This window comes from Peromyscus maniculatus, chromosome 2 (genome assembly GCF_049852395.1).
Source record: "Peromyscus maniculatus bairdii isolate BWxNUB_F1_BW_parent chromosome 2, HU_Pman_BW_mat_3.1, whole genome shotgun sequence".
NCBI lineage: Eukaryota > Metazoa > Chordata > Mammalia > Rodentia > Cricetidae > Peromyscus > Peromyscus maniculatus.
This window is the reverse complement of record NC_134853.1, coordinates 165,686,472-165,972,121: the sequence shown is the minus strand read 5'-3', so window position 1 is coordinate 165,972,121 and position 285,650 is coordinate 165,686,472. Positions and strand designations below refer to the sequence as shown.

The 285,650-nt window shown below is 51.4% G+C and overlaps 2 protein-coding genes and 1 long non-coding RNA gene across 5 annotated transcripts in view; 2 read left to right on the top strand and 1 right to left on the bottom strand.

The window, feature by feature from the left end:
• The window catches only part of Pex14 (peroxisomal biogenesis factor 14), a 150,208-nt gene extending 69,838 nt beyond the window's left edge, over positions 1–80,370 (top strand). The window contains exons 4-9 of the mRNA XM_076563519.1: positions 51,172–51,300; positions 70,036–70,121; positions 73,278–73,380; positions 74,552–74,649; positions 77,391–77,482; positions 79,159–80,370. Of these exons, the coding sequence (XP_076419634.1) occupies positions 51,172–51,300; positions 70,036–70,121; positions 73,278–73,380; positions 74,552–74,649; positions 77,391–77,482; positions 79,159–79,585 (935 nt within the window). The 3' untranslated portion in view covers positions 79,586–80,370. The remainder of the gene's footprint in view (positions 1–51,171; positions 51,301–70,035; positions 70,122–73,277; positions 73,381–74,551; positions 74,650–77,390; positions 77,483–79,158) is intronic.
• A 7,620-nt stretch (positions 80,371–87,990) lies between these two features.
• Casz1 (castor zinc finger 1) lies at positions 87,991–234,149 on the bottom strand. Of its 3 annotated transcripts, XM_006975227.4 has the most exons (22): positions 233,915–234,149; positions 200,746–200,899; positions 150,157–150,206; positions 139,140–139,178; positions 112,038–112,526; positions 107,530–108,364; positions 106,440–106,508; positions 104,854–104,944; positions 103,946–104,110; positions 102,789–102,961; positions 101,681–102,543; positions 99,550–99,685; positions 99,239–99,302; positions 97,897–98,051; positions 97,658–97,780; positions 96,461–96,799; positions 94,843–95,041; positions 93,932–94,103; positions 92,482–92,633; positions 92,223–92,364; positions 91,394–91,693; positions 88,537–89,767 (listed from the first exon to the last, which is right to left on the bottom strand). In XM_006975227.4, exons 4-22 carry the CDS (start codon positions 139,153–139,155, stop codon positions 88,668–88,670), a joined length of 5,583 nt encoding a protein of 1,860 aa, XP_006975289.2. In that variant the 5' UTR covers positions 139,156–139,178; positions 150,157–150,206; positions 200,746–200,899; positions 233,915–234,149; the 3' UTR covers positions 88,537–88,667. The 3 variants fall into 3 exon arrangements, with proteins under 3 accessions (XP_015849631.2, XP_006975289.2, XP_006975288.2); XM_006975226.4 differs by lacking the exons at positions 150,157–150,206; positions 200,746–200,899; positions 233,915–234,149 and adding an exon at positions 139,564–139,736; XM_015994145.3 differs by lacking the exons at positions 91,394–91,693; positions 150,157–150,206; positions 200,746–200,899; positions 233,915–234,149 and adding an exon at positions 139,564–139,736 and having other exon boundaries at positions 87,991–89,767.
• LOC143272067 (uncharacterized) lies at positions 126,925–127,726 on the top strand. The gene is made up of 2 exons (XR_013049474.1): positions 126,925–127,064; positions 127,619–127,726. It is a non-coding gene; the product is annotated as an uncharacterized LOC143272067 (long non-coding RNA).
• Positions 234,150–285,650: the final 51,501 nt, after the last annotated feature.

Sequence of the window (285,650 nt, the reverse complement as noted above, 5' to 3'; positions counted from 1 at the left end):
TCGAATGAGTTTAGATTCTGAGGGACATTTTGGTCTTTGATTACCTGAGTAATACTTTCTTTTTTGTTGTTGTTTTTGGTTTTTTGAGACAGGGTTTCTCTGTGTAGCTTTGGAGTCCTTCCTCAAACTCACTCTGTAGACCAGGCTGGCCTCGAACTCACAGAGATCCTCCTGCCTCTGCCTCCCGAGTGCTGGGATTAAAGGCGTGCGCCACCACTGCCCGAAGTAATACTTTCTTGCTAGAAAAATCTCTTCATCCCTTGCTTTTTGAATGAACAGGCTCATAATTTTAATTAATTGACTAATCAGTTTATTTATTTCTTTGAGATTGGGTTTATGTTACCCAGGCTGGCTTTGAACTCCCGAGTAGCTGGAACTGCAAATGTTTGTCACTACACCTACCTCATAAGTTTATGTCAGTCCAAGTAAATGTTCAGATAAGTGGAAAGCTTCAGAGAATGGAAGGATGCGTTCTCTTTTGTTGTGATTGGGTATTTCCTGGGACAGTGGCCGCTGGGATGCTCAGCCTTCATTTGCTGTCTAGTGTTTGTAGAGTGTTATTCTGCACTTGCTGCATTAGTGGATGCTGGGTAGGAGGGGCTGAAAGTCAGCAGTCAGGGCAGGGAAGCTGGTGTGCAATGCTCATTCAGCTGAGCTCCAGGGCAGCCATCTCATCCTGTTCCCACTAGCACATTTATGATGGGAAGCTCTTGCAAGGGCACGAGCAGTTAACTGTGGAGACTTCAAGCAAGAAAAGAACTGGGGTTGATGGCCTAGGCAGCCAGGGCGAAGCCCCCAGCAAGGCCCACTACTGTACATATGGATGGCCGCAGTTCTGGGGCCAGTTGGAACACTGTGGAACTGTTAGGGAAGTTCTCTGTAGGTTCTGTGCTTTAAGGATGCCTGGCAGTTGCCCAAGCAGCTCCAAAAGGCTACTGAGTGCATTGCAAGTCAGCTGTGGAGGATCTGGGCTGGGATGGTGGCAGGGACAGAAATGGCAGCTTGTTTTGTTTTGAGACAGAGCCTGGCTGTGCATCAAAGCTGGCCTTGAACTCCTGGTGTTCTTGCCTTAGCCTTCTAAATAGTGAGATTAGAGACAAGCACTACAACCTCTATTTAGAATTTATTTGTAAATGGAATCATACAGTATATACACTTTCCCCCTCAGTATAATCATTTGGAGATTTACCCATGTGCTGTGTATCAGTAGTTGTTTGGCTATATTTGTTTACCTGTTCACTTACTGGACATTTGGGTTGTTTCTGAGCTCAATTAAATTAAAACTAAAATTAAATTAAAACTAAAACTGATATAAACATCCATGAGTAAGACTTTGGAGGCCTGTATGATTCCATTTTGGGCAAGTACCTAGGGGTAGAATGGCTAGATCGTGTAGTCAGAATATATTTAACTATGATTGTGTGTATGAGAAAAAGATGTATGTGTATGTATATTCGTGTGTATGAATACAGGTGTGAGCATCAACCTTGGGTCTTGGTCCTTGCCTTCTACCTTGTTTGAGAGAAGTCTCTTTGCTGTTGTTCACCACTGTGTATGCCAGGCTAGCTGGTACTCAGATGTCCAGGGATTCTCCTGTTTCTCCCTTCAATCCTACTACAGGAGCACTGTGATTACAGAGGAGCGCCACCATCCTCTGAAGTTGTGGAGACTTAAACTCAGGATCTCATGCCTAAGTTTGACGTTTCCCCTCAATTTTAAAAATTACATTTGAGGTGTGTATGTGCACTCACATGACTCAGTGTGCGCATTACGGTCAGAAGATAACTCTCTGGAGTCAGTTTTCTCTCACCATGTAGGTCTGGGGATTGAACTCAGGTCAAGCCAGGCTTAGCAAGTATATCTACCTATTGAGCCATTTCTTGGGCCCAGAGTTTCTCTTTTTAAGAAACTTCCCAACTATTGCTTGAAAGTGGTTATACTGATTACATTCTTGCTAGTCGTGTATGAGTGTATCGGCATTTTGAACATAGAAATCAGGAAGATGCAGGCGCAGTTACCCACTAGTAGAACCACATGGAGGCAGCCTTAGGACTAAACAACAGGCCACACCTGGAAAACTCAAGCTTGGGATGCCATAGTTGCAGTGGTTCTCAACCTGTGGGTCTCAACCTCTGTGGGGTTGCATATTAGATATTCTGCATATCAGCTATTTATATTATGATTCATAACAGTAGCATAATTACAGTTATGAAGTAGCAACAAAATAATTTCATGGCTGGGGGTCCCCACAGCATGAGGAACTGTGTTAAAGGGTCGCAGCGTTAGGAAGGTTGAGAACCACTGCCATAGTGCATAGCCTGCCTGCCTGGGTCTCACTGGCTGTATAGCATTGCATTAAATACTTAACTACTGTGTTTGTTCCTGTATCTGTAAAAAGAGGTTAATGATAGTATCTATGCAAAAGATTCTTGATTGAATTGAGTGAAAATAATACAAAAAAATGCCTGCTATGGAAATGAAGACTTAGTTGATGGCAACAGTGATCAATAGTGTATATCCTTTAGAAAATGTATTCTTTTTTTCATGAGTGGTTTTTTTCTTTTAAGATAGCATACACAGTAATGGGTTTCGCTGTAGCATTTTCATGTATATGTGCCATTATCTTTGTTCTCACTCAGCCCCTCCCCACTGCCCTCACAAGATGTGCTCTTAATGGGCTTCGAAGGAGCCCGCCCTCACCTGCAGCCTTGCTCTCTGTGGTTTCAGTTATTTGCAGTCCATCTCAGTCTGAAAATATTAAAAGGGAAATTTCCAGAAATAAACAATGAATAAGTTTTGAAATATGTAGCATCTGGGCAGTGTGATGAAATCTCAAGTTGTTCTGCTCTGTCCTCGCTGGGACATGAGTCATCTCTATCCATTGGATCCACTCTATATCCTACCATCTGTCAACCACCTAGTGGCCGAGTTATCAGTCTACTGCCACAGTGTCACAGTGCTTGTGCACAGGTGATTTCCACAGCATAATCTCTAGTGCAGCATTACCAGGCCCACACCCTGAACTCACTTATGTTCCTGTTGGCATTGCAGGAAGGCTGAGCACAGTCCAGTGAGATACCTGGGGGTGGGGAGATGAGAGGAGACCACAGTTACATAAATGGTATTGCAGTATATTGCCATAATTGTACTTCTTGATTGTTAGTTGTTAATCTCGTACTGTGTGTGTGCATGGAAACAAGCAGTATACACAGGCCTCTATGGACAGGCCTCTACTGAGGTATTGGAACGGATTCCTATATTGAGTTCATTGTACTGTCGGTTGAAATGATGAACTTGATGGTTCTGGAGCACTTCACACAATAGGAACTTCTACTTTTATGCGTGTACGTAGAACTCATATATTTATTGAAAGGTTTGGGGAATGTGGCTCAGTTGGTAGAGTTTCTGTCTAGCATGCACAAAGGTGTAGGTTTGGTCCTCAGATCCTACAGCAGGGCCTGGTGGCTCACACCTGTACCTGTACCTGTCCACCTGTCCACCTGTCCCAGCAATGGGAGTGTGGAGGCTGAAGGATCAGAAGATCCAGGTCATCCTTAGTTACATCATGAATTTGAGGCCAGCCAGGACTACATGAGACCTTGTCTTTTTTTTTTTAGATTTATTTATTTATTTGTTTGTTTATTTGTTTATTTATTTGTTTGTTTGTTTATTTATTTATTCATTTATTTTGTACAGTGTTCTGCCTGTATGTCTGCCTGCACACCAGAAGAGGGCACCAGATCTCATTACAAATGGTTGTGAGCCACCATGTGGTTGCTGGGAATTGAACTCAGGACCTCTGGAAGAGCAGTCAATGCTCTTAACCTCTAAGCCATCTCTCCAGCCCACACACCCATATACAAATGCACACACTCTTAAGGGGAAGCAGTGGCAGCAAGGGCAGATCACTCATTGTTTGCCTCATTTCCACTTTCCAAAGCACCTGTGAGTGCATCTGACTGAGGGAACCCCATTCTCACTCTCACACTTATTTATGTCCGGCTGCCTGAGGAGTCTGGACAACATGGTTTTGAGCATCCCAGTCTCTGTGATAAAGACACAGCAGGAAAAGTCAGGACTCAGTATCAGAAAATTCCATATGAGAAAAAAGATTTACAAATAGAAAATGCCTTCCTCAAACAGCATAATCATGTTTACCCATAGGCCCCTTTCTTGTGGAAACCTTAGCTTGGGATTTTTGAAGCCATTTAGATACACAGCCCCCAAGGTGAAGGGGAAATTTTGTTTTCAGCACAGAGCCAGTGGCGTGCATGTGTGAGGGAAGGGGGCCTTTTTAAGAGGAACTGGGCCTCCAATAATAGATGAAAGCTATAGGATGACCCCCAGTCCGTTGGAGTGGTACAAATTGATGTCACTGATTTTGGAGATGACTTTAAGAAAGCTTGTCATACTTATCTGGCCTCTCCTAGAAGGAAGTGTTAAGGCAGTGGATCTGCTAAGAGGAAACAAGGAGACAAGCACCATGGTATGGGGGTTTGCTGGGAATATTAAGAGGAGTAGAAGGCAAGGATTTTGAAACCTAAGGTATACCATAAGGCAATGCCTGGTGAAAAGCACATTGATTGGACTGCAATTAGATTTAAAAATAGCTTTGGAACTGGGCGGTGGTGGCGCATGCCTTTAATCCCAGCACTCGGGAGGTAGAGGCAGGTGGATCTCTGTGAGTGCGAGGCCAGTCTGGGCTACAGAGTGAGTTCCAGGAAAGGCACAAAGCTGCACAGAGAAACCATCTCGAGAAACCAACCAACCAACCAAACAAACAAAAACCAAAAACAAACCAACCTTTGGATAGTATTTATTAAGTTACCAATCATTTTTAAATCAATGTTTTGAACCAATGCCTTATAAAAGTAAGTATGTTTGCTGGTTTGAGTGTATGTGTTTTTTAGTGTCCATGTCTGTGAAGCATAAAAGACAGTGTGCCTTGATTTTAGATTTATTTTTACTGCTAGCTTGCTAGGTTTTTCATTCACCAGATTTATTGTTATACCTATTATTTGTTTATTACTACTACTATTACTACTATCTGTAGCACTGGGGATTGAACCTGGACTTTACACACACTAAGCAAGGGTTCTACCATTGAGTTATTACTAACTGTTTTGTTACTAAGTTGCCTGGGCTGGGTCCAAACGCACTAGGTAGCCAAGCAGGCCTTGAACTTGTGATCCTCCTGCTTCAGGGCAGGCTGTGTAGCACAGCCTTATTTCTTTTTCCTTTTTGAGGTGGGCAAAAGCAATTCAGTAGAAGTCCTGAATGAGTCGGGTGATGGGCACACAAGCTTATATTTAGATTGGCAGAGAGCTGGACACCGCTAGTAATCCACTCTCAACTCCAGACTTCCGAGTGAGCGTCAGAGTGCTTGGCTTACACCACCCTCCTAAGGAGCCGTCTTCTCAGGGCTGCCTCTGTCGTCAGGCATGGGGCTCTGTTGTTAATTATTCCTTCTAGTTTTAAAGCCCCTTTAAAGGGATCTTTCTGTAATTAGATGGTTGACTAGATTATCTTTAGTGAGATGGTGGTCTTTAAATTTGGTGCAGTTTTGAGTTTGTTAAATGATTGCAAAGACTTTCATTCATAAAGTTGAAGTTTATCATATCATGGTATTTCAGGAAAAACCCAACCGTCTTGACCCTCTGTGATAAATTAAATATCACACCCGAATAAATGTCATCTCTTCAGTGAAACCACAAGTGCATGGGAATGGGACCCTCCTACTGTTTTGGCTTCAAGTCGTATCATTACTCTTGACCAACAAGAAAAATATTTTACCACTCACTGTCAGTGCATGAAACTGAAGAACAAAGACAAAGCCTTCCCAGCTTGTGAGTCACAAATGGAATTGTGAATTATATTATTCTAATTGCAAAACTTGGGATCTTGGCCCAAAGAACACAGGTTGAGTTTGAAGAAGAGGCAGTTAGGAGTCAGTTTAACTTACGAATGGATATGATTTGCACAGAATGTAATTGAAAGAGAACAAATATGGAGCTCCATGATTTTTGATATTTACTTAGTTTTTTTTTTTTTTTAATCAAAGGCTCTGCTTTAAACAGTCCTGCAAAGAGGAGACTAAACGCTAAAATAGAAATGACAAAAATAGTGGTACTCCTTGGGAGATCTTTTTGCCTGGTTTGAAATGATTCCTTCTGTCCACTTGTCCATCTGTCCACCCACCTAACAAGTACTGATTGAGTGGATATGCCTCACAAGGCCCTGAGCTTGCCCTGGTGAATAGAACAGACAGATCTGGGGTAGAAACAGGCTCCTCCAGAAACAGGAAGAAATAAGCAAAGTGGTGAAAGTGGAGCGAGGAATCAAAATGGGAAGGAATGGGGTGCTCTGGGAAGGCCACTAAGGTCACAATGTGCTTGCTTGGCAGAGAGGTCAGTAGGCTCAGACTCCAGTGCAGGAAGGGAGCTTGCTTTGATCCTAGAAAGTGCAGTGACTGGAAGCAGCCTTCCCCTAAAGATGGAGCTCAGGGAAAGCTGAATGGCATGTCATCCTTCACCAAGCCCCGCTGAAGCCACCAGGCATTCCCAGTTTCCTGTCTTGCTGGGTGCTACTTTGAGAACATGAGATATAATGGCTCATACCCTGAAGAGACTGGCAGTGGGACCATAGAAGCCACTAGAGTTTATAGACCAGCCTGAGCTGGGATGATGTAGGTGATGTCATAGCCCCTAGCATATGTGAAACCTAACTCTGTTAGAGCTTACAAGTGTCTCCTGTATCTCTCATTTAATCCTTAGGATAACCCATTTTCTCAGATTGTTTCTATAGCAGGGTGTGGTGGAGCATGTCTTTAATCTCAGCACTTGGGAGGCAAAGGCATGTGGATTTCTGAGTTTGAGGCTAGCCTGGGCTACATAGAGAAACCCTGTCTGGGGGAGGGGGCTGTCTTCATGGCTACAGGGACTTAAAAGGTGTCCCTAATGCGAGGAACAGGTTTCTGTCATCACTGAGATGTCCAGTTTCTTTCACTGTTGCTTTTGTTGTTTTTAATTTTTCTTCTGAGACAGGCCCATAGTGGCCTCTAACTTTTTATGTAGCCAAGGTTGGCCTTGAACTCTTGCCTCCATCTCACAAGTACTGGGACTACAAGCATATAGCACATGCCACACACTCAGCCCTAAGGTGTCCACGTGCGTTGTCTACTCACATGGACTGGGCTCTCTCAGAGATTCACATTATTAGGTACGGAGTCTAGAAAAGCTGTAGAAGTGTGCTTCCCTCATACCTAGTGTTGCTGCTTAGAGTCCTGACTGGAAGGTGAACTTGATGGCTCTGTTGAGTTGTAGTGGTTTTCTCTTTCCTCTGCTGCCTTCGGTGAGGGCTCTCACCCAGAGCCTAGTCTCGGTTTGAGGAGAGGCAGTCTTGGCCTTGAAGAGAGTGGCTGGTAAGCAAATGCAGTTGATGCTGTTGTTCTGTGTGGTTGCTTTTGTCAGGACAGTGAAGGGTAAACGGGCCATCTCTGCTCCTGGGGAGAGGTCGGACGCTTACATTACCGTCTTCTAGAGCATCTTGCAGCAAATACATGGGTTATATTAAAAGTTGCAATCATATCATTTTTTATAGTAAATTGCTGACCTTATGCAGTAGAATCAGCTTTATTGAATTTCGCCAAAAATGCGTTTATAATTCTGCCATACACACCTGATACTCATGTCCTTGCTGTCCATGTGGAAATGTCCCTTTTTATGATGTTAAACAAATTAGATCCACTTTCTCCTGTGCTGCTTGCCGTGCCTCACCTTTAAGATCCCTCCTCAGGAGTCGAACCTCTAGGAGAGGGAGCTCATCTCCATTAGCTTGAAGCCATTATGCCGAGCTGAGGCAGGTGCATTAGGAAGCTTTGCCCCCCAGTGCACGGTGGGCCAGGGATTAGTCAGATGGAGGTGGTTCCAGGGCAGTGGACGTGCAGCACGGATACTGCTGAACACTAACAAGGCTTTCCCATAATTGCCCTATTTGTTTTGGGGAAATGGTGGGTATTTGTTTAAAAGGATTTCACGGAGCCAAGAGTACACAGTGCAGCCAGTTCTCAGCTACTCACTTGTGAATGATTCATTGCAAAACTATCATCGCCAGCCAGTTTTCTTTAATTCTCTGTAGCTCCACTTGCCTGCAGACCACTGCGGTAGCAGGAATGCAAACTAATTTTATCTAACACAACACCCAGAAAGTTCCATGGCAGATGAGCATGACTCCTCCCCGTTTACACGGATGTGCTCTTTAGACGCCGTCTCTGGGCTCCTCCTCTTGTTCCTTTGTCCGCTGTCTCTGGAGCTGCGTACTTTGTGTCGTATGAGTCTGTGGGAAATGCAGCTATTCATTTATTCACTGGCCATTTATCAAATGTCCTTTTCCTGCGGCCTCACCGTATGTTTGAAGCACCAAGAATATAAAAGTCAGAATGAATATTTGCACTTGATTGGGGTTCATGATATGTAGCTAGGCACAAAAACAGGGAATACTGGGAGCAAGACTGCCTGGGGTGCAGGGCAGGGGAGTGCCTGGCCAGCTTTGTATTGACTGAGAGTTTTTAAAGTTGCCTTCCTTGAGAGGTCACCCTCGATTACAGCCTTCAAGATTTGGGACAGTGAGGGGCTGGAGAGATGGCTCAGCAGTTAAGAGCACTGACTGCTCTTCCAGAGGACCCGGGTTCATTTCCTAACACCACATGGCAGCTTACAACTGTAACTCCAGTTCCAAGGGACCCTGACACAGACATACACGCAGGCAAAACACCAATGCACATAAAATAAGAATTAAAATAATACTTTTTTTTTTTCATAGCTGAGGACCCAGCCTAGGGCCTTGCGCTTGCTAGGCAAGCACTCTACCACTGAGCTAAATCCCCAACCCCTAAAATAATAATTTTTAAATAATTAACAGATTAAAGAAAAAAGATTGGGACAGTAACTAGTCCTGGTAGAGGATGCAGGGAGACAGTGTCTGAGGCAAGAGATTTTGAAAGCAGCAGTTGTGTCGGAGAGCACGTTTCTTAGGACAAGTGTTTGGGTTTTGTTATGTGGACAGTGAGCAAGTGTCCTGTGTAGAGGTGTGTCACATTGGGCTCTCAGGCTGTCTCTAAGGCTGGGGCAGCTAGTCCTGGAGACTGGGAGAGAGGAAGATGGGCCAGAGTGAGGAGGAGGGAAGTCCTGGGGCCCTGCAAGAGGGGCTGTGGAGAGACCCTGTGCTGAGCTGCTTGCCTCAGATGTGCATTGCTAAACGGTTTCACTGAAATCTTGAAGAAAGATACTTGGGAAGCAAGTGTTACTTTATCTAGAAGTGGCTTCTCTGGGCTAAGCCCTGTCACTCAGTTTCCTGGTGAAGCTGCCCCTTCTGCCATGGGAGGGTCCTACTGCATCAGACCACAGTTCCCGGAAGCTGTTCCTGCTGGGCCACTGACAGCCGCCCCGCCCCCCCCCCCCCCCAGCTCCAGTCTTTCATCCCCTCTTCCCCTCTCCCCGACTGTGTCTCGTCTGTGTATCCCCTGGTTTCTGAGGCAGTCAGTTGACTTGCTGATCTGGCTGCAGCACTTTCAGATCCCCTTGCACAGTGCTGTGATGTGCACCTAACCTTGATTGTGCCTTGGTGTTCTGGAGCAGATGGACTGCTTTGCTTTTAAGTCGATGGAGCCTAGAAGGTAAAAATGTGTGGCTCAGGGGTGCAGTGCCTAAAAGTCAGAGACTCCAAAGGATAAAAAATACAGTCAGTCCATTAACTGACTTCCTGGGAGATCTTAGAGCTTTATGCAGCCAGTGAACTGGGTGATTCTTACTCTGAGCCAGCTTGCAGAGGCTGGGACAGGAGCATCTTTCATCTTTGCTTTTTCTCTTTTGCTGTTCCAGTGCAGTCAGTATTTAGCTCTGGGTCTGTGCTAAGATTTTTGTCTTCTATGTTTTTGGATGCTGGTGAGCTCCATCCAGGCACAAACCTGGGCCAGAAGGTGGGACTCTGGTGGTACATTGGATTTGCAGTGAAAAGCATGCAGTTTGTACACTTTTAAAACTTAAGCACAATTGAAAGCAAATCTCTTTTTTGTAGTCATTTTGCTTAGTCTCCTTGTCCAGCCGGTCACAGAAAACAGCCTTCTGGATGAGGCTGCTGTAGAGCTCATGCTGCCTGACCCTGGAGCTGGCCCTCCCTCTTAAGACCACTTGCAGGACTTCACCTCTCCTCAGATGCCGGGTCATGCGATTGTCCACTTTTTATGATTTTGACCTCTTGGTCCTCCTGCCTCAGCCTAAGTACTGGAATTACAGATGTGAGCCACCATCCCTGGCCTTGCTTCTTTTCTGAAGTTAACGTTCAGTTTTTAAATGTATGGTTTGGCCAGGTGGCTGCCGCCGCCCGGCCAGCAGCACACGCCTTTAATCCCAGCACTTGGGAGGCAGAGGCAGGCGGATCTTTGTGAGTTTGAGGCCAGATCGAGATCCAGGAAGGGTGCAAAGCTACACAGAGGAAAGAAACCTTGTCTTGAACAATCAAAAACAACAACAGCAACAACAACAAAAAAAAAAGGTTAAATGAATGGCTTGGACATCTGGTGTTGCTATCCATCACCTCTGGCAACTGTTGGGGACACTGACTAAAGAGCCTCTCTCCTTCCCTGCACACAGGAAAGTAGAGGAAGGAGAGGGAGAATTATGGAGAAACACTTGTTGAACCATGATTTTCACTGTAAGATAAGACAGGGAGAAATTAATCTTTTCAGAACCCCTTTCTCCCCCCCCCCCCAGCACCTCTCATTATAGTAATTAAACAGCAGCATTTAACCTATCGGAGTGCTCTGTGTATGAGAGACGAGGGGTTGCAAGTTTGAAATTGGAGTTCTAACCCTTGGGGAAGAGATGGTTAAATCGGTTCTTGAGGTTCGAGGGCAGAGCTGGCAAGGTGTGATGAGTGTGTGCATGCGGGCCTGAGTCTGAGAGTGTATGCATGTGAGGGTGAGGGGCTGGGTGCCTGTGTTTACCAGGAACACCCATGGGGCTATTTACCAGCACCTGTGTGCTGTCAAGAAGCTGCTGTGCCCGTTCATTAGGTTTTCAGAAGAGCCCAGGCCTCACCTGTGGCTGGTCATTGCATCATATAGGTAGAACTTGCTTCACTCTGGCCCCCTGGGACACACTGGAATAGATCTGAGAGACAGGATAACATATAGGGAGAGACACAGTAACGAGGAGCTGAGTAAAGTGGAATAGTCTGGAAGGTGGTACTTGGCCCCGCCTGTGCAGGACAAAGCATTGCATGTTACTGATCTAGTGCCAGCACTTGGCAGTGAGCTGGACCAAAGGGGTGACTTGGGAAGCTGTTGTGCAGGCCTCCACCAGCATCTCCTGCCACCTCTCTCTGAGAGTTGCCCGTTCCATGACACAGTGTTTGTTCTTATATGAAATGGCAGGGATTAGCAGTGTCCCATCTGCCCTTCAGTGACATCACCTTTTTCTTCCGGGCTCCTGGCTGTGGTTTGAGGTGTTGCTTATATACTGACCCTCTGGAAGCTGCTCTACTTCTCCCTAGACATCCCCAGAGCCTGGTAGCTGCCATCTGAATTCCAGAAGATGGGCTGGCATGTGTACCCCTCATTAGGCCCTGGGGTGGGGCGCCTGTACATACAAGCTCATTTCAAGCTCACAGTCTCTGACAGTCTCTATGCAAGCATGAAGGGTTTTTATTAGACTAATAGGGAGCCCTGGGGACACTGGTGGCAGTGTGATAATCGTCCCCCTGGAGGACTAGAGGTAGTCGGGATGTGATGACCTCATCCCAAGGGGACTGCTGATGAAACTCTGGCTTAGCCTTGCTGCCAGCGCTGAGGCACCTGCTGAGGGGGTGGGGAGAAGGTTGCTGGGATGTTTCTCCTACAGTTTCCTTGTGACCTGGCCTGCTTGTCTTTGGGGCATTTCTGCTAAAGTTCTTTAGTTTAGCGTAAGAACTTTAAAGACCCGTGAGCCTGATGGAAAATCTGCCACAATAACCCAGTACAGCAGCACACTTCATAGACACCAGAGAACCCTGGGACAGCACAGGGCAGGATAATGGCACTTACCATTTTAGAGACTGAGAGACTAGGGTATTGGGAAGAATTTGATCCTTAGCCAGTGGAAGGGCACAAATAAAAAGGCTAGTTGGAACCTTTGGTTTCTCTGTGTAGTTTTGGAGCCTGTCCTGGATCTCTCTGTGTAGACCAGGCTGGCCTCGAACTCACAGAGATCAGTATGGCTCTGGGATTAAAGGCGTGCGCCACCACCGCCCAGCCACCTTTTTCCTTCCTTTGGGGCTGTTGGATCTTGCTTTTCTGGGCTGTTGGGTCTTGCGTTTCCTTTGGCAGATCTTCATGGATTTTGCCTCTTCTGCTATCTTTCTTTTTGCTGGGCACTATTTCTCAGACTTAATTCATGTCTATAAGTACAGATCTCTACCACCAATTTTAATAATGCTGGGTGTTGGACAGGAAATATGTGCCATAATTTATTTTAACCAGCCTTTTGATGAACATCCAGATTATTTTCATTTTTCACTATTACAGCAGTTCTTCTTTAAATGCTCTGGAGAAACAGGTATTACTTTTGTGATTGCCCTTTTAGGGTAAAAACTACAAAAATCGGAGTTGCTAATCCTGGGTTAAAGAAAATGGATTTGTTTTCATTTTAATATGTACTACTTTCCTGACCTTTGGAAAGGCTATGCTGGTGTGTACCTTCCACCTCAGCCGTGCTCTCCAGCTCAGGCTTTAAACTTCCCAATTATCCTTGTTTTGTTTGAAATCAGAGAAAATCCTTCCCACACTCTGAGGACATGGACTTATTTGCCTCCTTTTTCTTTTATGGCTCCAGTTTTCTTTCATGGAATTAATTTTGTTGTTAGCTGAGCAGCAGGTTCTGTAACTTTATTTTTCCTGGTGACCAATCAGATTGTTCCGGCACCGCTTAGTGATGTGTCCCTTGTTCATATATTGGCGTTCCGAACGTTGTCCTTCGTTGATGTCCCTGTCTGTCATGCTCTGCCGCAGCGCTCTTGTTCCTGTAGATGGTGACTCCCCTGCGTTGTTAGCACAAGTTGTACTTCCTTGTTGTTGCCGATCAGAATAGCCCTGGTGTTGACCCGCTCTCCTGGTGAAGAGTTGCAGCCCTCCTTATTTTTATTTTAGGTGTAAGGGTGTTTTGCCTGCATATATGTCTGTGCACTATATGTGTTCAGTGTCTGCAGAGGCCAGAAGAGGGTGTCCTTTGGAACTGGAGTCACAGATGGCTGTGAGCCACCATGTAGGTGCTAAGAATAACACCCAGGTCCTCTGCAACCACTGAGCCATCTCTCCAGCCCCACATCTTCTCTTCTTGATGCTTTTCCTCCCCTCAACCTCCGCCAGTCTGTTTGGAATTCTGATTATAATTACATTCAATATGGAAATTACCTCGGGCAGGGGTGACATCTTTGCAGATTGCAGCCTTTGTGTCCAGGGATGTGACGTCTCTTTCAAGTGAACTGTCTCCTGTTGATGGTTTGACAGAATTCTTGCCTAGCTCCTACATACTTTCTTTAATCCTAAGTATTTTCAAATTTATTATTATTGCTTTGTGACCTCTGTTTCCGCTATATTTTCTGCGCTTTGCTAATACTTCAGAAAGCTGTTGATCTCTGCTGTTAGAGCTACCCTTTTGTGTTCTCTGTAATAGTCTTAATGACCATATTGGTTCTCTTTGTGGTTCTCAGGAGCAGGTAAACATTATTTTTTCCCTTTCCTGTGTTATTTGACCTTATTATTATTACATTTTTTTTTTTTGCTAGACTGTCCAGAACTGTGTTGGGCATGAGTGTTCAAGGCTGTAAATGGGCATAACCCTGCTGCCTCCTGCCTAGAAACGAAGGGCCCAGGACCATGAAAGAATCAAGTTACAGAACCATCTCTAGACTTTTCAAAGTCCTCCCTCACCAAAAGACTTAACAAAAAACAAACAATCAAAACTATTCTGCAGTGTATCTACCCTTTGGCCAGACTTGTTTAATGTGCTCCTAGCTGCCTTCCTTCCATTCAATGAGAAAGTCAGTGTTTTCTCTAGTTTTTCAAGCAGAAAAGCTGGAGAAGAGTGGGAATCCTAACGTCAGTTGGCAAATACAGGTGACTTAGTCTCCTGTGTCAAACAAAACCATTGTATGGAGGGGACCATGGATGGGCTCAGCAGCTGCGCTAAATCTGACAGAAAAGGGGAGCTTTTGTAGAGGAAACCGTGGTATCCAGAGTGATTACTTATGATGCAGACCTAGAGGCCCAAGCTTCCTCAGAGGACACCTAACAACGGCAGTTTCTGTGTTGTCGGGCATCTGTTGCCTTCCCCAATGCCGGACGACAACGGCCATGGAAGGACAGTGAACATTTCCTTCACTTCCCTCTGGTAGCTACAGGGTAGGCTCTGGTCTCCCGCCTCACCTCTTCTGGTCAGGGCAGACTGTGAGACGCTGGCCCAGCTTTCAGCTTTCTTTCCCTGGTCAACACTCTGAGTCAAGGCCTGTTAGCTTGTATTCTTTCTAACCTGACACTACTACCCCTCTGTGGGCTCCCTTCCCCCCAGCTCGCGCTCTCGCGCTCTCTCTCTCTCTCTCTCTCTCTCTCTCTCTCTCTCTCTCTCTCTCTCTCTCTCTCTCTCTCTCTCTTTAAAGATTTATTTATTTATTATGTATACAGTGTTCTGCCTGCACATATCCCTGCAGGCCAGAAGAGGGCACCAGATCTCATTACAGATGGTTGTGAGCCACCATGTGGTTGCTGGGAATTGAACTCAGGACCTTTGGAAGAACAAGCAGTGCTCTTAACCTCTGAGCCATCTCTCCAGCACCCCCCCCCCCAGCTCTCTTTTAAAAGATTTATTTACTCTGGGCGGTAGTGATGAGTTCCTTTAATCCTAACACTTGGGAGGCAGAGACAGGCAGATTTCTGTGAGTTCAAGGCCAGCCTGGTCTACAGAGTCAGTTCTAGGACATACAGAGAAACCCTGTCTCGAAAAACAAAACAAAGAAGATGTGTTTTTATTTTATGTGTAGGAGTGTTTTGTCTGCATGTATGTATGTACACCCAGTGCATGCAGTGCTTATGGAGGAGAAGGTGTCAGATCCCCTGGAACTGTAGTTACAGACCATGGGTGCTGGAAACCAAACTCAGGTTCTCTGCAAGAGCAGCAAGTGCTCTTAACCAGGGAGCTATCTTTCCAGCCCTCTTTTCTCTTTCTTTGATAGGGTGTCACATAGCCCAGGTTAACTTTAACCTTGTCCTTTGTAAAGGATGACTTTGGATTTCTGAGTGTCCTACCTCCACCTGCTAAGTGCTGGCATTATCCAACCTGACTTCTTCCTTAATCTTTTAATTTTGAACAGTTTCAAATTCACAGAAAAATGGAACCCTGCAAGAGCACGCAGATAGCTTTTATCTTGTTTCTCGCTGATTGACATTTCCCATATATACTTATCTGTCTTTGCTCTCTCTGTACATGCATCTATACTCATGTTGCATGTTTCAGTGGCCATTTGAAAGGAACTTGTAGATATCATGACAACTCTAATCAAAAAAGGATGTTCTCCCACATAATCACTTCACATATCACAGAGAGAAAATTAACATGAATCTCATAAGGTACCTGATATATATGATATGTATTTCATGTTTAAATTCCCCCAATTGTCCCCAAGTTTCCTTTGTCGCCTGTCCTTCAGGAGACAGCGGGATCACACCCAGTGCTTCCCTGCTGACTCTGGAGACCTGCCCTCTTGCCTTTCCTAGCTTTAGTTGTCGTTGACTGTATCTGAAAAGTCAGGTCAGTTTTACTGACTGTTCTGGGCTTGTCTCATTGTTCTCGAATCATGAGATTGAGATCACATGTTTTTGTCAAGAATACTTAATAAGTAATGTTATATACTTGTTACTGTACCACATCACAAGGAAGGAATGTCAGAGTTCTCTGCTGCTGGTGAAGCTAATGTGACCATTTGGTTATGGAGGTGATTACCGGATCATCTGTTGTAAAGGACTGTTTTCCCTCACATAATTGACAGTAGTCCAAGAAGGGCTTCTTTGAGCTCATGTTATCTTGTTACCCAGAAGCCTTCATTCTGACCTTTAGCATCTAGTAGAGAGCTTTGCTTTAATTGACTTTTTCTCTGAAATTAGAAGAAATATTGACTTCCTAAATATGTTGTTTCTCATGCATTTATTTTTACTTTTTATAGTTTACATGAGATATGACCCCATGTAGCCCAGTCTGTTCTAAGGTTTTTAAAGAAACATTTTGTTTATATTTATTTTAAGTGTGTGTGTGTGTCTTTGTATATGTATATGCATGTGCAAGTGCTGGTGTTGAACAAAGGAGTCCAATCTTAGAGCTAGGGTTACAGGCAGCTGTGAGCCACTGGATGTGGGTACTGGGAGCAGAACTCAGGTCCTTTGGTAGAGCAGTACTTGCTTAGCAGTACTTACTGACCCATCTCTCCAGCCATATCAATCTTGCTAAGTAGCTGAGGGTGACCTTGAACTCTTAATCCTTCTGGATTACCATGTACCATAGTTATTTGCAAACATTTTCCCCCCTAAGTTTCCTCATCCTTTTCTGCTGGGAAACTCACTCTCATTTGTATTATTTGCTAGGCAGGGTGGTGCATATTCACATATCTGTAGCTCTCACACATGGAGGCAAATTCAGGAGGACTACTGCAAGTTTGAGTTCAGCCTAGTCTATAAAGCAAGTGCTGGGCTAGCCAGGACTACTCCGTGAGACTGCTGAAAACAAAACGTTTGACTGTCATTTATATCCTTTAGTCTGGAGCATTTGATTTATTGTTTCAGGTTTGGTCCAATGGGTTCATACTCAGGCTGACTCCTATGCTTCCTGGGATACATGTCTCATATGAACGAACTCAAGTGTAGAATCAGACATCTTCCCAAGATTTCTTTAGTGAGAATGAGACTGGGAAGTCAGGGCCTGGACACTAGTCACAGACACCACTTTTGGGCATCTTTACACACACACACACACACACACACACACACACACACACACACACTTCTTGTTTGGCTTTATTTGTGTGATATATGTATGTTTATATATACATATAAAATCCAAATTTAGCATGACTGGATTTTACTTTCATTTCTTATTACATTCATATTACTTTTACAATGAGAAACTTGGTACAACAGTTTGGTATACTAATTTTTATGCTTTATTATAAGATAATTTTAGCCAAGTACTGGTGGCATATACCTTTAATCCCAGCACTCAGGAGGCAGAGGCAGGCAGATCTCTGTGAGTTTGAGGCCAGCTTGGTCTACATATCAAATTCCAGGACAACCAGAGCTACACACAGAGAAACCCTATCTCAAAATAATAATAATAATAATAATAATAATAATAATAATAATTTTAAAGTTATAAACAGGTATTTTCAAGTGTTGGGAATTATGTTTGTGTACACTGGCAAGTGCCTACTGAGCAGTATCCTGCTTAGCTCCAAAAATAAGCGTTCTTCTTCCTAGTGTTGTTTAGACCTGTGCCGTATGACCTAGCCTGGACTCTAATTTGCTGTGTGGATGAGGATGACTTTGAATTTGTGAATGCTTTGCATCCAGCTCCCAAGTCCTAAGATTACAAGTGTGTACCACCACATCTGGCTTTACAAAGCTCAATATTGTTATCAATATTTATCTTAGCATTTAAGATCTTTTTCTTTGCAGTTCTGTTTGTAGTCTAGGCTTGTCTCAAACTCATGATCCTCCTGCCTCATCCTCCTGAGTGTTGTTCTGACAGGTGTGCACTCCTGTGCCAGGCTCGGTTTTGATTTCTGATTTTCTGTAGAGGATCATCACTTGTGTCCTTAATAACAACAGTTCTTGGGAATCTCTAATTCATCCGAAGAGTGCAGAAGCCCACAATACCAGAATCACTGCCCTTAGAGATGCTGCTCATTTCTGACTTCTTGTAGTATGTGTGAATGAGGACCACCACTTGCCAGTGATGTCAGTGCCTCCAAGAACTTCATTCATTCATTCTTTACATTTATTTATTCATTTATTTGTGTAGAGGTGTGCATGTGCCACAGTGGATGTATGGGAGTCAAAGGACAATTGGGAGTCATTTCTCTCCTTCTCCCACGTGGGTCCTGGGGATCAAGCCATCAGGTTGGTGGCAGGCATCTTTACTCATTGACCCATCTCACGGGCCTCAACTCTAATGCCATTTACATTTTCCTAGCTTTTGTTACTGTAGTGATCTTCACAGGTCTATGTAGTACTATATAGATTTTAAACCCTGAAAGACATTATCATTGATTTTAAGCCCTAAAGACATTATTATTATATACAGTCAATATTCATTTATATTTGCTCTTTCCTTTGAGCTTCCTATATTTCCATGCTTCCATGTAGGATCATGTTCCTTCTGTCTGGAGAGTTCCCTTAGTAGTTTATTGGGGAGGGGGCCTGCAAGTGATGAATTCTTTAGTGTTCCTTTCTTTTTGTTGCTGTGGATCAAACCTAGGGCCTCAAACATGCTCAGCAAGTGCTATACTGATGAGCACTCTTCCGGTCTCTTTGATTATTTTAAAGTTTCATTTTTATTTATATGTATGAGTGTATTCCTTGTTTGTATGTGCATTGTGTGTGTACAGCATCCCTCAAGGCCAGAAGAGGGCATCAGATCCCCTGGAGCTGGAGTTTCAGGCAGTTGTGAGTTGCCTGATATGGTGCTGAGAACTGAACCCACCACAAGAACAGTAAGCACTCTTAGCCTCTAGGCCACCTCTCTAGCCCCCCTCTTCTCTTTACAAAAACTTTTAGTTTGAAGTGTTTTTCAGTACTTACTATTTTGACTGAATTCCAGTGGTCCCAAGAATTCCTATATATCTATCATAGACTCTAAAAATATTAATATTACCACATCTTCTGTTTCTATACATGTTTCGGCCTGAGTTTCCTAGAGGAACAGAACCAATAGAATTACTGTATATTATAATGAACTTTATTACATTGGCTTATACGGCCGTGGCTGTCTGCATGCTGGAGAGGCAGAAAAATGGGCAGCAGCTCAGTCCACAGAGCTGGATGTCTGAGCATTCTAGCCTGTGCTGAAGGCATGGAAAGTTTCTACCATTCAGCCCAATTTGGAAAGCTAACGAAGTCAGGATCTGATGTCTGTAGACGAAGGCCGTGTCAGGGTAGATGCACTTGCCCAGGAAGCAGCAAAGGCAGACAGGTACAAACTGCTTTGTCCTTGGAACCTTTGTATCAGGGCTACTTGTTGGAATGCTGTGCCCACTGGGAAGGTGGATCTTTCCCTCATCAGTTCAGCCTCTCTAGATGTACCTCATAGGCACACTAGAAGTGTGTCCCTTTGGTGATTCTAAACACCGTTGACAGTGAAGACTAACTGCAGTAGCAAAAAAGAACACAAAGTCTAAACGACATAGACTCCATGAGCACCAGTTGCAGAGGAGCGTCTTACCTTCCACCTGTCTTCAACTTAGGACACTGTTGCCTGGGCTTTCTCTGTCTTCTGTGACTTTTCCCTGTTGGCAGGATTTAGAGCAGTTCTGTGCACTGTGTTGCAGTTTGGATGTGTGTGGTGCCACCTCATGACTGGATGTGGTCTTCATTTTTGATAGAAGTGTTGCTGTGTTTCATAACAGGAGGTATACAACATTGACATTGATTCCCCACCCCCACCCCCCCATTGCTGGTGATTTCACATTGGCCTATTGGTTGAGGTGGCATTTGCCGGGCTTTCCATTGTAGAATTATACTTTCCTTTGCAATTACTAAGTATCTTTTAAGGGGAAGCTTCAAGGCTATGTGTTCTATTTTCCATTGATTTTCACCTGTCATTTTTACCATCCAGCAAATGATTTTTGTTTGAGACAAATGGTCCCTATGTAGCTCAGATGGGGCTTGCTAACTTGCTAAGTAGCTGAGGTTGGCCTTGAATTCTCAGTTTTCTTGCCTCCGCCTCCCAGGTGCTGCAGGGACAGTAGCGAGCCTCCATTCTGGGGTTCCTGCCTCACCTTGAGGGTAGTGGCGTGTTTATTTTCTCGTGTTTGTTGTTATTTGTCAGTTTTGTATTTCTCTGAGAGTCAATGAATCGTTATCTTTTCTGACTGCTTTTGAGTTTTTTTCTATTTATTTAATTAATTAATAAATGTGTATGTGTGTGTATGTGTGTGTGTGTGTGTGTGTGTGTTTGTGTGTGTGTGTGTTTCCATACATGAGTGCAGGTGCCCAAGGAGTCCAGAAGAGGGCATCAGATCCTCTGTAGCTGCAGTCACAGGCAGTTGTGAGTTCCCCTGTGCGGGTGCTGGGCACGTGGGTCCCCTGCACTGCAAGAGCAGTGCATGCTCTTAACTGGTGAGCCTTCTCTCCAGCCCCCATTGCTCTGGATTTCTTTGAGGTAAGGTTTCATGGAGTCTTAGAATATATGGCTTGATGGACTTTGACAAGATTAGTCATCATATTTGTTAGTATTGGTCTGACTTGCTTTTATCCTCTTTCCTTCCTTGGACTGCAGTGTGTTTATAGCAGACCTTTTCCAAGTTCCCATTTTTTTCCATGCTGTGCTCCACAGTACCCATCCTCTGTTCTTTTACTGACCCATCTTCAGTTTACTGTGTTCTGCTGTGTCCAAGCTGCTGTGAAAGTCATCTGTTACTGAGTTCTTGCCAGTTACTGGATTTTAGTTCCAGGGTTTGTGTTTAGTTCCTTTAAAAATGTGGTTTCCTAGTAGACTTCTTTGTTTTGCCATTTCCTTCTTGATTGGTCTCTCCTTGGAGTCCGGGCTCTTCCTGCCTCAGACTTAGGGGTGCTGTGGTGACAGGCGGGCACTGCTACAGTGACTTCTATGGAGCAGTTCTCTCAGAGTCTTCTGAAAATGTTTTCTCGGGGTTAGAGAGATGGCTCAGTGGTGAAGAGCAGGTCCTGCTCTTCCAGAGGACCCCAGTTTGACTCCCAGCACCCACATAATAAGCAGCTCACAGCCACCTCTAACTCCAGCTCCAGGGGCACCCCCCCCATTTGTGGCCTCTGTAGGCAAAATGCACTCACATGTACATGCCTCCACCCACTACATACATACATACTACATACATACATACTACATACATACATACCAAAAATAATAAAAATTTAAAAAACAAGATTCCTGACTCTGCAGAGCCATAAGGGGTTGTTTGGGGAAAATTTGTAAAAATAAAATAAAAATGTTTTATTTCATGCATTTATTTATTATGTGTGTGCATGCATGTGTGAACATATTGGTGGGAACTCTTTCAGTTTTTCCCTTCCACCATGTGGGGCCTGGGATTAACTCTAGTTGTTTGTTTTTTGTTTTTTTTTTTACTCTTTGCTCTCTGGGGGCCCACCACCCAGCTCCCAAATAAATACACCGAGACTTATTCTTTCTTATGAATTCCTGGCCTTAGCTTGGCTTGTTTTTAGTTAGCTTTTCTTAAATTATCCTGTCTACCTTTTGCCTCTGGGTGCTTACCTTTCTCTAATCTATATACCTGTCTTTCCTTTTTATTCCATGGCTGGTTGTGTGGCGGAATGGCTGACCCCCGGTGTCCTCCTCCCCATCACTGTTTTTTCTTCCTTCTCTCCAAATTTCTCTTCCTATTAATTCTCTCCACTTGCCAGCCCTTCCTGTCCTCTCTCCTGCCTAGCTATTGCCTGTTCAGCTCTTTATTAGACCATCAGGTGCATTAGACAGGTGCAGTAACACAGCTTCACAGAGTTAAACAAATGCAACATAAAAGAACACAACACAGCTTTGCATCATTAAAAAAATGTTGCACAGCATAAACAATTGTAACACATCTTATGCTAATACTCCACACCACAACTCAGGTCGTCAGGCTTGGCAGCAAGCACCTTAACCCACTGAGCCACCCCACCAGCCCTCTTGATGTATTTGATAGCTTTAATAACAGGCTCATCAGCTGGGCGGTGGTGGGGCACACCTGTAATCTCAGCATTTGGGAGGCAGAAACGGGCAGATCTCTGCTGTGGGATGTTCTGTATGTCCTGTGGGAGCCCGTTCTTGGGTTCCTCATGGCTTTACCCAGCAGGTCCGCATAGAGGATGATTAGGACCACGGGCCTGAGTGCAGGTGTCTGAGATGGTCTGCACTTGGCTGTGCTGGGGGGATGGTCTGTATGTCTAGTTGCTCTGATTGGTCAATAAATAAAACACTGATTGGCCCGTGGCTAGGCAGGAAGTATAGGCAGGACTAACAGAGAGGAGAAAAGAAAGAACAGGAAGGCAGAAGGAGTCACTGCCAGCCGCCACCCTGACAAGCAGCATGAAAAGATGCCGGTAAGCCACGAGCCTTGTGGCAGGGTATAGATTTATGGAAATGGATTAATTTAAGCTATAAGAACAGTTAGCAAGAAGCCTGCCACGGCCATACAGTTTGTAACCAATATAAGTCTCTGTGTTTACTTGGTTGGGTCTGAGTGGCTGTGGGACTGGCAGGTGACAAAGATTTGTCCTGACTGTGGGCAAGTCAGGAAAACTCTAGCTACAGATCTCTGTGAGTTCAAGTCCAGCCTGGGCCACATAGTGAGTTCCAGGACAGTCAGAGCAATATAGTGAAGCTCTGTCTTTGGGAAAAACAAAACAAATAATAAAATAAAACAACTGGCTTATCTATAAGTTTGTTTTCTTACCCTTTCTCCCCTTTGTGGTCTATTTCTTTGTATATTTTGTAATTTTTAATTTGATTACAGATATAGGTATGAATAATTGAGCAGCTAGCTGAGAAGAGCTTCCTCTGAAGTTTGTGCTTAGGTCAAGTAGGGTCCTGTAACCCTGGTCCAGTCAAAGTCCGAGCTGAATCGGACTGTAAGGATAGGAAATGAGTCCTTTCTTCAGTCCGTCCATGTTCTTTGGTGTAGTTTTGCATGGGGCCAACTGAGAACTTCCGGTGTCAAGTAAGGCATCATCGGCTGGTGAGCTGAATGCTGCCTGTCATCTTGTCAGTACCCTGAGAGAACAGAACTCGCCTCTCTGTCCCGCGCCCCCATCAGTTTCCATTTCACTTCATGGCTCTTGCTTTGTGTCATTTAAGGATTCTGCTGGTAGCTGGGTGTGTTGACACACACACCCGTAATCTCAGTACTCAGGAGCCTGAGGCAGGAAGTTTAGCAAGCTTAAGTGGACAGCATAGCGAGAACTTGCTTCAGAAATCAAAAGACAAGAAGGTAACACAGCACCCTGATCCTGTTGCATCTCTGGAAGCCATGTTCTCTGTCTGGCCACCTTGTTTTTTCTCCTGAGGATCGGGGCTTCTTCAAGTTCTGTCTACACCACAAACTCCATTTATTTATTTGTCTATATGTCTGCCTGTATATTTGCTTATGTAGGTTAAATATCTTTTGTCAAAAATGCTTAGTAGTAGGTGTGTTTCAGATTTCTGATTTTTAAAATTTATTTTATTTTTTATTATTGTGTGTGTTTATGCGTGTCTGAAGTCTGTGGGTGTGTGGATATCACAGCACATGTGTGGAGTTCAGAGGATAACTTCCAAGAATCTCTTCTCTTCTTCCATGGTGGGTCCTGGGGATTGAACTCAGGTTGTCAGACTTGTACAGCAAGTGCTCTTACCCACAGAACTTGCCAGTCAAGTTTTGAGCCAGGTGGTGGGGGTGACACTTGGGAGGCAGAGGCAGTCAGATCTCTGTGAGTTCAAGGCCAGCCTGGTCCACAGAATGAGTTCCAGGACTACCAGAGCTACAGTGTCGAAAAACAAAACAAAACAAAGTTTAGAAATACTTGTATGTTATTATAGTAAAATACCTTTTTTTTTTTTTTTTTTTTTTTTAAGGCAGGGTTTCCCATATGCCAGGATGAAGTCCTCCTGGCTCCCCTGTCTTGACCTCCCAAGTGCTGAGCTCACAGGTGGGCATCACTATGCTTGCTCATAGTGCATTGTCTTACAGGTGTGACCCAATGCTCACTGGGGAATTTGTCTTGTGTATATCTTGTACATGTCACTTAAAGTAATTGTTCTGCACAGTATGTTTAGTGTGCCTGTGTTCTGAGACTGCACCTTACAGGGAGCTAGCTATAGCATTCTCTAATGTACTGTCGTATTCAGAGTTTGGGTTTTCAGGTTAGAGGCGCTTATCTGCTCGCTCTCTGTGTCTGTTTCTCTCATTCATCTCAAGACAGAGTTCTGCCTCTGAGCACCGAGAGTGTCTGCTCACCTCTGCACTTCCCTTCTCTTGGGGTCTTGGACAGTCAAGCCTTACTTGCCTTGGTGGCTTCCTAGTGCCTTGAAATAGTTTTGTTTTTCAGTTGTTCTTAGGGTATGTTGGGTCTAATAGGATGTCCCACCTGAGATGTGGAAACCCTTCAATGAGGTGGCTTTTTTTTTTTTTTTTTTTTTTTTTTGAGAGAGAGGGTCTCATGTAGTCCAGGATGGCCTTGACCGAGCCAGGCCTGAAGTGTCTGACCCTCTTGCTTCCACCTTCTACGTGCTGGGGTTAGAGGCATGGCCTCAAGGTCATTTTGTTTTGAATTTCTCTTTTGAAATAAATACCTTTTGTGGGGGATTGTTTTGTTTTGTTGTTCCTTTTCTGTTTGAGATAGGGTCTCTCTTACTCTATAGTTCAGGCTAGCTTGGAACTTACTGCTGTAGCCCAGGCTAGACTTGAACATAACATCTCTCCGCTTCTGCTTCCCAAGTGTTGGGATTGTATGAGTTAGCCACCATGCCTGGCATTTTGTTTTGTTGAGAAGGAGTCTTCCTATAGCCTAGATGGCTGTGAATTGCTAATCTTCCTGCCTCTGCTGCACCAGTGCTGGGATTACAGGCATGCCCCACCAGAACTGATGCAAGCCATTTGATTTCTCCATTTTTGCCTTTTGGCTTTTCGTGTATTCCCTCCCCCCTTTTTTAAAGATTGGGTCTCACTGTGTAGATCCAGTTGGCCTAAAATTCTCTATTTAGCCCAGGCTGGCCTGAAACTTGTAATCTACCTGCATCAGTCTTATGAGTGTGAGGATTGTAGGTAGGTGTGCACCACCACACACCCAGCTTTTTCTCTTTCCATGGGACGATAATTATTGTTTTGATTTGTAAATTTGAATGCTGAGGAACTTGCCTCTGTGTCTGGGATGTGTGTTAGAGTCTTTTGTTAGCTGCCATGTGGGTGCTGAGAATTGAACCCAAGTCCTCTGGAAGAGCAGTCGGTGCTCTTAACCCCTGAGCCATCTCTCCAGCCCCCGTGTTAGAGTCTTTTGGTTTCAGATTTATAGCAACTGTTTTTACAGTGCTTTTGTCAGACAGAAATTTTTATTTGACATTAAAAAATGTCTTTTGACATTTAAAAACTTTCAGTATTAGTGTGTGTGTGTGTGTGTGTGTGTGTGTGTGTGTGTGTGTGTGTGTGTAAGTGCACATACCTCAGAACACTTGTAAAGGTCAGTGAGCACCTTTCTGGAGTCCGTTCTTTATTTCCACTTTGCATGAGTTCCAGGGAGTGAACCTGGGTGGCAGGCTTGCATGGCAAACACTTGAGCCAGTCTGCCAGCCTCCTTATTTGTCAGTTCCTTTGTGATTTGTGTTTTGTTCCATAGACTTCAGAAACTCAAAGTTTATTTTGGTCAATAGAGTGTAAAGGTTCAACTTTGTTTGTTTGTTTGTTTATTTATTTATTTATTTATTTATTTATTTATTTATAGTTAATAAAGTGTAGTATCAGTTATGGCAGAGGTAGAGAAACTTTTCTTGGAAAGAGCCAGACAGTGTGTGTTGGGACTTGGGGGCCTGTGTCCATGAAGGGACCAGGGGTGCCACTCAGACTGTAAGAAACTGAAGAGAAGGGAAGCCGCATTTTTGGACACTGGCTTTTCACGTCTCACAAAATGATCTTGTTTTCCTCACCTCTGTTTAAAACTGTAAAAGCTGTTCTTAGCTGTAAGACCATCCCCAAATAGACAAATGGCCAGGCATGGCGGTGCATGCCTTTAATCGCAGCAGAAGCAGGCAGCTCTAATGTGGTCTGCATCGAGCTCCAAGTTAGCCAGGGCTGCGAGTGAGACTCTGCCCAAAACAGAACAAAATCCAAAAACCAAATGAACAGGCCGAGTTTGGCTGCCGGGTGCTTTCTTCCACTGACCTGTGCTAAGACTTCATCATGTGCTAGCTGTCTGGAGTGTCCTGAGCTACTCTGTCCCCTCAGTGTGCCTGTTCAGTGTCACATTCCCTTTCTTAGATGTGAATTGTGTTAGGATTAAGCCACCCTGTCATCTTTTCAGTTATGCAGAATTCATTTAGTGCTTCATGTTTATTACTTTACATATAATTTATAAAATTAGCTTGCCCAGCTAAAAGGAAAATATGGAATGTTGATATTTCAAGCATTGGAGTCACATTAACCTTGCAATTAACTTAGGACAGATGACGTTTATAATACTAACACTTCTTATGGGAGAAAAAGCCAGTTATTTCTACTGCGCTGTTTTAGTTTCCCTCCTTCTCTTTATGAACACCCCGCACTTTTGTCTATTCTTGCTCCTTTAACTTTTGTGGGCGGAGCTTGTGCCTCAGCGCTGCTAGCGTGCTGCTGGCAGGTTAGCCCATGCCCGTCTCTGGGCGCTCTGGAGACGGTACTCTGCCCTTTGCATCCATTGTTCATGTTGTTCCTCTTCTCTGGTTCTAACAGCTCCCAAACCAGCTCCACATGAATAAGACACTTGTCCTGCTCTTGTCTTTAGAAAGTATGCGGCTACATCTTTTCATAAATCGTCATGCCAACTTCAGAGAGTGACACTAGCCCATCTGCTCACACTCAGTCACATCAAGGAAGTATTCATGTTGTTCATTTTATTAAGAGTTTTCATTAAGAATAGATATCAAATTATATCAAATGCCCTTCACTTGCGGAAATAATCATATCATTGTTGTCTTTTAATCTCTTAATATAATAAAATATTATAATAGGCAGTAGTGAATCATCGTTGTATTATTAGCATAGATTCTAGTCAATCATGGTTTTTAATGTACTAGATCTATGTGCTGTTGTTTTGCGCATTTAGCAGAAATATCTCAAAGTCTGGCTTCTTTTTGTGTTTGTGCTCTCAGCTACCATAGTTTTGAGACTGGAGTAGGGCCTGGAGCTCTAGTTTATCTGAACGAGAGGCATTAAATACTGAACATTGCTAATAGTGTGAATTTCAAATTCTAAGCATTAAAAAATAGAGCAGTATTCGTAGTTTAGTAAGCTCATGAATACTACATATAATGACCATTTTCCCCATGAACCGTGTAGTATGTGAAAATTGTACTTTTTCCTGGCGGTACAGTGGGCTCTGATTGGGAGTTGGGATTGCTTAGCAGTGTCCTCATCACTAATCCATCCTCATCCTTGCTGCCTGTTTTGTAGCACTCTCCTTGACTCCATGAAGATTGTCAGAGAGCTCACTGATTTCTTGGTGCCAGTCGGGAACCCTGTGTACCTGCTGCAGACTGTTTGCTTTCTAGTCTGGTGGCATTACAATGCCTCTGTCCCTTTAATCTGCAGGTGCCCTTAGTTCCCCTGAGCTCCATTTCCCATCTCCGACTTCCATGTGATCCATTTTAGGTCTCATCTTTGGGTTGGTGGAATGGACTCTTCAGTAGCTTCCTGAGGAGGTGTATGGGAGGCAAACCTAGAAAGGAGTTGACTTCCGTTTCCATCTTTGCTTGGCTGGGTTTAAAAGTCTAGATTGGGAAACTTTTTTTTATTAAGAAATTTGAAGGGACAAACCATTATCTCAGCACACAGTTCTGCTGTCTGCTGTTGGGATGTCCAGGGCCACTTTGACTCAGGTCCCTTCCTATGTGAACTGTTTATTTTCTCCCAAAACCCTTATTTCTTATCTCTAGGCTGTGTCCTGTGATTTCATAATAATGTACATTAGGGTTTTTGTTGGTCATTCTTTGTGTTTACAGTGCTGGGCACCCCATGGCCCTTCATTCAGAGAGTTATCACCCTTCAGTTTTGTGGTATGAATAACCTTAAATGATTTCTTTGGTAATATTCTCTCCTTTATGTTCTGTGTTCTGTTTCCTAGAACCCTCTCTGTTAGATGGATGAGAGATGTCTTGGGTTAATCCTCAAGTTTTTAAAACTTTTCTTTATTTTCCATCTCTTCAATTCTACTTTATATATTTCTCCCAACAGTTTATCTTTTTTGTTTGTTTTGTTTTGTTTTTAGGGACTTGGTCTCTCTGTGTAGCCCTGGCTGTCCTGGATCTCGCTTTGTAGACCAGGCTGACTTTGAACACACAGAAATCTGCCTGGCTCTCCCTCCCAAGTGCTGGGATAAAAGGTGTATGCCCTCACTGCCTGGCCTTCTTTTCTTTTATTCTCTGAGCACATGTCTTAGTCACTGTTCTGTTGCTGTGAAGAAGCACCATGACCAAGGCAACTCGTATGAAAGGAAACATTTAACTGGGTCCTTGTTTACAGCGTCAGAGGCTCAGTCCATTGTTATCATGTGGGGAGCATGGCGGCGTGCATGCAGCTGCTAGGGAGCTGCATCCTGAGGGAGAGACTCTGGGCTGGGCATGGGCTTTTGAAACCTCAGAGTCCACCTCCAGTGACACACTTCCTCCAGCAAGGCCACATTCCTAATCCTTCTAATCCTTTCAAATAGTGCCGCTCCCTAGGGACTAAGCATTCAAATATGTGAGTCTGTGGGGCCATTCTTATTCAAACCACCACACCATGTTGTTATTTGAAATCTTCTATTTCTCTGATGCTCTTTGTTTCTTCTGGTACTTTTTATTGTGTTTGGGGGATAGTTGTTGGTGTTTGAGGTGAGGTGTTTTATTTTTCATTTTTAAGGTTTCTCTCAAATGTCTGATCATCTTTGATTGTCTATTACTTAAGATGGAAGCCTTGTGCCAAATGTGATGGCACATTTCTATAATCTCATTACTTGGGACACAGTGGCAGGAGGATCAGAAGTTCAAGATCATCCTTGGCTAGTTGAATTTGAGGCCTGCTTGAGCTATGTAAGACCTTGTCTCAATTAAAAAAAAAAAAAAAAACAAGCAAGGAAAAGGCTGACAGACTGAACTTACTAAACTGTTTGTTAGAGTTCATGAGGACAAAATGATAGCAGTTTTGTATTGTTCTTTTTTTTTTTTTTTTAATGGTTGCTGCCTTTTAAGCCACAGCTGTCTGAATCAGCAACTGCAGCTCCACCACTACCAGCAGCAGTCAGGCCGCCAGGGCCGGAGCTGCGGGGAAGTCTGTCCATTGTCATGTGTCCAGTCCGCCCCCTTACCTCCCTCTTTGAACTCAAGATTCAAAGGTTAAGGTGGAATTCTGCTCCTCAGAGAGGCTGAATAGCAAGCAGCTCACCTCCTCTCCTAGCTCCGTCCTCCAAAAAGCCCTCGTCTTCTCTTGCGCCTCCTTATAAACTCTTTCTCTCCTGGTCTGGAGAGAGATGCCAGCCTGCCGCCCAAGGAAGAACATGCCAGCAGACCAGTAAGCCATGGAACACATGGGAAAACATAGATTAATAGAAATGGGTTAAGTTAAGATATAAAAGCTAGCTAGCAAGAGGCCAGCCATAGGCCATACAGCTTGTAAATAATATTAAGCCTCTGAATGATTATTTTATAAGTGGCTGAGGGACCTCGGGGCCGGGCCAGAGGAACTCAGGACTGTAGGGCTGGGCAGGACCTGAGAAAACTCATGACTACAGTTTTGTTTCCTGGTTCCCCTCCTGTGCAGTGCTTAGTTTGATAAGTTCTCAGTGACACAGTGATGGAGACCAAGTTAGCAGCACTTAAGTAAGTGTTTCAGCACTCTGACACCAGTCCTGAATAGCCCCTCAGTGGAAACTATATGAGCCTTGAGCCTTACCTTTCGGTAAGTTTGCAGAGCTTCTAGAAAAACACAGATGACTATCCCTGTGCCATGAAGGTATACAAAGGTTTCTTAATTAGCTCAGTAAACCCAATATCATAAAAGAAAAAGTGCCATATCAAATACAAACACTTATTCATGGAAAAGTAGCACCAAGAAAGCAAAGGGAGAAGCCATACACTAGACTGAGATGCTTATCTGACAAAGGGCTTGCTTCCGGAGTCATTGGAGAACTACTACAATCAGCAAAGTCAGACTTAGATGGGTACCGTGTTAAAGAACATTTCTACATGGTTAGTGAGCATATAAAAAGATGCCCAGCTTCATTTCCCATGGGCTAATATAATTAAACCACAGCAACTCATCATTATACACTGGTCAGATGCCCTAAATGGAAAAGACTGAGAATCCTAAGTGTTGACTAGAGTGTGGAGCAGCTGTAACCCTTACGTGTTGCTGAGGCTAAGGCTGTTTGAAAAACTGGCCCTTTCTGCCAGTTTAGTGCTTGTCCTGTGACTTAGCAGTTCCATCACTAGATGTAAACCCAAGAGAAATGAGTCCATCTGTCTGTAGAAGAAATGCACAGGGTATGAACAGCAGCTTTGTTTGGATAGGCCCAAACCCAGAGGGAAATGTCCATTAGCAGAGGAACTTCTAACTTAGAGAACAGACACATCAGGGGAATCACAGAGCCAGGAAAGGGAATAAATTACTGATTGATGAAACTACATGCTTGAAGGTTGAAGAATCCCACCAAAAGGGCTATGGAGGTAGCTCAGCTGCTACAGTGCTTGCCTAGAGTGTTGGAAGTCTTGGGTTCAGTCTCCAGCCCCATGTAAAAACAGGCCTGGTACACAAGTTCTCAGAGGAGGAGGAGGAGGAGGAGGACGACGATGATGACGACGACGACTGTGGTGATAATAACAATGTTGATGACTTCCACCAAAGGTGGTGCTGTTTTTGTGATGTACAAGGACAGACACAGCTAATGCTGATGCCTGAATGGTAAGGTGGTGCAGCAGGCACCAGGATCACCAAGCATCATGGAACTTGCTTGGTGGTGGAAAGAGACCCAACCCATCAGTGCTCCTTGTCACCCACATTCTCCATTGTACCCACACATGCACACATACATGCAATGAATGAATGTTAAAACACCTTAAGGAGAAACTGATGATCAGATTCACAGTGGGTACCCTGATGGAGCTTGCAGACTGCAAAGGGCAGCATGTGGCCTGCTGGGAAATGCTCCATGTCTTAGTTAAGGTTTCTGATGCTGCGGTAAAACACCCAGACCAAAGGAGGGAAAGGGGTTTAGTTCAGGTTAGACCCCATCACTGAGGGAAGTCAGGGCAGGAGCTCAAGCACAGGCCATGACGGAATGCTGCGTGCTGGCTTGCTCCTCATGGCTTCCTCCGCCTGCTTCCTTACACGTTTAGGACCACCCTCCCTGGGTTGGAACAGCCAAAATGGGCTGGACCCTCCCACATCAAGCATTAATTAGGAAAGTACTCTATAGACTTGCCTACAGGCCGGTCTGATGGAGGCATTTTCTTAATTGAGGTTCCTCTTCCCAGATCATTCTAGCGTGTCAAGTTCAAAACAAAACAAAACAAAGCAAATCACAAAACAACCAGGACCAATTAAAAATATTTTTTGTTTTAGATTTATTTTATGTTTGTGGGTGTTTTGTCTGCATGTGGGTGTGTACAATGTACATGCCTGGTACCCATGGAGGTACTGGAGTTAGGAAAGGCTATGAACCACCATGTGGGTACTACTACAAACTAAACTTGGATCCTTTGAAAGACTAGCAAATTTCTGGGCCATTTCTCCAGCCCCTGGTAACACTATTTAAAGGTGTGCAAAAGACCTTTACACATGCGTTTATATTTGTACAAATTCCCTAAGCTGTTACGTAAGATTGGTGTGTTCTGCACATTCAAAAAAAATCAAGCTAATATTACTAGATTAGAATAAAGTAGAATTTAGGACTTTTGTTTTGTTTCTGAATTGTGGTCTCACTATGTAGTCTGGTTGACTAGGAACGTGCTATTTCCAGGCTGGTCTTCAAACTCAAGAAATTTACCACCTCTGCCTTCTGGGTGCTGGGATCAACAATTTAGAACTATGCTGGGCAGTGGTGGTGCACGCCTTTTTAATCCCAGCACTCAGGAGGCAGAGGCAGGTGGATCTCTGAGTTTGAGGCCAACCTGGTCTACAGAGCGGATGGCGGGATAGCCAGGACTACTACACAGAGAAACCCTGTGTCAACACCCCCTCCAAAAAAAAAAAAAAAAAAATTTAGAACTAACTACAGTCAAGCTTAACAAATGGGCAAAAGTCAGAGAAAAAAAGTAAACAGCCTGGCAGATGTACACACGGACGGACGGGGACACACACACACACACACAGAGTGAAACAAAAAAAAAACAGGACAGTTTTGTGCATAAAAAAAAGAGACACACTTAAAGTGTGGGAAAATTGAAACAAAGAAGAGGCGATGGTGAGCAGCCGTGAAAACCAGCAGATGGAGAAATGGTCTCATTGATGCAGGTAGGCTAGGAGTTCAAGGTAACACGCAATTCAAAGAGTGAAAAGTTGGGGCTGGAGAGATGGCTGACAGTTATGAGCATGTACTGCTATTCCAGAGGACCCGAGTTTAGTTCCCAGCATCCATCTCAGGTGCCTCACAACCACCTGTAACTCAAGTTCCAGGGGATCTAGCTTCTGGCCTCTGCAGGCATCTGCACACACATGCCCTTACCCACATACAGACACAGACGCTTGTACATGTAATTAAAACATTTTAAGAATGAAAAGTCAGCTATTCTGTTAGAAACTTTAGTCCACCCACAAGGTAATGATCCTCACCAGACTGCATGCATTACGATATTACATCAAGTGTATAAACAGGAGCTGTTTGAAGGGAGCACATAGAGCCAGCCACACGATTGGCGATATTAACAGACTGCAGGATTTAATAACCAACAGGCAAAAGAGTTCCTGGGAAATAATTAGATAACAAAGAACAAACTTGTTTTTGTATTAATAAATAGAATTTGGTACACAGAGAACAGACTATTCAGTTGTTCAGCACTGTTGGTTCACTTGTAAAAAATTAAGTCATTTGTCCACCAAGAAAAATATCCCAAGCCCAAAAGGCAGAAATCACATTATCCCCCTTCTTCTCCAGGAGGCAGTAAAACAGAAACTTACAGCCAGAAACCCTGTGAGAAAACTCTGGACCCTCGTAAAATGTAAAACACAGCTCCTTTCGTTTACCTTGTTAGGATTTTTCTAATGTTTTTCTTCTGGCTTCTTGAGATGGGTCCTTAATTTATTTTCATCCTTGTTTTTTTATTAAGAGGATTAGAGAAGAATTGTGAGTAGCACTGCCTGAGATAGTCCCTCAGAATAGATTCCTGAAATGAGGAAGTATTGACTCACAGGCTCAAAACTCCACACACACAGCCATAGTTTCCCAAATAGGGCTTACCAGTTCCCTCTCCCGGAGTGAGAGTTCATCTCAATTTACTGCTGTCAGCGGCCACCCAAAAGCAAGCCTTCTCAGATTGCTTTTGTTCACATGTATTCGATACCACAGTTAAACTTGTTTTGAGTCAGGGGTCTCAAGTTGCCCAGGCTGGCCTCACACTGACTGTGTAGCTGAAGCTGCCCTTGAACTCCTGACCCTGTTGATTCTGCCACCACACTTGCCCATTACTCTACACCCAGGAGAAATGCTTGTATCTTAGAAATGTTTCCTCACACCCCACCCGTTTTCTACTGAGATGATGCTTTACCTACTGTTTTTTTAATGTTTTGTTTACTATTATTTTATGTACATTGGTGTTTTGCCTGTATATATGTCTGTGTGAGGGTATCGGATTCCCTGAAACTGGAGTTACAAACAATTGTGAGCTTCTACATTGGTGCTGGGAATTGAACCCAGGCCCTCTGGAAGAGTAGCCAGTGCTCTTAACAACTGAGCCATCTCTCCAGCCCTTACTGATTTTGAAAACAATATTTGTGCGTGTGTGCCCTAGTTTGCTTTTTTTTTTTTTTTTTTTTTTTTTTTGGTTTTTTCGAGACAGGGTTTCTCTGTGTAGCTTTGCGCCTTTTCCTGGAACTCACTTGGTAGCCCAGGCTGGCCTCGAACTCACAGAGATCCGCCTGGCTCTGCCTCCCGAGTGCTGGGATTAAAGGCGTGCGCCACCACCGCCCGGCCCTAGTTTGCTTTTTGTTGCAGTGATAAAACACTGATAAGGGCTGGAGAGATGGCTCAGCCATTGAGGACACTAGTTGCCCTTCCAGTGGACCAGGGTTCAGTTCCCAACACCCAGGAGTGGTTCACAACTCTCTCTTAACTCTTGTTCCGAGGAATCTGACAGTTTCCACAGGAATACACATGGTGTACCTACATACATGCAGGCAAAACACTCACACATAAAATTACTTGAGGAGGAAAGCGTTTATTACAGAATCTCACAGGTTATAGTATTATCACCAAGGGAAGTCGGGCCAGGAACTGAAGCGGAGACCATAGAGGAAGACCAGTTACTGGCGTACTTTCCCTGGGCTTCCTCAGCTACCCTTCTTATACAGCCCATATAGGATGGCACCTCCCACAGTGGCTGGGCCCTCCTGTATCAGTTAGCAATTGAAATGCTTCACAGACGTGCCCACAAGTCAATTCAGTCAAGACAATTATTCACTTAACCTCTTCCCCAAGTGGTCAAGTTCATGACAAAATTAACCAGGACAGTATGGTTGTGCATGTGCAGGTCAGAGGATAACTTGTGCATGTCAATTCTTCTACCTTGTGAGTCCCAGGGATCAAACTCAGGTCATCAGGCTTGATGGCAAACATCTTTACACACTGAATAATCTCTTTGACCTTGCTTGTTGATTTTTAAATGCCCTTTCTATATTAAGGATATTCTTTGTCATATTTGTAAACATTTCCCCCTTATTCCTTGCCTTTTGCATTAATAAATAAAATAGATTTTCACATAATCACATCAATCAATTTTATGATATTCCTTTTTTATGTTAAGAACTTCTTCCCTGCCTGGCAATGGTGACACACGCCTTTGATCCCAGTCCTCGGGAGGCAGAGGCAGGCAGATCTTTGAGTTCAAGGCCAGTCTGGTCTACAGAGCGAGTTCCAGTACAGCTAGGGCTGTCAACAGTGAACTTGAGAATGGAGAGTCGAAGGAGAGGACCTTGAAGGAGGTGCCCCAGCTGTGCGTGTATAAGCTCATGTGAGTGTTAGACTGCCTGGTGAACTGCCTGTGTCCACAGAAGCACCACAGGTCCCAGCCAAGAGCTCATGCTAGCCAGCCACTGTAGGTGCGGCAGGATCCAGAGTCCAAGCCTTGTCAAGGTAAAAGAGCTGGGCTCTCAGACCCCATAAGGAACACGTAGGGCAAATACTGTCTCCAGGACTGAGGCTGAGCCTGCTTGCTCAGAAGAGAAGCCAGGGCCTCACCAGCTTTCCTCCACTCAAGATTAGAATCTGCTGGAAGGGAACAGAGTCCTGTGACCCTGACAGAAGCAAATAGCTTTTGGTGTACCTAAGATGGACAAGAACGTTAATAAAAAAAAAATGTTAAAGAACGCACATAAAAATGAGTAACCAGGTGGAGATGGTATTTGCAGTGAACACAGACAAATCATGTAAAGGAAGCAAAGGAGCTCTTACGATTGAAAAAAACAGTTTGAGTCTGGAATTTCTCTGGTGTGGGGGCTAGTGAGATGCTCATTGGAAGGTGCTCACTGCCAAGCTTGATCCCCAGGCCCCACATGGCAGGAGAAAACCAGCTCTTGTAAGTTGTTTCTGACCTCTGCATGTGCGCCCAACACATATACACACATACAGAATAAGTTCATGTCAAAAAAGAAAATTTATTGTGTGGGTTTGGCAGGAGATTGAATGTAACAGAAGAAAGGATCCATGATCTTGAAAAGAGACCAGTAGAGAGGGTAAAAACCAAAGTACATGGAGGAAAAAAAAAAACATTGGGAATATAGGACTGGACTGCCTAAATTCACACGGACTGTCAGGGTGATTTCTGTCCCCAAGAGGAGAGAAGAGTGAGGCAGAAAAATTTCTTTCAAAAGTTATTGGCTAAGAAAAATCCCCAATTGTGATTAAAAACAAAACCACATGAACAGCAGCCCAGGAAGTATGGCTCAACATAAGCTGGACACACGTGCATGTTTATCACATTTATTTATTTTGTATGCCTGGGTGTCGAAATCAAAGGACAACTTAGGAAAATCAGCTCTCTTCACCGTGTGGCTGCTGAGATGGAACTCATGTCACAGAGCTTGGTGGCAGTACCTTTGCCCACTGAACCCCTTCCCCAGCCCGCTTTCACTGATTTCAGGACACTATTCAATTTCTAGTAGGCTGCATGGTTTCTGATTGAGTCAGCCATAGTTGTGGTCATTGCTCCATTCTTTGTCTTTATTATTCGTGTGTGTGTTTTAGGGGTGCTGAGGCCCAGAGCCTTGCATAAACAAGGCACGTACTCTAATACTGAGCCATACCTCCAGTCTTGACAAGCAGAATGACCATCCAGGAAGACAATCAAACTGCTGAACTGAGTTGTTCTAGAAGGGAAGAACGTAGTGCTTAAAGCAGCCCAGACCTTCGCCTCTGCTGAGCTCACACTCCAGTGGCAAGGAGGAAGGAAGACTGCTGTGTACTATGGCTTTAACTGTAGAGGGGTGGCACATTTGTGTCTTCTGCCCTCGTTTAATTGTGTAAAGATGTGCTGCTGTTTTACCCTGCCTGCCTAACGTAATAATACAAATTGGTCTAATAAAAAGCTCAACAGCCAATAGCTAGGAAGTGCAGGGAGAGGCGGAGCTGGTCGGCAGAGAGGATAAGTAGGAGGAATCTAGGATCTGGAGAAGAGAAAAAGGAAAACCAGAGGGGAGAAGGAGGGAGAAAGAGAGAGAAACGCTTGGGGACAGCAGCCAGGTAGATGCCAGCCAGGCAAGCACAGAGAAGGATGGAGAGAGAGAGAGAGAGAGAGAGAGAGAGAGAGAGAGAGAGAGAGAGAGAGAGAGAGAGAGAGAGAAAGTCAGTCCTGAGGCAAAACATAGATGAAGAGAAACAGATTAAATGAAGTTGTAAGAGCTAGTGGGACAAGCCTAAGCCAAGGCTGAGCACTCATAGTTGATAGTAAGTCTCCATGTCATGATTTGAGAGCTGATGGTGGTCCAAGGGAAAAAAAACAGCCTGTTACAGGAGACCTAGTAAACAGGTAAAAGCAGATGTGGTATGAAGTGAGTAAGGCAACAGACTTCTCAGGAAGTTGCAATTTTAAATGGAATGATCAGGAAAGGCCCCTCTAAAGTGACATTTTGAGAAACACTTGAAAAAATGAGGAAACAAACCTCATGAATTTTTAGAAAGAATTCTATGAAAAGGGAAGGACTTGTGCTTGAAAAAAATCCTGTCTAGCAAATTCCAGGACTAGAGGGAGGCCTGCTGTATGGGGAGGGTGGGCAGTAGTGAGAGGCAAGGTCACTGCACTAACAGTCTATGCGGTGGTTTAGGAGTTTGTGGACTTACTGTGAATACAATGGGAATCACAGTTCTAGGCAGAGGAGCGAAGCCTTAATGGGCTCAATCTAGCAACCATGTTCAGAATAAACAATAGCGGCTGGGAGGTGGTGGCACACGCCTTTAATCCCAGCACTCAGGAGGCAGAGACAGACAGGCTCTGTGAGTTCAAGGCCATCCTGGTCTAAAAAATGAGTTCTAGGACAGCCAGGGCAGTTACACAGAGAAACCCTGCCTTGAAAAAACAAAACAAAACAGAAAAGAACGAATAGTAGCAGTGGTGGCGCGAGCCTTTAATTCCAGCACTTGGGAGACAGAGGCAGGAGGATCTCTGTGAGTTTGAGGCCAGCCTGGTCTAGACAATGAGACCTTGTCTTTCAAGATTAATAATAATAATAGTAATAACAATGACAAGAACCCCCACTAGGTAGGCAACAATTGTTACTGCAGAGATCTGATGTTCATTAAAATAAGAGAATGAAGAAAAACAAACAAACAAACAGAAAACTCCCCAAGCTGTTTAATGACTGGAAAAGAGAAGACAGTAACTTTATAGTGAGGAGCCCATTGCAAACTACCGTAAAAGACAAGTCAGTAACAGGAAAAATCACACCCAAAAGAAGACAGAGAAAGTGGAAACCAGGTCAAAAGGAAAAAAATTCATAAGGTAAATATCGAAGCCCTCAAGAATCAACATTTATACTAAACGTAAATGGATCAAATACTGTATGAAAAGCAAAGTTAGTGGGTTGGGGGTAAAAATGCTTGATTGCCACGCATGGTGACCTGCGTTTGATTTCATGTAGTGGAAGAGAGAATGGCTAGTTGTTTTCTGATCTCCACAGTCTTGTATGCTGCCCTCCCAACCCCCACTAAATCAATAAATGTTAAAAACAAGATTGCCAAGATTAGGTTAAAAAATTAACTATCCTGCAGTCAGTGCTGCTTACATCAGACACAATTTTTTAACATTTGTTTTGTTTTTTGAGACAGGGTTTCTCTATGTAGCTCTGGCTGTTCTGGAGCTAGCTCTGTGGACCATGCTTTCCTTGAACTCAGAGATCCATCCACCTGCCTCTGCCTCCAGAGTGCTAGGATTAAAGGTGTGCTCCATCACTGCTTGACACAGATTTTTAATTTTTAAAAACATTTTTGGGTTTGAGACAGTGTCTCATTCTGTTTCCCAGGCTTACCTGGAACTGTGTAGCCCAGACTGACCTTGAAATAACAGCAGTCCTTCTGCCCCAGCCTCCCAGGTGCTGCGGTTACAAGTGTGGGCTAGCACACCTGGCTCAGACACATCGCTTATGTAATGACACACAGGATTCAAAATAGTGTTACGACACCATGCAGACACCACAAGAAACCTAATGCTAATATCAGAAATGGTGGACACAAAAGTGCAATCAAAGGAGGAAACCTCCGAAATAAAAAGGTGGCTGTAACCAGGGACATTCATACTTGAAATATGTCTAGATCTAACAGCATGGGTTTAGTATACATAAGCAGGAGTGACTGGAACTGAAGGGAAGACTGGACAATCTGTCTTTGTGGCGGTGTTAAATGCCGTCCTCAAACTAGTCAAGATTCACCTAGGTGGTGATGGTGGCACACGCCTTTGATCCCAGCACTCAGGAGACAGAGGCAGGTGGATCTGTGAGTTCCAGGACAGCCTGGTCTACAGAGCGAGTTTCAGGACAGCCAGGGCTACACAGAGAAACCCTGTCTCAAAAAACCAAAAAGATAACAACAATGATAACAAACTAATCAAGATTCTAACACTATACTTGACAAACAGCGTGTCAATATAGAACAGCTGTAACTGGTAAAGACATTGAAACATCTACTCAAAGGTGTCCAACCTCATTAGCCATCAGAGGAAAGCAGATTAGAATCAACTTGGGGTTCCTGAGGCTATACCATACATGTGTAAGTTGCATCCAAGGTCTTGTCTTGTGGTTTTCTTTGTAAGAGGAAATGTTCAATCAGAGATAAGTTGCATAGTTCATATGCTTCCACATAACAGATTCTCTTAAGCACAATGGTGGCACTTTGTAGATGTGCTCATACGGAATGTTCTCTGAGAACATATTAATTTTATTTAAAATTTATTATTTCAAGTTATGTGTTTGTGAGTTGCTCAGTGTGTGTATGCAAATGAATGCATGTGTGTGATATGCCCATTGAAGCTAGAGGTATCAGGTCCCTTTGGATCTGGGAACTGAACTCAGGTCCTCCGCAAGAGCAGTGTGTACTCTTAACTGCTGAGCCATCTCTCCAACCCCATATTAATTTGTTTTAATTAAAATAGCAAGATACAAAAGTATGTATAGCATGCTGTCATATATGTAAACATATACATCATATATATGTATATACATGTATATACACACATGCTTTTTATGTAAAAGCTAGTGCCTGTGATTTCTTCTAAATGATGTAATGGGGTGACCAGGTGGCGGGAGCAACCCATATGTATTGTTAGAATTTTGTACCATGAGAGTTAAGACACTTATAAAAAGTTTCTTAGAAGGGCCTTATATAGGAGACTGGTAAATTACCACTAAGTCAGTTCCATGTAGTACATCTTTTACCAGGTAGCATTTGTGGGAAGTGGGAAGATACAGCCTGCCCCGAGGATCTCAGACTGTGAGGGCAGATGGGAATGACGTCACGAGGGGCCAGCAGGTTCAGCCTCTGTCCCTCATGCCTACTCTCAGGCTGGACACTCATCGGATAGAGTGACAGGCCCTTCCTCCACTGTTTATAGTGCAGTTGTGTGATTTTTTTAAAATTCTTTCTCTCTCTTCTCCTCTTCCTTCTTTTCTCCCCCCCCCCCCGCCCCTTTTTTGTGCAGTGCAAGGGATGAACCTGGGGTCTGGTGTGTGCTAGGCAAATGCTATACCAGTGAGCTATGCTTCCCCTTTCCACATGACGATACTCTATGACTGCCCTTTGCTCTTTTTAAAGGTGAGATTTGCTATGAATATACCGTCAGCTCTTCATGTCTTAATGTATCAAAAGTGTTATGAGAAATTTTCAGATGAATATAAACATTTGAATAATACTGCATTATTGAAATGTGGCACAGATGACCTAAGTAATTTCCTCTGTTTACTTTTGTGTTATTTTCTGAGGTGTAGGGTTTCATGTAGGCCAGATTGGCCTCAAATTCACTGTGAATCCATGGAGTACCTTGAACTCTGATTCTTCTCACTACACCTGTGAGGTGCTGGCATGAGAGGCATGAACTCCCTCCCCTGCCTAGCCCATTGCTATTTATTTGCTTGTTTGTTTACAGAAAGCATGAGGGCTGGGGATGTAGTTCATGGTAGTATTACCTGGTAATACTTACCTAGTATGTGTGAGGCCCTGAGTTCAATCCTCAGTTCTAGGGGGAAAAAAATGATAAACCATCTTGGTCCATACTATTTTGTTCTGTTGTTATGTCTTAAAAGTAAAATCATTGAGTCAAAAGTTGTGACCATTTTTAGATTATTGAGGCAGCATACCAAATTGTCTTTCAGAAGGTTCTCAGTTTGTGCTTCCACTACACCCTCAGACAGCAACCAACACTATGTAAAAATAATAATAATAATAATAATAATAATAATAATAATAATAATAATCAGAGTTCATAACTATACCAGTGCATTTGAATAGTAGACTTAAGTCAGGGACTTTGTACTTGAGCAAGATTTGGGCTGTTCTCCCCAGTGATTGTAGAGAGGAGAGGAGCCTGGGCTAGGTTCCAGCCTGTCTTGCAGTGGGCTGCTTCTCAGGGGAGGAGAATGCAATACCACATGCATTTGAACTACACACAAAGCTGGTGACAAAATTATTTATATATTGACCTATTAAGACATGAAGTGTTTTAATGTGTTAGTATAGCTTAATGTTGAGGTCTTTTTAAAATGCTTATGGGTCCCTGGCCATTTTAAATTTGGGGAAGTAAGTTGAATATCAAATTACGTAATTCCAATTACGGATTCAAGATTCAGGATGTAAAAGAAAGTTCTGAAGGAACATTTGTGGCACTCAGCAGGTGACTGAAGAGTGAGCCCCACTGCACTGAAGTACCATGATGAGGCTTTCCTTTAGGGTGGAGGCCAGCAACTCCACAGTGGAGGTGCTTCCCACATCAGGCTGTCTTGAGAACGTGGTGGCCATTCCTCGTCGCAAAGCACATACTTGTTTTGTTTCAGTGGTGGTACAAACATCTCTATTGCTGAAGGAAATATTTGGAGCTGAAAGAAGCAGTTGGGCAGCCAAGATGTGTCAGGATTGGACAGATGTTCGCCTTTTAAAAACCCATTTTCAAAAAAAGCTACCTTAGACTTGCTGCTATGGCTGCAGCAAGAACTTTGAAATGTGGTCTTGTTCCGGTCTCAGGTGCAAGGCACCGCTTTGCACCTTTTCTGTCTTGGTTTTTCTCTTCTAGAAAACAGGGTAACCATTCTAAGTGACTGTGTTCAGCATCAAGGTTTTGGTGTTTCTGCCTCTAGACATTTATTTTTAAAAATAATCCAGCCAGGCATGGTGGCACATGCCTTTTATCTCAGTTTTCAAGAGGCTGAGGAAGGTGGATTTCTGTGAGTTCAAGGCTAGCCTGGTTCGCATAGCAAGCTTCAAACCAGGCAGGGCTATAGTGAGACCCTGGTTTTTTTTGTTTTTTGTTGTTTTTTTTTTTTTTTTGCAGGGGGCGGGGTGGGGGTGGGGGGTGGGGGGTGGTTTGAGGGTGGAAGCCAGGCATGATGGCTCATGCCTTTATTTTTTTATTCATTCAATAACTATATTTATGATCGTCATTAATTACATTAATTGTATTGATTTGTTATATTCATGATATTATATCCTGATACTACTGTCCGTTTGTGGGGCTTTTTCATCACACAAAACAGAAACTCTGTACTTAGGAAATCATTGCTCTATATTCCCTTCTTCTCCATCTTGAGATAACGAGACCCTGTTTTAAAAAAATAAAATAAAATAAAAATTAGTTTGTCCATATGAATAAAATGTGTTGGATATATATATCTCATAATTCACAGGAGTATGCAGTACAAATTCTGCCTTCAGTCTTTGACCCCAGCTGATAGCCCCTCTCTATGCCTCACCCATATTTTCAGTTCTCACCATCCTCTTTCTGCATTATGCATATCCACAGCTAAGTTCATGTATAGCTAAGTCTATAGATAGACACATACAGTTTGGGTTTGGTTTTTTTGGTTTTTTTTTTTTTGTTTTGGTTTTTTGAGACAGGGTTTCTCTGTGTAGTTTTGGAGCCTGTCCTGGCTCTCGCTCTATAGACCAGGCTGGCCTTGATCTCACAGAGATCCGCCTGCCTCTGCCTCCAGAGTGCTGGGATTAAAGGCTTGCACCACAGCCCCCAGACTGACACATACAGTTTTTACAAATAATTTATACTTTTAAATCTTTTTAAGTGATACATAAACATTTACCATTTTTTGTTTTTATTTTAAAGCTTTAAAAAAATATTATTTTGTAGTTTCTTTTGTGTGTGTGTGTGTGTGTGTGTGTATGTATGTGTATGTGTATGTGCGTGCACACGTGCTCATGAGTCCATAAGGGGGCATCAGATCTGGAGCTAGAGTTACAGACAGTTGTAAATGGCCTGATGTGGGTGCTGGGAACCGAACTCAGGTCCTCTACTAGAACACTATGAGCTCTTAACCAGTAAGTGCCCCCCCCCCACTTTTCTTTTTGAGACAGTCTCTCTCTGTATAGCTCAGGGTGGCCTGGAACTCACTATTCTAGGCTGGTCTCAAATTCTAGCCCTCCTGCTTCAGCCTCCTGAGTGCTGGGATTACAGGCATGAGCCACCATGCCCAGCTTCATATTTTTTTAAATTGTGAACATTTTTAGGGTCTCACATCATGTTTTGAGATGTGTGTATATTGTATATATAATATTCAGATCAGAGTAACATACCTGTTTCCTCAAAGAATTATTTCTTTATGGTGAAAACATTCAAAATCCTCTCTTCCAGCTTTAGAAAATACACGGTGTGCCATCCTTACCTGTGGCAACCAACATCGCTCCAACACTTGTTGCCCGCCTGTGACTAAGAGCCTGTGCCTTGTCACTGGGTCCCTTTGCACCGCCTTCCTGTCCCTTTTTGCTGTTCTCCTTGTGGGTGATTTGTTCGACAGCTTTGCTGTTGAAGATGTGCTGTGTCAGGTGTTAGTGGGCACAGGCGGGCACAGGCTCTCCAGGATGTCCCACTCACACATGGGGGTGGAGGAGTGGGGTGGAGACTGGTAAGGCACTACTATCTGTGCCTTGACTGGAACTTGCCGTGTAGACTAGGCTGGCCTTGAACTCACGGAGATCTGCCTGGCTCTTCCTTCCCAGCACTGAGATTAAAGGCGTGCGCCACCACAAACGGCTTCTGTGGGTTTTTTTTCTCTCTTCGTGAATACATGAAAAGGTAGGGTGGGGGAAGAAAGAGAACAGGCTAGACCTGCAAGGACTTCCTTTAAACTGAAAGAGTTTCCTTCCAGTGCTGACTTCCTTTGGTAGTGAAGATGAGTTGCTATTGTTTAAAAAGTCAGACAAAGGGCTGGAGAGATGGCTCAGTGGTTAAGAGCACTGGCTGCTCTTCCAGAGGACGGGGTTCAATCCCCAGAACCTACACGGTGGCTCGCAGCCATCTGTAAGTCTTTCTTGGGGATCCAGTGCCTTTTTCTGGTCTCCATGGACACTGCGTGCACATGGTGCAGACATACTTGCAGACAAAATGCTTACACACATAAAATAAAACGTAAATTTAAAAAGGCAGACGAGGGGCCAGAGATACACCTTGGTGGTTAAGAGCATTGGCTGCTCTTGCAAAGGACCCAGTTTCAGTTCCCAGCACTTACATGATGGCTCTCAACCATCTGTTGCTCCAGTTCAGGATTTCCAGTGCCCTCCTCTTAGGACCTCTGCAGACACTGCACACATGTGGTGCGCATGCATACATGCCGGTTAACCACTCACACATAAAATCAATAAGTCCAGTTTTTAAAAAAGCAAACAATCTCCGCAGGCTCTTCTGAGACGGTGAAGTTTAAGTATCACTGAAGTGTCAGTTCCTTGGGCTTGTAAATAACTGCACGTCCCCTGGGCCTGGGAGGAGGCTGCCACAGCCTGTTGCTAAAGACCCGCATGTTAGAGGCTGTCCTCTGTGATGGGCAGTGGTCTGTAATCCTCCAGAATTGATGGCAGACATAAAAAGTAGCCCCTCTTTGTGTTATTTCCAGTGTAGCCAAAGAAGGACTAGCAGGAAAGCGGGGCACCCTTCAGGCTGTACAGATCTAGAAACAGACATCATGAATGCTGCCTGGAGCCCCTCTCAGTCGTTCCTACAAGAGACTCAATTTGTGTAACAGAGGGGCAGCTCACGTCCGTCTTGTTCAGTAGGTATATTACTCCCCAGAGGCGCTCAATAAATTTTATAGAAAGTTCCCTCCTTATGTGGAAGGCGCTAAACTCAGGGCCTGGTGTGGCCGTTATAATTTAGGGCTCCAAGGGAGTACATCTGCCTTGTGAAATAGCCTGCCGAAAGTGTGCAGAAACTTTTGATCTTGGTTGGTTTCTCTGTGTCGTTGTACTCCTGGGCTCAGGCCCTAAGACCGCAGCCTGTCTGCTTTGAAACTAAAGCCCAACTTGAATTTAGTTTGCGGCTGAAATGCTCCTCCTGTGTGCTGTGTCGATGGAGACCTGGATTCGGCAGAGTGTTCACAGCTCCTCTGTCTCCCCGGGGACCTCCTTCCTTGATGTGAGGAAAGCAGCCTGTCTCCTCTTTAGACTTGTAAGCAAAAGCCTTCCAGTCTCTGAGTCTGTAAGCTGGCAGTGAAATACATCGCGCACCGGCTTCTTACTCGGTGATTTACACTGGGAGAGGTGCCTGCTGATTCCCAGGGTCCTTTGTCTTTGTTTAGTTTTCTTCCACATTTGATACATTTAAAGGATGGATTGTCTTTATGGTTCACGGGGATAAGGAAGGGATCGGTGCAAGTTTTAATGAGAGGTCCGAGTGCTCTGTGCTGAGATGAGAATTTCATTCGTGGTTAGAGATCTTTCTTTCCCTGGGTGCCAGGAGACAGTGTTTTGCTGTTTCTGAAGCGGTCGCTCTGCGGAACAGTTTGCAGCAGGATACTGAGGGAGCATCCAGTTCCAAGGCATCAGCAGCAACTTTTCTCCGAGTTGTGCGGACTCCCCTCGTTTAAGGAGGGAAAAGGCTCTGGTCCGGTTCTTGAAATTATACATTAGTATCAAGATGGTGGGAGCCAGCTTACCTCCAGCTTCATTTCCATAAAAACTTTCATTCAGGCTAGTAATATTTAGAACTGTTTTTCTCAAAAACTGTGTTTTATTGTTTGGGGAATAGTTATCAGCAGAGAAGAAAGTATTTGGCTGATTTGCTTAATATTTTAACCTAGCGAATTAGACAGGTTGGGGAGCGGGGGAGGGGTAAGAGAGTGGGTGGGGCGGCCCCATAAACAAGGTGATATATAATATTTTTTTTGTTCTCCTTTTAAATAAATACCGATCAGCTTTATGTTCAGAGACAATAGGAGCCGTTGGCTTAAATTTGCAGTTTACTGTATTTATGGCTGTAATATCAAGGTGCTGCCGTCGTAATTTCATGCCCCAATGAGAAGAGCAAGGTCGAAGCAAATGCTTCCATCGGCATCTGCTAGCACACTAACTCATAAACAAGGCCCGGCTGGATCAGGTGGCACGGAATAATACAGGCTAATGAAATACAGCACAGCTTTCCATTACTGTTAGTTTTTACAGTGTCGTCATTACGTGTAATTTATGTTTAAAAAATTCAATTTTATACAAGGCACTGGGAAATAGGGGTCTACAGGTCATCCAACGACTTTTAGAGGCTCCAAGAGTCCTTATTGTACTCTACTGTTCCAACAAAATGTTAATAAAATAAAATAAAAATACTTTTTCCCTTTCCCCTCCCCGAACCCATTCTGAGATAGTTGATTTTTCTTTTAATTTGGGGCATATCTTTAGCCAGATGTCTTCCTGCCTCATCTCCCCAATGTGCCAGGCAGATAACTAGTTGTGTTCTGAGAGAGGTGACCCCCGCTCAGTCTCCAGAGTCCCAGATGAGTCAGAAATTGAGGAGCTCTAGATGGAGGAAGATGATCTGAATTCTGGGCCCTTGGCTGCTGCCCTTGGTTATGGGCCTTGGGTCTCGCTCTCTCTCTCTCTCTCTCTCTCTCTCTCTCTCTCTCTCTCTCTCTCTCTCTCTCTCTGTCACACACACACACACACACACACACACACACACACACACACACACACACACACACACACACACACACACCCCAAGTTCCTCTCATTCTCTACCGTGTGATTGTAAAGCTCAGTCCAGCCTGGAAGGTGCTGCTGGGGTTCACTACCTTGCACATTTTCAAACCACCCCTAGCTCTCTGTCTTGGTTGTCTGCCCTCGCACAATGCAGAGAACACTGCTGTCGTCTGTCATGTCCACAGACATTCCCAGCGTCACCTCCAGAGTCAGGTCGAGAGCTGTGCGGAATTGTTTGTTGGGAGAAGTGCTTGTGCAGCCAGCCCCACAGAACAGAGCCCTTCTGGGTACTGGGTCTGGCCTGAGTCTTGGGAAAGGATGGTGAGGCATCGTGTTCACCCCAGCGTGCTTGGCTTTTGTTTGCGTTCGAATAGAAACCTTCAGAAAAAGAAGTGTGCTGATCTGCTAGGAGATAAAAGTAGGCAAGTGTGGCTGTCCTGAGTCTGTTCAGATAGCAGTGCCGCCTGCCTTTGTGATCACCGGGTGCACGCACCCTCTTTCTTTTAAATGCAGCCCCTGTGGAGAAGAGTTGGAGAAGAAATCCCTGGCCCCTGTCTGCACCGGGGCAGCAGTGGTAACTTCCTGATGTTTGGGGAAGTAGTTTGAAGGGAACAAGAAAGGTGCCGGGGACCGCCCCCCCCCCCTCCCGTTGGAGGGCTTTGCAGGGGAGGTAGCCTGCTGTGTCCTCAGCCACAGCCTCCTGCCACTGCTCCTCCTCTCCTCCTGCTTCTCTTGTCCTTCCTGGAGCAAGAGAGCGAGAGAGCAGGACTTTCTGAAGGTATTCTTTCCCACTAATAGGTGGTAGGATGGAGCTCTAGAGAAACCACCCAGTGGTACAAGGGAAGTCACTGGAAGGAGATTAAAGTGCCAGGTCTTGGTGGTGTCAGGTAGCAGCAGCCCACGCCTAACTAAAAGGAGAATGTAAGCTTCGTCAGAATGAGCTAACTCTTCCAAAGGCAGGCTAGGAGGCGGTGGCTGGCTTGCTGCTCTCTCACTCACAGGATGGCAAAGTCCTTGGTTCTCGGCTTTGTTCAGCCATTGCTCAGTCCCTGCGCGGTTAGATTATTCCTCACAGATAGCAATCAACTGGAAGGAAGTGTGTGTGTCTAATTTGCATGAGATTATTTAAAACAACAACAACAAAAAAGGTCTGCATTAGTCAGGGTGATGGTAAACAACACAAAGAGATGCCTTTATAATATAGCCTGTGCCTTGGCTTTCGGAGCCAAATATAATTCACTTACAATTGGCAGTTTCCTTTATTATTCCTTTTAACCTTTTGGATTCTGCAAGGTCTCAATCAAAGATCTGCACTGTTTATCTTGGGGTGAGCAGGAAAGCTGGGGCTAGGGCATCTGGATGTTTATGCATGGGTCCTGTGGCAACAGCTCACCGCAGAGGTAGGATCATCTCTGTACCAGGAGCTAGTGGCTGGAGAGACAGCTAGTTTTGATTCAGGGAGAAGTGAGTGACCCTCTGCTTGGTGTTCCTGCATCCCCCGTGGACAACCTAGCTCTGTAAATAGAGTCCTAAAACTGGCCGGTGCTGCCTGAGCTGTGGACACCCAGAGAGGCATATGGATGCCCCTGTTTGTCACTCTGGTGTTGTTAAAATATTGGCAGGTTATCATTGGCAGGTCTGACCCAGGGGTGTCTATAGCCCCATGTTTTATAGCCCCATGAACTAGTTACCAGCTCTTACCTACACGTGGGGTCCAGGGTGGCAGGGGAGAAAGGAATTTCATCCTTCTCTAAACCTTAACAGACTCAAGGCTGAAGTTCTGACTCTGCCATCTGATGTGTGTAACTGGAGGGCACCTGCACCACTGTTCTCCAGGACAAGTTTGATCCGGGCATTCCTCACCTCTGCCTCAGGCTTTTCACTGCTGAGTGGGCACAATGGCTGAGATAACTCTCCAACTCTAAAGTTATGCTCTGCTCCTTCTTTCTTTTTCTAAAGTTTTCTTTCCTTTTTGTTTTAAGAAAAATGACTCATTTATTAAAACAAAATCAAAACCCTGACTCTCCTAGAGAACTAGGTATATAAGAATCCCAGCCAGTGTAGATTTAGAGCATCAGATAAGGTTTCTGGGAAACAAGAGCCTGGAAGGAAGTGCTGATGGCATTTAAACCATTGCCTCACTGGTGGGCTCCGCAGAGGTAATGCAGGGTGTGCTTTATTAGGAAAACAGGCTTCGTAAAAGCTCAGGGCCAGAGGGCGGAACAACAGGCGGAAAGTCCTGCTCCTTTAACCAGCTCCGGCTCCAAGGCTGAGGCACAGCCTGTAACTTGCTGTATATTTCCCCAGCGCTAAACATTATCGTACTTGTTTATATTTGAAAGAGCCAAAAGGGAAAATGAGAATGCAACTGAATGCTCCTTTTGGGAAAATTATCCTCGTTTGTAGCCAGCAGCTGACAAGGCACATGATCCACCAGGTTTATAGAATTCCATGGTGTACCAGTGACCAGCAGCCTGTGCTGACGTCGCGGTTGCTGCTTGCTTCACACAGAGAGAGGCCTGTGAACTGGTTAAAGCAGCATCCTCCTTCCAGCGCTAGCTAGCGAGGAGTGCCCCTTCCTGTTTAGGAAGAGTAGTTGTCAGTGAGTGACAGGTGAAAGAGCCCAAGGGCCACAGGCTCTAAGGAACTGTGTCCTCCAAGTTTGCCTGGCTTGTCCGTCTTATCCCTGTTCTGTTCTGGGGAGGAGAAATGATAGGAAAAACAACTCATTTGTGGCAAGCTATGGATGAAAGAAGTGGGGCACCTTGTCCAGCCCCAGTCTGAGATGCTCTGTCTCTCGATCACCTGCCCGCCCCCCAATCTGGGTGAATGCTGTCCACAGTCCCCTAGACTGACGGCAGTAGTGCTCGCTCACTTCTCTCTAGCTCGTATGTGTGTGAAGAGGGAAGCGCTGCCGCAGAACGAAAGGAAAAAGGTCAAGAGCCATTTTGAATAGTTGAGGCACTCCCTTGACCATTTGTGGTAGGGCATGCAAAGTCTGAGGGATAGCTGGAGTCCACTCAGGCCAACATGATGCAGAGCAGAGCTGAGCTCTAAAGCATTAATGTGCACCATGTATTAGCCCCCAGGCACAGAGTGCGAGGCACCACTCTTTGAAGATGCTGATCCTCAGAACTGCCTTGTGCTTCATCCACCCCTAGGGGCAAGTATACCATGCTGTGGGCCTCTAATGGAGAGCTGCCGACCAGATGTGGAAAAGCTCTCGCCCTGGTTTAAAAGCTCTGTGTTTCCTCTCCGCTGGCTATTGGGATGCCCGGAACAGCCCGGACCAGCTTGAGTCGTCACACTAGCAGTGACTGCTTACCTGCCTTCCCAGCCACTATGGTGGATCTCTTTTGTGCACACGGTTATTCCCTGAGTGGGCCCTGGGGGAAGCTCGTCACACACTGGGCTCTACACTCACTCCTACTATTCTGTGCATATTCAGTGCCCTCATCCTTCACCACTAGTCACCCAGTCAGCCTCAGGCTCACAGACTCTCTGCTCTCAGCCTGCTAAGATTAGGGTCTTGGTGGGCTTTCACTCGCCTTCCATTCTTTCTTGGGAAAATCCTTTCCGCATGCTACAGCCACTGCAGATGGCGCCCTGCGATTTCCTGATGCCCATGTGCATTGTAGTTGAGAGCGTCAGAGGATTGAAAAAAGGGGGAAGAGAAACTAGCCAAGGGCGGTCCAGGCAGCCCGTGATAGGGTAGAGCAATAATCATCTGAGAGTGTGGGCCTGGTCTTGTTTTGATCTGTTTTCTTGTTTTATTTTCTTCTTTACATTCTATATCCCATTCATACTAATCACAGTCAGTCCTGATTTTTCTTTTTATTTCTGCATTTGTCATAAAATAAAGCAAATTATTCCCGTCTTCGGAAACGATCTAGACTAATTAGTCGTCTCACCCAATAATTAGTTTTTTGTTTCCCTGTCTGTTTTCATGCATTATTGTTAGTTTTTTCCCCTCTTTTTTTAACACCATTACAGATTAAAATGAGCCACATTTGCAGTTGATGGTATCTGTTTTCGGGGGAAGAATGGAGAATTGCAGTACAGAGCGACTTCAAAAGCAGCAATAAACTCAAGGATAAATTAAGGAAATTGAATGAGCCACATTTGGAAGCAGTGTTGAGGCTAATATTCTGTCGCTTAAGGTTAAATTGCAACTGAGAGAGGTTCCCAAGAATCCAAAATCGAGGAGGCAGCGAACTTGAATGCAAGGCACTCTGCGGCCGTCGGGGCCTTTTTGTAAAGGAAGATTTTGCTGCAGTGTGGTTCCTGGCAGAGTCCTCACCTGTGTCCTTTGCTCTCCTCCCCAGGGCTGACAGATGACGAGATCGACCTGGCTTTCCAGCAGTCAGGCACTGCTACAGACGAGCCTCCATCCTTGGGCCCGGCCACGCCAGTACTTCCCGTGCAGCCCCCTCACCTCATCCCTCAGCCATACAGTAAGTCACCGGCTCCCCTCCTGCTGACCTGGGACCTGGGACTCAGGACACTGGCCAAGAGCAGGGCTCCACCACAGCAAACTGGGAGAACTTGGCTTTTCTAGGAATAAAAAAGCAGGACATCCAAATTTGTCTAGAGCCAGTTGTACGCATGTGACAAAGGTCACGGGATGCTAAGCCAGCCAGTTGTGTGATTTCAGGCACTTGGACCACGCAAACGGTCACTTCTCCCGCCTTCTTACCCCAGTGGTTTTGAATGTCAGATCCCTAACCCAGGCATGGGAGTGGCGAATGGATTCTCCTCTACCCATGGAAGTACTGTGTCTCCTAATTTCATTTCTTCTTAACAATATTCATAGGTTTAGGTCAACCTTCGCTCCCTTGTCCTGACTGCTGTGTAGATTCATGTAATGACAGAGTCTCAGGGAGTTTCAGATTAAGTACAAAGGTCCTTTAATAATGACATGGGATCCGGGCAGAGGGGAGTTTGTTGTTTTAAATGGAGGCTGCTGTGGTAACAGATACCGTCTTATACATCCATCCAAACAAGCACATCACCTCTGCTGTAAGGGATGCGGGAGAAGTCGAGAGGAGTTACAGTTCTCTCCAGAGCTGTAAGACACAGCCTAGGTTTGTTTCTTTTGGATAACTCAGCACAGGTTCTATTGTCTTTCAAGTCTTCTCTAAAATTGTCTTCATTTTAATTGTCTCCAAGTTTTGCTTTATTTTTAAAAAGTGATTTAAGACAGAGTTCAAGACCAGATTTTAAAGGATGTATTTAAAAATGGCAGGTTCAGCTGGGTGATGGTGGTGCACACCTTTAATCCCTGCACTCAGGAGGCAGAAGCAGGCGGATCTCTGTGATTTTGAGGCCAGTTCTAGAACAGCCAGGACTGTTACACAGAGAAACCGTGTCTCAAAAAGAAAAACCAAACAAAACAGAAGTGGCAGGTTCATTCTGATCCAGAGCAGGGGACGGAAGCCCTTTTATTTCTTCCTCCTCCGCATTCTCGCCTGGCTTGCCTGCAGCTGGGTAGGTAGGGACTCGCTCCCCAACAGACACAGCCAGCAAGGTGTTCTCTTCTCTCCTGTGTTCGGGTAGGGGCCAGGCAGAGGGTTGGCTGCTGCGTGCATCGCAGGTTGTATTTACAGAGTCCTTTGCTTTCTGGGTAAAGCCGAGTGGTGAAGCCACAATACATACACCCATGTGTCTTGTCCCTCTGAGCGGAGCCTGAGCCACCGGCTGGCACGAAGACCTTTGAGACCCCAGGAGCAGGCTTCTGCCTTTGTGAGCAGGAGCCTCATTTCTCTTTGCCAGCCCAAATCCTCTCAATCTGTTGTGTAGGCTTCGGGCTGTAAGCATGCTTTTTAACTAGAGGCTAAGTAAGTGTCCACACTTTCCTGGGTTGTGTCTCTGAGCCCAGCCGTTTAATGGGATTTGTTAAGGATAGGCAGTGGCAGCTGGGGTGCAGAATTGTCTAAGCACATCTGTTGTGTTCCAGCTGTTTCCTCCCACGGCTTAATACCAAACAGGTCTCTCCGCTACTTGAAAACTTCCTGCTCGGAACAAATTGTTCTGCCCGGTCACAGAGTTGGCACCAAACATCATCCGCTTGCCTGCTTGCCTTCTGGAAGCGCAAAGAGTTAACTGGTAGTTTTTCTGGCCGGCAGCAGCAGTTGACTCTGCAGTCTCCTTCAAGATTACAGGCTTAGACTCTGTTCATCTCCTGGCCCTCACATAACACGCATCTTCTTAGAGACAGGCTTCCTCCTGCTTTGACACTAGCATCGGAACAATGGGAAGATCATTTTTAGTGCTGGCGTTTCCGGTTGTCATCCTCCAGCTTCATTCTTCGAGTTCTGCTACACTACTCCTTTCAGCTCTGGGGTGACTGCTCTTCACTTCTGTACTTTTGCCAAGAGGTGTCAAAACTGCTCAAAAAAAAAAAAAAAGGAAAAAAAAAGCTTGATTTTGATTAATATAGAGAAACAAGACTTTGCCTGACTGATAATAAAACTGATAAATGACATTTGAATTACTTGTAGCGGTAATTTATTACATAAAATATCTTTTATTTGACATGCGATTAGTTGCTGGAAGCATCACTCAATCTGACTAGTTTAAACATGCTCTAAAATGAACCCCAGTAAAAACCAGGGCTGTCGGCTGCTGGCGTTATGAAATATACTAATCCTGGAGTGAGGGAAAAAATCTGACTTTAAATATTTAAATGATTAATTGGGTTTATATATTTTTTTTACCTCTCTAACCCCCTTAATTACAAGCAAACTCAGGGGAGTTTCTGAACTAGGTGTGCAATCTGCATGCTTATCACTGAGGCATTGTCTGTGTCTGGGAGGGATTTATGGCCTCTGTTCATGTGTGTTCCTGCTGAGTCTATGCCTCGATCCATAGCAGCCCTTCCTCCCATTTCTCAGCTGTTTAAGGACATTTCATCTCTGAGCGCAAGTCTAGAAAATGGGATTCCCTCGGCCCAGCCCCAAATGCTCTGTGTCAGCGAACACCTGAAGAGGCCGAGCATGCAGACCCTTATCTCCCGACCTGGCCTGGTGGCCATGGAGTTGCTGGGACCTCCTTTGCTGTCTTTGCCTTCTGGCCAGTGTGTGTGACCTTGAATGTTAGTGAAAGCCAGTGTGAGAACACGGGGAGGACGCCAGTGCACTTGTTCGGTTCAGTGTGTAAGCACCTACTAGATGCTCAACCCTGCATTATGTGAGTGTCAAAGCATGATCTTTCAGAATTTTACAGGCTCTTAAGAAAAAGTTAATAATAATATCAGACGTTGTGATTTAATGCCAAAATTAATTATACCGACAAAAAATTCTGTAAGATTATAGAAAAGAGAAAAATTAATGTGGGCTAAGGAAGTCAGGAGGCTTTGTGCAAGTGGCAGGAAGTGTCACCGGGGGAAGCTTGGTGTCACCTAGTGCGAGCACACACCAGTGTTCCCAGGGCTTCAGAGAAAGCCAGGCAGGATCCAAGAAGAAGCCCTATCCTCTGTTTCTCCTTTTGGTTTTGGTATTTGCCCTTGCATCAAGCCTCTGTGTGCATCCACAAGCCCTGTGGATAGGTTCTGGGTTCTGCTCCGTGCTCAGCTCTGGTTTGTGCTGAGCTGTCTTGTCTCCACCCAGAGGGATAAGTACCAAGGAGTGCTGAGGTATAAGCAGGGCCAGTGTAAATTTTTCTGGAACAATACTGGGTTCCAGCATTTGTCCTCGTCTTGGATGGACAATGGAACCCCTTTAGAGGCTGGCCTGAGCTTTAGTCGCCTGGAGTTGGCAGAGAGTCCTGAGAGCATTCTCCCCCACTTTGTGTCTGTTTCAGCCCTGTTTAGTAACGTATACTTACCCCGATTATCTTAACGCATTGAGCAAGCACTCACTATTGAGTAACTCCCAGGTATCAGGGACTGTGCTAGACCTCTGGGACAAAAAGGTCATTAACGAGATCTGTTAGTTTTCCATGGCTAAAACTTGAGACAGTCAACTTAGAAAAAGGTTATTTTAGGCATATGGTTCCTGTCTGTGATTGGTTGACCTGCTGGTTCGGGCTCTCTGGTTGTGGGTGTTGGGTGACAGTGTCATGTCCAGAGGCGAAAGGAAGGAGAGGAAGGGTCTGGGGTCCTATGTCACCCCACAGTGGCTGAAGGTCTCGCTAGAGTGACGTTCGCGATACCTCCCGAGAGCACCGGGGAACAAGCGCCAAACCACAGCACAAGCCTGATGCTCCCTGCAGTTGCCCCTGTCGGGGGAAAGACAGTTAAGCCAGCATGTCAGTGCCTGGGAGGCAGGGCCAGGGAGGAGGCTGGTGCCGACGAGGGGAAGGGGCGCTCCTGAGAGCAAAAGCTTCACTGACCCCGTGGGTGACGGGTTCAGTGTTCTGACAGGATGGACAAGAGCGCCAAGACAGGGAACTACATGAAGACCTCAAGGATCTCCGGGCGATCTGAGAAGCTGGAGCATGCTGGGGGAGGCAGCAAAAAAAAAGACAGCTAAGCAATCACACTGACAGAGGATGACCAGCAGCATGTGATAGCCAGTCGCTTCTGAAGCTGCCTTGTCTACTGGAAGGAATGTCGTTGGACTGATGTTAGTCGTTTGTTTCAGAGGCGGACATGGGGAGTATGCCTGCCTGAGCTGCCCTCGCCCTCCTTGTCTCTGTCCAGCAACACGTTGCGTTTCCCCGCAGTTGGAGTCCTCTGTCCACTCCTTCAGGGCATCTTTCCAGGGCTTCATTCTGACCTGATGGAGTTTGCCCTGTGGCTCTCGCAGTCCCCTGTTCCCCACCATGCTGCACTTAAATATTCATTTTAGTGTCTTTCCTATTAGTCTGTGAGTCCTGAGGCTTTTTAAAAACTTTAATGGCCTGAGGCTCTGACTTTGCAGATGTCTAGAAATGCTTGTGGCCTGGGTGAACTGTGGTGGAAATGTGCTGGAGAACTGAGAAGAAATGCCTGATGACAGTGCCCATCAGCCGGACCATTCTCATGCTCAGTCTATGTAGGCTGCTCTGGGCAAGCTGTGGAAACAGTAAGGGACGGGCTTACTTTCAGGAGGTCCCTGGCATTTGGGGAAGGACAGAGATGACTAGCCACTTCTGTGCTCCACGGCGATGATCTTGACAGTTTCCGTTCAGTGAGCAGGAACAACAGTTTGCAACTCCAGAATGGTGGTCTTCAGAGCCTTGAAAGGATGAGGCTTGAACTGGCTTTGCATGTCACTAAGTCAAGGCTACATTTCAGAAAATAGATTTTCTCTGCTACCTAAATGTAGGGCATCTAGCTCACCGTGGAGGCTCTGCAGTCTTCAGGGACCTAGGTCTGCATCCTTGACAACTTGCTGGCATCCATCTTGTCCTGCCCACCTGCTTCAGCCCTAAGTGCCCCATCTGCCACCACCAACCTACAAGAAGGAAAAGGATCAGCTACCTCCCAAGGACACCTAGGATTTGCCATCTCCTCTCCATCCCCTCCTTGCTGACAGGAGCATGGTTGCATCATCTTCCCATCTACGAGAGGCTGACAAATGAGGGCAGACATTGGGGGCTATGCCTGTCCAGGTCGCTCCTGCTGTCCTTATCATCTGTGCCCAGCAAGGTGTTAGAGCTGACATGAATGCTTACACTCAGGGTGCTTTTACCTGGGCCTAGGCAGGCTCTGGTGGCTAGTGCTATGGTATTTAGAAAGGTTCAGCTGGCGTATTAGGAGGGTAGGACTTGCTACTTTATTATCATTCTTTATAACGTCTAAATGTTAAGATTCTTTTGTATGAGTCAAGCATTATCAGGCGTGGATTTTCAGGCTGTGTTAGAATCTTGAGAGGTCATATTTTCCCCTTGATTTCAGCCTCTAATGGGGTGGGGAAAACTTTTAGCACCTGCATTGTTGGGTTTTGTTCTCAGCCACTACTAACTTCTTTGAAAAACATTGAACAGGGTGTGTGTGTATGTGTGTGTGTGGGGGTGGGTGGGTGTGTGCGTGCGTGCGCGCGCGTAATCTTTATTGAGGGTAGTTTACATGAAATAAAATGCACCCATCGTAATTGCACCATTTGAGTTTTGAGTGTGCACTTCATATAACCATCACTACATTGCAGAACATTTCCAGTACCCCGAAAGGTTCCCTTGTGCCCCATTTCCAGTCAGTTCAGCCCCATCCTGCCTCCAGGGCAACCACTGCTCTGCTTTTTCTTGCTGCCTGTTAGATCTTTCTTTCCTGAGTTTTGTATAAATGGAATCATATGGCATGCACACTTTAGTCTGGTCTCTCTGCCCAGCATAGTACTGAGATACATCCAGGTTGCTGTGTGTGTCAGAAGTTGCTTCATTTTATTACCAAGCTATATCCCACTGTATGGAAGGATGTATCGCTGTTTGTTTATCCACTCAGCAGCTGATGGACTTTGGGTTGTTTCCAGTTTTTAGCCATTATGAATAAAACTCTTGTGAACATTCATGTACAAGTCTCTGTGTGCTTTTATCTCTCTTGGGTGAATGCCTAGGAGGAGAATTGCTGGTTTGTATATTAAGTGTATGTTTAACCTTATAAGAAACTGGTAAACCATTTTCCAAAGTGGTTGTCCTGTGTCAGCTTCCCACCAGCAGCCTCAGCCTCAGCAGCAGCTGGTGGTCTCTAGTAGGAGCACTGGCAATTTTAGTGTGTGTGTAGGCCTGACTTCTGCTTGCCCGCTCTCCCTTTCCATGGTATCTGCTGAGATTCGGTGCCTTCATGTGCTTATTGGTCATCTGCACATCTCCTTTTAGGACACGCCTGCCTGTTGCTCATCTTGTGTCCTCTGTCAGATAGATGTATCATTAGTCCTTGTTTCTTTTGCCTTCCACTTAAAGGGGGAAAGATCTGATGTTTTGAACTTGGTACCATGTTGGTGGGGAGGGAAAAGACCTTTTGGCCTTTTTGCGTTACCTTTTGAAAAGGAAAAGAGTGTAGTTTTGATGGCATACACCTACCCCTACCCCTTTTCTTCTAGAAGGATGTTTCCTCGTGTTTCTGGGTGGTACTGGAGATAAGCCCTGTTGTGTCAGTCTGCCACTTTGCAGCCAGTTCTGAATTTCTTTTCTTTCATTTTATTTACCATTAATTTTAAAAGTGTGTGTGTATATGTGTTATTGTTGGTTTTTGCTCTTTTGGGAGGCCTGCCACCCAGCTCCCAAATAAATACACATGGAGGCTTATTCTTAATTATGAATGCCTGGCCTTAGCTTGGCTTGTTTCTTGCCAGCTTTCCTTAACTTAAATTATCCTGGCTACTTTTTGCCTCTGGGCTTTTCCTGTCCTCTTATATCTGTAAACCTTACTCTTACTCTGTGGCTTGCTGTGTAGCTGGGTGGCTGGCCCCTGGAGTCCTCCTCCTTCTCTGGCTACTTATTTTTTTTTCTCCCAGTTTTCTCCTTCTGTATATTCTCTCTGCCTGCCAGCCCTGCTTATCCTTCCCCTGCCTCGATATTGGCCATTCAGCTCTTTATTAGACTGTCAGATGTTATAGACAGGCACAGTAACACAGCTTCACAGAGTTAAACAAATGCAACCTAAACAAAAGTAACACACCTTAAAATAATATTCCCCAACATTTCCCCTTTTTTGTCTAAACAAAAAATGAAAGGTTTTAACTTTAACATAATAAGACTGTATACAAAAAGAACAATTACCAATTAAAGATTGCATTCACAGTGTAATGAATTCTAGTTCATTTGTGTCTGGCAAATTAAAAGAAAATACTCCATTATCTATCCTATCTTAATGAATCTCAAGTTTTATACCTAATTTACTCTCTGTCATAACTAAAGAAAACTTCAACTATAACTGTCTAGTCTTCAACTCCATCAAAGACCCCAAAACTCTAGCAATGACAGAGACATCTGACTGCCTGGACAGTCACCCAAAGTTCCTTCTGCAACATTGGTGCATCTGTCTTCAGCCTACAGGTCCATAGTGTCTTGCTTCTCAGTGAAGCAAGAAATTTGAAGGACTTTCTTGCCTTGTATTGGCAAAGTTCATCAGTCACTTTTCTCTGTGTCTTGCAGAATATCTGACAGACTCTTCTGTGAAGCAGGAATTTTGAAGGACTGTCCTACTTTGTTTTGGCAAAGTTCAACAGTTTTTTTTTTCCTGTGTGTCCTGCATGTCCAGTCTGCATAGCACATTGTCAGCAGTCAAAGGCAAGAACAGTTTGTTTGCCCAGTGGTAACATTGCCACAATGAAAGCAAACTCCATAAGGAGTTTCTTCAGTGCCCATCATCTTCTCTAAAGTAAACTGGTGCTGCCAGGAGCAGATGTGTCTCAATGTCATAAAAAACTTTAAATGAACAAAACATTTTAAATGCCATATTCTATAGGTCTCTGAAGTATTTGAAGACCATCTGTCTAAAATATACCTTTTTAACCTGAAAAACATACCTAACACATGTACAAATTTGGTTGCTATAAAGGACTAACTATTAACATATGTTTTTTGATTATCCTATATAATTTATAATAATAGCTTTCAGAAACTAGGACTTTATCTTACATTTTTAAATGAACTGCATAGGTACATACCTTAAACAAGAGTAGAAACATATATATATATGTATATATATATGTATAATATGTTGTAACAAAACATATATAATATGTTGTAACAAAAATTACCTTCAATTTATATCAATATACAAAAATCCTTTAAACAAGAGTAGAAGCATATATACAGTGTAACAAAAATAGCTTTAAATTTGTATCAATATACTATATTTCCCTAAATGATAATAAACATCCATAGCCCACCAAATAACCCAAAACCAACCCACCCCCTAACTCTTGGGAATGTGAGTATAGTTTTCTCCCAACTGCTTCCTGCAGTATCTTTAGGGTCTCAGAGAGAAAATTTGAGATAATGGCCAAGTCCTGGGAAGACCAACAGTAACTTTTGCGGATAGATATCACCTGTCAAGATTCAGGAGGTCTCGCCTGATCAAATCTGATCCATATTAACCCTGAAGGAATCCACAGCCTCTCATCTCCTGTGGGAACAAAACTCCAAAGCATTTTTGATTTCCATTTGACAAATACATTTTTGACTTTTTAAAAGTTAAGGCATTCCTGAAGTATATAGGCTGATTTATTTCAACAGTCCCTTTTTCAATTCCAGGACTCTGGGCAGCTGTCCTTTGCTTTTCAACAATCAAAAAATTTAAAATCAGCACAATAACATGCAGGATCCAGACTCCCTGTATATTTCTCATCTTATGTGGTTTTTTTGTTTTATATTACTTTTACTCTCTCTTTAAAGACTTCATTATTATTTTTAAACTATTCGTTTTTTTTCTATGACTATACCCTTTTTCTTTTCTTAAGCCTAGGCCCATTGTAAAACACACTATAACCTGTTCAGAGCTTTTCCATCTGGACCTTTTATTGTGTATCTTCAGCCTTTTTTGACCCTATGAGCAAACTCTTAAATTGCTAACCTACACCTGGATCCTCCACACCCGGCTCTCAGCTGGCTCCACCTGCTTCTTGGGTCATGAAAACCAAGCGTGAAACTCGAGGCTGGTAGGAGGTTTGTCTGACCAGGACCTGCATTCAGCCTTCCTAGCTACAGGAAGCTTGTACCTGCCACAAGCATTTTTTACTTAGCTTGCTTTTATTTTGTGATGTTGGCTGAACAGCAGTGCCTCTTAAATGAGCCCTGTCCTTTTTCTTTTCCTTTTTTCTTTTTTTTCCTTTTCAGGCTTTCTCAGGCCCTATGAAAATTCAAGAGCCCCAAGTTGGTTAGCCAAAATGTTGTTGTTTGTCTTTGCTCTTTTGGCAGACCCACCACCCAATTTCCAAATAAATATACATGGAGGCTTATTCCTAATTATGAATGCCCAGTCTTAGCTTGCCTTGTTTCTTGCCAGCTTTCCTTAAGTTATCCTGGCTACCTTTTGCCTCTGGGCTTTTCCTGTTCTCTTAGTTCTATAAATCTTACCTTTACTTTGTGGGTTGCTATGTAGCTAGGTGGCTGGCCCCTGGAGTCCTCCTTCTTCTCTGGCTACTTCTTTTTTTCCCTCTCAGATTTCTCCTTCTATATATTCTCTCTGCCTGCCAATCCCACGTATTTTTTCTCCTGCTTTGCTGTTGGCCATTTAGCTCTTTCTTAGACCATCGGGTGTTTTACACAGGCAAAGTAACACAGCTTCACAGAGTTAAACAAATGCAATGTAAACAAAAGTCACACACCTTAAAATAATATTCCCCAACATCTATGTGCATGCTTGTGTGCATGTGCATACTACAGTACATGTGTGGAAGTCAGAGGACAAAGTGTAGAAGTTAGTTGTCCTTCTGTCATGTGGCTTCTGGGCATTGAACTCAGGTCCTCAGCCTTGGCAGCAAGCAGCTTTACTTGCTGAACCATCTCACCAGCCCCTCAAACCATTTTTTTTAGAACTATTGGAATTTTATATATCACAAAACTCATCCATTTCAGGTGTACAATTCAATGGTTTTTAGTAACTCAACTGGGGAACAGCCCTTGTCATTGACCAGCTTTAGAGAATTCTTATGCTCTTATAAGGCCCTTTGGACCCATTCACTATTAATCCTTATTCCTACCATTATCCCCAGGCAATCACTAATCTACTTTCCATTACCATAAATTCAGCTCTTCTGGGCATTTTAGGTCAATGGAGTTACAGAGTAGGATTTCTATGTTGGCTTCTTTTTCTTAGCTTAATGGTTTTGAGGTTCACCACATTGCAGTGTTCCTTTTCACTACTGGTTAGTATTCCATTGTATGAATGGTCCTTATTTTGTGTACCAGTTGATGGATAGGTAGGTGATCTCTTGCTCATATTTTTGTTTTTTTGGGTTTTTTTTTTTTGCATAGCGTGAGTTGGGCTTGAAGCCTTGTACATGCTTGGCAGGTACTCTACTGCTAAGCTGTGTCTTTGGCCCTGTTTTGGCCAACATGTATAATGCTGCTTGCTGAGAGCATTGGTGTGCAAATCTTATGTGGACACATGCTTGGATGGATGGTGTCTAGCATGGAATTGCTGGATACCAAGTTTCTGATTTCTGAATCTTAGTTATTTTCTTTCTAATCAGTTTTCTGAGGTGTAACATGAATGCAGTAAGAGTCCTGGGTTTTCAGTATTATAACTCACTTTATTTGTGTGACCATCATGCCAATCACAATGTAGGAACTTCCAAAAGAGGTGTGTGTAATTTCTATTCTCCTAAAGAGCTCCTTTGTGCCTTTATCCCCATGCCTCATTCCTGTTAACACCAGTCTATGCCTTGTCACCACAGCTGGGCCTTTTCACAGACTTCATTTATGGTCAGTTACATGCGTGTAGTTTCTGTGCTTAGTTTATTACCATAAACGCTTTCAGAGTTGACCCATGCTGGAGTCCAGATTTCATCCCCTCTCCACCCTGTGTGTGTGTGTGTGTGTGTGTGTGTGTGTGTGTGTGTGTGTGTGTGTGAGAGAGAGAGAGAGAGAGAGAGAGAGAGAGAGAGAGAGAGAGAGAGAGAGAGAAGGGGGAGAATTATGTCACGGGGAGCCCCATGGAGTAGAGATCAAAGAGGAAGTCAGCTCTCTCCTACTGTCTGTGTTCTGAAGACTGAACTCGGGACAGACTTGGTGGCCAGTGTCTTTACCTCCTAGGCCATCTTCACTGACTCCCATTAGGAGAGTTTTAGGGGTTTTGTTTGTTTGTTTGGCAGTTCCACATATCCTTGCTGGAATCTGGTATTCTCTGTGTAACAGAACCTCACTGTAGTTTTAATTCTGCATTTCATAGAGAGACTAATGATGCCAATCATATTTTCAGGTTTAAATTGTTTTTACTTATTTTTGTGTGTATGAGTGTTTTGCTTGTGTGTAGATTTGTGCACCACATGTGTGCCTGGTGCTGTGGAGGCCAGAAAAGAGCATCAGATCCCCTGGGACTAGAGTTACAGATAGTTGTGAGTTTCCGTGTAGGTGCTGGAAACAGAACCTGGTTCTTCTGCAAGAACAACCAGTGCTCTGAACTACTGAGCCACCTCTCCAGCCCCCTCTTTTCCGGTTCCTACTGGTCATTCCTCTATCTTTTATGGAGACTCTCACAGTCTTTTGCCCTTTTCAAAGCGGCCTTGTTGAGTTGTTAGATGTGTCTATATCTAGTCCCCCTGTTTGCATCTCTCGTCTCCCAGCCTGTGACTCACCTTTTCATTTTTGTGATGGTGCCTTTTGTTGACATCCAAATTTTTTTTTTGAGTTGTTTTGACTTTTATGGTGTAACGAGTCTTTCTCTGTCCCACCAGCCAGCTCCCAAATAATGACACGGAGACTTATTATTAATTATGAAAGCTAGGCCTTAGCTTAGGCTTGCTCCAGTAATTAGTTCTTATAACTTAAATTAACCCATTTATATTCATCTACATTTTGCTTCATGACTTTCTACCTTTCTTTCATTCTGCATGTCCAACTCCCTCCATGTCTTTGGTGTCTCCCCTGTTTCTTGATTTCCTCCTCCTCTTCCTTTCTCTCCCCAGAAATCCCACCTATACCTTTGCCTAGCTGTTGGCCATTCAGCTTTTTATTACATTATGGCTCATACTTTTATGTCTTTGTCCCAAGCCTTGACTTGTGTGTTTTCTGTTTCTATGTGGAATCTGTGTAGTTTTTGTTCTTTGCTCATGTGTGGCCCCTGTCGCATTAACTTCTGATACGGTGTGAACTCCTGACTTTTTCTAGTGGATTGTCCCTTGTCCCAGCACCATTGTCTCACGGTTATCCTTTCTCCCACAGGGTGACCTTGGCTTCTTTGTTAAAAATCAGTTAGTCATCAACACGATCTATTTCTGAACTCTTCTGGATTCTTTTTAATTAGGCTGGTGTGTGTGTGTATAATGAAGTGTGTGTGTGTGTGTGTGTGTGTGTGTGTGTGTGTGTGTGTGTGTGTGTGTGGAGAGAGAGAGAGAGAGAGAGAGAGAGAGAGAGAGAGAGAGAGAGAGAGAGAGGTCTCATCCTATAGTCTAGACTGGCCTCAAACTCAAGCCAAGCTTCAGCTTTTCAAAGATTAAAACTACAGGCATGAGCCACCACAGCTTGCTTTTCTTTCCTTTGTTTAAGGTATCAGTGCTAGGCACATGCTCCTCCTGAGCTGTCCCTCCAGCCCTGCTTCTGCTTGTCCAGACCCCATCCCCATGTTGCCTGAGTTGGTGTTCAGCTGCTGGGCTCAGCCTCTGAGCATCTGATTTCACTGCACCTGACCTCAGAGCTTGGAGGTCTTCAGCTGTGATGAGGGGATGTGGACACACTGCTTACCATCCTTCCTGCGTACAGATGACATGGCCAGTAACATCACAGCCCCATGAAAAATGGAAAAGATCATGTCTCACTGGAAGTGCATGTGAAGCCAGGCCTGAGATCTGTTGGCTGTGACTGGTGCTTGTCGACTTAGTCTCAAGTTCTTTGCCTTCAGATGTGACATAACACGCCCAGTATATAATAAGCTGCCAGAAATCGACATTGTGTAGAAGAGCTAAAATTGAACTGGCAGAGCTGATATCTTGCTTTAGATGCTGGCCTCTAGATTCAGTTCTCCCTCTGTCCACATTGGCCATCTACAGCCAGGTGCTTCTGTGTGCTTGTGCTGTAGCCAGCCCGGCTCAGCCTGGTCTGCAGAACCTTCAGCTGCTGTCTATGCAGAAGGCCCAGCGACTCCACACCTTGGCAGGTGCTGGTTTGCAGAGTGGCTTTTGTCCAGGGTCCTGCTGAGTGAGCCCGTCTTGTCATTTCATTCTCAGGGTGGCTTCTGAGTGGAGCTGGCAGGCAGCTTTGAGGAGCTTGGCCCACCACTGTGGAGTCACAGTTCCAGCCCCGATGAGCAAGGAGGGAAGTCCACCTGTCTAGCTGATGTCTGCCACTGCCCTGCCCAGTGCTTGGGCCGCCAGCCTCCCAAGGGCAGTCACTGGAGTATATTGTCTCAGCAGAATGATCACATGCCGAGTTCCAGGGCTGTTGCTGATGAGCGGATGAGACCGTACTCTCAATTGGCTGTGTCCTACCTGCTATCCTCTGCATCTTCCGGCCTGCTTTTGTCCCTTCCGTGTGCTAAGAGGATTCCGCTGTTGATTGGATAGAGCGAAAGAACCAGGCAGTGTTGGTTTTGTTGGTGTTCAGAGAATAGCTTCAGCGCCTTGGAGATGCTTCTCTGCCACCATGGCCACTGTCCCAACAGCTGCCCCAGGCATCAGTGCCCAGGCCGCTTCAGAATGCAGTGTGTGATGGTGACAGGGGTGTCAAATTTCACAATGGTTTGTCCCTCCTGTGTCTTAGAGACCCAGTCCCAGAGATGCTCCTGTGTTTAGGATGGTCCCTGCTGTCCTATGTCCTTTACAGAGCCCCCAGGGCTGTGGTGATGGTGGGGCTCTCCCTTCCACCATTTGGGTGATGGAGCCTTCGGGGAAGAGCCATCAATGGTCAGGGTCTGAGAGAAGCAGGATGCTCTTGATCTTGCTCTCTCTAGCCTTCTCACTCTCACTTTTGTCATGTAGCCCAGGCTACCTTCCAACTTGTGATCCCCCTGCCTCAGCCTCCTAAATACTGGGATTATAGGTATGACCATGCTATCTGGTAGTTGTGCAGCTTTTTTTTTAAAAAAAGATTTATTTATATTACTTTTTATTATGTGTTGTGTGTGTGTGTGTGTGTGTGTGTGTGTGTGTGTGTGTGTGTATTAGTGCAGTGCCCTTGGAGGCCAGAGGCATCAGATCCCTTGGAACTGGAGTTACAGACAGTTGTAAGCTGCTGTGTGGATGCTGAGAACAAAACTCATGTCCTCTGGAAGAACAGCAAGTACTCATAACCACTAAGCCATGTCTCCAGCCCCAGTTGTATAGCTTACTCAGGTCGAGAAGCTGGCTCAGTGGGTACAGGCTCTTGCCACTAAACCTGATGACCTGAGTTTGATCCCTGAGACCCATGTAGTGAAGGAGAGAACAGACTCAGGAAAGTTGTCCTCTGACCTCCACACATGTGTGCATTCATGCCCTTATTCACATATAAGTAGGTAAATAAATGCAGTAATTTTTCAAAAAGCTTTTTCCATCTTCCTTCCCACCTGGAGCCATCAAGTTGCTGGCCTTGTATTCTGCCCTCGGACACTGGGGCGTGCAGTGATAGAAGAGTCTCCTGGACGCAGAGTGGGCAGGAGACAGATGCTGAGGGCTGGAGGTGGGAGGCAGTGTGCACTGCTTTGGTGGAGTCTCTTACCCTTGAATCCATGCTATGCAAAAGAGCCTTTTGCATCTGAGTTTTCCTCTCTTCATTTTGCCACAGACAGAATTGTATCACACATCTCTAAAACGAGTAAAATGGCATTTCAGCTTCTAGTCTTTATAGACTCTCTGAACTTTAGGAAAGATCATTCTGGTCCCTTTTCATTAATAATGAAAACCAGGGGGCAATAAAATGTTCTTAACGCGAGCCTGGCAGGAACGCCACAGCAGTGAGGGTGAAGGGTGAGCTGGCAGGGAACTACAGGTGTTTCTCGGGCCTGGGGAGGACAGAGCTCCTGCATGGTGGACAGCTGTGCAGGGTCTGAGCTCCCAGATCGCAAGCTCTGGAGGCTGCTCGGCCTCAGGGTCTCGATGTCAGCAGAAAGAGGTTGCGCTTGTCCCAGCATGGGAGGTGAGCCTGTAGGGAAGCAGCTGACTCGGCAGACTGCAGCTCTGCTCGGCTTGCCAGCCAGTACAGTTGCCTTCTTGTAGGATCCTCAGTGGCCAGTGGCAGTTTGAGAGTTAATGGTGAATGTGCTTTGCTGATTGCAGCACCATGGGGAGGTATTCTCTGGGGATTTGGGTTGCATGGACAGATGTCCCTCTGGAACAAGGGACCCTCTCAAAGAGTGGCAAGATCACTCTTTCAACACATTTTCTCCTAAAAATGGACTTCTCCCTCACTAGAGGTTGGATTTTACATCTGGCATGAAGAGCCAAGCTGACTAGAAGAGAAAGAAGGAGCAATGGAAAGACCCATGCAGGACTCAGAGACTGCATTCCAGGGGCCAACTGTGGGCTGGCAGAGCCTCCTGTGGGACTAGACGGGACTCACAACACACAGGGATGTCCACGACAGGCAGCGCAGCCCTTGCCTTCATGGGGTGGCCTTTTCAGATGTGAACACCTCACTGCACATCACAGCGTAGTCCAGACAGAGAGTGGGGACATCCTTGTTAACCCTAACACAAACCCCAGAGCACACTGACAAATGTCTGTAAACACACACACACACACACACACACACACACACACACACACACATTTGCATGCCACTCAAGACCATAAGCAGAACCAAAAGGAAAGAAATGAAGTATTTATGGTTCTTGTCACAAAGGACTAGTATCCACACTACGTAACAAAGTCTCTCAACAGTGAGGAGGGGAAGAAATGAAGTAGGAAGATGGAAAGCATACACTGTGCCAAAAGGAAACACAGACAAAATAAGATGGGTGCCCATCAGAAACAGAGCGAAGCACCATCCTCTGCTGCTGCCAGACTGGCAGAATCTACATCTGACGGATGCTCTGGAACAGGTGCTGGTGGATGGGTTTGCAGAGCCCTATGGTGGGAGTCACGACCACACATTCCTTCTGACCCGTGTCCCTGTGAAGTCTCAGGTTTTCTGATGGCCTGTGTGGTAGCTGACACAGGTCTACAGTGTGTGTGGTGCAGTTACAGATCAGAGAGGGATCTGTGTGTCAGCAGGGAGGTTCCATGGGGTACCAGCCTACTGTGGGAAAGACGCTGAGAAATGGGAGGGAAGAGGGGACTCAGACATGCGCCTCGTGATTTACATATGTATAAACATTCTCTACAAGAATAGCATAGAGCTATGGCCAGCGTTGGTGACAGGGAATGCCTCTGTACACTGACTTCTGTACACTGACTTCTGCTGCTTGATTCTTTTTTTTTTTTTTTTTTTTCCTTTTTTCTGTTTTTGGTTTTTCGAGACAGGGTTTCTCTGTGTAGTTTTGATGCCTGTCCTGGAACTCGCTTTGGAGACCAGGCTGGCCTCAAACTCACAGAGATCCGCCTGCCTCTGCCTCCCGAGTGCTGTGACTAAAGGTGTGCGCCAGCACCACCCGGCTGCTGCTTGATTCTTAAACTGCGAGTCTTGTCAGAACATGTAAAACAGAAATGGGAGTTGAAGGCTAGGAGAAGCCCATTATGTTAATTGCAGTTTTATGGCCAAGACGAGCTGGGCCATGTTGGGGAATCCCTTGTAGTAAAGGAGACATTCTTTCAATCCCCTATTGCCTCTTGAGAGCACTGTCCAGATAGGAGGGCTGTGGCCCTCACCTTCTTGGAGGTCGTGGGGTACTTGGCTTTCCTGGCTGGGTCACATGCCCAGAGCCCATCACTAAGTCTGCATGAGGCCCCGCTCCTCTCCTTTGGTCCCGAGACAGCAGATGGTGGCGGGTATCTCAGTGAACTTGCAGGCTTGGGCAGAGAGGGGAGGTAGAGGCAGGAGAGCTCTCTGAAGCACCAAAGCTGGTTACAGCCCTCCTCTGAGGGGACCCACAGTGCTCCTGACCCCCCTTGCTCCCACACTCACCTTTGGAGGAAGGCAGCTTTTCTCTCAGCCTGCTGGGCACAGTACCTTGATTCATCCATGACTGCCAAGTGTGCCCACTGTGGTCTCTGTCCTTCCTCTTGACAGAGACCCTGAGAGGAGGCCCACTGACCTCTGTTCCAGGGGCCTGGAGAAGGCAGGCCTGGTTACATACCCAGGCCCCTCCTGAACCCTTCTTGGGATGGTAGAGAACCCACCTCATATGTGCAAGGAGATTTTTACCTGGAACTGTGGGGACTTCGCCCCAGAAGACACATCCCAAGACCCCAGTGGAAGCCTGAGACTGGATAGAGTTTACCTTACAGATTAGGCATCGTGAGAGGAGCAATAATAGAATGTAACTATGGCAGTAGGCTATGATACAAGGCATGCTCCCATCCTGCTGTATCATTGATCTTGATAGCCCAGCATTGGTTTTTTGTTTTTCCTTATTGAGAACTTTCTTTTTTTTTTTTTTCTCTTAAGGGAAATGCTTAGGCTTTTCTTAGGCAGGTTCAAATTATCAGCATCTCTGCCCTTATACTTTGAGGCTATTGTTAAGGAAGCTCACGCAGACTCTGCTGAGATGCTGAGACAGTGAGTCTGAGAGTCAAGATGGTAATCAGTGTGTGGTAGGCAAGTAGCATATACAGTGTGGATACACTGGACAGCTAAGTGGAGTCCTGGGGAGGTCAGAGCAGGATGGCTCAGATTCCATCGTGCTACTTAGAATGGTGTACAGTTTAAAGCCTATGGGTCATTTCTTTCTGGAATTTTCCACTTACTCTTTTCAGATCACAGTTGCAGAAAGGAAGAACACAATAAAGGTTGAGCTGGTTGGTGAACTTGGTTAGGAGCCTGCCCTGAGGTGAGGACTGGATGCTCAGTCCACTTCCTCAACAAAATGGCAAATTCTCCTTCTCAAACTTCCTTGGCCTTTGATCTAGACTGGCTGTTTTCACCTTTGTGGCCTTGCAAAAGTGTCTCCCATTTCTAGCTGGCCCTAGAGCTAGCCCGGTGTTCTCCTAAAATACAGAGTTCTGATTGTGGCACTTCCTCTTCCAAAACCTTCACTGCTGTGGGCTAGTGCTTGGGGGGGGGGGGCTGACCTGTCTTCCTCACCCCACCCACTCTGGCCTCCAGGACACAGGCCTTGGCCCTGCCCCTTAGCACCTCAGAAGGTACCTTGCTTAGTCTTTTGCAGACTTGTGTCTTCAGAGCCTGAGGAGTGAGCAGAACAGAGAGGCCCAGATCACTGGTGGCTCTGGCTTATCCCTCTGTGTGGTGCGCACACTAGCCCTAGAAGGATCCTTTGTTCTCTGACGTCATAGGCCAGGCCAAAGTCCTCACATCACTTCTGCCATCTGACCCCCAAGGCTGGACACAGCTCACAGCTGGATACCTCTACCCAGCATTTCATGGTCAGGTCACTCCCATCTCAAGTGACGCAGATGGTTCTGGGAGCCTGGGAAGAAGAGAAGGCAGAGCTGATCAACCCTTCTGAGGGTCACATGCTACTTTGGACAGCTGTGTGTCTCAACTTGCCTGCCAACTGAGACACTCCCACTCCTAGGGAGGGATCCTGGAGACTTGTCCGAGCTTTCTTCCTTTTTTTTTTTTCCTACCACTAGGCCCCGGCGGTTCCCGATGGCGAGATTACGGTGCCTTGGCCATCATCATGGCGGGAATTGCATTTGGCTTTCACCAGCTCTACAAGGTAAGTTGCCTCTCAGGGGCTGCAGAGTGTTGTGGCATTCAGCCACCTCTCCTGGCCCCCGGCTTACTTAGAGAGGCACTGTACTCAGTGGATGCTCAGCCCTAGAGCACAGTGACTGTGGTGGAAGTAGGCAGCCGAGCAGGAGAAGCATGAAGGCACATAGGCACTGTGGCTTCAGCTTTCTGCCCTGGACCGCCCCACCCCCACCCCACCTGCAGCATGACCCAAAAGGCCAAGTCAGGTATTTAGAGCAGTGCCTAGTACCAGTGAGAAGTATGTAAATTTGAGAGACAGAACAGCCTACTAAGAGCTTGGACTCGCTGGGTGGTGGTGACGCACGCCTTTAATCTGTGAGTTCGAGGCCAGCCTGGTCTACAGAATGAGTTCCAGGACAGGCTCCAAAGCTATATGAGAAACCCTGTCTCGAAAAACCAAATAGAAAAAAGGAAACGAGCTTGGACTCTGGAGCATAGCGGTGTGTGTTGAACCTGACTCTGTCCCCGAGTCTGTAAGACAGACTAGAGCAGACTGTCTGACTTTGCAGTGCTGTGAAAGTATGCCTACCCATGTCGATATTCTCACTTCGGGTACAATCCTCAGTGAAGGAGCCGAGATAGGGAACACTGAGAGAGGCTTCAGTTTGGGCAGTTTTGCCCAGCTGCTCCAGCAAGTGTTCTGAGCACACTGAAGGTGGATGGGAGCACTGTGTTGCTCAGTAGGTCAGGTGTATCCATGAATCTTCTGGGAGTGACGGCTCACAGCATCTGTAGATGTCTCGGGGTTGCAGTGAAGGCAGGAGTCCATGCTTAGGACAGTGCTGGAGTGCTGCTGGCTCCCCCCCCCCCCCCCCCCCGGCTCTCGGGAAGCCCCTTAGATGCCCTTGTTCCACCCTGGTATTTACAACTAGCTCAGGGAGCCCACTTCTTGTTTTCTGTGGATTGTGGTAGCATCTGTATAAACGTGGGATTTTCCCTGGGCTTGTGAGTCAGCCCTCACAAGCAGAGGCGATGCTCATAGCAGAGCTGAAGGTATTGAACAAACATTTTCTCTCATGATGGCAGTGGAAAGGCTGAGCCTTGATCTGGAGAAAATAGTCTACAAGATGCACAGCCAGGATGGCCCCACAGCCAGGCCTGCTTACCCCGGAGAGAAGCCGTGGTCTCTTCTGAGGTCCCCCATTAACCCAGCCTGGTTTGGTGACTTTGTTTTAGGGACCCTACTGAATCCCCGGGCTTGCAGTGTGACTTTCAGCACATAAAGTGTGTTTAAACCGTGCATTCTTGGAGTCTAAGTTTCTGACCTCGTACAGTAGCTAATGACAGAGTTGTGGTGGAATAGAACTTTTCAGTGCAGTGTCTGTTGCCAGAATAAGAAATTCCTGTGCAGAAATTCAGATGCCAAGTGTTGGGGGCAGGCTTGGGACTTCCCCTCTCAGCTGGTGCAGTGCCTTGGATGGGGCAGGCTCTCTCAGGTCACTGGCTGCAGACAGGCACCAACACAGAGTTCGCAAGTACCAAGATCCTGTGAAGAGCACGTGATTGTCCCATCGCCTGCCCCCCACCCTCCAAGAGAACTGGAGGTGTGGCACCTTGGTTCAGATGTGACACAGAGATTGTCATCTGTTTCCGTGGAGCTCTGGCCACCAGTCTGCTTTAAAAAGAAAGGAAACATTGAAATGTTGGTCACAATGGGGACACAAAAATGTCTTCCACATCTGCTGGTAGTATTCTTTAAGTTTTAAAAAAGTGACGGGAGGGGGGTATCTTGCTTTGTACAGGCACAGAGATTTAGCCACAGTGGTGGCAGCACTCCCCACTCCTGGGCTCTGGCCTCAGGAACGGGGGGTAGTTGGTTATGCAGCTGAGAATTTCTTGACTTTTATACTTAGAAAACGTCAGGCTGCAGTTGATGAGTTCCGCTCGGCTGTGGGCAATAACTCACACTGTGGCTGCAAAGCACTTTGCAAAATAGAAACGGCTTCTGTGCATATGCTAAATGACGAGCTTCACTCTGAGTCTCTCCTGAAATGAGTTCTCCCACAAACCCCTGTGAGACCTGCTTTTCTTCACTAGTATAGAACCCATAATGGAGAACGGTCCCTCTTTTTTTCCTGTCTGGAACCCAAATAGACTGAAAACCCAAGGTCTCTCTGGGTAGCGCCTGCCAGGCTCGTGTGCTCAGCTGCAGCACTGCCCTGCAGGTTGGTGGACCTTAGACTGGGGAGTGAGGAGGTCTCCAGGTCCCAGAGTGCTTGGTGGCAAGGCACAGGCGCTCTCTCTGTTCTCCTAACACCTGATCCCTCCAACCCCTGTGCATCCTTGTTCCAAGCCCTACAGATCCCCAGCTGTGCCCCTGGGGAGGGGCTGGTCCTTGGTGCTCTTGTCTGGTGGCCCTGCAGTCAGCAGCCTTGGCTTTCTCGGTCCCTGGGGCTGTTTCTCCTCTGCCCTGTTTTCAGTTCTGGGAGGACCTAGGCTGTTTTGGCTTTCTTCACAAGAAAGCCCCTTCTGATGTTTAGAAGAGTCCAAGGTGCCCTCTTTAGTAGGCTTCCAACGTGCGTGCCTTATCCCCACCACGGAAGATCAGCCATCCCAGAAGTCTGTTGGTTTTCCTCTCGTTTCTCCAGCCGTGTTGTGTTTTTGCAGATCTAATACTGCTTCTGGGTGGGTGGGGCAGTTTGCCTCATTCACAGAGTTCGAGTGTTAGATTCAGAGAGGGGACAGTGAAAGCCGCTTGCTTCCCTCTCCTCCCCAGAAGCCACCATGCGGGGCAGTGACTGGTATATCCTCTGCAGACTCTCCTTAGAACTTTTCAAGTAGAATTGAAAAGCGTCGTAGAAATATATATCTTTAGAAAAGTGAATGGAAGAGGCAAGGTCTCCCTCACAGAGAGACCTTCCCGAGCTTGGGGACAACTCAGAGACCTGGCCTGGTCCGTGCTAGCCACCCCCTAACTCCTCCTCACCTTCTCTTGGTCTTTATCCTTTTTCCTGTAGAAGTTCTTACAAGGCCGTAACTGCATCCTGGTAACTTTTTCAAGCACCCTTTTTCTAGTGTGGAGTGTGTTGGGACTGGAGTGACCCGCAGAAGATCAGGGCAAGTTGGGCGGTGGGCTTTGAGAGACCTGAGTGCCACCTCCTCACCTGGCCCCTTCTTGCAGAAGTACCTGCTGCCCCTCATCCTGGGAGGCCAAGAGGACAGGAAGCAGCTGGAGAGGATGGCGGCGAGTCTCTCCGAACTGAGTGGCAGCGTGGCCCAGACAGGTAAAGATTAATGACTCCATCAAGTCACCCCTCCAAGCCCCTCACGCAGCCCCTTTCGGCCCCTCCCTCTCCCTCCGTCTCCACTCTGTGGTGACTTCATTTATCTGCTCTGAGAATCTGTTCACATTTGCAAATGAAGCCGCCGTCATCTCGGTTTAATTTGAAATTGCTTGTTTACTGTCGGCGCGGCCTCAATTAATTATGTTTTTACGGAAAGGCTCCCAACCTCAGAATATTAATAAGGGGAATAAAATGACAGCCTTTCTAAGGGCTGTAAAGTTCATTTTTAATTTCTGCTTCTATGAGGTTTTCAGGGGGGTTTTCAGTGATTTTCCCCCTTCCCTCGAAGAATCCAATGCAGGGTCAAGAGAGTCTGTAATTACTGTGGCTCTCGGGACCTCTGCCACCTCCTCTGTTATCGACTCCACACGGACGGCTCTCAGTACCTGCTGCCCCAGTGATGGCCCAGATTAGCTGGGACCTGTTGGGGCAGAGGTGCTTCTTCCCTTTATGAACTTGTTTACGAAGTGGAAGCTGCGAATCTAAACCTTGGGCAGGGGAGAGAGCCACCTGTCCCAGGCAGGAATCTCTGTCCCTCACTGGCACCTGTGCAAAGCTGTCTGGAATCCCCTAACTCATCTGTCCCATGGGCCATTGCTCCTAGGAGGCAGGGCCATAGTAGTCACAGGTCTCAACAGGTAGTGGGGCCTTGGCAGATCCTCAGTGGGGCAGGACCGAGTGGGAAACCCACCACAGATGGGGCTTGTACTTTCGAATTCCTGGATTTGGCGGAGACCTGAGCCTCAGCCCTCCTGGGACTGAAGCGGTCCTAGAGCGCCTAAGGACACTGTGAGGCCAGTGAGATGAATGATTGGAGCATGGTGGGAGCTAGAGAGCCAGGCACATCACAGCCAGGCGTAATTAGAGGGGAGAGGTTTTGGACGGATACACTGTTGACCACGGACAAGCACACAATGGAAAGATGAAGTAGAAACCCCAGAGGTTACACATAGTGCGGGTGGATCACCCCAGGCACAGATAAATTATCTGGGTGTGGGGGCAGGGGCTTACAGATAAATTACACGTGGCAGGGAGGCGGGCAGCTTGCAGGTATGTGGGCGAGGAGGGACCTTGGGCACTGACTTACCAGACATAACACTTTCTTCCCTAGTGACTCAGGTACAGACAACGCTGGCCTCTGTCCAAGAGCTACTGAGACAGCAGCAGCAGAAGGTCCAAGAGCTGGCCCATGAGCTGGCCGCGGCCAAGGTACTTATCTGTGGGCCCTTGGGTCCCCAGGCCAAGGTCTGTTCCATTTAGCTCTAAGCCCTGATCCTCCGCCTGTGCACTGTCTTCTGTGGGCCTGCTGTCCACCACTTGCCGTCTTCTGTCATGGGGTGACACCTCCGAGGCCGACGCCATCCATCTCATTAGAGACGCGGGCACCACTGCATGCACTGCATTGGTGCAGTCTGTAGCCATCAGGGCCGATGTTCCTGTTTCTATGCCACCTCCTGACAGCGGGGGTGGAAAGCCACCTTCTGCTGCTGGACTTTTGATGGCAGGCATGCCCCTGCAGGCAGGGTGTAGGTCACAGCCTGGCCGAGGAAGAGTTGAGGCCACAGAGAAGTGCACCATGGGTAGTTGACTCGTTCCCACTCTACCTAACGTTCTGGGCTCACCTTGCAATGGGCAGTCTCTAGACCCAGAAATCATGGGGTCAGATGATCTGAAAGGAATTAGAGTCACCTAGGGTTGACTAAAGTGCTTTCTATGCCTTGCTGCCTAGATCTGAAACAGTCTGCTCAGCAGCAGGCTGAAAGATCAGTCTAGCTGGGATAAAATCCTTGCTCTTCCATTTGCTAACTGTTAGGCCACAGGAAGTTACTTACACAGTCTGAGTCTTTGTCTGTAAATGGAGCTGTGACAGTCCAATCTACTTTGTTGCACTGCTTATGTGCTTAAGAGTGGTGCCTGGTACCAGCCCGAGCCCAGGATTCACCTCCCCAGCCTTGGGTGTGACAGTACCATCTTAGGTAGCAGGGGTCTGAGAGGCAGCATCTGTGGTCCCTGGGGTCCTCTGAAGGGTCGGGCCCACCTGAGCTGCTCCCAGGAGTGTTGACCAGACTCTGCACAGCTGGACTGCAGATCCAGGAAACTGAACATCTTTGCACTTGTGGTGGAGGCCGGAGTCCTTGTTGTGAGGAAGGTCCCCAAAAGCTCTCTCCCAGTGTCCATTCCATTTTACACATAGGCTGTCTCACTTCCTGCTCAGGTGGCTGGTGCTACCACTGCTGGGCTGTGTCCCCTCCAGGCCGCTGTACAACAGGCAGGAAGGCAGCGTGGCCCCCAACTTGACTGTTATCATTCAGATCTGTGGCCTGCCAGTGGCCAGCAGCCATTCCGGAAATTGGAAAACTGTTTTCAGGCCCTAAGCATGAGATGAAGACCACGTGTTGCCCTTTAAGGAGGGGAGGCTGGCTGTTGGGGGGCTGCTGTGGTCTACAGGGGTCACAGTTGTCACAGCTTCTGCCCACAGAACCTTTCCCTGCTCTCCCTGCTGAAGCGGGCTCTGGCCTGGCACCCAGGCCTATGATGTGTGAGGACTCCTCTTACCCCATAAACCAAAGATTCAAGCTATGTTTTCTCAGCTGTAATGTAAGTTTTTATATCTGCCTTCCAAACTCCTACTGGAGCACTGTAAAAAATGAAAAGAGGAGCTTTAAGTAATTAAAAACCTACATAAAACTGAAGCCTGTGAGTTTGCTACAACTGTTTTTAAAGAGACTGGCTAAAAAGCCCCAGATGTCAGCTTTTATTTCTAAATCCTGGCATCTGGCACCATGTGCGTTTGGAAATCCGAGTCCTTTGTGGCCAGTGAGTGGAAATTGCTCCCTTGTTAATGGGCTGCTGTAGCTTTCAAGGTCTCGGGGAAGCCAGAACAGTGGCTCCCGGGCCTTCCCGTCTGGTGGTCTGGGGTAGGGACCCTCTGGGGATGGACGTGAGGACGTTGACCGCTCCCTGCTCCCTCCAGACTGCCCCAGCCTCTCTTCCTGAGACTGGCAGCTGAGGTTTCTTCCCGAAAGGGTATGCCCAGCATGCTGTCTAGGCAAGTCTACAGTGCCCCACCTTATGTCAGGAACCATGGCCCACAAGGGAGATCCAGGGGTGTCCCCTCGGCAGCCTGGGGAGAGAATTGAGAGCCTCCTGCCTCTCAGGCCTGAATACACTGGCATTCAGACCACATGGCCACCCACAGCCCCAACCTGTGGACAGCTGCCCAGCCTTTCCTCTTGACACAGTAAGGTGTGATTCTTCAAGGTTCTGTGGTAGGAAGGTACCCTTTGGGGACAAGGTTGAGTTCTTCAGTCCACTCAGACTTGATTTGTCACAAAGAATGAATAAGATTGAGTGGGATGGGACATCCTCCTTGACCCTTGGAAACCTCTGGAGATCTGAAGTCTCAGCTAGGAACAGGCTGCATTAGGGTGAGGCCGCCATCTTGGCCTGCTTAAAGGCAGAGCTATGGACAGACAGCACAGGCACTCAGGCCTCTCTCCAGCCTCGCTCTGTCCGCGGCTTCCCCTGACTAGTTAGTGCTGACTGGTTAATGCTAATTTCAGGGAGGCATTATGTTGAGATAGCTTGTGTTTATTGGTGGTGGTTATGGAAGTATCCAATAGTCAACCAAAGTGGAAGATCCTCATGGCTACACCTAGGACCATGTCAGTGTCTGTGGGAGAGGTAGGGCTTGTTTGTTATTTACACAGGACACTGTGAGGCCACCTACAAACATACAGTGACTTCTTAGCATCGTTGTATACCTGGACAGGGTTTGGGGATTATTCTTTGGAGGGTGTTGTCACTGCTTGGTGTGACAGTGGCCGAGTAGGACACAGAATGGCTTGCAGCTGCTGCCCCCCCCCCCCGACCCTCCTGAGTCTGCCCAGCCCTGGCCCAGGCTGTGCAGGCACCACTGTGACCCATGTTACCTGTGCTCTGACTTTCAGGCCACAACGTCAACCAACTGCATCCTGGAGTCCCAGAATATCAATGAGCTCAAGTCGGAAATCAACTCCTTGAAAGGGCTTCTTTTGAATCGGTAGGAGAGGGGGCTCGGGGCTCTGTCTTGTCCAGGGTCAACCTGGGGGGAGGGAGTGTGGCTTGTGGGCTTGTTCATCTCAACCTTGTTCAACAGCAGCGTCACAGGTGGGACAGGACCCTCACTGAGCTGGGGCTTCAAGATCTCGAACCTGACCTCAGCCACTCCTGCCTCTCCTCCTTAGGGGCCCACACCAGGGGGACAGTGTCCCTAAGAGTCGCCTTAAAAACGGCGTTGGCAGAGAGCAGGGGCTGCAAGCAGAGAACTCTCAGGCACACGGCACTTACTGACACGGGACCCCTGGAGGTGGCCGCTCCTTCCTGAGCATGGCACCTCTCTGGGCAGCCTTGTCTCAGACAGCATCCCACTGAGGGCTACAGGGTGTGAGAGCTTGCCTCAACAGAATTAACCCTGTCCCTGTGAAGCTTCCTGGTGCCCCTGTAGGAGCAGCACATTGTTCTCAGTGTAGCCCTGACTGGGGAGTGACCAGGCCAAAAAAGCTGGAAGTGTAGTGTCCAGGAAGCTGGAATGAGCAGTCAGTCGGCCTGAGTGTGCCCTGCCTGGCAGGCTGTGTCTGGACATGTGTGTGTCTGCTTGGCCAGGGGCAAGACCATGACACCCAAGGTGGGCCTTATGGGGGTGGCAAGGATGGGTAAGGGGTGCTGTGATAACCCCAGGCTAGCAGAGCATGCTTCCTAAAGCCTCCCACATCACGATTTTCAGATGGACAGACAGACACGGGTCTCTATAACAGATGTGGGCAATCCAGGGAGGGCAGGCAGATTGTTCTTAGAAGTCTTTGGCTTTCCTAGAAGATAGTTGACTCTGTGGCCAGGGGACACATGCGGGCCATGGGTGACACTGAAGCCCAGAAAAGGACCAACAGTTTGGTGGTGCATTTGTGTAGCTGATGGGTGGTGCAGGGTCTGGTACTTGTACCACCACGTGGGCTCTGGGGTCGAAGGCTGAGTCTGTGACTGGTGCTGGGAGGTGGCGCAGTCCTGGACAGGAGCAGGGCCTGTCCTCTTTCTGAACCATGACCATGCTGACCTAACTTCTCAGGTCTGTCCTGGAATGGGCATCCGTCTGGGCTGGCTTTTCCTTGGTCAAAGCTTGGGCTCATAGGTTTCCAGCAAAGGGTTCCAACATCACCTTTTGCTCTTCACTGCCTCTGCTCCCCTGGAACAGTAGCCAGGATTCCCCACTGCTGCCTGGGGCTGAAGTGATGGACGCACTAGCCAGGGCTCTGGGGTTCCCAGCCTGGGCCCCTTTGGCCTCCTGTCTTCTCCCTGTGTAGCCACAGGAGTGGGGCGGGGACAGTGTTGACTGGGGTGGGGCAGGCCCCAGAGTGTGCTGGGTCCCCAGAGTGTGCTGGCCCCAGAGTGTGCTGGGTCCCCAGAGTGTGCTGGCCCCCAGCTGGCAGAGCAGCAGCTGCCAAGGCAGGTTGGTCCTGACCTGGGACGGGGTGAGGCTGCATCAGGGCGGAATGGGGCAGCACAGGGCACTTCCGGTGTCCAGCTTGACTAATGAGACCTCCAGTCCCCGGCCTTGTGGCCCCGGAGAAGCTGCTCCTACCCCTGAGCCGTTAGGGGTCAGGGGTCAGGGAGTGCGTGACACTGGAGGCAGATGCTGTCACCAACCTCTACCTACTTCTCTTTTTCTTCTTCCACTGCCAGGAGGCAGTTCCCTCCCTCCCCATCAGCCCCGAAGATCCCCTCCTGGCAGATCCCAGTGAAGTCTCCATCACCCTCCAGCCCCGCGGCCGTGAACCACCACAGCAGCAGCGACATCTCCCCTGTCAGCAACGAATCCACGTCCTCCTCTCCTGGGAAGGAGAGCCACAGCCCCGAGGGCTCCACAGCCACCTACCACCTGCTGGGCCCCCAGGAAGAGGGTGAGGGGGTGGTAGATGTCAAGGGTCAGGTGAGGATGGAGGTGCAGGGTGAGGAGGAGAAGAGGGAGGACAAGGAGGACGAAGAGGATGAGGAGGACGTCCTTGGGGTACAGAGGGAGGACCGGCGGGGCGGGGACGGGCAGATCAATGAGCAGGTCGAGAAGCTGCGGCGGCCGGAAGGCGCCAGCAATGAGAGTGAGCGGGACTAGGGCTGGCACCTGGCGTGCCCACCTTTCCGGGACATCAGCGGCAGGTGGGCACGCGTGGGTTCTGCCCCCACGAGGGGGCCAGCAACCCGGGTAGGGGTGGGGCTGTTCCCGGATGCAGCAGTGTGGGGTTGCGTTTCTGTTCACCAGCCTCCCAGACCCCTCCCCAGCCCCAGCCCTGGTGACCCTGGCTGTTCACAGCCAGGCGGAGGACTCGGGAGCCCTGTGCTCAAGCCCCTGCCGAGCCCCTCCTGGACAGGTGTCTTGTCCGGGTGTGCCCTTGAGTATCTTGACTACCTGACACCATGCATGGCCAGAGCTCATGTCATCTCGTGCCCCCTGTCACCTCAGTGCAGGGGGACTATGGCCCCCTTGGTCTTGCTCTCTCCCACTGTGCCCTGGCCTGGCCTGTGGCTTCTTCTTTGCCTGTTCCAAAAGCCGGAGCCCTGGACCTGCTCCTCATTTTGTGGGCCTGCCGGGACCCAGCCTCCCCACAGCCAGGTCCTGGCTGACACACGCTGCCCTTGGGCACTGTCCCCAGCCCACCCACCGTGTTGTCCTGTAGCCACACAAGACCATCCTCGCTTGCTGTGTCGTGGTCTGGCTACTCGAGGGTCAGGCGTACTTCTCCCTCTACAGTGGAGCCAGGCAGCAGGGCCTTCCTGACCAACAGCCACGTCTGTCCTTCCCACCGAGAAACACATGTTCATTTATGTGATCATGTATAGATTTCAGAATATAAGATATGACTGTACATAATTGTAATAAATATGAGTTGCCATATTTAACTCCTGACTCTGGCCTCATCTGCTAGCACCTGCTCCTCCTCCGAGGTGGGTCTCAGCTACAGCTCCACCAGGTGACCACCGGAGTAGGGCCCTGAGGGATGAGGGCTCCCGGGGACCTGTCAGAGTCGCTCACCCAGAACTGGAGGGGCTCCTTCCTTGCGCTGGTGTCTGTGGAGGGCAACACTCCCCTGAGAGCCGGAAGGAAGGGACTCGTTACTGTATATAGACCTGCTGCTGCGGGATGAGCTGCCTTCCTTAAATGGATGCACATTCCCCAGGAGCCTGTCTGTGCTCGGCTGGTCCCTCGCCTGCTCGCTCGAGTTCTCCCTGTCTCCTTTTAACCTTCACAGTGTGCTGAGCTGTGACCAGAAAGCTGGGCAGGAGCAGCGCCCTCCAAAGGGGACACTCTCTACCCTTCCCACTGGGGTCTGGCCAAGCCTGGACTCACGGAGAGTGTCCTTCCTGTCTTGTGTCTTGTGTGGGTATGGGCCTGAGAAGTGGATCGTGCCCAGTAGTAGCCACTACTGCAGGTGAAGTCACTCAGCAAGGTACATGTCCTTCCGATGGCCTCGCAGGCCACTGCTCCCCATTGTCTGGGCAAGGAGTGGGGGACATATCAGTATGGCTGAGGGGTGTGGCTTTGGGCTGTTTTGTCCCAGAAGATGCCTACCTCCCACCCCTCTGGCTCTGTCTCAGGTCTCCCCTTTATCGGCTCACATGAACCCTCTGGGTTGGATCTCTAGCCACCTGGTCCCTAGATAGAAGCAGAGCCCTGGAGAGCGCCCGTGCCCGCATTCTTTTCCTCATGTCCTTGAGGAAGCCATGATTCCTCATTCCTGGGGACAACTAGCCTACATGGCTGGGGGACCTTGCTCTCTCTCCCAGGAACCCTAAGGAGTCCCGGTGTCAGGAGGCAGGTGGGTAGACTTGGGCCATCTGGTGGGTGGGACACCTGGATCCTGGGAACATGGTTGCCGGGTGGTCACAACCCCTTTTGGTCCATTTGTTACTGTTTGTAACTTCTGAGGTCCCCCCAGAAAAGACTAGAAGGCAGATGCCCTGGGACAGAAATGAAGCCGCAGTGGGGTCTGGGGCGGCGAGTGCAAAGTGCTGGCCATGGCAGCCTCTCTCACCCTGCAGTGTTGTGCTTGCTTTGAATGTGAGAGCTGGCCCTGAGCATCCTCTGTGCCTCACCACCCCGTTTTCCCCACCTGGGGGCGTTACCAGGTCCGAGGGGCCTGGGCTCAAGCTCAGAAGAGAAGGGAGAGAAACCTGGCTTCAGCTTTTGAGGACAGAGAGTCTGGCGTGACTTCAGGGAGAGAAAAGCCCCTCCCCAAAACTGCGTGAGGGCTGCCTAATAAAGGCGGCTGCTGGACGGGGGAAACAGCCCTTCGAAAAAAAAGCCTTTCATTAGAAAAATAATGCATTTCATCCAAATAAGGTAAAAATATTTGGAATGGGGCAGAAGTGAGCAGCAGGCAGCGCCCGTCAGGCCCTCTCTGGAAGGCAGAACATTATTAAACTCAATTACGACGTCTTTTTATAAAGTGTCGTTTGGGAGAGGAAGAACCCCAGTGCTTGGAGGCCGTGCCCAGCTGTCTTGACCCCCCTGCCTGAGCTCCCCTCAGACTCTGGCCTCCCCCAGTGCCGGGTGACTCACTGGAACTACCTTGGGCAGGATAGAAAGGACAGACGGGTGGAGGGAGCCACCCCGGGAGGAAGGGGGCTGGCGTGGGGAGGGTTTGCCTCGGGCACCCCAGGCACTGCTGTGGGGAAAGGAGCACCCGGGGACTACCAAGTTTGTACCCCAAAATATTGGGCTTCTCTGAAGTGTATGCATATAAATACCTAAGTTAGGAAAGCTTGTGACTTGGGAGGGAACAGACGGATCCTCTACCTGGGCGACTGAGTTGTGGCTTGTGTTTACAGGATTCTCTATCATTCACTCACTGTTTTTAATAATACAACCCTCCTCCTCGTTCTGAGTGCCTTGGGCATTGATAGGAAAATGGTCTGTGATTGTCCTTTGGGGCTCTCATACCCACTACTTTCTCTGGGACCCATCCAGGCTTGAGAAGACACTGGCCCTTGGGGGTCTTGGCCAGGCCTCTGCTCTGAGGACCGTGCTGCCTCTCCCTGCCCAGGGAAGGAGGGGCTTGCTGTAGTCATCCTCAGGAGCACACTGAATTCAGGGCTGCTCTCTCCTGTCTAAGCACTTGTGTGGGACAGCAGAGGAGAAGGCAGAGGGAGGCCCCGCTCCTGTGGACTCCTCCCCGGGCAGGAAGCCCAGGCCTCCCGGACTTCTGGCAGGTGGAGCCTGGCTACTCTTCTCAACCTGCTCCTGGCCTGGCACGGGTCTTTCTCATCCAGACCCACCCTGTCTGGCCAAGTGGCTAAGGGAAGCACCTTAGCTGATACCTCAGGGTCTCTACACAAGTGGCATGCCCATGCCATGGCACACATTGCATATGGCCACGGGGGCCTGCCGTTTCCACACCCCAGCCTGCACAGTCCCATCTCAGGTCAGAACCCCATGGCTCCTCATCCAAACCAGTCTGCGAGTTCAGCCTGCCTTTTGGGCAACTACCTGAAAGATGAACAAGTCTTCCAGTTCACTTTCCCCGAGGGCTTTGAAGGCTGTGTTCTCCCAGAAGAGGGCGGGTTTGTGGAAGCTTTATAAGGAGACGCCTGGAGTCTTTCCTTGCTCCACAGCGAGGCCTGGAAGACTTTAAAGGAACAGGGATGTTGTGTCCAGTAGCTTGTGCCTCCAGTCCCAGCTACCCGGGAGGGAGGCTGCAGCAGTGAGGAGCCCAGGAGTTCCAGGCTCTGGAGAGATCCTCCAAGAATAAAGGAGACCCAAGTAAGTGAACAAACAGTAGGGTCGTGGCTGTAGAGGCAACTGCTCCTCCTTACGGTACAGTCAACAAGCCCACCCTAAGTTGAAAAGTTGAGTGGGAAAGTCCCATAACACACCAGTGTCCAAACCCCCCCGCACGGCAGCATGGCACGCTGGCACGCGGCCACTCCCTTTGCCGTGGCCGGTGGATTGTGAGCTACGGCTGCATCTGGCTAGCCTGCTTTGGTGTGTGTGCGCGCGCACACACGTGAACGAATGTGCACATAGAGGCCATCTGGCCAGGAGTGTCTTCCTTAGGAATACTGTCCACCTCCTTTGAGACACCTCTCATTAGCCTGCAGCTCACTTGGTCAGGCTTGACTGGCCATGAGCCCTAGGGATCCGCCAGTCTCTCCATCCCAACGCAGACACTGTAGGTGTGTGCCACCCTGCTAGCGTTTTTACAAGGGCTCTAGGAATTGAACTTGGGTCTTTGTACTTGCAGGGCTTTACCAACCGAGCCGTCCCCCCAGCCCCACCCCCACCCCCACTGTGGTTTCCATGGACTCGAAATAAAGCTATGGTAACTTGGATGTGTGTGTGCAGTTTGATGTCTGGCTAGCCCATCACCCCAACTCTGGCATCATCTCCAGGGCACTGCCATCGCCAGGGACCTGTATAGACACAGGGCACAGCAGTTGGCCTCCAGAGGCTCAGGCGGAGCTAAGGGTTGGACGTTTTGAGGCAGGCAGGGCCGGGTAACATTCCTTGGTGGGGAATGGGCAGGGTCTCCCTTAGTGACATGATTCCAGAGGCCAAGAAGCAGCTCTCCACATCCTGGAAGTCACTTTCTGTCAGCTTGCCCCCAGGTTGGGATAGCTCTTGCCAGAAAGGGTGGCACAGGTGGCCTTCTCTGTTTCTGCAAGGTCCCCAGTACTCGGGGGGGGGGGGGGGGGGGGGGTCTTGCTTCTTGGAGACCTGACCTGTCCTTAGGCAGCAAAATGTTCGTCCCTGTGTCCTGGCTCTGGGCCAAAGCCACCTGCAGAGCTGGGATCACCTCTCATGACAGAGAATGGACACCTGTGTTGCCCAATGGCCTGGAAACCCTGCCCAGGGAGGACACTGTCTTAGTGCTGGGTATCCCCCAGAGCCGGGGGCAAGGCCCACACTAGCAACTGGCCCCATTGCCTGGGCACCCTGGCCAGCCCTGTCTGGGAAGGAGGCGGTCCACTGAGACCAGCTGCAAGCCTGCACAGCTGTTTCTAACTCATTCCTCGAGGTTACAAAACTCTTGAATTTGCCCCAGTTTGGGTGTTGAGGCGTCACACACTACCACAGCTAATTAAACCCCAGAGCAAAACATGTTTTACAGCATTTGTACCAAATCCAGCAGGCCACAGGGAACCTCATGGGCCCTGGGCCCTGGGCTGGAGTGCTACCCACAGCAGCTAGCTCCCCGCCTGGCTCTAGGGGTAGGGTTAGAACCCCATCTAAGGGGGCTCAGGTACCCGATACAGGGGTGTGTGCCCTTCTTGGCCCTTCAGGGCCAGCAACTCATTCTCTGAAGGGACACCTGGTGCCTTTCCCTGGGCACTGTCTGAAGGTGGCTAGCAGGCTGCTTCCGTCATCCTTTGGTATGGTCTGCCAAGGTCTGTCCAGGCCCAGAAAGTCCAGGGACAGGAGATGAAGGGATGTTTTTTTTTTTTTTTGGGGGGGGGTTGCAGTCAAGATTAGTGAACTGCCTAATTAGTGTGCCCCTCCCCTGGGCCCCATGAGTCTGCCTCAAAATCTGCCTCCACTGTGCTGTGCCCAGAAAGAGCCCCGTGGCCACACCACCCACCAGCCTATTGCCAGCTGAGCTTGGGGCTTGGCTCCCTGCCTCCCCTCAGGCCCCACGGGAGGCAGCGCAGCCCACCAGGGCCTGTGAAGCTCCAATAATGGTTTTAATTTGTTGAACTTGTGTTTTATCCCATAAATTAGTCACTGTTTTATTTAACAGAATCGTGATATCCACAAACAACAGGCGAGTTCCAACTTGAACATTTTAATAAGACCAAAAAAAGTCTCTATTTTCATGTCTGTTACAAACATATTTATGTAAATAGCCTGTGGGCCTTGTTCCAGGAGCCCAGCAGAAAGGGAAGAGCACTCTATGCTTGCCTGGAGAGGCTGTGTGTGAGAAACACACCCAGCCCGGCACCAGTGGGCCAAGCTTGAGTGTGCCGGGCTCGGCGACGGAGAGTGTACTACAAGAACTCGGCTTTTTGAGACTCTTGGGAAAGTGACATGGTGTCCCCCGTGGCAGGAGTCAGTGTGATGGTGCTCAGTGGGGAAGACCAGGGTGGGCTCTACATGTCTCTTCCCTGAGGCCTTGGGCAGCTCTGGCCACTTGGAGACCAGCTCTGAGTGAGGCTGGCATGGTGCCGATGATGACAAGATTGAGAGTCAGGTCACCCGCTGGAAGTGATGGGGTAAACAGAGGCCATGTGACCTGCGCTTGACTTCGCTTCCAAAGGTGTCCTCAGCCATAGTGCCACCAGGGCCAGCAGCTTAGGCCTTGGCTTGAAGGCTGCAGACCCATGACCCTATTCCTCTGAATCTGCCACCATGTGCTCCAAGCAGGAGCTTCGCCAGCATCCGGACTGGATCCGGGTACGTGCTGTTCCCAGACTGGGCAGGTCCCTGCAGGAAGAAGGAAGGAGCTGAAGGATTGCCTTGCCAAGTGGCAGCCCTGGAGCCCCTGAGAATACACAGGAGAGCTGGCCAGAGTGTAAGGCCTGGGGAGGCTTGAGGCGTCAGGCTTCACTGCCAGGTGGCCCTACTAAGGAGTGACTCCTGAGCCTCGGGTGGGGTTCGGATGGGGCTGAGCCCTCCTTTTTCAGTTGAGCAAGGTTTGAGCCCCCCCCTTCCCAGCCCTCCCCACTCATCAATCTATAGCAAATAGTGGGAGAATCTAGCCTTATGCTCGGAGGCAAAACTAGTCTATCCGAAACCCCTGCCCTGCTGGCATCAAAGTGGCCAAGTCCCTCCTCCTGTCCCTGGGCACTTTGGAGACTGGCTGTGTTTGGGCCACCCCACACATTTGGGTCACGGCCAGCTACTCCAGGATAATTTTAAAAATAAAGATAATGTGACGGATTTTTTTTCCAGTTTTTATTGAGTGAAAATGTCAAACCTTGCATCAGTCATGCAAAAAAATCAAATAAATAAAACACATATATTAAATTTCTAATAGCACTAAATTCAAGTGGAAAAATATTCAGTTCTTAATAACCAGGTGCCGAGGAGACCAGATTCAAGTAATCAGGGCACGCGCTGTTCAGTTCGCTTTCACGGTCTGCATTTTTGTCTCAAAACCTCTCTATATATCTCTATATATCTATATATGTATATACATATAGATATATACACACATATGTGCATACATATTACTTTTATATTTATATATATACACATACATAGTTATAAAACATTAAAAAGAGCATTGGTGGATCAGGCATCATTTTCCTCACAGAAAGAAAATAAAACAAAAATTACACATTAAAATTCAAAATGAGCTAGCAATGGCTTATAGTCCTAATGTGCAATATGAAGCTTACAAAAGGCTAGACTTCGCACTCTCCGCGTCTTCTTTTCTTTTTTTTTTTTTTCTTTTTTATTTTTTGTTTGATTTTGCTACATTGAAAAAAATTTTTTTTAATTTTGTTTTTCCTTTACAAAACTCCTTCCACAGAGGCAGGTCCTGTGGTAGGTCAGACTCTGGGCGAACTCGCAGCAGCAGCATGGAGGCTCTGGCGGGGGCTGTTTAGAAATCACCGTGTTTCCTGTTGGATTAGGTACTCTCCACCGTGCCCTCCCTGCACCCTCTCCATCTCCAGTTCAGATGGTCCTGGCTTTCTGGCTGTGGACAGCCAAGAGGGGACGCGCGCACACGCGCACGCACGCGCACACACACACACACACACACACACACACACACACACACACACACACACACACACACTAGGAGACAGATAAAGAAAACCACTGTCCCGTTTGGGCAGGCTCCCCCTTGAAGATGTGTGGGAGGGGGCTTGCGGGCGGCAGCTTCACCCCTCTGCTGGGTTGGCCCGCTGTCTTCCAGCCTGCCACTGGCCAGGATCTGGAGTGCACAGGTTCACACCACAAGCCTGGCCTCAGGCAGCCTGCTCCTTCTGGAGCAGCGGCTGGCCATGTGCCTGCAGGTGAGCCCCGAGCTGAGCCCAGGTGGCCTTATTGCCTCCAGGAAGGGGTACTTTGGAAAAGGAACCAAATCTGGGTGGGCTGTACCAGCACAAAAGCATCCCAAACAAAATAATAAACAAAACTGAAACAAGAAGGAAAAAAAAGCCCTATGAAGCCACACGCATAACCAACAGAAACCCCCTCAAATGTTAAATTAGCTACAAACTTGTATCAAGAGAATAGTCGTTTTTTTCCTTGTCTCTACAAAATTCAAGTTAAAAGTTGGAATCACGCAGCCCCCATCAGTGCTAGTGTGAAGACAAAACCTCAAACTGAGGCCTCTAAAATAAATGCTAAACAATTCCATTGGAGAAATTGCACTCAGGTCCCCAATCCCAGGGCTGGTCTGGAGGCGGGGCTCAGCTCCCTCGCACCCACCTGCTTTATTTATTTATTTATTTATTTATTTATTTATTTATTTATTTATTTATTTTCTTCTTCTCTTTTTGTTCTATGGAGAATAATAACCTTTACAGGAAAAATACTGTACAACTTTCTTGGTTTTTTTTTTTTTCCATTTTGATTATTAAAGCCAAAACCAGTCGCATCCTTCCTGTTTGCAACAGAGTGACCGAGACCCTCGCCTCCAGCGCCCCACCCCCCTTTCCAGCTGTGCCTGCTTTGGACCACAGCCTCGATTCGCTGGAGGGTGGGCCGGGGCCTGAGCCGCACCAGACCCGGACCACTGCTCGCTCTGGGGCGGGGATGCCGACTTGACTCGCTGCTGATTGCATGAGATTCCCTCCATGTCCCTGTAGTGTCTGTCACCCGTGCTGATGCCGACCGTCTTCGGCCCGCCCTCCCCCGAGTCGGGGGGAGGTCTTAGCTGCATTAGGGGGGCCCCGCCAGATGCTACAGGTGCCTGCCGCCCCGCATCCCGGTGACCCCCGCGGGGAGCCCCTGAGCAAACAAGGACCTCGCGTGTGGGCACGGAGAGGAGCGCAGGCCAGCGCAGGGGAGCGCTGCCACCCGGACACAGCACCTGCTATTCCCTGAACACCCGCTCGGGCAGGCCGGGAGGGAGGGCGCGGGCGGCCCGGAGCACCAGAGGGGTCCCCGCCTCTGCCCTGAGACGGACTCGGGGTCCGGAAGCACCGGCGGGGCCAGGGCGCCTCCCTCCCTGGGGCGGCCCAGCGGGGTCTGTACACAGGGGTTCACATACAGAGCAGTTCCAGAGGGGACTGGAGTGGCGCGGCAGCTAGGGTGACGTGGCGGTGGGCGCCGGGCCGGGGCCACCCAGGGCCGCCAGTGGGGTCCGCGCGCCCGCCTCGCCCGCAGCCTCGGGCAGCGACTCCTCCGAGTCGGTGCGCAGGTCCTCGTCGTCGTCATCATCATCTTCCTCCTCGTCGTCGTCGTCCTCTTCATCGTCATCCTCATCGTCGTCCTCGGCCTCCTCCTCGGGCAGCTCCAGCTCCTCCTCATCGTCCTCCTGGGAGGACTCCCCAGCGGTGCCGGTGGCAGCGGCGGCAGGGGCGGGCGCGGCAGGACCGTCGCGAGGCCCGGGGATGGTGGCAGGCGGGCCGGGGTCCCCCGTGTCCCCGAGTAGGCCCAGGCCCGCAGCCGCCGTCTGCAGGAAGAGCAGCGAGCCGGGCTCGGCGGCCAGCGTGAGCGAGCCGTCCAGGTTGACAGGCGCGCCCGGCGAGGCCGCGGGAGGCTCCCCTCGCTCCTGCTTCTCGTGCTTGCGCTTGTGCGAGTCCATCTGCGACATGCCCACCACCGTGTGGCGGCAGCCCGGGTAGGTGCAGTGGAAATGCGAGCACTTGAGCTTGTACTTGCAGTCGGGCACAGCGCAGTCGGCGCTCGAGCTGAACTGGCAGAAGCCGGCAGCGCTGATCACGTCCTGCTTGCCGTGGTGCTTGCGGTGCGCCGTGACCTTGGTGCTGTCCGTGCAGCGGAAGCGGCAGCGCAGGCAGTGGAAGTGCGTGCTGGTGCCCGAGAACGGGCAGTCGGCGAAGTGGCAGCTGAGCGTGGCCTTAAAGCGCTTGAAGTCGTCCAACACCAGGTTGTCCACGCGGTCGTGGTGCTGGGCGTGCTTGTACATGTGCGTGCGCCCGCAGAACTTGTAGCCGCAGTTCTCCCGCGTGCAGTGGTAGTGGGTGACCTTGAGCGAGAACTGGCAGGCCGTGTCCTTGCAGTCCTCGTAGAGGTCGAAGCGCCGGAAGCCCTCCAGCATCATGCCCTCGTCCAGCATCTTGCGAGAGGAGGCTGTCTTCCTCCGCTTGCCAAAGGGAGACATGTCCTCGATGATCCAAAAGCGCTTTTTGGCCCCTGAGGCTGTCGGCATGGAGATGGTGTTCCCTAGGGAGGGGCAGAGAGAGGTCAGGGTGGAAGGGGTGCCCTTTTGGCAGCAGGGCCCACGTGGGCACCATTCCCAGGGTCACACCCACACAGGGCCCCTGATCCTGGCATGGTGGCCAGCAGACACCGCTTAGGAGCAACACCCTGGCTTTCCCCTGGCCGGGAGCCTCTCCCACAGCCCCCTTGGGAACAGCAGGGAGTCCCAGGCTTCCCCTGCCTTCTAGGTCTGCAGGATGACCACACAGGCATCCCGGGATGTGGTGGCTGCTTCCTGGCCAGTTTGGGTGGGAAGTGAGGACACATCCCAGTGCTAATTGAAGCTGAAGGGGAAGCTGGGAATCTAGGTCGGCAGAGTGTAATTACCCAAGTTGGACCCAGGCCAGGACGCCATCACACGCCTGCCTCTAATGAGGGACAGGCCGGCTCCCTTCCTGCCAGCTCACCAGTCTCGGCTGCCTAACTGTCTGTGCAGCAGGGCTTGCCTCCTGGAAGCAGGGATGCTGAGTGCCCCAGGGCCTTGTGGGCCTGTGACTCCTTTGCCCCTAGAAACATCTCTCTATACCAGAAGTTTCTCTAGGGTTTCAGAGTTTTCTGCCTGGCCTGAGACCTGAACTCAGGGGCTCAGTGGGGATCCCCTGAGAGCCACCCTGGTCCTAGCCTGCTTCTCAGGGCTCAGGAAGACTGTGGCCACAGGCTTCTCTCTGCCTTCCTGGAAGGCACCCGACAACATCCGCAACTGCCTCCTACTGGCTCTATCACACTGGGGAAGAGGCCACCAGCCCTGGCATTCCATCCCTCCTTCCCCAAGAACAAAAGACCCCAGGCCTGGCCCTGCCCAGGGTAGATGAGGCATCTTCTTCCCTGAGCCTTCCCAGGATGCCTGGCTCCCTACCACCCTTTTTCAAAATTCTGTCATAGCATATTGGGAAGAAGACCCAATCACCCAGCTTTGGCAAATGAAGAGACACCAAGGGCTGGGATGGTGTGGGGACATCCAGGCAGGGGGTAAGGTCTAGAAATCTGTGGGGACGGAGCCCTGCAGCTTGAAGTCATGGGGCTTTGCCTGGCTCTGCTGGCAACAGGGCTTTCAGTGGCTGAATTGACTCTGCCCGCTCAGGGCCACCACCCCTGGGGATGGTACAACACCTGGGCTCAAGAACTGAAGCAGGAGCGCATGGCTAGAGACCTGGGGTGACCTTGTCCACCCAAGGAACGGGGCAGCACCATTCCCAAGAGGGCACTGGTGTGGGGCTGGGATGGCAAGAGTTATCTAGCACCGAGCACTGAGTGAGCCTGGAGGCGCCACAGATTTCTTCCCCCTGTTCAGCTTCGGCAGAGGGAGGAGACTCAAGCCAGCATCAGAACCCTCTGGACCCGGGGAGCTCCCAAGTGATCTGAGAAGAGCAGTGGACTCCGCCCCTCACAGGCCCAGGAGGACAAGGATCTCACAGGTCACCCATAAGGACCCTGGCATTGGCAATCTGTTCTCTGCAGTATTTGGCTGTTGCGGGGGGAGGGGGGGCTGCCCTTGGCTCTGCTAGCCACAGAAAAGGGTCCAGTCCTGGATCATAGCCTTGAGGATCAGTCGGGGTGGCAGATACTGGCAAGAAGGCATGTATGAGTTACCTGCAGCGTCCTGAACTAGGGGGGTGGCACTTTTTACTGGAGTTGGAGTGGCAGTGATGGGCGGGAAGCTGGGTGGGCTGCTGATGGGGTGGGCCAGGCCCCGGCTGGCTCCGAGAGTGGCACTGAGCAGAGAGTATGACAGACAGGACGGAGAGAAGAGGCATGGGAGGGGGGGGAGGGGGGGCCGGAGCACAGCCGGTGGGAAGGATGGAGTCAGGGGGGGCGGTGCAGCCCCACGAGCAGCCTCGTCACCAGACGCAGCAGGAGGAGGAAGAGGAGGAGGAGGAGGAACCGGGCAGCCTGGAGAGGGTGGAGAAAAGCAGAAAAACGAAACAAAACAAAGAACAAACAAAAAGAAACCAAATGAGAAACCCAATGGCTACAGCAAGTGCACTATGGAAATGTGTGGACAGATGAGTGGAGAGGTACGACAAAGATGGGGGCAGAGGAGAGAGGCCGGTGGGTGCTGTGCGGGCCGAGGTCACGGTAGGCACCGGGTGTCCAGGGACAGGGCCGGGAGGCGGGGGCCTCTCAGGGGCCCTGGGTCCTGGACGGAGGCCAGGAGGAAGGCTGGCACAGGGTCTATGCTGCTTTCTCTGCGGCTAACGGGATAAGCCCTGGTCCCTCTCTAGGGAATCTGAAGTGACCTGGAGGTGGGCGGCAGAGCGTCAGGAGGGGCCTCAGTGACCAGTGCTGTACAGCTGTTCTCCTGAACACCATCTCGTCCTCAGAGGCCATTCGACTATCAACCTTCTGTCCCAAGGAAGACTCAGCAGAGCTGGGCCTGGGAAGCAGGGGCCCAGCCGGCAAGGCCAGGCCTGCCACTCACCTGCGGCAGTACTCTCATTGCCCACGGGAGTGCTGGAGCAGCTGCGATCCATGGTGGACGACTCGGAGGAGGCGGCACCGGGGCTACAGCCGGTATAATCCATGCCCTCATCTGTTTCGGCATCCATCAGGCTCGGGGGACCCTGAAAGGAAGTGGAGGGGCCCTAAGAAAGCAGGCCACGGGTCCTGTGGGCACTTTGGGCAACACGACCTTGCCCCTGGTAGCCAGGACAGTTGCGCCACATGGCCTGGGCTCTCACCTGGGAGGTGGGCACACGGTCGAAGTTCTTCCCCAGCATCCTTCGCATGTGTTTCCGGGCGTGCGAGGTCATCTGGTGCTTGAGCAGAAAGGAGAACTGGCAGGCTTCCCGGATACAGTGGAAGTGACTGTTCACCTGGTTGTACTTGCAGCCTGCGGATGGAGCCACACGGCATGAGCCTCCCCAGAGGGTGTGCTAGGGACAGGGCGGTGTGGTTCGGAGGCAGATGCCATCTGGGGAAAACGTACTTGCTCTAAGGGAATACCTGCAGCCAGCTCATCCCGGGAAGCCCAAGTCTGCCGGGCAAGCTAACCCCTGGCCTCCCCTCTGGCTTGCATGGGGACACAGGGCAGGCTTGGCCTAATCCCTTACCCCGTTCACGGAGAGGCCACAGCTCCAGGGCCAGGGACCTTCGGGAAACTACCTCTCAGCAAGCCACCTGTCCTCACCTTCTCCGGGGCAGACCTTGTTTAGGTCAGCTGCCCTCCACCCTGCCTCCAACCCCCACTTCCGCTCTGCTCTAGGCTGAGAACAAACAGAGAGGCGCAGGACCTCAGGCATCATCAGCGAAGGGCAGGTGAGGGCCTGCCCATTGCCAGGGGACCGGGCTGGCCAGGTGTCGTATGTCATCTCTCAGCTTTGTTTGGCCTCAGCTACTACTAAAAACACCACAAGTTGAGTAAATAAGGGCAGTCCAGAAGCCTTGACGGCTGTAAGCTGAGCCTGGTCCAGCAGAGGCCAAGCGGGACACCTGCCACTGGGGTCACTAGCCCCCTGCAGGCCACGGGGCCTCTCGGAACTAATACTTGAGGAAAGGTTTGTTTTCCTTCCCTCTGGCAGTTAACTTGGAGTGTCTCACCCTTCGCCTACAGACGGGTTAGAGTGCACCTGGCAGCAGCCTCCATGGACTCCCCAAGTCCCTGCTACCATGACCACGGGACCAGAAGAGGCCTGGCCTGTAGACATCGCCTCTGCCCAGAATCTACCTGACTGCTGGCACTAAGAACAATTGCAAGCATATGTTAAATGCTTTAAAAGAGAACAGACGGCTGAAATGGATGAACAAACGGACAAACTGAGCTCATTTTGGACAAAACGAGCTCAAAACGGGAGAGCTTTCGGACCGATCAAGTCTTCCCTGTTCACCCTGTTCAAGGAAAAGGCAACCAGCCACGCCCTGGATGCAGGGGTGTGGCCCAGGGTGCTGGGAGGGGCTGGTCCTTGCAGCCACTCTTGCCCTCTTCCTGGGATTTCTGGGCTCTGATGCTTTACGAGCAGTCTGACGACACCTGACCTACGACATCGGTGACATCTCTCATAGATCATGGGGTTGCGGGGGGTGGCGGCAGAAATGAGTACCTGGAGAGATGGCCCAGGCTACCAGGACTCCAGGGATCAGGGCCACAGTGCTACCTACTGGAAGTCCCTGCCCAGCCCTGGCCTCAGGTACCTGGTCTTCCGCACTCCTCGCGCTTGGTGAAGTATTTGAACCCATTGGCCGCCCGCCGCTCTGCTTTCTCGTGCTTCTTTATATGCCACGGCAGCTTGGTGGTAATGTTGGTGACAAAGTAGCAGCCCGGCCGGAGGCAGTGGTAGTGTCCCCGCATCCGGAACTCACAGTGCTACAGGGAGGCAAGGCGTATGTGTGTCAGCTCAGTCAGTAACATCTGTGGGCTCCTGCTTGTCTCTGGGCCATGGAAGGTTCTTAGCACCTGTGTTCTTCCACGCTCAGAGTTAGAAAACGCAGTTGCATAAATGTCTCCTTTGTCACTCTATTAAAACATCCTATCTGGTAATCTTGTCATTCTTTGCTCATGCCACACCCAGAGCAGACATCACTAATCTATTTTCAAGTTCATTCCTGTATGACCAGACCTAGGCAGACATCACTAATCTATCCTAGCAGTCGTTTCTGCATACCTAGACCTTACCTGTGACTTCTCAGGCAGCCCTACGTAGCAGTCTTAGGACTAGGCCTTTAAAGTAAACCTGAGCTGTCCTTTATGTCTAGGCATGGACTGTTCTATTTCTTTATCCAATGAGCCTATTTTAAAATTCTAGGCCTCTGGGGAAAGGGGGCATAGCTATTTCCAGGATGAACATGAATGATGTCAAACACACAGTGGCTGAGATAGCATTTAGTCACCACTGGGAGTCAGGCCTGAAATGACAACGCTCACCAACTGAGCATCATCAGTCTGGACCCCTGCCCAGGAGCCTCTAGGGGCTCTGGGGACAGGCAGTGAGTGTCCTTTCCAGGGTCTGCTGCAGGCCAACTTAAAAATGGTGTGAAAAGTAGAGTCTCTGCCAGGAGGAGCTTGCCCTGGGCCTTGGGCCCCCCCCCCACCCCGCCTCACTGACCTGGTTAGGACACAGACACTGTAGGGAATAGTAGGCAAACTGGTCTCGCACGTTCACCAGGCTGTTGCTGGGGTTTATGTGGTCCAAGCAGTGGGACTCGGCCTTGCCCGAGGTCTTGCAGACGTACTTGCAGTTCCCGAAGAGACAGTGGAAGTGGAACTTGCTGGCATATTTGCAGTCCGTCGCCAGGCATGGATCGCTAGAAGGAAACCACAGCCCAGAAGGTCATTGGCATCTCAAGCCCTCCCGCCAACGTCCTCACTTGGTTTGTGTTAGGGTTCCCTTCTCAGTCACCAGGGGTGTAATCAAGGGGAATGCAGGGGGCCACCCTCCTGCTCAACCGAATGAGTCAGCTGGAGACTACAGATCCCAGCATGCATCCCTGTCTCCTTTTGGGAACTCTTGCCTGGTACATGGGGATTGCCATATGTAGGGTGCTCGGAGCAGTGCATGCTGGGACATGTAGTTTCCAAGGCCACACCTCAGGATTAGAGATAAGTTGACTGCAATAACTTCTTGGGCATAAAAATAATGGATAGTGCTGCCAGTCCTGGCTGGATGCCAGAAAGAGCTTGGCTGGTAAGACATGGCACTGCCGTGGATGTGGCTGACTGACAGACTGCAGATGGGTGGGCAGCCCTACCAGGAAGTGCCACTACTGTGGGGTGTGAACAAGTGGTAACATGTGCCTGGTGTCAGTGCCTGCTAAGGCTCACAGCTGCCGGGACATCCCAGGGTCAACTGGGGCCTACAGTGCCCCCCTTACCCAAAGATCCTAGGAACCTGGGACGGGATGGGGGCCGGCGGCGGAGGTGGTGATGAGCAGGGAAGAGCTGGACCACTCTCTAGTGTCTGTGAGGGTTGAGTGCCAGGGGGCTGCAGCCGTGGCTGGGAAGCCCCCAGTCTACAGAGGGCTGTGGGGAGGTGTGGTCTCCAGACACTGGACCCACAGTGGGAGCTCTGGCCAAGTCCAGGAAACTAAAGATGCTAACCATATCAGGGAAGGGAGGGAGGGAGCGCAGGGGACCCGAGAGGGACCAAAGAGCACTGACCCTGCCATGCCGTGGGCCCAGCCCCAGGTGCTCAGAGAGGGAGGACAGCTGTTACTCAGGTGGTATAAATAATCCAATTTATTACTTTTTATTGAGAACAGGAAGCCACACACTTAATGATACAAAGTCACCGTTCTCGCCGCAAGAAGCCACCACCATTAAGTGAAGAAGGTCCCTTCCACCCCTGACCACTGTGAAGGTCTCAAGGGACCAGGCCCTGCTCCCTATTCACTCAGCCTGGGTACGCACCTCAGAGCTGGCCAGCAAGGTGGCCCAGAGGGAACACAGCCTTTTCATAGGCCCGGAAAATTTCCTGAGGAACCTCTGTCCCTAGCTCACCCCAGCCAGTCCTTGCAGGATCCTCCTGGACCACTGGAGCCAAGGCCACTGGCACGCTCGTCCCCCGCCCACTGGCTACCTGGTACAAGTGTGCAGCTGGACAGCTAAGTCCCAGAGGCTGGGGACAGCAGTGTAACTCTGCAGGGCGAGGGGCAGGGCCTCCTGCTGCCCTGGCTACACCCACTCCCAAGACATGGGGACAGGTGCCGGCTCACGGAGGGACTCACTTGTCCTGGAACTGGAGGAACCCGGGTTTGACCTGAGGCTTGGCGCTCTCTAGAGACGTCGTCGCCAGGGGCGAAGTGGGCAGGTGAGGCACTGACGAGGGAATCTGAGGCATCTGGGGTATGGTGGAAGCCAGCTGCTTCCAGGCGAGCAGGGTGGGGGTGGAGGGGACGGAGACGGGGCTGGGAGCGGGCCCCTCCAGGGAAGATCCAGGGACCATGGTGCCAGGAGGTGCCGGTGGGGACGAGGGCGCCAAGGGAGGTTTGGTCTCGGCAGCAGAGGCGGGGAAGGAAGCCTCTGTAGTTCCCTTCGCTGCTCCTCCCTCTGTCCGGAAGTGGAAGCTATGAGAGGCAGAAGAGGTGTCTCAGGACATCGGTCAAGAGGACCCACCGCCAGGTCACCTCTTCCCTAAGCATGCTTGTCCCCTCATGTGACCCTGTCACAACTCAGGGGCCTAGGAGCTCTGCCTCATTCCCACCCTGGACTCTGGAGGTCTCCTATGACCTTACCTAAGCAGAGGAACTTGCGAACCAACTGTCGATCCCACTGTCATTCTGAACCTGGGCTAGACCCTAACTCCATCTTTCTACTGCTGACTTGTGTCCTGAGCTAGCAGAACAGGCCTGTCTCATCAGGCCCCTCCCCTTAAGGGAGTGCTCTGAGAGTCACAGGGAGGAGGACTCGCAGGGTTTGGTAGACTCTGGTGCAGCAGCCAGGAGGAAAGCCTGACGTGGGGCCTAGAGACGTACGGAGTCCTGTCACAGGCAGCGCTGGCCGGCATTGCTTTTTATCGCCATGGAAATCACAAAGTCACTGCAGTTCATTAGGTCAAAGGGAATAGAAAGGTCTCACATGCTGCTAGAAAGGCCTTCACCCAGGAGCCGCGCCCTGGATCCAAACCAAGGCTTTCTAGCCGGGCCCTGGCCTTTCTAAATATTCTCGGGGGGGGGCACCCGTGCAGGGTTGCTGGCCCCACTAGGTCTGGCAGGTAGCAGCTGGTGCTCTGGGTCTGTGTGCTGGAGGGAGGGAAGCCTGCCCCCTGCCTTGGGTAGGGCCTATGAAGAAGCCAGGTCTGTGGCCTGGTAATAACTGCCCTGGGATACTGCTTGGAGACTTCCATCCCAACCAGGCCCGGGGCCCAGCACGGATGTACGGGGCTGTTTGAAGGGTCACCCTCCCCCCCCCAGCCCCTCACTCACTTTGCATGCTTGATGGCCCCGTCCAGGGTGCTGAAAAGCGCTCCACACTCCTCCACCACACAGTGGAAATGGGCCTTGTGGAGGAAGTCGCACTGGGCATCGCAGAAGTCCTTGGTACCAAACCTAGTCAAAGGAGCTCAGCAGTTAGGGGGCCTCTGTCAGAGGTGGGGCTCTGGCCACCAGGGTGGGTGAGAGCAAGACCCTCTGCGCCCCCACACCGTTCCCTGTAGAGCCCTCACCTGCGGAGATAAACCTTCCAAGGCTCTGACAGCTTCTCTTGAACAAGCGCCTTCACAGCCTTGCCCACGAAAGGTGAGGACTCCACAGCGGGGCTCCCCTCCACTTCTGTCTTGATGTTCAGCAAGTTGCCGAGGCCGGGGTTGCCCTGAGACATCTGTAAGGACAGAGGTGAGCTTGGAGCTGGGGGAACTTCAGGACAGACAGTGCCTGTCCTCCTGACTGCCGGAGCCCTGTGGGTGCTGGGAGCAGGGAACACAGGTACCCCTTTGGCCTTGCTAGAGAGGAGGCCCACCTGAAAGACTGTGGCTCTGGCCCCCTGGAGGCAGGGCCTCAGGTAGCGGACTAGCCTGCTGCTGGAGCCATCATTGAAGCTGAGGCTCTCCTCAGGGTGCACACTGCAGCCCATTTTCCCCTGGCCTGGCCACTCCCTGGTCATTCCCTTTCCAGAAGGTATTCCAAAGAAATGCAGGCGGAGGGATGGGGGGGCGGACTATGAATTTCTTGAGAACAAAAGGCACCCAAAGGAGGGTAAGGCAGACTCATGGGGTGAGAGCAAACAGGTTCACCGCTGCTGCTAACGTGGGAGAGGAGCTGGTAGGCTTCTGAGGAAGAAGGGCTGTGAGGGAGCAGGGGCAGTGACCAGAGGGGCAGAGGACAGCAGGAGAGCAACCAGGAGAGGGCAGGCAGCCGGCCATCGACGCTGGGGGGCTGCTGTACCGATGGCGCCCAGCCGGAGCCCACCCACCACACGAGGTCCAGCCCAGACCCCGCTCCCTCTTCAACCCAGTCACTTGTGTACAGTAACCAAATTAATCTTGCTGCAGTCAAATTTATCATGTGAAGGGGAAAATATATTTGAGATGATGTATAATTTACAAAGACCCTGCATTATTTAAAATAAATGTTCTGGAGCGACCTCTCCGGAAGGCGTCCGAGACCATTACTCAAGCCGAAAAGTGGGAATTGATGCTTTGCTCCCAATTTAGTGCCCCTCCCCCACCCCTTTTTAAACAAACAAAAATATATAAAATAAATAAATAACATTAATAACTGAGGGCCAGAGAAGTTAGAGGGTTCCGGAAAAGCTTTTGGAGCCCTCCATCCGAAGGGAAAAAAGGTGTCAGGGGCTGAAATATATTTCTTCAGCCAGTTCATTAAATTAATTTGTAAGCAGTGGCTCTGAAATTATATTCGATGAAAAATGGCCTCAAAATTTAAATGGTACAAACTCATCTTATTAGAGGGAAAACATTAAAAAACAAACACATCCCCCCAACCCCCCAGCACAGCTTTAATTTCTCTGGGTGGGGGAATGGGAGGCGTGTGATGGATGGTTCTTACCTTATTCATAAGCGAGGATAAAAGAGATGAATTTGCCGGGACTGCGTGGCCATTTGATTCATTACTAGAACACACAAACCAGGGGGCTTCAACTCAGACATCCACGAGGCCAGATCCAGAGGCCCTTCCCTCCCAGCCAGCCAGCCCAGGCTCTGGGGCTTTGATTTTCTGCCGTTAACTACACACCAGGAGAGTGAACCCTGGACAGGAGGGTGAGCTCAGGTCCCCAGGGCTGGCTGAGAACACAGGCCCAGGCCACCTCTCCGGGGCCCAGGCCAGCTCCCGCAGGGGCTTCTCTGGCCTTGCCTCACCTGGGCTCCTTCACAGTCAGGTCTAGACTACGGTCTTGGGAGGCCTCGTGGGGGCCGGGGGTGCCAACACTGTCACCAGGCTCCTGCTTCACCTGGGCCTGGGGGAACTTGCTGGGGGTGGGCTGCTGCGCACTTCCTGCAGGGGAGGGGAGGGGAGATGGGATCAGAGGGGTTCAGGTTTCACAGAGGCACAAACTCTGATGCCCCCACCCCCACCACCCGAAGGAAGGGCAGCGGGCTGGATAGGCGGGGGACCCCAGGAGGACTAGCTGCTGGTCAGCGATTCTTCCCGCTGACGTGATCACTTGCGACGTGTACCCCTGTGTGGCAATTCTTCAAGTGATAATTATTGCAAAATTATGTCAAAGTTGTCCTGGCTTAGGGCCTCCTGGAGGAGGAGGGTGGGCGGCTGGGGAGGGGGCCTGGGCGGGGACAGGGGCCCTTCATTTCCTCCACCAACTGTCACAGTCGATTTGTGGGGCTGCCGCTTAAGCTTTTATTAAAGACTCCGTTAATGCTGAGGCAAAGTGGCAGATCTGGACTGGGAGCGGCCCCTCCGTAGTCCCTGCCCACTGTTGCCGAGGCGACAACTCTGGCTGCACTGAGCATGCCTGAGGAGGGCATCTGCTGTGTCAGGGCTATCAAGGCTGACGGCCAATCAGGGTGGTTCAATCTATGTGACCTCTCCGTCTGTCAAGCTGTCCGGGGCAAAGACTCCAGGCCTGCCCTGGATGCCTGGCTGGGTACGAGGGAGAGCTTGGTGGGAAGAGGCCACAGGCGGCTGGCGGGGCAGGGGCAAAGAAAGTTGCTGACAGGACAGTGTCCAGTGAGCCTTGCTCCACAATCCCCAAGTGACTGAAATATTAATTTGCCCCAAGGCACTACAGCTTACAGAGAGCCGCTCCACAGACAGGGAGTGACATTTTATTAAAAATAAAGGGAAACAGCTCCCCTCCTCTTTACCTGACCTTTCTGTTTTGGGGGATGAGGGGGAGAAGTTTTTCTAGGGAAAAGAAATACCCCGGCAGTCTGGTAGCAGCCTTCTGTGGCTCTACCTGCAGGCCCCTGGCTGGAGGAATGGAGCTACAGCAAGACTCCTCCCAGACTTGGAGTGGGAGACAGGGAGGGTTCCAGACTGGGCCGTGGGCCTCTGCCTGGGAACGGAGAGGACTTCCAGTCCTCGGGAGTTCACACTACAGCAGCTCCTACAGTCGCCTACCCTAGGCTCCAGAGAAAAAGCGCAGGTCCCCCCCCCCCAACCCGCATCCTCAAGAGGTGGGATCGGGGCCCCACGTGGGTGGGAGGGACCTCAGCCTTGGCTGACTTTTGAGATGGTTTTGGATGGGAGCAGAGCATGAAGGCTGGACAACCAGGCTGCCGAGGCTGTGCCTGAGGGGCAGGTCTGTCCCTGTCCCAAGAGCTCCACAGGGTGGGGCTTATGTCTGTCCTCAGCATCCAGCTCAGCAAGTAGCCAGGGCGCCACTCTGGGCAAGCACAGTGGTTGTTGAATGAGGGGAAGGAGCCATTTCCAGGTGTGAGCTGAACTCTTTCCAGGAATCCAAATAGCACTGATCACCCTCTGAGGGGCAGGGAAAACAAACAAACAAACAAACAAAATAAAAACAACCTCCCAAAGAAAAGGAAGAGGAGGGAGGAATAAGAGAAAGGGGCAGAGGGAGAGAGTCTGAGTCAGCTCTTGGTCCCGGGGTGCTGTCCAGGCCTGGGCTGCAAATGCCCACACCCTGGGCTCACGCTCCACTCTGCGGCAGCTAGAGAAGACCCGAGAGAAGGAAGGGGCGTGGGGTAGCTCTGCTCAGGACTACACCGGTGACAGAGCCAGTGAGACTTGGAGCCATTAGGACACGCAAGCGCTCGGAGACAGGGACTATTGACCCGCTCCCCATACAGAAAAGCAGAGGCACAAAGTCCCTGGGTGTGTGGCCAAAATGAGGGACCCCCCCCCCAGAGAGAAAATCAACAAGATGGAGACAGAGAACAGGCCAAGAGAAAGAGCTGCTGAGTGGACCGGGCAGACACTCTTCCCAGCCTGCCCTGGGCTCTTCAGTCTGGGTACTGGGAGTTGCCAGTTTCCAAGTGTGCTTGTTGACCGGGCAGGGCCCGGCCTGCTCACCTGGGTCAAAGGTGGCAGAGGGTTTGAGGGCGGCCGCAGCCAGTCTAGCCATCATGGGCGAGATGAGGCCTTTGCTCGCAGAGATCCTTTCCATGATGGAGGCAGGGGGCACCGGGAGAGAGGTGGCGGCCGTGGGGGCTGAGTCTCCAGCTCCAGAAGCCACCAGAGAGGGCATGTCAGGGGTTGCTGACGTTGTGGCCACAGAGGACATGGCGCCCAGGAGCCCCGGAGATCCCACAGGCAGTGAGGTGCTCCCACGGCCAGGAAGGAGAGGGAAGTAGGGTGCGGTTGTGGGTAGGCCTGAGTTGGAGAGGGCCAGGGCTAGGGGGATGGACCCGGGCAGGCCCTGGGGCAGCAGGCCCGCCATCTTGCTACTGGGGGGCTTGGTGGCACTGGGTACGGCCTCAGCCGTGGGGGCAGAGGCCGCGGCGGCGGCGGCGGCGGCGGCCAGGGACGCGGAAGATTGCTGGCTGGTGGGAGAGGCGCTCAGGCTGGAGTTCTTGCTGCTCAGGGCAGAGAAGTCCACGAGGTCGTCGTTGCTGGATTCCTCGTGCTCCGTGTCCTTGGCGCCCAGCAGCGAGGCCGGCAGCCCCAGGGCGCCCGAGGAGCGGATGTGCCTGCGCTCATGCTTGCGCTTGTGTGAGGTCATCTGGCTGGTGGAGGTGAAGGTGAAGCCGCAGCCCGCGCGGATGCAGTGGAAGTGGTTGGTGGCCTTGCTGTACACGCAGCCCTCGTACTTGCACTCCTCGTATTTGTAGAACTTCTTGAAGCCATCCTTGGCGTACGCGTCGTCCTTGACGTGGTAGCTCTTGTGCTTCTCGATGTCACACTTGTTCTTGAAGGTGAACGTGCAGCCCGGGCGCCTGCATGGGACATGGGGGGCGCTGTCGCGGGGCTCATGGAACCCAGGGGAGGCCCCGCCCTGATGGGCCCCTGCTCTGGGGAGGGGCGGACCCTCGGGGAGGGGACGACTCGGCTGGACCCCCAGGCAGCGCCATCAAGCAGCCCTGACTCCTGCCTCTGCTCCCGGGAGGAGCAGGGCCCTGGTGGTCCACGGGCCGGCTTCCCCGCGGTGCCTCTTCCGGCCTTCAGCAGGCCACTCGCTCACCTGCAGTGGAAGTGTGTGGTCTTCTGTCCGTAGAACTGGCAGTCGGCTGTGCCACAGTCCTCGGTGGCTCGGAAGCGCTGGAAGCCATCGTTGATGAGCTGGGTGTTCTTCTTATGGAAGTTCTCATGGGTCATCACGTCCGAGGTGCTTGTGTACACCTTGTTACATCCCACCTGCACGGGCCAGAATGTGGTCAGGGGCGCAAGCCTGATCCTCCCAGGCCAACCAACTCAGTGTTGTGGCTGGAGCCAGGGCTCAGGGGAGCCCAGCACCTCCAAACCTCACACTCCTCAGGTTGACCCAGGCTCTGAAGCAAAGACAACCTCCAGTGACCTTCCAGCCTTCCACAGGAGTGACTGGGATCTGTTTGCGGAGTGTCAGGCTGTCTTTGGACCCAATACACTTTCAGGCCCAGATGAGGGTCCCATCTTCTCGAGAAATTAGGTTTGGGGGTCCTAGTTGGTGGCTCTATCTCTCTAAAGCCTTGGGATTGGACAAGAGCTGGACCCTGGAGGTCACCTTTAGCTCTGGGACTTCCTTAGCGGATGGCTCCTGGGCACGGGGCCCTCCCACCCACTGCAGCTGGGCCAGGCAGACAACGTTGCCATATTGAGTAAAAAGCATTGTCTCTGAGCACCCTCGAAGGCTGGCCCGTGCCGTGCCAGTGTCTGCACCGTCTCAGGCCCGGAGGGTGGCCCCCCTCCCCTCACACCAGGTTGTTTCAGAGAGGCCATAACAACTCCTGACAAATACCGGGAGGGAGGCGTGTGGGCTGCTATTTGCAACCCAAAGTTGCTCCTCCTGGGCTTGACACCTTGAAAAAGCCCAGACTCGGTGTGGCATTAAAACAAAGAATTAAACAAAAACCTCTGCGGGAATCATTTGCAATGCTGCTCTTGGTGTTAAAGCCCAAAAAATGTCGGTCTATATAAACAGCTCACTGAATTTCCCCCACACCAAGTATGGCAACAGGGACGGCCCCACCCTGGCCACCAGACACTGCCGACATCTGAGCTTCTGGGACTCTACTCGCCAGCCACCCCTATCCTGGATCGGGAGAAAAGGAGGGTCCTGGCCAGTCGGGCCCCTGACTCCTGGGGCAGAGGGCAGGGAGGCGGGTGGCAGGCGGCGGCTCAGGCTGCCGGCCCAGCAGGCACCTGCATGCAGTGGTAGTGGGTGCTCTTCCCGTTGAGGTGGCAGCCGTGGTAGTAGACACTGCAGTCGTCCAGCGGGCTGAAGCGCATGAAGCCGTGCTGCAGGGAGTTGTCGCGCTTCTTGTGCATGTTGTAATGTCGGATCACGTCCTGCTTACTTGTGAACCTCTGCCAGGAGAGAGCACCAAGTTGGCAGAAGCCCGTGCCCCCAGTCCATGTGCCAAGAGTGCTTGGACCAGGGCTGGCCCTAAGGCCCTCGGGTCACCCTATAAATAACCCTGCTTGGGGTCAAGGCAGCCCAGACTGCCCAGCCAGTTCCCGGCACACTGGCCCTTGGTGGGAATGATTCCAAAGACTCAGGAACCACAGTTCCTTCCCTGACCTCTCCTGAGGCTCCCCATGGCCACACCCAGGAGCATAAAGATGCACTGGGCTAGCCCATCGGGCCAGGGCTCTGGTGGCTGATGACACATCCTCCCTAGTGCTCAGTGCACAGGCTGAGCAGGCCAGACAGAGGAAGCAGCCTGCAGATGGCCCAGCACTACCTCTGCGCCAGCTCTGTACTTGCCAGGAGCACTGATCTCAGTGTTTCATCTTGAAAAGGAAGCAGTGAGACCAACCCTTGCAAGTCCCGGAAAGACGGTTAACTGAGGGTGCAAACCAATGGGTATAGCCCTGTCCTTGCCACACTCCCAGGGAAAGGGATTTGCACCACTAAGACATCAATGGCTGCTGCAGACACCCTACTGGTTGCTTGCTTAGCAGGAGCCCGGGAATGCAGACTGCTGCTCTGTGCTCTCTGCCCGTATACCGACGTGAAATTCAGATAGCTAGTGGAGGACGCTCCTGTCCCCACCTACTTCCAGCAAGAATCTACGCTGACCTGGCGGGTGAGCAGAGCGTGGCCATACCTGGTAGTTGCATTCTGGGTCCAGGCAGTGATAGTGCTCTCGGTACTGGTAGGCGCAATGGATGTGGCCACAGTGTTGACTCCCTGAGAACCTGAAGAGGAGAGAAAGGTCAGACCCATCTTGGGATGCCAGTCCCTGGAAGGACTCTTCAAGAACCCAGGTCTGAACAGCTATTTCTGCCTGGGCCCTGAGGACGTTCTTCTGGGGTTTAGAGGGCCTGGGTGGCAAGACAGAGGGACAAGGGTGAAGTGGCAGAGACTGGGAAAGCCAGGGCCAGGAAGTGGACCCTGTCAGGAATCCCAGGCCTACCAAGCTGCCTGACTGCTAGCACCGGCCTGGAAGGCAGCGCCAGCTGGAGCAGAGGTCGGGACTCAGGTGGGGACAGCATCAAGTTGGAGTAAGAGACAGCGCAGAGGGGAGACCTAGAGCCCATGCTTTGGCAAGTAGTGGCTTGACCATCCCCCTCCCATTCCCCACATCCTGCCAGCTCTGACCAGGGAGGGGCCCCCGGCCGGGCCAACCCTGGGATGTTATGAGAGGTGTTGAAGTCTCTCTCTCTGTTCTGGGCTTCTCCTGACACTTGAAACAGTCCAGAGTTATGAATTTTTAAAGCACGGCATCTGTCTGGCTTTCCGAGGCAGGGGGCTGACTTCCCAGTCAAGTACACGGCCAGGAGCCCTGGACCGCTGGCCACTGAATGGCCGTTCTCTGGGCCTGGATGAGGCAGGGCGTGGTTCTCACAGCCTTGGTGATGGCCAGACGGGGCCAGCCATAAGAGCCCGGGGGAAGGCGCCTCATTCAGGCAGCCTGTTCCCTTCCGTGGGTGATGCACTGCATGGGGGGCTGGGGGAAGAAACCCCACCGCACAGGGAAAGCCACCGGCAAGCCGCATTTCAATGGGAGCTGCCAGAAGGGCCATCTGCTGAGGCTCTCAGAGCAATGACGGTGATAACAATAAAGAGAAGACAGAGGGTGGAGAAGACCACGGAAGACCACGGGAAGACAGATGCCGCCAGGGCGTGTCCCCTGCCACCTGTGCCTTGAGAGGCTCGATTTGGGCAATGTGTGGAGATGGATCTTCATCTGCCAATCCCGCCTCCTTCAGGATGGCTCTCAAGGCTGGGCTTCATCAGAGTCCCCCTCCCCCACTCCTGACCCCCATCCCCCCCAACCCCGGGATCCCAGCAGGCCACGGCAGGAGAATGACTATTTCCCCCAACCCCAACAGCTCTTCTGTGGTCTGCACTCCATCCAAGGCCCCACATGAAGGCGGGACCCAGGTCGGCGGCGGCGGCAGAGGGCCCCCATCCTCACCTGTGGCAGACCTGGTACCAAGCCTTTCCCCACAGCCCTACTTGGGTTATAAGTTGCCCAAGGACTGTGTGGCCTGCCCTGTCACAGAAGGGAGGATCTAAGATGGACACAGGGGCAGCCTCTCTGGGGAGGCTAGGCAGAGAGAAAGGAGACGTGGAGAAGGCAGCCTCTCGGCCTGAGGGACGAGCTAATACATAGGTGGTCCCAGAGTCCTTGGGCATTCCTGGCTTTCCCCCCGACCTCTGTCCACAGGCTCCTCCCCAGGGGCCTACCTGGCAATATATTTCTGGTAAATGTTTACATCTTCGGTGACAGCTGGTTTATCTGTGGGCAATCCGTTCCTGGTAAGACACACAGGGAGGGCACAGCCGATTAGCGGACGGGGGTGGCTTCAGACCCCAGGAGTGTCTGATGGGTAGCTCCCTGCCCTGGGCCCTGGGCCCTCTCTCCTGGGCCCTGTATCATATTCTGGGGCACTCAGGGTGGTGTGGAAAACGTGTGCTGGCAGAAGCCCAGAGGGGCTCGGTTAGTCCACCTCTGACAGGAGTGAGCTACCCTGAGCAGGTGGGGCTGGAGGGCCCGGCCAGGCCTACAGTGAGCCTGGGTGGAAGCCAGGGCCCGAGGCCCCCAACAAGCAATGGGAATGAGTGGGGTAAAGGCTGAGGAGAAACACCGGGCAACGGAGGGGGGCAGAGGAGGAGGACAGTGCCAGACACACGCGCAGGGTAGCCGTATTCATTCCACACCCTCAAACCAAAGGGTACAGACCCGATCTGCCCGGTTCACAGCTTCCAGGACCTGGAGGCCCACACTGCTGAGCAGAGGAAATGGCTTGAGGGACGGGTGTCATTTGGCCTTACAAGACCCACTGTTTTGTCACCCAGGCCAATCTTCTATCCCTGGGTGACGGTTCCCACCTACACCTAACTTCCTGCCTTTTCCATGGACCAGGCTCTGAACCAGCCGCCAAGGCCGCCGCCTGGACCCCAGCCCCCACCCCCACCCCCACCCCAGAGTGAGCTGTTTCTACCAACCACAGCCTGCATTCAGCCCTGTGGCAGGGGGCAGAGGGCAGAGGGAACAGGTCATGGCAGCGGAGGTTAGTAACTAAGGAATGCACAGGTGTGTGAGTGTAAGGGTAGGTAGGAGATGTGTCATATGCAGGTGTAGGATCAGTGCAAGAGCACTGGATGAGGGCACGAGAGCAACTATGTATGTGTGTGTGCGTGTACATGTGTGCACATGCATGGCGATCTGGGTTACACAAGTGTCCACCACAGGCAAGGAGGTCGACCTCCCTATCCAGTCTGGCCCCTATCCAGGGTTCATGCAGGCAGTGGGCTGGGGGGGGGGGGTCCTTACTTGACAGTGGAGACAGTTCCCGTGGTGATGGAGTCTGTTTTGGAAAAGGTTGACTTCAGGTACTCGGGAGTGTTGAAGGACAGGGAGGCAGACGGCTCAGGTCCCGGCCCAGGGGCGCTGGGAGCGCTGGGCACACTGGCGAGGGGTGTAGAAACCAAGCTGGGGGTGGGCGGAACCTTGGTAGGGCCTGGCTTCTGGATGCCCCGAACGTCGTACTTGGACGGGCGCCCCACCTTGCCTGTCTTGAAGGCAATGGCCCCGCCCATGTCAGGGCTGCCCTCCCCTGGTTTAAAGAGGTGCAGGTACTTGACGTTTTCCAGGTCATACTTGGATGGCTTCTTGTACGTGCTTCCGTTCTGAGGCCTAAGGTTCTCGCCTGCCTTCAGTTTGTGGATGAAGAAGTCATACTTGGAAGCGCGGGCCACCAGGTTCTGCATCTGCACACTGCTGTGGGACGGTAACGGCAAGATGGTGGCCTTGGTCTCCAGGTGGGCTGTGTTGCTGGGTAGCCGGAGGCTGGGCAAGGGGCTCACCACCTCCTTGCCTGCCCGGTCCTCAGCCTTGCTGCCATGGGCGGGCCAGGGAAGTTGCTCGCCAGCCTTGAGTTTACGGATGTATTCCTCATATTTGGAGAAACGTGCCCGCTTGCTGAGGGTATCCTCTGACGTGGGCAACATGGAAGAGGCAGACGCCTCAGGGGTGGAGCCTGCATGCGGCTTCTCAAAACTGAGCTTCCTGGCCAGCTCATCCCTAGTGTTCTGGTCATCGTAGCCAAACATGCCGAGGAACTCCGTCATGGTGGAGGCGGCGTAGTCCCTCAGAGAGGAGGCTTCTCCTACAGGGGAATGAGGGGTGTGTCACTTCTGGGAGGGAGCCGGGGAGAAAGAGACAGGGAGCCCCTCTACCTTGAGCCCCCACCCATGGAGGGAGGGGACCAGTGTGGGGTGGGGCGGAGCAGGACATGATCTATGGACATTTGGCTCACTTGTTAGGTTTTACGACTCTTAAATTAATTTGTTTTAAAAAAAAGTAATTAATACTGGGGTAAAATAAAACGAGTTCATCAATGCCAGGAAAATCAATTTCCTAAATGTTCTGGCCGATGGCTTTTCAGTACATTAAACAAAGTTTCATAAATGTCTCCGCTCTCTCGCCTTGGCCTAATATGAAAGAGAAGCCATTTTACTGGAAGTAAGGCAAGATCCCAACCTGCCTCCTGAGGTGGGGGCAGCGGTCACAAGGAACAGAACAGGTAGGGTTGGGGACCACTAACTAGACAGGAGGGACCCCAAAGTAGAGGGAGTCACTGTGAGTGGGCGGCTGAGTTCTGCCTGGCTGGAGGATCATGCCTAGTGCTTCACGGATCCCCTGGGCAGATGAGGGACGTGGCCTAAGATGCCTCATATTCTGATCTCTTGACCAACCTCCTCAAACTTTGCCCCAATAACAGAGCGGAGTAGAGGCAGGGACTATGTCTCTGTGTCTGCTCAGACTTAATCAGTGCCTACCACCACCACCACGCCAGAATTTGTATCAAGGACAAGTCCTTCAAATCTCCTGGTCACCTTGCAGATCCTCTGCTCACACATAAGGGTGGGTCACCTGGGAGAGTGAAGATCAGAGCCTTGCTGGATCCAGGGCAACAGGACTGAGGGAAGTGTGTCCATGGTCCCCACCATTCATATCCAACACTCTGAGAATTCCTCTCTCTCTCCCTCTCTCTCTCCCACATAAGGACACATATACATATGTACAACACACATATTCTCATATACACACTCAAAGACATAATCTCATATACTACACTTACACACATACCCATAATAATGTGCCCACATTTATACACACACTGAATAGTTATATACACACTAAATTCATATCCCTGTTCTACAGATACACACATACACAATCCCCAAGCCCCACACCCAGGGACCCAGGACAAGCCTCAGCAGTGCTGGAGGAAGTGAGCCCCTCACATTGTCTCTTCCACATACAGTCTGTCCCCACAGCAGATGGACAGTCCCCAGCATACACAAGCTCATTCATGTCTCCCCCAAACTCCTGCTCTACACCTACGGTGGGCCACTCCCAGCATCCAGGTCGGGCACACGCAGACAAGTGAGCTAGAACAGCCCGGGACTGCCCTGCTTTACCTTCTCTCCTGTCCTCCCCACCTGAGCACACTCAAAACAACCAGGTTCCAGGCCAGAATTCCTAAGAACACAGCCAAGGGAAGGCGTGACCAGAGGGGCCTCCGGACTCCCTCCAATGCTGCCAGCTCTAGGAGTCAGAGGGCATATCAGAAGGGGAGCTGATATGGAGCAGTGTACCCTAGCAGGAGACAAAGCCCAGTGGAAGAAGGGGCTCTGAACCATCATGGGGGGCAGTGGGACCCCACTAGGGACAGGAGAGGACAGTCAGACATTCCTCGGACACCCAGAGTAACTCAAGGAGCTTAGAGACAATTGCCTTGGCAAGCTGATGGGTCAGCACAAGCCTGAGCTCCAGACACACAGGTTGGGGGCTGGCCTGGGAGTGGGCTCTGATTGCTGGATGAAGTGGTTCAGGGACCAGGGAAAGGGGCTAAAAATAGCTAGAGGCAGCTGAGGCCTCACTATATATGGCAGAGAAACAGAAGGCTCTGAAGGGCAGGCAGCATTGAACAGGGAGGGGGCAGCAGGGGTCCCACAGACAGCCAAAGTCCTCGGGAGCCAAGCCCATGGTGGGCAGATGAGGCTTGGGCTAAGGATGCAGTGCTCAGGGCTGAGAGGGGTCCAGGCTGGAGGCCTGGGGCGGCAGTCACAACAGTCCACACCCTGCTCCTGGGAGGAGGGGAAGAAGGCCGGAGGAGACTACCTGGTGGCCCTGGCCATGGGTGTAGCTGGGTGTGGGACGAGGGTGTGGAGGGACAGCAGTCCTTGTGCGATCCCTCTCCTCTCCTCAGGCCCAGCACAATCACCTTGTGTCTGGCACCAGCAAGGGCTTTTCCTATCAGAGGAAACTGAAGGTCACACTTTTCCTCATTGATCTTGCAATGTTTGTTAATTACTCTGTCACTGATGTGGCGAAGGATAATTAAACAGCTCTGTTTATATCTTATATGCATAATTATGTGGCTGCGCAGGGCTCCCCGCACAGGGAGGAGATGCGCCCCTCGCTGCAGGGGGAAGGGGACAGGGGAGCAGGCAGGGGAGGTGCAGGGCTCCAGGAATAAGCCTGGGAAGGGTCTGGGGACTAGAGCCAAGGCCCCAGGTCCCAGGGCTCCAATCCAAGAGGAGACCCCTCTCCTGTCTGAAATGCCAGGCCAGCCCTCCCCTGGAGCAGAAACAGGGAAGGCGGCTGTGTCCTAACGACAAGGAGACACTGATGAAACCAGGCCTCTGCCGTCTTGTGGGAAACAGGTCGGCCAGAGGAGCATGTCCAGGGCAGCTGCATGTTGAGGGGATCCGTTGCTGGGCTGAGCCAGGCTCCTGGCTCTGAGACACCCTGCTTCAGAGGGCAGGATGGGACACAGGGAAAGAGACAGGGTGGGGTGGGGGCACACAGTCCTTTCTAGACATCTCATTAAGCTACCAAGAGAGCACTTAGAGCTGAGAACTCATGCCGTCCATGCTACCGCTGACACGAGCCGCATGCCATGGCCAGGTAGCACGGCCCCAAGCAGGCTCATCCCTCTGCAGGTTTGTACAGTTACCGGTGTACCCACCATCTGCTCATTCATCTATCCAGTCTGTCTGTGCACATGTCCACCTGCCCCATCCTCTCAAAGCCCCACTGCTAGCAGCTCCCCAAGGCCTGCTCATATTCAGGAAGCTGCCAGTTCCGTCTGTCTCTCCCCCACCCATCTCTCCAGTCCCGTCTGTCTCTCCCCCACCCCGTCTCCCCAGTTCCGTCTCTCCCCCACCCCGTCTCTCCAGTTCCGTCTGTCTCTCCCCCCGTCTCTCCAGTTCCGTCTCTCCCCCCCGTCTCTCCCCCCCCCATCTCTCCAGTTCTGTCTCTCCCCCCCATCTCTCCAGTTCCATCTCCCCCACCCCGTCTCTCCCCCACCCCGTCTCTCCCCCACCCATCTCTCCAGTTCCGTCTGTCTCTCCCCCCCCCCCCCGTCTCTCCAGTTCCGTCTCCCCCACCCTGTCTCTCCAGTTCCGTCTGTCTCTCCCCCACCCTGTCTCTCCAGTTCCGTCCCCCCCCCCCCCGTCTCTCCAGTTCCGTCTGTCTCTCCCCCACCCCGTCTTTCCAGTTCCGTCTGTCTCTCCCCCCCCCCCGTCTCTCCCCCACCCCGTCTCTCCAGTTCCGTCTCTCCCCCCCATCTCTCCCCCCTCCCGTCTCTCCAGTTCCGTCTGTCTCTCCCCCACCCCATCTCTCCTATTCTTGCTAGGTTGGATAAGGTACCCGTGTCTGGAGGAATGAGGCAGAATTCCCTGGATACACCACCTTTGCCTGCTGGGCCTCTCCAGGGAACTGGGCCCTCTTCCAGCCTTCCCCGCCCTCCCCCACGGCCAGACACACACCTGAAGCCTGCTTAGCACTGGGGCCGCTGTCCTCTTTCGAAGCCGTACCATCCGAGTCCTTCTCCTCCAGTAAACTGCTATCCTTGGAGGGCTCTTCTGCATGGTCTTCTTCATCGCTGCAGCCCTGTGGCTGGACCATGTAGACGCCCTCGGGGGGCAGCTCCAGGCCCTCACGGGCAATGCGCCCCAACACCGGTGGGGGTGCAGGCTCTTCGCTGTATTCCCCATTGACCCATTTCTCGATCACAGCCCGTCTCTTGTCTTCTTCACTTCGGGGAGCCCGGGTCACTCCAGACTCAGGGCCACTGCGCTCTTTGTCCCGGGGACGGAGTGGGCTACCTTCAGCTTGGGAGCCAGCCTCTGCTCCCTTCTCCACGACCACCTGTCGGCTCAGCTTGGCACAGATGGCGTTGAGCTTCAGGCCGCCTTTGCGCTTGGCTGCCATGGGAGGCTTGCCCGCAGGTGGGTCGGTGCACCGGGTGCCTTCAGCTGCAGGGATGGAGGGCACGGAGGTGAGAGGCCTGCACACCAAACACAGCCACCCCCAAAGCAGTTCTCCATCCCCCCGACGGACGGACCACAGTTCTGTCAAACTGCCCGAGACCACCGGGCCTGTGCCCATCTCCTGTATGAGCCTGGGCGGGTGCTCCAGGGCTGGACTCACAAGTGCTCTGCCCCACAACTGCACACAGCGTCCGACATGAGCGAGGTGGTTCAAGATAAAGGAAGGAAGGAGGAAGGAATGGCTTTTCCAACACAAGAATTCCCGTGCCCGTTCCCGAAAGACTTTCCTAGGCTTGCCTGGCCCGAAGTAGCCCCTCTGTGAGGGGGCATGTCCTTTGACACAGGAAGTGAAGGCATGGGCAGGTGAAGGGCTGGCATGCGGTAAGGCTGGCAGTGGCAATGTGTGCTGCTGGCCGCTTGGCTCTGCTTCTGAATCTTCCACCTCACCACGGGTCCCTGGGGAAGAGTTGGCCGCAGCCAGCTTCCAACCTGTGCCAACCTCCCGCCTTACCGACCCAGCAGCTCTCGGCTGGCACCTCCCCTCCCTGAGCACCTTGTTCTCTGGCAGCTCTTCTGCCAGATCAGGTCTCTGGCTCTGCCCCCGTCTCTAGTTCCCGCTTCTGCCCACTGAGTGGCAGGGCTCTTCTCCTTGGCCGCTCGGGAGCCTTCCCAGGCCTCCCTCCATCAGTCTCCTCTGCTTTTCGCATCCCCACCCCACATGAAGTCTGGCCATTTCCTATGGTTGCTTCCTTCCCACAGACCTCAGTGAGGGCTACCCGAACCCAGCTCCTCGGAGCCCTGCTACGGCCACTCTTCTGGTCTTAGGACCTCCTTCTTCCCTTTAGTTCTCGTAGCCCTGGAAGTCTGCTTCCAGACCCAGAGGACGTGTTGGGACTTCAGTGAGGGACCAGCCGAAGCCACACGTCCTGTGCTTAATCTCTGACGGCAGCCACTGAGCAGCCGGAAAGGCCAGAGAAGCTGCTAGAGTAGCGGCCATCCCCTCGCACTGCTGAGCCTGTCCTCTGCCCTCATCAGGCCTCCCAGGGTCTCGGGCACAATGGCCAGGAAGACTAGCAAGGGCAGACACACATACACATCGCCATCCCATATATCAACCTGTCAGCTGTCCACCATGCATTTGGTGGGGTCCTACTCTGTGTCAGATCGTGTGGTGTGGCCAGACACAGGCCAGCGGCCACATGGAAGGTCTCTACTCACAATACCTCTGCATCTAGGGATTCCATCTACTTTCCATAGCTCTTTCCAGGGAAACTGGCATGTCCCGTATGGGTCAGGGTGCGGGGCTCTGCTCAGGGCTGTGACAGATGATGATCAAATACCATGAAAAGCTGTACCCTGAGAGCCCACCTGTGGTTATATTCCTGTCTGCCTAGAGACCTCCCACCACACAAAGGTAAGTGCTTGGACTTGTACCCGCCGATTAACCGCCCTTCAAATATACAGTTCTCAGTGAACCAGGATCCTTGCCTTGTCACAAGCTGCTGATACGTATGCTCTTGTCCCAGAAGGGACGGGGTTATGCCAGCCTATTCCACTGCTACAGAAAGGCCTACACAGCCTTGTCCCCATATTCCTAGTTCAGGGGTCATGGTTTCGGGGCCTGTGGCCCCTGCCCAAGCCAATGCCCGTTCTATTCATGTTTGTCCACAGCACCAGGTCTGTGCTGTCCAACCCAAACCCAGAGCACCCACGCGTGGATCCTCTTTGAAACTCAGTGACAGGGCTCATGGTCACACCCCATCACACTCAGCCTGTGTGCAGACCGTCAGGCTCTAGAACACATTACTGTCAGCAGGGTAGCAGCCTCACCTGGGCCCCTCTGTCCCCCGTCTTGGATGGGAAGAAGCAGGCGGAGTGGAGGAGCCTGCACTATTTTTACCAGGAGGTAAGCAGCCAAGTGTGTATGGCAGACGGCAAATGAATCTATAAATATTTATCCCAAGGAAGAGGGAAGCACAGGCTCTCGGGGCTGCACTTGCTGCTGGCAACACCCCCTCCTCGGGTCTCCACCCATCCTGGAGCCTCCCTGAACTTGGGCCCACCCAGCACACCCACCCTCCCTCTATCTCGGCTCCATGCCGAGTCTCTGCCTGGGCCCCCCACCAGCTGCGATGCAGCTGCGCACTCAGGGCCCACCCCCAGCCCCAGGCCCCTTTGCTCTAGCCAACTCCCTCTACACCTGCCCTCCAGCTGCTGCTCTGCCCCAGACCACCTGCCTTCCAGATGTTGCCCTCCCCCTGACTCTACTGATGGTCCCAAGGGTGGAGGTGGAGAAGCAGAGGATCTGGGCCCAGGACACAGGGACAGAGAGGCCCGGGCAAAGGCAAGGCTTGCAGTCATGAGTGCCCGCGCACGTGCGCGTGCGAGATTGCGGCTGCAGGAAGGGGCTTCTGTACGAGGCTGAGAAATGAGCTGCCTGCCTGCCTTCCGGTCCCCATGAACCTTCAACCAGCCCCTCCATCAAGGCCTTGGAACCTACAGATTAACACTGCCCCCTCCACTGGTCTGACCCCAGACTCCTGCCCATGTAAACATTCCTCTGACTTTCTTCCCTAAAATATAAACGCCATGGCCGGGCCTCAATGGAAGGAAGCCATCCGTCCCCGGTCCTGTCACTGGCCCTTTCATCTCCTTCCCGCCACTAGCCTGCCCGCTGTTCTATTTACACTGGACACTTCCTCTGGGAACAATACTGCCCAGGAGGCAGGCTTGGGCCGGAGGGTGGGAAGCGCATGGGGCTCCTGTTCTGCTTGTCCAGAGGTGGGCAGACTTGGGAGCGGCAGCGAAGGTGGGTAGCGGAGAGTGCAGACGAGGAGGACCTGCGAGAGTCCACCCAACTCCTGGCAGCCTGTTGCTGAACCCTGCAGCTCTGCACCAGCAGGGTAATCACGAGGAAGTGCACGGTATAGGTTACGGCCTGGCCGTGGGGCCAGAGTCCTGAGCGCACAGCCTGGCTCTGCCCGTGGTGAGCTCCAAGCCTGGGCCAGATTTCTCGCTGGAGAGGCACGGTAGAAGTGCAAGGTGAAGTCTGTCTGTGCCAAGCACAGGACCTGGCAAGCATGGACTGGGAAAAGATGTCGAGCCCAACAGGGGCAACAGGCAGGTGTGATGTCGCATCTCAATCAAGACACCAAGGCAGGGAGAGCCTGTTTGGCTCAGGGAAGCAGGAGGAAAGGACAGACAGGAGGCTTGGGGTTGCCATCTCTAAGCTCCCTGGGTTCCAATTCTCCTTATGAGGGCTTGAAACTCAACAAGCCCCTCCCCCCTCAGCAGGCATCCGAGATTAAAGGAGAACCCGCCAGGGCTAGGTAAGGAGAGGCACAGTTGTCTACCACTCAAGCGGAGACTCACTGAAGCCCTTAAGGATGGTGAGCAGGCACCACGATGATCTCATTTGTCAGAGAAGGAAGCTGATCCTGGAGCTGTAGACACCCCAGAGCATGAGCACATGCTCCCAAGAGCCACTGAGGCTGGGGCTTGAACCGGCCCAGGCTTCCCTACAGGAGTTTCTTCCGTCTCCTATGACGGCTCCTCTTCAACCTCACTTCCTGTTCCCATAACTTGGAGCCCCCTAAAGTGTTAACTGCGATGGATAAAATGGTGCAGCAGATTGCTACAATAAATAATTTACTGATATTTATAAATATTCAAATCAGCCAGCTTCAGAAATCGAATGAAGGGAGGGCCTCGGGAGAAGGGCCCGATCTGGCATGAATCTCATCATTCCCTCCGAAGGCTGGGAAGGCCAGGGCTCCTGCCAGCTTTGGTGAGGAAGGGGGGCTCAGAGGGCTGCACCTGGGCCCCATGTGCCCCAGCCTCCCTGACCATGAAGTGAAAACCAAAGGTAGCTAGAAGAACGGCTCCCTCCTCATCTGGTCCAGCCAGACCGTCTCTCAGAGGCAGCCTGAGCACAGCAGGAAAGGCTTGATGCCCGCTGCCTTGTGGCCCTGGGTCTTGGAGTTGCTGATCCTGCTGGGGTGGGGGCAGTCCCATGGGGCTGGGCAGGCCTGGCAGCCCCCTGCCTCCACCCCCCATGAGTAATGTATTTCGTGGCCAGGCTGCCTGTCAGCCACCGGGCTCCGGTGCTTTATGGGCTCTGCTTGGTGGCTCTGAACTCCCTGGTAGGAAATAAAGTTCTCCCTGCGCGTCCCTTCTAAACATTTCACTCAGTGGAAACGGTGTTTAAGAAAAATGAGGACATATTTCTTCCTAAGGATGCAGTATCCCCTTTGGGCGGCCTAATGCCCGCTGTATATCAGGAGGTGGGGAGGCAGGGGCCAGCAGCCAGTCCCCTGGGGTGGGGGTGTATGGGGCCTTGCCTGCCTTTGGCCAGAAGCAGCTCAGGGGCCATGGGCACTGCTGGGCCACTCTGGTGACTGTCCTAGCCCACAGTATCTAGAGTCCTGTCGCAGGTGGACACCCTCAGAGCACCTTGTCCACGCCGGGGAATACGCTCTGGCGCAGGCCTTGGTGATCCCCTCATATGCCACCATGTCGGGTGTGGTGTCCCCATTTCCAGATGAGGCAGCAGACGCAAGGAGGCTGCTAACTGCTTTCTGTCACCCGGTCAGCACTAGAGCACGGCTCCCCCCAGGCTCAGATGTCCAAGGCCACAGGCTTAAACCCTGCACAGGCCTCCCACAGCCTTCCGAACAGCTGTCCAGAGTCTCAGAGGTGGTGTACTGTTGGAGTTTCTGCCCTGGCTACCCAGGAAGAGCTCAGACTCCACAGACCACAAGCCCCAATCTGGCAGTGCTGTGCCTTGGCCTCAACACCACTTCAGAGCACCGTCTGCAGGCCGCGCCTGGACTGAAATGGGAGGCTATGTTGTGACAACAAGACAGGCAGGCAGTTCACTTCCTGTATCACCCCGGCTTGTTCAGCACAGATGCGGGGACAAATTTCAAGAGTGATTACAAGAGCCACGACTGTGGCAAAGCACACAGGCGTGACACGAGAGCCTGTGAGCAAGGGAAGGAGCTGGACACCGGCCCCTCACTTCCTCCTCTGCCACTGCTCTGCCTGTCTCCATACGAACAGTTCCCTCCCCTAGCTCTCCTGGCCAACAACTGTCCCCTAGGAGAGGGATGTCCCTTCTTGGGCCTGATCCCAACCTTGGCTGGGAACACAAGGGCTTCTGAGTATTTGTGGGAGGAGGGAAGGGTTGCTGCTACCCTGGGGTTCTTGGCCCTCCAGGCTGGGGAGTGGGCGGGGCTTGGCCACTGGGCCCTAGCTTGCCCCCTTTGTTTATTTATTTATTATGATTTTTTTTTTTTAGTTCAGTTAAAAGGTTTACTATCCAGACGCGTCTAAGTGGCCTCACTTAGCGTAAGTAACTCTATAAATCAGGGGAACTGTTAGCATCCACCGCACAGGCTGGCTATCAATCTCCCCCAGGTCACAGCCAAACAGGAAGGGGAGAAAAGAGAGAGTTGCCACCCAGGGGAGATTTAAAACACAAACTGAGCAAATACACATTGACTTGTGCCTGCCTGCTGCTCGTGTGTGTGTGCAACCACACGCGAGCACGCGCGTGCTCACACACACACACACACACACACACACACACACACACACACACGTTTACACTTACATGTGTGCAAGTCTCTATGGTTGTGTATTCACATTGTGTACACACGTGGGCCCAGAGAGGTTCTGGAAGTGCTGTGTGGTCGTGGTAATAGGACACAGACACAGTTCCAGATGCCAGAGGGCAGACGATGTGAGGGGACACCAGGCCCCCCAGGGGTGACTTCTTAATTCCTGCGGCAGGCAAGGATCAGCTTGGTCCCTTTCCCTTCTGTGGCCCTGAGCTCTGCAAATGCCATGAGCCTGAGCTCAGGGCAGGCACTTGGCAAAGTCAAAGAGAAGGCTATGTGGTTCTCACATGCTCATCTGGGTTCTTACGCACGGAGCCCCAGCACTGGGCTTCAGAGGAAAGAATCGTCTAAATGAATGAGCATGGTACCATGCAAAGAAAGGAAGACTGTGAGACCCAGCAGGGTGACCTTCTGGTAGCAGCAGCAGCAATGCCCCACCCTTTTACTGAGGAGGTACAGCTGGGCACCCATGTAGCCTGCACCTAGGCTGCCATGCATCCTCCGTGAGGCCCCACCTAGAAGACACTACTAGCTGAGCCATACCAGGCACTGGAGCAGGGTGGCAGCTCTGAGTATCCTCTATGGTTGGGCAGCAGACACAGGTCAGGCAGTCTAAGGGGGAGACCCACCGGGCCCATCTCCCCTCCCTGCAGCCCGAGGCCTCCCTGGCTCACCCGCCTGCCTGCCCGCTGCATCTCTCCATGAACTCTATTTCTCTTCCTCTCTGAAAACAACTGAGCTGTAAATACTGTTTAACCTTCTCCCCCCCCTCCCTACCACCACCCCCTCCCCTCTGCACTATAAAAACACAAATATGCCATAACTCAGCCGGCCTGGCCGCCCAGCCTCCAACATGCCCCGCGCCCGGGCCTCTCAGGAAGGTCATTACAAACGACTTTCCGATTCACTGCTCCTGAAATAATTTTGTGTATTAAAACCTGAATCTGCACTTTCTGGGGCCGAAAGCCTCGCTTAATTATGGCGGGTGTCCTTGGGACGGACAGTGATCCTTCACTCGCCAGCCCGCGCTCCAGTCCTCCGCCCGCCAGCCCGCCCCCCTCCCCGGGCCCAATCTGTTTTCAAAGTGTGTCTGTCCTTTATTAAATTGTTTTCTTTTCCACATTATCAGTTGCCATGGAGACCTCATCTCTCGGATTATTTGAATTTCATTATATCTATTGATTTGGGAGCATTTCATCTTTTTTATTGTTTTTCTGTCAATTTTCAAAACGAATAACCATCTAATTTGCGTCAGTGCTGATTATGTTTGTCCCTCAATAGAGGTCGGCAGCTGCGCTGGGGAAACAAATCAATGAAAAACCATCATAAAACTCCCCACTCCAGTCTCCAGGATGTGTGGGTGACATTCCACGCCTGCGAGAGACACACTCATCAGCTCCAACTTCAGCGACGGTGGTGGCGGCGGCGGCCCCGCTCCTCGTCCGCCTCCTTTGGCCTTAATATTTAATTTCGCGATTTGGGGCATTATTAGTGGTGTTTTTATTAGCGCGCGTGCATGTGAGTGTTTGGTGGTGGGCTGGATGTTTCATTAATTTGTGGGTGAGGCAGGGAAACCCCTAAGGAAGGTAGGGCAGACTGTGTCTGGGGTGTGGCGGGAAGTGGAGCGAACAGGGGGAACACCCCGAGGAGGGAACAGGAGCCTGGGGACCAGGAGGGCCCTGAGGAGGGGCCGGGGAAGCGGGGACCAAGAGAAGGGGTGGAAAAGAGGGAATTCAAATTGCTTACTTTGTTGGTTTTTTTTAAATAATTTATGCAATTTTAAGCATTTATGTATAAATTTTTTAATAAGCCACCCTGGAGCAGGATGGCCATTAACATCCCAACGTCCTTCTGTCCAATGGGCTGGCAGAGAGGATCAATTTCTGAGAGTACTTTCCCTTTTTTATGACATGATAAAATGCTTTTAAAGCAACTTACACAAATATGGAAATTTTTTTCTTTTCTTTTTTTTCCCGTCCCCTCTCCCTTCCCCTAACAGCCTTCTTATTCACCAGGGAGGGAGGGGCTTTTCGTGTGAGTGTGTATGTGCAAACACACACACACACACACACACACACACACACACACACACACACACACAGCTCTCCTGCTGGGGAGGGGGCTGAGGAGGCTGGCAGCGAGACAGCCCCAGTTCTAACTGGAACCGGCCGCCTGTCCTTCTAACAAGGGCATAAACTTTCATTACCCATGCACGAAGTCAAAGACAATTTAGGGAAACGCACTGCTCGGAAAAGGAAAACCTCAGCGATTCGTGGTCCATGCCGTGGCCACCATCTGGGGGCTGTCCATTTAGCCTGAGGGCACCCGGGACCTGAACCTCCGGCTCTGCCCTGCCCAGCAGGAGGTGGGGAGCAGGGCAGAGCCGGCCCCCCACCCCTCACGCCCTACGGTCCCCCACCCCTCACACCCTACGTGCCTTCCATGAGAGGCAGTCAGAGCTAGACCAGTGAGCGCAGTATGCAAAGGTCTACCTCCTCAGCTGGACTGGACCCTGCTAGTCTTGCCTTGGACAGCAGCTGCCCCCTTAATTTACCCTTCCCTGAAACCCCTTCATCAACACCAGTCAAGAGCAGGTCCTTGACGGTGAGCTCCAGATCATTCCTACTGCTCTAAAGACAGTAATGCAGCCGCCGCTTGGCAGCATGCAGAGATGGACAGACAGATGGACGCGGCTTGGCAGCATGCAGAGATGGACAGACAGATGGATCAAAGAAAGCGAGCAGGGAAATCTGTCCTGAGGCGTCCTGGGGTCTTCTCAGGAACGCCGTAGGCTTAGGTGTCTCTACCTTGGAAGCAGGTGTGTAGCGGAAGTGCCTCCAGGGAACCCGGCAGCAGCTGCCCTCCTCCTCACTCTAGGCCTCAAAGTTGAGGAAAGCAAGGCTTGTGAGGAAGATGGCGGGTGGTCCCCATCACCAGAATTCAGGGTGACCCTGGCCTCACCGCCTAGTTGCCCATGATGGGAGGAGGGGCCTGGGGGTGAGTCCTGCCCAAGTTTTCCCACTAGTTGGTGGGGACCATCTCTGACCCCAGAAGAGGGCCTTAGAGGCTCCAGCCCCGCCCTCCTGGAACATGCCGCCTCCTGAGATGAGAAGCAGCATTAGGGCTTCGTCAGTTTCCAAAGAAAACAACCCGAGCAGATCCTTCGCTCCTCTTAAGTGCTTGCCACTTACTCATTATCTCCTGTCCTGGGCCCCAGTGTCCACATCTGTGATAGAGTGTGTTTAAGGAATGACTGTCTGGGATGCAGGTGATGAGCACATGGTGCCACTTCTGTTACACTCAAGGCTGACCACAGAGAGTCTCCTTCTCTGCAGTCTCGGAGGAAGCTGAGCACAGAGTTCAACCTCGCATGGCCCTGCCAGCCTCTGCCCAGAGACCCAGTGACTGGCAGGACCTCCTCCACCCCATCTGCCCAAGCTGGACTTCCTCTTTGTGACTCACCTGCCCAGGCCCTCCCGCCCCAAAGTGCCAGGCTCCTTCTGAAGGCACCCCCTGAGGGAGTCTGCCCGCCCAGCTCCGTCAGTAACTGCCCAGTGGGTAGCCCACCAGGGCCTCATGGCTCTCTGGACCCCCTTCTGGGGCAGCGAGTGAGCTGGCCTAGAGAGGCCTGGACACTCCAAGCCCTTAGTGGGAATGGAGGGGAGCGCCCACCTCTCTCCTTTTCTGAGCTCAGATCCCCCCAACTGTCATTAAAATAACAAGTTTCTGTTACAGTCTAAACATTCCCACATCGCATAAAGGGTTATATTACACCCGAGTCACTCCCAGCCCGTGTTTGCACAGAAAAGCTCACGGCAGGTCCCCCCTCCTGACGAAGTGACTTATTAAAGTTTAAACAGTAATTAACAGAACAATAAAAATAAAGGGATGTTTGGGGAGTCATAGCACACAGGGTTTTTGGCGGTGCCAGCAGTTTTCAGTGCCCTGCGCTGGCAAGCAAAATGTGACTGTGAGGCCGGGGGGACGGAGGACGGGCCAGAGCGGGCCGGCGAGACTCGAGGCCCGACGGGTGAGACACTGAGGCCGGACCGGAAGGCATGATGGTCTAGTGTAATAGGGTGGGCACATGGGTACAGAAAGAGAGTAGGGCACAGCAGAGAACTTAGAGGGAGGGGCTTCTGTAAGGTCAGGGGTTGACGGCCCAGCCCTGCCTGGCCCTTGGTACTTCCGGGATCCCAATGCCTGGTCACATCTAGCCAACTCCAGCAGGGACCTAGCTGGGGGAGGCTTGAGGTCCCTGGTACTAGGAGACCCTAAAGTTAATGATCCCTGGAACTGGACCCCTGCCACTCTGGGCTTTTCTCCCAGTCAAGCAGGCACCTTTCTCCCCCGACCCCCTGTGTCAGGGCACCCTGAGAACTCTCCTAAAGGCATCAGTAAGGACTGTGGGGAAAGCCTTCCTCCATCTGCTCTGGGGGAAAGAGACCAGCTACCGTAACTTGGACCAAGCCCCACCTAAAGCAAGAAAGTACCCAGAAAGCTAGGTCAGGCAGACCCCCAATGCAAAGTCTTCAAGCCCAAGATCTGCAGGGACCTTGAGAAAACCAGAGCATCCTGGAGCTACTGGGGCCTCATCCTTTTTCTCGCCTTTTCTCCTGCCACAAGTTCCACACAAGGCTCAGATCTACGGCTGCAGGGGAAGGCAGAGTCACAGTGAGCCCAGACAGGGAAAGGTACTAGGGAGATGGGGCCAGTACCTCGGTGCTTTTCCCTCGAAGCCTTGGGGGCCAGAGGAGAAAGCTGGAATCCGGGGTGGCCAGGTGACAGGCGTCGAAGTACTGCTGAGCTGGTCCTCGGCCTCTAAACCCGAGCTCCCTCCCACTTCTCCCCTCGCCCAGACTTCCTGCACCCTCACTGCCATAGGTCCTGTTGAGCATGTGCTCACCCCAGGCTATCCTCGATCTTCCCATCCCAGTGCCCACGGCCCATCTTGCTGCCTGTCTGCCACTGCCCATCACCGCCCTTCCTCTTCAAGGAGGGCCACTGCAGAATCCAAGTTCTCTCCTCGCCATACAGAATTTACTTTAAAAGTGGATTTTCAGTACAGCATCCTCATTCCCACGCAGGCGCAGAGTGGTGTCCAGGACACCGGGAGACCGTAAGGAGGCCTTGCCTCCCTCCTCTGTGCTTCTCTGTCTGCCATTGCCTCAGAGCGCCAGCCTGACTAGGCCTTCCCCAGTGCCTTCCTCTACTTGGGAGCCTGTCATTGCCCAGACCAACATCCAGCTCAGAAATGAGCCCTAGCCTAAGGCCAGAGGCCCTCCCAGTCTCCCCTGCAGGTCCCTGGGCTGGTCCCTCCACATCAAAAGGACAAGTAGCTATGAGCCATGTGTTCAGGTAAGAAGCTAGGCGGAGGCCAGACTCATTCTAACCTTCTATCTCATGAGATCTGGGTCCTGGGAAGCAGATGGACGCAAAAGGCAAAAGGGCTCTGTCTCTGGCTAGATCTTGTGGGCACAGGCAGAAGGGGACTGTGGGGCTCCAAAGACCTCAGTGCCGTTCCCAAGTCAGGCATGTACAACTGTGCCCTAGGCCCTGCAGGGTCCTAAACCAACAGCTTTTCTTCCCCTCTTTCTGTGTAGAGCTCATTGGGCTTCACTGCCCCCCTCCAGTGACTCATAATGGGGGAGAGTGGAGGCTGGAGCCGAGAGAGCTCCAAGGGGGCAGGTGATGTTTCCCCAGCCTCCAGCTGTCGTGCCCCATTGGCAGTTGAGCTGAGAAGACGCTCACATTCCCTGACTGCCGAGGAGGCAGCCTGAGTCACCCTGCCCCAGAGCTGTGCTGGAGGTGGGAGGCATGCCCCGGGGCGGGGGGGGGGAGGACAAGGCAGAGGTGTCGGGTGGCATCAGAGAGGGCAGGTGGGGCAGACCCTCCTGATGGAACTGTTCCTAGAGCCCTGAACCTGCTGTCGGCCCCGGGGGCACAGGCAAGGATTTGAGGCTGTAGGAGTTTTGGGGGAGTGGGGGGAAGCCTACATCCCGGCCCCATGTGCCCTCCCAACCTAGAGAACAGCTACCAAGATGGAGGCTGTCTTAGACCTGCGCCAGACTTCAGAACTACAAAGGGGCCGAGGCCTAGGAGGACTTGGTGAAAGCCAGGGTCACTCACTGCCCAGGACCAGACAGAGCAGAGGACCCGGTTCCTATTCTGAGCTCTCTCCTGCCCTGAAGACCACCAGACCCTTTTCTGTTTAAAGGGGAACCTTCCACAACCTTGGAAACTGACTGTTCCAAAGTCTTTCCTTGGTCCCCACAGGGGATCCCTGCTGGGAAGGATTCAGGCCACATACTGCTCCACCCCTCCAAGAATCCCAACAGCTTTAAGCAGAGCTTCTGGGGTACAGGGTACAGGGCTGGAAGCCCAGCACCCCAGTTCTACAAGAGCAGCATGAGCAGAGGCTAGCTCTGTTCTGGTTTATCCACTGGAAACTGAGACCGTGGTGGAGGGAGGGGCCTTCCTGCAGCAGGGACTGAGCTCCCACAGTCCTTTGGGCTGCGCTGTGGAAGGGAAGGAGGGCGAGAACTATCCTGGAATTGGAGAAGGGGCCTGGGGTAGACAGGCCCTGGGTAGTGAGCACGGCCCAGAGGGGTCGGGAGGCAGCTTGTGACGCCCGTCCGCCACCATCTCTGAAGCCTACTGCCTCCAATCCTTTACTGAGGCCAATAGTGAGGGGGACATGAGGGGACTAATTTAGGAGTATTTTTAAAACTGTGGCCCTGGGGGAGGGGGTTAGCAGTTGTCAGCCATCTGGAATAAAGAATTACAATCACCTCCCTAATCCTATATTCCCTAAACCCTAAAGCTGGTTAGTGGAGGGATGAGGCAGCAGGTGGGTGGGGGGAGGGTGTCTGTTCCAGAAAGGGGCAAAGCCCAAAGAGGTGTCCGTGGACCTGGCAGCAGCTGCCCTCCCCCTCGGGGGGTGCCGGGGCCTAGGGTGTGGGCAGCGGAGCCCAGCGTGCATGGAGCCCACTCGGCTCCCCCACTGCTCACGCTCGCTCGCTCCCCAGGCCTCGCCGGCTTGCGCAGGGGCCGTCAGGTAAATTAGATCTGAAAGCTGACAATTTCTGACCATATTTCCTTGATTATTTCAAACAAATGCACAGCAGCCGCTGTAAGGAGATTAAAGTGACATAAACGTCCCGAGTGGGAGGGGGAGGGCAGAGGATTCAGGTCACCCCCATCCGTCCCCCGCCTGACAGACGCTATATCGCTATCCAATCCAATAAAAAATCCCCCCCTTTTGCTTTAATTAATTTTACAGCTAGCTTGCTTAATTACTTTCAATCAAAATCCTCCTGCCATCGCAAAATTAGAGATGGTTGAGCTCCATTAGCCTAAATTCTTCATTTCCATATAGAAAAGAGGCTGTCTACAGAGCCAGCCTGGGCCCCTGGCAGGACAGACACCAGTCTGCCCACCCGCTGCCAGCCAGCCCACTCTGGCTTCCGTTCTCTGGCTATCTCTGCCTTCTTCATGTCCCTGCATCTTCTCTACCATGGCACCTTAGACTGAGGGTTCAGGTGGGGCGTCCTTCCCACTACCCCCTGGGTCTTCCCCAGACACCACACAGCGGCATCAGGGCTAGCCTGAACTAAGGAGCCAGGCTGACACAGTGCTCTGCACTGCAGCTCTGTTTCTGCCTCTGGGGTCTTCCCCCTCCCAGCTGCCTCTCAACAGAGCTTCAGGCCCTGGCTACCCAAGCTCACAGAAGCCAGGGCCTCCCTACCCCCGGCCCTCTGCCCACCCAGGAGCTTAGCAGAGCAGGAACATTGCAAGTCTTGGAGTTTAGCAAGTCTGTTTAGAGCCTGGAACCAACATCACCCAGGGTTCCCTCCTGACTCTGTCAGGGCTGCTGTAGAACCGCCGCCGTCTCAGTGGCACAAGGCGACATGGCAGCCCCCACAGACTAGTGTGCCCCCCCCATAGCCTTGGTTCCCAGTCTGCAACAGCTGCTCCTCCACCCCCAGCCTGGTTGGTGGGTGGTGGGTCTGGGCTCTGTCCACATCCTGTGCTGGGCTGGCTCCCTTCTCCTCCTCTCCACCTGCCTTATCCTCATAGCCCAAGCCCAGCTCCGGAGACTCCACTTCAGGTTTTCTATGCTACAGCCCTGAGTGTCACCACAGGGTCCAGCCCAACCTGGGATCCAGCTGATTAAGGATCTGCAACAGGATGTAGGGATTATAATAAAACCTGGCTCTGGACCTTCAGGGGCAGTAGGCCAAGTCTGGGTTCTAGGACTCTTCTCCCCTCCTCTCTCCACAATGACCCCCAGCCCAGCAGTCAAGTGAAGTCCCTTCGAGGGTCCAGACAGTTCCACCTAGACTCTGGCAGTGAGCCACAGAGGTGGCATCCAGGGACCTGGACCAAGCTTGTCAGAAAGGCAGGGTGGAGTGGGGAGGGGCACTAGCCGAGGTCTGCCTTGTCCCCTCTATGCTCTTCCTGGGGAGGGAAGCCGGCCTGATCTCTCCTGGGGAACCAATGTGTTGGTAAGGAGCCTTCAGCCTGGCACCTGGGCCAAGGCAACTCTGTAAAGAAAGTGTCCATTGGTTGTATGAGATCCTTCCAGGCAACAGGTCCTACAGCTGCCCGTGGCTGCGGTTATCTAGCACAGGTGTGAGGCCAGCTACCGGTGGACGAGGAGCTGAACTTGGACCCCAGTAGCCCGTACACACATTTGCTCCCCTCTGCTCCGGCTCTCCACGACCCTTCTCCTACTGATTTGCAGGGCTACTCAGCTGCATCTTGAATTCACCCTGGCACTGCCTCCCCTGGCCCTCAGGACCCTAGAGCATAGTCTGAAGTCTCAGGAAGCTTGGAGGCTAACAAGGACCCATCAAGTACTCCACAACTCCCATGAGAGCGGAGCGGAAGCAGCCATGAGGTCAGGAGGCTCCTGGAGTTTACCTGGCCTTGCTGAGCCCTGCTGTCAGCAAATGAAGGGGCAAGGAGACCTGGCATCTCCTGGTTCCTTTGCTCCTGCACCAATGCCCGTCACACGCACCACCCCTGCCTCTTTTCCTGTGACTCACCACAGGAGTGGGGGCCGCAGTGGCCCCAGTCTGTGGACACTTGCCTACTTCTTGTTCTCTGTCTGCTTCACTGGGGGATGAACCTCATTCCTGTTTCACCCAGACCACCATGCCGGGCCCAGGTGGGCAGAGGTGGAAGGGTAGACAGAAAAGCAAGTTCGGGGTCCCAGAGATCAAAGGAACGACACAGCCCAAATTCTCCTCCACGCCAGGTGGCACCTGCGAGGCAGCCACTCTTCTACCCCAGACCTTCAGTACACTGACCCCTGACCCCTGACCCCTGGGCGGAGGTACCTCCTTCAGCTCTGGGCATCCCTCAGGGGTCCTAGTGAGTATCCCTTCCGAGAAGCTCTCCAGCTCATCCCTCCCCTCTGTGCTCATCTCTGAGTCCTGCTCTTGTTTGTAGCTCTTCTAAAGTAACAACTCATCCATCCACCTCACTAGACCAAGAGATCCATGGGACAGAAGGACCGTCCAGCACAGCGTCTGGCCCAATAAATATTTACGGAAATGAGCAGAGAGAGCTAAGTGCTCCTTAGGTTCACTAGGGCAGAGCCGGGGACCCAGGGTGTGGCCTGACTTCTGAAGCAGATCCTGCTGAGCTCTAGGAACCTTCTCTGCTTGCCAGGGTGGGGACTCCCTGGATGGAACTGAGCTGACACCGTATCTTGCCCTCTTCAGCCCCAGGCTCACCTCCAAACGCCCTTCCCAGGACCCTGCAGAGAACAAAGAAGGCCCCAGTTGTTCCGGTATTTCCCTGTATGAGGAACAACTGTTGCCGGCCAGTCCTTTCTGAAGAAACCCAGCAACTGTTTGCAGTGTGGGGCAATTTTCTCCTCTGCCTTCTGTCCTTGTCCCAAAAAGGAGAAAAAGAGATTTAAAAAAAAAGATGGGGGAAGAGCCCATACCAAGCCCCACGGTCTCCCTTAGCCCGCTCTCAAGTCTGTCTGGAAATGTTAGGAGGCACAGAGGACACAGGGACAGCCACCTGCTGTCCTGACAACTGGGGCAGCCGCAGCCAAGGGACAGGCTGTGAGATCAGGACCCAAAAAAAGGAGGTGAGAAAGGGAAGGATGGAGAGAGGCAAGGGGGTGTGTGTGCGGAGGGACAGCAGGAAAGACCAAAGCCAAAGAAGGTGGAGGGCAGTGTCTGGCCAGGAACAGCGGGTACAGAGGGTTGGGAGGCCCAGGAGGCTCCCGGAGGCCAGGCCAAAGGGAATGGCAGGCCGCCTGCTCTCTCCCGCTCACTTGGTGGGACAGTGGATGTCATGGGGGTGGTGAAGAGGGAGAGAAGACTGGAGAAGAGGGAGCGAGGTCTATTAAAATCCTCTCAGTGCATAACACAAAATGTCAGGGTTTATAGCTTCATTCTTGGCTTTGCCGGGACTGAGAACCCTGAACAGAAATGTCACCGCTTGTCATGTTTAATCACCTGCTGTTTGTTAACACCTCCCCTGCAAGGAGCCTGTCTCAATCTGCCCCTGGGCCCCCAAGGGACCTGGAAACTGAAAACATCCAGGCTCCTGCTCAGGGGCTCTTAGTCCTGCCTCAGCTTCCGGAAGGAGGAGCTACCTTCTGTTGCCATCTGCAGACTCCCAAGGAGCCCCAGAATGACCCTTCTTATCAAGAGGGTCATGACCCCACTGCCTGAGATGGTGAACTTGGTGTGGAAGGGGCAGGCGCTTCTGCCCTCCAGCTTAACCCACCTGCTGCCTCAGCCTGGAGCTAAGTTAGCAGGGAGGGCCTGGGATTCCCTGGTGTCAGTTTGAACATCAGTGGCCACAGGGCACCTACTCTTCCCCCTCCTCTCCGTGGACTCCACTCTGGTCCAGTCACACCATCTGTGGGTCTGGCTCCCTCTTGGAGCACGCTCTCCTGGGTTGTCAGACAAGGAATTCTCAGCCCAACTGCTTCATAACTTTCTCCTCTGGGGTGGAATAGACGTAGGATGCCAGGGTAGATATGCCCCAAGTACCCCCCAAGTTGCCCTAAAGATACTGGCATGCTCCCCACCTCCTAAACCATAATATGGTCCAATCTGGCAAAGAACTCAGGTCCTCTCAAACCCATAAAGCAAAGAGGGGCAACCCCAGTCCAGGGATCAGGCTGAGCCCCACTCCATTGGACAGCTGTCCGCAAAGCAGCCACTTTGCTCTCTGCCGTTCCCAAGGAAACACTGAGGTGCAGCAACTAGAGGTCTCTGAGCGGGCCAGGGGATGCATCCCCTCCACCCGTCTCCGCCTTCACAGAAGCACCCTGGGCAGACACAGACCCGAAGACCTGTCTCCTAGGAGAACAGCGCTTGTCTAGATTGCTTCCACAAGTGCTTTGGGCTGGTCTGCTCTGCTCACATCCATTTCACCAGGGACCAGCCAAAGTGACCCACACTGGCGGCCCTCCCTGAAGACAAGGGAGAGTCCCTTTTCTCAGGAGCTGTGAGGGATGAGGCTCTCAGCAAAATAAGCTTGCCTGTAAAGTCTTAGCAGCCATTTACATCAGCCTCTACACGGTAGGTGGGCCCGGGAGGAGTCCAAGGGGATGAGTGGACTGTAATGGGATCTGAGGCCTTCAGGGACACAGGCTGAATAACACAGCCAATACCCAGGGACATGCAAGCTTTGCAATTCCCCCTCCACACTGCCATGTGGAACAGCACCTCAGGGAAGCCTGCTTCCCCTCTGGCAAGGAAGCGCCACACTGTGTCTGTCTCCTGGCTTTTAGGAACAAGTCTGGCAGTGACTATGGGCCTCCTGTTTCCCCACCTGGGTTTCCTGGGTTTTTTTTTCTCCCTCCAGGGCTAGAGATGGGACCCTGGGCTTTACATGTTCTAAGAGAGTGGCTCTACCACTAGGCTACATCCCCTTGCACCTGTGAAACAGGCCAGACACACCGGACCTCGTCTTTTTCTAAGAGAAGTGTTAGGTGTGACACTCATTCTCTGGTGCTCTCAGAAGGAAGGTGCTGAGCATGTGTGACGTGTGAGGTCATGTGGCTCATGTCATACCACTCTGCCCTAATCCATCTGTGATCCACAGAAAGAGAGGTCTCCGTGGAAAAGGTGTGTAGAGTTACTGCTACAAGCCCGCTTCTAGCCCCCCAGGCCTCTAGGTAATGTCTTGTCCTGCCTGGGTGGCATGTATGTACCCACTTGAGGACACGCTCCCACCTAGCTGAATGCAGCAGACCACACAGCACTCTGGGTCAGGGCAGAGTGGTATCCAGGGAAGTCAGGTGTGAGTTCCCCCTCCTGCATAGGACCTAGTTAGCTCGGGAGGTCCCTAGCCTCTCCAGGCCTGAGGGGGGACTGTATTGAGTAGCCTCCACTCTGGCGTCCAATCAAGGCTGATCAACTGCCCTAGCTGATGTGGACCCCAGGATTCTAGGATGTTGATCTCTCTAGTCCTAGGTAAAGTGGAGTGGCAGATGCCCTTACCTCTGTCACCACACTGTCCTGCAGGGTGGACACTCTGCCCAGACTCTGTGTGGTAGCTGTTCCTGAAGTCCTTTCTTCTTGGGGGAACTGATACCCCGAAGAATGAGACCCCAGCCTCTCCCACTGGAGTTTTTGAAAGCCGGTCCTTATCATTGGCAGGTACCATAAACACATGAGGAGCGTGTCTTCTACCTGAGCAGACCATGGTGTATCCCAAGAGGACATCAGAAGTAGGGCCTGGCCTGTACTGTGGGCACTTCCAGGTCTAGGGCTAGTGGGCCTGAGATCTCGGATTTATCAGATGCACATGCCTCCTGGCCAGGCCGCCTGCTATAAGCCTTTCATTAATTTACTATTAGATGGGAAATTACTCCTCACCCAGGAATATAAGTTTTCATCTTATTTTAAGTTGGATTCTTAAAACAATTACCAGGGCATCTGGCGATGACTTCACCACACTACCGGGCCCTGCAGGGGAGAAAGGCAGCCCTGAGGCTGCACAGGCCCTGCTCTGGCCCCTAAGGGGAGCTGAAAGGACTCAGAGCCCTAACCTCTGCTCCAGATCCTGAGAGAGCAGTGGACACATCTATCCCTGAACTCGGCTGTTTGTGGAGAGGCTTCCTCCAGTACCACCTGCCCCCTGAACCCGCTGGTGACAGTTGCCGAGAGCTTGAGCAGCTGGTGCCGCGGGAGCATTTTCTATTTTTAATTGTTTGATCGGAATATTAACTCATCTAGGCCTGCTCCCAAGGCACAGTTCCCAGCCAAAGGGTTTCCCCTGTTTCCCACACCTTCTTTCTCCCCTCGCTAGTCAGAATCAACGTTGAAATTAATAATCAGAGACACACAGGCCTCTGTGAATTTGCAAGAGATCAGAGTATAGAAGATTTAAAAAAAGAAGAAGGCAGCCTCTTCCATTACCCAGAGACACCTTAGAGCCGGTCCTGGCCTTCTGTGCTCCCTGAGAGTCGACCCTGGGCTCCAGGCAACAGTGGCTGCTCCAGCACACACGGGCACAGCCGCTCTGATGCCACCCTCACGTTTCCTGGCATTTCTCCCTGGCCCACACAGCTCTTTGCCCTGGGTCCAGAGCAGCTGGGCCAAAGGCTGGTTTTTTGTTGCAGCTTTTGGGCATCCACTTAGAGGAAGGGAGCCCTTAGGAGGATCGGCCAGCAACTCTTCTGTGGTCACCACAAGGACCGGCCCATCTACCAGGGGCAAGTCACATTCACCAGCTGAATGGGGTGGCACTTGAGCGTGGGATAGACCACTGCTGACAGAGCCCGCTGAGTACAAACCTGGCCTTCCCACACCTTCCCCGGCCCCTTCTCAGGGAAGGTCTCCCACCTAGACCAAGCGCTCCTGGACCCTTGGCCTTCCTCCCTCCATATGCCCTTGGCCCACACTGCTGTGCTTGTCCCTCTCAAGGTCACGGGGCCGTCCACACCAGGAATATTTACTCACCAGACCGGCCCTGTTAGCAGCACTCACCACAAATATGCTTTCTGATAAAGTTGGCAGAAAAAATTCTAGAGCTCAAAACAATGTCAGACATGAGCCCCCACCCCCGGCCAGCGAGGGTGAGGTGGGGCCTGGAACAGGTCATGCAGCTCTCTGGGGACAGTCCTGCGAGCTTTTGTTACCCTCTCTCTCCGCTGCTTCCTGCTCTACCTCCAACAGACAGCCTGTTGCCAGGGCATTGAGGACTGAGCTCAACTGGGTCTTGGGGAGTAGTCTTCCCACAGCCTCCAGAGGCCAGGGCCAGGCCAGGCAGCCTCTACCTTGGCTGCTCCCTGAACTGTCTCACCTCACTGAGCCCCCTCCCCCCACCCCGTCCTCTCTCTGTGCACAAGGGCTTTAATGTTTTTATTACCTGTTTGACTCGCTGCCTTATTGCTTCTCCCCTTAATGGGGCCGTAACCGTGGAAACGAGGAATAAACGGCCACCAGAAAATGAGATGATTAAACAGGTCACCCTGGCAAAACAAACTCAGCTAAGGAACCTCTGGGGGTGGGGAGGGGAGGCTACCCCTCCCCCATCCAGAGCCAGAAGGCCTGGACCAGGGCTGCCCACATGCCCAGGTCCCTGAAAGGACTGGGGCAGATACAGTAGGGCGCCCCCTGCTGGTCAGCGAAATACCCAGTCAATCCTCGGTTGGCCAGGCCTTGCGGCTTGCTGTGGCTTTGAGCTCTCCGGCAGGAGGGAGAAGGACGCTGATCAGAAGGACATGGAAGCTGAGACCATGGAGAAGACATCTTTCGGGGTCTAGCGACACAAGTTCCAGAAGTCTTTCTGCAGGCCTCCAACTAAGGTGGGGATCCCCTAAGGCGGCTCGGCCTGGCTCCCCCAATCTCCTCGTGTAGGCACATTCCCTCCCAGGGGTCCCCTGAACTCAAGAACGGAGCCCTATAAGGAAAGCTCAACTCTGGAGTGTATCCATGGGAACACCTGGTATCCAGAGTGACAAAAAGTATGTGCCTCCTGCCCACGATTTCCTCCACAGCCAAGGATTGCCCTAGCCTCAGCCCAGGCCACGAGACCGGCTTTAGGAAGCGGTCTCAAGAGCCAAGCACTTAGGCCTCTAGCAGGGCTGTGGGCCCAGAGGACACCCCAGAAGGCAGGCCTAGGAGATGGTTTTAAGAACCATGGTTCTTCTGGTATGGTCCAAGCATTCTACCATAAGGCAGAGCTCCAAAGCTTTGGCAGTCTGGGCTGGCCCCTCATTCTAGCCTTCCTGCCTCTACTGGTCAGACACTGGAGAGATCCTAGCCTAGAAGAGAAATCCCGGAGTGAAGTCTGCTTGGCAGGAGGGGAACAGGAGAGATGGGCCACAGCAACTTGACCTCACGCTCTGCGCCCACTCTCTTACACACCATAGTCATGGCTAGAACCGATCTCTTAATGTCCCCTTGCCCCTCACGTCATCCATGATTCCAACCCATTCCTTCCTGTAAAAACAGGCCCGAGAAGCTCTTGAGAAGCTAGAGCCCAGGTCCTGCGGGACTCAGACAACATTTCCTGCCTCCCTCCTTCTGCCCGACTCAGGAGCTGGGCAGGCACTTGGGGAAGAGGAATCTCCATCAATCAATTGCACCAGCACTTACGGTGGGAAGGCATGAGCCCCAGCCCCAGACCAAGCACTGGGAAGAGATGTCAACACAGCAGCTAATGGTCATGTCTAATGGTCAGCATTAAGAGCTGTATCGGTAGAGGAAAACAAGGGCCCTGGCCTTAGCCTCCAGGGGGCCCAGGCACATGAACATGAATGCTGTCTTAGCACACCAATGCCATGGTTATAACCAGCTCCTCAGAGCAGCAGGCCCCAGCCAGCCTCTTATCTCTTATCTCTTTCTAGGGCCAACTGGGTATGAGGCTGGCAAGGGGCGTGGGGGAGCGAGGTGAGTAGGAAGGGCCTGCCTGCCAGAGCTGGGTGGCCTGGCAGAAAGGCAGCAAACTGTGCTTGCACAATGGAAAGCAACTGCCCTCGGAGTTGAGGGGAGAGGCCTGGGAAAAGGCTGAAAGACTTGGGCGGTGGGAGCATGCCCCTAAGGCCACTCTTTCATGAGCATCCCGGTCGTCATTTCCAGCCCCTCTTCTCGGTATGAGACACTACCAGCTCTCTCTTACACTGTGCATGCCTGCAAATTGGGGGACTAGGCACCTTGATTCTGCAGGTTCCTTAGGACTCACCGCCCAGCTGGGGGCTCTTCCCTCACACGAGAGCCTGAGGTGTAAGGTATAGACAGCCAGACAGGGACACACCAGACCACCAGCCTGCCGCCTTTCATAGGCCGCCCAGTAAGGCAAACCGATTCTCCTCCACACCTCAGGCCCACTGGCTCCCAGCACCTTCTGACTTGCTAGACCCTGGCCCGGCCACCCCAACAGCTGCTGCTTGCCTTGGGGACCCATTTCTAGTAATTACGTTGGAGCAACTTCCTTCCCTCTCTAAACATGAGGACTGGGAGAAAGGAAAGTGGGGAAGATTGGTATGAGGGGAGGAAGAAATCAGTGGCTGTGGTGGTTGATCGAGATTTAAAAACAAGCTCAGGAGGGTTGAACCTTGGGGCCTGGAGTTGGTGGTGAGCTGAGGACCTGATTCTCTAATAAGGGCGGGCTAGGCTAAGGTAGCTGATGGAGGGGTAGGGATGCTGCCACGACCCATCAGGGTCTGGAGAGAGACGTCAAGAGCCCCACCTCATCCCTGCCTGGTGAAGTGGGCAGGGCCTTGAGCCAGGGGCAGCAGCTTTAATGAGGAGATGCTGCTACAGTGACTCAGCCCTGCAAAGGTGCCTCCATTTATTTTACTTTCCATCATAAAAACTCAAACTGCAACTCAGCCAGATTCCCTGGCTGTGGGGGTGGGGAGGATCGGCAGTGCCAGGGAAGCAGGGAGAGATGCCTAACTGATGTTGCGCCCTCCCACCTCCCTGTGCCTCCCTTAAGCGTCTGTGGGTTCCCTTCACAGGTCCCTACCAGGGAAGAGGGTTTGAGGTGGGATCTTTGGGGACCCTTGCAGACCTCTCCTGCTGCCTCTGCCTCCGTAGGAGAAGGACCACGCCAGGCCTGTTACCTGCATTTCACTGCACTGTAACTGCTATCAGGGCTGCTCACAGCCACTTCACCCCCCTGAGCTACTTGGTGTCGCAAATGCTTTCCACTAGGAAGGGACCAATGATACGCTTCTCACGTCACCCATGTGACTCTTCCCTGGATGCCTGCCTCACTGAGCAAAATCGAGTTGGTCGTCAACGACCTTAAAGGTCATCTGATGCTCAAGCCCCTCCCAGTGTCACTGCTGGGTACACAGCCAGCCGGTCTGAATGGTACCAGGAAACACACCACTTCCAAGACAGCCCAGGCTGTCCTTGGCTCTGATGGCTCCTTCCTGCCAAGATGGCACCAGATCACCCGCCCCCTGCAGACTAGCAAAACCGGTGCCCAGCCTGGCCCCAGCTTAGACTGGTTGAGTGGGTGTATCTGGCCAAGTACAGTCTGCAGGAAGGAAAGCTGAGGGTGATCTAGTTTACTCAACCCAAGAAGAAATCCTTCCAGAGGCAGCACAAGGCCATTCCCATTCTCCGGTGCCTGCTGAGTTAAGGGCACCCAGAGCAATGAGAGTTCATAGAAGCTTCCACTTCTGGCAATACCAGGCTTTGAACCTCTGGCTCACAGAAGTTCTGTGTGCTGATGCTCTGGCTGCAGGGGCTGAGTGTGGAAAGTCAAGTTCTTTGCTCCTTGGGGTAAGTCACAACTAGCGGGAGAGTCTTTCGCCGTCTCGTGACTTGGGCTGTTTCCTGGGCCAGCTCCCTTGGCCTCATCTCTCCTGGCCTCCCTATCGCTCAAGTCTGTGTCCCTGTGTGACATGGGAGCAGAAGGTCTGCCTAAGAGAAAAGGTCTCGGCCTGTGGTACCAGGGGACAGGTCTGGCTCAGTGAGCCCTCCCCACGACTGTCGGGATGACAGGTCTGCCACCACAGCGCCACCGTCAGTGGGTGGCCTCACCAGCTCCTCTGTGTTCAGTGGCCATCCCTGTGAACTTGGTCTCTTGCCTGTTTGGCCCTTCACCCAGAACAGCCTACTTGGATCTTCTACAGGACAGCTTTTCCCTTCTCAAGAGGGGCATTACAAACAGATCCCAGATAATCAAGGACAAGTTCTTTGTCACAGCTCTACTGCTCTTACCCAGGAATCAGCCTGGGATGGGGGTGGGGACCAATCCTGGGAGCTTCCCAACTACAGGATGGCTCTACCTGTGTTTGAAAGCTTCCTCCCTGCTCCCCTCCCCCTCTCCATACCCTCCCCCAGGGAAATCACTCTAAAAGGGCCTAATGGAACCATGTCCTCCTCTCTTCCTCTCTCCTCCCTCCCTCTCTCTCTCTCTCTCTCCTTTTTTTTTATTAGCATTTGTGGAATTTATTCCCAAACTCTCCTAATCTTCCGTACACAACCATTTGATTTGCATAACCCAACCCCCTCTCATAAAAACTGGCTGCTAGTTTAATTAAAAAATGTAAATTTGCTGTCATCTCGGGGCCTGGTGAATTAGGACGACATCGGCATTTTTTATTGCTAAAGACGTCCAGATTGATCCAGCCCTTGGCTGAACTATGGTGGGGGAAAAGGGGTCCACATGGACCTTGAGGGTCTTGAGATCCTCCTGTCCCCTCCTGAGAAACCTCAATTCTCCCAAGCCACTGAATTACTCCTGGTCAGAGTGTTTCAGGACCTCGATGTGTCCAAGGCTGGAGGGGATAGTTAACCCGCCATCTAGTACTTGTTGGAGATCTTTGGTGCGGACAACTCTTCCTGCTTTTCCCTCCGTCCACCGTGCTGAGGTCCTTAGCTGGAGCTCCCCGGGCTGCTCCCAGAGGAAGGCACCCCTGTACTGCACTGCACCAGCAATGCGCCTTGGCGTGTCCCTGTGCGTCGCGGAGGTCAAGGGAGATGCTCTCAGCTCCTGAAGATGAGAATGGAGCTGCCCTAGAGATGGGCTCAGGGAAGGGAGATCTGACCGAGTCCTATAGTCTGCTTCCCCTTTTTTGTGAAGTGAGGGGAACGTGCTTTTCTTCTGAAGTTCTGAGATTCAGTGAAACTGCCGAGATCAGAGAAGAGAGGGGAGGTATCACCAGATAACTCCACCAGGAAACAGAACTTTGACACCACGGACCTTCCCTCTCTGTGTGGCCAGAGTCCAGACTCGGGTCCCACAGGGAGTGCCCTGCTCTGCCCGATGACTTCCTGGCCATTTTAGCTTCTAGGAAAAGTTTCCAGAGCCTGTCCCTGGAGTGTGGAGAACAGTAAGTCTCTCCAGAGCCCCGAAGGTGCCACAGGAGGCCCTGCCATCCTGACACTCCCCAGAAGGGATATGGAATCATGCCTCCACGGCAGCCTCGGAGACGGGCATGGCAGGATGGGAGCCAGCTCCAGTTGGCACTCAGGTCAAAAGGAAGAGGGTAGGGCCCGCCTTCCAGCTGAGTAATGCCTGAGTCCCTTGTGCTGGCCCATAAGCAGGCTCCCCTGTGCCAGGTAGGGGGTGGTGCCAAACGCTGGGCCTGTCTCTGAGGTCTGCTTCTTGGCTGGCATGGGTGGGGGCCCCATTTCTGAAGAAAAGGGGGCGGGTCCTGAAAGGGTGGTGATGAGACACCTGATGAGAGGTGGGGGCGGGCTGGTTCTCCTGGGGTGGAGGACAGGGAGAGGCCGGGTGGCACTAAGGGCTTCCACACACCTTCCTCAATTTGCCCAGCAGGGGGCGTCGTGCCCTTCCAGGGCACGGGTGTCCAGAGGACCTCCACATCCCATCAGCCAAGAACACACCTGTTTCTACCGTGTGAGAGCTCTGTGAAGGTCCCCTGCCCCCACACCACACATCCCCGGCTGCCCTCTCTGCCTCACTCGCCTTTGACCTCAGAGAGGCAGCTGTCGCTGTTTGGGTCCTATGGGACTACGCCTCGAACGTGGACAGATCTAATGCCAACTCTAATACCACCTTCCCTCCCCCCAAATGAAACAGCAGGGGTGAATTTCTAGTCCGCTTTTCTCTAAGACACTAAGGGAGCGTGGGGCTTTTGACAGCCGAGGAGGCTGTAAGGGTCCTGGCCCAAAGTTGGTTTCCACAGAGGAGGCTGGTAGAAGGCCAGAGGACTAAGATGAACTTCACTAGACTGAGGCTGGAAGTTCAGAAAAGTACTGGATACCATTAAATCAAAACTAGAAAGACACCCAACTCACGGGTTAAACTCTGCCCCAGGCCAGGGGCACCAGCTAGAGTCAGCCCCCGCCCCAGGCCAGGCTCCCCAGACCCAGATATCTAAATGTAGTCTTCGGTCTGGCCTACCATCACCTCCCAGGGTGGGGGCTAAAAGGGGAGCTGAGGGAAAGAGAGTCCTGGGCCCCTTACTTTGAACTGATAACAGCCACCTCAGCCCACAGATTCTCAGGTGAAAAACACTCATTAGCCATAATAAGCAGCTTGATCATCCGACACAGCCTTGTCCCAAATAAATTAAATTCCTTTACCTTGAGACAGTCGCCCCGAAACCAGACTAACCACCTTTCCCAACAGGACGCTGCTTTCAAAAACTAAACCACCCCCCACTAAAAAAATAAAAACACACACCCCATAAGCCACACACACAGAGATCTTTGCAAAGGGAAAAGTGTGTGTCTAAAAAACACAAGAGAAAAAACACGGAGAACAAAAACCCCCACAAAAAACCCCTAAATCCTCTCTCTCTCTGGGTGCCCCCCAGCTCCCTGTCCCCTCGGCTCTTTCATAATGACAAGCATCAAATTAGTCACAGTCACTAGGCAAGTAACAAATAACAATATCACCATCCAGAAAGCAGGGCTAGCAGGGACCATGGCACAGACCCTTGGCGCCTGTCCGGTACCCTCGGCTCAGCTGCTAGCTCATTGGGCTAAAAATACTAACTTCCGTCAAAGAACCGAAAGAAAAGTGAAAGAGCCTCCCCGTGGGTTCCCACCGCCCGTACCTGTTCCAAGATCCATTCTCCGCTCCTTGGTCCCAAACTCTTCGAGAAACGCCATGAAAAGAAGAAGAGAGAAAAGAATGTGTTTAGTGTCTCGCCGGCCCCCTGTCCCCGCCCGCCCGCTGTCCCTCCCCGCCGGGCCGAGCGCATCCCGGGCTGGGGGGCGCGCGCCGGGCCGGCCCGGGTCGGGAGGGCGGCGGCGGGGAAAGTTTGCTCCGCGCCTCCCGCTCGCTCTCACGCTCCGGCCCGCACGCTCCCGGCAGCTCCGAGTTCCTTCAACTAACGCAGAGACTGCCGGTGGCCGTGGCCGGGCTGGGGATCGGGCCCGCCAGGACGAGGGCCTCCCCCCTCCCCGCCCCGTCCCGAGCGCTCAGGGGTCGCCGCTCCGGCCCGGCCCGGCCCTCCCCCGCCCGCTCCCGGTACTCACCATAGTCGGAGAGTCGAAAGCCGAATTCACTTAAATAATCAACTTTCATAATACTTAATTAATGCCTAATTGCAACTGATTACTCCCCGAATAACAAGTTGTTTTAAAATCCTGATGTCATTGCTCCTGACGGTAACACTCAGGGTAACAGTTTGGCAGGAGGGAGCGGGGCGGGCGGGAGCGGCCGGGCGCTGCCAGGCGCCGAGGTGATTGGCAGGGCGGCCGTGGCACCGCCCCTCGCCGGGCGCGCGCGCGGCTCCGGCAGGTGAAAGATCAGACCCGCGCGCGCGGGGGGGGGCGCGCGCACGCCTCGCCGCGGCGCTAAGGTGAATGGGCGCGCGCGCCCGCGCCTCCGACACGCGCGCCCGCGCTCTCAGCGCACAGGCTCGGGCGGGCTGAGGGCGGGTTGTGACTCTCCAAAGCTCCGGGAGGCGGGCGGGAGGCGGGGCCGGCGCTCGTGGGGTCGCGTGCGAGGGAGGGGGGCGGGAGGCTGGTGCGTCCGGGCGGTGTGTGTGGTTGTGTGGAGGAGTCGTGCGCCCGAGCGGAGCGGGGAGATGGCACTCGCGCACACGCGCTTACTCTCGCCGCGGGAGCGCGCGCACTCGCTCGCTCTCCTCCGGCCGCTCGCCCCGTCGGCCACCCTGTGCGCGCCCGCGTAAACTTTTTCCGCGCGGGAGCGAGCGCAGGTGCGAGGCTTTTGCGGCACACGCGCGCGCTCCTGCCGCTCCCTCCGGAGCTGCCCTTGGGCTGCGGGTGGGGCCGGTGTGGAAGGGGTTTTGTTTCCCTGGCTCACCCCACTTCCCTCATTTTGTTGTGGCTATTGGAGTTCGAAGAAGAAAGGAGTCGCGGGCGGCGCGGCTGGGTGTGTCGGGGAAACTCGCACGTCGGCCTTGCGCTCCCCCGTGCGCACGCCCGCTCGCCGGCCACCGCGCTCGCGCAGGCCGCACAGTCAGAAGTTTCCATCGCTTCGCTTTGCTTTTGCCCTTAAAATGGCCAGAGTCCCACCACATCAGACCACGCATGTTCCAGTCCCCAGGCCTTTCTCATTCCTCCTCCCTCTCTTCTTCCCTCACAGTTTCTAGGCAGTCTCCTCCGTTGATCCACGTCATCCCTTGGGCTTCCTTCCCATCCCTGAACACAGGCGCCCCTCAACCAAGTTGGCCAGCGTCCTGACACCTGTTCCCTGGGGACCACGCCCTGCTCACTCGGATGTCCCTTAGGGCTGGACCGAGCACTTGTCTTTCTTGACTCTCCCTGGGTTTGTAGGTCTCATGCCCCCCTGCCCCATACAACCCTAGATGGTCCATGCTGCAGCTACAGGTACTCACACCTCACATTACCATCTGGCTCGGAGGGGCTCAAGGAAAGCGCCCTGCAGAGCCCAGGACCTCAGCAGGTTTGCCAACCTGATACCTGTGCCTACCGTGCCCAGCTTCCTGTCCCTTGGTGGCCCAGTGCTGTCTACCTCTTCCTATTGTCCTTTTTCCTGTTGCGGGATGGGCCACACTGCCTTCCGACCAGGGGAGGAGAATGGGCTTAGGCTCTCCCTGGTCTGGGCAGCATTCAGCAAAATGGCGCTGGCCTATTTTTGCAATATTTCTATTTTGCAAAGGGAGGGGCCCAAGGAGGCCTTGAGGCAAAGACGTCAAGGGAGTTAACAATCTACTCTTTCTCCTACTTTCTCCTTATTTTTCTGCTTTTCTTCTGACTGCTCTTTAGTTCTAAATGGCCCCACAAAGAACACAGCATCCCTCTCTGCTCTGCCACCCCTTCCTAGTGCCTTCCTGGCAACCTCAGTCCAGGTGGTCACACACCCTCTGCTTTGGGGCCATCCCATCCCTGTGTGCAAAGGCCTAACTTTACTGGGTGTCCACTGGCCCTAAAACCCCGAATAAGGAAACAGGGCTCCTTAACCAAGCCACGTGCTCCGAAACAGCTGGCCCAGGGAAGCCAGGCAGAGAGAACCATGAGAGCCCAGCTTCCCTGGGGGATCTCTGTGTCCAGGACCGCCCTGGGAAACCTCTGCGGCTACTGCTGTCCAAACCCCCACCCCCAAAACCCCAACAAGGAGTCTGTCCCCTTGTAGCTTTGGCTTGTAACAACAGGCAATTAGTCCCACACCCCAGCCTGGTGTGGGCAACCAGGTGAAGAAGGGAGCCTGGCGCCATGTGTGGTGGTGAAGATGTCTGCGCCCACAGGGAGCTCCCTGCACAGGGACCTGCACAGCCTCTGATCCGTTCTGAATGTCCAGGTTTCAGCTGATGCTAATCGGGGCTGACCCTCAGGAAGGGCAGGGAAACACCCCTCCCTTGCAGTAACCTAGGTAAGAACAGTAACTGTGTAGCCTCTGAAGGTCAAAGGCTGACTAGGAATGGCTGACAGGGCAGGACCCAGAGAGCCAGGAGGAGTCAGATCGGGGCCAGCCAGAGGGGGCTGCCACACATGACCCATGGTGGGGAGAGTCCTGGGATGGGCCACCTGGAAAGCATCTTTTCTTCAGAGGCAGTGGGTCACAGTCTGCCACCGCGGGTGGAGTAGGCTGGATGGACTCCGAAGCAAGGAGCCATGTACAGGGGAGGACAGATTAGGGAAGTAAGAAACCGAGGCCAACTTGGCATGGTAGGCTATCAGGACAGAGCCAAAGGCCGGAGCATCGAGGTTGTGGGCCACGAGTCAAGGCTGTGTGTTAAGAGCCTCCAGATCTGGTCTGCTCTGTTTCTAAGCACGTGCCCACATCAGTGGGAGAAGCCTAGCCATGTGGCATCTCTTAGAGCTGTGGCCCATCTACGCCTTCCTTACTCTGATGTGGGAACGCCTCTGAGACCCCGAGACTAGCCATCACGAGAACATCCCACAGTTCCTACCGGTCTCCAGGACCTGGGCTCAGAGCCTCCAGGTCTTTCTAAGACACCCCACCCCAAGCAGAATCGAAACTTCTTTAGTAACTTCATCCAGCCGAGTGGCCCCCGCCAGCCCCCGCTCTCCCCAGCCGGGTTGCCACGCTGGCTCGCATCCTCTCGCACCCCGTGTGCCCACTCATTCTCGCTCCCCAGCCTGGGGCCTTCTCACTCACCAACCTGTTTACACATCAGGTATCTCATGCTTTATCTGTTCTCATTTTGAATCTGTAACTTTCACATAAACTCGAACAAGGCTCCTTTTGTTCCTGCACCCCACCCCAGGATCCCAATAAACTGGTTCCCTCTGAGGCGACTGGGCCAGGGCACAGAAGCCCTAGCCAGAGGACTGTGTGTGCATGTGAACAAGCATGTTCGCACCTGCGAGGGCGTCCGTGTATCTGAGCGTGCTCCGCAGGGATGGAGGGAGAGAGTCAGGAAGAACAGTGTGGATAGGAAGCACGAGGGGACACAGAGGGCGGAGAGGCCTGGGCCTCAGTTGGAGCCAGGCTCCACGGCAGGTAGCCGAGGGTGCGGGCTCCGGACAGGTGGGTGTTGGCCCAGGGGACGAGCGCAGACGAAGAAGAAACAAAGGGCCGGATGGAGCGGTAGAGTGGGTGGCGAAGCAAGACACTGAGGCCACGCTAAGTGTAAGGCAGACACAGGGATCACATTAGGGCCGGGTAGGGCTGGCACAGCCGCACGCTCGGCCCGTAATCCTGTTAGCCAGCAATCTCCATTCCGAAAGAGCTTCATTTCTTTGTGAATATTTGTAAACTAGATATCTAATGGAAAATTATAGGAAAATTATAGTGAAATTCATGACGGAGAAATCCGATTATCCCTAATTCAATTATGCCATCTTAGCCCACACAGCACATTTCCCATTTTTTTCCCATAAATACCGATGCCAGGGGTCCCGGTAATCAAATAAAATTGAAAATCATCTTCCCATTAAATTCAATTAGCCGCAATTTCTAAAGCCTATCAGAGATTTTAATTACTAAATTATAAAATTCTCCAATGCTAAATTGAAACCAAAAAAATTGCACATCCTTATATTTCAGAGAAAAAAAAAAAAGGGCCAGCAAAATCCTTCAAAAATGGTCCCTTCCGTCCAACTCCAGAACGGTTTCCCAACCTGGAGCGACCTCACGGTGGCTGCTGCCTCTTGACTTGGCAGGGATGCAGCCAGGGGGGCAGAGGGGAGCACCTCTGCAGGGCGGGCCCGACATACCCACTAACAGAGGAGCAAGCCACGCCCCTAAGCCTGGCTAGGACGGTAGCCATCTTCACTGTCCCGGCAATCTTGGCTCCTGAGGCGTCCTCAGCTCTGTCTCTCACAGTGAGGCCTCAAACTCTCAGGGCTACCTTCTTGGTTGGTGATCTTGGCCACAGCTAGTGGGGTTCAGGGACAGGCACCGGTGGCCCCCTGATGGCTGAGGCTGGGTCAGAGATGGGAACAGAGTGACAGATAGCAAGGCTCTGTGTCCCAGGGACTTCTTAACAGGTGTTTCCAGAGGCTATGGGTCCTGGCAGGGTACCAGTTTCCTGGGACAAGAGAGAGATCAATGTGGCCAAAATCTGGCCTCTCCCTGAACTTCCAGCACATTCTGCTCTCTTTTCCCTCCCCGGAGAAGTCAGCAGCCTTGAACTGGCCAAAGGAACACCTTGCCTCGCGGAGAGACTCTCTCCTGCCCCCACCCTCTTTAAGGGACGGACTGACCGTGACACCTAGCAGTAGCCCCTCCTCCACACCACTTACCGGCCTCCAAAGGGTGCTTGGCGCTTCGGGAGAGCCCAGAGAGGGGGCATTGGTGGCAGCATAAGGTCTGCCCTGTCTAAAACCCAAGCTAGGCGGCTGGGTAGGCAGCTGGTGGCCCCACCAGACTTAGGGGAGTCAGCGGAGTCCTACCAGCAGCCCAGCACCCAGGAACAGGGAGCAGGTCTGATCTGCCAGGCAGCCTGGAGTGCCAGCAGGGGAGGCACCCGCAAACAAAACAAAAACAAAAAAGTTAATTATCTTTGGCTTTTTCTTAATAAATATCCAAACTGGCCCGGCCGGATCCTCCACTTTGGAGGGAGAAAGAAGGAGGAAAAAAAAAAAAAAACCCAAACTCAATCCAACAGACTCATTCTTTCTGTGTGTCTGATTTTCCCTTTGCCTCTGGTCCTTGATCTGTCACTTATCGGAAGCAGTGATGGTTTCACCTAAATTTCCAATTTTCACAAATACCAAGAGACTGGCTACAAAAGTGTTTTGTTGTTGTCTTTTTTTTTTTTTTTTTTTTTAATTAAGTTTTTGGGATGGGAAAGCGGGGCATGAGAGAAGAGAGGCAGGTGGGAAGAAAATGGGTGAGACGCAGCAGAAAAGAAACCAGAGAAAGATGTGAGGGAGCGTGGGACATGAGGCAGGTACCCAGCTGAGGGGTGCCCTGTAGCCACAGCCCTGCTGGCAGCCTGACCCTGGCGGGGCCCTGCTCGACGACGTTACGTGGGCACTTTGCTTCAGTGACTGGCAGGAGGCTCTGGGGTTTCTCACGTTAAAATCCCAAAGCCACCTAGGTCTCCCAGGCCGCTCTAGCTGTCCCTGCTGCTGCATGGTCTCGGTGCCAAGCCTCCCTCCCAGGAGTGGGGCTGGGAAAGAGGAGCCTGGGAGAAGAGCAAGGGGAGGAGGGAATGTTGGCTGTCTTGGGGTGGGGGTGGGGGTGAGGCTTTTCTGCATGGAGTCATGAGCATACCTGGGAAGAAGAGAGTTTCATGTTGCTGCCTGGGCCTACATGTTCAGATGGTGCATGTACATGCCTGAGCCCAAACTGTCAGAAACTCAAGGCAGGGCATGGGGTGGGGGCAGCTACCAGGACATGGAACGCTGGCTTTGGGATTCATCTGCCTGGATTCAAATGCCAGCTCCGTCAGCCACTGGCTGTGTAAGCCTAACCAAGGCACTGGCCCTCTCTGTGCGTTCATTTCCTCATGTCTAAAGGGAACTATTATCAGTTGGTTGGCTCTGTGGGTGGGGGAGGGGAGGAGTGTGGCTGCCAAGGAGTGTGGGGGCTTCTTCCTGAGAGATGAACAAGTTCTACAGTCAATAGTGGTGATGGTTGTACACCCTTGTGAATACACTTCAAAAAAAAAAAAGTCACTGGATTGTACGTTTAAAAATGGATAGAGTTTATGGTATGTGGATTATATTTCAATAGAGTGGCCACAAACTAGTGTAGGGAGAAGTGACGGCAGTCCTATGCTCTCCTGGTTTGGACAGAGGTTCAAAGACAACATTCATCCTGGCATGGATTAGTGATCTGCAAGTATCCACTGTTAATATGGGGCTTGGTGTCTGTGAATGTATACTGCTGGTGCTTACAAATGCCTCCCTGGGTTGCTGGCCAGCATGTTGTCAAGCCCCTGAGCTGCCCCCCACCCCCATGTCTGGTGGGGGATCCTGGGCAGCTGCTCCCTGCCAGGGGTGGGAAGTGCGTGGCCTCCTCCTGCCGCCGCCTCCTGGGGTCCCTGGAGAGAGGGCTGCCCACCGTGGCGGGCAGACTCCCGAGCTACACTCGCTGTCTTGCAGACACTCATATTCTCCATGTGCAGCAGACCGTGAATTCACCTTCATACTAGTTACAGGGTTATTTAGCTTCTCCTGACACTGACAATCACAAACTTTAATTCGCTGCTTGGTTTCTTCCTGCTGTGCCCTCTGCCCACCCCTAAAATCCTTGGGAGAGGATGGGAAGGACTGAGGTCCAGCCCTCTCTTGCCAAAGCTTGCCCTTTGGAATGATAGAGTGATGGCAGGAGGTGGGGATGGTCCGTAGGAGAAGATGCTGGGCAAAGGGCCGGAGAGAGAAGGTCTGGGAGAGAAGGAAGTACCACCCGGGCTAATGGGAGCCTCTGTCCGGCTCCTCCAGCTGACACTAATGTATTCAACCTGACATCCATCCTGTCGTGAGTGACTCACCCATCAGGCTGCTGAGCTGAAGGCCTGGCTGGAACCCACGGGGGATGGGGACTCAGTCTGGGGCTGGGCTTCTAAGACCAGGCAGCTGGCATGAGCTGGCTCCTCTACCTGCTGCTAGATTAGCAGGTGTCCCTCAAGAAAGCAATTTGATCGAGCCCATCCGACAAACGTCTCCTCCCCACCTCCTCCACCAGTCTCCTATCCGGTCACACCAGCCCAGCCTGGAGGCTTTTCCAGGCTTACTGCCCTGGTGCGTGGGCCACTTCTCTACCCTTGACAAAAACAGGCTGGAAATTGAGTCCTGGAGACATCTCCTGCCACCCACCCAAATCACACAAGCCTGAGACCAATGTGGGAGATTGGTGGGAGACAAGGTGGCTGGCTGGGTACAACCCGGGATTCTCTCATTGACCAAATCCAAGAGCAGCCACTCATCATCAGGCAGAGTCTCAGAAAGCAGAAAGGCAAGCCGAGAGGGCTTGCAAAGACTAGAAGCCAGAGGATGGAAAAGGAGAGCGAAGTCAGCCAGGGGCACAAGAAAGGCAGAGAAACGCACTGGCAGCCCCAAGTGTGTGTCCACTTCCTCCTGAGCCCCATTCTCAAGCTCCACCCCTGCCAGCCAGAGCAGTGGCCATGGTGGCCTGGGCAAGAGAGAGAGATGTCAACGGGGCCGATGGAGAAGGGGCTTGTTGACTGCAAACTGTCCATTATGGCTCAGATTATAAGCATATTGCGCAGGGCTCTCTGCACGATGCCGGGGAAATCCAATACGCTGAAAGGTTAATGCAATCAATTAGGGTGACAAGGAAGTAAAGTAAAGCCTTCCGAGTAGATGAAAAGGAGAGAGGGAGAGGGAGAGCGAGCCATGAGGGGGGGGGGCAGCATGAGTGTGGGAAGGCAAGAAGAGAGAGAAACTTATGGAGCACACAGAGAAGGCCTGGAGGGGAGGAGAGGTGTGGACACCAGAAAGGGACTGCGGCACAGCCAACAAAAGAGACACCCAGATAACTGGGTCCCAGACCCCCAACCGTCCCCCTCCGACTTGAAGCCTCGCACCCAGGCTTATTCCACAGCCGCCGTGTCACACCAGGGCAGCTTTAATCGCTGACCTTGGACAGAGCAAGCACCCACTTAGTGACCCCGGGGGGACTTCTCAGCAGAGTGACATCCTGGCTTGCACCCTTTCCCTCACAGGCTGAAGCATGGACTCAGACCCTTTTCTTGTCTTGCTTCCTCCCAGCAGTTGGCTCAGGTCCTGGTGGGCAGGACCCCTATGTTATAGAAGCTGACGGTCTGAGAGGATGGGCCACATTCCAGGGCCCAGCAACAAGTGTGAGGAGGCTTGGACCATCCAGTGCACCCCCCTCCCCAGGGGACATTCTTTTTCCTAAGGTGCACTGGACTCGGAAGCTGTGCCATCTCCAAGGGCTCAGACTCAGGTTTCCCCGACAGAGTCAGGGAAAGCTCCACGGTACCTTCCCAGGGCTGGATGCTGCATCTTGTGCCTCCTGGGGGAACCCTTGACCTTCCTGTTGGAGTCTGGGCTCGGCTGCTTTTAGCCACTACTCATTCCCTTATCCCAACAGCCCTGCAGAGTATACCTTCTCACCTTGCAAAGTGGGCCGGGTGGGGGTGGGGCATCACCACGACCACAGATCTGAGGTTAAAATGATTGCTAAAGGCTACAGGAGCACTGGATGCAGGAGCTCCCAGGGAGCTGGGGCTGGTGAGGAGAGAAGGGCTGGGACTTCAGGGTAAGAGGGACAGCTGAAGAGAGCAGGAGGCACTGGGCAGACAAGGGGCAGAGGCTCTCCGACAGAGCAGGACTTTAAATAGCCTGAAATCAACCCCCAGCACGGGGTTCCTATGTAATCCCAGCCTCACTATGGTGACCACACAACACTGAAAACGCACTTAACACCAAGGATTTACACACTTAGGCAGGTTACAATGGCAAATCTCATGCAATGTATATTTTACCAGAGAGGGAACAGAAATCAGGAACCAGAAGCTGGGCCAGCAAACCCTTCTCTGTAAAAGGGCCAGGTAATAAATATCTTACGCTTCACAGGCCAAACAGTTTCTGCTGTAGTCACTCAACTCTGCCATTGTAGAGTGAAAGCAGCCACAGACAATATGAAAATGAATGGGCATCACTTCCCAATAAAACTTTATTTACAAAAAACAGGCTGTGGGCCAAATGTCACCTAGGAACTGTAGTTTGCCTGGGATTTGTCCAGAAAATGGAAGCATCCTGCCTTTCAGGATTTGGATGATTCCTGGGGACAGTTTGTCTAATCTGGCAGAGGTCCCCAGAGGAAGCAAGGCTCTCCTTTGCGGTGCAGAGTGGGGCGGGCGGGGGGGGGGGGGGCAGAGAATCAGATCTGGCATGGGAAGTCTATTTATGCCTCACAGCATCCTGGGAAACCCTTTGAAGGTTTTGAGATTCTTAAGGAGGCGAGGAAAGAGAGGAAGGCTGCATGCAGCTCTGGTCATTTCGAGAGTCTCAATGCACTGAGATAGCAGTGAGGCCGAGGCTAGGGAGCAGGAAGGAGCGACCAGAGGGAGCCAGAAGGGGCTCCGGGAGAGAAAGGCCAGAGAGCGCCCCGGAGCTGCGCTGTAACCAGGGTGGTGCTGGCGGCAAAGGGAGGAATCCACGAGCCCCAGCGAGAGCGCAGGGCGCGGGCCGGGCCTGCCCTACACCGGGCCGCCTCTGATCACGTTTTCAGGGCCACTGCCCGCAGGCGCAGACAATGCTGGGGGAGCCTTTGAAGTCCGAAAGGGATGCCGCGGTGGGAGCCAAGGGACTCTCCTCCTTTCCCCCGTGCTCCCTATGGGGAGGAGGCCAGCGGGACAAAACTGGAGCGGGTCGCAGCCTGGCCCCCGAAATGCGAGAGACAAAGGGAAAACAAACAGGTTTGGAGCCAAGCGCACGGTGCTGTGTCTGTCCCCCGCCCCGCCGAGAGAGGATGATGGATGGCTGCAGCCAGCCTGCTCGCCCGCCGGGCAGGCCCCGCTATTTACATAACACTGGCGTTCCACCGGTCACCTCTGACACTGCACTGCCCGGGGCTAAGGCCCGGTGGCCCCGTTGTTCCTCGAGCCACCAGGGGACTGTGACAGCTTGTGAAGACCAGGGCAGTGCTGAGTGCCTGGCTTCTAGGAAGCCCTGGGCTTGGGGTAGGGCAGGACATGGCAGCCTCCTCCCAGCCAGCTCTTAGCAGATACGGAGGTGGCTCAACCTCAAAGAAGAGGCAGAGCTGGGGGGAGCCAGGAGTGGCGGGTGGGGGGGAGGGACGACGACGACGACGACGAGGACATTAAACTCATTAGGAGCTTCAGGCCTGGCTAGAAGCAGAACTTCCCTGGAGAGCCAGAGGCAGCTACCACTGTGGACAAACATTAGGGCCAGAATGGGACACCAGTCCTACGCAGCCCAAGCATGGCCCCAGTGTCCCCACTACCCCGGCTGTCCGGAGTTCATTCCTTGCTCTCAATCTGCAATCCATCCATCCCCAGCCTGTTTCCAGTATAAAAGCCAAACAGCTCTTGCTGGGCCCCCATTGTTCCTGACAGGTTCCAGTGGCCATGTGGCTCCAGAGACCTGTCTCCAACTCCCCATCCCCTCGTGAATGCCTGAAGAACTGAACTCAGGCCAAGGTGATGTATCTCACACCAGCAGTCACACAACACACAGAAGTTGGGGGTCGGGGGAGGCGAGTTCGGGCCTTACCTCACCGGGTCCTAGAGATTCCTCAAACAAGGTTGGGACGTCACTTCATCCTGGCGACAAAGAAGAGTCTGTTAGTCTTTCCAGGAGGAAACCTATGACTTTTTCCCTTCAAACAAGCTGTCACGACCCTATATGTGCCCAAGGGTTCTCTGTCAACTATGGGCTGAAAGGCTGATGCTCCAGGGTTACCAGAAGGGCCAGTGGTTTAGACTCGCTCCGTGGGCTCTGCTTTGGGCCCGTTTTAAGTGTATGCCAACCAAAGACTGAAAATTCAGGAGCATTGGTAGCTGTTACATGGGAAATACAGCTCCTAGGATACTGCTATGCAAAGAAAGTCAGGCTGCTCTACACATTGCCCAGTGGAGGCAGAGAGGGGCGCGCGCGCGCGAGTGTGTGTGTGTGTGTGTGTGTGTGTGTGTGTGTGTGTGTGAAAGAGAGTGTGTGTGCGCATGCATGCACACATGTGTGCCTATGTATAAACGTGCACACACGTGTATGCTGGTTTTGGCCTTCGGGCTCCCCTGAACCTTTAGTGACTAAGTAGGTCTTCCTGGAGACAGTCAATAAACGCAACACCAACCGCTCCTTGACTCTTTTCTCCTGGGCCCTGAAAACTAAAATGACAAATGGCAAACTGTTCCCAAGTGACTGCATGAGTGCTCGGGTTTGGGGGCCAAGGTGAGGCCTCAGGGAGCTACAACCCCGTAGGAACAGACTGTGGGCAGTACCTTCCACCCTGATGGACCAGGACTACCCCACAGGGGTTCAGATGGGGGCGAGTAACAACACTGGAGGGTCTTTAATGCATCGTTAACGTAGCTCAGCTTGCAGGCTCAGGTCCTCCGCAGCCTAGAGCAGGCGTGTGGGGATCCAGGTTCAAATAGGACGGACTCCATTTGCGGAGAGAAGACCCAGGAACCGTGCGCCTACCCACCTGGCCCCACCTGCCCTTTCCTGGGCCCTCCCTACACTCCAGGCTTCGCACCTGCTCTGCTGGACAAACCGTTTGCTATTTGTTACCCTTTTCCTCCCCTATCCCTCACTCGTGGCTTATCAATGATGCAAGAGGAATAACACCAATTTCCTTAGGCTATGTAATCCCCAAATCAGATTGGGGGATTGCAGGAGAAGAGGTGACCTTGTCCAGGGCTCCCAGAATGCCACCCAGTCCCACCACCCGCTCTCTCATTCCCAGGACATATTTAGACAGATAAAGCTAATTGTACTTGACATGTCCTCTTAAGGAAGGCTCTGCTAGGCCAGTGTTACGGCCTATGCTGGGCTGCTGGGACAGAGGGTGCCCAGTGGGGCAGAGTCTACTCCGCTGCATCAAAAGGCTGAGAGCCTGGTGACCATCAGGTGGTCTGGGAGGGTTTCTCTGTGGGCCTAGCACACTTGTCTGTCTAGAAAGTGGGAGCTGAGGGGTGTACAAAGGTGGGGGGCAATGGAGAGAAGTGGGGTGCCAGGCAGAGGTGGAAGAGGCTGGCAGAAGCCTCCGAGTGAAGAAGGGACAGAGTTGGAGAGGTGAGCTAGGTTAAGGGGAGGGAGTACAGGCGAGGCCAGGGGAAGAGGCGTGGAGACCCCAAAGCCACGTGGGCTTGGCTGGCAGAGCGCACATTCCGGCCAATGAGCCGTAGGCCCTGGCAGGGGCACCATCACCGTCCTGTCCATCCCGAGCTCTCCTTCTTGAGATCTGTCAAGACGCCCCAGTCAGCCTCCCTTGAACCCCCAAAGCCCCCCAACTCTACAACTCCAGTATCTCCCTTCCACCACCTTTTTCTCCCCTCCCCTCCTCCCCGGCAACTGTGCATTTATTAATTCATGAGGCACTAATTAGTTCTTTGTTTAATTTTGTGTTAAACAGACTGACCGGAATGATAACGACTTACAGCACAGTGTTGCCGTCCCCAACCACCCCTGTTTTCTGACAACAAGGGAGCGCGGGAGACCGGAGCGCTGAACCCAAATCCCTCAGCAGTTGCACTTCATTAAGTCAAAATGTGACAAGGAGCTTAGAGAGCAACTTGCAGATCTGATCACACAGAACAATCGGGAGGAAACTTTCCAGGAGTTGGATGGGGCTGGAGGCGCGAGGGGGAGGGGCAGGGACGCATCTCCGCGGGCACCAAGATGCGCCCTCCAGTCCCATCCTTGCCTGTCCAGGACAGGCAGCCTGGCAGAGAGCAGCAGGGACATTCATGATCTCTCAGTTGGGTCTGGGACACCAGGAATACTCGAGGCTCCCAGTGAGGACCCAAGCAGTATCCAGTAGGCCATTTCCATTTCTTCATTCCTGTACATTCTGCCTCTGCTCCTCCCGGGGCTGATGCCTTATTCTGGCCTACAGGAATGAGAGGTTGGCACAACCAGATAATGGTAGTGAAGGAAAAGCTGGCATAGTTAAGGAAGGGTTCTGCAGGGGTTCGGGGGCGGTGGGACCCTTACCCTCAAGGAGGCTAAGGTTAAGGGAAACACCTCAAGGCTAAAGGATAAAAGGAGTCGGAGTATCCTCTTTTTTGTGTGTTTGTTTTTCCAGACAGGGTTTCTCTGTGTAGTCCTGGCTATCCCAGAGCTCACTCTGTAGACCAGGTTGGATTCGAACTCACAGAGATCCGCCTGCCTCTGCCTCCCGAGTGCTGGGATTAAAGGGGTGCGCCACTACCTCTGCCAGTTTTCTATCCATCCATCCTCCATTTATCAATCCCATCTATCCATCATTCATTCATCAATCCATTCATCCATTTTTTATCCATCTTCTGTCAGTCTGTCCAGGGTAAACCCTCACCACCCTGAGGATGGAAAGGTTGAGGGCTCTGTGTAGAGGAACACAGCAATCAGAAGAAAGCAGAGCTGGGCTCCGGAGCTTGTAGGCCGTGGTGGCTGCCTGTCCCTAAGCAGCTGCTCTCATGGTGGCAGTGGCCTCTCCCTTCCTGTCCATGGGAAAGAGTAGGCTCTCGGCCCCAGAGATGCCAAAGTGCCAACCCCATCCGCTACAGCACAGGCAAGGACAACGGGACCAAAAGCGAACCCTGTCCAGCCCTGGCATCATCATCAGCCCCGACCCTACTCTCTGCTGGGGTACAGAGCGGGTATAAGGAGAGTGAGCACAAAAGCACACAGAGCGTTGACAAGGGGAGCCCCCCATCTTGCTGAGCGTCTGCTGCCTTCCTCCTGTTGGTGGCTGCTGCACTCGTCCACGGGACGCCTGCGTACACACGGCCCACCGGCCAGGAAATGATGGAGTCGGGCAGCCACAGTCCTCCTTTTCCCTGTCCAGGTCTGAAGTACAGTGGTCTCCACCCCAGCCTTGCGGCCCTGGGCTGGCGTCTGTTAATTTGCTGTCAGGCTGCCTAAGCAAACCAATTAAAACTAATCATTAATTATAAAAGAGAAGGAGAAGAGGCGAGGGTGAAAGATGGGGGCCAGAAGAAGGAAGAGGGAACTGGGCTAGAGGCGAGACTCAGGGATTCCAGGGAGCTCTGATGTGGGGACTCGGGACCCGGGGAGGGGGGTGGTGGCAGGGGCCAAAGATTCTAGAATGGAGGAACCAGGAAGAAGCCAAGGGTGATGGGAGGAACTTTGATGGGCAGGAGAGTGGAAGAAAAAGGGAAGGGGGAGATGTGCTAGGAACAGCATCATACCACGGCCTGAAGGAGCCCCACTCCCGAGGCCCCCTCTGTCTAGAGCTGAAACCTCTCTACGACCTGGCCCCACAGTCTCTCCCACAGGCCGCCTGGCTCCATATGTATGGCCTCCCTCCGGCCAGGCTCCTGTCTGAGGTTCCAGCCTGCTCCCTTCCAGCCTTCTCAGGCCATGGAGATTCAGGACAGCTGTTGGGCCGCCTGGCTACCCACCCCCTGCTACCCCAGCCCACCTCCCCATCCTCATCCCCCCTCCCCCGGCTGGGCCTTTCACAAGGGCTGGGGCCGTGTCAGCCCGGCAGCTTGAGGAGGGGGCAGCACAGACAACGAGGGGCAGTGTCATGGAAACGGGCACTTTCCCGGAGAAATATTCTGTTCGGCCTCCTTCGTGCATTGAGGAGCTGTCAGGAGCCTGAGTGAGAGCCACACTATCCCGGGACCAGGCGTGACAAAACCTATTTTCTGCCTCAAATTTGATTGATTAAAAAACTTTTTAGGAAAACCATGTTGAAAGAGTGGAAAAAAAAAAGAGAGAGAGAGGGAGGGAGGAATAGAAGGGGAAAGAAAGAATATAAAGTGATACAGGGAAGGGGGGCTGAAGGAGAAAGGCGACATCCAGGGGCCAGCCGTCCCCGCACCCCGCGAGGCTGCCAGGGTGTGTATCAGCGTCACGGCACAGCCAGGTGAAACAGTCCAAAGGAAGCCTGGAACTTTTACACAGTGTTTAGCAGGGCAGTGAAGGGGCTGCCGCCCTGTACGGTACTGTGGGCCAGGGGCTGGATCTGGACAGCAGAAGCCAGAGCAGGCTGCCTGTCCCTGCACAGGGAGAGGAGACCAAGGCCTCCAGGCCAGAGGGGCAGGTGGCTCTGCTGGCCAGCATCACGTTAGAATGGGCTCTAGATGGGCTCTGTGGTTTCTCCCACAAATTCTTGACTGGAATGTGGCCAGAATCCTGAGAAATCAAACATGGTCAAGAGGGAGGGCCTAGCCATTAGAGTCAGGGAAGGGACTGCCCAACACTTTCCTTTCAGATGTACGCAGCCAAGCGGAAGCCAGAGCAGGTTGACACCGGGTGACCCCATTGCTTTCCACATTATTATTATTATTATTATTATTATTATTATTATTATTATTATTATTATTATTTGTATATGAGTGTTTTGCCTGCATATACGTCTGTGAACCATATGTGTGCCTGTTGCCCAAGGAGATGATGAACCTACATGTGGGTGCTGGGAATTGAATCTGAGTTCTTTGCAAGAACAGCAAAACGACAAACACCCGCCCCTCCTTTCTTTGAGACAGGGTCTCACTGTGTAGCGCCAGCTGTCCTGGAACTCGCTCTGTAGACCAGGCTGGCCTCGAACTCAAGACATGAGCCACCACCGCTCTGCAGCTGAACAAGTGCTCTTAACCACTGTGCCAAGTCTCCAGCCCCTCACCTTATCGTTTTGAGACCATTTCTTGGTGAACCTGGAGCTCACTGAATTCACTACTTGGCTAGACTGGCAGGCCAGCCATGCCCAGGGATCCTGTTGTGTCCTCCTCCTCAGTGCTGGAATTACAGGCGTGCGCCACTGCAGCCGGCCGTTCACTGGATGCTGAAGATCTGAACTTAGGTCCCCATGCCTGACTCAGGTCCCCATGCCTGGCCATCTTACCAACTGAGCCATCTCCCCCACCCCCTCAAGGAGTGTTTTTTAATAATAGTAATATACCCGAAGAGCAGGATGTGCCCAGCTCGGCCCGTCCATCCTGCAGTTGGTACCGCCTCCGTGCTCAGTGCTGGCTGGCATTGGTTCCTCTCACTTCTCTGTCCTGTGTGGATGCTTTCTCAAGCAGTTCTTTTGCCCAGTCAGGGGCTTTAAAGATGATGGGGGTGGAGGTCCTGCCTTGGTTTCTCAAGGAGAAGAGCCACCCCTCTCTGTCCCTGGGACTCCCTCTGGAGAAAGAAACGTCACTATTTCCCAGTGTCCCTGCCTGACTACCACAACAGTGCCTCAACTCTATCCCTGGACCAGACCTTTGCTCTCTCTAGGAAGAAGGGTCTGAGTTGGTGGCCTGGTACAATCCCGTTTTTTCTAAGGGCCTCAAGGGTCAAGGTGACAGGTGGTCTGGCCAAGGAGTCAGCAAGAAGGTTGTCCCATGTGTGAGGAAGGACTCAGAGGTATCAACTCAGTCTCCTCTCAGGACTGAGTGTGTGTGTGTGACACAGTGCCCCTGCTGAGCTAAACGTTCAGCAGACAGACGCTCAGAGAGATGACACTGTCCCTGGCCTTGCCATAAACCATCCAGTCTCTGCAGTTGTTTCCCAGACAGCGTAGAGATGCCAGGCACGAGGAAGACAGAACAGGCAGCCAGAAGAACAGTGTCAGGAAGTTGGGTTTGAATCCTACCCCGCCTGGTTATTCCCAGCTTCCGTGAAGGCCCAGCATAATAATGTTTAGCACAGTTCTGACACATGAAGAAACTGTCCCTTGACATTAGCTTCTGAGGTCCTTTGTGGGAGAGAGTGCAGTTTCACTCCAAGGTGTAGACTTCTTAACACTTGGATACAACTGTTCCTAGTAGCACCCTTCAGGACGATCAAAAGGCAGACACAGTCTGAGCTCCCCTCAGCTGAGCAAAGGATAAACAATGGTGGTCTATGTGCACTCTGGACTATTATACAGCTGTACAAAGTAACAAAGACTTGACACATGCTACAACATTCATACATCTGAATGAAGTTATACCAGACAGGGAGGTTATAAATTCTATGATTCCAGTTACACAAAAAAGAAAAAAGCAAACGTCTAGACTATAGTGACTAGGGAGAATAGCCAGTGATTGTCAGGAGCTAGGGTAGTGAAGAGTCGGGGGATGACCTATTACTGGTTTCTGTATGGGGTGATTACAAAATTCTGGAACTTGCAGGGAAGGGTTGCAGGCCTTTAATCCCAGCAATCAGGAGGCAGAGACAGGCAGATCTCTGTGAGTTCGGGGCCACTCTGGTCTACAAAGAGAGTTCCAGGACATCTTGGACTACACAGAGGAACCCTGTCTTGAAAAACCAAAATAAATAAATAAATACATCCTGGAACTAGATATCGCTGATGGCTGTACAGCTTGTGAGTGTACCTAATGCCACTGAACATGCACTTAAAACGGTCACATTGGTAAACTTTAGAGAATGTGTATTTACCATAATAAAATACACGATTCAATGTGTATTTACCATAATAAAATACACGATCCAACCGGTGCTCGGAAGAGAAGGTACCAAGCATGAGAACTCAGCCGAGGCGGTAGATGAGCTGGGGTTGGAGGGTGACATGGTAATTTCAAATTGAGTCCCGTTTCCTTCCAGCCCTGGAAAGGAACTGAGTCACCCTCTGAGGTACCCCGTACCACCTAAATTGATAGAATGTTTGTCTAGCGTGCATGTGGCCTCTAGCACCCTGTAAACCGGGTGTGGAGGTGCACGTGTGTAAGCCCAACACTTGGGAGATAGAGACAGGAAGATCAGAAGGTCCAGGTTATCACTGGCTACATGGACATCCTGGGCTAGACTCTGTCAGAAAGGAAGAAAGAAAGGGAAAGAGAGGGAAGAGAGGGAAGAGAGGGAAGAGAGGGAAGAGGGGAGGCACATTAGAACGGCGGCGGAGGAAAGGCTAGGCGGCTTCCCCATGGACCTCCCCTTAGGATACCCTCCCTCAAGTGACTCCATCTCCCACACACACTGCTTCCCTGCATGCACAGGCAGCAGACAGTGCTACAAATCCCCATACCCCCAGCCCCGCCTCTGCAGATCTCTCTGCCCAGCTAGGCAGAAACTTCTGCTCCCACCCAGGATCCCTGTGCAACAAGCTCCCTCCACAGGGCTCCAAGTTGATGACTTCCCCGCCCCCCAGGGTTCTAGGGCTTCCCAAGGTCAGGCAGTCCAACCCGAAGGGAAAGCCTAGGATACCGGCGGTGTAGGGGAAAGCCAAGTACTCTGGGGTCCCCTGAGCTCTCGTCCCCCATCCCTTCTGCCCGTTCCTGAATGCGTGTGCTCACAGAAACCCCTGCCTTGGCCCGGGAACTGTCAGGAGATCAACAAACAAAAGCTCCTTCTTGACAGGGAGTCATTTATATTTTAGCTTCGTTCCATTATCCTAACGAATCCTTCATCAGCAGATGCAATATTAACAGCAGAAAAATCAGCTCATTACATCCGGGGGGATTTCATCAAGCCGGCAATCATGTGTGCGGCTCCCCAAGCCTTCAAGAGGCCAGTGGGGCTGTTATTTATTTATTTTGTTACTTATTTATTTAATTTTTTGGGTTCTTTCCACATAATTGCGCCGCATCTCAGATCTTTAATAAATAATTTGTAGGTCCTGAACTGCACACAGCCTTGCTCTCTGCCACGAGAGCCTGCTTTAGCCAAAATATTTACCAATATTTAAAAGTCATTAGAGTCAGGAAGGAAGTGGGGAGGGGTACTGGGAGCAGCCTGATTTGGGGCTATGGTGCTTATTAATCTTGCCCTCCAGACCCATCTCTTGGCGGGAGGGTGGCCATCCCGCCTAGTGACTCCTGGTAGAGGTCTTGCCTGTCACACTCTGCTTGATTAGTCTGGATGGAGGTTTCCTGGGAGCTTGGAGAGAGGTTGGATGTATCTTGAAAGACACATCCTGGTTTGGGGAGGCTAACTGGGCTGGTGGTGGAAGAGATCCTCTTGGTACAGTGGCGGAGGTCTTCCACATACTCTGTTCAGCCCACCTGCTGATGGGTACTGCCTGCCCCCTTCCCCAGGGGAACTCAACCAGACAACCTACGCTGCCATCCACCAGGCCATGGCTGCTGTTACAGCTCAGCGGAAAGCATCCCTTCCAAAGGTTATTCTGCAGGAAAGAAAAGCTCCAGGGGTCTGGAAGACAGACTGGGCCCATTTTATAGACGTCAACTTCAGATCTCTGCTCCAGGCAGTGCCACCAGGGAAGAAGGCTAGGCGTCAGGAACAGCTTGGCCAAGCCTCCATTCTTTCCACACATCCTGTCTAAATAGACCAGCCTTCCAGAGGCTCCTGGCTCCAGTCCCCAAAGCTGGAGTGACCACCGGTGCTGACAGCACCCCCCGCCGCCACCATAGGCTGGCCATGCTTTCACAGGTTTTTCCCAGCGGGGGCTGGATTTCTGCCCAGCCAGGAATGTGCTCCCAGGATGTCAATTCTAATCTCCCGAGCGCTCTGACAGAATTAAGCTCCAGTTTGTCCGACAACATCCCAAAGTTTCAGAAATCCAGGGCAGGCTTTCTAATCAGGCTGCAGGACAAAGGTCTGGCCTGACCCTGTCACTTCCATTTATGCCTCCTGTCTGTCTGGGCCTCGGCCTTTTCTGCAGCTTCCTCCAGCCTCTGCCCTGGCCAGCATCCCCCTCCCCCAGCTCCCCTGTTTCTCCGCCCAGAACTTCCACAACCCAGCAGCCCAGCTAATCCCATTGCCCCACCATCCAAAGGCCAGGGATGCCTGTAAGGTGACCTGCCTGGCCCTCAGCCTGTTGGCCCAGCCTTGCTCAGGCTCCCTGTTGGTCAGCTTACTAGAAGGGCCCTCGGGCCTCACTAGACTACGCCGTGGCTCTGGGGAGAGGGCCTCAGAGTTGGCCCACTGTGGTCTTCAGCCAGCCCTAGCCCGGGTTCCTGTAACTACCCTTTGCCTTTGTCCCTCCTATTGGAAAGGTCTAGAATGCCTTGGTTCCTCTGTCACATTTGGAGGCCCCTTCAACCAACTCTGCTGGTCACTGAGAGGTGACCTGCCATCTATGACAGCAAAAGCAGCTTTGAAGGGAGAGGAGGCAGGGCCTGTGGCCAGGACTCAATTCTTGGGGTCTCTTGGACCAGGATGTCATGAGAAAGGGTTAGACACTGCCTCCTCCACTCTCTACTCCTTACCCATGTGGCTGATGGCTGGGCATGGAGTGTTCAAACCTGCCTCTGTGCCCACCGGAAACTTTACAAACAGAAGAGGCAAAAGCTTTGGGAGACAGATAGAGAGATGTAGGTGGGGCCCACAAATTAAACTTGCTTTACACCCATCAAAATCTTCATGGGGGCAGAAGGAGCAGTGTAGACACCCAAGATGGCATCCAGGAGTGTAGACACCCAAGATGGCATCCAGGAGTGTAGACACCCAAGATGGCATCCAGGAGTGTAGACACCCAAGATGGCATCCAGCAGTGTAGACACCCAAGATGGCATCCAGGAGTGTGTAGACACCCAAGATGGCATCCAGGAGTGTAGACACACAAGATGGCATCCAGGAGAGTGTAGACACCCAAGATGGCATCCAGGAGTGTGTAGACACCCAAGATGGCATCCAGGAGTGTAGACACACAAGATAGCATCCAGGAGAGTGTAGACACACAAGATGGCATCCAGGAGTGTAGACACACAAGATGGCATCCAGGAGAGTGTAGACACCCAAGAGGGCATCCAGGAGTGTAGACAGCCAAGAGGACATCCAGGAGTGTAGACAGCCAAGAGGGCATCCAGGAGAGTGTAGACACCCAAGATGGCATCCAGGAGTGTGTAGACACCCAAGATGGCATCCAGGAGTGTAGACACACAAGATGTCATCCAGGAGAGTGTAGACAGCCAAGAGGACATCCAGGAGTGTAGACAGCCAAGAGGGCATCCAGGAATGTGTAGACACCCAAGATGGCATCCAGGAGTGTAGACAGCCAAGATGGCATCCAGGAGTGTAGTTTCTGAGCCTCATGCTGGCCATAGAGCTGGCCAGGGGCAAGGGATTCCCAAGCAAGAGAGGGAAAACGAGAGGGTTTGAGGAAGAAGAAATAGAGAAGCCACTGAAGGCAGGAAAAATCTAGAATGGCCAGGATATGGGAGGGAGTCTCAAGAGCTGCCCAGTTGACAAGTATCAAAGAATGTTCTGAGTCTGGCAGTGGTGGCTCACACCTTTAATCCCAGCACTCAGGAGGCAAACAGATCTCTAAGTTCAAGGCCAGCCTGGTCCATCTTTTGAGTTCCAGGACAGTCAAGGCTACATAGGGAGACCCTGTCTCAAAAGAAGAAGAAAAAAAGGAAGAAGAGAATGTTCTAGAATGCCACATGTAGGCAGGTCATGCATAGCCTCCCTGCTTCCCCGTGTGACCCAGGCTGAGACCGGCCCTGAGCACAGAGTCCCGCCTGTCCCTCCATGGGCTTCTGAAGCCCTCCCACTCTGGGTCCCTGGCTTCTGTGTAAGGAGTAGGGCCTTCTTTCCCAGTGTTGCGGCGAGGGGGCAGCTTCCCAGAAGTCTCTTCTGTACCAGTGAACCTCTCCTATCACCCCAAGGCTGCTCTGGCCTTCACCAGCCCAGCCATCAGGTCCTAAGGGCAACAGGCTGGGCTGGTAGGGAAATGGGCAGGAGAGAAAAGTGGCCAATTGGGCCAGGCAGTGGTGGCGCACGCCTTTAATTCCAGCACTCCAGAGGCAAAGGCAGCCAGATCTCTATGAGTTCGAGGCCAGCCTGATCTACAGAGTGAGTTCCAGGGCAACCGGGGCAGTTACACAGAGAAACCCTGTTTTGAAAAGCCCCCCCCCCAAAAAAAAAAAAGAGAAAAGAAAAATGGCCAATGGGAACAGCAGTCGGGGAGGGCGTGGCCCTTTAATAAATCCCTTTTCTGGAGAATGACAATCATCATAGTAGTTTTATCTAGTAACAGAAAAGACCATGAAGGCCTCCCCTGGAGAACAGATCAATGTCTGCCTGTCAGCACTTTCCAGAACTCCACCGCAGATTCCTCTGCTCTTCTCCCCTGCTTAGTGAGAGCCCTGACTCCCCCAAACTTCCAATTTTGCTTTTGTGTCTTCCTCTCTGCCTCATCTTTTCTCTTGGTTGCTAAGCTGGGGTGTTGGTGAGTTATTGGTTTTTTTTCCCCTCTTTTTTTTTTTTTTTTTTTTTTGCTATTTATCAGCGGATTGTGTGGAGCTGAGTGGTGTGAGCCTCACCCTGCTAAATAAAGCTTTGGTATTTCTGATAAAGCCATCAAATTCCTTATCACACTGACACAAAGTGCATTTAAAGAGACAGACACCCTGCCCCTCCCTGGCCTCACCCCCTCCCACTCAGTTCAGATTTCCAGCTACTCTGACACCAAATACGGCTCCTGAGGATGGAGGTGGGGGCAGGAAGGGGGACAGAGGCAAAGCCTTTCTAGATCCTGCTTTTCCCAGTCAGAGCTGCTGGAACCCCCAACCCAGGGCTGGCCCAGGGTGTGGCACACTGCTTCCTGACCCCACTCTGGAGCCAGGGGAATACTGCCATTGGAAATTGCCCTGAACCAGGGGATGTCCTCATAAACAGAACAGTCCTGTGTTAGGACAACAGCAGACAGGAGAGAGGAGAAGTCCCCGGAAGTTGGGGGCCTGTTTGGCAGCCCAGGTACTGGGAACTGGGATTTTGTGCTTGTAGCCAAAGCTGGTACAAAGAGGGGACAAGAGGGGATAGTGAGGCCCCTTACCTTGGGGAGGATGAAGGCTGTGTTCCCATGGGGCCTGACTGCTCAGCACATGCTCAGGAGCCCTGACTTCTGACACAGCCCCACAGGACGACAGCACCATCACGCCATTTGACAGATGAGGAAACCAAGGTTGGCCCAACTCCACACAGCCAGGGGCAAAGCCAGCAGCGGGTCTGGCCTGTCTGGCTGATTCTCTTACCATGAAAGCCATTTCTCCCTTAATCAATTCTGAGACCTGACCCCTAGGTCAGGCTCCGTCCATTTCCTCAGTTATGATTCCATGATTCCTGTGCTCCAGGGTCCTCTCCCACCTCCCTAGTCCTAACTCAAGAGCCCAGGCCTTGCGCCCACACATAGCTTGCTGGTTGAAGAATCAAATTTATTATTTTTAATTATTTTGATTTATCAAAGCAGCAGCTACAACCATATTAAACCAACTCGGCTGCTTGGCATTAACAGAAACAGCTGCTCCAGGGCTCCCCCAGATTCCAGAAAACACCCCGCCTAGCCACTTGCTTCCCTAGAGGCACCCCAGGCCCCTAATCCAAAATCCTCAAGTTTGAGGGACACTAGACCCCTGCTTCTGTTCCTCACCTACCAGAAGAAGGTATAACTGGAAGTCACAGAGGGCCAGAGGGTGGCCAAGGAGCAAGCTAGGGCCCAGTCGTCAGGTGTTTGGGGATGCATTCATTCATCTCCTGGCTCAGAAGACCCTTCTAGAGCCCCGACCTTGTGGTGGGGGCAGTGGTGCCTGGTTCAAGTACAGACCCCTTTAGTTGGCATTTGGAGGGCCTTAGAGTCCGGATACTGGGGGAGCAATACCAAACCACAGGTTTCCATGGGACATCCAGGTCCAACTACCCAAGACACAAGGAGAGGCCGGTCGACAGCACATGTGCCTGTGCATGTGCGTGTGCGTGTGCGTGTGTGTGTGTGTTTGTGTGTGTGAGAGAGAGAGAGAGTGTGTTTCTGTGAGTGTGTGTGTGTATACATGTGAGTGTCTGTGTGAGAATGTGTGTGTGTGTGTGTCTGTGTGAGTGTCTGTGTGTCTGTGTGTGTGTGTGAGTGTGTGTTTGCGAATACACTGAGCTAGGAATCAGGCACACAGGGGAAGACTGAGGAGTGTGAAAATAGCCGTGGGCACTTTCAAATTCTAAGCAAAATTGTATATTAAAAAGCATTAAAAAGCCACAGAAGACACCCCCATCCGTTTCTAATCTCCAGGGGGACGGCAGGTCTCCTTATCTTCTCAATGGGGTGAAGAGGCCACCCATGCAGAAAGACATTTGTAACCCACTCTAGTACATTACAGAGTATCTTCATGCCCAAGTAACAGGCTGGGGTCAGAGCAGGAGCTCCACGGCCACTGTCCGTCTCCACTCTATCACAACCTGGCTACAGAGAGCCCCACTCTGGCGCAAGTTCTGAGCTCTGATGGGCACCTCTAGGCATGTTATCTGTCCTCTCCGAGGTCGAGTTTCCTTATCTGTAAAGTGTACATGATGAGAGTGCCCTGTCTCAGAGGGCTGTGGAAATGGGAGACATGGAGAGCAGCATCCTAAGCAAAGTTTCTACGTATATTATGTACGCAGAAAGAAGTGATGATGGGCACCACTGTCATCAATGTTACCTAAACCTCTCCCTGCCTGGGATCTGGTACCAGGGAGCGGCAGACCGGAGGGAGAGCAAGCGGCATGTCACCTGAAGAGCTCAGGGCTGTCTCAGTGAGGTGTCCCTGCTGCCTACCTGAACAAATGGCTCCTGAAGGCAGGAAGGGACACAAGGATGCTGTGGACAGTCACAGTCGCCTATCAAAAACTGTACATTCACTGCTTCCCCCGGGACTCATGCCCTAATATGGGCCCTGTAGCTTTCTGGGTTATTTCGAGTGCGTGTGATAATGACTCTAAGCTTTGTTTCTGCTGTTCCCAGAAAGCTTCCCATCTGGGGACAGGGTGGGAGAATGGTTGGCAAAGAACGAGACGGTCTCGGGAAGCACAAGGTCACCGCGCATGGAGAGAGTGGGCACAGATGGGTGAGCTACGGGGAAAGAAGAAAGGGGTCGACCAGTGAGCAAAAGCCAGGAGGGACACAGCTAGGCAGGACACAAGTGGACACTTGGCCACGCCCTAACACCCACTGCCTCCGGACAGCTCTGGGCAGGACTAGCTCACAGGGGAGGTATTTTAGAAGAAGAGCGCCGGCCTGTCCCCTCACTCATAACTCTAGTGCGGGGCCCTTCTGCCTGACAGCCAAGCTGGCCCAGGGGCCCCTTGGAGCCTTTATTTATTTACGGACTAATTATCTTTCTGCTCAGCCTTGGCCCACCGAGTCCAGACGACAGAGGGTTAACTAGACAGAGGGGCTGCCTGGCTTTGCCTCCACTCTACCTCCATTCTGGAATCACCTACCTCCCCCACCCCCTGATCTTAGGAAAAAAACCCATCAAAATAACTATTTTATGTCTCCAAATATGCAGATCATTTTCTTTAATGAAAGATGCTTGACGTCTCCGATCCAATTAATATGCAAATGCAGGAGAGGATTTATTTGTGACATTCTGTCTGGGTGAGAGAAAACAAAAAAGGCCTGTTAACCAAAACACTAATTGCTGTGACTGATTGTCACATATCATCATTTTCATAGGATCGCCTCCATTCCCGGCTCGCAGGGAGCTTGAAACCAGGACTCACTCCACACGGGCATCAAGGAGAAACAGGGCAACTGGCAAGCGGCCAGAGCGTCCCCCTCATCCTGAGACCCCGTGCTGGGCTGGAGGAGGTGGAGGCATGTGGCCCTGGTCCCCCTTTGTCTGTCTCGGACCTTCTGCCTCTCTTGACTGGTTATCCCTCTGGCTAGGCTGTGCCTTCCGCCTTAGGTGCTCACTGGGAAAGTGGGAAGGGCAGGCTCCAGCATCTATGGGTCTGGCAAGCAGAAGGGCCACATGGCCTCAGTCCAATCTTGGGTCTCGGTGGAAGGAAGTAGAGGCAGGCCTCTACCATGGGGAAGAGGTGTCCCCGGAGGCCTCTCTGGGTCCTCTCAGTCACCAACCTCTGTCTCTCTTTCTTGTCATTCATGTTGCTTTTTCTATCTCAAGGTCATCATAGACTCTACTGAGTTACAACGCCTGGGGAAACCAAGGTTTAATGCGGTATGGCATCCTCTCTTTCAGAAGACACAGAGACTCTATGGCTACCCCTCAAGTCTTCTAAGCACCTGCTGAGGATGGGCAGACACCCGTGCCCTGGCCTTGCCCATGTCGTCAACAAAGTGGGAGGGTCAGCAGTCTTGGCCCTCAGCTTCCTTGAGTAGTTTCATGATACCATTTTCCAAAGGACCAATGGCTTCTGCTTCCTCCTTGCTCTAGGGACATCAGGGAGGGGAGTAAGGACAGAAGAGACTCCTATTCCCAAAGGCCAAGAGGAACTAAAAGGGAAAAAGCATATCTTGCTCAAGAGGCTTGGTAATGGACAAGAGCATTCTGGGTGCCATGTAGTTCCAAACACAAGGCTAAGAGACAGCAGAAGATTCTCTAGAGAAGCTTTCTTCCCACACAGGGGCCAGGACCAAGGGACACCATAGGGTACCAAACTTGGGGCCTAGTACCTTGGTCTAGGTACCTAGACTGGTCTCTTCCTGTGGAGCTCAAACGTTTTAGGTGATCAGAGGCCTCATCTGGGCATAGTGGTACAACCTATAACACTAGCATTCGTAATGTCAGCACATGTCAAAGCTAGCCTGGGCTACAAAGCACGTTTGAGGTTAGTTTGGACTACATACAAAGCATGTCATGTCTCTGAAAACCAAAAAGAAGGCCTCTTCTGTCTTCCCGTCCCCCCATAGAACCCTTCCAACTTTCCAAATGGGTGGAAAACTTAGTGTTAGAGAACTAGAACGCACAAGGTTGGGCAGTCATGGAGGTCCTTGAGATCTGGCCTGAGCGTTGGGCTCTGCATCTTGCTGGAAGATATAAAAACAAAAATCAAAACTTGAGAAGCCACCAAGCAAGAAACACTCAGTGAGCACCAACAGAGATTGGTCCAAGGCTCTGTGTCTGCTCCTAAAGAAGTATCGAGTGCTGGAGGAAGATGGCGGCTTCCCTCTTGATTCCCATCTCAGAAGTGCTTCAGCAGCTCCTCCAGCCCAGCTGCTTCCCTCAGGCGACTCCACCGGGGCCTTGAGGGAGAGCTGGCGCCAGGGCAGCATGGGGCAGACACTCTCCCCCCCAAAAGATCTGCCCCCGCACCCTGAGAACAGGCTCAGCAGGATGCCGAGCGGGGGAGCTTGGAAGCCTTCCGGGAAGAGCGCAGCCCTGGCATCAGTCCCGCCGGGAAGGAGGTGAGCTGGGTCTGCTACAACGTCTGCTGCTCACCTGACTCGCGCCCACGGAGGCTGAGCACCAATAGGGTGTGCGTGGGTGCAGACGGGTGGCGCACATCATGGCGCCAGGAGCCCAGGGAGGAAGGGCAGGCGGCTGGGAGTGGCATCAGGCTAGCTGGTCAGCTGAATGGCGCCCTAGCTGTAAGCTGGAATGGGAAGGCCCCACCCTTCCTTGTAGATGGCAAGAGAGAAAGGCTCCTCTAGACACCATTGGGCCCATCTTACCAACGCAGATGCCCCCGCTTTCACTGGCCCGTCTACATTAGCCAAGAGAAAGAAGCCTGGCTTTATTCCTGCTTGATTGTGCCCACCTCACGGAGGCTCTCCACATAGCCAGCGGGGCCTTGGGGTGTAGGACACAATACTTCACTCTCACCATGCCATGATTTAGAGCCCCTTTAAAACGAACACATCTGTACATTAAAACCACTCATAAAACAAAGGAGTGAGCGGCTGTGGTTCTGAGCATTAAAGCCAGACGCCCCCGCCCACCCCACTGCCTCACCCACCCTTCCCGGGTACCCAGCCTCGGGCAGTCTAGGCCTCACTGGACACAGCAAAGTTGGGTCTGGATAGACCAGCTTCCTGGCAATGGGCAGGGAGGCCCTGTGCTTTGCAGGTGCTCCTGCCCAGGCCTAGGGGGAAGGCCTGGACAGCGGGCATCAAGGTAGCAGCTCTGGCTAGAGGCTCGTTCCTGCCCACTGCTGGGACTCTTCCTCGACCTTCTCCTTCCCCTTCCCAGGGTAAGAACAAGTCCTTTGAAGCCAGATGCCTAGAAAATCACCATTTGTTGCACTTTTCTTACACACCCCTGGCTGGGGTCACAGCTGTTTTCTGGGGTCATCTCAGGTGACCACTCTAATTTGATACTTCCTGGGCTTCCCAGGTCCCCCACCCCAGAGCCCCCTCCTTCCCTTGTTCCTTAGGGTTCTTCCCAAACCACACCAGCAGGAGATCAACACCAACTACACAGCCAAACTCTAACACCTGCTGTGTCTCCCAGATCCCTTTGGCTTGTGGGTGGGGATAAGTCTACTTTCCCAAATCGAGACCCCACGGGGCACTTTCACCACGGGGCACTTCTAGAGAAAGCGGAGGGGTTCACCACATCTTTGCCGAAAGGTGTGAGGCAAATGCCCTCTCGAGCTTTAAAAATACCCCAGCATCTAATTCATGGGACAGAGCAAAGGCCACGTGGTCAGAGTCGAGTATAAATAACCAGCAAATTGTTTCCCAGAGCCTCGGTCCTTCCCCAGCACCAAGAACCTTTCCGAGGGAATCCAAGTGAACACAACTGTTACCAAGTCACTACTAAAATATTTACCAGCCTGGCGAAATGCCGAAGGTGCTTGGCACCGAGTGTTTGCTTATTTACAAGGCTGTTTTAAAGGGTAGGAGACAAAGTAAAGCAACCTGAGCTATTAAATGGAGGGGCCAGGTGGTGCCCACCAGCTGCCAGCTGTCCCAGGCACTGCAGGAGCTACAACCGCATGGTGAAGATTACCCCCCAAATGGGTCAGGAAAGTGACAGGCTTTGGAGGCCAGGAAGGACCCATCAGGAGCAGCGGGGGCTCCTGGGAAGAGAGCACAAAGTGCAGGACCCTACAGGGTGTCTTCCTGCCACTGCCAAACCAGCAGCACCCCTTATGGCCGGCATGAGTTCTAGAGCTGCCCCTGGGCAACACATTCACCTGAAGAGCCACCTGGACACTGCCTACCACAGGCTGTGTGTGGGGAAGGGCCCTGGCAACAGACAGCCTAGGAAAGGGGAGGCCCAGAGAAAGGGAGGCAGGCGAGGGTGGAGGCTGGCTGGGATCCTGGGAGGGGGGACGGAAGGGGGACATACGGGGACCTGGGGAGAGAAGGCACTCAAGTTTTCTCTTCCTCTTCTTTCTTTGAAGTTTCCTTGTGGTTTGAATTTAATTTTGATTTTCTCAACTTTAGCAGATTGAAGTTGAAATAACCTACAAATTACTTAATGTGTTGTAAATCTGGGGGAATTCAGGAGTAATGGGGACCACATGTTGGCCTGGAGGGAGCCCATGGAGAACTGAAGGGAGGTGGCCCTCAGAGACATGCAGGTGGCTGTCCAGGGCAGGGAAGCTGGATGCCTAGACTCGCCCCCTAGAGAGGGGGTTTGGACCCCTTAGGGGCGGGGGTAGGGCCCGCAGATGGCCAGAGGACCCTGAATGGACATAGAAAGTGTTAAGCTCACGGGCCTGACTAAGTTGCGGCCTAGGGCTGCCTGGTGACTGTGGACACTGGGCAGCCAAGCAGGCGGCGTGCCAGGCGTCCGCCAGGCCCCTCTCCTGCGCCAATGCCAAGGCCACAGCCAGCCCGCTGTGTGCGTGTGGCTGTCAGCTGAGCTCCTGGCCCCCTCCCCCTCCCCCCTCCCTTTTCCGCAGACTTCTCTCAAGTACTCAGCCATATGGTTCCAGTTAAGCTCCATATTTTTCCTTGTCGATTGAAGAGACACACTTCCCTCTCTGCCAGACAGTTTGCAGATTGCTCTGTTGGCTCAATTTCTTATTGGATTTCTCAAAAAACCTGACATTTTAAATTAATTTACAGCCACAACAAAAAGAGTTCAGAATTTTAATGGTGTTGTAAGTAATTTTTAGGTAATCCACTCCAGATTTTGATATTAACCTTTGAAACTGAAGTTCATTCAGCTACTATGTTACAATATACAGTTAGACTCCAGGCCTGGGGGGACTTGGGGGGAGGGACAGAAGCCCGCCTGGGAAGCCCTTTTTGCTAGGAAACTCCTGAGAGGACAGTGCCCAGGGAATCTTGGACAGGTCAGTGATGGCCAGGGACAGTGTTGTGGGTGGGGAGGGGAAGGGGTCTTCAGGTAGCAGGGTAGGTGTTGATGCATAATTGCATGGGCCTGGGGGACTGCGGAATGTTCTAGAAGGACAGGCAACCTCAGGAGGGAGCTGTATTCTTCAAGTCACTCAGAAGCAAGATTAGCGTGAAGCTCCACCTCAGAGTACTGGGAAATAGCAAGAATAACAGTAATCACACTGATGATAGCTGGAGTCAAGCACTTGACATGTGCTAACTCACGCACACCTCAAACCACCCTTAGGATGGGCACATTCTTGCCCTCACAACCACCTGAATTGCTCCTGTTTAGCCCAGCGTACAGCTGTATTCCAGGCTACTCAAGAAACTGAGGCAGAAGGATCATAAGGCTAAAGAGCCACCTTAAGGTCATCCTGGGCAACTGGAATGGGACCTTGTTTCCAAATAAAAAGAACAAATAAATAAATAATGAAAATTGGAACTTAGGGGCTGGGGAGTAAAGTACCTGCTGTATAAACATGGGGACCTGAGTTCGACTCCCCAGTACCCAGATAAAAGCCTGGTGTGGTAGTACGCACCTGCGGCCTGGGCTGGTGAGGTGGAAACAGGCAGATGCCTGGGGCTTGCGGGCCATCCAGTCTAGCCAAAATGACAAGCTCCAAGTTCAGTGAGAGATTTTGTTTTAAAAAATAAGATGGAGGGGCTGGAGAGATGGCTCAGTGGTTAAGAGCACTGGCTGTTCTTCCAGAGGACCTGGGTTCAATTCTCAGCACCCATATGGTGACTCACCACTGTCTGTAATTCTAGTTCCAGGGAATCTAACAGCCTTTCCTGGCCTCTGCATGCACCAGGCACACATGTGGTGCACAGACATACATGCTGGCAAAATACCCAAACACATTAAACAAGGAGGGAGTGACAGGGGCTGATACCCAAAGTCACCTCTGTTCCCCACAAACACATGCACAAGGAAGCATCTGTGCACACACATGACACAGCACACCACACACACACACACACACACACACACACACACACACATCTGAAAACACAGAACAAACCCAGGAGTCTAGCTCAGTGGTAGAGTCCTTGTCTAGCATACAGAAGCCCTGGGTTCAGCAGTACTGAAAGAAAGAAAGAAAAAGTTCATGCCTAGCAAAGGCTGACCATGTCCCAGGCAGAATGAAGCCTTTTCCGATCTTGACTCATTAAATGGCAGAGGAGACAGTTCACACCCCAGTGTGCGGAGGAGAACAGGAGGCTGGGAGAAGTGAAGTCTGGTCTCCAGGTTTTGGAGCCATGGATTGGTAGCAAGCGTCCCGGACACTGTCCTTCCCACCCGCTCTATATCTCCTCTACAAACTGTCGCCCAGTCTCCGCCGCCGTCATCACGTCCCCCCTCTCTGTAGCTGCAGGAAGAGACACAGCCCTCCAGGGCCTGAGGAGGAGGCCACCTTGTCCTTGTTCTGCCTCAGGCCGAGCTGAAGGCCACATGCCAACCCGGCCGGAGGAAACTCCAGGCATGGGGAAGGCAGCCCTCGCCAATGTCTTTACTAGGCTCTGGCACAGCACAGCCCTGCCTGGGTGCTGTGCCAGCTCTCTACACCAGCAGATTGCTAGCATTCCTTTCTTGCAGGAGCTTCCCAGGGCACCCAGGAAAGGAGAGAAACAGATGGGGGGCACCCCCGCCAAGGCCACTGTAGTCCCCAGAGGGTGCTCCCGAAACGGGCACATGGGACGCTCATGAAAGGATGGAGGGAGGTAACAGGTGCCTAGGCTCCCGGGCATCTTCCTTGATCTGTGTCTTGTCTGAGAGAAGTGGGTTCTGGGCATGAGTCAGCTGCTGTAAACCCACTAAGGTGTCATCTAAGTGGCACTGTGTCACGCCCCTGGCCAGCTTCCCCTCTGTGAAAGCTGGGACAAAGGGGGGGACTCTGAGAAGAATCAACCAGAGAGGTTTTGCTTCTTCTTTGGAAATGAGCAGCGCCCTGGAGTGAGGAGGATAAAGAACCGGGTCAAGATAGAGAGGGGAGTCGTGGGAGCCTGGGTCTGGGCGTGGAAAGAGTGGACAGAGAGGCAGAAGGAGACATGTGGGTGAGCTGGGCAGAGACGGGGAACAGTCTACTACACGGTCCAGACAGGGTTGGGGAAGCTTAGTGACGAGGGTAGGGTGGCAAGCGGGCTGCAGGGCCATGAGACAGTCACCTGTCATGGGAGCCTCGCTCACAGCCTTACGTAAGGGAAACTGCCCTGAAACCCAGCGTTAGAGTTGAGGTCAGCAGCTGCCTACTCCTTCCTAACTGTGGCTGCTATTTTGAGTACCAGAGTTTAAGTCTGAGAAAAAAAAGTCCAGCCTCCCAACACTTAGCTTTAAGCATCTTACTCTCTTGGGGTTCTGGGAACCCAGCACTGCCCCACAGTGCTCTGAGCCAATACCCCCTGGTTCCCCATTTCTGGAAGTTTCTGTGCCCCAGGACCACTTTCCTTGCTCTACTCACGCCTCAGATTGAGCTTCTAGGCTCCAAGAATGAGGAAAGCCCTCCCCAAGGCGCGGCAGCCATAGGAACGTCTACCCTCTTGTCCACATACTAGATTTCTGGAGCCTGAGCCATGAAGGCTGGCCCACGAAGCCAGCCCTTGCCTTCTTCCCAGTCAGAGGCAGCAGAAAGGACCAGGCAGCAGCTGCCAAGGCTGCCCACAGCCCGTGCCCAGACTGCGCAGACCTGGGAACCTGTGGAGTCCCTGGCTAGCTGCCAGACAGCATGTATGAGTGTCAGGGGGCAAGGTGGGGGGTGGGGGAGAACTCAGGCTTTCCATGCCCCGGCGTCATGCCAACATTCAGAAGGTTGAACTCACCCTGGGCATGATGCCACGTGCCCAGGAACCGGGCATCTGCTGGCACAGCAGCATGTGAAGAACGAGGAGGCTACCGTTGTCCACCACACTGGGCATCCCTTTCAACACATTACAGTGGTCGGTCTGATCCTTCCCCGCCATGGCACGGAGGACGGGGGCCCTCAAGTGTCCCTTGGGCACCGTGCCAACCACACACTGTGGGCTGTCCCCATTGGCACTGGGCCGCACACAGAAGGGCGCGGGCACCCTGGTGGGCTTCAGCCCAAGTGCCAAATGGCTGTCCCCATCGGCTTAAGGCCATCAACCAGGCACCTCTGGGTTTGGGCCCATGGTGCCGTCTATTTCCTGTAACAGCCCATGGGACTGTCTTCCCCCACAGACAACCATGGTCCATCATTGTGTGGCCCACAGAACAACGTTAGGAGTCTTCATAAGATTAGGAGGAATGTAGAAAATTAACATGACTGCTGTTCCCCTCCCTGTCACTCACCTGCCCAACTGATTAAATTTTCATGTGTGTTCTAGAAACTTCCTGAACTCCCTCCCCGGTTGTCTACTGGCCTCTCTTTCCTACTTTTTCTTTCTTGGCTTCTTCTTCTTCTATTATTATTATTTTATTTTATTTTTTTTATTTCTCTCTCTTGGTCAGGTTAAAGTGCTCCTGAGGGGTGATTGACAGAGGTTGCCATGGAGACCCTGGCTTGAAAAAAAGCCTCGTTAGTTGCCAACTCTGTGTGTTGTTGTTTTACAACTGTGACCGACTGTCACATGAGAGGGGGGACAGCTGGGGGCCGGGCAGCACAAAGGGGAATGGCTTTTTAATGGAGTGCCCGGCCTGCGCTTGAAGACTCAATAAAGAGGCGCTGGTGAGTCCCCTTGCTGGGCCCGGCTCAGCACACAGGGCCGGAGGCCTTTTGTTCCGCAGGAGCTGGGATGGGAAAGTTGGGAAAACCAGTCCTGAGAGGTGAAAACAAGAGGCTTCCCCACCCCCCCTCACCGGACAGCTCTTTTCTCTCACTCTCAGGGTGCCCCGATGGAAGGGACAAAACTCGGAGAGGGAGGCGGAGGCCGACCACAGCGGGGGGGGGGGGGGGGGGGGGGGGAGGAGGAAAGACTGCCTTTGGCTCCGGGACCCTGAGTGAGAGGCAGGTGTCTGACGGGGAAACCGGACCACTGTGCAGCAGGAGGTAGTGGGAGCCAAGTTCAAGATGGGTCTGGGCCCTAAGGATGGCAGAACCGCCACAGAGACGGTTCTAAACCAGGAGAATGCCTCCTCTGCTGCTAGGGTCCCCTGGCTTGGCTGCAGCGCAGCCAGGGTTGCGGGCATCCTCCCCCACCAGAGCCCCGCGAAAGGCTCTCTTCCTGCCATGCTTCTCCCCACCGCAGATGGGAGATTCAGGGGCAGGAAACAGATGTGGAGCTAGCGCCTGGACACGGGAGTCAAGACTGCTTTCATAGCAGGACGAGCAAGCCATGGGGAGCAAGCCAGTAAGCAGCAGCCCTCCATGACCTCTGCATCAGCTCCTGCCTCCAGGACCCTGCCCTGGTTTGAGTTCCTGTCCTGACTTCCTTCAACATGAACAGCAATGCTCAAGTGTAAGCTAAAGAAACCCTTTCCTGCACCAAAAAAAAAAAAAAAAGAGAGACTGCTTTCATAATAACTGGAAGCCACCACATGTCTTTCAGGGCGATGGTAGGATGAGGACTCCCAGTAAGAACCAGGCAGTCCCAGTCATGACTCTCCCCAACCTTGTTCCCTTTCATCTCACAAAACAATGCCACAACCATGTAAATGTCCCAGGCGGAGCCAGAAACAGTGCTAATCTTTAGGAGGCCTTGACCCTTTCGTTCTTTTTTTAGACAGGGTGTCACAAAGCCCAGGTAGGTCTCGAACTCCCTATGCAGCTGATGATCATGAACTCAGGATCCTCCTGTCTCTACCTCCCAGGGCCAGAATTAGAGACGGGCACCATTTTCACCTGAAAGACACTAGGACTGGTCAGACTGGAGCACTGGAGCAGCTCTGTTCTCTAGAGAGATCGCCACTTCAAGGTGGCGGGGGAGGGGGGCCAACAGTAACTATCACCAGTGTCAAACTCTGAGCCTTCCAGTGAAAAACAGGAACCTGTATCCACTGGTGACTTTGACAGTGTCCTGATACTTAATAGCTTTTCTGATGAGATCAGAGATGGTATTAACAGCTGTGATTTTTTTTTTTTTTTTAAATATCACACAATGAAATGTGTCAACGTTGAGACCTGCATCCTTCAGTGACCCATGTGTAAAGTTACAAAATCTCAGATCTGGGAAATGAGTCGTTCCAAGTGTGAGATAGACCAATGGGTTTTACTGCCATGGGCACCCAAGCTCACTGAAGCGGTCTCAGATTTCGCGCTGGCAGAGAACCTTCGGGAAAGGAGGACTTGCTGCGTTTTGGTGAAACAGCAAAGGAGATGCAGTTGTCTGCAAGGATTCGAGTGTGTCTCCCTTCCCAGCCACGTGTGTGCGTGCAAAGCAGCACCTTTTTTTGTTTATTTGCTTGGTTTTTTGTTTGTTTTGGTTTGAGACAGGGTTTCTCCGTGGAGCCTTGGCTGTCCTGGAACACTGTAGACCAGGCTGGCTTTGAACTCAGAGATTCCCCTGCCTCTGCCTCCTGAGTGTTGGGATTAAAGGAGTGTGCTACCACCGCCTGGCAATGTAATAGACTTTTAATGATTACTTTTTAAGGTATTAAGTAAATGTTTTTAATTCTCAGTTTTAATTTTGAATATAGTAAGTATTAATAGATAAATTTTATACAAATTAAAATTTTGTGCACAATGCTTTTCAAGACTATAAAGGGGGTATGGTTGTACACAGCTGTTATAGGAGCACTCAGGAACCTGAGCTAGAAAGGAGCTTGAGTTTAAGGCCAGCCTGGGCTACATGACAAGACCCTATCTCAACCTTCTCTACAAAAATAAATAAATAAATAAGTTGGGTGGTGGTGGTGCACACCTTTATTCCCAGCACTCGAGAGGCAGTTGGGTCTCTGAGGTCGAGGCCAGCCTGATCTACAGAGCAAGTTCCAGGACATCCAGGAGCTACAAAAAGAAACCTTGTCTCAAACAACAACAACAACAAACAAACAAAAATAAATAAAATAAACAGAGAGTGAGAGAGAAAAGAGAAAGAATTCAAAGGGATTCAGCACATTTGTGAACCACTATCGGTATATGCCATGGGGTTGTGTGTTGGGGGGACTAAAAGTGTTTCTGGATTTTAGATGGTTTTGGACTTTGAATATTTACACATATCATGAGATATCTTGAGGCAGTTACTGAAGACTAAAGTGAAATTCATTGTGTTCATGCATAACTCACACACACAGCCCCCTCTTTTTCCTTCCTCCCCTTCCTTCCTGGCATTTTTCTTTTAAAAAAAGTTTATTTACTTTTAATACATAAACTTTTAATGCATATTTACTTTTAATACATACACTTTTAATCCCAGGAGTTGAGAGGCAGAGTCAAGCAGTTCTCTGTGAACTCTGGACCAGCCTGGTCTACATAGAAAGTTCCAGACCATGCCACGGTGGGCATCTGGCGGTGAGCAGACAACCTCCAGCCTCTCAGGAGGAAGTTCTTCCCTTCTCCTGTGTGGGTCTTAGGGATCTAATTTAGGTTTGGGTTTGGCAGCAAGCATCTTTGCCAGCTGAACAATCTCACCAAACTTTTTTCTTTTTTTTGACAAGTTCTCATGTATCCCAGGCTAGTCTCAAACTCATTGTGTAGTAGAGGATGACCTTGAACTCTGACCCACCTATCTCTACCAGGATTACAAGTCTTCACCACCACCACCACAGCCAGCTCATGCAGTGCTGGGCAGAGGACCAGGGTGTCATGGATGCAGAGTGAGCACTTTACCAACTGGGCTACATCACTAGCAATAATTTTATTTTGCTTATAAATTTTGCCCATAATATTATTTTATTTTATTTTTTGTTTTGTTTTTGTTTTTTAGAGACAGGATTTCTCTTGTAGCCCTGGCTGTCCTGGAACTTTCTTTGCAGACCAGGCTGGCCTTAAACTCAGAGATTTGCCTGTCTCTGCCTCCCAAGTGCTGGGATTAAAGGTGTGCGCCGCCGCCGCCGCCGCCGCCGCCGCCGCCGCCGCCGCCGCCACCACCACCACCACCCGGCTCCTTTGTTGTTGTTCAGAATATATTTTTAAATGCTTTACCTTACTCTGACAAGCTGCACAAAGTCAGGGGGGTAGTTTTCCACTTTGGGCATCATGGAGGCACTCAAGTTTCAGATTTTAGAGTATTTTCAGTTTTGTATTTTTGGACTTGAGATACATGATCTATACCACCTGGCAGGGTGGTGGGTGACCTTGGGGAGTGCAAAGACTTAGGCAGACCGGATGCCACATGCTACTGGCTAGTATTAAAAGCATCACCTTGGGCGAGTGGGCCGTGTCCACTCTTGGCTTAATCAGTTCTGGTCTCCCAGGGGAGGGCAGCAGCAGCTGAGGGTGGTGCTGGGTAAACCCATCTACCCCAACAGGACTGAAAAGGAGCTGGGGGGTGTCCCCAAGAATTTAGAGCTCAACAGGAAGTCCTGCCACCAGTGTGTAACTCACAGCATGCCCTGGGCCCCTTCCCAGAGATGTGCTAATGATCTACCCCTCCATCCCTGGGGGAGCAGACTAGAAATGAAGAGAGGTGGACTCCAACACATTTTGCTCCACACTGCCTGGCAAAGTTTAATGACCCTCAGCCCCAACCTGGGAGCTAGTGTAGAGATGTGGAATTTTCCAGAAAAACTTCAAAATCATCACTCAGAGGGGAAAACATTTGAAAACTGATCCTGAAGAAAGAGAAAGGAAGAAAGAAAAAAAAGAAGCTCTCGGTTCTCAGATGTCACCAAGGTAGTGGTTGGGGCTGGGGGGAGGATCCTGGCCCTGGACATAGAAGCCAAAGCTAAGGTTTTGCATCACACACATAGCTCCCCAGGGCCCCGGCTTCTGCTCAGAGTGACATCCCTGAGGGATGTCTACAGGCGAAGACCCTGGCAGTGCTGGGGTCAAGTACAGCACACCCCACAGACTTCCTAAAAGATGCCCTTGTACTAGAGGCTTCCGATGATGGGCTCCACCAGGGACAGTGGCAGGCACTCTCCACCCTCATTGGTGGTCAGGCCCTAAGAGACGACACCAGGCAACTACAGCTCAGAGAGAAGTCACCAAGACCATGAGGCTGTGGAGGCACACAGTCCTCAGCCTCAGGAAATCCAGAAAGGCTTTTGGGAGGAGGTAGCTTCTCTGACGAGACCTGGAAGATCTGCTTGTGGTGTAGTCAGAGGGAGCCGGGGCTCCAAGGACGCATTTGGGTTTGAATTCTTTGCGTTGGCTTCTTAGCTTGGGATGTGTAGTTTAGCCTTCCCAAATAAAACAGGGTTTGACATGGGTACCTGCTTCAGAGGGTGAGGGATTTAGCGAAATTATGCAGCCAAAGAGGACAACATGGGGCTTAGTACAAGCCACACACTCAATAAATATCAGCTACTAGTTTATACCGTGCGGCTGGCTAGGTTCACCTCCAACAGGTGCACTTTGGCTAGCTCTCCAGACTGACCAGAAGCAGAGAGAACTCCCAGTCCAAAGCAGGAATACTGGCACCCTCAGCCAAGGCCTCAGTCCTCACTCTCAGAGGACAACCCCTCAGACCCCGAAGAGTGGGTGACCACCATCGGGGGCAGCCACTCCACCTTCCTGGGCCTTGGGACCTGAAGAGTGAGTCTTCCTCACTACAGCTGTAAGTCACCTACCCGCCTGGGAAGAAGCAGGAAGAAAAAGGAAAAGAAATCCCACGGCCATGCCCTCCCCTGGCAAAAAAAAATTCTAGGAAACAAAATACAACGACATCTTTTTATTTTGTTTTTTTCGGTAATTATACTAAAGATGAAAAACTCATAATAAACATCTCCCAGTCCCCACCTGCTAACAGTAATTATAATAGACTCAACAATAAATGGTAAAGCAGGGGCAGAGCTGCATCTCGGGAATTCTCTAGGGCGTGTGGATTAGCTCGGAAAGCCTGAATGATTAAAATACACTAATTAAAATTTTGTGTTCCTTGGTAACTCGTCTGCCTGGGCCCCTGGTGTTGGCAAAATGGGAATTAACGTGACAAAGGCAACAGAGAGGGTTTTTGTTTTAAATAAAGAAAAAAAAGAGAGAGCGAGAAAGAGGGAGAGGGAAAGATCTATATAAACAAGTTAGACGCGGGAGAAGAAAGGGGAGGTGGCTTTGGCTCCTTCTGTGTGGAACAGCAAGATTCCTGGGACAGGAAAGTCTGAGGCAGAGTGAGAAGTGGTGAGAACCCTTCCGCAGCCCTGCGATCCTGTGGGGGCGACGGGGGCGTATGTCCAGGGGCCACTGTTTAAAAACAATTACTGGAGAGAAGAGGATTCGAGGCAGAGAAGCAGAGGCAGCAGGCGCCCACCCAGCCCGCCTTTTCCAACGGCATTCCTCTAGGGCGGCCACATGCCCCCGGCTCCTGCCCATGGCCAACGGGACCCTGGGAGGACGCAAGGGAGCTTCTATCCCATCGCAGTTGCACAAAAGAAATTGAACACTTTTGAGTTGCCCTTAGCAACCTAATTGCATCAGTACATTGCACACAGGAGCCAAAGTAACTGAATTTTGATGAAAAGACGGCGGTAATTTACGGCATCACAAAATTAGTTGTCATGGCGACGGGTTAATTACATCTCAAATTAACAATGCAAGTGTGGTGAAATTAAATATAAATCATATTTTCTGCATAAATTATAGGGGTTGATTAGACCGGGGCTCTGGGAGAGGGAAAGGTTGAGCCGCCACGGGCCCCAAGCTGCATTCTGAGCTGACTAGAGAGGCGCCTGTAAACGCGGGCACGGACCGGGAGCTCAGGGAGGGGACTTGGGACCGTGGAGTCAGGCGCCAGGGCTGCCTGAGCTCCCTCCCTCTGCTCTCGCTGCCACTCGCAGGCCCAGCCCGGCTCCACGCAGCGCCAAGGCTGTCCCCAAAGTTTGCTTCTGTTTGGATCAAACTTTGGCTGGGGGAGGGGGGCGGGCTGAGTGCCAGGGACAGTAGCTCTGCCTTCACCCAGCCTCGACGACTCCTGCTTTCTATATCCTGAGCCCTCAGAGACTCACCGCAGATGGCCGGTGTAAACCTCAGTCCTCTCCGCTAAATGGGGTCAAATAGTTTTCAAGTCATGGGCATCTACCCACCAAAGGACAGGTCCTGGGCAACCCACAGGCAAGCAGTACGTGGCTCTGTGCCACCAAGGGGCCAGTGTGAGCTCTAGGCACCTAGAGCCAGAGGCCTCGTGGCTATGGGCAGTTAGGGGCGCATTTGTTGAAAATGTGCTGTTCGGCCAGCTCTCATCAAGCAACTGTATCAATGACACCCTCTATGCCACCAAGACCTTCCTTCAGTGGGGAAGAACTCAAAAGCAGACACCAAGGAGCACTGAGGCCAGGCCATCCTGGGCACTAAGCCTGGCATGGATATGGATGATGTCCTTGATGCCCATATCTAGGTCCTAACCTGTTGCAGACAGGCAGTATATCCATCCCTGCAGCGAGCACAGCTGAGTGGTACCCTGCCCCATGCCAGGGCCGATTCACCAGAATATCTGATTGGCAAATGCTGTAGAGCAGTGGTCTTCAACCTTCCTAACACTTCGATCCTTTAATACAGTTCCTCGGGTTGTGGTGACCCCCACAACCATAACATTGTTTTTGGTGCTGTAATTTTGCTGCTGCTATGAATCGTAATGTAAATATCTGATATATGGGATAGCTAGCCCCAAGTGGGTCGTGACCCACAGGTTGAGAACAACTGATGTAGAGTGATTCTCTCTCTCTCTCTCTCTCTCTCTCTCTCTCTCTCTCTCTCTCTCTCTCTCCTGGTCCAATGTCTCAGGGGTTGAATAACACAAAAGCGATCTCTGAGCTCTTGGTGGCCAAGTCCTACCTGGACAGAGGTATCAAGGACATGAACTAGAACTTCTAAACTCAAGTGAGCAGCGAGCCACTGAGAAACTGGGTAAATCCCTACAGTTCTCAGGTCTTTCCTTGGGAAAGTCAGGTTCAGCAGTCTGGGTCCAGAAATCCGTCTGCCCTTAGCCTACAGCATCAGGGTTCCAATTCTAGCAGGCTCAGGTCCACACTCAGATATTCCACATTGCTCTTAGCCCTATTTTGCTGATGGGGAAACTGAGTCTTGGGGAGGCGAAGTCACTTGCTAAGAAAGGGCAGACAAAGCAGAGACTCAGCCCACCTCTGAGTCTTACTCAGAACATACAATGGCCCTCTCTCAAGGTCGCATCAGCACCATGCCAGGCCATGTGGGGAACATGGGAACAAATGAGTTACAAGTCTGTCCTTGCAGAGTTCCAGCAGGGCACACAGGGTCAAGCAAGCAGCCACGGCCCCACATGTCCAATCCATCACCATGGGACAGGGTGTAACAGAGGGGACAAAGCAAGGCAGGCATCAGCCTGGCCCCCAGGAGGAGGTGCCTAGGCCTCGCAGGTGTCCCCAAGGCGGGAAGCTGGGCTGAGTGCCCAGTGAGGCTGGGCCACGCTTCACCTGGCCCAGGTGCGAGGAATTTCCTGAGGCTTCCACAGAGACAGGGTGAAGGGAGGAAGCAAAGGCCCTTGGCAGCCCCCTGACCACGGATGCGCACGTGCAGCTCATGAATATTTCAGCGGCCATTTATTTATCCCTGTACCATCCAGCTGCTGGGGCCAGGGACCCAAGGTGGATAAATATAGCCACTGGACGATCAATGAGGCATCCGCTCCCCTGCACCAGCCACATCCATTAGGCTCCTCGTTCCCACAACCTGCTGGCTGGGCACCTTGTCCTGCTCAATTGGTTTCCGGTTTTCATTAGCGGTAGAGGCACAGCCTCTCTCCAACCCTGGGTGTCCCCCTCCCCTCCTCTGGGGCATGGAGCCCAAGGCTGCTGTCAGCTTGGAGGGGGCTAGCAGAAATCCCCGCCCACCAGAGTAGGGAAGCAAGGGGTGGTGTTGAGCTTAATGGCCAGACTTCACTTCCTGTGTGCAGAGACCTCACTTCCTGTGTGCAGAGAGGGTGCCGGGGCTGCCACACAAGGGCTGGCCAGTAGCATAGGCCAGGCGCAGAATGCTGGGGCTCTCGACTGCACACCCTGACATTTCTGTGTGAACTCTGTACTTGGAAGAAAGGTGCCTATGGGAGAGTTACCTGGATGTAAAGATTGGGGTTCCTTGGGCTGCCACAAGAGGACTCTCGGCTCCATTAGTCAAAACTGTTCCCCTCAGCTGTACATTGCCCACAAGCCACCTCCCCGTCTCCTCACCGAGGCCAAGGCCCTGCTTCCTGCCTGCCATCCTGAGTGTCTCTGAGTAGCCTGGAGGTCTCTGACTGAGTCCTAGACTCGGTTGCGGATCAAGCTGGGGACATTTCTAGAGGGCCATAAGAAAGCACAGAGGCGACTGTGTACAGTCAGGTAGTGATCCTGAGGACGCTAGCTCAGGCTCGGCAAGCTCTGACCCCCTTTCACTCACTCGACAAATACTCGCTTGACACTGACCATGTGCCCAACGTTGTCTTAAGCACTGGAGGGTCCAGCTGTAAGCAAGATGGATGCCAATCTCCATCTTTATCCCAGGCAAGGGCGGAAGTGGTGGAGGAGAGCACAAATAACCAAACTGACAAGTAACAAGTTCTTGGGGGGGGGGGGGCAATAAAACAAGAAGAGCGACTGAGGAGTATGTGGGGAGACATCAGACAGTTTGAGGAGGTGACTTTTGAACAACCAGAGGCCTAAACGATAAAGGGGACAGGGCAGCATGGGCCTTCTGGCCCAGGAGTGTGGAGAGAAGAAGCCGGTACAGCAGAGACTCCAGAGACCTCCCCCTCCCTCCTCCAGTGCCAGTCAGCTACGGGCCCAGGACAGGAGCTGGCAGCATGGGTGTCTACAGTGGCCTTGTAGAGAAAACGTGGCCTGGGGAGGTGCGAGGAGAAAAACCCAGGACTGGGGAAGACAAGGGCTTTCAGAGGCCCAGGGACCCAGACCACTGGCGCGTTGGCGGTAGACATAAGCCCCTCCCCCAGAGACGCGGCTGGGACAGGTCAACTTGGGTTCCTAAGAAACTACAGGGCTGTGGTGACAACAGCCAGGACTTCCCAGACCCTTAACTCCACAGTGACCCAGCTCCTGACAGGCAGAGCCTTGACCAGCTGGATCAAGACACAGGGCTGTAGGAGCAAGGAAAGGATGAAGTGTAAATCCCCGAGGGAGAGGGAGGCAGGCCTGTGCCTTTAAAAGAATTTTCATTTAAAGGCTCTTCTCTCTTCCACCATTTCAGTGATCTATATGCAAATATGCTAATGCATGCAAATTAAGACACCACTTTTAGTCCCAATTTAATAGAAAGCATTAAAATACCATTTTTTTTTCCAAAAAACTCCATATGCATGAAGGAAGGTTTTTTTTTTCTTTTTTTTTTTTTTTTTTTACTTTTCGTTAAAGTCACATTCCGGCAGCAATTTTATGCTGTCAAAATGTTCTCAACAAGGGGAGATTTGACTGGCTTCTCAGGGAGCCAGTAACAGGAAGCTTGGGTGCAGTTTCTTTCTTTCTTTCTTTCTTTCTTTCTTTCTTTCTTTCTTTCTTTCTTTCTTTCTTTCTTTCTTTCTTTCTTTCTTTCTTTCTTTCTTTCTTTCTTATTTTGCGTAGGATGTGGGGCAAAGAAGGAAAGAGGAGAGGAAAGGCAACCCCGAACCAGCCACTCAGGTGTCTCTTGGAAGGTCTTCCAGGCCAGGGTCCAGTTTCTTGGATGCATGAAACTCACAGGCAAGGAAGAGCTGCATCATCCAGGTGCTCTGGGTCACTCCTGTTCTCTCTTGAGCAGGGGCACAGGTGAAGCTTGGATGTGACACTCTGTGTGCCACTGCTAGGGACATCTTCCATGGGCTCAGGGCTGCCGGCCATGAACATACGGGACCTTTGGTGAGGACAGGAGGATGCCAGAGGCAGGAAAGGTGTGGAGTGGCAGTATGGCACTGCAGCCCCACTGTACCTTAGGACGATTTTCACCATCTAGCATTCTGTAATTAAGTGCAGTGTCTCCCATTAGGGTCAGCAGATCGTTTCCAGAGCCTCCTCCAAAGGCCACAGTGGCCACACAGCATTCTCATGACTTCTTATCTTTGATCTAAACGGACTTCATCAGAACAGCCACCCACCAACCCTTGCAGTGACCAGGCTACAGTTTGGCTCCAAAGTCCTCGGCAGAGTGGGGCTAGGTTATTGTGGAAGGCACAGCAATCCATCTCTGTTTCTCTGGGCAGTCCTTTTGGGGGTCAAATTCCTTCTGGAGCCCTGCCCACACTGGCTCCTCCATGGTTCCTAGCCTTTCCTTCCTGGGTGAAGTTAAGCCATTGTAGACCTCTGAGGACCACAAAGTGTTCTGATCTCTCCTGAGAGGGAATGGGGTGCAGGAAGAAGCAGGTCTCACTCTACAGGGGACCTGTGGACAAGGTACCAGCCTATGTCACAACTACCTGAGTGTGTCTTCACTTTGAGGCTATGGTGGACACTGACTCCTCACCTTCTGGGAATCATCCCACTTGCCCAGCACCAGCTGTGAGGTCTGCCATGAAGAAGTTCAATAACTCCTCCCCTCAGTGACCCTAAAGCAGAAGCAGTACCAATCCTGTGTCACCTACCAGAAAAGTGACCCTTGGAGGTGAAGCCACTTGCCCTCAGCCTCACTGTGGATCAAGTGACAGTGAGTTCTGTGTCTTCTCCAATGGCCAGAACCAGCTGGATGGCTAAGAGTCAGGTCTTGCTCTGCCCATCTCAGTTAAGAGCCTAAGCCAGGCAGTGGTGGCGCACACCTTTGATCCCAGCACTCAGGAGGCAGAGGCGGCTGGATCTCTGTAGAGTTCGAGGCCAGCCTGGTCTACATAGCCAGTTCCAGAATAGCCAGCGCAACACAAAAACAAACAAACAAAAAAAACCTGACGAAGAAGAAGAAGAAGAAGAAGGAGGAGGAGGAGGAGGAGGAGGAGGAGAAGAAGAAGAAGAAGAAGAAGAAGAAGAAGAAGAAGAAGACGAAGACGAAGACGAAGACGAAGACGAAGAAGCTTAAACATGGCCCCACTCCAACCATCTGCCCCACCCAGCGCCTCAGCTCACCATCCATATAATGGGAGAGAAAATTCCCAGCCATCCATAGTACCATCTGGCTCCATCTGTTCACCACTGCAGAACAGATGGGGGAGAAGATAATGTAGGGGAAGGTCTCCCTAGGTCAGGGCAGTGATGCAAACTGCCTCCCTGACCCCACTGCTCACGGTGGAGAACATGAAGGCTGTGAGCCAGGAGGTCCAACAGTGGAGGAAGGGGAGAAGGGAGGAGGGAAGGAGGGAGGAGGGGGAGAGGGGAGGAGGGAGGGAAGGGAGGAGAGGAAGGATGAAGGAGGGGGAGAAAAGGGAGGAGGGGAGAAGGGAGGAGGGGAGGAGGGAGGAAGAGAAAAGTCTACAAACAGGAGGTTGAGGGAGAGAAATTGAAAACCAGTGAAGGTATTTCATAAAAATCAGAAAAATACTTAGATTGTGCTTTTTACGGCTAATAAGAATAGAAATCCCATCCTAGGAAACTATTTGAAGAATCAGGGGAGTGGGAAAGAGCAACAGCAAAGCATTAAACCCACCAGAGTTGTCCAGGACTGGGTCCGAAGGGACGGGTAACAGACAGCAAATGCCTGGGACCCCACACACTGGTTATGCGCCAGCACTCAGGCCTGAGGTCTAGGGGAAGCCAGACCGTGCACAGCTCTCTCCAGTACAAATGAAAACGTGGGAGAAGAGAGCAGGCTGGCATGACAGGACCCGTCGAGCAGAGCTCAAGCTGGGAAAAAAGAGATGGAGATATTTACGGGAAATACATCTGTTGGTGCCAAACCTTTGGTTTTATTGTCAGGAGAGAAAAAAAAAAAAGACACAAAACCCAACCACCGAAACTCACCCTTAGCTGAGAATCCATACAGAGGGAAACGATTTCCCCATCAAACCAGTTTTATTGCATATAAATATCTAATTATTCGTACCAGGACCTGGAATACCAGACATTTTGCAGTTTTTATAACAGGTGTAGGAGTCTTTACAAACAACATATATATATATGTCTTTTATAGCTATGTATTAACAAACTTGATTTAAATTTCATCTGAATTATATTATGCTTACTGGGCAGTTTTTTTGTTTGTTTTTCCCCCAAACCCAGAAAAGCACTAGAATGTTCTGTTACTGTTTGTATGTACCCTCTTTCTTGGGGTGGAGGGTTATTTTCCGAGAAACAGTGTACTAAAACCCGGAAGGTGCAGGAATAAGGGTCCCCCTCACTGCCCTACGGTGCCATCTGCACCAGCCCCTCTCTACCAACCCTTGACCACCACAGCGCCCACAGCTCCAAGTCAATACTTCATCTAGGACACAGACCCTACGTCCCAAACAGACAAACACAAGTATTGACTTTTCAAACAGAGAGCCCGAGATTACACTTCACACAACTCCCGCGTCAGCTTTTCACAAAGCAAGAACCCAGGATGAGGACAGAGCCACAGCTGGGCGAACGGGGCAGGAAGGTAGGAGGGGAGAAGGAGACGGAGGAAGTTGGCTTGCAGGGAACTTATGTGGCTCAAGCTGTCATCTGGAGACCCATCTTCATCTAGAATTAATACACCAAAGTTCTTTTGTTTCTCTCTAAATGGTTTTAAAGAGACAGCGACTTCTCAACCCTGACACCCGGTTTGAGGCTGCTTCTGGTCCCAATTCCGTACAGCAGACAGGCAGCCTGCTCTGGTCAGGCCTGAGTCCACGATGTGCCCCAGCCCTGACCCAGGCTCCCACCACCACCTCTTGAGGTACTTTCTCCCAACTTGTAGAAAATGAAGCTGAAACTCTCATCTTTGGGCTTTCCATTGCAAAGGCTGAGAAAAGCTGTGGAGAAATGGGTGAACCCTGGCTAGGCAACAGAGCGGGTGGCTGAGGCATAGAACAGTGTGATCCCAAGGGCATCTGAGCAAGATGCCCTGTCAACAGCCTGGGTGAGGGGCTGAGAGAGCACACAGTTAAGCACCACAGAGTCCAAGGTCCCCAAACAGGAGTCCCTGAAGCTCCTGGAGTGCACTGAGCCCTCAGGGCAGTGGGACAGTAAGAGCCTGGTATAAACCAGAGGATCCCAGGGGACACTGGGAGCAGTCAGGGTCAAGGGAAACTATTCCTTGAAGCTCAGGGGCCAAGTGAGTCTTTTGACTTTGACTGATATTTAGGGAGACTTTGGCCAGGGGCTGGCTGTCCCCACAGACAGTAAGAAAGAAACTGTACATCCAAACGGCCCACTCAAGCTTATCGATTCAGAGCAAGGGCTCCAGGCTGAGGAGAGCCTCGAGCCTGACCGGAGCCCCTCCAGAGAATGCCCACCATCCTCCACTTGGAGACCCGTGCTCAGGGGGATGGGCTGGGGCCGGGGGAGCTGAGAACAAACAGCAACCACAGGAAGAGAGTTGAGCATTTCAATTATTCATATGCCAGATGGATTCTTTTCCTGCCTTTTTTCTATAAAAATGAGGAGGGAGGGAGCAGGTCTCACAACAGTCTCTGAAATGGGGAGTGAAGGGGCAGGGGACATTCAAATAGAAGTCAAGTCCCCTCTATGTCCCTCCTGAGCCCCGGAGACCCCAACAACCCCAACAGCAGGGCAGGAGGGACCCAGTGTTTTCTCTGTCAGGGGCCAGGTGCCCTTTAGATCCCCACAAGCAGAGAGTTTTAAAGCAAGAGGAATTGTTGAGGAAAGGGAGGGTGAGTGAGAGAGGAGCTGAGAGCTTAGGGTGGAGGGGGAGAGGCAGGGAGAAGAGGGTTCTGACCTTCTGTGAAGGATATAAAAAATCCAGCCGCCTCAGGGGACACCCAACTATCTAGCATATTGCTGTTAAAATGTCTGCAAAATTTAATACACTTGGCATACCATCTAATCAGTCCTTGGAAACTCGGGCACTCTCGTTGTCCTCCAGTATTCTAGCTGCCTCAGACCTTACATCTGGGGGACTCCCACTCCCACCCTGTCCCCAGAATAAGACAGAGTTGTGCCCACCTCATAAGAACAGCTACTCTGGCTTTTAGAGCAGATTCCATCCCTACGCACGTCCAAGGTTCAGAATTTAAAGGGTTTTTTTTTTTTTTTTGAACGATAGTCAGGCATATTGGAGAGAGCCAAGGCAGGGTCCTGGGCCAGGACTCTGGTACCCAGATTTCTTACACTCTGGGCAGGTATGTAGTGACAAGGGAACATGTTTACACTCTGTCCAGGGAAGCCAACAAGAGCCGTCCATCCTGACAGTTCTTATTTAAACAGCTGCCTGGCACACAGGAGAGCCATATCCTCCTGGGTGGATGTGTACACCTATCCACTGCCTACCTCCCTGCTCCTAGGACATAACACATCAGAGTCAGGAACAGCCCCAGCCCCATGCCCCATGCCCCATCCATCCATCCACCCATCCATCCATCCATCCATCCATCCATCCATCCATCCATCCATCCATCCATCCACCCACCCACCACTCTATAAGATCCAGATACTCCACCTCTCCAAAAGTCATCTAAGAGGTTTCTATTCACAGAACGAGCTACCTTACCTTCAACCTGCAACACAGCACTCAAAGCCTACTATGACCTGGATATTTTTGGCAGGTCACCACGTGCTTGGGCTTGACAGAAAGGAACCTCACATAGCTGCCTGATGGGACTAGACAACTGACTCCCCAAAACTGCGTCTCCACCCCAAGAAAACAGAGTTCTTTTCCGATCCTCTTTGCCCATTTCTGATTTCCTCGTTTCCGACTGACCTAAAGCCTCAGGGCCTGGGTTTGGATCCCAAGGCTCTGCCCCCTCTAAGGAGGTGACATCAGAAAAGCCACTAATTATCTCTGGCTTATAGGGCTTGGCTATGAAGTGGGGTGCCTGCACCTGTTCATACAAGGGCTAGGCAAATCATGGAGGAAAGGGGTAAAAAGCTCTGGGAACTCGACCACGTGCACCTGTTAGAACTCAAGGCGCGTCGGTGAAGAGAAGTGAGGCTGGATTGTACAGGGGCCAGTGCTGGTGGCTCCCTCCCACCCTGCTGAGCTGTGGCAAGACATATGCTTCCAAAGAGCAGAGAAGCCTCAGGCATGCCCACCCCTGCCCCGCTCCCAAGTGAAGAAACTGGGGCAGAGTCAACAGATGACCTACCTGTTGTCACAGAGTTCCCTTGAGGCAGAGCAAGGCTGAGGACATACTGTTCCCACTGTCCAGGCCTCTGCCTTAGCCACGGGACATGAGATGGGGATGGTGACAAGGAGGTAGGAACTGGACAGGGACAGTGGGGAAGGTGTCAGGAGCCTCTGTCATACACACACACACACACACACTAACACACACACACACACACTAACACACACACACTAACACACACACTAATACACACACACTAACACACACACACTAACACACACACACTAACACACACACTAACACACACACACTAATACACACACTAACACACACACACTAATACACACACACACTAACACACACACACTAATACACACACACACTAACACACATACACACACTGACACACAAATACACACACACTACACATGCACACACATACTAATACACACACACCAACACACACACACACATGCACACACACACACCAACACACACACATGCACATACACACACCAACACACACACACACACACTAATACATGCACATGCAACAAAATTAAAGTGAGAACTTAGCCAATAAGAAAAATCCTATCCCTGTTCCATCGAAACTTATTTTAGGGCAGAAGGTAATTGCCAAGGCTTCAAATAAAAAGCCAACCACAGGCTGTAAATGGCTCCAAGTCTTTAATTAGACCCCAAGGAAAAAAGAAAACAGTCGCAAAAAGAAACTGAAAGTAAGAGAAGCTTCCAGAAGGGAAGACCCAGGACCCTCCTGCCTTCCCCATCCCGAAGGCCTTCCACGATGGCTGCGTTGCCTGTGGCTGACCCTGGAAAAGTATGCTCAACAAGCAGGTTGGCAGTGCCCATTGTTAGAGGCAGATATGGAGCTAAAATTGTCTTGGGCCCCAAGAGAGTGCCAGACCTGTCCTAGGATCCCTTCTAGGGCCTGCCTATCTATATCCCAGCCCACCAAGGCTGCCCTCATGTTGGACACCTTAGGCCTCAGGAGAAAGTGAGATATTTCTACTATCCTTGGGTGTGTGAGAGTGAGAAAAAGATACGGAGTGGCCTTGACTCACTCGAAGGCCTGTGTATTAAAGCCACAGGTCCAGCTCTTTGGAGCCATTTATTCATAGTATTGTTTCATTCTCAGGGTCTCTCTCTCTCTCGTTCTCTCTCTCTCTCTCTCTCTCTCTCTCTCTCTCTCTCTCTCTCTCTCTCTCTCTCTCTCTCTCATTTTGGTTATTCGAGACAGGGTTTTTCTCTGTGTAATTTTGGTGCCTGTCCTGGATCTTTTGAGTCACATATGGCTGGAGGGCTCTAGAGAGCCGCAGACAAAATAGGTAACCCCTGGCTTTTCCTGTATAATACTCCCCCATCCCCAAGCAGATATAAATGTCCAACAATCCTCAAGGGGATGACATGGCAGGGAAGCCACCTGTAGGTTATGCCATTTCACTGAAACAAGGCAACTTCACATCAGACCCCTTATTCTTAAATCCCTGCCCAATCCCTGTCCTTGGAAAACACAGGGGGGCTATACTGAAGGTGGGACTGAGGAGAAAAGCAGAAGCTGCCCTTGGGAAGGCGGTGGGTTGTAGAGGGAGGAGGGGGAATGTGTGATCTCATCTCTCATGTAAGTTAATGCAACTCGGGGGTGACCGACCCCACAGGTGGGGACTGAATGGGCTAGTCTGGTGTCCACCAAACTGTGACTGAAGCCGTAGCCCCGTCCTGGATGTTGAGTAGTTGAGGGATGGTGAGGTGGTCCATGAGGCAGAGGCAGATAAGGAGAAGGCCTCACGGGGGTCAGGGCAGCAGCCACCCCTCTTTCGGTATCTTCCGAGTGTGAAGTCCTGCCACAGGCGGTTTAGAGAACACAGCCTTGCAACTAGGCTACAACTACAGGCATTTCACAGAGGAAGGCCACAGAGTCAGGTGAGGTGAAGGGACAGCCACACATCCACCAAACGGCAAGCCCGCCTTACAACAGAGGGTGGCCGGTCCTAAAGCCATGCCTGCCCTCATCCTTCCTGACCACAAGTGGCTCCTGTTCTGGGTTCTCTGCTGGTGGCTGGAACGCCCGTGCCTGGCTCAGCTGAAACAGAATGCACTGAGCATCGTGACTTTGCTGTGGCACTCACCAAGCCACGGAGCCAAGACCTACACAGCCGTAACTTAATAGGAGAAATGGGTGAGCCGGGCCTCCCAAGTGGTGTGTGTGGGGGGGTCCCTATCGACTCCTCTTGTTACTTATCTCCCTAGGGATAGAGGCGGGAAGTGAGACCCTTCTTTGACTGGAAGCCTATGGCTGTCGCGTCCTTCCTTCCCTGCTCAAGAAGGAGGTGGGAGAGTCAGGCCCCTGGCGGACAGCAGATGTCGGGCTTATTAACACACCGCCATCTTCCCTGAGTGTTCACTGGATGCAGATGGAGGTGACCTCTCTCCTGTCCTCTGGGTGGGGACACACGGAAGCTTCACTCCTCCCTACTCTTTCCTTCTTTCCTCCCGACACCGAAAGACTTCAGAAAACCCACTCCAGCCCATGACAAGAACCTTTTTCTGGTGTCCGGGTGTGAGGTTCTCAGGGGGGACCCTAATTTCTTTTCTTACTTTCCGCTGATTTTGCCCGGAGGCTGGAGTGCCGGGGGTGGGGGTGGGAGGTTCTGCCCCTGCTGTTCAGAGACCTTAAGAACAACCCTACAGCCAAGGTTTGCTAACTCAAAGCCCAAACCAATGAGGCCTAGCTCGTCCTCTCTCCAGGAGGGTTCCCGTGGATATGAGATGGCACCAGAATTACAGGAGAATGCTGACCTGCCCTCCAGGCACCAGGAGCCTTCTTGTGGGCATGTGTCCCTACTCAGGAGTGTCACGCTAAGAGAGCAGCAGGGTCCCAAAGGCAGGGAGCTAAGAAAAGGCAGAGTTAAGCAAAGACTGGACCCTCAGCTAAGAGAAGTCCTGGCATTTCTAAGGTCCAGGAGCCAGGATGGTCCCCTCCATGACAAGTCTTGTCTCTGGGGAGGGTGTACCAAAAGAGGGGCCCAGCAGCTGCGTGACACGACCCTCAGCTGGTGACGCCACTTTGCTACCCTGGGCATCATTCCATTTTAGTTTGTCGTTCTTATTATTTTACGATGGTCTCCGATATCCCAGGCTGGCCTAGAACTTGCTATGGAGCAGAGGATGGCCTTGAACTTGCCTCTCAAGTGCTGGGACTACAGGCATATGCCATACCTGTTTACAGGTTGCTGGGAACTGAACCCAGAACTTCATGCAGGCAAGGCAACCCCTTTCCCAACTGAACCAGTCCCGACTGGCAAAGCATGGGGTTTTTTTTCCTCACTGAGTGGGATGCCCCCTGGCATGACAGGAGCTACCGCACATGCCCAGTACCAGGCCTGCTCACAGCACCAGACTGTGCTGGTCGGGTTATACCGCTGGGACTGCTATTCTTCTCACAGGCATCTCGATCCTAAATATTCCACAGAGGCTTTCTTTCCGACTGGGTTTCCAGAAAATGAGGGGCGACTGGTTCCGTAGCCTAGAAAGCTACCTTTTCTAAATTCTTTATCCCTTGAATCAAAATGAGTGAGGAGGGCAGGGGAGATTTGATTGGAAACTGTGTCTTGGCCATTCTGTGCAAACCCCAGTGACCTAGAGGTGGCCCGCATGGGCTCCAAGACGCATGGACCTGAGCATAACCAGATGGAAGGTGGTCACGTGACCGGACCTTCCTGGCCCCATCTTTTGGAGGATGATCTTTGGGGTGAAGCCTATTTATCTAGGGCAGCAAGGGTTAACACCAGGGCTGGCAGAGGCCAGGCAGCATGGAGCACTCCCTGTTTATTAATAAGCTATTTATCACCAGCTTTGCTTTTAATGCCATTTGGGCTTAATGTCGTTAATGAAATATAAATACCCACGCTAACGATGTCGGTCAGAGGCAGCACGGGCAGCAGACGGCTCAAGAACCAGGGCCAAACCGCTGGGCACGCTGGGGAAGAGCCTGAGAGCTCGGGAAGCGGAAGAGGTTCCCACCAGCTCGGCACCCCCCATCCCCTTCTGCTCCCACCGCAAGAGTCTGAAGCTGGTGGTGCCGGGAAAGGCGGGGAGGAGGCTGCCCAGGGGGCTGGGGAGAGGAACCCTTTGAGAGTGAGGATGGTGTTAACTCCTACAGCACAGAGCCCAGCCCAGAGAGCTCCCACCGCGGGCACTGCCCTCCTGGCATCCGGCCCCTTGGCTGCTGGAAGCTGGACGTCCCCCAGCTGGCGGCAGGCCCTTCTTACTACGCTGAGCTCCCTGACCACGGGGAACAGAGCCAGGGTGACAGAGGTCACAAGAGGGAGCAGTTAGGATCCCATCGAGTTTTCCAATAAAGATTTTCAATTCTGGCACCCAGAATGACATTCTAGGCAGCCCAGCTCTCTGGATGGCTTGCCCTTTCTGAAGCTGGCATAGGGCTACTCTAGGGCCTTGGGAGTGGGTGTCCAGAGGCCTGAAGATGGGGATTTCTGATGAGTGCTCAGAGGCCTCGGAACATGGGGGGTAGCCCTACAGGGCAGGCTTTTGTCCCTAACAGTCTAGCCTCTCCTCCATACTTAACCACGTCTGCCCACCTTGCTATGGGCTCAAAACAGAGCTCATAGCATCCAGTACGGATTATCCCCAGGAACCTCAGGCCTACCCTCAAGAGATATATATGAAGCCTGCCTCTGAAAAACAGTCTCTCTGGGGGAGAAGTGACTACTGGACACTGTCCCCAGCCCAGGGATCATAGATGCCCTCAAGGAGCCTACTCTCCCATATACCCAAGGAGCGCCTGGACCCAAACACAGGATGAGAGACTTGGGCAGGTGGTGACCTTTGCCTCCAATCTCCTCTCCCTGGACAAAGGCAGTGGGAGTCACAGTGACTCCAGCCCCAGGCTTGGGAAGTCCTCGGACAACTTCCCAGAGTGCCACTCTTTCTGGTGGAACCCCAGGCTTCCCTTGGTTAAAAGCCCCAAAGCTTCTGGTCCTCTCCAGGCAGGATGTCAGAAGAACGGATGCCAGGGAAACATGAATGTTTAACACAGTGAGCAATCTTTTAGGATAAGTACATCTCAAACCTCACATAGAACATACTTATGCTAAAAATGATTTGCTGTCTATCTGAACTTCAAATTTCACAGGTGGTTCTGTATCTTAATGGGCTAACTCTGGCAATTCAGTCCAGGCTGTTCAGCAAGGACACCTGACAGGTGCCAATGGGTTATGGTGGATGGCAGCATCACAAGGGCAATGGAGGCTTCCACCCATCTCTGCTCCTCTTGGGACAGCGGACTCCCTTCAAGAGACTCTTTACCGACGTGTCCCCACCCCCTTCAATGGTCATTCCTACACTGCCCTGTTCCACTGCTCACCTGTGGTGGGTCCCCTCTGCCCATACCCCTCAAAGTCACCTCCATGTCCCCAAGGAGCACAGGGCTCGTTTGCCAGGGCCTGGTGGAGCTCAGCTCAGCAGCTAATCCCTTGGGTCTCTCCTGTCAGATTATTAATTAGCTAAAGCGGATCGGTCCTAGAACAACATGCACTCGGGCTTCAGATAAAGCAGGCCAGGAAGCCGGTCGGGGGGCTGCTTAAAGTGACATGACCCTGTTTGTAAACTGCTTCCTGGGGGGCTGGAGATGGGAGGGGACACAGACAGACCCCTTCCCACACACACCTGCGTCCCCTCCCAGATGAAAGTGCATGCTGGGTGAGAGGTTCATTACCCAGGGGACCACGAGAGGAGGAGTCAGTCAGACGGTTGAGGCTTGCGTCTTAATAAAGAGCTGGTGCCTAATCAGATCATGTCCCTCAGAACTCTTCAAAAAGAGTCTAATTTCACTTGGGAAACCGAGAATGAAACAGAATTCTCACTACAGCCTACAAAATAAGTGGACTCTTCATGCACGCTAGGTGCACGGGCCTCCCGACTGGCCTCCAACAGGCCGAGTGGAGACAGGCTCTTCTCTCAGAGATCTCAGTTACTATTCCTTCTGATGGAACGGCTCTTCCCCCAGATATTAATTAGCACGGATGGCTTCCTCACCTCCTTTCTGTCTCCATCTCAGTGACCCTTTGTCCAGAAGCCACACCTAAAATTACACACCAGCCACCTCCCCCATCCCCTTTCTTCCAGTCTCCAAAGCGGCTTTAGTTTTCTCTTTAGCGCGGGTTGCCGCCGATAACCATTTGCTTTTCTTATCTTATTATCATTTGCTTCTCTCCACCAAGTGGAAGTTGCAAGAGGACAGAATACTTGACCCTTATGTTCACTTCCCGAACTATTGTTCAATCAGGATAAATGAATGAGTGAAAATAAGAGAAGAATGAGCAGAGGTCAGAGGTCAGGACCGAGCCCTGGTCCACCCTGCTGTCTCTTCGGCACCCACTTCCTCCCGGAGACTTTCTCCGATCCCACCTTTCTTGGCTTCCACTACACCCCTGCTCCTAGGTGCGTTTCACTCACGTGCACTCCAGGTCTTCTGACCGATGTCCTGGAGGACTGACCCCTCCCCAGCTGGGACTGCTCCTCTCTGCCCAGGGAATGGTGCAGGGTGAGCCACGAGTGACGAGAGGCAGCATCCTGACTCACAGCTGCTGCCCGGGCCCAGCTCAGCTGCTCGCAAACTCCCGGGCTTGGGATTGTTTTGACTTGAGTCGGTGAAGCTGAAATATTGAGTCACAACGGCCCGAAACTTCATTACCAGCTCTTAACACAGATTACTAAGGGAAAAAGTTGCTTTTAATTGCTTTTCCCGATTAGCATTTCTGGAGGAGAAGGTAATGGTACTCTCCTCCACTCACCCACCTTGGGTTATCATTTGTTCCCAACCCTAGGCTGCAAGGTTCAGGGTCAGAAAAGACTCCCATTCCTGAGGGAAGCCAAGGAACCAACTGAAGAGAACACTGGGTGGACACCTCTGTAAGCCTGATGGGAGCAAACAGCCAGCTGTCCGAGGAAGGACCCGGAAGATGGGCTGCAAGTGTCTCACTGGAGCCTCCACTTGGTACCCCCACCTCCATACTTAAGGACTTTTACCTGCGTCAGGGATATACCTGCATGGACTCCAGAATAAAACAGGACAAGGGGCCAGGCATGGTGTACATGTCTGTGATCCTAGCACATGGGAAGCTGAGGCAGGAAGATGCCAAGTTGGAGGCCAGCCTGGGCTGTCCAGCAAGGCCCTATCTCAAAAAGACAAAAGGCAGGGCTAGCAAGATAATTCAGCAGGTAAAGGTGCTTAAAGCTGAGCCTGATGACCTGAGTTCGATCCCTGGGACCCACACAGGTGAAGGAGAACTGACTCCTGCAAACTGACCTCTATTCTCCATGCACACACGCGCACACACACGCGAGCGTGCGCACACACACACACTCACACACACAAATTATAAACAAATGCAAAGCGAGAGGAAGCTGGTGGAACAGGAGAACCTGGAGGGTCTAAAGGAGAGAAATGAATCTGCAGCACGGGCCTGAGACTCCTGTCATATGTAACACCTATGGCATTGCTTCAGGCCAGAGCCTTTCACTGGGGACACTCAGGACCACGGTGAGGCAGAGTGTCAGTTTCCTGTGGGTCAGTCTACCCTTCGAAGCACCATGTCACGATAAGAGAACTCCCCTCGGGGTATTTCTAAACAGGGCAGACACTGCTAGTCTTCCATCATTTTCCCTTGGACCAGTGCCGAATGGCATCCAGAGAGTCTCCACTGGGAGGCAGGAGGCCCAGGAGAAACTGAGGAAGAGGGCTGACTGTGAGTACCTGCATCACCAGAGAACATTCTTACCCAGAATGGAAATAGAAAGACCAGTGACTTTCCGAACCATGTCCCAGCCACACACCCACTCACCCTAAGGGGGTCCCCAGAGAACCCAGCACCCAGGGGTTGTGGAGACACAGACTCCCTTACTTCCCTTCACTGGTGCCTCCCTCTCCCAGCCCCACCCTTCTGCATCCCGCACTGCATCTGTGTGCTCTAGAGCGGCCAGCCTCCCATCAGATCAAAGCCCTGGAGGATGCCATCAGAACTGTCCAGTCCAGTTAGGAGTGCAGGTCACGGATCTAGAGCAGACCCACGGAGGCAGAAGGCAGAGAAACCTCCCACTCATGCAGAGACACAGGCCTGTCCACCCAGCAACACCCTCCCCTAAGGCAAGCAGACACACCCAGGATGACTAGCTGACACCCCCCTCAGAGTCACACCACAGCCCCAGCTGTGGGTCTGGGATATCCCCACCAGCCCCCGCCAGCACCAGCCTGCCCTTCTGCTCAATCCCTCACTCTCCCTGGAGGTCAGGCCTCCAGAGCTTCCCGGAGGATTGAGCTGCTGTGCCACATATTGCTTCCCACTTGGGACACCCCCCTACGCCCCCTGCAAGATGTCACCAGCCTGCCCTTCCTGTCACTCCCCCTGGAGGTCAAGCCTCCCGAGCTTTCCTGGAGGGCTGAGCTGGCCCATATGGCTGGGGATACATTGCCAGCACCAGTTAAGTGCTCCTGGGGCCCGGCAGCCAGCAGTGACAGCTTTCCGCTGGTGCCAGACAGACCTTGAGCTCGCTACCGGGCTACACAGCAGCATCCAGAGCTGCTCAGAGCCTGACAGGATGTCAGAGATGGCCTCATCATCATAATGTCACAGCCAGGATAGCTGCTGCCAATCTGTCCCACATAGGTAATGCCTGTGTCAAAGGCCCCAGAAACAGGGACAGGGTCTGGGTTCAAGTCTCCCAGCACGCCTACAGCAATTCACACCTTTCTACATGGAAAGGATGTTAGGATCCCTGCAGGGAGCTGGGCGGAGGCTAAGCTGGCCCAGTGTATACGGCAGTCTTAGCTAACCCATTTTTTAGCCCTTAGAGATGCTCATTTGAGGATCTGTACGACCAGGAAACATACGATCAGTTCTGGGGGACACGGATCACATTTAAAGCCACAGGGAGGAAAACCCAGAGGACCTTCAAGCTCTGCACAGAACCCATGGTGGAAAGGTCCAAATCGGCTACACTGTGCAGTCTTAGAGAAAAAGGACAGTGACTGTCACATTCCCAGCAGCCAGTGTGACTCCAAGATGGCACTTCCTTGAATATACGAGAGGTGAACCCTCTGAGATCCACGGGACATGGGAGAGAGGGGAGGCACAGGTCCATGGGGGAGCTCAGAAGGGTCCAGGCATCCAGGGGCCTCTCTCGCTCATCCTGTTCAATACATGGGTAAGCCAGCCTCTGAGCACACACAGACACTGCTCCGTTCTCCTCATCCCTGCTGTCATCTTCCTGTTCCCATGGCTCCCCTGACACGTGGCGTCTTCTTTTGCTGCCCCACCCCGTGATGAACTGTCCCCAGGACACCCTCAGCTGTCTTTTAAAATAAATCAGATCACCTTATCTCCCCAGGGGCACCCCATCACCTGTCCCCTGGCACGCAGAATGCCACACATCCTGACCCCCTCCCCATCTACCCAGCCACATGGTCTAGTTAGTTAGTTAATGTAGTTAGTTACTCCCACCCGAGGACCTTTAAATCACCTGTGGGCTCTTTCTGGAATATTCTCCTGCCTGCTCTTCAGGTAGCCATCCACCTCACATCTTTAGTCTCTGCGGTCACCTCAGAGTCTGGCCCTGAGTACCCTATACCACCATGTCCTTGCTCTCTTCTCATTCCATTTAGCCCAAGGTCTGCCATGTTAGTTTTTCTGTGTGTGTTTGTTGTCAGTTCTGACAGCAGGGGCTTCCCGCTTATGTTGTCCACGGGGGAGTGACCTGCAGACACCACGCCCTCTGTGACTATTGAATTCAACCAGATCTTCCGCAGAACCTTCAGCAATGGGCCTGATGAGGTCTGTGGACCACAGCAAGCGCAGACTTCTCCCCTGGTCTACACCCTGGTGAGACATCCCTGCCATAGTGGACCGCAGTCCATGGTCATTGAAAAGGATTAAGTCAGTGAGCAGAGACGCGGCCCTGACATTCCCTCTCTGAGCCTTCAGAGTTCCCAAGCTTCATTATCAAAGCCGGAGACAGCCGATTGCCAGGATGCGAGAGTCCCCCTGGACCTGCTGGGCCCATACACCTTGCTGGGTTGCAAATCCCAGCTGGCATGGCCCCTGGGAGTCAACTGTGAGTGGAAACTTCGGAAAGGGAAAAATTAATGGGCATGTTTTGCCCGGAGAAAGAAGAAAACAAAAAGAACAGAGCAGGTGCACATTAGCCCCTTACGGGGGCTCTGCGGGCACCTTAGCCGCCGCCGTTGGGGGGCAGGGCACTAGCAGGCCTTGGGGTGGGGCATTCGAGGTTCTTGCCCTCTTCCCAGCATTCCAATCCTCCCAGGAAGCAGAGTCAGGCCTGGAGAGCCTAGGAAGGCAATGGAGTCCACAGGCAGAGCTGCAGAGTTGGCTCAGCAGCTGAAGGCACTAATTGCTCCTGTAGAGGACAACACGGGTTTGATTCCCAGCACCCACGTGGCAGTTCACAGCCGTCTGTAACTCCAGTCTCAGGGGATCTGACACCCTCTCTGACTTCAGAGGGCACCAGGTACGCACACGGTGCACAGACATACAGGCAGGCACACACCCAAACACGTAAAATAAAATAAAAAATTAATCCTTTTCTTTTTTTAAATAAAGAAAGTCACCAGAGCCAAAGGAGACTTTGGAGCAATGATCTTGCCACACAGCCTTTCTTGGGCAATAGTCTAAACAGTCCCGATGCTACTCGGGGCGCAGGAGAAGAGCAGCAACACACCTGGAGTACAGATGGACTGATTCCTGGGGCATGACCACTCTAAACCAGAAAGAAGAATCTCTGCCACTTTAGCAACCAAACGCTACATTTGCATCTGATTTGCAAGTTCCTGGGTTTCTGCTGGTCCCCAAGGAACGACAGCCTAAAATGAAGGAGTCTTGCAGCTTTGGGGACCTTGCGAACCCCAGTGAACACCAAGGTGCCCAGCCCTCCATGTGCTTCCTAACCTTCGGGTTTACAGTCCAGGGTGACAGAGCCGGACCACAGAGGGAGGGGTAGGACTCTGTGTCCTACCCAGGGTGCCCATGGAGGAGAACACAGGTGGGGGAAGCCAGGGATGCTGACCCTAGTGCGGTACACACAGATGAGTGGCCCCCAGCCTTGCCCTCCCCAGCCAATCTTGATCCCCTGTACCCCAGGCTCCATTCTAAGATTAAGCCTATCAACTATGCCAGACTTCTCTGGGCTGGTTCTCTTGAGAACGCTGCTAATGACCAATATGCCCCAAGAAACTGCTAAGTTTGATACCCACAGGCAAATATTTGAGAGTACAGCTAAAGACACTCTTTGTGGCTAAGTGATTTGTCATAGGCAAGGGGCTATTTTCATGCCCTAATCAAAGATACCCACACTTTGTCCACTAAGGAAGGTATAGTCTGGGCTGGAGATAGCCCTGACAGGTCATTCCCAGGCCGGCTCCTCCCACAAATAAACTCAGGGCAGAGCGGCCTGTGAGATTGCCTATGCTCATGCCAGCCAGTGTGCACACAAAACTGCACCCTCCTGTCCCCAGGGTGAAATTCAGAATGACCCAACACTTTGATCTTGGAGTGGCATCTGATGGGGTAAGGACTCGTCACCTGAGATATCTGTCCACTGCTGTACCCTTAAGGTCACATCACTGGGATCACTGGAAGGACTCTTCAAGGTCAAGTGTACCAACCTCTTTGAAGAAACCAAGACCCAGAGGGGTGCAAGAAATAAGCCTGATGTTGGCCGGGCGGTGGTGGCGCACGCCTTTAATCCCAGCACTCAGGAGGCAGAGCCAGGTGGATCTCTGTGAGTTCGAGGCCAGCCTGGGCTACCAAGTGAGTCCCAGGAAAGGCGCAAAGCTACACAGAGAAACCCTGTCTCGAAAAACCAAAAAAAAAAAAAAAGAAAAGAAATAAGCCTGATGAAAAAGCCAAGGCTGAAATGTGTCCTGCTCCCGTTTCATGGGACCCTTTTCCGTCTACAGTATATGAGCTACAACCCCATGAAATAAGTAAGTCTAAGGACCTGAAGCGGCAACCCTCCAACTGGCCAGCCCTCACTTCCCAGAGCATCTTGGGAACCAGGAGAGGTACCTTTGCATCCCAAGAGGCCAAGGTCCGAAGTCCATTCCAATGCACGGCACCGGGAGCTGCACGGTCCTCCGGTGGAGGAGGAGCCAGTGGCTGAGGCAGTCGGAGGGCAGGTGGGATGGAGAGGGTCTGCCTTCCCTCTGCTAGGTCTGTGTGCCTGCCAGAGAGGAGCAAGGAGAACAGGTTAGGTCTGGGCCGGTGAGAAGGTTTAGCTGATAAGGGCGCTTGCCACCAAATCTGATGACCTGCGTTCAGTCCCTGGGATGCACATGGCAGAAGGATAGCTGATTCCACAAGTTGTCCTCTGACTTCCACACCTGCACCATGGCATAAGTGCACAAGTGTGTGCATATGTGTGTGTGTATGTGTGTGTGTGTGCACATGCGCATGCATACACACCAAACAATAAATATAATTTTAAAACATTTTAAAGATGACTAGGTTACAGCTGGCACCCACCAAGCGATTACACACAGAGAACAATGAAAAAGTTCCAGCACCCTGTGTGGTAACCAGCCAGTGAAGCAGGAGATTCTTGGACCTGCCTTGCCAATCAGCAGATGGCATTGCCATGGTGCATGCCATGCCTGACTCTGCGGCCAGTGTGCCCTTTGCACAATTATTAGCCAATTGCTATGAGGTGTCATACCTAATAAAAGAATCGAGCAGGGGAAACAATACCAGGCCAATCAGGTGTCACCCTGGGTAACAACAGAGGGATCACACCCAAGGCTTCGTACCTGGGGTGAAAGGTCAGCCTGAGAATGGATCAAGTCAACAGATCAGACCCATCCCACAGAACCAAGCAATCCTGGAATCCTAGCTGCCTGCTCTTTCCAGGTTTCCCTTGGGTGAGCTCCTGTCTGTTCCCAGGACCCCCGAGGAGCCCGTGGAAGTCTTTAAAGAGAGAATCAACAGGGTAAACAGGATGGGAAACCTGATTTCTTCTCCATTTCCCCCTCTGCTCTGCTATAGGGCTATTTCATCTCAGACAGGAAAGAGGGTGTGGACACGCCCTCAGAGGAGGCTGCTGGGAGAGACTCCTTTGTGATAGGTGCTGGGCCAAACACATTGGCCTGAAGAAAGTTGGAGCCCTACTACCGGCAACCTTTGTGTCAATTTAAGCAAATATTGTGGCGTTTCCATGGCAATTCCTGTTTTGAATATCCACTTCGCTCATTTTTTAAAGGGCTTTTCCTGTTTGCATTTCAACTTCAGACCTGTAAATATTTTCAGCCTTTTTAGGAAAAAAAAAAAAAAAAAAAAAAGAGAGCCTATGTGCGTGCAAACACAAGAACACAAACAAGTATACAACTTCTCAGAGGTGGCGGTCCATCCTTGTTGTGGACCATCCTTGTGATGTGGGACGTGGAACCCTGAGGTCACGTCCACTCTCAGACCCACCCTGCAAACAGAACTGTCACTGAAATTTGGGTCATCCCCGCCTCCTTTCTGGGGGTCTCGCAACATCCCATACATTGTGGCTGTGTGTTCCCCAAGTGGCCCATCCTCGACTGTATGATCTGCATGGAGCAGGCAGCAGCCTGGTGAGCTTTCTAACTCAGTCATCAAAGCCCCCAGGGGTCTCCCCAGGTGTGTGAGCCCTTCCTCTCCCGGCTCCCGAGGCTGGCTGAGTAGGAGGGAGCTGGCCCTTCGAAGGCGCGTTTCAGCACCAGACTCTCCTCTCTCTGCTGGGGCAATGCTTCAGGACCAGCTCCCCAGGGAAAACTGAGGTGGAAGGTGACTGCAAGCTAGGGGTGGATTCGCCTGGCTCCCATCCACCCTTCAGCATCACACAGGGTTAACAGCATGTTTCCTGGTTTCCATGGATTCCTGCCAGGCCCCTAATGTGAGTTTCGTGTGATTTGGGGGAAGTGGATTTCCTTTGTTTTCCAGTTTGGGAATATTTTTTTCTTTAAAAAAGAGGAAAAAACACTTTAATGGGAACTTCAGGGCCACTGGGAGACTCACTCCTTTGGGTTCTGAAACTCCCTTGCCTGTTAGTCCAGAATCTCCTGAAGCCCAGGCAGCTTTTGGCCCCAGCCAAAAAGACAGCTGTGGGCCAGAGGAAGGGGTGTCTTGTATCATAGACAGCTTGCACCCCAGACCACTCTTCTGTGGGGGTCTCTACCCCAGGACCCCATCAAAAAGAGCCTCTCTAAAAGTCAGCAACTGACTTCGGAGCTGACACACACCCCTCCAGTCTCACACTGGGACATTCACACTTGCCCGGGTCAGGGGAAATAGCTACCTCCCAGACTCCTAATAGGAGCCAGAAGACGAGAGTCCAGCCACATGCCAGAGGTATCCCAGAGTCTCATGTTCTGGTCAAGAAGGGTTCCAGTTAGGAGGGAAGAGGATATTCCAGACCCCAGCGGGCTTTTTTCTCATCCAGACCACCAAAGGGCTTGCCCAGGAGAGAAGGAACTGAAGAGAGGGTGAGACCAGGCCACCTCCTCCTCAATTTTCCCATTCCTGCCATCCCTGCCCAGCCTTGCTAGGGCGGCATGACCTTGTTCCAAGACTCCCCAACCTGACCCATTTACTAAACCAAGGCATGGGCCCCAAAGCCTTCCAAGCACTTCGGCCCTCCCACACCACAGCCCCGGGGCTGAGGCACAGATCTCGGTCATTAGGGGCAGAGCCTAATCGGTCTCCAACCAGTTGACCCAGGTGAAGAGTTGAGACACAGTAACAGACATAACCCCGAAGATCTAAAAACAGGGGTCTAAGGCCGGGTTCTGCCACTTGACCCTCCGATGGCCTTCCTGGAGCCAGCTGATCTCCGAAAGACTTCCTCACACGTCTACTGGAAGGACAGAGGAGAAAATGACAACGGCCATCTTTCCTCCCACCCAAGAAGCTCAGGTTAGCAAGAGAGGCAAACGGGGTTCCAGAAGGCCCCAGATCACAACGTTCCTCTTCTTTAAGCCCCATCAAGAACCTTCTAGAACCTCTCCCAAGAGGACTTGTATTCTTCTCTGCTCTCCAAGTATCCTTCCTCATGACATGAAAGCCCATCCAGAAGTGGAGTAATTTGTTCACAAGCCTGTCTCCGCCACTGGAGTCCCCACTCCTCAAGGGCAAAGCCCAGGTCTTAATTATCTTTGCGTCTCCAGCACTGGGCACAACAGCTGGCCCACGGTGGGCGGCGTAAGTGTTGGTGGAGCTGAACCAGTCTCTGATCTCATGTCACAACCCGACGAGCCTGGTACGGCTTCTCCCTCTCTTCAGCAGAACGCCTCACTGGCCGCTTTCAGAGCCCGCTTGGCTCCCCTGAGCCCCAAACTTCCTGCTGGTCTCCCGCCTTCCCCATGAACTCACTGAATTTACAACATGCAGGTTCAAAGGGACTTCTCGTGACCTGAGCCCTTTCCAACTAATCCCAAAAGGATCGAGCACCTACTGTGTGCCAGGGAGGCGAGGGCGGGCACAGTGGATGAGTGGTGTTCTCCCTCTGCCGACCAGCTCACACCAGGACAGGTGGTATTAGCTAATAGATTAATTTGACGAGCACTGTGCCAAGTGTTCTCCACACATGATCACGCTGAATCTTTACAATAGAAAAGCAGGGACAGCATGGGCCCCGCGGAGAGATTACGGAGAACTGCACAGAGATATGAAGTGACCAGCCAAAGGTCACATGGCTCACGGGTATGGAACCAGGTCAGGGCTGGTGACCCACCGAAAGTCCTCCCTCCTTGTGATCTCAGCACTCACCCTTGCCCAGTGGGAGTTCCCCTCTTGACTCTCACCTCTCCTGGGCTGAAATCATCTCCCGCCATACACTAGGGCTGCCAGCAAACGCTTGGACCTCGCAGCCAAAGGCAACATCTGTGCTCAGGTTTTCTGGCCAGGCTTAAAAGTGGGAGGAGGGGTAGACCTATGAGAACGCACCAGACAGGCAGAAGGGACACCTGGATCCACCTGGTGAGTAGGCTCTCAGCTACAGACCTGCCCATTGCTCTGTATGACGGGGCGAACAGGGTCATGCTACTTCAGGAGGTCCTGTGAGAACGGGACAACTCCTGCTCCTCCCCGGGTAGGGGGCCACTGAGGAGCTTTCTCCTCCGTAGAGAGGCTGAGACTCTCCACATTAGGACCTCCCACCGTAATAAGCACCTGCCTCCGAGGTGTGGGCTTGAGGAGCAGGGCTACTGCACCCTTGGTTTTCATCTTCGGTGAGTGTGTACACTATCACCTCTTCAAAGGAGAGAAGACGGGGGGAGGAGATGGCGGGGAGAGATCGCCATATGCCAGGAGAGATAGATGGTGGAGGGCCTGCCAGGGTGGGGAGGGGACAGAACACTAATGAACAGATTTCATAAGCCACCCAGAGTGAAAACAAAAACACAGACGTGCGCATTGCCCAACTCAGGGTTGTGTGGAAAAGAAGAGAAAAAAAAAACAATAAAAAAAATCCACATCTTAAATACAAAAATCCTACATGATGTGTTGCGGCATGAAAGAGTTTTCCACTGCATTCTTCCTCTGTGATCTCACACAGCCTACGACGGGTCCGCCCAGCACAGTCGGTATTTGATGGTACACACTCAGAGCAAACACACACAATTAACCAAAACAAGGGCAGTAAATATTCAAATCACTCCAAACCGGCATCTCGTGGCTTCACGTGACCTCTGGCGATGGCTGTATTGGCTCTGAGAAGGGGCCCTTTTAGACGTTAGGAGGCGAGATAAACGAGACAAGAACGCAGTTCAAATAGAAGGAACCAGAACTGCCCAAGCCCGACCCCCAGCAGCCCATTCCATGGCCCTTTCTACACTTAAGGGACTATCCTGCTGAGAGCAGGGCACAGGGAAGGGGCCCACACGTCTCAGAGTCCTTTCCTACATATCATTCACCCCACCACTGCTGTACGCCTCCTTTCGCCTCACCCCTCCCCCTTTTAATTGTTGGATGAATTTACAGAGCACCGTGCCAAAAACAATCAACTCTAGGGAACAGAGTTATACAAAAAAGGGCGTGTCGCCAGAGGGAGACGGGTATCCATAGAAACCACCACCTTTCACAGAGGCCTGGGTGAAGCTTGGGTGAGGTGGACCAGGTGGGGGTGTGGAGAGGTCTGCTCCTCCCAGAACACAGCCTTAGAAAAGACTTGCTGACAAACTGATGTAGCCAGATATAGTGTGGAGAGTCAGGAAATGAAGTCAACCGGACAGCATGTCAATGGCAGGGCTGTTTGTATACACACACACACACACACACACACACACTTCTATGCCACTGTGCCAGGTCACTGGGCAACAGGCCACAGGGGCTAAGGGCCCAAGCTTTGGAACCAGATTGCCCAGGTATAAATGTAAGCACTGGCACTCTTGAGCTGTGTGGCCCTGGAAAAAATTACTTTGACCTCTCCGAGTCTCTGTTTCTCCATCATAAGATGGAGAAACTAATAGTCACTCCTGAATCTAGACACTGAGGCCTTCATTTATTTCATTTATTATGGGTAACATTCTAAGAAAAGCATCCAGCACACAAAATAGTTGATAAGTCATGAAGAGAAGGGGTGGACGAGAGGGCTCCTAGACTCTGCTCCAAAGAAGGGAGAACGTAATAGTTGTTCCGGATTGCGCACTGTATACTTGGGATTCTAAAACACCATTATACACGGTTGTCCCAAGAACTCAATGAGGTAGATGGTAATCTCAACTAAAGAGCTGAGAACTAAGACTCAGAGGGCTGGGACACCCGAGGTCACACACAAGCGAAGCATTCAAACTCAGAGCTATTGGACAGGGATAGGCAGAGGTGAGGGGGAGAGGGTAAGCAAGGCAGGGGGTGGGGGGTGGGGGGGGGCAGGTGGGGAAGGCTCTCTCCCACCTAACTTGGGTAGATGCATAGTGGCCCTGGATTGCTTTCCCAGGTGTCAAAATGAAGAACTCTGTGCCAGTGGCTGCTGGCAGAAAAGATGGGCCAGTTCATAGGACTGGGTACCCACATTCCCCTGGAGTTTCCATCAACGCCAACCCCATGAGACCAATGCCACCCCCTGAACCCTCTCTCTGCCCAGTTGGCATCTCCAGAATCAGGAGATCCCTGGAGGGACAACAAGAGCATGGGCTGCCTCCCTCCCGGCAACCGACCCAAACGGCCTGGGAAAGGTCCCACTTCCAAGTCAGAGTTGCATGGAGAACCTGAGTGGCAACCTTGGAACCGAGGCAGATCCCTGGGAAGGACAGGGCACAGGCAAGGGGAGCCTAGAGGGGCCTCGGCCTCCCCCACTGAAACCAGGTTCAGGGGGTGCTGCAAGGCAAGTCGGAGGCACAAGCTCTCGGCCCTGTTTTGTCCTCACCCCAGTTGAAGACCAGGCTTGGTGGCTCGGCCTTTCCGCCATCGACCACCCAAACTCATTCAGATATTTCCTCTCACTTGCTTTTTAAAAAAAATTTAATGTTCTCTATAATTCATCCATCCCAGAAGATAATCGATAGAGCCCGTAATGAAAATCTGAGCCATATTTTATGATCCGCTGCGAGCAGAAAGGGCCACATCAGCAGGTCCGTTTTTGGCTTTCCCTATCTGTCTTGCCTGCCGCCCCGGGGACTACTTGCCCTGCCCGTCCTGCCCACAGCCCTCCACCCAGAGCTCACACGAGCAGGCCACGGCCCTGGCTCACTCAGCCCGCTCAGTCACAGGACAGTCGCAGGTCTTCCTGGAGCGGCCCCCAACTTGGAGCCCCGGCGCCCAAACCTGGGAGCTCACAAGGCCTCTAGTCAGTGTCTTTCTGCAAGTCCCAGAATTTTCACAGGTGTCATTTCCCAGCAAGAGAGACTGCTTCAGGACTGGGGAGACGGCTCCGTCGGCAGAGGACTTGCTGTGTAAGCCTGGTGTTACCTGTATGCACTGGGTGGCAGCTGGGGGTGGGGACACGCAGACCCTTGGGGCTTGCTGGTCAGCCAGTCTAGCCAATCTGTGAGCTCTAGAATCTGTGAAGCACCCCATCTCAAAAGTTAAGGTGGAAGCAAAAGAGAAAGGCACCCTCTAGTCTCCACACACATTCACACACACACACACACATGAACATAAGCACACATTCACATACATATTAATACACACATACATGAACATACATGTGCACACACATATGAACACATACACTACATAGAAAGTGGAAGGAGGTAAGGGAGGGGAGAGGGAAGGAGGGGAGAAGGGAGGCAGGCTGCCTCTCTTTATCCTGGACGCTAAAGTATGTCTTGGACCTTCTGGTCAGTGAAGGTGGGACATGATTATTCATTTTTACTGTCTCCAGCAAGTCCTTCCTGTCTCCTTTGTCTCCTACTCCGTGAGGTGAAGGAGGGGACAAGCCAGTTGGATGGAAGCAGGGGACACGGGGAGAGCAGTCCTACAGAGCACTTGACTCTTGTCCTGGCCAATCAGCAGACACCATGTTCTTCCCAGAATCCCTCACTGCCTAGCACCAACCAGAGAACAACACAGTGCTAGGAAGAGGTGACCCCGGCAGAAGTTATTAGAGAGTCCAGAGCGGGGGAGACAGAGAGAGAGAGAGAGAGAGAGAGAGAGAGAGAGAGAGAGAGAGAGAGAGAGAGAGAGAGAGAGAGAAGGGAGATCAAACCAATAAGAAGAGTGGGTTTAGCCCGGCAGTGGAGGCCTTTAATCCTAGCATCGGGGCAGAGGCAGGGGGATCTCCGTGAGTTAGAGGCCAGCCTGGTCTACAGAGTGAGTTCCAGGACAGCCCAGGCTACACAGAAAACCCTGTCTTGAAAAACCAAACTAAAACAGCAGCAGCAGCCGAAGAAGAAGAAGAAGAAGAAGGAGGAGGAGGAGGAGGAGGAGGAGGAGGAGGAGGAGGAGGAGGAGGAGGAGGAGGAGGAGGAGGAGGAGTGTCTCCGCTCTCATGACGGAGCACTACCCAGCCAGAGGACAGCCTTGTAAAACAGACGTGGTGGAAACTTTGAACAGCATTGTTCTGATGCTTCGCAGAACTTCTGGAACTGTCCGATAGGGCAATCTCTGGACATGTGTGGCTTCCAAGCACTTGGAATAGGGTGAATATGACTAAGGAACTAAATTTTTAATTTTATTTAACTTTAATTAATTTACATTTAAATAGCCACATGTGACCAGGGAGTAACTGTATTGAACAAGACAGGTTTAGAGGAATAATCTCATTGATGTAAAAATAGCTTTTCTTAATAAAAAATTAAAAACCCTTTTATCCCAATGCAACAGGAATAACCATTATTAACTATAATAATAGTTAATATTTAAATGTGCTGCGGCATGCCGGGCTCAGTGTTAAGTATTTTAGATGGGTTGTCATGTGGAATCTTCACCAAGTTCACTGTTACAATTATTCCCAGTTTACAGATGAGGAAACTGTGGCTGAGAAACACCAAGTCACTTTCCTGGTATCACACTGCTGTGACTCAGTGAAGTCTTGGCACTTCCCGAACATACTTTCGGGTATACTCTGAGTATTTTTAAATTATCTTAATTAACTGTTTATTTTATGTGCATTGGTGTTTTGCCTGCATGTATGTCTGTGTGAAGGTGTCAGATCTTGGAGTTATGGACAGTTGTGAGCTGCCATGTGGTTGTTGGGGATTGAACCTGGGTCCTCTGGAAAAGCAGCCAGTGCTCTTAACCTCTGAGCCATCTCTCCAGCCCCTAGATTATTTTTTTTTATATTTAAAAAAGACTTACCCATAAGCATAAATTGAACTAATAGAGAGAATGTATTTTTAAGGATTTATTTTATTTTATGTGTATGAGTATTTTGCCTGTATGTATGTATGTGCACCAACCACATGCATGCCTGGTGCCCAAGAAGAGGATGATAGATCCCCTGGAACTGGAGTTACAGAACATTGTGAGCTGCCATGTGGGTGCTGGGAACCAAATCCCAGTCCTCTGCAAGAGCAGCCAGTGCTATTAACCCCTGACCAGCCCCCCCTCCCAAATTTTTTATTTCATTTCATTTTATTTATTTATTTATTTATGGTGTTTTTTGAGACAGGGTTTCTCTGTGTAACTGTCCTGGCTGTCCTAGAACTGCTTTGTAGACCAGGCTGGCCTCAAACTCACAGAGATCCCCCTGCGTCTGCCTCCTGAGTGCTGGGATTAAAGGTGTGCGCCCCCAGCGCTTGGTCGAAAGTTATTTTAAAGCCCCTAAAAGGAAGCGGTTCCCTTCCCCTCATAGCAGAAGATGTAAGGAAGTTAGTGGAGCGCTTGGTTAGTAACTCAACTGGTAGATAGAGAAAGAAACTGACTTTGAGACTCCCTGTGTCCCACACGTCCCCACTGCCCCGTATCCTGTGTCAAGAGGGCCCAGCACCTTCAGTGATGCTGGCCTGAGATCCTCCGGGCACCAGGTGGCTGAAGAAACCCAGCTTCCCTCTCACTCCCCGGGTCAGCTCAGAGCAGGGCCTTAGCACTAGCTAGATCCCTGTCTCCAAGGAGGCAGAGGCTGATGAGAAGAGAGAGCCTGCATTCACTTCTCACACTGTACCCCAGGTCCCCACCTCCTTGGAATCAGGAACACAGGGCCAGCCAGTCCCAGGCTGGGACCACACTATGTTTGACGCAGGGCACGGAGACTTATTTTTCCCAGGAAGGACAGCCACTATTCCTATTCACCTACTCTTGGGCTTGGCTCAGAATGAGGGGGATGAAGAAAATCCCTCTCGAAGTCAGGGACGAATGTGGACAACCCAGACTACTGAACCGAAAGTCAAAACAGACTCAGGGGAATTCCCAGTTGTATTGATTTCGTTTTTCAGGACACCAGCTTGGGGACAGGGGATACAAAGTGACAGGCCCACTTGATCCGGATTTGATTTTGGCTTCCCCTCCCTGAGATGCACAGATTGGTGTGAGTGTGTGTGTGTGGGGGGGGGGGGGATAAATGTCCTTATTGAGAAGTTGTTGTTGTTATGTATTTCTGGTCCTGCGGTCTGCAGTTCTCTGTCATTTCCAATCTACCCTAAGTTCCCCTTGAATTCACATATTTATTTTTTGGGCCGGTTTCAGGTGCTTCTAGCTTATCAAACAATCAACCCTGTGAGGCACGCTGGGTGTTTCCAGAAATTACATCACAAAAAATCATGCAATTAAAGTGTAAGGGGAAAAAAAACAGAGCTGTTGCTTAATTTCGTATTTTAATTAGCGACTTATTGTAAACGTAGACTTTTAAAATGGAGGCGCCTAAGCAAAGCCGGGAAACAAGTTTTCTAATGAATTAATTTCACCCCCTCATTCTTACCAATGCGACTATCACTTCCAGGTTTGCTCGGTTCCTGCTTTTTCTTCTATTCCACGTCTTGATCTTTGCTCAACCACACATGAGACAAACAACCTCCAAATAAAATTGGGAAGTCTAGGACCATGGGAAGTCTAGAGTCCTGGCCAGTAAGCTACTAGCCTTGACCTTGAAGAAGTTGACTGTGGACCCAGCATGAAAGTGGATGCTGTGTCTCTTCACAACTGGCTCTCAGGGGGCCCCTGTATTCCTCTCAGGGCACAAACCTCGTGATCACAGCAGTGAGGGGACCGGGGGCCATCCGGACCCCTGCTCACTAAGAGTCCCAAAGGAAGGAAGGAGGGAAGGAAGAACCAAAGAGAGGAAGGGCTGGACCCCATGTCAGGGCTCCCTGGTTAGGAATACAGACCCAACCCAACTGCAGATCCTGCTGGGTTGAGCTGCAATCGTACAGGAAAGCTCCCATCAAACACAGGCTGGGCATGGATGTACCCCAAGATTAGGGATTTGGAAAGCCATCTGAGGAAGCTGGCCCTGGGAAGACAGCAACAGGATTTAACACCTTATCCTGGCTGTCTGGTAAACACCCTGAGCTGTGCCTACCCTCCAGAGGCAGCCGGGGCTCCTCAGGTGTGTCGGCGACGATGGGCAGGTAGAGACAGCCGGCGGCGGAGACAGGAAGGGGGGAGAAGGGACTGAGGGGTGGAGGTTGGGTGGGGCTGGCCTGGGAGGATGGGATGGGAGACAGCAAAGCCAGACAGTCCATGAGACAGCTGACAGGTGCAGGAGAGTGGGGGAGGTTTGTCAGGGGGTTAGAGTACTGGGGCACACCGTGCCGTGCTCCAGCTGGGGGATGAAGAGGTAGCTGAATGGGATGAGAGCAAGGAGAGTCTTGGAGTCCAACCTCCTTGTTTTCAGGTTTAAGTAGAAACTAAGGTAGCCCTGGGCACCAGACCACAGGCTCACCCAGATCCCACAGATCCCACAGATCAGGGCTTACTGTGGCCAGGCAGAACAACAGCACATCCTTCAGCGCCCCCATCCCCAGTTCCTACATACATACCCTAGGCCCCCAAATCAAATCAATCAGAATAGAGTGTCCTTCTATTTTGGGGGGTGCCAACACAGGAAGAGAGATGAGGGAACAGCACTGAAGCAGATGACAGGCACCTCAACCTTCCAGAGATGGCTTGGGGACCGTCAAGAGTAGATAAAGGTCGAAAAGTAAAAAAAATGAAGATAAAAGATAAAAATAGGAAAGAGGTGCCTGAGGGTCCTGGGCATTCTTAGGGAAGACCACCATGGCGCTGACCCCAGTCCAGAGGCCAAGTGAAGAGATCTGGCAGATGCCTGTGCCCAGGCCAGGCACTCCTGGTACCACCTGCACCACCAGGCTCAGCAGGGTACCCCACTAATCCTCTTTCCTCTTCCGTCTGCTCCCTGAGTAATTACAGTTTTGGGTTGAAATCTCCTTGGAGTGTAACCCCCTGCCTGATGCCCTGTCTAAATCCTTGGGTACACAGCAGGGCATCTCCCTCGTCTCAAAGAGCTCCAGAAGTTTCCACAGCCAAACAATACACCCTCCCTTTTAAACCTCCTCACTTCTTGCTCCTTTAGGCAATACCCTTCCTGCCCTGGCCTTGGCTCCTTCAAGCTGTGAAGGCCCTGCTCCTCTGTTCCTCAGCTGTTGGCCCAGGGCCCTCAGAGTGTGCTGGTATGGAGAAGAGGAGCTTCCTGGCTACTGATAGGCCTTGCCGCCCGCATATTCTAAACCCTATGATCCTCAGAAATCCATCCACAGTTTCTTCATCTGAAAGAATCCCAAAGAGGCCAGGATGGAGAGGTTTTCTGCATTGCTGTCCTCCATAGGAATACCAGCCCTGCTGCTGGAAGCAAGCTTGATCTGTAGATGTATCCCACCACCTAGGTCAGTGTGAGCTCTCTCTGATCTAGATGTGGCCTGCAGATTAGCCACCAGGAGAAACTAGGAGCCTGTCTTGTTCTGCCCTTCTTGGCTCCAATGCCAACTCTTCAGTCAAGACCATCCTTAAGAGTTTTCTACAGTGAGTCCAATGTCTTTGACAGATCCCTCCAGTCTCTCCCATTCTGGTCTAGCCAATGTCAACACCGAATCTTCTCCTTAAGTGCACCTACCTTTGAGAGTATGCATATGTACACACACTCCACCCAATCAAGGAAGAGAGAATATACTAGAACACCCCCCCACCCCCACACAGAATGATCTAGGTTGGGGCTGGAAATAAGCAAAACCAACTCACTGTTTCCCCTGCACCAGGCAAAACCTGGGCAATACACCCTACTGACTCCACCAGACATTAGAACACTTGTTCAGTTCCCTACCCTTTGGAAGTGGGTCCCCAGTGCATCCCTTTGGGCCATTGCTGCTGATAATTTTTCAGAGATAAACAAACCGGTTTGGATAAAACAAGACTCAACCTGAATTCTTCACCCAAAATTCAAGACGAACCTCACCTACCACCCTTTTCCTTTCCCTCTCTACCTACCTCTGGTTCCATGAAATCCAGGCCACTTGACTTTTAAAAAAATCAACTCCTTTTGGTTTATAGACAGCACCACCCTAGGTCTGGCTAGTCATTTGTCCCCACTTGAAAGGATGCTGGCTCACTGAGAAAGTCCTTTTCTACTTTCTCATTTTGGCCTGGACTAGAAGAAAGAACAAGGAAGGACAGATCTGTCTATCAGCCTCTGTTTGGTTGGCTTCTAGCCTGTGTCTTTCTCTGGTTGTTTTTAAAGTCCAAATTCCAATGGTTCCTTTCCCTAAAATCTATATAGTCTCTTTCAAGAAAGTGAATGTAATCTGGACAACTGGTCTACCTGTCATGTCCAGGCAAAATAAGAAGTTGCTCAGCTCCCCTGGGGTTCACCAGGCTAATCCAGGCCAATGTCAGGACAGGAAGGAAGCCAAAGGACTGAGAGGGAAGACAAAGATCTAAGATCCATGGTCACGTGTATCTCCTACCTACTCAGTGTGTGATGTACCTGCCTACGCCCACAGTCATTCATGCCTGGCACACCCTCACCCACCACCCTGTCCCACCCAGTCAGGCACCTGAGTGGCCTCGGCCTCTCCAAAGAGTGCTCTCTACTTTCTGCCCTCAGTTAGTCTGGAACCTCTGCCAGGGCTTCTGCCGCCTCCAAAGTCCCCATCAGTGGGGTCTGCTCGGTCCCTGTAGCTAATTTACACCCGTCAGGATTTAAAATAGCTGAGGCATAAATGAAAAGTCCAATTTCTTCAAATTTGCATTGTAAAACCATCCTTCAACTTCCTTGAAATAAATTTTACTATTTTATTAGTGCAAACAAAATGGTAATAAAACACTAATACAGCGTCTTGTATCCAGGGGAAGAGCTAAAATTAACATAGAGCGAGCAGTGTTTGCTATTACATTCAATTACCTTTTTACTTGAGATTTACATTCTCATCCCCTTAATCTCCATAGTAGTGGCTTCAAAATCATTCCTCCCAGGCTCTGCCCTTCCAGAGCCCCCACAGCTGGAAGCCAGGCCTCCCTCCCAGATGGCGCTCACCCTGGGCATGGAGCCTGCCCCCTTCTCCACAGCTGCCACTTGTCACAAGGTCCCACTCCGCTCCCCTGCTCATAATTTTCTCACATCTCAGCCTCTCAGTACCAGGTAAGTTCAAACCAAAGGGCTCTGACCTGAGGCACAGGCAGACACGTGGTTATCAATGAGCAGGTGCACAGGGCACAGGCCAGGGGCATTGCCCGCAGAGTCTGCTAGAGGTTCTGCCTGGTACAAAACAGAGGCGGGAGCTCTTGGGAGCTCCAGGGAAACTGCCATCTCTGGTTTGACAGGTTGTGGGAGAAGACTTGCTACATGGCACAGCTGGGACTCTGGAGGGTGGCAGGAAGCTCCAGTCATGCTAAGTGGGAAGAAATGAAGGAACCGCTGGGTCTCGCCCTTCATTCAACTCCGTGTGGATGAAGTTCAGGTCCTAGGATATGGCTGCTAGTTGGTGGCACTGTGAACTAGAAACCGGCTCAGGTGTCTCCCCATTTAGAGACCTTCCTTCAAAAGACGTATTTCCTAAACCAGAGGACCAGCCTCTCCTCCCAGTTACCACATGAAACCCGATCCCCAAGAGGGACAAGTATAGGGTGCATAATTACTGATGTGCAACCGGTCAACTTTGCTTCAAGCCACTGGGGGAGAATCCCCAAAGGCATTAGCTGGATTCCAAAACTGTCATGGACTAGCTAAGGGGCCAAGAGCACACAGTCTTACCTCTCCCAGCCTCAGTTTCTTCATCTTACAAAGACAATGATCCCTGAGCTCCCTTTCTGGAGGTCATGATGACCAAAAGACCAACTGGGCACAGTAAAGGTCATGTGAGCCTCACAGCTCCAGCTTCCTGAGCCCAGAGCAAGGTGTGTGGGGTTGGGACCTGATCAGGGCCACAGACACAGGATGCCTTTGGCCTCTGTGACTTTACCTTGAACCACAGCCTTTCTTTCCCATTTCAATCTCTGGGAAAGGCCCCAAAGTGTTCCTACACTACCTTCAGCACTAAAATGGAAGCAAGGACAGCCACTCAGCCCAGGCCCCAGGCTGCCTCCTACGAGTATTTAGAGAGCAGGTCTGGGGAAGGCAGACAAACCGATTCTTGAAAAAAAAGATGTAACCCTCTCTCCCCCAATTTTAATCTACCTGGCTTTTACAGTGGGGGGTGGGGTGGGCGGTGGCAGGGAGAAGTTACAATTAAAGGGACACATACAACCACACAGTCATCTCCACAGGCAGAGATTCATTTACTCACATGACACAATCACACACAACCTCCTACACAATCACTTATATAAAGTCATGCACACACAATCACACACCTTTACACACACCTCCTCATACAATCACAGCCAGTCACATCTCATTTGCACACACAGTCACAAGCCCATATGCAATTGCTCATGTACACCCCACCAGCACCAGTTACACATAGCTACCACATCCACTCTTTTACACACATAAACTCAGTCATTCACACAACTCATAGGCAACCAGCCACATACATACCATCGTCCACACAACCACACTTTATACACCTCACCTGACACCTAATCCCCCCCACAATAATACTCTAACCCCCTACCTCTGTTCCCAACTCTCTCACTCTTCTGGAGGACATTGGGTAGAAGGTTCTAGCTTAAACTTAAAAAGTAGAGAGACAGCTCAGTGGTTAAGAACACGGACCGCTCTTCCAGAGGACCTAGGTTTGACTCCCAGCACCCACATGGTGGCTCACAGCCATCTGTAACTCCAGGGGATCCAATGTCCTCTTCTGACCTCTGTAGGCACCAGGATATATACAATTCATATCCATACATTCAGGAAACACTCGTACACATAAAATAAAAAATAAATAAAATTTCAAAAAATAAATAAACAAAATAAGGCTATACTGGACCTGACTCTGATCTCCATGGTATTTGAGATGTCAAATGCTACACTAGCAGAGACTCCAGGAAGAGTCGTGTGTGTGTGTGTGTGTGTGTGTGTGTGTGTCTCTGTGTGTGTCTGTGTGTCTGTATGTCTGTGTGTCTGTATGTCTGTGTGTCTGTATGTCTGTGTGTCTGTATGTCTGTGTGTGTGTGTCCGTGTGTGTGTCTGTTCGATGTTTCTGTTTGTCTGTCTGTGTGTGTGTCTGTTCAGTGTGTCTGTGTGTCTGTATGTCTGTGTGTGTGTCCGTGTGTGTTCACACACACGGACACACACGGACACACACGGACACACACGGACACACACACGGACACACATCTGCCTTATTTGTATAACAAGGTCTCTCACTGAATCCAGAGCTTGCCAATTTGGCTGGCTGGCTACAGAGCCCCTAGGGTCTCTGCCTCCCCAGTGCTGGGGTTACAGCTATGTTCTGCCTTGCCCAGCTTTTCACGGGGTCTGGAGATCCGAATTCAGATTCTCATACTTTCAAGGCAAGTGCTTTACCTACCAAGTTTCTCCCTGGCTCTCAGGAAGAGAGAGCCCAGGCAGAAGTGAGGACCCACGCTATTGACTGCTAAGCATTATGGGCCAGAACATCAGGCACCACTGGGTCATCCTTGCTCCTCACCTTTGCCTCAATCTTTCTAGCTGGGCCCCTGTAGCCACCCCAGAGTCAAGCACCACGAATCAGCTCCCCTGCCCCACAGGAGGAAGTTACAGCAGCAGTCCCGTGCGTGGACGCGACACGACACGGGGAACTGTATTCATTCCAACTGGCCTTCTACATTTTTTCCTTCTCTTTTCCCCTCCCCACCCGGGAAACAAAGAAAGTTTGTTGTCAAGGTATAGACCTTTCTTGGGCCTTGTCCGAGTTTCTACCTTGTTTTCCTTTCCCTTCTCCCTCACCTCCACCCTGCCTTTCCCTGCCTCCCCACCTTGAATAAATAAAGAACCCAGCGCTGGCACCAGCTGGTAAGGAAAGTACAAACTATCTCATAATTTTCTAATTTTTTTTTCTTCACACACTGGCCCAGGGTTTTGGGCAAAGGACAAAAGCTATTGTTGACGAGCACACCACGGAGCTCTGAGTCACCGATCCGCCTCAGCTTCCACAGAGCTCATAGGTCTGCTGGGCTGGCAGAGCCGGTGAGCTCAGAGCCCTGCGGGGGCCGTGGGTGCAGGCGCCCTCTTGGGGTGCGGCCCCGCCCCCCACCCTTGCCAGGGCTCCCCGCTGGGCTGGCACTTCAGCTTTGTTGGCTGTTAATCATAGGGGGAATTTAAATAAAATGTTACGAAATAAAAAACAAATCAGCCGGAGTCCCACCTCCCTAATGCTGTAATTTTCATCTTTCAATCTTTCATAGTTTCTCTGGTGGCCATCTCAACACTGGACATCCAGGGGGTATTTTCTCCAATAAAATAAATATTTTCCCATGTTTCAAAATCGTTCTCATGACAGCCATTTGTATAGGTGAGGCAGGATTCACTCCCTGTGTTACCACGGGCAGACGGTAGGATGGCACAGGGGGATCTCCTTAAATCGGATCATTTATCCACAAGATCTAAACCCAGGCTGGGGGCTTTACCTAAGTGACCCAAATCACCTCGGCCATGGGTGCCTGGCCTTGGAGTGTACCTGGAAGATGGGCAGGAGCCCCACCAAAACCTCGCCCAACCTGAGCCAGGCCCCAAACTCCCCTAGCCTTGCACCCAGAGAGACACGGGTCCCTGCAATGGTCCCTGCAATGGTCCTCATCCTCCAGCCGACCTTCACCCCCCCAAGCCGCACTTCCTCTTTATAAAGCACCCTGGCAGCAAAGGGGCCATGACAACACTCCGCTCTCCGTTTTTATATCTGAATATCTCAAAGCACTTAGCTAAGACTTTCATTTTCTCATTACCCCAAGGAGAGAAGGTCATTCGGGAAAATGGCACAAATATGCCCATTTGTCAAAAGCGAAAGGGAAGTGAGTTAAAAGGAGCATTCTACCAGTTAAGCGAGCAGGCAAAAGTAACCCAGGAGAGCACACAGAGCCCTGCTTCCCTGCCCATTGGCCTGGCTTCTTTCTCTAGAGACTGTGACTGATAAGATGGCCGGGCATCAAGCATGGGTTCCCATTTTACACAGAGTCAATCTCTCCCCTCTGGCTCAGCTCAGGAGACCTTCATCAAGGGTCTCAACTCTGGCCATACCCTCTAAAGATCACAATTATGTAAAATATGCATTATATAAATATGCACAGTGACCGAAGGAAAAAATACGGAAATGCACTAGGTGTTAAAAAAGAGTATGTCGTAATAATTAAGTTCAGGGCAAGTTTTTTTCCCTTTACCTCTTTTAAAAACTTGTGTTAGGATGTGGTTCTGTATTTCCCAGTGCTTGAATGAAGGAAAGCATGCATTTTACAGTCAGACAAACCTGGGTTCCAAACTGTGACCAGACATGGTGGGTGGCACACACCTGTAATCCTAGCACGCAGGAGGCTAAGGCAGGAGGATCGGTGGAGAGTTCAAGTCCAGCCTGGGCTACAAATTGAGGCCCTATCTAAACAAAAGCAAAAACAAGCAAACACCACCAATCAACTGGCCCTCTTTAATGGAGTTCCGTGATCTCTCCAAGGTTTATTTCCTGAGGTACAGTGGCCATCGATCCACTACCTGCGTAGTGCCCTTCAATCCCACAAAAAGTCACAGCACAGGATCTGACACACGGTCGGCGCTCAGTAAATGTCTGTTTCCTTCCTCTTTTAGTAAAATGGAAATGAAAAAGCAACTCAGCTTTAATGCTGCACCCAGGGGACAAAACAAGACCCTTCCCCTGCACCATTTCAATGACTTCCTCTGCATCCTCCCACTCACTCATCAACTCCCCACCCCTCCCAACCACCCCCCCATTCCCAACCACCCCACCCCCACCCCTCCACCCCCACCCCCACCCTGATAGTCCCCCGGCACACAGATCTCAGCTCTCCTGTGACTCACCTGGAGGGTGAGTAGGGGGCTCTGGCTTGAGAGAACAAGGCCCGCCTCTAACTCTCCCCCTCTCCACTAGGACAGGACCAGGAGTACCCCTCCAGGCAGCACACACACCTCCCTCCCTCAGGCCAGGTGGGTGATACTGGGGTTGGCGCCTTCCTGGCAGCCGCCCTCCAGGAACAGGTGCCAGGCTGCAAAGGCCACCTGCTGCTGGGGGAGGGCAAGGGCCAGGCTCCCATCTACAAGGAGAGGTGAAAAGAACCAAGATGGCGGAAGTATCTGGGAATAGACTCCTTCTTTGCCAGATAGTCAAGGCCACCAGCCCAGAGACTGCTGCCGGGACACCCAAGAACACAGCCCCGGCCCTCAAAAGCCTTGTTCCTCCCTCCAGGGCTCTGGACTGGAAGAGTATGTTTGCCTTTCTTGTTTGGCAAGTGTATTTAAGACGACTTTTGATGGTCATATGCACTGGGACTCCAGCCTGGTCTTGGAGGTCCTGAACCAAAGAACAGGGGCAGATCTGAACCCACTGCCCTCCTACCCTTCAATAGGAGTATTAAAGGTAGGAACAATAGCTGCTGCTTGTAATCAAGTGCCCAGTCCTTGTGTGACCTGTACAGCGACCCCACACCACAGGTATTATCACTAGTTCTCTCTTACACATGGGGAAACTGAGGCTCAGAACAGTGAGATATGTCAAAGCCACAAGCCCAGTAAACAAAAGGCCAGGGATTTGAACTCACAGACTTAACATTATTCTCTAGTCTAACTCTTAAAGCAAGGAGATCCCAGTTGGCTTTTCCAGAGAGGAGCGCCAAGAGGCATCACTAGTCACAGGAGGACAGATGTACCTCCAAGGAGTAGGTTGTAACTCTGTCCCAGTGAGTCCATCTCGTCATCTCTTGTCTCTCAGGGATAGAAGCTTCTCCACCTTTCTTTGGGGGCTGAACGATAAAGCTAGTCAATGCCACTGTACCCATGCAGAGTGTGGCCAGGGGAGATCTGCAGGGTAGCAATAGTTCCCTTCTGAGGCTCTTGGAAATGTTTAAATGGGGAGGTCTCGGGATGTGAGGCCGTTGTCGAGGGCTGAGACGTATAAATATCTGTCGGCTGATTGATGGGTATGGACATCATGGAGAAGGGAATGGCTACGGCAGGGCCAGAGCCTTGGCATACACTAACCCTCAAGCTAGAAGTCTTCTTTTCAAACCAGGGATGATGCCAGCTCAAAATGGTGTGCCCTTTCTTTTAAAATTTAAATAGGCTTCTAATGGGAGGCTGGATGTAGGGAGGAAACCAGACAAAGCCCCCTCAGCATGGGCTATCAGCTTGCCAAGTTGCCTGGGAGGAGGTCCTGGGACCTAGCAGCAGGTCCATGAAAGATGGTGGAGCCCAGCAGGGCGGGGGCTGCTGGGTCACTGGGGCAGACAGTCTCCAATCATGCTGAGCACAGCACATCGCTTCATTCAGAAACCCGGAGTACAACGTACAGCCAGGTCTAGGGTGGATTCAGCCCTTAACTCATTCGGGATCGCTGGTGGAGCCACTGAGGCTGCAAGGGGCTGGGCCATGGCAACTTGGGAGTCGGAGGAGGCATCCCTGGCAGAAAGGCAGGCCTGGACACAACCCCAGTGGCAACATATTTGGACACATACAAAAAGAAATCACAATTCTTTGCAAAATCCCTCTAAAAACCAAACAAGCATTGGGAATTTAGGGAGGGGTGAGTGAGCCGGGGTGAGGTAGGAGTGGCGGGGGGAGGGGTGGGGGGAGGGTAGGGGGGGTTGGAGGCTAGGGGGAGCTTGTTTTCTACCCCTGCCAAATCCCCGTTTACTGTCAGCCTCAATCCATTCGGAACTCACTGAGTCAATTGCCTTTTCACGGGGGAAGGAGCCTGCACAATGCAGAGGACTTTTCAGGCCCGCATTAGCACACAGGGCACTGGGCAATGTCCGGGAATAAACACACACGTCCCTCCTGAGGCCACTGACCCCACCCCCATCTGAAATAACACATCCAGCAGTGCCAGGGTCACATCTACACTCCTCTATTTTAATTCTTTGGGGTGGATCTCTTTTTCTGCTTTGCTTTTACTGTGTCTTGCCCAGTGGAAAGTTGTGTGTGCGCACACTCGAGTTCATGTGTGCTCACATGTGGGCACACACACACACACACACACACACACACACACACACACACGCATGCTTAGTAAGTTGGGAGTGAAGAGAATCCACCTCTCAAGCAATAGAATTGGGTTAACTCTAGGAAACTCTAAATTGTCCTACAAAAGAACAAAGGGCGGGGGGATGGAAAGAAAGAACCTAAATTAGGTACCCAGGAAGCAGGAATTTGGTGGACATTCTTCTTTAAATTAATTCTAGAAAACGGGGTTTGTGAATAAATCAGCATTTGATAAGAGAGTGTCTCCATGAACTTGTCAGTCAATACCTATTATGAAGACAATGATGATGATTATGGTGACTTTTTTTTTTACATCGTTCTGTGGAAGGGCATGTGCATGCCATAACTCTCCTGTGGAGGTGAGAGAACAATGTACAGGAGTTGATTCCCTCCTTCCATCGTGTGGATCCCCGGGGATCGAACTCAGGTCGTCAGACTTGGCAGCAAGTGTCTTTACCAGCTAAGGCCTCTTGCCAGCCAATGACTGCCATTTGTTTTTGAGAGCTAACCGAGTGTGTGCCGGCTCCATAGTGCCTCCTATGTGACTTCAGTGAATGGCCACAGGAACCCCACAAGGTGGGCTCTGACACTCCAGTTCTGCAGAGTTAGACACGTCTGAGGCCACAAAGATCCTAGGCAGAATTTAAGGTTTCCTCCACCTAACTCCAGACCAGCCAGTGATAGAGGAGGAGTGTGCTAGGGTAGATCATAAGAGAAGGTGGGCCCACACCAAAGAGACCACGACTCCAGGTCCAAAGTCCTCTCAGACATCCAGGAACATCCCTGAACATCCCCTCACAATACCTCCACCACTGTCCCCTGGGGGCCCCCGCATTTAGCCCTAGCTCAGAGAGATATTGCCCAATGGAACTTTCTGTGATGCTATAAATGTTGTATATGAGTGTGTGTGTTTGTGTATGTGTGTTTCTATGTGTAGATGCCTCTGTGTGTGTCTGTGTGTGTATGTTTGATGTGTGTCTGTGTATGTTTGTATCTTTGTGTGTGTGTCTGTGTATGTATCTGAGTGTGTGTCTGTTTGTGTATGTGTGTCTGTATGTATGTTTGTGTGTGTCTGTATATATGTGTGTGTGTTTGTGTGTATATGTGTGTATGTGCCTATGTGTGTATATTTGTGTGTGTGTGTGTGTGTGTGTGTGTGTGTGTGTGTGTGTGTCTTGTCCAATCCAGCAGCACTAGCCAATGTGACTAGGGAGTACCTGAGCTAGATTTTTCAATCTAATTGAAATGGCCACAGAGCAGTGGCTACTGGATCTGCCGGGTCGAACCTCAAACCCTCCACTATTCCTTCCCAGTTCAAAACTATTTTAAAAATAAAGGAAAAAGAAGACAAAAAGGAAAAGAGAGCATGACCTGCCAGCCAGGCTCCTCGATTCCCCACCAGCATATTGTCTGTCCGTCTGTCCATCTGTCCGTCCTCCTTTCCTTCATTACCCCTTTCCTTTCTTCCTTCCCGCCTACTGTTCTCCTCCTCCTCTCCCTTCCCCTTCCCTCTCCTCCTTTCTTAGCAAAAAAGCATCAGTTTAATTAGATAAATCCTCCAAGCCCGTGGCCTGGAGTTCGTCATGGAAATTAACCTGCTCCAGATCTCGGAGAGTGAAACAAGACCCGGAGTGTTTTGGCATAGCACAGTGAAATGGGAGAGGCTGATGCAGTTTCATACACCTCATCTTCCATAAGTGCCCCTCGCCCCTCCAGCGCCCCCCACCTCACCTCCTCAGGTCACCGGCTCCGTGCCCGCAGCCTTTCTTCCCAGCCTTTCCAGTCTCCTCCAAGCCAGGCCCACTCAAGGGCAGACAGGAAACTGCGCTGAACCGTGCTGCAGCATAAACCTCCAGCGAACCTCAGCATATGTTAGCTGCACACACTGTCCTGTGCCCTAACCATCACAGCAACTCCGGGAAGCAGAGAGGGAATTCCAGTCCCATTTTACACAGGACGGGAACAACAGATCGGAGAGTTAATGTGCCCAAGTGAGAACAGCAGGATTCGCATTCAGCTCAGCTGGTCTCCAAGTCCCATTTTGTCAAGCTCTCTCCACAAGCATAGTCCACAGGTACCCCAGGCCAGTCTTTGGGTCTGCCCCATCCTTCCATCTCCCATGTCCTGTCCCACTCAGCAAACACCCCACTGAGCACCCATTCCAACCACAATGGGAAAGATAAACCAATGGCGCTGGTCGCAGCATAAAACTGACTTCACATGTGGGCCTCCTCACCCCATTCAAAATGGCAGGAAGACCCCAAGGCAGCCAGAGAAATGAAACAAAGTTCAGATTTCCAACCAGCGTCCCATTATCCTACAGCAAATGGATTCTTGACCCTAGACATATAATGAGCAAGTCTCCCCCTTTTACAGATGAGAACAGGCTAGTTAAGTCACTGATGTAAAAATCACATGGCACTGGTCTCCGGTCTTACCAGCTGGAAAATACACATAACTCCTCATGGTAACCAGAGACACCACAGGATGAAACAAGGACCACCCTATATCTTCAGTGAAATCCCCTTGACCGCCAGAAAAGCAACCCCCTCCCCGCCCCCAGCGACTTGGCCTGAGGTCCTAGTAAAAGAACCAACTCAGAATCTGACAGAAACCCACAACCCCCAGTACCACAGTCTGTGTCCAGGCCCTTTCTGGAAGGAACTCAACAGGGGGCCCCTTAGAGACACATACCAGATTACATAAAACCGGCTCATCTGACATTGGGGACATCCTGCACTTGACAACATGACCATGATAAATTCTTCATTACATTTAATTACTTTCAAAGGACATTCACAGCTAGGAACCCAGCTGACTGTCAAGACAACCCTGCAAAGGCAGTGAGGTCAAAGGCTATTTGACAAGACAGGAAACTGAGGCCCAAAGAGATCAGATGATTTACCCAAGGTCACAGTGGTGTTGTACAGTGCCAGACTGGAACAGAATCTCTTAATGCCTAAATGCCCAGCCATGCCTCATGAGACCCTAAGTGACACAGAGACCCGGAGCTCAGGAGGACAGGGGAGTAGACAGACAGTCAGACCCCATGTGTCTCCCTCTTCTCTCTCCTCAGCCAGAGATGCAGGCTTGCGACCCACCATCTCCCCAAGAATCAGATTTCCCTGAAATTCCCAAGAAACCCCAGGACTAGTGGGCCCGGAAATGGCCCTCGAATAGCAAGCCACACAGCTGAGCTCCCTGGGGCGAGGGGGCGGCTGAGATGCTGGCACAGCCCCTGTGGGTACCCTGCCAGCAATTAGTGCTGGGGAAGGGTGCCAGGCCTGGCAGAACGCATTTCCCCACCCCTTCTTCTCATTACACACACACACACACACACACACACACACACACACACACACACACACCACTACACAAACACACATTCCACACCACACACACATGCATACATACACCACACTACACAAACACACATACCACATACATACCTCCCATACACACACATATACACACACCACATCACACATATACACATATACACACAGAGACTAACTCACCCACCCAGCCTCGGAGACACGGCACAGCTTTTCCTTTCAGTAAATCTCGTCAGCAAGGCACACGCAGGGCATGCAATTTGGCCATTACTGCTCTTCAACAACAGAAAGGCAGAAGCTACCCGCCATTAACCCAACCTGCTCCCTGTGGACTTCACGCCAGCTCAGACACCAGCCTTCACCTCAAACTCCCACGCACACTCCATAAGCTCCCCAGGAGCAGCTTTCCAAAGGACGGAGATGGTTTGGTTTTGGTTTTGGTTTTTTAAAAAAAAATTTTTTTCAGCACACTATGGGAGGTAAAACCTGAATTGTGCTCACTGCCAGGCCCATCTCTCTCCCCAGAGCAAACCCTCTGAGGCTGGCACATGACCTTGGCTTCTTGAGTGCCTAGGAAGCCTAGAGAATGTAAGCAAGGCAAGGAGAAACTGCCTGTGACCTGACCTGGCCACCTGCCTGACCAAGTACAGTTTGCTTCCACAGACGATACCCTGTGTGCTGGCCTGGCTCCACCTACAGGGGCCCCCTTGTGACAGTTGGAAGCCGTGGGTCGCCTCTCCCGGGGCTGAGGTGAGCAGCCGGGAGGGGTGGCGAAGACCATTCTGCCTCCATCCTGCGGCCGCCCCGTCCCTGAGAACTGGAGAGCAGCCTACCAGAGCAAGGGGCCCTGGAGGGTTCTTAGGCTGGGTTTATAAGATCTGTGAGACCCCTCAAAGTATAAGCGATATTTATGATTATGAGATCTTTTTTCATATTAAGAGGATTCTCAATAAGGGACACGTACATCTCAGAGACACATCCCAAGCTCAGAGTGCCTTGTGGCTAAGGCAGGAATAAGGAGAGAACACAGGCTAGACTCCCGTTCTCCCTGCTGGCGTCCCTACTGGTGGCTTCCTTCGGAAGCTGCCCCTGGTCTGTCCCTGCTGTGCCCGGGAACCGATCGGAGCAAGGCCAGCCCTTGAGCTGGGCTATGCCCCTGGGCCGGTGCCCACTGCCTCCCGCCTGTCATCAGGGCTGCCTGGCAGTGAGCAGGCAGAGCGGACGCACGCACAGTGGAGCCCACCAGCTGAGAGGGGAGAAAAAGCCAGTTCTTCGCTGGCTGGCTGCTCGGTGAGCCTCACAGATCCCCTAAGCCACCTAGTGTCCAGAGTTGAGCTCTGGCTGCCACCCTGTCCATCCAGCTTCCTAGAAGAGCTGGGGAATCCTGAGGGATTGGAAGCAGGGGTATGGAACGGAACAAGCCCCTTTACGAGCCCCTGCCCCCAGCCTGGACCTCCTTCAGGAGCCCGAGGCCTGCGTAAGTGCTAGGGACATAACCCGGGAGGAAGCAAAGGCCCTGTGGCCCCTGGCCACACCTTCCAAACAAGCCGGCTGTTGTCCCTGCTCTTTCCCCCAGAAAACAGCCATCTTAAGGACCCCCTTTGTGTTCACTCAGACCACCCCTCCCACCTCAGACATCTTGGGGTGCCCCAACCTCAACTTCCAGGCCTTGTAAGGAACCTCCTGAAGCCTGGGCCTCTACTCTGCCAGGGTCCCTAGGCCCCCACTCCGACCCCCGCCCTTGCCTCTCAGATCCCCTCCCTTGACGCTGTCTCTTTCCTGTGTGTCCTCAAGACTCCTCTCACCTTGAGAAGTGTTAGGATTACCCAGCATTTACACTCAATGCTCTTCTGTATTCCTTAAGACTTATTAAGAATGATAATGAGTTCTGAAGGAGCTATGTGCCTCTCTCTCCTCTCTCTCCTCTCTCCCTCTCTCCTTCTACCACCCCCCCTCTTTCCCTACGTGTCTCCTCCACAGAAGACACACGGGACAAACCCAGATCGAAAGGGGGCCCCAGGGGGGTCCCCAATAACATGGACCAAGGGCACTTGAGGATTCATATCCCATAGTGCATCTCTCTCCGGCCTCTCTCTAGTTATCTTCAATTACTGTGATTTTAAAAGACAACTCCCCTTCCCCTCTCACAGGGCAGGCCACCCCTCACTCTGCTGGACTCTGGACAGGGGTGGGGGCAGCTTGCCTGCAAAAAACCTCGTTAACATGCAGCTCTTAAACGGCTGATTAATTTTTGCAGAATTTATGACAGACTTTAGCACACCCCCCCTCCAAGCCGTGGCCTCAGAACCAAAGCAACTTAACTTGGTGAACTTGATGGGGGATGATAGGGGCTGTCCTCCTCCTCCAGTGGACTCTTGCCACTGGAACCACAGGCAGCCGGGTGACAGATGGAAGGCACCCAAATGCCACTACCCAGGCAGTACACAGACCCTCTCTCTGAAGAGCGTGGCACCAGAAGGGAGATCCCAGGGCAGCCAGAGCCACACCTGACTTTTAGCTCCTGGGGGGTTTTAATGTAGATGAAGAGAGAGGCGGCAGCCAGCAGGCAGAGAAGAAACCAAGAGGAGCTCAAAGCTGGCAAGGACATCGAGACTTGCGCCCAGCAAACCACACACGCATCCCGGGCAGAGGGACCGGCCTTATCGGTCTGCCGGGCTGCCCTTCAGAGAAAGGGAAGAGCAGATCCTAATGAAATTACAGTTTTTAAAATGTCTATAAATTAAATCTATCTCCCTCTCCCTGTGTCTCTGCCCCCAGCTCCTCCAGCAGGCTTGTTTGCCTCAACCCGTTCCCTCTCTCATGCCTGTTTCTCTGATATAGACATCAAGAGGTTACGGGCTCAATTACAGCTCTACTGGAGTCTCAGCGTCAGGCTTGCCTGGCCCTTCTCTTCTCCTCTTCAGAAACCAGATGCCAAAGAAATCTCTCTTCTTTATATTTTTATTGTCAGTGCCAAAAGCCTGAAGACTCTCCCCATCGACTCCCGGCCTTTCTGCACTGGTTCAGAAGGAGGCAAATATTCTTCTCAATTGTGTCTGAGGACAACACAAGCGCCTCTCTCTCTGTCCCCCCTTTGAAGGACACACACAAACCCTTGGCTCTCTATGAAACGTTTAAAAGAGGTAAGGAAGACAGTGTAAGTGTGAGTAATGTTATTGGGGAAGGCGAAAGAGCAGCTGGTATGTAGAAAACCTAGCGTATTTCTAAAGTTAAAGGCTGACATCATAAGGATTCTCACTGGCAAGGTCCATTTAAAACAGGCAGAATGTGCAAGGTGACTGTTGAAGGCAGGGGAGAGGTGGCCTCTACATTCCTTCTGCTGTCACCCTGGGCTGGAGGGACCTTAGTCATCCATGCAATCGTACATGCTAAAAGGGCCCTCTCTTACACACACACACACACACACACACACACACACACACACACACACACACACACACACACACAGAAGTTACAATATCTAAGTTCTGATGGGCCAGAGCTGTAGATTCCTGAGGAGGAAGGAATCAGCTTTGAGCTGGAAGTCTAACAGGAAAATAGAAAAGCAAAACCTAAACTCTATCTTGTTCAACAATTAACCTGAGGAGATTCCAAAACCTACTTTTCCGGGGAAAAGCACTTATGACAAAGGCCAGAGGATGCTGAAGGTGAACAGGAGAGAGCAACTTCGTCCTTCCAATTAACCAGACCAAGAAAAAGGAGGGAGGTGGGAGCACGTTACTACCAACTCATTAATTCTTTCCTGTAAACAATTTAATTAAATTCTGCTAAATACAGGAGAAATACTCATTTTGGACTGCTGCCCCCCCCAGCCTCAAAAGCAAATTCCTTCAGTCCCCCCCACCCCGGTGCCAACACTTCCAGGCCTCCCTGTGTACGACCTCTCGGGAGGCTGCCAGCCCACGCATGGACTGCACTGCTCAGGGGTGGGAGATGCCAGTGCCTAGGTCTGAAAGCTAAGCTGACATTTCAGCCTTGAAAAGAATCCGGGCAAAATAAGCTGTTGACTTCTTAACTAAAGTATTTTCTTGTTCTAACTCATGTTCTTATGTTACTGAGCTTAAAAAAAAAAGAAAGAAAAGAAAAGAAAAAAACAAGAGAGAGAGAGAGAGTGGGAGAGAGAGAGAGAGAGAGAGAGAGAGAGAGAGAGAGAGAGAGAGAGAGAGAGAGAGAGAGATGACTTTCCTTGAATGATCTGTTTAACCTAAGCCAGAGGAAAAAAAAGAAAGTCATTAATTACTTATGTGAGCTATTGCTTCAGAAAGACAATAAACCTGCCCGGTCGCCATGGATATGACATATTTGCTCTGAAAACAACACAATAATTAGCAAAGGGGAAAGATACAAGGAGAATATGCAAACTCCTGAGTTTAAAGCCACAGCGCTCTTTTTACTCCTAAGCCTCTGCTCTGCTTGCAATCCAGATCAAATAAAAATTGAAAATATAGCAAAGAGGGAAATACCAGGATCGGCTCCCCCTCCCTCCTGTGAACTGAAAAGCAACACCACTGCACCCCTCTCCAAAATAAGACCATGGAAAAGGGGGGCAAATATTGCTTGTTTTATTTCCTATAGCAGGGGTGGAGTCTTGGTGGGTTGTTGTTGTTGTTGTTGTTGTTGTGTGTGTGTGTGTGTGTGTGTGTGTGTGTTTTAAGTGAGCTCTTATTTAGTATTGGGCCTTCTGGCCAGATATAAATTTATTTATGAAAGCCAAATGCCCTGTGTGTGGCTCACACACCAACTCCCAACACACACAAAGTAAATGGAAATGTGGGGGGGGGGGTTCTAGTTGAAAAAGCTAAACAGCCTACTCAAAGACCAGCAGCTCTGGAAAGGGACGTCCATTCCTCTTACCTCCAAGAAAATGGAACCTAGGTCTTACTTTAATATTAAAAATGCATTAAATGGTTTTACCTACAACTTAGTCCCCAAGGGTCATTACGAAATGCAATCGCTTTGTATCATATCTGTCAGCGTGATAAATATCGGAGCCAGGGTAGGTTTGTAATTTTTCAGAATGTCACCAATCAAGATTATTTTTTTTCTGCTTCACTTTCTTATTTCATTGACCCCCCCCCACCATGACCACCAAAGTCACAAATCTACAGGAAAAATAAAAATAAAAATAGGAAAAAAATCTGAACTGAGGAGAAAAAGGGGGAAAGTTGAGATACTTTTAGACACCAATCAGAGGCCACTGATAGTCTCTTAAAAAGCAAGAAAAAAAATAGAACTTAAAAATTTTGTGTGACTGCTTCCCAAAAAGAAAAAAAAAATTACGGCACTCTATTAACTTTGAGTGAAAACCCTTCCCTTCTTCCCAGAGGCGAAATTCCCAAAAACAGATGGTCAGGATCTCAAAGAAAGTAAATATACCTCAACTCCCTCAGCCCCAGAAATCTAACTTTGAACTTTCTTTTTAAATTAAGAGGAGGGGCAAGATAAACTATTAATAAGAATAAAAAATGAGTTGAGTTTTGTTTTTCTTATTCCAAAAATCATTCAAACACAAAGGAGCAGATATAAAGGGGAGGTGTCTATTTAAATGACTTTCCTATTTTTTTAAACAATAGTTTTTTTTTTTTTTTTAGATTGGCCCCTTTGATCTTGAAAGAATTTTGCTCTTCTATGATGGGGGGGAGGTGGGGAAGGGATCGGTGGTGAGATGGTCTGCTTTAAATGGTGACGCAACTTGGGGATCAAAGCCTTCTCTTTCTGTTAGCCATAATAAGCTGTACTTGCCACGAAGCGGGAGTCTCCCGGGCTCCTCTCCTTCGTCAGAAGGAAATAAAATGCTCTGATACCCAGAGCAAGACACGAAGGTGCAAAGTCTAAAAAACAAAACAACACTAAAGGGCAAGGGGGGGAAGAGGGAGGTACTGGCTCTTTAAACGTTTTAGTGCATATGGAGTTTGATTTCTGAAAGAGATCAGTTTAACATCTCCATAGAAACCAGCAACAGATTATCATCAACAGAATAAATAACTAGTCTAATAAATTAAACAGGAGGCATAAGATCGCTGGAAACCTGATTACTGAAGTTCAACAATATTCCCCATAAACCCTCGTTAACCGCCTCTGAGGTGGCTAACAAGATAGGGTGAGGGGGTGTCTTTCGAATGCGCCAGGTTCCGGGGAGACAGACGCTGGACGCTGCCGAGACGGAAGAAGTTCCCCCTTCTCTGTCCAGGAAAGAGTCTGAGCGCTCCAGTGAGAGGCAAAACATAAAAAGCCAAAGTTTGGGAAGTGGGAAAGTGGTTCCAATTGCCTGAGACAGTGCGGGGCGCGAAGACCGTCTGGGACGCTCCGCCTGGCCGCCAGCAGGGCACAAGCCAAGCGCTTTGCGCTCGGGCGCAGATCTGCTCAGCGCCCCCTCCGGGCACGTGGAGCGCAGTCAGGGCGCAGCCCCCGGGGACCAACTACCCCCCGCCCCACGCCTGGCGCAGCTGCTCCTGCTCAGCCGGGACAGCTCCCTTTAGGACGGCGAGTGTGTGTGTGTGTGTGTGTGTGTGTGTGTGTGTGTGTGTGTACATGCGCGCGCGCCGAGGGCTGGGCACGGGGTGGGGGGTGTCACCAACGTTACCAGACGATCTGTTTTCCAGTTCCCTTGTGCGTTCTCACCGCGCGCCTGTACCAGCTTGGAGACGGCCTAAATTTACCAACTTTGTCCAGAGACTACTCCAGTCTCTTACCTCATCCCACCCCACAATCTCTGTGAGCATACTAAGTGTTGGCTGGACAGCTACACATACACTGAGGACCGCCCCCCCCCCCCCGACTGGTCTGGAGAAGCGACGTACACCCCCAGTCTCCCCAAGATTCAGCCATGTTTAGGGGAGCTCCAGGCTCGAAGGAGGTGTATTATTATCCCTGCTTCACTGCTGGTCACATCTTCCATCTAGGCACCCGCACCTTCACCCGTCCCAGTGTGCCTGGAGGTCCTCGCCGCACCCAGGCCCGCTTCGCCAGCAGAGGCTGAATCCAGAGAAACTTGTAAGCAGGGAGAAGCGGTCCCTGGCCTCACTCCTCTCCTCCCCCAACTCCGGACCCCGGTCGGGGAAGACTTGGAAGAAGAATCTGTGCCCACCCCCTAGAGAAAAATCTATTATTATGATCTTAATCTACGCCCCCAAAGTGTCCCTCCCGCTGTGATTGACAGCACATACACCTGTTCCCCTCGCAGAGGAGCGTCCAAATGCTGGGGACAGACATTCGCTCAACCGCTCCTCGGCGGCCCTGAGCCTGCCCGCGCCGGGGCACCCCCGCCCGCAGCCCCAACGCGCCCCTACCCTCATTTCTCCACCCCAGGAGGCCCCCCTCCCCTCCCAGGCCCGGCTCCCCGTCTCTCCCGCTCCCGGACGCTCTGGCTTCGGAAAGAGAGAGAAAGAACAGAAAGCAAAACTTCCTGGCGGCCGACGGTCATCAGCTGCACATTCTACAAATGCCACCGAGTAAAAATAAACCGGCCGCCGCTCCGCCCGGCCGGCTCACCCCGGGCGCACGACTCAGCCCCCTGTCCCGGGAACTCCAGGACTGTGGTTCTGTCTGGCCAGGTCCCCCGATTCCCGCGCACCCCTCGAAGCCCCGCTCCCCGACACTCGTCAGTCACCACTCGACGCTCCTTTACAGTGAGGCTCGACCCAAGTGTCCCGGTGGCCCAGCCATCTCCCCTTAGCTGTCCCCTATTCCCCTATAAGCTACTCTCCTCTCTGTCCTCTACCAGGAGCGGATTTCAGCCCTGTGCCCTTGGATTCAGGGATCCTTCTCTCCAAACGCCAAGCCCCTAGGTATTCCTCAGCCCACCTAGGGTCGTAGACCCCGCCCGATCCTCTCCTACCGCTAGAGAGCCCCCCCCCCCCCCCACCGCCGGCGCCGGAGCTCACCGCTCCACCGGCAACCGGGCCTGCCTGCTCAGCGTCCCAAGTCCCTGGGCGCAACTTCTCTCTCGGCACACACAGTAGCCGCCACAACTCCCCGGAACTTTTCCCCAGACCCAGGCGAGCTCCAGCCGACCGCGGAGCGGTCTGAGCCGGTGCTCCGACTCTCAGTACCTAGCCTTGCGAGCCTGAGCCGGGGGAAACTTGGGGATGGGGGAGAGAGTGAGGAGCGCCACTTGCCGCGCTTGGAGCCGCGCACTTGAGATAAACTTCCCAGGCACAGACAGAAAAGGGGGCGCCGCTCCCCCGATCCAATAACCTTCTTGTCTTCGTTTTCCCACCCGGGGCTCCCCTTGGCACCCTGCGCCTACGTGAACACTGCCTACCTCTGCCGGCAGCACACACACCCCGGTGTCGGGGCACAAGAGCCGGCTGGAGGAGATCCCCACCCACCCCTTCCCCTGGGCAAAGTCTTGCAAAGTCACCCCAGGAACCCCTCACCCCTGCCTCCTTCTCGTCTCAAGACAGCTCACGACCCCCCTTGCAGGTGGAGGGGGGCGTGGGAGAAGGAATAATCACCCAGTATTGGCAAGCACCTGCGCCCCCCAGCCCACAGCGCGGAAGGCGCCCCCACCCTAGTTGCAAAGTCCTGTACTCGTACTTGGCACCTCCCCCTCTTCTCCCCTACCCCGCCGACCCCTCAGCTGGAGTAAGTGACCCCCCAGGAGCTGCTGCCCTCCCTCCCCCAGAGAGACTCTCCGGGCATTCCCCTGGCCACTGCGGGCGACGCACCGCCCCGCGCCGGGGTGCCAGCCCTCTGTGCCCCCTACCTCCCGTACGGCCGGAGTTGGGTGGCAGCCGCTGCTCGCAAGCTGGCTGGCTCGGTGGTTCTCTCGCTCGCCCGCTCCCTGCAGCAAGCCGCAACCCGTGGGGTAGTGGGCTGCACCGGGACAGGGGTGAAGCCGAAAAGCGCCCCGATAGACCCGCAGAGGTGGAGGGCTTGGGGGGGGCCGCGGTTGAAGGAGCGCCGAGTCTCTTACCTGCACTTGGGGCGGCTTTGGGTGACTTTCCAAGTCCGGGGAAAAATGTGTGTGTGTTTGGGATGGAGCGCCGCGGGCGCGCATGCGCGACCAAAGTTGCCGGATCCTGGATTTTTCGCTCCCAGTCTCCGCTCTCGCCCGCTGTGATTATGGAATTCTCCGCGGCCGAATGGGCGAGTGGGTAGCATGCAAAACCCGGGCCGGATCGCGGGGCCGGGCTCCGCTCCACCCTCACACCCCCAGACCTTCCCCTCTTACATTCTTCCCACCCACCGCCCAGGCTGGGCTCCGTGTGCGCGCGCGGCGGGCGAGATCCGCCTGCGAAGCAGCATCAGAGAGCACTGCTCCCTTTTGCGGTACCGGAAGGTTTCTACACCCTGTGAATGGAGTTGAGACTGGGACAGAAGAAAGGGACAGGGTGCGTTACTTTCCAGCTATTCTGAACCCTTTGACACCCCGAGTTTGATTCCCACTTTTTCAATGAAAACTGGCTCTTTTTTGCAAATCTTCCCGGTTTGATGTTTTCTTTGCACTTACTCTCTGCAACGGGGGTTTTCATTTAGTCCCTTGTGCAAGAGATAAATCCTTAAGTGAGCAAGATAGGCCGCACAGAATGACCTTACTGTGTGCGTGGGAGGAGGGCAAATCGTGTACATTAAAACAGTAATATTATGGAGTGAAAAGGTCCACGACGAAAGCAGAGTGTGTTGGGAGAGCCAATCCGTTGGCCCGGAGGAAGGTGACAGCTTCTTTCATCTCCCTTGAAGGACACCTTGCATCCTAGCACGCTGGCAGGGCCTTGAGTTAGCTGTCAACACGGACATGGGTCATAGGGTCCTAGAGCCTAGGTCCTGCCTTTCCCAGCCAGGCACCACACCCCAGCATGGATGCAACTAGTGATGGTACCCATTTTTCTGGATAAAAATAAGAGTGAGACACGAAAGAAAAGGAAGAGGACCCCAGAAGGCAAGACAAGTGGAAAACTGAGCACAGTGGTACTAAGTAGGTAAATGATTAGTTGAATAAACGAATAAAAATGCCAAGTATGACCTAGGCTTTGAGATGTGCTGTACACGGTGTGTTGTGCTAAAGGAAGATGCCACAAACTGGTGAGACATGGCTACTGGCTGCTTTTGCTCAGTCTCGTGACCCCACATCTTGCATGGCAACCACTGGGACAGACATCTGCTGTGATGTGCTCCATGCCCCGCCACAAGCTGAAAGCTCATTGGTCCAGAGGCAAATAGCCAGAGTCTGAGGATTCTATGGCTCTCTGGCCCTGAGGTGTTGGAGTCCCCAAATAAAACCTTTAGATCAGGGCCATGAGGTGTCTCACCCTCTTCAGATGCTATGCTAAGTGACAGCTGGTGTCCACTTGCTGGGAAATGAACTGGCTCAAAAAAATGCCAGCTCCTACTGCCCAAAATGTGTCCAGATTTGTCAGCCCACAAAAGTTAGATTTGGGGATTCGGACAATTCCTTATCCCAAGAATTAACAGAAATCGTTTGGAATCACACCCAGACCCTGGGCTAACCCTCTCCTCTGCTGTCCCATCCCAGGGTCTCCTCAGTCCCCAGGGGGTTCGCTCACTCAACGTCTCTGTACCTGGTGAACTCAGGAGAGTTCACATGCCCCCCAGAGATCTCAAGATCAATCCTGCCAGCCCACAGAGAGAGACACTGAGCCACTGTCGTGTGAGAGGTGACAAATAGGCCTTCTAACTTTTGGCGAGGGCCCCCGATCATTCACTCCTGCAGCAACACAGAAGCCCAAAGAAGCCATTACCAGCCAGACGACAGCCAGTCACCAACTGCGTGACCTTGAATGAGACATTTGACCTCTCAGTGCCTCAGTTGGCTCAACAATGAAATGGGGATATTAATAGTAGGTCCTGCCTGGGAGTGTTGAGAGCCTGAAGTTAATGCAGGAAAAGGGCCTGGGCCAAGATATTGATCGGTAAGTGCCAGTAACTGTCATTGCTCCTGGGGACATCCAGTACTCCTCTGTTCCTCAGCCCTTCCTGTCTTCTCTCCATCCCTTCTTGTCATCTGTCTGGTTTTTTTTTTTCTCCAGGAGTGGTCCTTTCCTCATTCATTCACTTAGTACGCATTTACTGAACCTGTCACTCACCCTGATTCCCAAGGAGGGCTGAGCTCAAGTGCTCATTTTACTCATTTTCTTGATTTCACCCCCCCAAAAAAACATTTCCTGGAGCATTCCTCACAATGAAATCCTGCCTCTTTTCCCTACAACAAAGCCTTTCAAGATATGACCCCTGCTTGCTCTGGTTTTGTCTCCCTGTGCCTTTCCTCTTGGTCACACTGACTTCCTTCATCCTAGGAAACACCAGGTTGTCTCTACCTCAGGGCCCTGGCTCCCCCTGACCTGGACAGCCCGTTTTGTGGGGTGCAGGATCTCCATGAACTCCCACTGACCATGTTCACCTGCTCCTCTACTCCTTCCTACGGTAGCTCTTGGCCTCTCTGTTACTTTATCCTGTTTGTGGATATACAATGAGTTTGCTTATGCATTGATTCCTGTTTCCTTTCTGGCTGCCCTTGCTAGAATGGAAGCGCCCCACCGACAGGAACTTGGTGACTGTTGGTGTCTTTGGTACTCATGACAGTGCTTGAGATATAATAGGCCCTCACTGATGAGTCTGTCACTGGAATCAAGGTGCCTGGAACTATCTGCTCTGGGGAAGAACGATTAGAAAGAACCAAGAAAAAATACTTGAGAGAGCAAAGAGGGTTGATCTAGTACAACCTAGGAGACACCAGGTGGATGAAGTGACCTGCCTTGGGTTTCTACACCCTGGTATTTTGCTGGAGTCCATAGTGGGCTGGGAGGAGGTGGCTCTGGAGGCCTGTGTCATAGCTCAGGAAACTGGACAGTCCCTGCCTCTGGGTGGAATGTTTGTAATCAAAAGCCTATCCCATTTCTAAATCTCTAGGGAGACGTCCCCTACACTGCCTCCACTGAACGAAGACTGTGTCTTTATCTCTGGAGCTCGGGAGCCAAACACTGGGTCTGAATAATTGATTATGAAACAAACAAATTTAAGCCAGCCTCTGTTGGTATGATTAGCAAAGCCTTGGAAGGTATGGCAGCTTAGCTTCCCTCACTGTTTTTTTTTGGTATCTAATCCTCTATAAAGATTGAAAGCAAAACCCACCCTACATCAGTAGCCAATGTTTATCAAGTGGTTACTATGTGTCAAGGGACACTTGAATTGTCTCAGCAGCCCCATACAACAACAGTAAGAAGTAGTTACAGTGATGAATACGATTCCCATTATACAGATGAGGACACCAAAGCACAAAGAACAGCTTGCCCAAAACTGAGGTAGACAGTCTGAGTCCCTAAGAACCAGCTATGTGGGCAACAAGTTAGCGAACGTCCCTCCTTGACTTAGCAAGGGTGCAACAATCTTGCCTACCTTATGTCAGTACTCAGAAGCCCGTGAGACTGAGGAGGAGACAGACTGGGAGAAGAGCCAGAGCATGTATTTCTCTCCATGTGTGTGTCATCTCTTTGTGTCTTGCTACGTCACCCTGATTGGCCTGGCATTTCTGTGCTCTGCTGGCCTTAAACTCTAAAGATCTTTTTGACTCGGCCTCCCAAGTTCTAGGATCGGGGTGTGCACCACCAGATCTCACTCCATTACATCTGGTTGCAATCTAAATAACAAACAAACAACACCCCCCCCCCCAAGTCATTCAAAAGTATTTTGAACACAGCAAGTACTCAATAAGAAAATGGCAGACCGTGTACTAGTTCCCTATCTTGCCTGGGCTATATTCTTTGTCTTGAGGTTCCCCTCAGGTATGGGTTAGTTTTGGGGGTTCATTGTGTCTCTCATGGAGCTGCTGCCCCAGTAGGTACTCAATAGATGCCTAGTGACTAAATAAACAAGTGCCAGAGACAAGCGATTATGGTGATTACTGGGCGAGTTGTAATTAAAAATAAAAAGAGCTGAGTTCATTCATTTTCTTTACGAATGTCTCTCTTGGGAGTGTCCTGGGTAGGGAAGCCGGGAGAGGGGCTTTTCCTAAACTCTGATCTCAGAGCTCATCTAGATTGTTAAACTCTGAGTCCTTCCACCCAAGTACACCTCATTCCTTTTGCAAAGTACACAATTACTTGCCTCTTACTATGTACACAGCATGTATTTGTTATAGAAAATTCAGAAAACACAAATAAACAGGGAGAAAATGTAATTTTCTTTTCTTGTATACTAGGCTGGCTTAGAATTCCTTATGTAGCTGAAAATGACCTTGAACTTGTGATCTTCTGCCTTCACCTCCCAAATACGGGGATTACAGGCGTGTGCCATGCCCTACTTAAGTGGTGTAAGGGACTGAGCACTAACCAGTGACCCACATCCCTAACCTCTTCGAAAGTCATTTTAATCCCACTGTCCATGACTAATCACCTTGAATATTCCTAGTCTCGTTTTTTTTGTTTTTTTTTTTTAAATAGGTTTCTTTTCTTGGTCTTTCCCCACAAAATCACAAGGAACACATTAGACCTTTTTTTTCTTAGCTTGCCACAGGTATGTGACATGCATTTTTTTTCCCCCACATGCTTAGATATTCTTCTACAATGTGATTTTTAATGGCTGTGGAGCAGAGTTGGATGGTAATTTACTCAAGCAATCCTTCACTACTGAAAATTTTGAACCCAGAACTTGTTCCCAATTCTTTTCATTACTGTAAATAACCCTAATGAATATCCTCGTCCATAAATAATCACATGAATTCTTTAAAGTGGATTTGCTGAGTTAAAGAGCATGCACACATTTCAAAGCTTTGAGACCCATCGCCAGACTGCCCCCTCTGGGAGGGGGTTGTCTGTCTGGCCTCCCTCAGGCAGCTCTACCAGCCCACCGCCACCTCGCTCTCTCCAACCTTCAATGTTCTCTCTCTCTTTTTAACCCCTGCTAATTTAATGGGTGAAGGAGCCTGTGATTCCAATCATGAATCCTTATTAGAACCAAGCTGGCCACATGCAGAGGCTGTTTCAAGGTTCGAGTGGCCTTGCTAAGATCCACAACCTCGGCAGAGACGGGAAGGACTTCGGGGCTGGAACTGAAAGTGAGGTCCTTGTTCTCATCTTCAGAGTCGCTGCCAGCAGCTAGGCTCTGGGCCTGTGTGCTGAGCCCGTGTGGGTAAAAGGGATGGGTGGACCTGGACAGTCTTTCAGCCTCAACTGAGTTGAGCTCCCTCATCCTCCCACAGATCCACCTGCACCTTCTAGAAACCTCTCGGCAGAAAATCCTTAGGGGTTTTTATGCCATAAATACTACCTGTTTTCCTGAGCCCCGGAGCCACTGGGTACCTGCCTTCAGTTTTCCTGCCTGAGTCTCAGCTCCAAGAGAGGAGCTGACTGTTTTTCTCGCTGCCAGGACCTTCTCCTTCTGGCTTTGTTCTCATTAACTGGCATTTTTTTGTATTTGTGTTTACCCCTGCCTGATCACGAGAAGAGTCCCAGGTGACTAATATTTTCTTACGAGGAAATATTCCCTGGTCCCATTGTCTCTACTCTCTACCACGTTTCTTTGCAGCTTTAGCATCATCCATGCCCTCTACCAGAAGAAGGAAAAAGTGTTACATTTCAGGAATAAGGGGGTTGGGGGAAAGAGTTCAAAGCAAACACTGGTGGCGCTGGGGGGGGGGGTTATAAACATAAATAAAATACAAACCGTGAACACATACTCACACAGTAAGAGGCAAGTATTAGGGTGTGGAATGGATTTTAAAATACAAGGGAAACCGGCCAGGGACGCCTGGAGTGCCTCTGCAGCTTGCCTTGGAGACTCAGGATGTGTATGCAGAGTGTCTCTTAGGCAGAGGGGCAAGAGCTGAATGGGGCAAGTGTTTTCCTGTGGCACCCCTTATCTTCCTCACTGGGGATTAAACTTAGGGCCTTGTACATGGTAAGCTCCACACCCAGGCCTTTTTATTTTTATTGTAGATTTTCAGGTTTATTATTTTCACCTTGGTATAGGGTCTCACTAAAGCTACCTAAGCTCTCCTTGGACATCCTCTCTCTCGGTCAGGCGGGCCTTGAATTTTTGACCCCCCTGCCTCAGCTTCCTGAATAGCTGAAATTACAGACAGGTCTGCACTACCAGGCCAGGCCCCTGTGTCCCTTTAGAGAAGGTTTGGAGGCTTGACTGTGCCGTGTATCCTGGCAGACTTGAGTTGGCAGCAGATACCCGAATACACAAAGGGACAGCCAGGTAAGGGGCAGGGCTGCCTGCTGACATCACCTCTTACCCAAAGACCCATGGGCCAACACCTTAGCCCCTCCCACGCCTGCCAGGGCGGGGTAGGCCTGGCACCAGGGCCGGTTGAACAAGATAAACTTCAAGATTGAAAAGTCAGAGGGACCGGCCTCCCTCTCTCTCCTTGTCTTCCTAGGAAAAGCCACACTTCCCATGGCTGACTCGCGCTACACACACATGTACCCATCATTAGCCCTCATCCTTTCTGCTTCCTCCCATTTCTCTGCCCATCTGAAATCAGCCCCAACTTCTGCGAGCACAGGTCCTGCCTCTTCAGTCCTAAGAGTTAACTCGTGCCTGAGGTTGGCATGGCTAAGCCATAGGCAAAGGAAACTTGCCCTGGCACTTCAGAAGTAGCCATGCTTCTTCCCAACCGGACCTGTGGAGGTGGCAGCTGCCTATGGCACCAAGTCCCACAGAGGGCGGGGCCGGCCAGGGAGGCAGGAAAGAGCTGTTTTGCTGATGAAGTGCCTCGTGTCACATGGGTAGGAGTGCCAGGTAGTTGAGTGTGGGTGGGGAGGACCTCCCAGCTCTGCCAGGCTGGCCGGGATGTATGCAGCGGCTCTGCCCGCCTCTCTAGCCTCACCTTGTCCCACCCCCTTGCCACCTTCTGCTCCAGCCAGGCAGAGCTATCTGGATCCTTCCTCTGCTCCCCTGCCCTCACCTCTGGGCCTGTGAGCTGCCACCCTTCCCTCTGCCCTGAGGCCTTTCTTCCTCACACTCACCCATTAACACCAAGCCAAGAGGCTGAAGACACAGCCCAGCTGACACACTGCTTGCCTAGAGCACACAAAGCCCTTGGCTTCCATCCTCAGCACCATATCAAACCCAGAGCCACTCGTGGTAACCCATGCCTGTAGCCCCACCACTCAGGAGGTAGAGACAAGAGGCTCAGAAGTTCAATGTCATCCTCAGTTACAGAGCAAGTTCAAGGCCAGCCTGGGCTATGTGAGACCCTATCTGGGAAAATAGCAGCAACTAACAAGGTCAAAACAGGAGTCTCCTCTGGGGAGCCTTCCAAGATGTGGTCCTACCCAGGGCTGAGCTAGATGTCTCAACTTGTGTTCCCACAGCTCCTGCTTGCTTATTTTATCTCAGTACATATTATCATGGTCTTCTCCCTGAATCCTACCTGAATTAAACTCTCTCTCTCTCTCTCTCTCTCTCTCTCTCTCTCTCTCTCTCTCTCTCTCTCTCTCTCTCTCTCTCTGTGTGTGTGTGTGTGTGTGTGTGTGTGTGTGTGTGTGTGTGTGTGTGTGTGTTTTAAAAAATCTGTGTATTGGAGCATAGATTTCAGAATTTGATCACAGGGGTTCAAAACTTCTAGCCCCACTTTTTCCTTGAGCCTTTCTCGGCCTCAGTGTCACCATCTGTAGTATGGCAACAAATGGGCCTTCCACCATTGTAGGAAGAATTTTGTGAAATAATTCAGACAGAGATGAGGCCCGGAGTCACACTCAGTGGTTGTTTTATCATTTCCAGCACCCAGCAGAATGCTTAGAAAATGTCAAGTGAGCAAGAAGCCTCGCAGACAGGAGGGTGCATGAGAGAGAGAGAGAGAGAGAGAGAGAAAGAGAGAGAGAGAGAGAGAGAGAGAGAGAGAGAGAGAGAGAGAGAGGTGTGGCAGACATTGTATATGTGGGTAGGATAGGGTGGGACTGCGGGAGTGGAGTGTGCACGGAATCAGGTCCTGTATACACATGTGTCCACTATGAGAGGTAATGGCTTAGTTATTTATGGCCAGGGCTTAAGGAAAGGGGGAAAAAAAAAGACAAACCAGTGTTCAGTAATGACAAAGTAATTACCTTTTTATTATTTCTTCAATAGGATTCAGAGGGAGTGTGGGCCCTGGCTGCAGAGAATATCTCGCCTGGCTTCCTGCTGCTTTGTGCTGCCTCCATTCTGCTGGCCCAACAACCACAGGCAGTGTTGGCCAACCCTGAGCACGGCTCCTGGACATGACGAAGTTGGAAACGGGAGCACAAGGCCACCTAGATGACAAAGCAGAGCTACAGAGATCCTGCTGTCCACAGAGAAGGCCCGACCCAGAGCCAAGACACACAGAACAGTTCAGAGTTGGAAACTGAGGTCCAGGAGGTGAGGCTGCTGACCATGGCCGTGCAGGAAGTTGGTGGCAAAGTGAGTGGAGCCCATTCCTCTGAGCCAGCCAGTCCTGCCATGTGACTGACTTAAAGTCGAGTCTGTTTGGTCACTCTAGGCCCCAAGATTTCTTCTTGGAGGGACTTGCTCTGCTAGAAGACAGCTTGTTGTCAAAGATTTAAATTCAGAGCACCAGACCTCCTTCCCCCATGTTGATCAGGCTATCTCCGACTAGAACTGGCTAGCTAACCAGTTGCCATCTCAAAGTAGCCTTTTCCACAGATCTGTGAAGGGAGCAAATATCAGCATTAGCTTCTTGTCTACCCATCTCTACATCTCATCCATACATCTGCCCATCCAGCCCATCCATCCTTCCAAGCGTTCATCCATGCATCCAAGCTGCCATCCATTAATCAATGCAACCTTTTATCCACCCACCCATCTATTCAATAATCGATCTATCCATCCATCCATTCATCCACACACCCATTTTCTTATCCATTCATCCAAGTATTCATGCATCTGACACTTGTCCATCTATCTATTCATAGACTCACTGGCCTAGCCAACGGACATTTGATGAGTGCCTCGTCTGCTGGGCACCTTGCTAGGACCGATGGACCTGGCAATGTCGATATGCACAAACACATTATAAGGAAATCCAGGAGCCTAGGAAGCTTCTCAAAGACTCTGAGCTAAGTGCAGGTGGACGAAGGCTGATCTGACAGGCTGTCAAGCGCTCTGAGTTCCCAGCATCCCTCTTTGCTTGCTGGGAGCTCTTGGCTGTGTCCCTTTCTCTCGGCTACCGTTTCTCTCTCTGTGTCATTGAGAGGTGGACCACCCTGAGAGGGACAGCCCTGTACAGAGAAGTCTCTTGGATGAGGAATTTGATTGGAAGATTGTGAAACTCCAAGGGCCAGGGATGCCTTTGGGTTTCAGTGAGACGATGAGAACCAGGCGGTTCTAGAGGGGAAAAAAATGAAGAAAAGAAAATACAGGGTGGGGAACTGGCAGCATCCTGTTCTGTGGTTCTGCACATGGCTTCTCAGCTGTCTCACCTGCCATGTGGGGCTTCAGCCCTGGGGTCTCTGATGGCAGGTAAGTGACAAGAGCCTGGTCCTTTGTCCTCCCTCCCCCAGCCCCCGCAGCCCACAGCTGTGATAACCCACACGTAGCACTCTGCCCTCTGGAATTTATTTTAAGGTCTTGGCTTGTTTATTTATTTTATTTAGAGATTTCTCGGTGCTTTGTGGGGAGGAAAATTCGAATGGGGTGATTATGAAATACTATTTCACCTCGCTGTTCATTCACAACAAACAAAGAGAAATGATTGGTGATTAAAAATGCATTCTCTCTGCTTGTTTTCTTTTGTTTTACCATTATGGAAATATTATAAATACTGAATACTAATCTGGACCTGCAGGGACCTCAAGACCTTCCAGAAAACAAGGCTGCTCTCTTTCCTGGGGCAACTTTATGCTATCCTCTTGAGACTGAAACTATAGTTCAAACCCTCCCAAGGGTCCTGGCATTGCCCTGGTCCCTGGTCAGGAGGCCTCAACACCGTGTATAGCCCCTCATAGCACCCCCTGGACAGCAACAGGGCTCCCCCATATTCTTGTTTTACTCCCCTCTTCAGCAGGCAAAATGGAGTGAAGGAATGCAGAGCCATGAATCTCAAGAGCACTTAATTAGTCTCAAAATCACTTTTGTGGAGTTTCGTTTCCAGCGTCAGGCAGCCTGAGCCCAACTTTCTGGCCCACTGCTTTCCGGCCGCATGACCTTGAACAGGCTGCATTTCTCTCCGAGCTTCCGTTCCTCCCTCGGTGAGATGGGGGTAAAGATGGCACCCACATACAGGCTTGCTCCAAGGATGCTAAGGGATCCTAACAGCCTACCTATCACGTGGTCTGACAAACAAAAGTACACAGTAAATGTTGGGTCCTGCATTGACCCCTGTTCCACTCCCTCTTCGTGCTCTGGTCTCAGTTTCTCCCTCTAGAAGATAAATGTGCATCCCTGCTCTCTAAGACCCTCCAAGTCTGGTGATCTGAAGTGAGGGTGCCCCCACACACACATTTATTCTCACAAAAGCATTGACTCTTTCCTGAGGACACAGCCTTGCCTACTTGGAAACGCCAAGCTTCCTCATCGAAGTTGGCTTTCCTGGTCTCGTTGGGAGCCACCCAGCAGACGCGTTCGCGTTCCCATTTCTTTCCATCACAAACAAATAAACAGTAAGAGTCCAAGGACCTGCTCCTGTTCCAAAGTGTTACACCAAGTCCAGATAAATAGTCCCAAGGTGTCTGTGTTCCTTTTATCTTTCACTTTATTTAACCAAATTAACCACTCTCAGTGTCCCCTGCCTGGGTGTCGTTTTCCGTCATATAAAATACAATCACGCCTGCTTGCTACATGTTTCAGATACTTTATCATTAACATCAATTCCAGCCAAATTAGGAGTTTCTCCCAACATAATTGCCCTTCCCATTATCCGGCGCTTTATTTTTTCAAAGCACTTTCCGACCATTAATTAGTTAACCCTTAGGACGCCCCAGAGCTGGCGCTCAATGTCACCCTCCCTGTCTCCTGGCTGGGAAGAGGAAGGAGGGAGGGGTCAGGTGCTTTGCTGGAAATCACTCTGGATGTGCGGAGCTGGGGGAGAGGATGAGGCCGTGGGAATCCTCTTTCCAGTCTTAGACCTCTGGCCTGGGCCAGAGCCAGACCTGGGCTGCCAGCATCTGGAATGTGACTTGAGCTTAGGAAGAGGTCCCCAGAACTTTAAAATGGATAGGATGCCTAGCATTGTCAACCCTTTCTCCATGGCTTGCTGAATGAAAGAAGAGAATACAGTATGGACCGGGTGGGACGCCTCCGCTAGGCACAGGACAGCGGATAAGAACTTCCCAGGCCTAGGGGCCAGCATATGCTGTGTCTGTGCCTCAAACTGCATTTGTTCCCATCGTCCACAAGCACCCACTAACAGGAGCCCAAACCCTTGATTTCCCCACTCTAGAATGCCACAAAGTGAGGGGCTGGCTATCAGTGTGATCGGTAACAGCCAAAGTCGAGGAAAACTTGGGGTGTTTACAGAATTAGATCTTTGGGCACCATTCCAAAAGTGAGGCCTGGCTCCGTCCATCACTCTGCCGGTGTCTATACATTCTCCTTCCCCGGCTGATGGCATCCACGAGCCTTTGTGGTCCCCAGTTAGGTGGGCAGGTGCAAACTTTAGGGCAGACGTCCCAGGAACCATCTGGAAAAATCATCATGATTCATTTCTGGCATGGGGTTCTGGCTCTGTGGTGAACTCCGATCACAGCTCCTAGGGATACACTGTCAAACTACCAATATTTTACATTTACAGCCTCTCTCTGGGTTGGACTTCTTTAATGATTTTTTTTTTCTTAAAATACATGAGCTGGCTCCCACGAGGACATTGCCAGGAACCTGCAGAGAGGTTTTCCAAGATGCTCAGGTAGGCTTCACACATCCCTCGGTGTCAACAGCACATCATCCTTCCAGCTGCCCAGATGCTGGGGCTACACATGCTGCGGCAGCCGGCAGCCTGAAACCGTCCCTTACCCTCCTCCCACCTGTCCCCTACTACTGCTCTGCGCGGATAAGGACCTGCGGGCCAGCAGAGAGGAGCTGACAGCTTCACCCTCAAGATGCTGGGGTCTGAGTCCCAGCTCTGTTGCTTATGAGCAGCTTGGCCTTGGACAGGGAGGCCTGTCTATGACTCCATGTAGACTGACACCCTCTGGCCCAGTGTGGGGGCTCAGGGGATTCGAGCTATCAAGGAGTGGAGAAATGGCTGCTTGAGAGTTTCACTCTTCCAATCTCCTGTTTTGTTTTGTTTCTTTGAGGCAGATATGGAAGGGGAGAATGCTGGGGTTCGAACCCAGAGTCTTTTGTGTTTTAGGAAACTGCTCTACCACTGTCTTAGCTAGGGTTTCTATGGCTGTGATAAAACATCATCACCAAAACAACTTGGGGAGGCAGGGGTTTATTTCAGCTTACAGCTCTCAGGTCACGCTCCATCCCTGAGCAAAGTCAGGGCAAGAGCTCAAGGCAGGAGCCTGGAGATGGGGACTGAAGCAGAGGCCATGGAGGGGTGGCTTGCTGGCTTCCTCCTCCATGGTGTGTTCAGCCTGCTTTCTTATAGAACCCAGGACCACCATCCCAGGGATGGCCCCACCCACAGTGGGCTGGGCCCTCCCCCATCAATCACTAACTAAGAAAATGTTCTACGGGCTTGTCAATAGGCCGATCTTATGGAGGCATTTTCTCATTTGAGAGTCCCTCCTCTCAAATGACTCTAGCTTGAATCAAGTTGACACAAAGTTAGCCAGGACAACCACTGAGCCACATGCCCATCACCCTCCAGCGTTCATTTCGTCTCCATCTCATTTCTCTCAGGTTCTGGGTCTGAGTGTGCCAGCCAGGTGATGGGGTGGGATGAGGCCTTAGAACTCTCCACCTCTTTATAGAGGGGAGTTAAGAGGGACAGATCCCCACCTGCTGCCCAAGACATCCTTGTTACCTTCTTGATGTCCTCCTGCTTCAAGCTCAGCTCCCTTATCATCACTAGCAGCCCCACAAGAGCAGGGCGGGTAAGGCCCAGGCAAGGTGAATCCTCCCTCAGCTGCCATCCATGTGCCTGGCGCACGTGTGGGCAGCACTTCTACCAGGAGATGCTCGGATTACCCATGGAACTGCATACTTCCTGGGCAGTGCACTCTTCTGTGAACTCGTCTCTCTCTCTCTCTCTCTCTCTCTCTCTCTCTCTCTCTCTCTCTCTCTCTCTCTCTCTCTCTTTCTCGCCCCCTCCCTACCCCATGTCCCTTAAATTTCTGGGACTCTGTGCAGTTATATAGACTAGCTTCAGATTGCCCCAAACCAGGGGGATACTTCCTCCTGCTGATGCCCTGACAGCCTCACCAAGCAGCACGGATATTGTCGTCTTTCTCCACACTGCGGTATCCCCACGCTGTGCCCACTCACCAAGTAACAAGGATAGCTGGGTGGATCAGGTTTGGATCTTGGCTCTCCCAAGAGAACTTTGGCAAGTGCCTTAACCAAACTGTGCACTATCCTTCACCTGGGGGAGGTGATGAGGGGGTCCATGGCCAGAGCTCAGCACAGTGAATAGAGAGTAGGCCTGGCGTTAGTGATATACAGCTATGTCATGCGTAAAACTCAGTGTAAGGCTATAATCGGTAATGGGTTGGATTCCATGACTATCAAGGGTTTGTAATACAACAGATGAAGGTTTCTGTAGGCCCATTGGCCAGTTTAAATCCCTAAAAAAACACAGTTACTGAAGTTCTACATGTTACCAATTCACGAAGCACTCACCTGAAGATGCTGCCTCCCATGGGTTTGTAGTTCACTTTTCAAAGCTCAAAGAAGTTAAAGAACGGGCTGGAAAGATGGCTCAGCAGTTGAGATCACTGACTGCTCTTCCAGAGGACCCAGGTTCAATTCCCGGCACCCACATGGCAGCTAACAACTGTCTGTAACTCCATAATCCAACACCTTCACACAGACATACATGCAGGCAAAACATCAATAAAAAATTAATTAATTAAAAAAAGAAGTTAGATAACTTTCTTCAGGTCACAGAGAAGAGCCAGGTGGTCAGTCCAGAAACCCCAGGTTTGGCTTCTAGAACCTTCCTCCACCTTCCACCACTGGCTTAATTCCCCCACCCTACCTTAATACCCCCCACCACTCTAGATGAGAACTTGGTTTGAAACCTTGGCTCACCTGGGTATAGCTGGAGGCTTTGAGTGGTCAGCTGGTGCCTGATGGGCTTAATGCACCCTTTGGTGGCCCAGCATCACAGGGCACCACACCACAGACTCTGCCCTCTTCGGTGTCCCAGCATCACAGGGCACACACCACAGACTCTGTATGTTTCAGTGGTCCAGCATCACAGGGCACCACACCACAGATTCGAGAAAAGCCACATCCTTGACAGAGGCAGCGGAACCTACCAAAAGCATTTGGAAAAAGGGGTCAGACTTGGCCTTGCCTGCCTCATGGCTCTCCCCAACCTCTTGACCCTTGCTCGGGACTCATTTCAAACCCCACCCAGGGTCCTTGAATACTCATACTGAGTAGGGAGTCCTCCTAAGAGGTCTCAGCGGCCCTGCCCTGAGGCTGACAGGGTACCAACAGCCAAGGCACACAGTCACTTTCCCAGAGAGATCCTGTGTGTTACTGTGGGCCAGAGGTGGAACTGCTCTGCCTGGCCTGCAGTGCCCCTGGCCCAGGCCTGCTGGGACCCACTGTCCCCCTTCCTTCTTCCCGGTGGATCAGGTGTAGAGACCCCAGTGAGAATGTGGCCAGCTTTTTGTTAAACCTCACTCTAACCCAGTGGTTCTCGACCTTCCCAACGCTGCCACTCTTTAATACAGTTCCTCATGGTGTGGTGACCCCCAGTCATAAAATTACTTTGTTACCACTTCATAACTGTGATTTTGCTACTGTTGTGAATTGTAATATAAATATTTGATATGCAGGGTATCTGATATGAGACCCTGAAGGGGTCACGGCCCACAGATTGAGAACCGCTGCTCTAACCCTTCATGATGGAGTCTGTCAACATCCATACCTCCCTGATGTTTAGCCTGGGACTTCCAGAGATCCAGAGACTGACCCAGCACAGTGCCTGGCTCCCAAGGCCACACCCAGCAGGTCCACAATACACACTTGAGATGTGTTTGTCGAATAAATAAAAACACACCCTACCGTGAGTACATGAAAGATGACAACTCCTATGAGCCGGCCCCTACCACATGACAGTGCAATCTACAGGATTTCTCCACGGTGGCTTGTTCGGCCTTTGCAACTGTCCTGTGGGCAGGCACTGTCAACCTCACCTGCATATATGCAAATCAGGTCCAAGGTAAAGTGACTCATTCTGAGCCGGAACTCAGGAGCACAGAGGTAGCAGGAAATAGGCTGGCAGTTCAACCCAGGCATCTGGATGTGGCATTCCAGCCCCATGCCATGACAGGGCTTCTGGTACATCAGGATTAGGGGTCCAGGGATCTTAGGGTCTCAGAACTCTGCCTCCAGGCTCTCCCTCTGCCCCAGCAGCAGCTTGTGTCCTCAGCCTGCAGGCAAGCACAGGGTCCAGCTTATTCTCAGTCCTGACTGCTCTCCCAACACAATCCCACCATTGCCTATACAGGGAATTAAGACTCAAATCCTCGTTTGACACGATGCAGGAGGATGCTAAGTACTTAAGCGCTAATTAATTAGTGAGCGGTACCCGCTGCCATCAGCCACTGGAGGAAACCTCAGGCAGACCTCCAGAGTGCCAGTGTCCTTCAGCCACGCAGTCCCAGGATCAGCCAAGCATGGGGACAGAGAGGAAGGGGCTGGCTGCATGATCTCAGCCCAGCCTCTGGTGAAAAGAGGGTCCGGGCTAACCCTGACCCCTACCTTCAAAGTCCCTCCGAAGTTGAGGTGTGGGGGCTCGGGTTCTGGGACCTGCCCAGCATGCCAGGGCCCTGCAGGTAAGACTCTCTGAATGAGGAAGCCTCCATCTGTGTGACTTTGCCACAGGCTCTCAAAAGAAAGCAAGACCCCATAGCAGGGCCAGTTGGGAGGCCACCACAGAAGGAAGCCTCTTGTTCTCCGAGGCCAGCTGGTTTGCGGCTTTTCGGGGCTGGGCCAAGAGGCAGGCAGGCTTCCCAGTGACAAAGGAGGGACCCCCTAAAGACAGCTGCGCTGAAGGAACACTAGCATGTGCTCTCTGCTCATCTGGACCTTAGGTTCCCATCTGTGGTGAGCCAAGGCCCACTTCCCTGGTGGGGCAGACGCTAATAACATCCAAAGGTTCGGAGTCAGATTTGAGTCCCTTCTAGCTGTATGGCCTGTGTGAGTCAGTTTCTGGGCCTCAGTCTTCCCAGCTGTCAAATGGACTAGCAGTTCTCCATAGGCTTGTTGTGGGGCATACCACATACGCACATGATACACAAAAAGCCCTGTGTGCAGTGTCTTCCACATAGCAATCACAGAATAAAGAGTTAACAGTAGTTGATACCATCCTCACCTTCTTCAGGGGGCCCTCCCACTTGACCCTCATCGTTTGTTTGTGAGCGAGCCTGAGTTGTGTAAGTTAGCCAGACTGTATATGTGCAGCCCTCGCTATACAGCCGGGCTGGTCTGGAATATTCCTCCTTTGCCTCTGCCTCCCAAGCATTGAGAGGCACTTGCCACCACCACACCTGGCTTGACCCTCATAACTGCGGAGCACTGTTGGGTAAACAGTCCTCCTGGTTTACTTGAGACTGTCTTAAGTTAGCAATGAGAATTCCGTTGTCGTGAAAACCCCTCAAAATCTAGCACGGTTTGGGACAGCCAGTCAGAATCCCTGTTGTGAGGACAGAGTGGAATGATGGAGGGAAGTGGGCAGAACTGGTTTTTCACCACACCTTTCTCCTCAGAGTCGGGACTCCTTCCTCTGGTCCCTTCAAGACCCTCCCCAGAGGCGGCCAGAGTTGGGAAGGGCCAAGCCAGGGGGGCTCAGAGTCCTAGGAAGACCTGTAGGAGACTGAGCTCCAGCACCTTCCCTGAAGCTGTGGCTTTGATAATGTCTCCTGGCCTGTGGCAGCCCCGAGCTCCGCCTCCCTCAATATTTGCTCAACAATCAGCCTAGAAACAGCATTGTTCAGGACTAAAAATGAAAAACATCAGACTGGAACTTGTTTTTTTCTCTGCTATCCAAATACCTCTGGGTCCTCAGGAGGGGAGGGGAGGCCGTGGCTCTGCCTTGAAGACCGGCCAGGCTAGAACGGGTACACTCCGTTCTAGCTCCTAACCTCTGCTATCACCAGGAGTTTGGGGGCACAGCCTCAGTTTCTCCAGGCGCTCCAAAGGGGGCTTCAGACCAAGAACTGAGTAAGACAGGAGAACATTTAGCTGAACCAAAACAGCACTCACCCATTTCTTACTGAAGTCTCATCCCCGAGGTAGAGATGGGGAAATAGAAGGTTAGGACGCTCACCTGAGAGCCAGTGAGATGGTTCAAAGGGTAAGGAATCCATTACACAGCATGAGGACATGGGTTCAGATCCCTAGCAACCATGTAAAAAGTCAAACGTGGCCACATGCATCTGTAACATACACACACACACACACACACACACACACACACACACACACACCCCACACAGGGAGACAGAGACAGGGGGTTCTCCCAGAGTTCACAAGTTCAATGATAAGGTCTTGTCTCAAAAAAAGAGATGAATAAAACAATTGAGGAAGTCATAGATGTCAACCTCTGATGCCCACAGGTGCCTGCAAAACAACACATGAACACACATGCAGGCATATATAATCACACACACATACACACACACACACACACACACACACACACACACACACACACACGCTCACACTCACACTCACACACACTCACACCAATAACAACAACAAACCCAGAGTTAGTCACGGAAGAGAGAGAAAAGAACTGCTGCTGACATTTCAGGGGAGCCAGAGTCACCCCAGAAATGGGCTTTCTCTTTCTATTGTTTGCTCATTAAACACCTTTATCAAGGGCTGAGGAGCGAGTTCAGAGTCGACACCCACTCCCTCCACCCCACAGATTCTCAGGCCGGTGTGCCCAGCGCCCCATCTCTCCGTCCCAGCAGGGAGAAGATAAGAGCCCTGGGGGACCCTCACAGTCCCACCGTCTTCTCTTCATACACAGGAGGGACAGGCCAGCCGTGTGTCCAGCTCACTAGGCGGCCAGGCAGCCTGAAATGTGAGATCAAGTGTGTCTAGCATGTGAGGAATCACCTGCACAGGCCAGGGAAGCTAGTCCCGGAGAAGAAGCAAGACCCGGGTTCCTTTTGCTGCGCTGGGTACCAGACATTTGATTCCTATGTTCATTTTTGCCGTGCTGGGGACTAAACCCATAGCCTCCTGCATAAATAGACACTACACAAGCACTCTCCCAGGGAGCCTCACCCCGGCCTTCCGGGCACTTCAGACGCAGCCACTTCCGGAGAATCACAGCAGCCCTTTAAGCCTACTCATCCTCATGCCCTGTTCTAGCATGAAGAGGGAAACTGAGGCATGAATAGGCTGTCCACGGCAGAGTTGACTCAACCTAGCCTGACTACGTTATTGGCCATAAAATCCCAACTCTCCCCCTTCACAGCCGTGGCATCCATCACCTCAGTGGCCCATGTCTTTGTTTCTTTGTTTATAACACGGGTCAATAACAATACGTCTCACAGTGACCAGGAGGGTGTAGTGGAATTTCTAATGTAAGGTGCCAGGCAGTAAAGAGCACTCGGCAGTGCGGCTATTGCCACCATCGTCTGTAACCAGAGCGACACCAGGCAGCGTCTGTGACGGCTACTCGGTTATCATGGGTCCGCCCCGAGCTAGGCACTCAGAAGGCTAGGGACCTCGTGTGACATCGGAATCCCCTCTCCCTGCAACTGCCCACCCTGCTCCATTTATTCCTGTGCCCTCTCTGGCCACTCTGAATGCCCTGATCTTGCAGGATGCGTTCAGGCCATATGTGCCTGTGGCCTGAACAGAAGCCACCTGCTCAGGTGTCCATGTGCCCTCCTCTCGTGCCTATTCCTGTCCCTATTTTTTCAGTGGGGCAGGGTGGGACATAGGGCCTTGTTGGAGGCCCGAGGCCTGGGTTCTCATCTTGGATAACTCTCAAATTGGTGCCAGCCTCTCCCCAGCCTGGTCCCCAAAGACCCCATGCATCTACCGAAGACAAGGTTGAAGGAGCCCGAGGAACATGAGAGGCTGGAGAGTGGGAGGACTGGGCTGAGGACAGAGGAATAAATCTATGGTAGCCATTCCAGCTTTGATCTGGAAGTTCCGACCCCCACTGAGGCTTCGGTAACTGTCACACCTACAAGGCGGGGCCGAGAGAGGACCCTGAAGACCTGAGATCCAGATGCGCAGGCTATCTTGGTTCCGGGACCCTGGAAGCTGGAGGTAGACCGAGCAGAGTTCTCCAGAGAACACCGCTGGACTGTGCTACACCTTTCCCAGACCCTGTTACCTATCCCTTCACTTGTAAGTTACCCCACAAAATAAACTGTGGAGTTGCCTTAATAATTTCACCAATAATCTATCCCTGGGGACGCAGTAGCCTCCTGTTTGTGAAGCTGGTCCTGGGCTGCCCCTGCCCAGTTCCTGCCTATTAAGGGCTCTGCTCAAATCCCACCAGAGCCCCCCCATCTCAGGCCTGGCAGGACCCGGTTCCAATTCCTTCACATGAGTCACAAGGTCCTTGGTGACTCTGCCATCTTCTCCAGTTTGGCCTTCTCTTCCCTTTCCCTGCTCTGACACCCCGGCCGACAGCTTTCCCTCCCTCCGGCCAGGCTGGCTTCATGTCCCATGCCAGGATCCGTCTCTGCCTGAGCCTAGTACAGAAGAAAACATTCCCTGGACTCCCTGTCCTTCCACTAAGATTTCAGGGAGTCTGGCTTTTCCTGAGTGTCGGACACACCTGCTCTCTGCAAGCTCACGCTGACCAAGTTCAACCCATTCTTCTCCAACAAGTGTTAATGGAGGACTTGCTACCGGCACTTCCGGGATGAGCCTAAGTGGCTTGCAGCCCTGCACCCTAGACTCCTGGAGCCCTAGAGGCTGCAGGGACAGGCACTATCTTGAAAAGCACTCTGGGAATGTGTGGCGCCTTCTCCCTCGTGGCCCCATAGCATCTTTAAGACCAGAACCATGTGTTAATGTTATTGTCTCCTCCCCGCCCCTGCCCTGTAGAGCACAGCGCTTGACTTGGCCCAGGAGGCCTCTGGGATGGTGTGAGTGTGCCTTGGAGTCTCCCAAGTGCCAGGTGGGGAAGACAGACTGCTGCGGGGCTTCCTGAGGGAGGTGCCATGGGCAGGGCCTGGGAGCATGCAGAGGCTCAGAGGAGTTGGGAAGGACCTGGGCAGATGCTCTCTGGGGGATGGGATAGAGATGGGAGGAGCAGGGAACTGGGAGTGAAAAATGGATGGGGACTTTGTCTACGCCAGGGCCAGTGCAGTACCTGTAAATAACATTTAGGAAAGAGCCAAGCTGCCCACCTGGCCATGCCATACCCAGGACCCTTCTACCCTATTCTGCCTAAGGTGGCTGGGGCCGTAGGTCTTTTCCACAGGGAAAGCAATGGCTGCAGTCTGGGACAGAGACAAGGGTACCCTCCCCCAGTCATGGAGCCTTGGGAGTGCCCTGGGCAGGGCTTGCCCAAGCCTGGCACACCAGCTGCGCCCTCCACCCTGGGACGTCCTGTACCCAGGAGGACTTATTAAAGGGACAAAGGTCCCATGGGGTGCAGGCACCCCAGGCTTAAGCCTGGCAGTTGGCCCAGGCCTGGCTGCAGCAGGAACCCCTGCTGTCAACTCTGGTAACTGAGGCAGGCCTTGGAGCACACAGGGGGTAGGTCTGGGTCCAGCCTCTCTGGTGGAAGGCCACTCAAGTCACGTGAGGATGGCTGCTCCTTGGTGGCTGCTCTTTACCTACAGGGTGCAGGTAGGACACAGGATGCTTCCGGCCAGCAGCATGGAGTATGAATCTTTGATCTGAGTGAGCTGTGTGGCCTTGGGCAGGCAATGTGACCTCCTGGACTTTCTATCCCCATCTCTGAAGAAAAAAAAAAAAAAAAAAAAACAGGGGTAAGAATAGTGCCTGTCGTTCATGACTCACTGAGAACATGTTCAAAACCACCTTAGATCCAGGGCAAAGGAGATGCTCAATAAATAGGCACCTAGTCTTGTCATTGGGATAGAAGGATGTGCAGATCGCTTCTGGGCTCTTTCTGCAAGTCCTAGAGGCAAGGAAACCACCATGAGCTAAGTTGGTACAATGGGTGGCAGCATCATGATCCGCAGAGCACCCTGGCGAGATTGCCAGGTGTGGGGGTGACGGGCATGTGGATTGAAGCCCCCAGAGCAGAAGCTGGGGTGATCTGGCTTCAAGGAGCTCTCCCTGGGGCCAGCACAAGACAGGGGACAGTGATCGCTGAATCAGGGTGTGGGGGCAATCAGCTGTGAGAAAGTGGACCTGGGTTTATTATTGCTGAATGTTATCATCCTTGATAAGAACCAGATTAAACAGAGAGGGGGGAGGTGCAGGCGAGGGTGGGGAGGGCGGGGAGAGAACCAAAGTGCAGCCTGGTTTGCTGAGCAAGCCCTTAGCTGTTCTGGGGCCTGGTAGGGACCCCAGAGCTGACATCTCTTGGGGGTGGGGGGCACTGGAGACAGGCAGGGTCTGATAGTAGCAGGAAGGCCAAGGCCCCCTAATCAAGGGCTCCTTCCCGGGGTACAGTCCACCCATTTTGGCCTCTGCTGCCTGCCATTATTAGAGCTGCCGGCTAAGTCCCATCCACACGAGGAACAGACCTGGATGGAATCCCAGCTAGGCCACCTGACAGGTCCAGTGACCTTGGGTAAAAGGCATCAGCTCTTCGGGCCTCAGTTTCCCCACCTCTAAAAGCAGTGCTCCAGGCTGCACCGGGGTGTCTCCCTCCCTGTTATGTGTCTTTCAAAACAAGCAATGTGGGGTACTGGTAAAGGCATCTGTCTGCGCAAGCCCGATGACTTGGATTCAATCTCCGAGAGGGAGAGAACCAACTCCTGCAAGTTGACCTCTCACCTCATGCCTATCCCCACAAATAAATACAGGGAGGGGAGGGGCTGTGAATGTGTGTGTGTGTTCATGTGTATATTAAGATGCAAGTGTGTGTGTGTGCTTGCATGCATGTGGAGGCCAGAGGTCAACCCTGAGTGGCATTCCTCAGAGGGCATTTGCCTTGGGTTTTGTTGTTATTTTGTTTGGAGACAGGGTCTCTCGCAGGCTCACTGATTAGTTGAGGGACCAGCTGGCCAGCGAGCCCTAGGAATTCTGTCTCTCTTCCCAGGACTGGGAATTTTTTAACATGTGTCCTGGAGATTGAACTCGGGTCCTTAGCCTTGCACAGCGGAGCCATCTCCCCGACCCCAAGACACTAGTTTTGTCTAGCATTTCCTTTGTCCCTTTTGCTGTCACTGGGTGACTGATGGGGGTTGCCGGCCATCAGACTTGCTGACTCCTGCCCTGTCCTCTGAAATACCCCCACCCCACCCCCACCAATGGTCCCATGTTACAAATTAAGAAACTGGAGTCTGAAGTGGGATAATGGTTTGCCCCTCCCAAACTGGGAACCCAGGAGTCCTGGCTGCCTACGCAGCACACTGCTCCTTCTGTGGTCAGCCTCCCTGGCACTCCAGCAGAGCTAGGTGCCTGGCTGAGAGGGCCTTAGATTGCTGGGGTTGTCAGGCCAGTGTGACTCAGGGGCCCTCAGCCCCCAGAGGTGTCTCTGGCCCTGCAACAAGTCCACTCTGCGACAGGCCTCACAGGCATCTTTGCCATCAGAGAAGGCTATAAAAAGAAACACTTTCAGCCCCAGACTGTGACCTGTGCAACTTCACAGAATCCAGCGAAAACCAGAGATAACCTTGGGGAGGTCCGACCTTCAAGAGGGGTGTGACAGGAAGGGACACCCTGGACTGCAGCTTGGCCTCGGTTGGGGACAGAGCATGTGTGTGTGGTGTGAAATAAAGCACAGAGCTCCTGGGAAATCGTTGGAAATGACAGTAACTACAACAGCAAATGTCATTATCATGTTCAGAGCCACTGAATATCCAAGGCCCAAGTGCTACGCGTTGGCCCCAGGTCTCAGTGTCGGTGAGGTAGGTCTCTTATTGACAGGTCAGGGGAACATGGCTCAGAGAGAACCAGCACCTTGTCTTAGTTAACACTGCTAGAAAGGAGAGGAACTGGGATAGGGGACTCAATTCAACCCTCCTCCTCCTCTTCCCCAGGACGGAGTCTCTCTCTGTGGCCCAGGTTGACCCTGAACTCACTCTCCTCCAACTTCAGCCTTCCAGCTGCTGGGTTAGACTTTCTTCAGTTTTTCAATGCTCTGGGCTCTTCCTGCCTCAGGACCTTCTTGTGGGCTGCTTTCTCTGACTCAATGGCTTGTCTCTTCTCTTTGTCTATCTAATGTCTCTCCTCCCAACTTCAACTGGATACCATTTCCTTAGAAAGATCTTCTTCCTTCCTCCTTCCCTCCTTCCTCCCTTTCTCCCTTGCTTCCTTCTTCCCCTCCCTCCTTCCTCCTTCCTCCCTCCTCCCTCCTTCCTCCCTCCTTCCTCCTTCCTCCCTCCTTCCTCCTTCCCTTCCTCCCCCACTCCCTTAACACTTATGGTCTAGGTGCTTGTTACACAACAGTGACCTTGAAGGCCTGAAGCCCAGAATGGACCACTGGACTCTGAGCTGCCCTAGCTGAGGAAATCCCTCCCACCCTGGGAAGATATTGCCACATCCTGAAGGAAGATGAAACCACGAGGTAAAGCTGACACGTCATCCCAAGGTATTTGCCTTTTATTTAAGCAACATAATCTATTATGAGATTGCATGTCAGGAATTTTATTTTTATCCTTGTGTGTAAGCACAGCACATGCGTGGAGGTCAGAGAGCATCCTGAGGTGTCAGTGCTCACCTTCCACCATGAGACAGGATCTCTTTGTTTTATGCTGCAAATGCCGGGCTAGCTAGCCCATGACTGGGACCACAGATGTGCCCCACCACGCTTAGTTTCTGCTTGTTTTTAATCATGTGTGTCTGTACATGCATCTGTATGTGGGCATGTGGGCATGACTACAATCCCTGTGGAAGACAGAGCCAGTAGATCGCTCCTGAGCTGACTGTAGGAGGCTGGGAGCCATCCGCATGGGTGCTGAGACCTGAACCTGGGTCCTCTACAAGAGCAGCTTGTGCTCTTGACAGTGGAGCCCTCTCTCCAGGCCCGCCCAGCCCCCACATACTTGGCTTTACATGGGTCCTGGGGATCCAATCTCAGGCCCTGGAACTTACACAGCAAGCGTGTTATCTACTGAGCCGTCATCTCCCTGGCCCATGGGATTAAACTTTTTTTTTTTTTTGTTATTTCTTGTTTGCTTGGTTTTATTTTTTGAGACAGATTCTTGCTGTATAGCCCAAGCTGGCCTTGAGCTCTCCATCTCCCTGCTGGGGAAATCATAGACATGTACGGTCATGCCTCACTTTTATTTTTTATTTTTGGGTGCTAGGAATTGAACACAGGGCCCCTAGTTAAACGTGTACACTATCACTGATCCCAGCCCTGGGATAACATGTTAAATAAAGTGTCTTCCTTAAGTTTTACTTATTATTATTGTATGTGTGTGATGTCTGTAAGGTGTGATGTCTGTAGGGTTGTGCATGCCAGAGCACACCTGTGGAGGTCGGAGGGCAACTTCGTGGAGTTGGTTCTCTCTTTTCACCTTTCCGTGAGTGTGAGCTCTAGGCATCAATCAGACTCAGGATGCTGGGCTTGCCAAGCGAGCACCTTACCCACTGAGCATCTCGTGGGCCACATAAAAGTGGACCCACGTAAGGGGAGACCTAAGGCTGAGGTGAGACTCTTGGGACTTCACTACTCAGCTATGGTGCTGAAGCGGTCCTTAACAACACAGCCGAGACCCAGGTTCGAAACCCGGCACCCCAGCAACTGAGCTGACCCGGGCTGAGAAAGCCAAGCCTTCACAGGTAGGAGTGGGAACTAAACTTCTCTAGACAATCCCAGAGCAAGGGACGTCAACCAGAGTGGAGACAGGAGCCCTTGAAGGCTCTGACGCACTGGCGGGTGCCCTCAGGTGGGCCACGGCACCTCTCCGATCCTTTCTTGGCTCCTGGGTAAAACAACGGATGTGTACTGGAACTTCTCCAGAAGACCAGCAGGCCCTACAACCTGTCTGACTATGGCCGGAGCTAGCTGTCCGGCTTCAGGCAGTCCCACCCCACCTCCCCGGATTGCTTGCCTCGGCCTACCGTCCTCCCTCTCCATCCTCTCCCCTGCGTGGGCCTCATCGAACACCCAGCCTGCGTCCCAGGTGAACGAAGACCCTGCCCCATTCCACCACAGGCCCCGAAGTAAGAAAAAGAGGAAGCAGGAGGAAGGTCACATTGCTCCCTTGGCCCGCTGCCTGGTTTTCATTAGGCCTGCTGCCTAATTTTCCTGGGCGTCACTTGCTTTCTTGGCCATCGCAGAGCTGTCACGCCCCTGTCCCCTCACCCCCAGTATCGCCGCCTCCAGTTCTTCCTGCTGCACCACCCCACTGCCTCATGCCTCGGTGTCAGCCACAGCCCCTCTTCCTGGAGTCCCCTGGGGACAGACAGCAGGCACCCACTCCACCAACATTAACTGTGATCACGGACGTTTATCGAGCACTTACTGTGCACCATGCTGGGAAAACTCGGTAGTTTCCCCCAACAACCTTACAAGGTTAGGACTATCATTATCCCCATTGTCTGCCTGGGGAAACTGAGGCTCAGGGTGGTAAGTGGGACAGGAATAAAAAATGGCTTCAGCCACCACTCATGAATATAAACTGTGGTTTTGTCTTCTCTTAGCTAAACTTGACCCAAGGTCCTTGACCCAAGGATACACTTGTCTTCTAGATCTTTCCCCATTTGTTTCTGAATGATGTTTTCTCTCCAGGTAGGGAACCCGAGCCCCAAACACAAGGCACTAGAGGTGAGCAAGTTCTGAAGGATCTCAGCAGGGTGAGGTTGCTGAGACAAGGCTTCTGGGTTCCAAAGCTGGTACATTGGGATCCCGGAGATGGTCCTCCTTTTCAGAGGTGGAATTTGGGGCTCTTAGGAGAGAAGGGTGAGGAGGTTGGCAAGGATCAGGATCCCCATGGGAACCCAGCATCACCCCAAGTTTGGGTAGATAGAGGAGTGTTGACCCTAAGCTGGCCTCTAGTGTTGACTTCCCTAGGGGAGGGATGAGAAGGAGAGGCCGTTTCAGGATGGAGCTTGACGTCAATGATCTGCCTCCATGGGGAAGACACAAGGCCTCCCATCTAAAGGAGAGAGCATAGAGCTCCAACGCACCACACCACCCAACAAAGAAGCACCCAACAACCCTTGGAACCCCACACCATCGGAGACCATGACAGCTCTGAGTAGGATGGTGTAGGCCGTTGATCTCACAGTGGTGTCTACAGAGATGAAGGGGAGGTGGAGAGAGAGAGAGAGAGAGAGAGAGAGAGAGAGAGAGAGAGAGAGAGAGAGAGATCCCTCCAGAGCCTGACATTCTTTTTAGGATGCCCATAAAAGATAATATGACCTGTAAAATCTGCAAGCTGCTTCCAGCCCGTGGCGCCGGGCCCCACACCCCACTCCCACCCCCAGTTCCACGCTCCTGTCCCAGAAGAGGGCATTACTGCCTGGGAGCCCCCAGAGGCCCACACCCTCAAAGACAGGGAGCTCAAGGACAAGAGGGGCCAGCCTGCCTGGGGCCACCGTGGTCTGCCCAGGGGGACAGAGTTGCTGAAGTATCTCCCTCTCCAGGGCTGCCAGCCCTCCTTGCCTGCACCCCTGTCCCAGGCCCTCGGGTCAGCAGGGCAGCTGCTGCCAGGCTTGGGGGGGTGGAGATGTGCTGGGGCAGATCCCAGGCTCTGGTGAGTCACCCCGTGGGAGTGTGTTGATGAATCCAAATCCTGGGTCTTTTGTTTTTAGCTCCTGGGAATTCAGGGTCTGCCGCAGGCAGAGTGGTGAGAATGGGAGGCAGGCCCGGACTGTCTTCCCAGCTACACCTGGGAACTGTGTTTAGTTCTGAGCAGCCTTGGAACCTCAATTTCCCTACCTTTAAAATGGGTATAAATTGATTACAGAAACTTGTCTAATTAGTGAAAAAAGTGAGCATAAGTACCCTGCCCTGTGTAGGTAGGTAGTATTAAGTGAAGTATGTCATGACAAGCACAGATCTTGGGCCAATGACAACCGTCATTTACAGAGTGCTTCCCGTGTGTGCTAGGCGCCATAGGAAGAGGGGTGTAATTAATTCTGCCAACCAACGAACGAAGCCTGTGAGATTTATTATCCATTTTTTTAAGAGAGGAAACTGAGGCTCAGAGAGTTTAAGTCACTTGCCTGAAGCCACATGACTTATATACCCAACTGGCAGGCTCCCCGGCTTCCCACGATGCAAATTAAGGACACCTCTACAGATGCCAGGGGAGGTGATCATGGGGCTGGCCCTGCCCCGCCCCTGCCCTCCAGGTAAAGGACCAGTCCCCAAACATTAACATAGGTGTTTCACACTTCCTCCGCTGATGGCCCTCTCCCACCCACCCCATGCCACGAGTCCTGATGGGACACTTGGCATCTTTGCCAGCCACGCTCCAGCTCAACCACCTCAAGAGGGCCTGGAGAGGCCCTGGTTTCTCCCAGCAGCCTCCTGCAGGTGATGAGGCTAGACCCCATGTCTCCACGGGGAGAGCTAGGAGGCTCTCCCAGTTTCCAGGACTCAGCAACCTCACCTCAAGTCAGGCACCTCCTTGGGGGCCCACATTCTTCCTTTGTAGGGGAGGGAATCCTTCGTCTTGCCTCCTCCTAGATGGGGTACACCTGACATTCCAAGGCTCTCAGCCGAGCAAGGCTTGGAACACCTCTCCCTGGCACAAAGCTTGGCCTCGGTTCTGGCCCTCGTGTACATCCCTAAATATTCACCGTCTACTTGGTAACGTGCTGGAGGGATGCAACTGACCCTCCCTGAGTCTCACAGTGACAAAACGTGCCCTGAGGGGAGTAGCCATTTCACCCCCACTTATTCGAAGGCAGCCGACCCCCCAAGAGGTCCAATGGCTCTGCCCAAGCTCATACTGCTCAACAACAGACTCAAGATTCAGCCAAATCCACATCTTTCCTGACACATAGTCCCTGGCTGTGAACCACCAAGGATGCTCCCAGCGACACAAGTGTGTGGGCGTCTGCTCAGTCTTTCCCCACAGAGCAGTCTTAAAAACAGCCTTGGATGCTTTACTGAGCACGTCCTTGTTGAAGGTGCGAACGAACGCACAACCGAGTAAATGACCGAACCAGACCTCAGCTCTCAGAATAACCGTGAAAGATAGGTAACACAACACGAGGCGGGGGTGTGTGTGTCAGATTAGGAAACTGAGGCCCAGAGACAGACAGCAACATGCTTGAGGTCACATGTTGGGACAGAGATAGAAACCCAAGTCACCCACCCAGCCCCAGGCCCTTCCCATGCCTCTCCCTCCCCATCGTCTAAGCTGCTGGACCCAGCTCTGCCTCCCATCCCCAGGGGAGTCTGGGAACACAGTGTCTTTAAGCTGCCCTTTGAGGGACAAGCCAGGGAGGGGGCTGTGGAGCGCCCCCCTCACTGCACACAGGATAAGAAGCTCAAACCCGTCCGTCAGAGATGGGGTCAGTGCGAGGGGTCTCTCCCTGCAAGCACTTACGGCACAATTGATGGGAGAAACGCTCATCAAATGAGAGACAAATCATAAAGTTCGGAGATGGAAATTAGGCGCGGACAAACGATCCAGGTGCAGAAGAGATTTATGAAGGAGGCTGTATTCTAGCTAATGACTTCTGCTAATGATTCTCCGAAGTGTACAGTGGCACAGAGCCCGCGCTCCGTGGGGTGACATGAACCCCGAGGGCCTGATGAAGGACATTCCTGGGGAGATGGCGATGGTGAGGGGGTGAGGAAGAATGATGGCGGAACCCCTAGATGCAGGGTCCCCCGAGAGTGGTGGGAGGAGACTCGGTTCTTGGGGTGGGAGTTGGTCCTGCCAAAGATTTATAACTCAACTCGGCTCTTTGGCCCTCTCCCTCCACTCGCCCTCAAAGTGCCTGCCTGCCTGCCTGCCAGCTCCCAATGTTGGCCGGGCTACCACTGCTGACTCGCACATTTTCAAGACCCACCACCAGCCTCTCTTCCACCAGCCCTCACCCCCACCCCACATACTGCTGCACGGTCCCTTCCTGTCCCCTTTCTCTCCCTTCCTTACCCTGCTTCCTCCTGAAGACCCATCCTAAGGGCAGCCGGACCCCTACTTCCTATTCATCCTGTTCCACCCTCAGGACCATATCCCCAAGGCACTGCCTCAGAGGACACCAGCTGCAGACCATCCCAGCATCTCTCCTCAGATTTCCTCCATCACCCGACGAAGGGACGCTGACCCTCCTAGGTGGGACAGTCCCTTCCAAATCCAGCTTAAGCCCTACTTGCTAAAGACTGGGTTCAGAACCTTTCCTTCAGGCCCACGGCCAACGTCCACAGTAGTTAACTCACAGGCTCAGAGCATCAGGGAAGTTTGTGTGCATCTTAGATCCTGGATGTGTTCTTTCATTCTGCCGTGCGTGCGTGTGTGTGTGTGTGTGTGTGTGTGTGTGTGTGTGTGTGTGTGTGGCCTGTGGAGGCCAGCCAGAGGAGCACATGGGGTACCCTCTTCTAACGTTCTCTTTATTCCCTGAAGACAGGGTGTCTTGCTGAGCCCAGAGCCAGGCCGACAGCCTCCAAACACGGCAACCTGTCTCCATAGCCTCCCACAAGGCCGGGGTTACAGGTGTGTGGCCATCCTGACTTCTTACGAAGATTCTAGAGATTTGACTTCAGCTCCTCACGCTCCTCCAGCAACTGTTCTTTCTACTGAGCCGTCTGAGTCAGTGTGTGATTTTTCGAAGTGGGAAACAAACACGGATGGAGCCGGGGGTGCGGCTCAGTGGTGGAGCAACTTCCTAGCGTGCCTGAGGCCCTGTGCTCCATACTCAGCATGAAGAGGTGATGGGGAGATACCTATGTGTGAGGAGGAAGGAATCCTGCTGAGTCCCACCCACCGTGGCTCAGGCTGCCTGCCTCACTTTACCCAGACACACCTTCCTTCTCCTGCCTGATTCTTCTTAGCCTCTCAGCCGTCTATCCCATTCCAAGGCTCAGGATGAGTACTAAGCAGGCTCATTCCCCGAGACCCTGCTTCCTCACAGCAGCCCTGCCAAGCAGGTGTCTAATTTTCTCCTACTTTATCATTGGAAAATCGGGGATCACAGGGTAAAGAGGCTAGTCTGTCCACATGGTTGGCACATGCAGGGCACTCTATGAGCCTGGACTCCTTGAATGCCCATCCAGGCTTCCTCTACACCAGCAACTTCTCTGGCTACCAGAGCAGCCTGGTGGACTGAGAACGGGGAAGATAGTCCTGAGATGTCCCTTGTGGGAAGAGTCCAAAAGGGACAACTACTGACTCAAAGCTGGGAACAGCTTCCGAGTGGGGGACTAACCAAAGTGTCAGGAACCTTCCACGATCCCTGAAGCTTTTAAGGTAGTGACAGAGAGAAATATTCAAAACACACTGGAAGAAAAGGCTCGGCCCGGGCAGCAGGGACAGAGAGCACCTGTCTACACTACTAGAAGAGATCTTTGCATAGATATACGCAGACGGTTACTGCCTCTCCTGGGTTAGCCACAGAGAGGAACGGCTGGGAGAGTTTTTTTTTTTTTTTTTTCCTGTATTGCCTGGATCTCATGGAATAGATATAAATGGGGAAACAATCCTGCAAAGCTATTTTCATTTGGAAAACAGTAATAGAGACAGTCCCAAGAGTAGGACGGAGGCAATGCTCGGGCTAGGCCCTCATCCTCAGAACATCTGATGATAAACGTGTGCATGAGACAGAGGAGAAGATGTCACCTTGGAATCCATTCTTCCCGGCCCCTCCCAACTGCAGGACTCCCTAGCCCAACTGGACCCCCCTGGAGTGATCAAAGGCCAAAGTGAAAGTGAGCCGAGCAGTGAAACCCCAGCCTGGGGAAGCAGGAGGATGCGCTGATGCTGGATAAGGAAGGATCACTGCTCACCAGCTGGGTGCCCCGGGCACCCCCCTCCCCCACTCCTGTGCGTTACCTCCATGCAGGAGTCCCCAGCCCTGTCTGGAGAGAACAGCAGCTGGTGGTGGGCACAGTTCCAGACCCGCTCCCCGTTCTGTCCTGGAGCAGATTGAGGGGCTCACTGGAGATTTCTCTCCTCCTCTGGAGGCCTGTCTCTGGACCAGTCCTCTGCCAGTTCACGAGTTCCTGGGAACCTGAACTAGTTGGTTGATGGATGGGATGAGCTGGGATCTGGGACAAGTGAGTGTCGATGGGAAGCAGGTGGAGGTTCCTGGGGCAAGGGGCTCTGAGAGCAGTGAGGACCCCTAGGGAGTTAGGATGGGAGGGAACAAGGCATCATGAGATAATGACCATTGGCATCTGTGCCACCCAGTGTGCCCACTCCCAGTCCTAACCTTGGGCAAGACACTCAACCCTGAGCCTTCTTTTTGGCATCTGTAAAATGGGGATAATAATAGTAACTATCAGCCTGGCAAATAGAGGGATTAAATGTAATATATGCAAAGTGTCTGGTAATCGGTCAGCCTTCAATTAGTGGCAGCTATGACTATTGTCATTGAGCTTAGAGCAAAAGAGACAGAGGACCTAGGCGGAGGACCTTACTGAGCAGAGGAGAGATTTGAGTAGGAAGGTCAGAGTGCCACACCCAGTGGCTGGAGGAGGGGATGAGGGCAGGAAGAAGGGAAAGAGGAGGCGCTGGAAGATGGCAGAGATAAATATATGTCATGATCTTGCACCATCTGGGTCACTGCTGCACCCCAGGATGATGATGACTCAGCTGTAAAGAGAAGTCCCCACCCGGAGACTGGTCCCACAGGCTGTGTATGGCACAGGCCCACGGGCACAGCGAGCCCATGCCAGGTAGACCATGGAGCAATGCCCAGGGTCACGCTTCTGCCCCAGGGCTCAGGCACACCCCCTCTTTACACCTCAGCCTTGGATGAGGACCCAAGAGCCAGCCAGCTGACTCCCCTGAGGCAGAGAAGGCCCAGAAGGGTAGAGAAATTTGCTAGGGCCACACAGCAAGGTCTGAGAGAGATTGAAGGTCACAAGATCCCAAAGTAATAGAGTTGGGAACGCAGAGCCTGCCTATCACAACAGGTGCCCAGTCTACTCCTGGCACACAGCATGAGCCTCAAACTTTATTATCCACTCAAGATCGGTAGGGATGTGTGTGTGTGTGTGTGTGTGTGTGTGTGTGTGTGTGTGTGTGTGTGTGGTTTCTTGAGACGAGGTTTCTCTCTATACCTTTAGCTGTCCTAGAACTCACACTGTAGACCAGGCTGGCCTCAAACTCATAGAGATCCGCCTGCCTCTGCCTCTTGAGTGCTGGCATTAAAGGTGTGTGCCAATGCCGCCTGGCAAGACAGGTAGTTCTGTGGGCCCCAGTGTGCTCAGAGGAGCTTTGCAGAGGTTCCTGAGGACCAGAGTATCCTTGCAAGCTTCACTCTCTGGAATGACAAATGGACCTGTTTGTCCACACACCCTAGCACTCACCTCAGCCCTGAGCCTCCAGACAAACTCCCCTTCCCTTTGACTTCACACTCTGTGAACTCCCCCAAATCAGAAACTCTTGGCCTCTTCCAAACAGCCCATGCTGGCTCAGTATGCTCTCTAAGCCATTGGTCTCCACCCAACACCCTGGGTTAGCAGCCATGCTTCTAGAGGCTTCTTCTTCCCCTCCCCCATCTCCCTTCGCCTTTTTCTCCTGTGGAGTGTATAATGTGCTCACATGTAGGTATCACCTTGTCTGTTTCCCCCTGGGATTTATCACCATGTGCAATGAGCGAGGCTGAAAGTTTCCAGAGAGCAATGCCCACGTAGTATTATCAACGATCTCCCCAACCCCGGACCGCACCACCCCCGACTGCACCGCCCCCGACTGCACCGCCCCCAACTGCACCGCCCCCGCCAACACAGGGGACAGAACTCTGACCACAGATTTCAGCACACCCTTGGAACCTCACACAAGAGGGCACCCAGGCAGCCTCGCTGTAGGCAGAGACCCATATAGGAGGGCAATAACCCATATTCTAGAAAGTCTTTGCTCTGGAACTGTATGCTCAGGAGGTCCTTCTCTGTCTCCTGGGATCCACAGGATGCTTTTGTATGTAGACATCTACATTGCCTGCCCTGCTCTGAGCACCACGGGCCAGGCCCACCACAGCGTGGGAATCCACATGCCACCACCTTCTGGGCATGGTACTGAAGCCTTTCCCAATCGAGCTCACTGTTTTTTGTACAAGAAATAAACACATGTTAATGAAAGGTGATGACGCTGGGTACAGACACTGCGCGCCTACTATATGAGGTCATCTGCATACATCGTTACCTCATCCAGCTCTAACCTGAGTGACGTGTTCATCCTCAGTTTAAGGAGCGTGACAAAAAGATAAAATGTCTTAGGATGCCTGAGACTTGGATCCAGGTGCCCACAGAAGCGACCTCTCCTTCCAGGCAACCAGCCACAGTCTGGCCAGCTGCTGAGGGCGTTATGACCTCTGACCTTTGAGGATGTAGTCTCCCTTCTTGGCAGCTCTGTCCCTGAGCTCCGTGGGCCAACACCCATGAATGCTCCACCTGAACTGGTCATGGAAGCCCACTCCTGTAATCCCAGCACTGGGGAGGCAGAGGCAGGAGGATCTCTGTGAGTTCAAGGCCAGCCTGGGCTACAGAGTGAGTTCCAGGACAGCCAGTGCTACACAGAGGGCTGGAGAGATGGCTTAGCAGTTAAGAGCACTGACTGCTCTTCCAGAGGACCAGAGTTCAATTCCCAGCACCCACATGGCAGCTCACACCTGTCTGTAACCCCAGTTCTAGAGGATCCAACACCCTCACACAGACGTACATGCAGTTGAAACACCAATGCTTGTAAAATAAAAAATAAAATTAAAAAGCTACACAGAGAAACCCTGTCTCAAAAAAAAGAGTTCAAGATCATCCTCAGCCACACAGTCAGTTTGAGGCCAGCCTGGGCTAATATGAGACTCTGTCTCAAAAATGTGAGGGGTGGGCAAATGGCTAAAAAGTGTTTGCTGCACAAGCCTGGCAACCGGAATTCAAATCCTGCTCTGCAGAAGCTGGACACTAGAGTGCATGTCTGTACCTCCAACAATCTTGTGATGAGATGGGAAGCAGGGACAGAAGAACCCTCCAGAAGCTAGCAGACCGGTTGGCCTGGAGTATGAAGCTACACTGGTTAGTCTTTATTGTCAACTTGGAGTCACCTGGGAAGAGGAAACTTCAACTGAAGAATTTCCCAGATCAGATGGGCCTGTGGCCACTTCTGTGAGAGAATGTCTTGACTTGTGACTGTTGGGGAAGGGTCCAGCTCTCTGTGGGTGGCACCATCCCCAAGCAGGGGGTCTGGCTTAAAGCTAACTGGGGGCTGAGCCAGATAACCAGCCAGTGCGCAGGACTCTGAATTCTACTTCAGTTCCTACTGGAGTTCACTGACTTCTCTCAGTGATGGGCTGTGACCTGAAAGGCATTAACTGAAAATGACCCAGTTCCACAGCGTTCTATCACAGCCACAGGAAGCACACTGGAACAGCAGCAAAGAGAGACCCTGCCTCCACAGCAAAGGGGGAGGGCTGGCAGAGGCCCGGCACACCATCTCAAGCCCAGAACTCTCATGGTAGAAGAAAACTCCCAAAAGTTGTTCTCTGACCTGGAAGGATGTCATTGTATAGATACACTGAACACTGAACTCACACATAACACACACACACACACACACACACACACGCACATGCACACGCACACGCACACGCACACGCGCGCATACACACGCACGCACACACGCACGCACACATGCACATGCACGCACACACACTTGCTCTCACACACACACACACACACACACACACGCACGCACGCATGTGCACACACACACACACACGCACGCACACACGCACACACGCGTGCGCGTACACACACTTGCTCTCTCACACACACACACACACGTTACTAAACTTTTAAAAATGAAAAAGGTCACCACTGCATCATTCACTCACTCAGCTCCTTCACTGATTCCTTTGCTGAGCACTCACTATGCTGAGTACTGTCCTCTGATACTGTCCAGGTGTCCCTAAGTCCCGGTGACCCCAGAGAGATGGAGTCTGGGGCAGGGAGAGAGGGGGCTCTACACAGTACAGTGCGTTTCCAGTCCCTCTGATCAGTCATGCTTCTTAATTCAATAAGGTGAGAAGGATCATAATTTGATCATATTTGTTTTGCACCAGTGCAAAAACAGAAAATGAAGGCAGCACAGCCGCGCCGATTTACTTCATCCGACCTTGATTAAAAGAAAATTAATTGTCGCATCTCTCAGGATATCACAGGCAGCAGCCAATGGCTCTCCAGGACACCACAAAGAGAGGAAAAGGAGGCATCACCCTTTTCTCTAGCCACTTGCAGTCAGGGACCAGGGAGCTAGGGTTGGGGGGCCCGCTGCAGATTGGTGAGGCCAGCGGCAGTGAGGAAAGGGACAGGACACCTGAGATCACCTTCCCACCCTCACCTGCTGCCCAGAGAGGACCCTGAGCCCTGGTACTCCATCCCAGAGGCCTCCAATGAAGCTCCCCCAAACCCTTGGGTCTCCCTCTTCCTCAAGACTGGCAGGTGTCCCACAGAGGCACCTCAAGAAGATGACTCTCAAAGAATCAGGACCCCTTCCAGCTGCGTCCCCACGCTGTCAACCCAGCCTGGCTCTTGAGAGAAATAGGGAAGGAGGGAGCTTGGCGCTGCCCGGGGTGAGCCGGGGCGGGGTGTCACTGGGGAGAGAGCTCATGAAAAGTTAATGCCCCCTTGCAGGTTGTTGATTTTTGTTTGTTTTTCTCTTTTTGCCAGAAGAGAAGCCTCTTTCATTAGCCCAGACTGTCATTACCCGGCATTAAATTTTCATAGAGCGGGGCGGGAGGCCGGGCAAGGGGAGGCAGGCAGGGGGGCAGCCGGGGCTCTGGGCGGGCCTGTGGGGCTGAGCCCAGCTCCCCGGGGCCCCTGCCTGCACACTGCTTGTCTGAATGTAATATCTGCTTTCCTCCATCACTCAGTGTGGCTTTTGATCTTCCGAATGCTCTTTGGGGTGCCTTCTTCTGTTACCCCCATTTTACAGTCAAGAAATTGAGGCTGAGTGACAGTCCGTGGCTGCACCCCTGCCCCTACCAGGGCTGAGACAGTGACTGAAGAAGGGGACAAAGTCCCCCCTACCCCCATCCCAGTAAACAGTCCCAAACAAGCAGGCAGAGATTCAGAGTACAGTTGGGGTACTTAACCCTGGGAGACTAGGAGGAACCTGGAACCCCCCAGCCCCGCCCCAGGAGGCTGGTAGGCAGCTCCTCTCAGCCAGGCTATGGTCCACACGCTTGCAGGCCAGAGACCCGCCAGGCAGGTGTCAAGGCCGTCACAATGGTGCACCTGGTGTGGGCACCAGGCCTGCCCATTCAGCAGGGAACAATCACAGCTAGGCTGCCGCTGGCACAGAGGCCTCCCGGGGCTGTGGACTGATGGGCAGAGAGCAGATGGGCCTCCGGTGTCAGGTTTCCAGCCTAGGGTGGGGAGCAGGATTTCTGGAGGGGCAGGGGGAGCAGGCAGGCTCCTCCCAGGCCAGTGGCCCCTCCCCTCCCCGCCTCTGGTCCCTGAGCAGGTGGGCAGACTGACTGCTTACCACCCTGTAGAGCAGGCCAGGGGGGACACAGGGCCTGGCTGGGCCTGGGCTTGGTTGGGGGAGGTGCCTGTGGGCTTCTCAGCTGGGGAATCGTAAGAGGGCTGGACTCCAGCCACCCCGCATTCCAGCTACTCACAGGATCTTTTTCTGTCAATGCCCCCATGCTCCGCTGTAATAGTGGGGCAGGCAGGTCAAAGGAGCTGAGAAAAGAGGTCAGTCCTTGAAGAGACCGAACGTGCCAGGCAGAGGGGCCAACAGGTGGGTGGTAGCGAGCCCTGCCTCGCGGGTGGCTGTCAGGACTAGAATAAAGGTGTGCACGCCAAGCACAGGGTGTGCACACTGAGCTAGGGTGTGCACACCGCGTGCACACTGCCTGCATGCCATGCACGTGGGCTTCCAGAAGCCTCTAGAAATACCACTTTGCACATGCGATTGCAGTGGCCAGGGAAGCCATGTGTGCCCATGTGCTCCTGCCCGCACATACAGTGTGCCCCATTATCTGTGCCTCTAGGGGGCTGCTGGGTGTCCAGTTTCTTCAGTGTGACTATAGTTTATCCTCCATCCAACACTCCACAGAAAGCCGGACAGACACCGGAAGGAGCACGCCCCTCCCCCACCAATGTGTGCTCAGCCCAGCTCTGTCCTAGTAACAATGAACTTGGCCTCAAGGCAAGGGATCTGTGGGGACAGACATGGAGACCTGGGGAAGGATGGGGAGAGAATCCCAGCCTCTTGTGTTAAAGAAGGGAAACTGAGGCCTGGAGAAGGCTGTGCCATCCCTGACCAAAGTGTTTGCGTCTGTGTAGTGGGGGTGGGGTGGAGATAAGCATAGCGCGCCAATCACTGCCCCATCAGGGGCAGGGGTGGTGGTGGAGTCTTGGTGTCCATGCCCCCCACCACCAAGGCCTAAGAGGGCAGTCAAAGAGATCATGTGGGAAGTCTGTATGGAAACTGACACCCAGCCCCACCCCACCCCAGCCAGAACCCTGATGGAGAGCAGTGCTCAGGTGTGAGGGAGCCCAGAGTAGGCACGGAGGCCTATGGTAGCATGCCTGGAGGAGAGGATTGTGGGGTCTAAGAGATAGCGGAAAGGGTGGCTGCTCACTTACATGCCACTGCCATAATTTCATTTTGGGGTGGTGAGAGACCATGCAGCCTTGGACACATGGGTCAATCCCCCCATGAGATCTGGGTTCAAACTCAAGCTCTGCCTCTTCCTAGAGCACAGCCCCAGGCATTTGGGTGACTGCCCCATGCCTGAGTTCAGTCATCTATAAATAGGAAGAATAATGGCCAGAGAGGCCTGACCTCATGAAGTCGGTAGGAGGACTTGGTGAGACTATACAGAAGGGTTCTGGGCATAGGGTCCAAGGTCATTGTGTGAGCAAATACAGTTATTGGTGTGTGGTGAACCTCACATGGGGTATCTCACCTGCAGGAAGGGTCACAGGGGACAGTCGGGGCTCAAAGAGTTTATACAGATAATGTAGAGGAGGCAAGATTTGAACTCAGGTCCACCTCATTCCTGAGCTCTTTGAAACCTCTGCCACACACTGGAGGAGAAGACAGCAATAGCATAACCAGGCAGTTCTCAGGCCCCTCCAGCGACGAACGGGCTCCCAGAACCTCCCCGTTGGTGGGCTGGCAGTCTGATGGTGGTCAGCTTACCCTGTTGTGGGTGTGACCAGACGGCTGATAAGGGAGGGGTAAGGGAATTCCTGCTCCCAGCCTGACTGGGTCCCCTCCCTTACTTCCCCAGCACAGCGTGGCAGTGTGATGTGCTCATTCTAGGAACAAAGGCAACCCAGGCACATCCCCACTCCCTGGCGATGTTGATTATCTAACTCACTACCCCTCAATTACTGCTTCCTGAGGGAGGCATTATCCCAGAGTACCTCCTGCCTAGCCTAGAGGCTGGCAGGCTGCTGTGGTGGGCCCCCTCCGTCAGGAAAGCCCACAGTGAACTAGGCCAGGATCTGACCACAGTCCCCTGGGGCAGCCTTCAGGAAGAGGGCTTTCTCGGGACACTAAGCCTGACCTCTTGCCTCTCCTAGGGACCTGGATGAGACACAAATACACCGTCTCTTCCTCAGTCGGGGATAAGTGTGCACAGGCATGTTTTGTGTGGGGGTGTACAAAGAGCTATGTGTAAGGGTGAAAATGTATATGAATGAATGTGCAAATATGAGGGTATGGATGCATATATGTGTGTCAGAATGTGTGCACCATGCTGAGTGTGTACAATAAGTCTCCGAGCACATGCAAAGGTCGGGAATGCCAACAACTGTGTAAATGACTGTGCAGGTAATGGATAGGTGTGTGATCATTGCTGTATGAATGAGTGTGTGTCAGGATGAACATGAGTGTGAGAGAGAGGGGCTCACTGCGAGTGTATACAAAGCTAGCTGAGGCTGGGCAGGTAAGGAGGACTCCCTCACTCCCAAGCACGAAAGCCTGCAGGGACTGGTAGTTCATAGAGGGCTTGGGGATGGGAAATGACCTGGCAGTGCAGGACTCAAAGCTCCCCTCCTTCCTGTCAAAGGCAAGAAGAGATCACCAGGGCAGGTGGTCCCTGCTGGTTGCAGATGCAAAAAGACTCAGCGCTGATTTGCATCTTTCATTTGCATACATTTCCATAGGGCCTACTGATTGGTTACTTGAAAGCCTCCCAAGATTAGTTATTTCAAAGCCTCCCAAACCCTGTCTGTTTGCAATGGCTTTGCCTGGAAAAAATAAAAAAAAAATAAGGAGTTCATGATTGGGCTCTGCCTTAACTGAAGGCTGAGGCTAGCTCCCAAGGGCTGAGGCTAAGCCACTGGGAAGAAGGCCCTTCAATATTGCCCCCTGGTACAGAACAAATAAATTCCATGGTCTCTCACCTGACCTCAAGAAGGTGCTGGTTGTTTTCTGCCAGTTATGAACATGGTGTGAGGAGAGGACAGATCAGATGCCAGCTGCCCAGGCTTCTCACATGTCCAGGCTACGGGTACCCAGCACTTCTGTGAAGTAGTCTGGACCCCTAGGCCAGTGGCCCACCCTGAAGGTGATTAAGGAAACTGAGGAGCTGCGAGTCTGTCCACTGTCGCCTGCTCTCTCTCCCAACCATCTCTGCACCCAGCTGTCACCACTGACAAGGTTCCAGAGTCTTGATCCCCCCCTCCTCACCTCAGGGCTAGACACTGGCTATACATCGTGGGATATACAGACCTTTGTCAGGTCTTTGAGTCCCCAGCCACCTAAAGGAAAGGCCTCAAGGTCCCACAGAGGAAAAAGCCTGAGGTTCCCAGCAGAAAGGTTTGGCGGCGTGTGGGGGTGGGGGGGGGTGCACAACAGTCTGAGGTACATTCATTTTGTGAAATGCACGCCAGTCTCTGGGACACAAGGAAAGAGACACTTTTAGCATAGAACAACATGGATGGACAGGTCTGTGCCCAGGTGTGCATCGGTGTGCCGTAAGCACATTCACAGGGCCAAAGGAAAGACATTTTTAAGGTGAAAATCCTAAATCCCCACTTTGCATCTGCCTGGCCTTTAATGACTCGTTTTCTCCCATAGTGAGAAGTGACCACAGCCGGGCAATGACAAGATCTTTGAATTTTGCTTTGCCAGGAAAAACACATACACAGGTGAATTAGGTGTTTGTATGTCTGTGTGGCATTGTTATAAATGCACATGTACACACATACTCAGGCTCAGGCACTGCAAACCTGCCTGGACTAACACCCAAGGTTGCTGTGATCATACTGGGGCACAAGTGTGTCTACATGTACTGCGTGCCAGGTGATTATGCGTGGCTGATGTTTGAAGTGTGAGCAGCATGCAAAACGAAGCCCGACACTGCATTGAGACAGCACTTGGCATGTCAGCACTCTCAGGCCATGGATCTGTGTGTGCCCAGGACTGTCCGCACATGAGTGAGCTCATGAGGCGTGTGTGACTGTGTGCAGTAGGTATGTGGACAGCCTAGAGTGTGTTTGCATATCAGAAGTTGGGGGGGGATGTTTAGTAATTAAATCCCTTTTCATGCTTTGCACCTGTCTCCTTCTGAAAGCCGAGAGAACAGACGTCAAACGGGACAAGGGCTGGATTGAATACAGCCAATTCTGAAATATTTATTAGCTTGTGACTCCACTCAATGGAGGAGAAGGAAAGCCAGCTAATCCACCCAGCAGCTCTCACAGCAGGGACATTTCTCAGCAGCCACTTCTTAGATTTCAATGACTGCTCACTCTGTCCAAAAAATGGGAGAATCTTCATCTGGGCCCACGTGGGGTTCCCCAGAATGATGGCGCAGAGAACAAACCTGAGCCCCTCTGGCCCCCGTCCCCCACTCCTGGGGCCACACATGTCTCTCCTCCTTGGACAAAGACTGAAGGGTGAGTGAGTAGTTAAGGGGGCCTGTACCAGCTATTGTCCTATGTTCTGGGCACCGGACGCAACTCTTTCTGTGTATTCTGGCCCCAAGGCTCACACAAAGCTGAGGAAGAGCTGGAGAGATGGCTCAGAACTGAGTTTAAACCCCCAGAACCCACAAGATGGAAAGAAGAATTTGCAAGTTGTCCTCTGACCTCCACACATGTGCATACACATAGACCTACACCCAAAATAAATAAAATGTAGTTATATATTTTTTAAAATGAGGAGGTAGATGCCATGTGTTATTTCACTTAAAAGATTAGGGAACTGGATTTTCAGAACACAGTGGTTCTCAACCTTCCTAATGCTGCGACCCTTTAGTACAGTTCCTCAGGTTGTGGTGACCCCCAACCATAAATTATTTTCGTTGCTACTTCATAACTAATTTTGCTACAGTTATGAGTCGTAATGTAAATATCTGCTCTTTCTGATGGTCTTAGGTGACCCTGTGAAAGGGTTGTTCGACCACTGAAGGGGTCACAACCCACAGATTGAGAAGCGCTGATTTAATAAAACAGGAAACTGAGAACAACGAGGTAGGTCATTGGGTTCAAAGTCAAAAGCCTCAGGCTGACAAGTGCTTCGTGGTGGAAACGGAAGTTCACTGGGTCCAAAATGTGCATCTCTCATATCCAAATTTCAACCACTGCTCCCTAAGCAGGCTTTGGAAGGCCTCCTACAGGTAGCTTCCAGACATTTGGCTACAGTGTGTCCAAATGTCCGTTTCTTCAGATTTCTTCTCTTTGGAGTTCATTTAAGCTTCCTATTTTCAACAAAACAGGGGTGGAGGGGCCACTTTCCTCCTGCCTTTGAGTTTCTTTCTTTCTTTTTCTTTTTTTCTTTTTAAATTTGGGAGGGCATTCTGAATTTATGTTTGGGCATTCTTGTACATGTATACACATGCACATGGAAGACTGAGGTCAGTCTTGGGTATTATTCCTCAGTCACCATCCCATTTTGCTTTTCTGAGGCTGGTCTCTCGCTGGAACCTGGGCCTCACCAATTAGACTAGACTTGCTGGCCAATAAGCTCCAGGGATCCACCTGTCTCTGCCTCTCCCGGCCTATATGAAACTGGTTTTGTTTTTGGTTGGTTGGTTTCGGTTTGGTTTTTTGTTACTGTGGTTGTTTTTGAGACAGGGTCTTACTATATCTGACTGTCCTGGAACTCACTATGTATTCCAAGCTGGCCTCGAACTCTCAGAGATCTGCCTGCCTCTGCCTCCCCAAGGCTGGGACTAAAGGTGTGTGCCACTAGGCCTGGCTACACCACTTTTTAAAGTAGGTGCTGGGGATTGAACTGGGGTCCTCACGCTTGCACGGCAAGAACTTCACTAAAATATCTTCCCCAGTTGCTGCTCCTGCTGCTTCCTCCTCCTCTTCCTCTTCCTCCTCTTCCTCTTCCTCCTCCTCTCTCTTCCTCCTCCTCTTCCTCTTCTTCTGCCTCCTTTTCCTCCTCCTCTCCTTCCTCCTCTTTCTCTTCCTCCTTTTCCTTCTCCTCCTCTTCTTCCTCCTCCTTTTCCTCCTCCTCCTCCCCTCCTCCCATTCCTCCTCTTCCTCCCCTCCTTTTTCTCCTCCTCCTCTTCATCCTCCCCTTCCTCCTCCCCTTCCTCCTCTTCCTCTTCCTCCCCTCCTTTTTCTCCTCCTCCTCCTCTTCCTCTTCCTTTCCCTCCTCCTCCCCTTCCTCCTCCTCCCCTTCCTCCTCTCCCTCTTCCTTCCCTCCTTCTTCTCCTCTTCCTCCTCTTCCTCCCCTCCTCCTCCTGGTGTTTTTCAAGCAGAAAGTCCTGTTAGCCAGGCTGGCCTCCAGACTTACTATTACTTCTTTAAATATGTTTTCTACCTCACCTTCCATCTAGAATTCCAGTTATGCATGTGGGAGATCCCTGAAGCTGTCCTGTGGGTTGCTGGAACCCTGGTACATTTTATGGGCTGTTGCTGCTGCTGCTGTTGCTGCTGCTGTTTTGGGGAAGGTGGTACCGGTCCCTGTGTGGTGCCTTTGCCTGTGTGTGCTCATGTGGAGGTCAGGGAAGGACTTGGTGTATCCTCCCATCGTTCTCTGCCTTGATGCGTTGAGACAGCCAGCGCCTCTCACCAAACCAGAGCTTGTGTGTGTGTGGGGGGGGGGGGCTGACAAGCCTGGCTGGCCAGTGAACTCCTGGGATCCCCTCTTTCCACCTCCGACATTGGATTACAGACATGCACAGCCAAGCCTGGCTTCTTAGAAAGATTTCTTTTTATTATGTTATTTTTTAATTTTGTGTGTGTGTCTCTCTGTGTGTGTCTGTGTCTGTGTGTGTGTATCTGTGTGTCTCTGTGTGTATATGTCCTTGTGTGTGTGTGTGTATCTGTGTGTGTGTGTCTGTGTGTCTCTGTGTGTGTGTGTGTGTGTCTGTGTGTGTGTGACTCTGTGTGTGTATCTGTGTGTCTGTGTCTGTGTATATGTGTGTCTCTGTGTGTGTATCTGTGTGTGTGTGTGTGTGTCTGTGTGTCTGTGTGTGTGTGACTCTGTGTCTGTACATAAGAAGTCCAGAAGAGTCGTGAGCCATTGAGCATGACTGCTGGGAATCACACTGCGGTAAACGCTCTGACAGCTGACCCATCTCCAGTCCCAGGGTTCTGGGGATTCAAACCCAGGTCTTTGTGCTTCCGGGAGTGGGTGCTCTTACCTCCTGAGCCATGGCTCCAGCCCTTTGTCTTTCAGCATGTTTTAGTTTCTTTTAGTCACTGTGGTTTTAAGGTTTCTGATATTTCCTTCTGTGCTGTTAACCAGTTGCTAATCCATCCAGTATGCATGTCATTCCAAATGTTGACTCCATACATCCCCTGAAATCTTAATTGGTTCTTTTTTATTTCGGTGCTGGAGAGGGAAGCCAGATTGTACACATGCTAGACACATTCTCCACCTCAGAGCAGCAGATCCAGGCCCTGTTGTTATTGTTTTAAATTAATGAATCGAAATGTGTATTGTATGGGTGTAGATGTTTGTGCATACACACGTGGAAACCAGAGGTCAACATCACGTGTCTTTCTCAATCACTCTCCACCTTATTTTTTGAGACAGGTTTTTTTTTTTTTCTTATGAACTCAGATTCAGTCAGAGAGCTAAGTAGTTAGTATCAAGGGCCCTGCTGCCTCCACCTCTTCAGCACTAGGATTACAAGGTCACACCACCACAACTGTCCTTTTACACGGTGCCGAGGGACCACACTTAGATTCTCATGCTTGGGCAGCAAACATTTTATTTACTGAGCTAATCTCTCCAGCCCTAGTCTTGGTGTTTAACACACACACACAATTGTGTGGCGGGGTAGAGGTCACGTGTGCATGCAGGTTTGTATGCATATGTGGGTTTATATGCATACGTAGGTATGTGGAGTCCAAAGGCTGGTGCTGGATGTCTTACCATTTCTATCTCTTTCGCCCTGTCATGAACTTCCTCCATCCTCCTGAAAATGAAGGGCGTGATGCTGGTGTCCGCGTCTGCTAACGCTACCATTTGTGACATTTCTGGGTCTTTCTCTATTGATTGGTTTTCCTCCTAGATATGGGTCATGTCTTCCTCCTTTGCTTGCCCGGTAACTTTTATTGGATTTAGGACATTTCTTTAAAAATAAACTTTTCATTTTGGGACAATTTTAATTTACAGAAAAGTTTCAAAAATAGTACAGATAATTCCCACACACCCAACCCAGTGTTCCCTGCTGCCCCTGTCACATGTCACCACACATTTGTCAAAACCCCAGAAACTGACCCTGACATGTCACTGCAAACTAGCTCCAAACTTGGGAGAGTAACCAGTTTTTCCATTCATTTCCTCTTCCTCTCCCCAGATCTAATGTGGAGCATCACCTTGTGTTTAGCTGTCACGGCTGCCCAGTGTTCCCTGGTCTGTGACAATGTCTCAGGCTCTTCTCATTGTTCATGACTGTGCTGTTCATGACGGTCCTGTGGCGCTGCTGTGGTTCTCCATCAGCAATGGCAGAGTCGCTAAGTCCCTCCTTGTTGGTAGCAGGTCAGAGGGTGCAGCTCACCCTTGGGGTGGCAGACTAAACTCCACCTCTTCTGGGGTGTCTCTACATGTATTGCTGAAAATTATTTTGGAAGAAAAATTCACCTCTTTTCCTCTATGTATCCCACTGTGTCGTCTACAGGTTTGTGTTTGTTTATTTTTGCATTTTGCATTAGGTCCTGTATCAGGATCTAACCTGGCACACCACACTGAGCATGGCACAGGGGCACATGCCTAGAATCCTAGCACTCGGGGTGGAGGTGCAGAATCAGGAGTTCAAGGTCAGCCTAGGCTCATTGGAGGCTAGCCTGAACTATGTAAGACCTGTCTTGTTTTCACGGCTCCTGTGTATCCTCTGGTGTGATCATTTCTGGGTTTCTTATTTTTCATGGCTTTGAAAATGTTAAGGAGTCATGGACGACTCTCATTGGATTTAGAGTATTTTAAAAAATAACCTCTTTATTTTGGAACGATTTTTAAATAAGACACCACTTTTCCGTCGAAACTGTTGGAGCTTGGGTCAGGCAGTGCTCTGGCAGGGTACATGGATACATGGATGCATGATTCCTGTATCCATCGGGCAAGTCCTGGCCTGTCCAGTGTGCTGCCCGGTCTCGTCTGTTCTCTGCTCAGGACCTAGAATTTGTCATTTCTCTATTTTTCAGGCAATGGAATTTGAAACTAAGATATGACGAGGGATGGGTGTGGCGACCAGGGTGTCTGCTGCACAGCCCTACAACAGATGCTACAACCTACATGTACAGCACATCTGTGATGCTTCCTGTACTCATCCATCTAAACCTGAGTTTATACTGCTACATCCGACCTGAAGCCCCTTCTGTCCTTCCCTCTGCATCAGTGACCTCCAACCTCCAGAAACCCAGCCTCACCAGGAACTGTCGATTCACTTACTTCTTCAACCAACATCTATTTTTGAGATAGGGTCTCATGTGGTCCATGCTGGCCTCAAAATCACTGTATAGTCAGGAACGTCTTTGAACTCCTGATCCTCTGCCTCCGCCTTCCAAGTGCTAGGATTCCAGGCATGTGTTCATCATCATGTTTGGTTTATGTAGTGCTGGGAACGGAACCCAGGGTCTCATGTGTGTGAGGCATTCTATCCAGCTACATGCCCAGCCCCTCAGTCAAAATTTAAAACTGCACTGTTGGATGCTGGATTGGTTGCAGTCTTCTGAATGTTTCTGATTTTGTTTCCAGGTGTGGCTATCCCATTTTCGATAGATTGACTCTTGCCAAAACTTGTGTTGAAACTCTGCTGGCGTTAGTTCATAGTGGCATCAGTCTGAGAATCATCCAGGCAGTGCCCTAGAGAGCTTTGTCCCAGGCCCCCATGTAGTAGGGGTCCTTTCCTGTCTAGCTATATGAGGGAAAAGCCTGTAGTCCAGTATCTGAAGGACTTCACTTCATAGTATTCCTAGCACTGGGGAGATGGAGATGGGCGGATCCCTGGGACCTGCTGGCCAGCCTCGCCTACCTGGTGAGCTCCAGGTCGATGACAGAATCTATCTTGAAAGACACATGCAGAGAAAGACTGAGAAATGACACCCGAGGTTGTCCACTGGCCTCTAGGTATGAAAGCACACACACACACATACATACACACACATGCAATACACACATGCATACACACTGTAGCGGCTCATACACATACAGACAGATACATATATACACATACATACACAGACACACACACATGCACACATACACACACACACACATACAAGCTCACATACACACATACTCATACACACATATACACTCCCCCCCACACACACACATACAGACACATGTACACACAAAACTAAAGAAGATGCAAGAATGAACTGCTTCATGTTACAGTTAGCGACAGGCTTCTTTACTGCTTCTCCTGAACCTGCCACCTGCCAGAGGAAGGTCCTTGAGAACAGGGATTTCCTGTCCTGAGCCCTGAAAACCACTTGACACAAAGAGGGTGACTAGCAAGGGATAGATAGGTAGATAGATAAATAGAGAGAGAGAGAGAGATGATAGATAGATAGATAGATAGATAGATAGATAGATAGATAGATAGATAGATAGATAGATAGATAGACAGACAGATAGAAGATGGATAGGTATAGATAGATGATAGATACATAAATACACACATACACATACATACATATGCACACATATATACGTTATATTACATTATACATATGTGTGTGTATGTATGTATACTACGTGGTACTTGGCTGACCATGTAAGTTCCTGAGTGACGGTGACTATAGTAGAGCTTGGTTGAGATCCCCACCATCACCTCCCGCCTCTGGGTCTAAGTTCCACATTGGTTGACAGAGGGTGTCCTTTGGCCCTTATTGTGGGCTGTGTTGGTGGACAGTGCTGGGCACAGTGGCCAGCCCCAGTGGGCCAAGGCTGGAAGGCAGCAGGGACACTTCAGAGCTCTGAGCTCAGTGGAGCACGCAGCCAGAATGTAGCATGGCCGTTACTATTATTTTTGTTCTGTTGCCCTCGAGATTGTTCTGAGCCTCAGACACTCACAGGTATGAGAGTACTCTGCTCCTTGTGGGTCTCCAGCTGTGTGTGTGTGTGTGTGTGTGTGTGTGTGTGTGTGTGTGTGTGTGTGTGTGTGTGTACACGTGTGCATGTGTGTGTGTGTGCGTGCGCGTGCACTCAAGCATGTTGTGGCACATGTGTTAGAGGTCAGATGGCAGCTTGCTAGACCCAGTGCTCTTCTCCCGCCATGTTTGTCCATCCTCTTTCTATCCAGAGATTGAACTCAGATCACCAGGCTTGGTGGCAAGCACCTTTACTGACTGAGCCCTCCTGCTGGCCCCCAACCTTGGTTATTTTTGAGACAAGTTCTCCCACTGGCCTCGGGATCTGTATTACATTAGAAATGCTGGTCTGAAGACCCAGGAATCCTCCTGTCACCGCACCAGGCTCCGGGAACCCAGGTCCTCACACCGCACAGCAAGCCTTTTACTGATGGAGCCCCTGCGGACCCTATTTCAATGGCATCACTAATAATGCTGCATATTTGTATTGAACCCAAGGACACACACACACACACACACACACACACACACACACACACACACACACACACACACACCACATTCTACCCCTGAACTACACTCTTAACCTGGATTTGTATTTTTATCCCCTTTCTTCTTGAGGGGAGAGAGAGAATGACCACACTGATCAGCATCTCTCTAGAGGTGGAAAAGCGTGGAAGACTCTAATCTAACCACCCAGCTGTTTTTCATTCCGGAGTGCCTACAATCCCTGAAGGGCACACTGGGACTCCCCGGCCTACTGGCCAAAATGTAGCCCATACCTCCAACCGGTTTTGCCGTGTCAAATTCAAGAGAGAGCCCTGTTGCATGTTTTGTGTTCTGACAAATAAAGCTTGCCTGGAGGTCAGAGGGCGGAGCTAGCCACTAGTTAGCCATAGAGGCCAGGCTGTGGTGGCTCACACCTTTAATCCCAGCATGTGGGAGAAGGAAGCAGGAAGATCAGGAGTTCAAGGCCACCCTGGGCTACAGGAGATTGAACTGGGTCTAAAAGAGAAACAGAGCTGGGCGGTGGTGGTGTGTGCCCATAATCCCAGCACTAGGGAGGTGGAGCCAGGATCTCAGCCCCCATTCGGTCTGAGGATTCGTAGAGGTAAGAAGTTTCCAGTGGCTGCTGCTCTGCTTCTCTGATCTTTCAGCTTTCACCCTCAATATCTGACTCCAGATTTTTATTGTAAAGACTAATTAGGATCACGCTTCAGGCCCCAGCCCACGAGGAAGAGACAAGCCAAGTTTGAGTGTGGCCAGTGTCGTCTGTTGCCATTGAATTCGGGGTCCACTGCTGGCCACCTCTTGGGACAGACATACAAGGGTCTTAATCAGGTTTGGAGAGATGCCTCAGTGGTTAAGAGCACTGGTTGTTCTTCCAGAGGACTCAGGTTCAGTTCCCAGCACCCATTTGGCAGTTTACAACCGTCTGTAGGTCTAGTTCCAAAGGATCTGATGCCCTCTTCCATCCTCTGTGGGCACTGTACACAGACATACATGAAGGCAAAGTACTCATACGCCAAAATAAACCTTGCTTCATGTTTTAAAAGAAGGAGGACTTTATCCACAGTAGCCACAAGGCTGCTGCCTTTCCAAAGTCAATTCTCCGCTCTCGCCACCCTCAACTGGCGATGGAGCCAGGTCCACCCCTTTCTGTCTTCTTTCTCCTCTGGGACTCAGCCTATGCCCACCAGAGAGCACCAGCCTATGCCCTGGAGAGCCTCAGGGGCGGCAAAAGGCCCCTGAATCAGCCAGTAACCCGAATAAATCAACACATCTGGCATTTTCCGGGCACCTATGACACAGGCTAAGTACCTGGATCTAGAGGTCAGAGGAGGTTCCTGACCATGGCAAGCTCAGGATCTGTCTCTGTGGCAAGACAGACAACTGCAAGTGCTGGAACACTGAGGTTGCCAAGGCACCCGGAGAAGAGGGGTGACCGTCTGGGGCTGCTTGAGGACCTGCACCATTCCAGAGCCAGCTGTGATCAAAACAGCTGGGAGGCAGAAGGATCATGGGTTTGAAGCCAGCCTGAGCTACTCAGAGCATCTGGAAGAGAAGTGTGTGTGTGTGTGTGTGTGTGTGTGTGTGTGTGTGTGTGTGTGTGTGTGTACATGGGAGGGGTTGGAGGAAAGAAGGGGAAGGAAATAGTGTGGCTCTATTATTATCTCAAAATGTGTTTTAGGGAGCCGAGAGGTGGCTCAGAGTTAAGAGCACTGGCTGCTCTTGCAGAGGATCCGGGTTCAAGTCCCAGCACCCACATAATGGATCACAACCACCCATAGTTCCAGTTCCAGAGAATCTGATGCCTCCTTCTGGCCTCTGCTGGCACCAAACACATACATGGTGCACATACATACACACATACATACATACAGACATACAGACAGACATACATACACACATACATACATACATACATACACACACACATACATACATACACACATACATACATACAGACATACATACAGACATACAGCTGGCAAAAAGACGCAGACACACAAAAATAATAAAAATTTTAAAATATTATTTTAAAAAGAGAGAAGGGAGGGACAGATCTCCTTAAATGAGGTTAGAAATTTTTAGGTCCTTGTAATGGTGGATGGGAGTCCTCAGTTCCCAGGTGCATCTGCTCCTGTCAGACCCGGGTCTTCCAAGACTTCGCATTGCCATGGCTCATGTCCACTGGGAGAGTATGGGCCCCGTACTAATCCTCTACAGGTCAGTCACCCTAGCACCCAAGCTGGGCGCTGGACAAATGACAACCCCCCACGTTTCCAGACCCAGAGCCCTGACCAGCCCAGTTTACTCATACCCAGTCCTTCCGGCTCAGGGTCTTTTGCTTCCATCCTCATCTTGATCCTCACATAGGGCATTAAGAGCTGAATCATGGCCCCGTGATGGTGGCGCATGCCTTTAATCCCAGCACTTGGGAGGCAGAGGCAGGCAGATCTCTGTGAGTTCAAGGCCAGCCTGGTCTACAGAGAGAGATCCAGGAAAGGCACCAAAGCTACACAGAGAAACCCTGTCTCAAAAAACCAAAAAAAAAAAAAAGAACTGAATCATAACCTTGATAGTCCATTGTGGACATGATCAGGCTCCTCCACCTTCCTGCCTAGAGCCACTGAGATTGATTTGATCTCTATTATGGCAGCCACAGTCAAGATCGTCCCCACACCCTTGGCCACCATGAGCAGACAAACGGCTTCACTATTGGCTTCACTCACAGGTAGCAAAGTAACCACTATGATCATTGCTGTCATTGCCATCACTGTTACCATCACCACCACCACAAGCTTCCCCATCATCATCGCAGACACAGCCATCGCCATGATCTCCACCTCCATACCACAGACACCACTGTTCACCATCACCACCACCATAACCACCACTGTGAGCTCCACCTCCATCATCACAGCCATTGTTGCCCACTATCACCATTACTATCCTCACCACTGCCACCACCAAAAAATCATGATCTGCGTCATCATCATCACCACTATTACCACTACCATGATCTCAAGCATCAGGACAATCACAAGCCTCACCACCATCAATAGACTTAATTCACAAGTGTTAACACAAACCCACCACCATCATTACATCTACCACAGCATCACCACCACAGCCACCACAGCCACCACCACAGCCACCACAGCCACCACCACAGCCACCACAGCCACCACCATCACCACCACCACCACCACCACAGCCACCACCACCACCACAGCCACCACCATCACCACCACAGCCACCACAGCCACCACCATCACCACCACAGCCACCACAGCCACCATCACCACCACAGCCACCACAGCCACCACCATCATCACCACAGCCACCACAGCCACCACAGCCACCACCATCACCACCACAGCCACCACAGCCACCATCACCACCACAGCCACCACAGCCACCACCA

Excerpts from the sequence above, each read along its gene's own strand:
- Casz1 (XM_006975226.4), bottom strand. The coding sequence starts at position 139,612 with ATGAAAGTTGATTATTTAAGTGAATTCGGCTTTCGACTCTCCGACTAT. Across the intron at positions 139,179-139,563 it reads CTTTCGACTCTCCGACTATG|AGTTTGGGACCAAGGAGCGG; the intron begins GTGAGTACCGGG and ends CGTTTCTCGAAG. Across the intron at positions 92,365-92,481 it reads ACCGTGTGCCCACCTCCCAG|GGTCCCCCGAGCCTGATGGA; the intron begins GTGAGAGCCCAG and ends ACTTCCTTTCAG.